This window comes from Paramormyrops kingsleyae, chromosome 7, assembly GCF_048594095.1.
Source record: "Paramormyrops kingsleyae isolate MSU_618 chromosome 7, PKINGS_0.4, whole genome shotgun sequence".
Lineage (NCBI taxonomy): Eukaryota > Metazoa > Chordata > Actinopteri > Osteoglossiformes > Mormyridae > Paramormyrops > Paramormyrops kingsleyae.
In genome coordinates, this window is record NC_132803.1 from 6,020,818 (window position 1) to 6,278,806 (window position 257,989).

At 40.1% G+C, this 257,989-nt stretch overlaps 6 protein-coding genes and 1 long non-coding RNA gene across 15 annotated transcripts; 4 read left to right on the top strand and 3 right to left on the bottom strand.

Moving 5' to 3' along the window:
• Window positions 1-9,548: 9,548 nt before the first annotated feature.
• Window positions 9,549-134,485, top strand: LOC111857778 (protein unc-13 homolog B). Its single transcript, XM_023838928.2, has 39 exons — window positions 9,549-9,794; window positions 24,226-24,255; window positions 41,867-41,966; window positions 49,656-49,773; window positions 50,482-50,605; window positions 52,718-52,791; window positions 53,367-53,424; window positions 58,513-58,735; window positions 70,338-70,637; window positions 70,806-70,893; window positions 92,615-92,661; window positions 92,917-92,995; window positions 94,770-94,844; window positions 95,386-95,605; window positions 97,934-98,161; window positions 98,851-98,992; window positions 100,051-100,220; window positions 103,132-103,247; window positions 104,543-104,706; window positions 106,294-106,444; window positions 107,558-107,626; window positions 107,921-108,010; window positions 108,385-108,522; window positions 108,888-109,015; window positions 109,144-109,229; window positions 110,276-110,402; window positions 110,704-110,800; window positions 111,189-111,332; window positions 113,348-113,425; window positions 113,533-113,610; window positions 124,766-124,854; window positions 125,067-125,213; window positions 125,451-125,574; window positions 126,100-126,156; window positions 126,506-126,586; window positions 126,890-127,037; window positions 127,695-127,787; window positions 128,278-128,437; window positions 130,079-134,485. The coding sequence occupies exons 1-39, from the start codon at window positions 9,773-9,775 to the stop codon at window positions 130,362-130,364; spliced, it is 4,749 nt and encodes a 1,582-aa protein (XP_023694696.2). The 5' UTR covers window positions 9,549-9,772; the 3' UTR covers window positions 130,365-134,485.
• Window positions 78,636-91,657, top strand: LOC140592004 (uncharacterized). Its single transcript, XM_072713836.1, has 3 exons — window positions 78,636-78,813; window positions 88,560-91,120; window positions 91,617-91,657. The coding sequence occupies exons 2-3, from the start codon at window positions 88,702-88,704 to the stop codon at window positions 91,655-91,657; spliced, it is 2,460 nt and encodes an 819-aa protein (XP_072569937.1). The 5' UTR covers window positions 78,636-78,813; window positions 88,560-88,701.
• Window positions 134,306-138,259, bottom strand: LOC111857781 (uncharacterized). The gene is made up of 4 exons (XR_002841437.2): window positions 138,157-138,259; window positions 137,021-137,523; window positions 136,051-136,130; window positions 134,306-135,756 (listed from the first exon to the last, which is right to left on the bottom strand). It is a non-coding gene; the product is annotated as an uncharacterized lncRNA (long non-coding RNA).
• Window positions 135,748-169,910, top strand: atp8b5b (ATPase phospholipid transporting 8B5b). 3 transcript variants are annotated; one of them, XM_023838931.2, is made up of 28 exons: window positions 135,748-135,906; window positions 142,143-142,224; window positions 144,216-144,274; window positions 146,009-146,122; window positions 146,620-146,718; window positions 147,750-147,811; window positions 149,849-149,921; window positions 150,168-150,238; window positions 150,704-150,786; window positions 153,143-153,301; window positions 153,435-153,523; window positions 153,862-154,055; window positions 155,555-155,763; window positions 156,325-156,368; window positions 156,790-156,955; window positions 158,368-158,556; window positions 158,748-158,863; window positions 159,467-159,631; window positions 160,054-160,165; window positions 160,609-160,714; window positions 160,805-160,946; window positions 161,154-161,337; window positions 163,840-164,063; window positions 164,160-164,243; window positions 164,610-164,855; window positions 165,256-165,394; window positions 165,749-165,879; window positions 167,436-169,910. In XM_023838931.2, exons 2-28 carry the CDS (start codon window positions 142,170-142,172, stop codon window positions 167,703-167,705), a joined length of 3,585 nt encoding a protein of 1,194 aa, XP_023694699.2. In that variant the 5' UTR covers window positions 135,748-135,906; window positions 142,143-142,169; the 3' UTR covers window positions 167,706-169,910. The 3 variants fall into 3 exon arrangements, with proteins under 3 accessions (XP_023694699.2, XP_023694698.2, XP_023694700.2); XM_023838930.2 differs by lacking the exon at window positions 135,748-135,906 and adding an exon at window positions 137,297-137,437; XM_023838932.2 differs by lacking the exons at window positions 135,748-135,906; window positions 142,143-142,224 and adding an exon at window positions 142,258-144,130.
• Window positions 169,911-170,035: 125 nt separating this feature from the next.
• On the top strand, window positions 170,036-201,945 carry LOC111857782 (AP-4 complex accessory subunit RUSC2). 7 transcript variants are annotated; one of them, XM_072714147.1, is made up of 14 exons: window positions 170,343-170,546; window positions 182,558-182,638; window positions 182,895-184,449; window positions 185,430-185,961; window positions 187,269-187,847; window positions 189,670-189,855; window positions 190,247-190,384; window positions 194,300-194,376; window positions 194,613-194,787; window positions 194,899-195,004; window positions 195,288-195,334; window positions 195,422-196,520; window positions 196,609-196,770; window positions 199,084-201,945. In XM_072714147.1, exons 3-14 carry the CDS (start codon window positions 183,067-183,069, stop codon window positions 199,268-199,270), a joined length of 4,671 nt encoding a protein of 1,556 aa, XP_072570248.1. In that variant the 5' UTR covers window positions 170,343-170,546; window positions 182,558-182,638; window positions 182,895-183,066; the 3' UTR covers window positions 199,271-201,945. The 7 variants fall into 7 exon arrangements, with proteins under 7 accessions (XP_023694702.2, XP_023694706.2, XP_023694707.2 ...); XM_023838934.2 differs by lacking the exons at window positions 170,343-170,546; window positions 182,558-182,638 and adding an exon at window positions 170,036-170,220; XM_023838938.2 differs by lacking the exons at window positions 170,343-170,546; window positions 182,558-182,638 and adding an exon at window positions 170,036-170,220 and having other exon boundaries at window positions 187,287-187,847.
• A 10,674-nt stretch (window positions 201,946-212,619) lies between these two features.
• On the bottom strand, window positions 212,620-215,831 carry LOC111857771 (C-C motif chemokine 19-like). The gene is made up of 4 exons (XM_023838915.1): window positions 215,690-215,831; window positions 214,040-214,163; window positions 213,359-213,473; window positions 212,620-213,111 (listed from the first exon to the last, which is right to left on the bottom strand). The coding sequence occupies exons 1-4, from the start codon at window positions 215,742-215,744 to the stop codon at window positions 213,082-213,084; spliced, it is 324 nt and encodes a 107-aa protein (XP_023694683.1). The 5' UTR covers window positions 215,745-215,831; the 3' UTR covers window positions 212,620-213,081.
• Window positions 215,832-230,104: 14,273 nt separating this feature from the next.
• LOC111857784 (C-C motif chemokine 19-like) lies at window positions 230,105-231,795 on the bottom strand. The gene is made up of 4 exons (XM_023838941.2): window positions 231,644-231,795; window positions 231,128-231,248; window positions 230,740-230,852; window positions 230,105-230,470 (listed from the first exon to the last, which is right to left on the bottom strand). Exons 1-4 carry the CDS (start codon window positions 231,702-231,704, stop codon window positions 230,457-230,459), a joined length of 309 nt encoding a protein of 102 aa, XP_023694709.1. The 5' UTR covers window positions 231,705-231,795; the 3' UTR covers window positions 230,105-230,456.
• Window positions 231,796-257,989: the final 26,194 nt, after the last annotated feature.

Here is a 257,989-nt window from a genome sequence, read left to right on the forward strand (position 1 = left end):
GTGGTGGTTTGGTGATGGGAAAACCAATGATAAAAGGGTAGGGAAGGCAAACTTGGGGTCTGGGAATGGAAATGGGATCAGAAAAAAACATGAAGGCAGAGAAGCAATCACAGGGACAAAAGACACTCCAGTTCTCAGAAACTGAGGAGATTTTGTGTCCATGAAACACGCCTCCGGAGCTAAAATAGAGTAAGTAATTAGTAGAGGAAACAACAGCTGTGAAGGGGTGTGGCCACAAATAGGAATCACCTGTGATTTTGAGGTGCAGGATGCACAGGACTCCTGTGAATGGCCGGGTCCTCAAGATGGGATTTCTTGAATGGTGTGGCTGCTGTGAGGGGAGCGATGTTGATAGGGTTCCCCAGGGCTGGTCTGTGATGGTACCCTCCCCTCATCTCCAGACAGTTGACCCAGAACTCCGGAGGGGATAAGATGGTAATTGTTGATGAGAGAGCGGTCCAGGATGTGCCGAGCGGACACCCAGGACCACTCTTCTGGGCTGTACCCTTCCCAGCCCACCAGATCCTGGAGGCCCCAAACCCAGCGCCAGACTTTCAAAGTTGACAAACAGCGTAAGCCTCACCTCCATCAATCAGCCAGGGCAGAGGAGAGGTCAGTGCTGGGTGAGGAGAGAGAACTGATGGAATGAGGCTTGATTAAAGAGACATGGAACTTAGGGTGCTTCTGTGCATGGTAGCCAGCAACTTCAGATGCATTGCTGTGGGGCTGATATATTTAGTGTTGATAAAGGCCCCATAAAGTGGAGTGCCCATTTTCAGAACTCCAGGTACCAAGGAAGAGGTAGCCCATGCAGCTCAGCATCCTTGTCAGATCTTAGTTTGCTCGTTCCCTCTGCTTGTTGGTTTGTGGATGGAACCACAATGAGTGGCTGTGGTAATTATGATCCATAATTGTGAAAACCACTGTAAAACCCCTGGATGGAGGTAACCCAGTAACAAAATCCAGGGCAACTTGGGCCCAGGGTTGGTGGGGAACAGGAAGGGGTTGGAGAAACTCAGCAGGAGCTGGAAAGGGAGCTTTAGGGCATACTCACACTTGGCCTGGTTGCTTTGTACTATGTCCGAGCATGATTGCCCCCATCCCCACTCCCTTGCTTGTCACATTGTGCTTTGCTTTCTGGGCCCGAGTACACTTTCATCATCACCATGTGATTATTCTGTTGAAGAAACTGTTTATCCTTATTTTGTGGCTTATTTGGAGTCATTTTGGGCGAGATGACACACGGTCCTCTTATAGATTTATCGAGCATACAATGCAGTGATTTTTTATTTAATTGTGCCGCACGTATAAGAAGATAAGTCTCGTATTTTACCAGATATCTCAGAGTTTGTTTGCTGATTCCATTTGTTACTGGATAGTTTTCGCCCCAAAAAAACTGTACAGTTTTTGCCCAAATTTCCAGCAAACACTGCACCTCTGCTAGACCTAAGCAACCCCTTTTCTGCAATGTTTGTTAAATATTTGTCGCTACCCAATCGATACAACTTACCTGATCCGTTTCTTCCGGCTCCATTTCATTTCATGACGTCATAACTCTGTTCCATGTTTGGGCTCAGTTAGCAATCACACTTAGCGTACTGTGCCTGAGTATATCTGAACTGTATATCCACCTCTTCAAGTGGGCCCAAGCGTGGTTAAGCATACCATGCCCAGCCACAGTACAGTGCAATCATACCAATTAAACAAACCGGACTTTGGGGGTCAAATGTGCTTGGGCACTGTATGGATCACCTAGTGTAAGTGCACCCTTATTTTGTGCACAGATGGAGCAAGTAGCAACATGACTCTAGATATCCCGAAGCATGGAAGGCCACCAGAACTGTTGTTCAAGCAAGACCCAGGTACACTGGATGCCGGGATGACCCAATTAGGAGATCACCCCTCAGTGTGCAGAACAAAGTGCACAGGACAACAACAAGGACAACAACTGACAAATGATGGGGAAAGCAGACAGGCACAGGGGCACCTAAAAAGGAGACACGGGGAACACCAACCAGAGGAACAAAGGAACCAGGAGTGAACACAGGAGAAACAGAGGGACAAGAAGCAGACACAGGAGGCAGGAAGGCAAAGGACGGAGGAAAACGGGGAGCCCGAGAGAACCCCAGCGAGCAAGAGGCAGAAGCTGCAGGGGCAGCAGGCTACTGTGAGGTTGGAGCCGGAGGTACCCTTGACGAGTGTGAGATGGGAGCAGGAGGGAACGTCGGAGGGGGCGAGGAGGAAGGCGGAGGGACTAGTGAAGGAGGGAGATGAAGGGGAGACTGGTGGAGGGGAGAAGAGAGCAGAAGCCGCCGCAGGTGAAGGTATCGCCATAGCTGGCGAAGGCGTAGGCGATCGACGAGTCGGAGTGGGGAAACCAGCAGGCGACCGACGAGGCAATGGAGGCCGGACCGTAGTCAGCTGACGAGGCGCCACAGGTGGGACCGAAGGCAACCCCCAAGACGAAGCCAGGGAGACCGCAGGCGACCGCTGAGCCGAAGCCGGAGGACCCGCAGACGATCGGCAAACATGAGCCAGGGGAACCAAGGGCTCAGGGCAGCTGGATCATCCCGGATCTCGGGCTGCCATAGCCAGTAAAGCATCTCGTCGGTGAGGTTGAGGTATTCTGCCTCACTGATTTGGGGCGTCTTCTTCTGGAGGTCTGTCATTCTGTCATGATCGCGTGCGGAGAAGCAGGAGCAGGGAGACGGAGAGTTGGGAACGAGGGGTTTATTCAACAAAACAGCAGGACGAGGTAAAGACTTCAATGACAGACCTAGGGAAACAAACGGACTGAAATACACAGGACTCAATGGAAAAAACAGGAAACAGCTGGTAACAATCGGGATTTCACACAAAGTTAATGAGGGGGCGTGGCACACAGGGGGATCGGATGAGCAGGACATGACAACCACTTCTTCTGTACCCCAAAAAACTAATTCCACAAAACAATGGACAGGCAATATTGAGCCTGGGTCCTCTTTACCTTCATTGTTCTTAAAGTTTCAGGAAAGCACATCTGGTTTGCTGTTCTAGGAGCCGGGTCTGTAAGAGATCTGAAAATGAAAGTATGTAAACAAACAGTGACCATCTTGCCTGGAGAGCATTAAGCTACTTAGCAGATGGGAGATACTCAATATTCTTGTGGTCAGTCCAGATTAGAAATGGTTCAGCTATTGTCGCTACTCCTCCAAGGCCGACTTGATAGCCAGCAGCTCTCTCATGTCAAATCTCTCGTTTCCAGCAATGCGGTGCAGGAGTTGGTGCCAGACTTTTTCCAAATTCAGAACTAGCCCTGGGCCAGAAAAAAATGGCTCCAGCATGGCACCACAGAAAAGCTGGTCTCAGAATTTGGAAACGTAACGTCAGCGAAAGTGGGACGGGCAATCATGTCCAAACCTTCTGTGTACCCAGAAAATTCAATCCATAACCGATATGTTTTTGTGTAATATTGCCAGTGGCGGCAGTGAAGTAAACTTGCCAGCATATTAATGAAATAGCGTTACATTGTGTTTTTTTTATTTTGTGGAAAACTAAAGATCATTTTGCTACTCAGATTTAATAATAAATTATAAACATGTTGCAGTTTGAATGTATAAAATAGGTCGAGGGGTGAAGAGATCATGAGGCGCACAGCAAAGTTCAGCTTTTAGTACAGTATACTCTTATTGTGCAGTACTTAAAAGGACAGCAGTAAAACAATGAGCAAGGATAAAGAATAAACTCACACACAGACGGGAAGCCTTTATGGAGACAAAAGTGTATACAGACAATAGAGACAGGGCACATTGCCATTGCATTCTTTTTTGAAAGCCGTAGAAATGTGGGCAGGTTCTCGAAAAGCACCAAGCGAGAACCAGCCCAGCACCAGCACCAGCACTCTCTCCATATTGGTGGAACGAGGCAATAGTTCCTCTTGGCTGGGGTAAGCTTCAGAGAGAAAAAGGCACAGGTTATCAAGTGAGGAAATGTGGGTAACACTTTACTTAAGGCCATGATTTTAATAATTTATAAACACATTCTTAGGGCATATAATACTGCCATAAGGCATTGTAAACATGCCTATAAATATTTATAAAAAAGCATAACACATTATTGCCATGTCTATTATGCACTATGACTGTCTTATGAAGCTCTCTTCTATAATGCACGATAGATACCCTTGTAATGCAGTTATAAAGTATCCTTAATGCTTATACCAACCATTAGTGCATTATAGTATATATACTATAGTGCATTATAGATGAGAGCTTCATAAAGCATTCATAATTCATAATACACATGGCAATAATGCGTTATGCCTTTTATAGCCATGTTTATGCTTTATGAATGCATTATTATTTGTTATGAATGTGTTTATAAATTACTAAAAACATGGCCTTAAGTAATGTGTTACCGGTATGTGACCCTTAACCTAGTTTTGGAAATATACACTATACACAACAAATTGCCTTTAGGAGTTCAGTGACTGCAAGATCTGGAATTAGGTAAAGGCCTCCTGGGCTGCTTCAGTGCAAAGAAAGAAGACCTTAGAAGAGGTGAGTGTCATAAGAGGTGCAGCAACTGTGCTGTATTCTCGAATTAGATATAATCGGCCAGTCAGTGACCACCTTGAGTTTTTTTCTGATCTATCTGGATCAACCCCTTGCATAGGACAAGCCCCAAGATGGAGACTGCGTGCTTATGGAATTCGCCCTTCTCTGGCTTAACAAACAGATTGCTCTGGAGAAGACGTTGCAAATACTTATGGACACTCTCATCACCGGAAATAATCAGCATGTCATCTAGGTTGATAAAGATATACGTATTGAGCAAGTCCTGGAGGACATCGTTTATCATATTCTGGAACACAGCCTAGACATTGGTCAATCCAAAATTCAATTTTGTGAAGATGCTGGTCCCCTGAAGCAGGTCGAAGGTAGAGGCTAACAGTGGTAATGGTTAACGATTCTTGGTGGTAATTTCATTCATGCTCCTGTAATCAATGCAGGGATGGAAAGGTACCATCCTTCTTTTTTCAAATTCAAAATAACTTTATTTGTGCCCGAGGGGCAATTAAAGGCACACAGGGCAGTTGAACAAGGACACAATGACATAAATTGCAACAGTCATCTTTGTCACAAAAGAGCCTTCCCCCACTGGAGAAGAAGCAGCCAATGAATCCCAGCCGCCAGCACCTCCCCATGTAGTTCTCTATGGAGCGGACAGAATACAGTTGGCCCCAGGGAGAACTAGTACCTGGGAGTAAGTCAATAGAGCAAAGTATAAGGGTGATGCGCATGGAAGTGTGGCAATACAGGACTTACTGAAAACAAGGTCCAGGTAACCCTCTGTAACGATGGGAGAATCTGGGGACAGAGCAGTGTGAAGGAACTGCTCAAGGGAAAGGACTTCCAGCTAATTATGGTACCCTGCAAGTCAAGTCAGGGGTTATGCTTATGTACAACACTGCATAACTTATGCATTTCATTCCAAAAAAGCTGAGATACTGTGTAAGATGTAAATAAAAACAGAATGCAATGATTTGCAAATCATATAAATTTATATTTAATTGAAAACAGAACAAAGACGACATTTCAGATGTTGAAACTGAGAATTTTTATTGTTTTATGAGAAATATATGCTCAATTTGAATTTGATGCCAGCAACACATTGGAAAAAGGTTGGGACAGAGGAAACAAAAGACTGGAAAAGTTGTGCAATGCTAAAACAAAACACCTGGTTGAATATCTCACAACTAACTCTGTAGTAGAGACATTTTACTCAGTCTGAACCCAATCAAAAGACTTTAAAAATCTTCTGTATGAATGAACAAGAAATGTCAGAAATTCCTTTTTTCATCCAGCCAGGAAATCCCAAAATTTGTGGAGGAAAATCTGAATTCAGAGCAACGGGAGAAAACAGATGGGAAACTAGATGTATTAACGTTTGCTCCAGCATCCTTCTAGGGCAGATGCTTATGGTATATTAGAATATTTTTCAAGAGATTTTTCAGTTGGCTAAAGTTGTTGAAGAAAGGTAAAGACTGTATGGATAACGGCTGACATGCAAACCATTCTAGTTACATTTAATCTCTCAAACATGGAGACTGTAAGAGAACACCAGGTACGCAAACCATGCTTAATTTTATATCAAAAGAATTTGATTTGTATTGTCGACATTAGATTAGGAGTAATAAAGATGCCCAGATACTTAAAGCCCTCATCCACTAAATGGGGCAATGATAGGGACCTACTGTAATATGGGGGACATTCATGGACAATGTCTGCTATCTGAAAAGGCTGACTTTATATTCGGGGTCACTACTGTATTGTGAAATACACTACAACACTGGAGGAACTGACTGCTCCGTGTCTTATAATATATATAACTATATGTATAAATATATATAAAAGAACATGATCTATGTAAAGGGAAACTTAATGCTTCTTATCTTCCACCCTAACACTTGAGTCAGTAGTAATCATTCTTATGGCCTCTGCAAATGGCTCTTTGGCTAAATGGCCAGCAATATGGGACAACCCTGTCTTGTCTCCTGCTGATCCAAGATCTATCTGACTTCAGACCATTTGTAGTCACCACAGCTTGAGGGTTGGAATACATCAATTTAATTAAACTGATAAAGGGTGAGCCCAAATTACACTTCTCCGGAGTAGCAAAAAGAGAACCACACTCTACTCTATCGAAAATCTTTTCAGTGTCAAGCAGGATTAGGAGTATGAGCTCTCAACATCTCCTACATGTATCTATGATGCTCCACAAGCAATGTAGATGATTGGAACCATATCTAGACTTTATAAATCTCATCTGATCAGGTATAACAATCTTCGCTTGCATGATTTCTCATCTATGGTTGAGAACCTTTGTCAATATTTTAAGGTCACAGTTCAATAAATGTATAGGTCTGAACAATGTGCAATCTGGCATATCTTTAACTTGCAAATAGTTGCAGTTTTCCAAGTCTTGGGTAGTGTGCCTTGGTCTAGCAAATTCTGAAATACAGGCAACAACAGTGGCTGAAGCTCAGGCCAGAATTTCTCATAAAACTCATCGTGGGAAGCCACAGGGGCTTTACCCAGGGGCAAAGATAAAACTGCATGCAAATTCTCTCCTGATGTAAAAGGGGCATCAAGGGCAATGAGTTACAGTGTACCTAAAGCAGCCTGCAACATGGTGTTTTGGGATTTGTGAAGTGGCTCATAAAAGTCTCTCAATCTATAGTTAATTAACTTGGGATCATACGTGCAGGAGCCATCTGGCAGCCTCCGAGACAGAATAGAGTGCTCAGTTTGCTCCTTTTTAAACTGATTGCTAAACCTAGATTGTTTCTTTCATGTCTGATGGAGGAGGCAAGACCCCGAGGCAGCATTGAGCTGGACTGACAAGCAAATGTGGAAAGTTCTGGTCCAGGAAGAACAAATCCAGACCAATGTTTTATTTCAACCAGCCAGTTGAGTACTCTGTAACTGTGACTCTTTATACTCAACTGGTTGGTTGAAACAAAACATCGGTCTGGATTTGTACTTCCTGGACCTGAACTTCCCACCTCTACTGACAGGGTCACAGGGGTTTTTACTAGAGTGCAACACGGCAACCAGAAAATAAAGGACCACGAGGGGGCTAAAACAGAAAGCGACAAGGCCAGAGCAGAGCAAACCGGGATACGGGAGCCCTGCAGGGAAGCAAGCTGCCGGGGAAAGCAAACACAAACAGCAGCAACAATGACCAAGCTGGGGAACACAATGAGGCCAGGCACACATATACATGCTGCTATCGAGAGACTAACAAAAGACAGGTGTGGGTTATTATCACTACAGTCAGAGCACAATTAGGTCAGGGGTGTCAAACTCCAGTCCTGGGGAATCAGGTGTGTTAAATGAAGGTAAACCAAAAACTGTGCAGGGCTCCAGCCCCCCAGGATTGGAGTTTGACACCCCTGAATTAGGTGGTCACGGGATAGCCAGCACCCTCTGCTGCCCAAAAGGGGACATGACAGAGGTGGATTGTGATAGTTTTAGATTGTAGACACACAAGCTCCAGTTAATGGGAAAAAACTGCCCCGCAAACACAAGGGGTGCACATAACATCTGTATAAAGTATCAGATCCCAAACCTGTGAAAACTAAATACCAGCAAACAAAAACAAAGCTGTTATATAGCATTTTAACTTTAGAAATAAACATATGAATTTATTATAATGCTAGACTTATTAAGATGAGCGTGCATAGAAATGGCAAGGAAGTCTTAACGACAGCGGCGGCGCGGCGACCGGTTTCCAAAGCACATGTACTGTACCGTATTTCCCGTACGAAGCATACAATAAAGTGTAATTCCGTATATGACGGCTGCAACAGCCATACCTCAACCACTAGATGTCACTATCTCACAGACTAAAGGAATCACGAAACTGATTTGACATCCTACATGCATCTTCCTAATTTAGATGACACACGCATTATAAACGGTAAAAATACACTACTAAGGATTTTCTATGCGAATGTGTTTTTTCATAAACATGACAAGAAGTGTTTTATGACAGAAGACAAATTAATTATGGGATATACTGATTTCAAACTAGCGCGACCAGATAATCCATGTCAGGAGGACACTGAGCTCTTACAGATTTTACAAACTACTTAATAACTGAAAAGCTCTTGTTCTTGGCTAAATAGTTCAGTTATTGTGCTTTTACTGGATTGTTTTCTTGATTGAAAGACTCATTCAGCTGTTTCACATTAGCATTAGTGACATGTGCATGATTATATAGGAGACTGACTAATCAGCAAACAGCAAGAACTCAGTGTTTAAGTGAAATCCAAGTACATTTAATTGAAATGAGTTTAAAGCGTCCTCCTTGATATCAATTATCTGATCACCCTATTTCAAACTCTTCATATGATTTTGAATGGCAGTGAAATATTTACCGAAATGAGTTACCTTCATTACGAATTATAACCAAGAGGCCAAGTCAAATTCAAGGATTACATAACAGTATCCACCATGAAAGCAATACACTGATGAATAAGACAACTGAATTAGTTTAAAAAACATTTGAAAGCTATTTCATTTTCAGTGTTTCAACTTCATTGTTTCGTAGTAATCAATGCACTTCTGTGAAGAAGTTGTAACTACGTACGACAGACGTCTGGCTTGCATTTGCGAGAGCAAACTGAACTTCGAGATTTATCTGAGGTGGGGTAATTAAAAAAAAACTAATGTAAAGTACATGGAAACGCACATTGGCATACTATATCCCGAAATATTTTAACTATAATACACGAAACCTATCTGTAGTTTAGCTGATGTGGGAAAAATCCTAATATCGCTGCCGCAGCGGCATTCTGGTGGCAGTTGTCTTTGATGCGTCACCACCTGTTCTCTCAACCTGTTTACTATTTCTGCACGCCTCCTTTCATCTCATAGGTCAATATGTTCCTAAACCCCGCCCCTTGAGAGAATTCTGTTCTCTGCTTGGACATCTTTTTTGTCAATTATGCCTAAATCTGTTCCGCCCTTCGGGCACTTATGTACCTTAGGTGAGTCCCTGTTAATTTTCCATCATGGCGTTGCGAGGTTCGGAGATGTTATTTTCAAGTCTCAGCTCTGAAATGTATTTTTACGTATTATCCTGTTCGTAACAATAAGTGAAGACTTTAAGAAGTGTGTGGAGCCACAGTTTTCTAGTGATGGATCATACCCGGTGGATTTTTTTTGTCCCGGTTTAACTTCGTCAACTCCAATAAGGATATTTTTATATACATAAAGCTCTGGCAATGTCTCTGCTCTGTGTGAGAGGTAAATTTCACTTTTTCCAAAATGTTTCATGTGGCCCTGTTTAGTACATTTCCGCGTGGGTTTTTATCAAAGTGCGGCATAGTAGCTTAAAGCTGCTTTGACAGCGCATATTCCCCCTACGAAGTTCTGCGTCGGTTATTTATTTGCGTTTTAAGCAGCTTGTTACATTTGTAAGTTGAGTGACTCTAAAACGGCACCAGTTACATTTATATTGTTACGAAAACAACCGAATTGTGAAATATAAATTGGTTACTTTGTTAACGAAACAAGCCGTCATGCCTGAGTAACAGTAGGATGCAGTATTAATTTTGGGTATTAACAGCAGCGCGGATATGACCGCGAAGTACTTTGGGTTTTCCAACCATTGTCTTCAAAATAAACTTCAAAATCTGATGAAGTCTTTTTGGTAGATGAATAATATTTTACAGTTTTGGATTCGATATTAACTAAAAGGGACTTTACTTTTAAACGCTCAACGCACTGCTATGATATAAATGCGACAGGTCTTATTAAAACACTAAGATGTAAAATAGGCCTATTTATTGTGTTTTCAAGTAAAGTGAAATATGGCATTATTGTAGTACACTGTCAAGCTAGTATTTAAAACAACTGATACTGACAACTGATTGCTAGCTGTTCAAAATTGAACCTGCCTCCTATGAGCTTAGCGGGTACCGTTCGTGTTACTTTTGAACTGGACTTCCGTTCGTATTTATTCTTATTCTCCCAGGTATTGCTTAATTATCGCTACAATGGTTAAAGACTGAAGGAAGTTTTGCCTTATAAAATTATACCTTAATTTACTCGTATTAAATCGGTTAATTCTTGAAAGGCTTTGTCAGTATACAGTGTAGGTACATTATTTTAATGCATAAAAAAATGATAATACATTTTATTTTGGTAATATATTTAAAATGTATTACTGCTTTTTGTCTTTCGTGTTTCGTTATAGTGTAGCTTGATATCGATTATAGTACTCAACTTAGATTCACCATTGTAGCGATCAGGACCATTTGCGTGTAGTTATAAATAGGTCATGTAGCATGTGAAATTTATTTGTACATCTAGCAATCCGTGTTCCCGTATTTTTTTGACACCAGAAACACTTCTTTATCTGGATGTTCTTTTGTTTTCAGCTGGAGAATCTCTTGATATTCATGTCGGTTCTTTAATCTTTAAAACACAATATGTGCTACTCCAGCTACAATATTACTACATTTGTTTGTTCCGTTTTATCTCCAGCATAACAAAACATGATATTAGAAGTGCATTTCAGCAAGTAGGCCTAAACATTTGTCACTATTATTAATTGCATCCATCTTTGCCCTGTTGTAAATAGCCTTACTTTCTGAAAGTACAGTATAATACTTTTACAGTTAAGGAAGTGGTGCAGGAGATATAATCAGGGTATCCAGGAACTGAGATTTTCTACTTGGCAGGAAGGTTGATAAGGCTGAATTATTTATTCAAAGTCATACCTTGTTTTAAGCAAATATGGAATGGACTTCATCCTTCAACAAATGTAACTAGTTCTGTCAGAGAGGTAGACAATGGGACAGTCGACAAAATATGGATAGGTTTTCAGGTTTCATTTTTGTTTGAATAATAATAAAAAAACATTTTAAAAATCCTGGTGAATATGTTATTGGAGCTGCAATGGGTTGGTGCCCCATCCTGGGTTGTTCCCTGGCCTGCGCCCCCACGACCCTGAATAGGACCAGCGGTTTCAGGAAATGAATGGACGTTATTGGAAGTGTCTTCTATCTGGCTTCTCTGCATGGAACCTGCAGTGATATTGTAATTGCAATGTTTTAAGAATAATAATAATTACAAAGTAAGTGTTAATGCTTGGCAAACCCTGCATTATATGTTTTTAACTGCATGGTTGCCTCTGTGAAGTGCATTTTTAGACATATAATGTATGGCTTGGAGTGCATTATTCCCGATTAAACCATGTTGCCACACATTTGGCATAAACCTACACAATCAATCAATCAATTCAATCAATTACTTTTATTGACAGACTCGGGTCCATAGATACACACACAAAAAAGGACAGATAATAATGTGAAGGAGATCAACTGACATACAGACATCTCAGCCAATGCACCCTCAGTTTGGATGCATAACGGGAACACATTTCTACTTGAAGATATTTTCATGTTTATGAACCAAAGTACATTTATTGGAAAAACTACTGTTTTGGCTTAGATGGTATTTCTTTAAAATAGTCAAAATACCATGTAATGTCTGGAGTGTATGGGGAAAAAATATCGCACATGCCTACTGTTATTAAACATTTTGATTAGACCGTTATACAACTCAATTTTGAAAATGGTGTGTTACTAAAACCATAAGCCAGTCATTAGTTTGTAAGCCCAAACAAACATTATGCACAAACATCTAAGCCAAATATGTAGCAACCGTGCTATAAACGAGTAAATGCTCTCCGAGTTGTGCATTATTAGTTTTTAAAGGCGTGGCTGTGGAGGCCAAAAAGTGTGTGTGTGTGTGTGTGTGTATGATGTGCACATACACACACACACACACAACTATTGTTTTATTTAGCTTTATGTACCTCCTGCTATTCAGCTGCCTTAGGGGTAAAACCCAACTTATGTACTGAATATAAAAATCAGACTTCTGTACTATCCCATTTAGGCAGGTTAAACAAGGCTGTAAAGTATGTCGACTGTAAGTGCACTACATCAATAAATCATTTTGGTATTTAATCACTGACAACCGGTCCTGGTCCTGAGCATGAAGCAGCGTTGTCTAAGTGTCCTGTAGTAAATTCTTTGCTTTTATAGTTTCTGTCAAGAAACGGTTAGGATAAAAGATAATTGCACATTGATTTACTAATGTGATTCACATGGCCTGCACTACGTGCGCAATTATGGAAAATTAATAAACACCAAATTCAAGTGTTTGACAGTGCTGTGTCATAATTATTATTATTGAATTCCCTAGACTTTGGGGAATGCACATGGTTTCGTGACTGGTTCGCTGCCACCAAAGACACTTTACTTGCTAAGACAATAACTTGAAAACTATTTGATGGATCTTTTTTAAACTTTGCAACTGCATTTTATAGGTGCTATTTTGGAATTTATTAAATTTTGAGACAGACCACCCCAAAACACATCACCGCTTGGTGGCCAGGAAAGCAAGGGTGAAAGTGGACAAAAAAAATAAATTGATAGATCTTATTACTGCTTCACAAAACATTATTTGGATGAAGATCTGCACCTGGTTTCATTGTCAGACAAATTGCCCCAAAAATTGAAGCAGCAGCGCTTGTGTGATAGCAAGAAAGGAATGAGCAGATGCAGATGTTGGAGCAGTACCGCATAATAATAGCAAAGAGAGAGCCATCTCAGACACTAGATCAGTGTTTCTCAACCCAGTCCTCAGCGAACCCCAGCCAGTCCACGTTTTTGCTCCCTCCCAGCTCCCAGCGCACCTGTACCAGCTATTCGGTGTTCCTGATTGGCTGGGAGCTGGGAGGGAGCAAAAACGTGGACTGGCTGGGGTTCGCTGAGGACTGGGTTGAGAAACACTGCACTAGATTTTGTCAGCATGTTAACTCAAACTATTAGATTGATATGTCTTAAACTTTGCAGGAAAATTGTATGGGTGAAGTTCTGGAGCTGTTCAAATTTTGAGACAAATTACCCCAAAACTGAAGCAACGGCAATTAATGACAGCAAAGAGAAGGATGAGATGATTAGAGGCGTATTGTGAACAGGATCACTCTATTTCTTATTCATCTCTTTACTCTATGATCTTTGATAGATATTATTACCAATTTCGTAAACGTTGTTTAGATGAAAATCTACACCTGAAAATGCACACTTGAGCGGACCCAGAATTACCTCAAAATTGGAAAATTTGAACTGCAATGACAGAGGGCAGCTGAGAGCAAAATTGAACCTGCAGTCACCATCTTGTGAACAGAGCCATCTGCCATCTAAACTTACTCTGTGTTGCAAACTTCCCAGGAACATTGTACAGGACAGTGATTCTCAAACTGTGGGGCATGAAATGATTTTCTGATTGTTCTATAATAAAGTGTATATTGCTGGCTTGTGCCTGTAGCCTCTGGGATAGGCTCCGGTGCCGGCATGATCCTGAACAGGATAAGCAGTTTCAGAAAGTGGATGGAGGGAAGTTCATATTGATTTTTCTTTGTTTCCCTCCCCATTTGATACATTTTATCGGCAGCAGTCTGGTAGCTGGTTGGTGAAATGTATCTTGGGGAACTGAAAATGGTTTGAACAAGAATTTAAGTGTCCCTTTTTTGTGAGGTGGGGAAAGTGTATGGTAGGATTGTTATAATTTTCTGTAGACAGCGGTATTTTGGTTCAATGAAATTTATTTAGTTAAGCTTGGCTAAATTTATCATGAGGGGATTTAATCATGAAACACATCCCTAGTCCAGTCCAGCCCAGTCCAATCCAGTCTAGTCTGTGGTGGCTTATGATAGAACAATGCATAGCTTATAGGTTTAAATATCAGGGAACACACATAAATTCTAGCTCTTCCCTTTACTGTAAGTCTGTTTGGATAAAAGCACCAGTTAAATGTATGTACAGCATGCAAATGGGGGGGGGGGGACTGTCCATGGCCCCTCCAGAGCTGCATGTACCATTATTGTATCTGACCCAGATCTTACTGTTATGTCACAGAACATGTTGGTCTTGGTGCAAATGAAGAATACATAGAATACAAACATTTATATATATAAAGGAGCAAATCATGGAGTTGTCTGGGAAATGCAATGTTGTTGTATTACAGCTCCACTAATAATACTTACTGCATTTTTACTGGTCTGTTGGGCACATTAAGTTATTAGTATGTGAATTAAGTTGAAGATCTGTGCAAGCCCTGGTATTACTGCTGAGTGCATGTACTCAGCCTGCATGGATGATCCTCTGTGTCTTCATGGTGGTTTTTATTAATCCTTAGGAATAGGATAATAAATTCATTATTTATATCCTGCACCAGATGTTCACCTGTGAAGCTAAATTAGTTACACTGACCTTCGCTGTCTGTCCAGGATTTGATTACGGCTTTGTTGTTTTTGGAAAACATCACCTGTTTGATTTGCCACCATTATTTCTGGAAGCAACAATGTTTTGTTACCAATTGCTCTTCTTTCTCCTTAAATTTATGGTGGAATGTTAGACTTATTGATGAATTGAGTAGATTCACCTTGGAGTCACCTTCAACATTTCTCTGTGCTTTCAGCCTTTAGTATAAAACTAACTTGGATAGAACCCATTGTCTGTACTATGAATGGCTGCCATATTGTACACCTGTTCTTTCCAGACATTTCTGACAACTAACAGATACCATTTTTCCCTTAATCTCCAGGCAGGAGAACAAAAACTGCTATGTATACAGATGCATCTGATAGGAAGCTTTCCGGTCACTGTAGAACAGTGTGTGAAGGCTATGTTTTAGCTGCCGCATATCATCTTGCTTAAACATAACGTTAAATATGTGTTTACTGTAATATATTAGGGTACTTTTATGTTTTTCATGTGACATGTTCCTTTAGTGTTAGGGTGCTCATGTTTAAAAACATTTTTGAGGTATAATTAGGCAAAAATGATTTGCATAAGGATCTTATTTACGTCATACCATAATAGCTTGCTCCTCCAGTAGGCTGAGCTAATTCAGAGGGTGTTCTTTGTAACCGGATGTGACCATTCATGTATTACACACAAACTGGATGACTTCTATGGTAATAGAATATTATCATGGCTGGAAAAATATCGTCATAAATAGCCAGAAACGGAATTAACTGAAACTGAAGTTCTTTCCAGTCATGGCTGTTAAGGAACAAAAGTTTGGGTGAGTCATCCTAATCCAACAAGTCTGTCTCTCTGTTTCTAGGTACATTATTTTCCTCCTTGTATGGTGGATGCGTTTTGATTGCTCTCCATAAAGGATTAAACCAGAATGTTTGCTACCTCAAGCCCCCAGTTTTATGATGTTGTTTTATTCACCTTCCATGAATAGCTAATGAAAAAGCTGAAATCCTTACGTATTGTCTCGTTTTTAAAAGCCAGTTTATTATTTTACTATTATTTGGGACTAGCAGCCCTGCTGTTTGTGTGTGTGTGTGTGTGTGTGTGTGTGTGTCCTGTGCTGTTTCACAAAAACCCACGATGTGATAAAAACCTGTTATTTAGATGCTGTGGGGACCAAAAGGGGAAACTTTTGGTCCCCACTTTGGGTTTTATAAAAAATCTGTGACTGCAATCAGAAAACTAAAAATGCCAAAAGATTTAGTTTAACTTATGGTTAAGGTTAGGGCTGGGTTTGTGTTAAGGTTGTTGTTGGGATTAAGGTGTTTCTCATAGTAATCAATGGACAGTCCCCAAGATATGAATACAAATATTTGTGTGTCTTCAATGTCAGTGGTATTTTATAAACTGATTAATAAGTATTAGTGGCAGCTGATCTTATAACGTCAAGGAATCATCTTCACTGACTTTTCAGACACTTTCCCCACTAACTGAAATTACTTTCCTTTGCAAAATAAAAGGCGCTGACTTATGAAATTTTAATTCTTACTCAGTGGCTCCCTGATAAGCGTTATTAGAGGTCTCCTTCAGCAGGCTACAGTGCATGTGACGTGCCAGTAGTAGACTGCTGGTCTCATCTGATTGATTTCCGTCTCTTCAGATACACCCCCACCTGGCAGAAGTGGTACAGCTTGTCTCTGGTTCCTTTCATCAGTATCTCATTGTTATGCTGGAAGACAGAACTGTCTCCATGGGGATGTCATCAAACAGAAGATGAGCAGTATTTAGCTCCCGTGTGTCCCAGAGCTCCACTTTCTGTCAGGACGGCAATTTGATGAATCAAAGAACTATGAAAGGACTCCTCTTGAAGAGTATTTGATGATTATGGGCAGCGAATTGCATATTCCTGTACGATACACCAGTAAAGGCCTTTTACACCAGTAAATCAGTAAACTGTTTTTCTTAGGGTGGTTGGAGTGAGAAAGTTTTTAGAATATAGTTTTGGTGTTACCTGTATTTTTGGCCAGTATCACTCATGATTGGTATGCTAAGTGAAAAATCAGTAAATGATGTGTTACTATTAACCTGATCCTGGTATAATATGGCAGAAGGTGCCCTATATTTTGAGGCCATTAAAAAACACACCACACAAAGAAAAAGACAAAACTTTATACATTTTTAGCTTTTTGATTGCAGTCAGAGATTTTTTTTTATAAAATTGAGTTTCTCCTTGTAAGTAACAGGTTTTTATCACATTCTGGGGATATTTGGTTCCCACAATGTAATACATACAGAGCCCCCCCACACACCATATGTTTATATATTAAAAAGAGTGACGGGCATTTTCCATAGATTTTCTTCATCTAAATGCAGAAATAACTGTGTGTCTGTGTCTGTGTGTGGTTCAGAGGGAGGAGGGGACAATGGTGACCAGGGGTAGTGGGCTGGTTGAGGTTGTAATCCCCAGGCCATCTGCTGCTCTATGCTATGGGGGTGTACATTAAGTGCAGAACAATCACTGTTCTGCAACAGGAAATTCCAGTCCCTCCACCCTTCTGCTGACCTCTCTGCACAACACCCCCAACCCGATGGATACCACCTTGAGGGGAAACAAACAATATAGTAGTACGCTCTTGCTTAGCGCATTAATTAACCGGTAACTAAGTGTTAGTTACATACTGAGCAGATTCATTATCATTAATCAGTCATATTGGGTCCTGTCTTTCACGCAGGAACTATAATGAGCTGACGAAATCCCTCGTCCTTTACTATGGAAAATTCTGATCATCCAGAGCAGTGATCTCCATTCTACTAGTTATGCCTTTAACTCTGGTCACTACAGTGCTGGTGCCAGAACAGATCTAATGGGTGGACCCACGATGGGGGGTTGTGAATGCTCCCCATGACATCGACACTGCTGCTAACTTTAAATATTGAGAAAGTTTAAGTGTCGAACAAGATGAACACGTTGGGCCAATGGCGAGCTGAGGCATTTTGGAGGGTGCAATGAGCTGGGCATCTGAAGCATGTAATGTGTGTCATTTTATGTAACCCCCCCCCCCCCCAAAGTGTTTTTACTTTTCCCAAATAATTTATTGTTGCATATTTAGCATTTTTTTGTGATCAAAGATTTCAACTGAATTTCAAACACATAATGGGGCACATTTCATTGCAAGAGCTCAAAGTTGTCCATAGCTGCCTGCTTTCAACACAAAGTACCAGCTATGCATTTTGTTTATGACTGGGGATGCTAAAACGGTGGCGAATGTCTAAGCTTATGTTTTTGACAGAATGTATTTAGGACTGTGGTTTGCTTTTGACAAGTAGCAACCTCAGATATGTCTTTCTGTCACAGCTTGCTGTACTTTAACAGACATTGCGATAAATTTGCATACAGAAACTCAGAAATGCATCGTTACTTTTTAACTTTTAAAGCATCAGCTAGCAGAGTTTCTTCTTTAGGTGTCACATTCTGCATTGAAAGAGGTGTTTGCGATGTGGTCTTCAGTCATTCTTCTTCCTAATCATCTGGCATCAGTTGCCATCAGTTGCCCTTTGTCCTTATGATCATATCAAAAAGGTGTTATTTCCGTTTTTGTGTAGCCTATGAACATAGTAGCAGCCTGTAAGGAACGTTTGATTTGATCTGTAGATCTCGGGAAGTATATATTTAAAGTTGTGAGAGGGTTAAAACACTTGTATGGTCACTAGCTGTAAATGCAGCTCGAGGGCATGCAGAGATGTTACTGTGGCCAAAGACCAATGGCAAAGAAGCTATTAAGGAACAGAGAGGGCCTGCCAATGTGAATGGAAGAAATGTCACACTGCATGTGCACCTAAAAATGCACCTTGTGTATCTTGTACTTACACACTTTAGAATGAGTGCTGAAATTCCAGTTTAGATCCATAGAACATGTAGTATGATGCTTAGGAGAACAAAATCTGCTAGTTTGTCATAAATATGACTTAATTAGAACTATTTTAATTAGGGGTATTTGGCAGTCAGAAAAATGTTGGCTGTAGTTGTAGTTATTTGTTGATGACGAAAAGCATGTGTGTTAAATTCTCCTGCCAGGCGATAAGCATGCAGATTTTTGCATTTCCTGTAATTTTATTATTAGTTGTATTGTGATTTCTTATAATATGAAATATATTTAATCAGTTTGTATTCAGGATGTACTGAATTTCTGTTTTAATTAAAATTATTAGTATTGTAATAGACTGGAAGAAAGGGTCCAGATGAAAATGACTGTAGACATGTCATTCCACATCTTTAAAACATAATGGGAGAATGCTTCTAAGGATGAAAATGGGCATTTAGGACTGGTTTCTAGCAAGCTGAATTCCCAGCAGATCTTTTTGAAATCTGTTAAGCCACTTCCGTCTGGCAGGGCAATAAAAGTAATATCATATGGCTGGAATCATTACATTCACTTCTTTCTGCTGGAAGAATTTAATTCTCATCTCATAGAGCTGTTGGCAAGTAATGGACGTCAGAGTCCATGTGTGGTTTTTAGTGCTGGCCTACAGATGTGACCCTCGGCTGTCTGCCCTTTACATCAGCAGCTGCTAAGTGAGGATTATCAGCTAAAGACGGAGTGATATTAGGAGTGTGGTGGATTGGGAGCGGATATGAAAAACAGAAAACAGAATTCATAGGCGTGGTTTGCCTGGAGTGTGTTTAAGCATTGCAGTACTGTTCTGATTCACGAATTTATGTTATTTAAAACGGTTTGGGATTCTGAAAATGTCTTCATTTTCAAATACCATAATGTTTGTTTTTGTATGTATGTAATATATACAAAAATAAACATTATGGTATTTGAAAATGAAGAAATCTTCAGAATTTCAGAAGATTTTCAGAGCATAATAGGGCCCTTTTAAACTCTGTGTTTTGGCTCACCTAAAGTCATCTAGACACCTGATCACTTGATTAATCAATCATCAAAATAATGTTTGTTTTTGCGGGCCTTATGTATGCATGTTTATGTGTATTTCAGTATTTGTTCCATTTATCCTGATGATTGTCACACTAATGCTTTTGTTGTGTGTATGTGTGTGTATATACAGTATATATAGTGGCCAGGTCTCTTTTCTATGTCCCTAAAATGTGTGGTGAACTTCTCTTGGTTCCTGCTGGAGTGATACTGAATGTTCTGTCTTTGAACAGATTTGCCTTCTTTCCTTGCTTTGTTTTCCATTTTGTTTCCCTTTTTCCATCTGCAAAGCTACATGTCAGCAGTGCTTCCTTCCTGCCTCAGCCAGATTTGCTTTCGTGTTCCTTTTTCCACTCTCTGGTTTATCTTGCCAGGAATGTGTTTTTGTCTTTTTTCTAGAAAGCTTAAGGAAAAAATATATCGGTACTGATGTTTGTGTTTAAATAAGCAGGAATTGGTGTGCATGACTCTTTCATGTAAGTGTGTATTAGGATTTTTGTCTCCAATTTAATACTGAATACTGAAACCTTTTATAAGACTGGCTGGTACAAAGGTTAGGATACTGAAAACTCATTGGATGGTTTATCAGACGATTCCGTAAAAGCACTTTTCTCTGCTGCTCCCCATAGACATTCTACAGGGTACTCTGGGGTTGAGGCTTGGTACTGGCTGTCATCACAGAGCCATTTTTGAGTGTTGCAGGGCATAGCTTTTTGACATGATGGGTCATTAGACTCGGATCAGATTGTGACCCTCTGAGATGCATCCTATTATTTCCGGAGGGGCTCTTGCCTTGTTAAAGTCAGAGCTGCTGGGTATGCAGTTATAGCAGTTTTTGGTGTTTACTAGTACAGGAGATTGTTTTGGTATCACGTACATTAATATGCACATATAATATCTTATCTTAGATAGGGTGGGCACTGAAATGAACTGTCCTGACTGCTGGAAGCAGCGTTTTGGCAACTGTTCTTTAGCCCACTAATTGCATCTTTCTAGCTGTTTATTAAATGTCTTTTCATACCTGCATTTGTATAATAAGTACAAAAGTTGCTTAATTTTGGTGATTTTCAGTATAGAATCGGAGAAGTGCTGATGAATTCCTGAAATTATTATTATTATTATTATTGCTGTTGTTGGTTTTTTTATATTTTACACATGAACATCACAAGCACTCATACGGAAAAAAAATGTGTACATAAGTGCACACTACTGGTAGGCCATATGACGATAATTTATCACGACAGGTTGTAAATGTATCCATGATAAGCCTTTCAGAGTGATCTACCACGATACAGCGCTACATTTACATATTCAACCATGGGTGCTGTCGAAAGGGGAGGCTACCCAGACGGCACGTGACCGCCCGTCAAAGCTGAAATGTAGTTGAAATATCAGTTGTTGAAAAAACATTGAAACGATGTTTAATGCTAATGGTTGTACAAAGGTCAATAAAATATGTATAAATTAATGTTGAAGTTGTAACAAGATGAATTTCAATCGACCTAATGTCTTCAACGACATATACATTTCTGCCTTTTAAATTATTATGATCATTATATTTTATTAGCATTTTTATTATGTTTTGATCATAAGACCACTTCAGAAATGAAAATTTCTGAATTTTTCAAATGTGTTTTTCTGGCGCTTTACCACTGAAAGAATGTCATTCACTCCCATTATATTCGAGAGGAGACTGACATTTCTATGGCTGATATCTTCAAAACAAGGCATCTCCCAGCAGAACAATCTAGATGGATAGATAGCACTAAAGCCCTCTAACCCATATCTTTATTCAGTTTTGGGCTGAACTGCTCCTTTAAAACAGGCTACCATTGCTCTTAATCTTGCTTCTCAAATTGAAGTAGTAAAAGAAGTTAGCTTGTCGCAATATAAATCACACTTGTTTGACTTATATAACTAGTATGAAATCAATACATACTGTACCAGCGCATTGTAACAATGCAAATGTATACTTATTTTATGTGCATTTGCACTGATAAAAAATTACCATGCATTATAACCTTTATATTGCAAGTGAAATACGAATTGGCATTTAAAGGTTAAAATGCAGTCATTTATTGTCATATCAACACAAATGTGCATGAAATAGCTACGCGCTTGCACTGTTACAACGATTGATTGCCACGCATGTCATTGTTAAAGGTGAATGCATACTTTCATACCAGTTATGTGCATCCCTGACTATAATTCAATAACAAATATTTTCTCTCATAATTTGCACAATGATGCAACTCATTGGGAGTACTCTTTAATAAAAATCCAAATATAATCTCCATGACTTCCTTCCTAAGAAACTTGCTGGATTGTTTGAAGAAATAAAATACATACACATTGATACTGTCACATTAGTGGCAGGTTGTTGGTTGAACTTCACCCATGTTAAAAAGTAAGATGAAACAATGCTGCAATATCAACACTGATTTGTTTTTCCAATCATGATTCAGCCTTAATCCATGATGTTGATTCACTTGTGAATAAATGTTGAAATGCCAGCTGAGTAGGCTGAGCTTCTAATGAATACCCAGTTACAAAAGTACTACTTAACACTTATATTACAATGACAGAACAAACCAGCAGACGCCCATGATGTGATGCTTGCATGTTCGGAGGCTGCAATAGTACTACAACAAAAGCAGACCAATATGAATCAGAGCAATTTCAGCCTGCATAACATCTCAGTTCTGTCTGTATGTCGTGTTTTTTTATCGGTTGTCCTTCTCAGTGAATCTCAACTTGGTAAATAGATCTTGAACTGAAAATTAACTGATCTTTTCTAGCCATTTAGCTAATTTGGAAACAAAAAAAAACTTCATATACCATCGGGTTGTTACTTACAGTATGTCCTCATGACAACGCGCGGCCCGTAAACTGGTTGGCTACGCTGTTGAATAAACAGTGTGCAGCATAGCTTATGGATAAGGATTGGTTCCAAAAGGGGTTCTACTTTGATTGTGTGGAGATGGTTTGGATTTGCAAAGTCCGACATGGACCAAAATACTGTAATTTACAGACATTGCAAAGATACAGGCGGCAACATAACTAATTTTATCTATTATTTGTTGTAAACTTAAGAACTTCAGTTATTAACCCAACAGATAAATGTTAATTTGTAGTCATAACATTGTATTATTAAAAAACTTTAAAAAGCACCTTTGCTATAATGAGTCAGTTTAATTTATATGTACAGTATTTTATACACCTAAATAATGAACTTTATTATTGTAATGCTACAAGTAGTATTTCTTCTAAGGACAAAGTTCCTGGTTAAGTGGTTAAATAGTCAATTAACACTACTACATACATTCCAATTTAGTTGATTTGTAAACAAACAAAAAATTTATATCATGGATCATGATTCTAACCAAGAATATTGTGATATGACCACACAAAAAAGGCTTTTTACAGCAAAATATGATCCCTTTGGCAGAAGTAATCCAGCCACGAATGGTGTGAAAATGTCTGTGGCTGTCTGATCATCTTCTTTCCAACATGTTCAGAATTTCTTCTAATCTCAGTTTCAGAGCCTATATTTCCTCACACCTGCCAGTATGGGCTACATGAGCTGTTTTATTATGGGAAATGGTTTTCCTTCGTGCCGTTGCATCTTCTCCCTCTCTTCCCTGTTTATTTTGGCACTTCACACGCCTAACAGTGTTGCCTTAGTAAAAAGCTGTGTGATGTAACGTGTGGCTAAATCATGGAATGACTGAGGCCTTAAAGATCCTCACACTCTCAGGGAATCTTGTTACCATGGGTCAGCTGGAACTTAAAATGGTAATAATAGGTTTGAAAATTGCTTCCTGCCGTCTGACACTTGAAAGACCAGATACACATCAGAATTCCAACTTCAAATAATACCAGTGAGTGAGTGTTAATAAATTAATAGATATGGAAACTAATTCAATTGAGATCTGAATTCTAGACTTTTAAGGCACTACGGAATAAGGAAAACATTAAGAGTGTTCTGGAACTGTAGTTTTTACAGTGTACCATGCCAAGAATTTTCCTTGCCAATTAAATCTGCTTCCCTGTCGTACTGTTCTATTGCTTTTTATTGCATTTGTTTTGTTATCTTGAGCAGATTATAGTTTGAACATAGGCTGCATTACACATACACCGTATGTCATTTCTGCAGTTCTGTTACAGTACACACAGGTTTGAACAGAATCCATGTCTTAAGAGAAGTTCTTCAACCCCAAAGGTGCTCAGCTGATTTTCTGCAGTAGTAAATATTATATAATTTTATAGATTGACTTTGGCACTTAATGAGGGGGGGGGGGGTTAGTAATATTGACATATTTATTGGACAAGTTGTGGGGTGATTCCAGGTGCTTCTTTCCAGTTTGTTATACCTGCATGTTACTTTAATTAGCTGACCTGACTAGTCTCTTAAACTGTCTCAGTGTTTCTAACAATGTTTTTTTTTTTTCTTTTCAGTCAAGAAGGCCAAGTTACAAGGACCCCCGGGTAAGTGATTTCAGCTCTGCCCTCAATGAAATAACATCAAGTTGTGTTCAGTATTGAAATTCGAAAAATTCTGCTTGTGGTGTAACTTACATCTCATTTCATTTGAAGTTCTGTTTTGTATGATGTTCGGAGAAACTTGGAGTAGGCAGTGACCTTTTGAACTTCGGAGACAGCCTTATCTCATGAGTTGCAGGCAAACATAAACTCCTGGAGTTTTACAAGTTGTTTAGGGTCCATCTTTCTAATATCTGTACATCCATTAGTCTTCTATAATTGAAGTAGTACCACTGTGAATTCCCAGATTTGTGTACTAGGTAGGTGGCACTATTCTCACCCCCATTGGGGTGCGCAGTTTGCATGTCCTCCATGTGTTTGCATGGGTTTCCTCTAGGTGCTCCATGTTCCAGCCCATACCATACAGGTTTGACCCTGTTGCATTAGTTTCCCATGGTATGTGATTGTATGCGAGTGCATGCCCTGTGTTGCACTCGCATCTGGTCCACAGTATCCCCATGCATGTTTTAGGCTTCCCAGGATAGACTTCAGGCTAATTCTCACCTTGTATTAGATGAATGGTCATGGCTGAATGGAAATGCAACATAGCTCCACTGTTATCTTCTCAAGGTTACAATTTCTTAGAGTTAATTTCCAGCTACATTTTCACTGTCCTGCTTAGTAGAAGTAGCCTGCAGACTGCTGTATTGTGAAACCCAATATTACAATCTCCAAATGAGAGAGAGACTGTTAATGTTTGCAGTCAAAACTATGTGCTGATAGCTTGTAGAAAATATAGGACATGCCACTTAAATTGCCTGCTGCCTAAATCTTCCATTGTTTGCTCTAAAGTTTAAGATTTGATTCTTTAAGCTGTTGTGTTCTTGTTTTATTGCTTCACCCAGCTTATTTGGATTCCCGCTATTGTTTAAGCAATGCAACAAGGTGTGGTGGTTTTTAGAAAAGTTTCAGAGCTGTGCAAATCTTGTCATGCAATAGTCATGGAGCTAAAAGTTTAAATTTTATTTAGTGAACTAGTTTGCATCTGAACTAGCAGGTGAAATGTATTAGGCAAAAAAGACTTTGGTAAGTTTTGATGTTAAACTTGTGGTCCTGGTAATAGGGTTTCCAGGCCGCTGGCCTCTGTTCATTTGACCCAAAACTTAGGGTAACTTTAAACTAAGGAATTGGTAGTAAATAGAAGTTACTATCGCACATGCAAATATAGAAATATTAATTAATATTTACCCATAAAAAATCTGAAAACCAAATGGATGTTAGTTGCTTTTGTTGAAATATATTACATCAGGAGACGTAGATATAAAGCTAACTTTACTGTGGTGTTGGAGACTGGTATTTGAGCTTGAACATGTGTTTAGGGATCTGCAGAATACTTTAATATTGATTCTTTGCAATTTTGAATAAATCCGTAAAAAATGACATGATTTGAAAGTTAAATTGTGTGCATTGTCCCCTACAAACTAATGCTTAAAGCACACTTTACTGGACATGACTGGTTTGTGTCATTTAGTTAACCCTACCCTTTGTGCTTTGAATGGACAAAGTGCAGTTATTAATGGTAACGAGTCTTGTTACCATACCAAAATTTCAAACTTTGATACGAGAAAAGTATCAAAGAAAAGTATTGAAATTTGATTCCATTTTCAATGGTATATTCAATGGTATATTATGCATTTCAAGAAAAAATATATTTCAATATCAGTTTTGTAAACTCATGTCACTATTGTATATTTTTAAAAAGAAAAAACTTTGCATCGCATTGTCAGCCAAAGCATTTTATTAAGTACAGTAGTACACATTGTAATCACACTGCTATCTTGTTCAGAGATATTCACAAACAGTACATAATTAAACACTATTAAAAATTAGAGGTTACTTTACATTAACATTACAATGCATAATAGAATAGATGCACATTATTTTCATATGTCTTCTTTATCTTATATCTCAAAGCACCAAAACTTGTAACAACTGCATGGCTCTAAAACTTTGTATCTGAATGATCATCACTAATCAACACAACCTCACAAGATTGTATTAGAAAACCACAAGCCACAGGTAAAAATAATTGCAGATCATTTTCTTAATGTGGAAATGTTTAACTGACTGCAATAAATGTTTTTACCCATAGGAAAAATGCACGTATGCAAGTATTTCCAGATGCCACTCCTGCACTTGTCGGTTAAGTGCAGTGATGAAAGCTCGGATACTTCTGAACGAGTCATCTCACACACCCCATGTGTCAGACTGCACTCAGGTCTAGACGTGCTCATTGGTGGCCTGTGAGCCTCAGGGGTCAGAGTGACCCAGAAGTGCAGGCTGCAGAATTGATACCATAAAAAATGACTATCAAAACTGTTTTATATATGATAAAATCAATAGGACTTTCAATAGCTTTGATATCTCTAATGGTAATGCAGAAGTATTGAAATATCATGCAAAAGTATTGCAAAGGGACTTGATTTTTTTTCCTCCTTTTTTGCCCTCCCAGCTGATAATTATTACAAAAATAACAACAAATGGCAGGTACAGGCTGGAATATGGTGAAATTTGATGTTGACTCTTGAGGTACCAGTGCATCAAAGTATCAATGTAGTGTCGCCTTTTCTCCATTATGCCCCTTTTGTTATTATTCATTATTGACTTGGTTGGGTGTATTTGTAAGATGTATATGGAAATTTTTTACTTCCTGGAAATTTTTACTTCCTGGACCTTTTTAACACATGTTTGTATATCATTATCAAATGTTTATGCTCATTTTATCTTGCCATTGCACTTTATTAAACCTGGCAAAACTGAAAACCAACAATATTAAAACCATTATTCCACGGGGCGGAATATCTTGGTTTATTTGTAAAACAGACCTGGGCTTTTGTAATTCTTAACCCTCATTATGATATCTATACCTACTATACATGAAGGACATTTCTCAGCTCCTGTGATTCTTCCTTATGAAGTGGCTTGACTGCTGGGAAGGTGTGTTTGCCCTGGCTGAATGAACTTTTCATGTTTGTTTAGGAGGTTATTTCTTTAGTTTCACAGTCAGGTTTTGTGCTGCTCAGGGTTAGTTATATTAGCAGGTGAAACCTCTATTTACACAAGGATTATGTGTCAGCTTTTGTTTCTGGGTGTCAGATTCTAAATTTGTTATTTTTTACTAGTCTATTAGAATATTTGACCTTAAAATTTAATCATATAGAAAAGCAAAAGGTTTACTAAAAACTAGAGATGCACGGATCAGTATCGGTGCCGATCCAGACCTATTTGACGGATCGGGTATCGGCCATGCGTGACCGATCCACGTCCTATACTTACTTATTTAGTTTTTGGCAATCTCTAAAAAGACAGCTCCTATTTCGTGTTAAATGTATTTGTACAATCAATCGCACGACAGCTCTTTCCCATTTTACATGTGTTTTTTGCGGCATTCAAATCGAACGCTATCGCTGCCCCTCAATCATTTTTGCCACTCAGTGGGTGTGAGTACAGTTACTTCCGCCTGCTGTGACGTCATGCACATAACCTTCGCAGTACTAGGGTGTAAGATAGATATATCTTGATCTGTCTTATATCTTGATAAGACGTGACGATCTGGGAGTATTTTAACCTTTTAACAGAAACCAGTAGCACAGCGATTTGCAATCTTTGTAAAATAAAGTTTTGGGAGTCGTACAGCCATTGTATCCTCTGCTGCCATGCACGCACGTCGTCAAAATAGCAAATGATTTTACACCCGCTCAAGTGTCACGGTGAAAAACAAAATTATCTCGTGGTAATTTGGGCTCTCAAATTGATAATTCATGCTCTTGAATTTCTAATTTGTGCACTTCAGTTAGTTATTCGCATTAGCAATTCGTTCTCTCGATTTTCTAATTCGTTCCCTCGTAATATCAATTTATGTGCTTGAGTTACTAATTTGTTCTCTCGAATTGGTAATTTGTGCGTTTGAGTTACTAATTTGTGTTCTGGAGTTAGTAATTCTTTCCCTTGAATTAATTACCAATTTGAGTGCACAAATTACTAACTCGAGAGCACGAATTATCAATTCGAGAACACGGATCACTATGAGAAAAATATTATTTTTGCATTAGATCGTCAAAAAAGAGCTTAGAGCAGGGATGCCCAACTTTTTTTTTTTTTTGGGGTTTCCCCTCATTTAACACACCTGTGCTATCTTATATCTTGATAAGACGTGACGATCTGGGAGTATTTTACGCTTTTAACAGTTTTAACATTCAACTCGTGCTAATTACCACACAGCTCTTGAGCTGAATCATTTATGGTGGAACAGGGGAAGACCTAAGCTACACAGGGCTCCGGCCCCCCAGGAATGGAGTTGGGCACCCCTGGCCTAGAGTGTTATCTTGGAAGCTCCAATTCTTTACCTGCCTGCACAGGTCTGGCTTTTGAATTAGGTGTTTTTTTAGAGAACTTAATAAGTGTGAGATGAAATATAGGGCGTGGATTTGTTTTTCAATAGATAATCGTCTCTCTTACATTGATGTTACTGTTCTTATTACCATCATTGTCCACTATATACTAGCGCAAACAGGCAGGGTTCAGCAATGAATGTAAAGGTTCCAGGATGTTTGCTGGATGTTTTTATAATGACAGTAACATGGGAGTGTTCACTTTTCACCATTGTGATGTGCTATCGTAGATTATTGTGAGCCTGTGAGGAATGGGGAGGGTTTAGCTTCCACCTAACTGCGTTCCTCACATCACGTACTATGAATGTGAAATACTAAATATGTTCTCTATTTATGTGTAAGAAATACAAGCAATCCAGCCGTATGTATTTGTTTTGCTCATATTATATATGGGTATTGTATTTCCATTACATAAATAATGTATATTTTATGGGTTTTTATAATGCTATTAAGCAGCATGCCACCTGTTGTCCTTCAGTGTGTGGATGGCGTGATCATTTTCATGTTTGCTATACTGGCATGAGGATACCAGGATCTGAACTTGTATGCAGCCCTATTTTTAGGTACAGTTTGACCTCATCATTATTCTCACTTATCTATTTATTTTTAAATCAGGTCAACAATTTATGGAACTGTAGACTTGAGAAACAAAACTGATAGGGTAGACTTTTATTTTGTAATGTATGTGCTACAGTGTTTTGAATATAACAAGCCAGATATTTACTTCTGTTTTAATATTACCTTTCATCTCCATGGTTCTGTTGCTGCCAGAGACCTGCAGTTAAGCAAGTTGGCCTGCAATGTACTTAAAAAGCTCGTTGGATGGATGAATGGATTGACTGATGGGAACCATCAGGAGGCCAAAGAAACCTGAAGCCATGAATAAGTGACACATAGAGAGATTTGAGTGCATCTATCTACAGTACAGGGACTTGCAGACCTGTTGCGAAAGTGTTTCTTTTCCTGCTTCCGAAGTCTCCGTTGTTTATTAGCTGACCTAACACTGTCTCCAATTGCAATGCCAGAGTGTCTTTTAAGCCTAGTCTTAGGACTCATAAAGGCAAACTTTAGGTATAAGGCAGATGATCTGTATCAAGTACTCCTCATGCAGCTGCTTTTGTGCATTATTGTTTTTTGTCATGCGTTACTAAAATCTCATACTGTCTCTTGAAAAAACAGCTGCTTTGTATCCAGACTGCCTTTGGGCTATCATGTGAATATGTAAGGGTCTACCTTTGACAGGAAAGTAAAGCATTTCACCTGTTACCTGGATACCCGTGGGGCCTTGGAGGTGCCTCATGGATGCCCTAATGCTGTGTGAATTCAGCAACGCCTGCTCTCCAACTGGCCTGTTTGTATTATTTGTTTTATTTTAGAGTCAACAGCCATCAATAATGAATGCACACCTCAGGAGACAGGGATTGTCTGCTTAAAGTTTATTTTAGATGGTTAACATTCTCCGCCTGGCAAAATGACTGACACACACTGGCCAGCTATCAACTGAAAATGGCACACATTTAAACTTGTTTAATGGAGTTAAACATACCATTGTAAATTCATTTGTGTGGCTTTCTTGACTGTATTTGACATTTAAGGATCTGCTCAATGGTACAGAGCTCTATTTTAGGTGCAGTGACTTGGACTTGTAGCCAACTTGTCCTTGAATGACAGATCTTTGAACAGATTGGCTGGCTTATATGGAGAAGTGGACATTTCAGGTCCAGAAAATAAAAACCCAGAACAAGATTTTGTTTCAACCAACCAGGTGAGTACTCCATGACTGTGACTCTTTATACTCAACTGGTTGGTTGAAACAGAATCTTGGTCTGGATTTTTACTTTCTGGACCTGAACTCTCTACCTCAACTTGCATATAATTACCATTTTCCATACTTGCTTGTCCTATGGAAGCAATGGGTGCCAGGCAAGGAATAACCCAGGGTGTGGCACCAACCCATTGCAGGGAGCACACACCATTCACACACACACACACACACATTCACACCTATGGACAATTTGGCAACTCCACCTCGTCTTGGTATGTTATTGGACTGTGGGAGGAAACCGGAGAAGCCGGAAGATATCCCACAGTGACACGGGGAAATGCATGCAAATCATGCAAGGAGATCATGCCAACCAGAGCGCCACCTTGCTGCCCTTACGTGTAATTACCTGTGATGTTCTGTACAACAGTTCAATTTACATTGAAATTGACTTTAGACCTATTTACAATAATCAATATACACTCACCTAAAGGATTATTAGGAATACCTGTTCAATTTCTCATTAATGCAATTATCTAATCAACCAATCACATGGCAGTTGCTTCAATGCATTTAGGGGTGTGGTCCTGGTCAAGACAATCTCCTGAACTCCAAACTGAATGTCAGAATGGGAAAGAAAGGTGATTTAAGCAATTTTGAGCGTGGCATGGTTGTTGGTGTCTGAGTATTTCACAATCTGCTCAGTTACTGGGATTTTCACGCACAACCATTTCTAGGGTTTACAAAGAATGGTGTGCAAAGGGAAAAACATCCAGTATGCGGCAGTCCTGTGGGCGAAAATGCCTTGTTGATGCTAGAGGTCAGAGGAGAATGGGCCGACTGATTCAAGCTGATAGAAGAGCAACTTTGACTGAAATAACCACTCGTTACAACCGAGGTATGCAGCAAAGCATTTGTGAAGCCACAACACGCACAACCTTGAGGCGGATGGGCTACAACAGCAGAAGACCCCACCGGGTACCACTCATCTCCACTACAAATAGGAAAAAGAGGCTACAATTTGCACGAGCTCACCAAAATTGGACAGTTGAAGACTGGAAAAATGTTGCCTGGTCTGATGAGTCTCGATTTCTGTTGAGACATTCAAATGGTAGAGTCAGAATTTGGCGTAAACAGAATGAGAACATGGATCCATCATGCCTTGTTACCACTGTGCAGGCTGGTGGTGGTGGTGTAATGGTGTGGGGGATGTTTTCTTGGCACACTTTAGGCCCCTTTGTGCCAATTGGGCATCGTTTAAATGCCACGGCCTACCTGAGCATTGTTTCTGACCATGTCCATCCCTTTATGACCACCATGTACCCATCCTCTGATGGCTACTTCCAGCAGGATAATGCACCATGTCACAAAGCTCGAATCATTTCAAATTGGTTTCTTGAACATGACAATGAGTTCACTGTACTAAAATGGCCCCCAGAGTCACCAGATCTCAACCCAATAGAGCATCTTTGGGATGTGGTGGAACGGGAGCTTCGTGCCCTGGATGTGCATCCCACAAATCTCCATCAACTGCAAGATGCTATCCTATCAATATGGGCCAACATTTCTAAAGAATGCTTTCAGCACCTTGTTGAATCAATGCCACGTAGAATTAAGGCAGTTCTGAAGGCGAAACGGGGTCAAACACCGTATTAGTATGGTGTTCCTAATAATCCTTTAGGTGAGTGTATATGGAACTGAATTTGTTTATGCTTTTAACATGAAAATGTTTATGTATTGGAATAATTCAATTGGTGTTAGAAACTTTTCTTATGGAGTTCAGGCCATGACATTTTTGCTCTTCCTGTTGACATTGAGTCTGGCCATTCATCTCTGATCTCTCTCATTGACTGGTGTTTTTGCCCTCAGAACTGCCACTGACTGGATAAACTCCAAAACCTGTAGTGTGTGTGACGGACTGTTTCTACTTTGCTGGAAGTACTGCATCTGGCACCAGCAATCATGCTCTGGCGATTTGTGACCCTTGACCCTGTCTGTGTCCTCTCTGCATTAAGTTGCGACCACATGATTCTCTGTTTGCCGGAGCAAGCTGTTGACATTAATGAGCAGGTGTAATAAAATGGCTGCTGAATGTGTGTGTGTGTGTGTGTGCGTGTGTGTGTATGTACGCACAAACACACACACACTTGCAAGGGGGGACTGGAGAGGCTGATTATTAAGACTTTCAGCATTGTTATAGGTGTGGTGTGTACATGCGCATCAGAAACAGTCAGGATTAACCAGGTTATCTAATGGCATGGAGTACGGTTCAAATAGGGGGACCTGCTCCCCCCACTGCTGCTTGCTTATCTTCCCTCGTCCATCAGGCAGCGGGGATGTGCGCATGCTATTAGTGGAGATGGGTGGTGGAAGAGTGATCCATCAGATCGTCACCATAGAGACACTAGCTGATCTCTCTGGGCACCTGGAGTGTCTCTGTCTGTGCACAATGCAGGGGACTGATTATCACTTCCTCCCCTGCTGGAAAGTTAATCATACATTGACCCCCAGGATTACGGTTACTCTTTTTACTCCATTATGGTTACTTTAGTCTTTAGTTTTGTTATACTGCTCTTTTGCTCAAAGTCTGCACTTCTTGTCTGTTCTTGTCTGTTACTAGCATTTTGACTATACGATTTAAACAGAATACCTTTGTGTTTAAGTGTTTTTCATAATTTATCCAGCTGGTGAAACTATTTGCGCCGATCGCAAAGTTTGCTTTCCAAAGAAAAGTTACATACACTCCTGTTTGCATATCCATGACTAGTCAAACAGCTAAGTTTGTCTGCCTTTCAGTTATGATTCAGGGATCTTGCCAGGTGTGTGTGTTTAATTGGATGCTTTCATTATTTCCATTCTTGATAGCATTGGGAAATTAGACAGGTGCTTTGTCATGGTTAGACACATCCAAATTTCTCCTGTCTGCAGACACATGTCTGTACACAAGCATCTGCACTCAGAGGGCATTTTGCAGTCTGCTGTTTTTAGTTCCAGTTTAATAGTAAATGTGGGCTATACTTACATTTTACAGTCCACTATCTTCAGTACTTACTCAAGAAACTACCTTACGTAATTTCACTGAATTATCTGTTTTATATCTGTCGCTTGTATTCAAAGACTCTAAAGAGTGACGGAACATTTCATTATGCAGCTTCAGTTTTGAACTTTTACATTAGTATAGTGGCTTGTACAGTCAAACAGATAATGGTTTTTGTGGTGTTTGACATTTCAGGTGCAAAAGCTACAGCTCCAGACCAAGATTTTGTTTCTACTAACCAGTTGAGTCTGACTGTGACTCTTTATGCTCAACTGGCTGGTAGAAACAAAATCTTGGGCTGGATTTATAGCTTCTGGACCTGAAATGCCCAGTACTGGCTATTTGTCTCTCTTAAGGGTAAGAACATAAGAACATAAGAACATAAGAAATTTACAAACGAGAGGAGGCCATTCGGCCCATCAAGCTCGTTTGGGGAGAACTTAGCTAATATCTCAGAGTTGTTAAAATCTTATCTAGCTCTGATTTAAAGGAACCCATGGTTTTAGCTTCCACTACAATAGCAGGAAGACTATTCCATACTCTGACTACACGCTGTGTAAAGAAGTGCTTCCTCAAATTTGTTTTAAAATGTTCTCCCGCTAATTTCCACTTATGGCCACGAGTTCTAGTATTTAGACTAATATTGAAATAGTCATTTGGCTGAACAGCATCCAGACCCGTTAGAATCTTATAGACCTGAATCATATCCCCCCTTAGTCTCCTTTGCTCAAGGCTGAACAGATTCAGTTCCGCTAACCTCTCCTCGTAAGACATTCCTCTAAGACCAGGAATCATTCTCGTAGCTCTTCGTTGCACCTTTTCTAAGGCAGCAATGTCCTTCTTGAGGTATGGTGACCAAACCTGCACACAGTATTCTAGGTGGGGTCTTACCAAGGAATTATATAAGTGTAACATCACCTCCCTTGACTTAAACTCCACACATCTAGAGATATAACCCAACATTCTGTTCGCCTTTTTTATTGCTTCCCCACATTGGCGAGAGTGGGACATGGAAGCATCAACATACATACCGAGATCTTTCTCGTAATCAGCTACCTTTATTTCAGTGGAACCCATAAAATATCTGTACTGTATATTTCTGCTCCCTGCATGGATTACCTTACATTTATCTGTGTTAAATTTCATCTGCCAAGTATCAGCCCATTCGCTAATTAAATCCAGATCCCGTTGAAGCCTCTCTGCTGCTAGATTAGTATCTGCTACCCCGCCCACCTTAGTGTCGTCTGCAAATTTAACCAGTTTACTGTATGTATTCGTGTCAATATCATTAATGTAAATTAGGAACAATAGTGGTCCTAAAATTGAACCCTGCGGTACCCCACTATAAACGGAGGCCCACTGTGACATAGTGCCTCTAATAACTACTCGCTGCTTCCTATCAGTTAGCGAGTTTTTGATCCAAGCTGCCACAGTTCCTAAAATTCCTGCAGCTTTAAGCTTTAACAAGAGCCGTTTGTGGGGGACAACATCAAAGGCTTTCTGGAAATCTAAGTAAATCACATCATAGGCCTTTTTGTGATCAATTTCACTTGTAGCTTCCTCAAAGAACTCAAGCAGATTCGTTAAGCAGGATCTACCTCTCCTAAATCCATGTTGGCTATCCTTTATAATGTTATTTGCATCTAGGTAATCTACCATTTTCACTTGAATTATAGCTTCCATTATTTTTCCAGTAATGCTAGTTAAACTGATTGGCCTATAGTTTGCTGGATTACTTCTATCCCCTTTTTTGAATATGGGTGTTATATTAGCATGCTTCCAATCTGATGGTACCACACCCGCAGATAACGATTTCTGGAATATTAAAGTCAAAGGTTGGCTAATAATATCCCTCATCTCTTTCAAGACTAAAGGTAAGATGCCATCAGGCCCCTGCGATTTATTTATTTTGAGTTTAGCTAGGCTTAGTATCACATCAACCTCAGTTATACATATATTGGTCATAGACGATGCTGTATTCGTATTAATTGGTGGTAAATTACTTGTGTTCTCTATTGTGAACACCCTTGAAAAATAATCATTAAACTCGTTTACCATATCAATTTCGTTATCAATTATAAGGCCCTTACTATCCTGCAAATTAGTGATTTCAGCTTTTAGTGCTCTCTTAGAGTTAAAATATTGGAAGAAACCTTTACTGTCATGCTTAGCCTCCAATGCAATTTTTCTTTCTACATCCCTCTTTGATAGCCTAATGTCATTTTTTAACTCTGCCTGTAGACTTAGATACTCCTGTTTGATTTTGAAATCATTAGTTATTTTCCAGTTGTGGAACAGAGCCCTTTTCCTCCTGACTTTATTCTTAATTTCCTTAGTAAACCACCTTGGTTGTCGTTTCCTAGATTTAGTTTTGCTGGAAACAGGTATGAAGTCCTCTTGCACTTGCAACAATGTGCTTTTGAAAAATTCCCATGCCTCTTCAACTGTTTTGCTATTTAACTCTGTCCAGTTTACAGTTTCTAATTTCCGTCTCATACCATTAAAGTTAGCCTTCCTAACATTGTATACTTTTAATTTAGACTTTGCTCTTCGGACACTAAAATTAACCTCGAATTTAACCATGTTATGATCACTACCGTACAATGGGTCTAAAACCTCTAATTTTCCAATCCTATCCTGGTTATTACAAAAAACGAGATCAAGAAGGGCTTCTCCCCTGGTAGGAGTATTAACAAACTGAGTAAAAAAACAATCCTGTACTAATTCCACCATCTCAAGTTCATTTACAGAAGAGCCAGAGACTGTGTCCCACTGTATCCCAGGTAAATTAAAATCACCCATAACCACCACATCATTTTTATTACTCATAATCCTGATATCATCATATAACATTCTGCTTTCCTCTACAGCTACATTAGGTGCTCTATAACAAACCCCGACAATTAGGCCATTTGAATCTTTAGCATCAAGTTTGATCCATACAGCTTCTGAATTTTTATTTTTATCAGTGAGATCCCTTGCCTGCAAGTTTTCTTTTACGTATACTGCAACACCACCTCCCTTCTTGCCTATCCGGTCTCTACGGAACAACGTATAACCATCCATATTATATTCATCACCATCATTGTCACTCATCCATGTTTCAGTTATTCCTATAATGTCGTAATTGTCTGAAGAAATTAAAGCCTCTAAGTCATTAATTTTGTTTCTAATACTCCTAGCATTCAAATACAGACCACTAATGGTAGGCCTTTTACAGTGTCTACTTTTAATATTTATTTGGGCTTTCCGTCTCTCCCCACATAAATTCATAACTGACCTCCCTGCCCCCCCAGTCCCTAGTTTAAACATTCCTCAACTATTCTGCACATACGCCTCCCCAATACACTGGTTCCCCTATGGTTCAGATGCAACCCGTCCGGCTTGAACAGGTCCCACCTGTTCCAGAAGGTCTTCCAGTGCCCCATAAACCTGAACCCCTCTTTCCTACACCACCATTTTAGCCACGCATTTAATCCCCTTATCTCAGCTAATTTTGCCTGACTTGCACGTGGCACGGGAAGTATTCCAGAGAATACCACCGTGGATGTTCTGCTTCTAAGCTTATCCGCGACTTCTATAAATTTATCTTGCAGAACAGCCCTTCTGCCCTTTCCTATGTCATTGGTGCCAACATGCACCACGACCACTGGATCCACCCCGGCTGGGGCCAAAAGCCTGTCCACTCGATCTGGAAGGTCCCCTACCTGGGCACCAGGCAGGCAAGACACCGTACGGGACCCTCTATCACGGGTGCACACATAACTATCTACACCTCTTATAATTGAATCCCCTACTACCACAACCTCCCTCCTACTGGGGTTAGGTGGCTCCTTGGTGCCCAAGGGCCCACCTGCCTCCCCAGTCTCTTCCGGCTCTAAAGCTGGAAGCACCTGAAAGCGGTTAGAAACCGTTACTTCAGGTGATGCCGCCTCTGTGAACTGTGTACGCCCTTTTCTACGTCTACGACCTACGTTCACCCAGCTCTCTCGACCTACCTGTTCATCATTCTCCCCCCTCCCCGCTTGTGACGTACACATAGTCTCCCTAGAAGGCGTATTAACTCTCTCCTTTAACTCATTGCTATGCTGGATGAGAGCCAGTCGCTCCTCTAGGTCACGAACCTGGACCATGAGTGAGTCAACTAACCCACATCGCTCGCAGACGAAGTCCGACTGGACGCAAGCATCCAGAAGGGCAAACATCTTGCAAACACAACACTGAGTTGGCCCCATAATTACCTAACTCACTATGTCCCCGTCCTTTACTCCCAGCCCAGTATATTAATAGAGATTATTTAAACTTTTAGTTGATCTAATTAACGTATAGTTAAAACAAAGTGCCGAGTACACTAAAGCACTAAATTAACACTTGCGTTAAATCGGTACTTTATTATAAATTATCCGGCAGCGTCAGCGATAACAACCTTTAAATTTTACTTTTAAAATAACCAAATTTACAATTACTTACCCGAGATTAACTTCCTGCTGAACCACGTTTAGCTAAACTAAAGCGAAGTTGCTCTAGGGAGGCCAAAAAACCACAAAAACCCTCTCAAAGCAGGCTACTGCCGGAGCGGGAAAAAAAGTGGAAAATGTCCTCCCGGCCCCGACCGGCGACCGAGCAAAGCTCCGGAGCAACTGACCTTTTAGAGTTAATGTTACCGATGTTTGATAATATTACCCGCGGGTGTTTGATGCGAAGGACGCAAACAGAAACGCCGCTCGCGCCCGCAGCTGTCGGTAACACTCACAAGGACAGACAAGTACACACGTAAAAATAAGAGTAAAAAATGAAAACAACAACAACCACCCACGTAACCGTGCTGGCACACAAACGCTCAAATATACCTTTACAGATAATTCAAATCAAATCAACCGCTTCAACAGGCACACAACACAACACAAGTGCACACAGTGACTACACCACTCCCGATCAGTACAGCAATCCCAGCAGCCTCTACAGCAATCCCAGCAATCCCAGCAGCCCAGTCTGCACCAAACATTTACACAACATTTAATTATCTTATTTGCTCTTTTACGCCACCTGCTGTCCTATTTGGTGAATGAAGTATATTTAGGTCTTACGAGAAACTGATTTATAAGGAGGAGTGAAAAGTTTTGATGTTACAAATTTTTAAATGTCTAGATATCACAGACACACACACACACACACACACACCCACACACATATATATATATATATATGTTTGCACATGGACAATGTGAACACTTTGAATACATCTGGGTTGTCAGCTCTGATGAAGGAAATGAAAGCACTGGTTATGTCATCTGCTTGCTAATCCCTGCCACACAGGCTGCAGTTCATGGGAGGCTAATCTCATCTAAACCATCTAAACTTGGTTCACAGGGCCCTGTATACATGTATAGCTATTTTTTTTGTTTTACACGTGTGGGGCAGCAACTGCATTAAATTGCCTATTTTGTAAGTATACAAATTGAATTTATATAGCATGGGACATTTACCATTTGTTTTAATCAGACTTTGGGCTTTATTACTATTAATTTCCCTAGGATAATAGGAAGTAGGATAATACATTCAATGAAATTTATGTTTTCAAAACTGGGCATTTAGTAGCTTCTTTAGCGAACACTAACTTTGAATGTTAAATGCTGAGCAGTTCTCTGCACATTACAAGGACAAAATGTTCTGTCTGTGACTTGTCTTTCAGAAGCAGTGATTAGAGCGTGTAAATGTGCGTTGAGACAGTACTACGTCTATCATTTCTCTCTCTGCACAGCTGGAATCCAGTGAGTTTAACAGAGACTGCTATTTTCAAAACTCCTTCAAGTATCACTAGATTTTTTCCCCTCACAAATGAGGTGTCTTGTTAGCCTTGCTGCAGACTTTTTGCCTGCATGCAAGTTACACGTATCTATCTTTGTCTGGTTTCTTGAGAAATCCGCGTAGTATTTATGAGAATTTTAGTGGTTTAGCAGATGGCAGTGTGTTTAATCCCTGTAGCCCTGACCAGGATAAGTGGTTAGAAGATTGATGGGAGATATAAGGCAGTCTGTAGCACTAATATTAATGGAAGGCACCATGATAACTTCTGAAGGAAGGGATCGTATAAATGTGCATAATTATCATTATGATAACATACTTATCCCTCATCACTAAAGTGGATAGTGCAGCTACAGTCTCTCTATGGCTTGTATTGATGTCTTGTTGAAAGGCATCATTTGTTCTCTAATAGACATTGATTTGAATATTAACAAGACGGCTTTGTGAAGTCTGTTTTTGCAATGAAGAGCAACTGAGGAATTGAATATACATTGCAGTAAAAACAAAGAATAACGCTCTAGGTGGGAGCAACGTTATAAAACCCACCCCAGTGTTCTGACAGCACAGGTGTGCAGCCATTCATGCAAACACACTTTGTCTCAATAAACAGCTTACTGTTTTTTTCTGTAATTATTTTTGACAATGAAATGCTGCTATTCCAGCTGTCTCTCCCTTATGCTGCCGTTATCAGTCTTGAGCGAATGTCAAACCCGACATCTGATGTGCGATCCTCCACCATTCTCATTATCCACATACTAAGCAGGGATGTCAAAATCATGGAATTTAAAACATAATCATAAGGCTGCTACATATTTATGGGCTACCCATTGAATGTGTATCAATATTTGTACTAATGTCAGTCATAGGCTCTGGGGAAACCCGTATTTTGATAAGCAGTTATATTTGTGTGGGCTAAAGTCTATCACTGAACAGTAGTATTTTAGTGAATTACTGCTGCTTAAGTTCTAGTTTTCCCCATCTTCTGGATAACCTTTTAATTCACGTATAGGTATTTTTTGTTAAAATGAATCACAAGTAGTGCAGTGTGTAATGGGTGTATGGACATTACATGGAGATGGGACTTGCATCGTGCACTGAGCACTCAGAGTGGATGGAAAGGCTGCTGTGGGACTGGAGACTGAGAGCATGACTCCACAGGCTGTGTTTACGTGACTCCAATGATTAAGGCATGAAGTAATTGATAGTCTTTCATCCTGCAATCTCTGAGTGCTCTGCAGTTGAGGACCTAGCACTCGACATCCATTTTCAGCGTAAGTTGTAATGGAATCTTAAGCTGTTTTGAAGGAGTAATTGCTTGATAAGAAAAGCCTTAACGAAGTATGTTGGCCAGTCCCTGGGTTCCAGAAGATGATACCCCTAAAGATGCAGTGTTTCCATGAATGTTCTGGGATGGCCTTTTTTAGGCTCCTGTCTGTGCTGCTGGTTCCCAGTCCCATTCATGTACTGGGTGTATACCTGACTTCTTCCATACTGTTCAGACTTATAAAAACCATGCAAACCATGAAATTAATGTGTGTGTGTGTGTGTGTGTGTGTCTGTAGGTGTGGGTTTGTGTTTACCATATTATCTCCACAGATGTCCCCACAATGTGGTAATACCTGTTACTTTTTAGCTGGTGGGGACATTTTTCTGGTCCCTATAATATAAACATCAATTTCATAAAAATATATGAATGCAATCAAAACACTAAAATAGCCATTTTGTTTGGTTACTTTTGGTTAAGGTCGGGGCTGGGTAAAGGTTAGGATTATGCCCATAGAAATGAATGGAGAATTCCCACAATGACAGGAGTATATGAACTATGTGCGTGTGTCTGCGTGTGTCTGCGTGTGTGTGGTGTGTGTGCGTGTGTGTGCTGGTTTAGGGCCTGCTCAACTTATCTACCAGCTCTTTTTATTACAGCTCCCAAAAGTTGATATTTTTTTGAGTAAAGCCCTGGACTTGGGTGGCATACAGCTCGGTAGGTTGGGGATCCCGTCCCCATGACGGGAAAGTTGTGGGCTTGAATCCTGGCAGAGTAACCATATTTCTGTTGGGAGGTTGAGTAAGACCCTTAACCCAAGGGCTGCTGAATCTGGTTGTGACCATTTTCTCTGATTCCAGGTTATATGTTGCTTTCGACAGTAGCTTCTGCCATGTAAATGATTGTTGACTTTTGTGCATTCCCAATAATCTTTTTGGAAATGGTAACTTTGCATTTTTGATACTGATGCATGGCAATATAAACCCAGTTCTGACAGTTGTTCTTTGGACTGCTTTTGAAGCAAAACGTTTCTGAAAAGAAACTCAAAAGAAAAACAATACCTTTAATTGCTCAATTTCCATCCAAAAAAACCCAAAAATGTTATTTGATGATGGTTACTTCTGGAAAAAAATCCTTTTTTTTTTTTTGGTTGTCATAGTTATGTTTAGAACACTTTCAGCAGTGTTTCAAGTCACATGTCTGGGGTAGGAGGATGTGCAGTAATTCAGGGCCTGGAACTGCCTGTGTGATTGTTAATTTGACAAACTGGATGTGTTTTTCTTTTATCTTTATTGCAGATAAGTTCAATGCCTATGTGACTCTGAAGGTTCAAAATGTCAAAAGTACAACCATCGCAGTTCGTGGAGACCAGCCATGCTGGGAGCAGGACTTCATGTTGTAAGTAAACTGACATACCCCTCATTTACCTCTTCATGCTTTCACGGTCTTTTGTTTTTAGCTTTCTTTATTGTGAATTATTATTATTATTATTATTATTATTATTATTATTATTATTATTATTAGTAGTAGTAGTAGTAGTAGTAGTAGTAGTAGTAGTAGTAGTACATTACATGCCAAGTTGGAATTACTTATGGAAGTCATACCAACTGCAATGTTTTCAGTTCTGTTTAAGCTGATTCCTGTCTGGTTTTTGCCCTGTATCATGAGCCCCATAGGCTTTCTGCTCTGCATGGAGTAAATTGTCCCTAAAGTGTTCAGTGGGTCTCCATGCGAGGGGACGAGTTTCTAAACAGAACGGTGTAGTGCTGTATATGTTCCATGAGGGGCACATGCCATTGTTCTTTTGTTGGCGCATTGTCTCCTGGGACACTGTAAACAAGGCAAAATAATGGATTGTTCCAAATAATGAGAGCCTTGCTATCTGTGCACTGAAGCAGATGGTGGGTGTCTGCAGTTTAAAGGTTCTTTCTCATAGGAAGCTCAGCTTAAGTAAACAAATTCTGTCATATGCATCTTGGTTTTGAATGAGATTATTCAGCATACACTGTCGTCGTTTTCTAAAACTAACTCATTTTGAACCTTTCGATAATAATGGTTGTTTGACTATACATTTCTGTCATAGAAATAGCTACAGGAGAGCATGGGGGTGGAGCCTATCCAGGCAGCACAGGGCAGAAGGCTGGAGTGCATCCTGAATGGGATGTCACTCCATGGCCGGACACATGCATGCATACATATAATCATTCTCTATAGGACAACACCAATTACCCCATGTATGGTGTCGCGTTACTTTATTTGCTTTGATGACATTTTTATGGTATTGTTCATTAATCATATTGATAAAAGCAGCATTATTTCAATGCAAAAAACACCAAATTCATTCATTCATTCGTACATTAATTAACCACACTTTTACTGTGACTTGAAAATGAGCATCTTGATGATATTCTTGATACTGATTCTAATAATATTACCTTTTGTGTTTTATATCTCTGGTAAATTGTTGGGTTGTTTTTAAGTCTTTGTTGTCCTCCTGGTATGAAATCCATGCTTATTTAGAGTCAGCTTCAAGCCTGTCCTGAATGCTGAACCATCGCAGGCCAACTTCAACCGCTTGATCAATAATAATGTTTATCCTTTTAAAAAGAATTTAATAGCTTTTCAGCTTGCTGTGCAAAGCAGTAGTTAGAGCAGAGAGTTATGTCAGTGTTTTCCTTTTGCGTGGCTTACTTATCTTTGTAAACATGTGTACAATAGGTATTAAGGGAAAGTACATGTGACTGCAGTCAGATGTGTTTTCTTGGGGATAATGTCGAGAGCAAGAATGTGATTCATACTATCCCATAACCTTGCTATGCACCCTTGCTATTCACTTAGGAGTTTGAAAGTAGTACTGTTTTTATGGATTAATGCTGCAAAATTTTATCTCTGAGGTTTTGAATGGTTAAACATGGTTTAATGCTCTCTTTTTCAGACACACACACACACACACACATGCATGCACATGCTCAGTTGAGAGCAGCGCATTGGCAGCTGAAAGTGAAAATGGAGCCCGCAGTCATTATCTTGTGAACACCCCAATCTGCCATGTAAACATTCCGTAGATCTTTTTTGCAAACTTCCCAGGGGCATTGTACAGATCACTGGTCCTAAGTGTGGGGCGCAAGACGATTTTCTGAATATTTTATAATAAAGTTTGTATGGATTTATTTTTGTCGCTATCCTCCTTCTTGGGCATATCTTATTGGTAGCAATCTTATAGCCACTCGGCGAAATGTATCGTGCGGAAAAATTTATTGTGGGAGAACTTAAGTTTCTTTCTTAAAGGGGTGGGGAGAGAGTGGCAGGTACCTTTTAATAATATTTTCTTTAGAAAATATTATTAAATATATAATATGCTATTTTTGGTTGGCAAAATTAATCGTGGGTGACCTCAGCTTGGCTAAATTTATCATGGAGCAATTAAGCCATGTCATTTCACGCTAACCCAGTCCAACCCAGTCCAGTCCAGTCCACTCCAGTCAGTGGTGACACATGAAAGAACAGGCATGGATCTGGTGAATCTAATTACATTAAGACAAGTCGCACAAAGTGCTCCAGGGTTGCTGGATAAATGGCTTTAGCATGCACTTGGACCCCATGAATATTTGAGCAATTGGATGGGCCACTCGACCATCCTCAGAGTGTGGATGATTCATTCTCACTGCCATCATGCATTTTTGATAACCCTCTGGGCCCAGGTGGGCTTCTTGTCATACTGAGTTATGAGTAAATGTACAAAGGCTCATCCTGAAATCAATTTCTCCCCTGATGGTGTGGAACGTTTTTTTTTTTTAAGGACTGCTGTGAAATGGTGGTTCAGCGGTTAGCACTTCTAGGACCTGGGTTCGAACCTCATGGCTTGATGTGCGTGGAGTTTGTATGGTCTCCCCGTGTCATTGTGGGGTTTCCTCCCACAGTCCAAAAACACGCTGAGGTTAATTGGAGTTATGAAATTGCCCATAGGTGTGTATGCATGTGTGAATGGTGTGAGTGTGCCCTGTGATGTGTTGGTGGCCCATCCTGGGTTATGTATATATAGAATATTCCTTTTGTGTCTTCCTGGAAAGGTGTCAACAGGTTGAATTTGACACATCTAGTTGTCTTCATTTATTTATGCAACAAGAGTTGCAGCTCAGTTTTTCTTAGGTTATTCACATCATGTCATTTGTTTGTCATTATTGTTTCTTGTGTAGATAGCCAGTTGACGCAAGTTCTTTAAGCTTTGTTTTATAGATATTGACTCATACGTTCATTATTCATTCTATTGTGGAGGCCGTCACATGTTTCTTTGGATAAAGATCAACACATAGCAAATATACCAATAAGGATCAGTCTTTCTATGTAATGTTGGGCTTTATCTTTTACAAATGCTTTTTTAAAGCAACATTAATACATCCTCTAATTATCCTTTCAAAATGTATATATTAGGTGGCTTTCACAAGAATTCCTAATGTCTGTGCCATGAACAGCAAATAACTTCTTGTTATTTGTTAATATTTTATGTTGTGCTCTGAGGATTTGAAGCTAACAATCTGATGTTTATGTAATAATAAAATCTGGAAACCTCACTTGTATTTCATGATCAAAGGTACTTACTGTATACACCTGATGTTCTTAAAATCATATTTTTTTTACTAAATGGGTTGAAAAGACATTTTTAAATACATATGAATGTGTTCATTCTTAGTGACCATTCCACACACCTATAATGCTCGCATTTAGGGGTCAGTTTACACGCACACTAAGAAAATCGAATAGTTGTGTTAGTCTGACTAAAAACAGACTTTTGAAGTACATGTAAACTAGGGTGACCAGATAATCCATGTCAGGGAGGACACTCTGAGCTAGGACAGGAATTGTAAATTACCATTTCAATTAAGCGGACCTGGATTTCACTTGAGCACTCAGCTCTTGCTGTGTGCTGATTGGTCAGTCTCCTATAATCATGCATGTGTCACTAATGCTAATGTGAAATGCTGGATGAGTCTTTCAGTCAAGGAAACAAACCAGTCAAAGCACAAGAAGAGCTAAACTATTTAGCCGAGCACAGGAGCCTTTCAATTAGAAAGTAGTTTGTAAAATCCGAAGTAGCTCAAAGTGTCCTCCCTGACATGGATTGTCTGGTCACCCTAATGTAAACATGTTAGTCCAACTGAAATTGCACTAAATTGAATTTTGTAGTGCAAGTCGGATTGACACACAGATAATACGAGTGTGAATAATCGGACTGAAACTGACCTAGATGCCCTGCACATGCTCCACAGTCTCTCCCCCCCCGGGCTTTGACCTGGAAGTAACAGAAGAAGCCGGTACACAGAAGAAGCTTGGAGCAAAGCAGAGGACGTACAGCACGTATGAAATGTACAGCACTGTAAAACTGTCCAGTTCACTGCTCAACTAGGGTGCTTTTCCACTGCACCAGGTACTTTAGGTACTTCAATAAGGTACTAAAAGTATGGTACTTCCAAGGTGTAGGTTTTCCACTGGTGTAAAAACTGGTACTGTTGCCGAATTACATCACAACATGAGGCGGGGTATTTCGTACTGAAAATGGCTGTAGTAGACTAGACAACATTGCATGTTATGCATATCCAGTTATCTTCTAGATTAAGATCAGGCTTTTTCTTACCTTACAGATATTATAGCGCAGGGAGTATAAGTCTCACAAAAACATTTTTACTTTGTCATAGGAAAAAAAACCTAGCAAGTTTTGCAATTTTAATGATTATTCCATTTCAAGATTATCTAGTATATGTTTAAAAAGCAGTTTACCCCCACTGCCTTTGCATGAGCACTGCATGTGTTCTCCAAGACGATCGTAATCATTTTCATTCTTGCTGTTTAAATCACTTTGTGAGAGATTTATTTTGAACTCCTTTTTCATTTCATAAATACCCCAATATATTTATTACAACAAAATCTCATTGCAATATTAGAAAAACTAAAAATGAAAGGATAATAAATTAAAATACCATATTTTTTTTTAATAAATTTAAGTAATTGATTTAAAATGGCCACCATCTAAGAAATAAAATTTGTGAAACACAATGGTAAGAAAAACATCCACTGCATCCTGTAGCAATTATTGCATTTGTTGGATTGGGTATACATATGTTTTTGAGACCAGTCTGCTGCAGCTGCCACAGATGATTTCTTGTTGAGAACTCAAAAACCATTTGGTGGATCTTTTTCAAACTTTGTAGAGGCATTGTATGGGTGAGGAACTGGAAATGATTTTTTTTAATGGATTGCCCCAAAATTGAAGCAGCCCATAATGACAGAGGGCCTGAAGTCACCATCTTGTGATCACTACCTGCCATCTAAGCATTCTAATGATATTTTTGCAAACTTCCCAGGAACATTGTAACAGCGTTTTCGATCTCTCCTTACAACGAGCTGATTTGGGAGTTGCTAGCTTTACTAAAAAATAAAATGCCATGTCAAGAAAATATCTCATTTATCCCATATATTACATACACGTTACCATGCGTACTTCTTTGTTTTTGGGGGGGGGGGGGGGGCTGGGGTTGAAATCCTTTATTGTAACGGGGGGCGGGAGGATGGGTGTTGGATGACTCAATATAAATGTTTATTCTTATATTTTAAAATTATTATTGTTCTTATTTATATATGATCCAGACCTACTGCATACAGTACAAGCTGCAGGTGTACGCTATGGACTTGAGAAGGTTTTTAGGGTCACCTGAGTGCCTGACAAGACCGAGTCCATTATATGTGGACTCCAGACCAGACCGGAGTACCACAACTCTGGCATTTGGGTTTTTTCCATATTTTGGAAGGGAAAATACCAAAGGCACGTTTAATATCCCTTTATGTTCTTCAGGCTGTCGTCTGAATAGATCCATAACTGACAATCTGAAATATAGTTTAAATATAGTCACCTAAGCCCTGCCCAGCCAAATGGATAAGAGTAGCTCGTGCTCTAGAATTGAAGTGGCGTGCCTAACTATTATGGACATCTGGTTAAATGTATTCTCGAGGTGACTGTGGTACGGATTATTTTGGGCCTGCTCAGATTCAGTATTCACTGTTCCAGGGAGCATTCAGCATATATTTTTGTTTTGTACCACTAAAGAGGTGTTGGGTTTGTGTCTGTTGCTGATGAAATAATGGCAGGGGGGAATGGAGAAATGATGTACACATCTGTTTGTTTATATTAGAGTGGATGTGTTGAAGACTGGTACATGTGAGAGAAGGTGGTATTCAGGTAAAAAAAAAGACCTTCTGAACCACAGAAGTTGTCAGCGGAGTTTCACCTGCTGCTCAGAGTAGGTTAGTGTAGGGATTCTTAGGAAGATAAAATGTTATCCTGGCAATTAAAGCGATATCTCGGCTTGGCATAGCACATCTCAGTACTTTCCAAAAGGCTTAAAATAAAGGAAGGTAGTGTTCTGTAGTGGTTATGATTCTCTGAACAAGGTGATTAGCAGAACAAGGTACATTGTGGCACCTGATGTCAAGAGCTGTTGGTGAGAAATGATTTCAGACATTTTTTGGGTGACATAAAGAATTTTCAGGCATTCTCATAACATTTTGGTTGATTATGTATGAATGATGTTTCAGATTGAATTGGTTTTGCTTTGTGAGAAGTCTGAGAGACTGGTCTGCAGATAATTATTATGATTATTTTTGCAAATTTGCCATAGACTGTGTGGTATGAAGGCAACTGACTTTTTAAGTGCACTTATACAGTTTATGTAAAAAATTGTTTGTTTTGTATGTCTTTTCTGAGTGTATTAATTCTTTCTATTTGTGTGTATAAAAGCCAGAGATTCTGGAAAACACTGAGTGGAAAGAGCCTAACAATTTTGTGCTTAATTGACAGCTTGATATGTTATAGCAAAGGTAATCTGTATATATATGGTAACACATTAATTAATGAGTGCTCAAAAAAAACAAATAAAACAAACAAATAAAACAAACAAAGTGCCTTGGAGAAAAATATATCTCAGCAAATGGAGCATGTGTTGTTGTTTTCAAAAGCAGATCAAAGCTCCTCTTGGGGATGGATATTTTTTCTGTTTCTCCTGATATGACAATCATGGCTCATTAATAAGAGATTTAAAAATTTTGTGTTCTTTGTAGTTTATTGGCAGTTCAGTCCAGATCAGATGATAATTTTAAACATACCGAACCTTATGAGCGCAATCCAAGATGTTACATGTTTGCAGAACTTTTATTGTCTACTTAGTCAACCTCTAAAATGTCATTTTTGGTGTTGGATGATATGAATTATTAAAAATCTTTATAGTTTTAGTATATAGCATGCAAGCATTTAACCAGTTGATTGATACTTTGAGATAATTTTGCACTGGAAATTTTAAAATGTATAGTAATGTAAAAATGTTTTTCGTATTTAGTTGAATCTTTTGTGTGTGACATTCAATTGCATGCTTGGATCTCGTATCTGATCTTAGGATGTTTTTTTTTTTATAACCTGTTTACTAAAATGAAAAATCTCCCCAAGTCCCTTAAACAGCTTGTATTTTCTATATCCATTTGCTTGAGCCAATTCATCTTGTGCTGCTTCTGGAGACCTGACAGAACTGGAAGCGTTTGTTAACTTCAGTTCTGTGGCTGGCATTTATGTTGTTAGCCATTTATTCCCCTTTTGTGCACCCAGGGAAGCTTCATATTACTGGATGCCCAAACATGAATATGTAAATTCTGCAGAATCTCCATCAATACCTGTCATGTGATAATGCATATGCAGGCTGCACCCCTCTATGCTGCATGTTGATATACCACAGATGGAGCAGGAACGCAGGTTTACCAGCTGGACTTCATGTTAAATTCAATAATACATGCATGTTTCTTTGGCAGGACCTGTTGTTTTTGTATGACACTGGGCAAAACTTTGTGTGTGGTAGAAGTTGGGCATTTGAACTTCTGGCCCAAGATTCCTGGCTCACATTTCATATTAGTTGGGGGAAAGAGTAGAAATAGTGAATGAAATATTGATCCACCCTATTCTTTCTGTTATCCTGTATCCATAGTAAGAATATAATGCCACGAATGTTGGTTATAATTACTGATATCTTCTAATCTGTCACTGCACTGCAGCGAGATTAATCGCCTAGACCTCGGCCTGATCGTGGAAGTATGGAACAAGGGACTGATCTGGGACACCATGGTGGGTACAGCTTGGATCCCCCTGAAGAGCATCCATCAGTCAGACGAGGTAAGGGGCCATTCATACCTGTGACTGCAGTTTTTATACATCCAGTCAGCTAGTAGTAGGTACCTAGTAGTAGGCACCTAGTAGTAGGCACCTCACAAACAAATTAGTGAAAGATGTTTGCAAATTATTTGGAAAATATGCTTTGGGAGTATAGCTGTGGTCTGTGAGTGATGCTGGGGGGTTAAGCCCTTATTATACAGACATGGAATGACACATCACTGAGATTTGCATGAAACATTTAATATTACTCTTAATACGTAACTGCCCCCTTTTATTCTTTACTGTTATTTCTCCATCTTTTGTCACATCTGATGTGTGTTTCTCTTTTTGCATTTATAGTTGTGCCTTTGTATATTTGCCAGGTTTCCTATGAGGTACAGGTATAGAAAAGTATGGAATTTGATTTTGGTATTTTCCAAGTCTGAATAACTGGAATAAAGAAAGGAAAGGGTGGAAATATTTTGATGTGTCCAGGCTATTGCAACAAATTGGTTTGCTATGTATTATATATAATCTACTTTTTCTTTTTGATGATGGAATTTTAAAATGGAAAGTATGTGGGAGTCCTGATCTGCTTCATCTCTAACCTCTTGTCACATCTCTAGCTCCTTGCCTTTCACTGCCTCAGTCTGACTCTCCATCTCTGTCACAGCCTGTCACATTCTGCCTCTCTTTTCTTTGGGTTTTTCTTTTTGTTTGTTCTTTTAGGAGGGCCCCGGTGAATGGACCTTTCTCGATTCTGAGGTGCTAATGAAGGCAGATGAGATCTATGGCACCAAGAACCCCACGGCCCATCGCCTTCTGCTGGACTCGCACTTTGAGCTACCTTTCGGTATATGTACTTCCCTTGCACTGAATCAAATGATCCCCCACAATATATAGCAATGAGTTATGGTTTGGTATGTTTTTGATCCCAATAAATTCATGAGTCTTGCTGTGGTTTTAATATAATGCTTGCTTCTCTGTTTTGTATTGGTTGGTAATATTGTTCGGAATCCAGTTTCCCATTACATTCTGAGTGAACAGACATCTACTGTCAGATTATAGACAATAACTGTGTGTTTGACTCACCCATTTTTGTTACACTAACATAATTTGGCCGATTTATTGTAATAGTGTCAATTGAATGAACCTTGGTCAAGTAGGTTGAACACCTCGCCAGGGGCAGGGCTAGAAATTCTGGGCCCCCTGACAAAATGTCATCCACTAGGGTTGCCACTTGTAATCTGAAGGATTATGGGTCCCCCATGGTAGATGGAATTTGCAAACGGAGGTATTATGTTCCCTAAACATAAATTATAACTTTTGTTTACAAGGGTCCCTATAAATGACTATGCCCCCTGAATCTGCCTGGGTGTCCCTGCCCCTCCAACACCCCGACACCTGCCCTATAATATATAGAGTGATGTTCTAAGATACAATGATGAGTCGGGGCCCAGCCTGTCATCTATTACAGACACGTTGTATTGTTTTGATATGCCCATTGACAGATCCCTGTGAACGTGGCCGCAGATTCTGGTGCTCGCCATTGAAAGGTTACACTTCCTGGAAAGGCTTTTTGGTTCAATGACTCTGGCTGCTTTGACTGCATGTTATTGAAGTCATTCATTCAGCCTAATGTTTCATCTTTACCCCTTTGAAGTTCCTGCCCCCTCGTTCTGTTCTGCTTTCCTTTGGAGACCAGAGTAGTGTACAATAGGAAGTGTTTGTAAGCAAATGATTTTATAGCTTATAAATAGAAACACAATTGTATTCTAGTCTAATACTTATTTACTAGCTGGGTTGACTTGTCTTGCATAGTTTCTGTTTCCTTAAGGAGATCTGCAATTCCTATGCTAATGATTGTCCAATGATGCAGGTGAATTGAATAGAAAATGGATGGATATGTTTATTATGGGTGAAAAGACACATCGAAGCATTGTGATGGATTGATTATTAAGTGCGCAATTCAGCTGCATCGATCTATAACATCAGAATTGATTTTTGAGGGCAAAATCTTTCTTAATCTTCCTTAAAGGTAAAGATACACCTACTGCTGGTTGTGCGCTTTTGTATTCACATGCTAAATGTAGACAAAAAAGCTATCAGCTGCAGTATGCAAATTTTCCAAACAAAAGATGACAGGGGGAGGTTCATTAAAATTCATAAAGGAATATTAATTATATACTTACTGTACAGCTGGATCAGCTGACTGCATTATGTTCTTTGGGCTATAATACTTTATGGAAACTGTTTTGTAGTGCAGAACAGTCTCTCTGGTGTTTAAGAATCTTTGCGCAGTGATGCTTTTGTAGCGTAAAAAAGTTGTTTTTTTTTTTGCTAACTACAGTAGCAATGATCAAGACTCTGAGGAAGCTAACTAGCTAGCTAATTAAACAGTAGTGTTAGCCTTAGAGATGCACGACATATTGGTTAACATACCAGTATCGACCAAGATTTGTTAAAAATCGCGATACCGACATTGGTCCATTGGCCGATATTGCAAGCAGATATTTATTTTAATAATAAATAAATATTTTAATGTTCAAAGTTAGCAGCACCAGATCTAAAGACACAACTACTAAACTACTAATCAAATAATCGATACATTGGATCGAATCGTGATAGAAAAAGATTTATGATGCATTGAATCATTCCCTCAATCATAATGGAATTGGTTTGTGGCCTGCGATTTACAACCCTAATGTTTATACAAATCCTTCTAGTTGGAAACTCTCATGCCTTTTCACTAAATGAAAACATGACTGTGACTTGGAACAGAAAATGATTTTTTTTTTTTAAAGATTCTACAGAAGTCTAAAGTAAGACACGTTCTTATGGAAGTGAATATATAATCCTTTCAGCCAATCCTCCAACCACTTGTCTAGTATAGAGGGGAGAATATGTATTGAAGGTACCAATTTGGGATGGAAAAATACCAGTCTCTGTTTTCTCTGGTCTCCAGATATACCGGAAGATGAGGCTCGGTACTGGACTTGCAAATTGGAACAAATCAACACCATGCGGATACATGACGAGGTGTGGTGTTTTGTGACAGACATGTTCGTTCTTTCTTTCTTTCTTTTTCTTTCTTTCTTTCTTTCTTTCTTTCTTTCTTTCTTTCTTTCGTCGTCTGAAAAGAACACTGCTGACATCTTATGATTTTATCTATTTTCAAAGGACATTATACATTGAATAAACAGATTCTATTAAATGTAATTCAATTTAAATTGACTTGTTTGTTAAATAATATTTGACACTTTTTTAACCAAAATATGATGCCTTACTTGCTTAGGATATTATTGGCTCTATGATGATATGGCAGCCTTGACAAAGATGAAAATATCCGATTGTTGTGTTTGTCAGCTTGCTTTGTTACTCGTGTCGGGAGTTGCCGAATGAGCCCAGTTTTGTAGGTATGGTACACTTGTATGTGCATGATTTTGATGAAATGCCTTTGCTGTGCACAGCTGAGATCAACAAGTGCTTCTGACTGCATGATAAATGAAGCTGATAATTTGAAGTGAACTTGAAGTGAATACAGATATTCAGGGCAAGTTGATAATGATGTCATTTATAACATTGCTTCCTTCCTTCCACCATTTTTCATTAAGGACCCCTTGCAAGATGAAGTTCAAAGAAGACCACTGCCATCGGCCGCCTCGCAGTGCTGTGAGTTTCAGTAATAACCTCTTGTAGACAGGTTCTGATGAACAATGGGTTTCGTACACTAAACACCACAGACATCATAGAAATAGTCCTGAGGGATTTTTTTTGGATTTCATATGGAATAACTTGCAATAATAAATAAAGTGCTGATAATTGAAAGAGTAACAGAATAATAATTTTGAACCCCTGAACTTTCTTAGTGAATCATTTTTCTGTGAAAATGTCACGTATATTACATATTTTATATCCTTCTCCAGAATGTACTCCATTTTTTAATGTTCATGTTTTTATAGCATGTTTGCCTATTTTTATTTATTTATTTATTTATATCATTTAACCTTTATTTTCCCAGTCATTAAGAACAATTTCTTATTTACATTGACAGCCTGGCAAAAGAACTTTTTCTTTTTCAGTGTTGAAAGAGTAATTGTATATTGTGTGCCGTGTATCTCTGAAGCATAGAATTCATTATTAATGTTATAAAGAAACAAGAAAAGCTTGTAATTGCTGCTAGAGCCTGTCGCCAGTTACTTTCGGTATGTGAACTTCAGTTTAAAAAATTTTGCCTTTTGCTTGGTGAAAAAGTTTTTGATTCATTGGATATTTAGCAAAATTAGTTTTGTTTTCTTTGTATCACGTTTCGTGTGAAACGGCTTTAAGCTGGGAGAGGTGTGTGGCTCAGCAGGTTAGGAAACTGTGCCCGTGATGGGAAGGATGCTGGTTCAAATCCCATGGTTCATAGAGTGATGTCACCATTGGGTTCCTGAGGAAGGCCCTTAATCCCCAGTTACTCCAGGGATTGGCAGACCCTGCATCTCAAAGTTGTATGTCAATTTGGATAAAAGCATCTGATAAATAAATATAATTTGTACATATGAGGTATAAAAATGTAAACTGTCAGTGTACAGAAACCAGCTTCCTTCGCTATTATTTACAATACATACTCATACTCTGTTTAGAAAATATCCCTATTCTAGTTTCTAGCATGATGTCAGTGAGCCAAGAGCTGGAGCATCAAGACTGTCCATAACCACAAATTTGCATTTGGTCGGGTTTTACTTGGATCCTCTAGCCACTTGAATGAAGTGTAAGAGTATGTAATAAACAGGAAGTGGGACGTAACAGGTGCCTTTTTAAAATCAGGTATATTGTGTAGAGGCTCATGGTGATTTTGCCACTAGATGGGGATATTTATCTAGTCTTTACACAGAACGTACACAGAAGATCTCATACTCCCCTTTACCAGAACTTTCACTATGCATTGCCTAGATTTAACAGTGTCTTTACATTTTGTATTATTATTTAAAATAATTAAAGCATCAAGAATAGTAGTTAAGTAAAAAAATGTAGTTCAATATGCATTTTTTTTTTATTTGCCAGTTTTTTTGGACTTGCTTTTCGTCTAAATGACTCGCCTTAGGGATGGTGAGCTTAATTTCCAGCCCTGCTTATCTTAGCTGTGAAGTCAACAATATACATCTGACCTCTCTTAGACTTGCTCAGACAGGTCCTGTGATGATTCCCCCTTTTGTTAAAGTAATTTTGGTTATCTTCATGCACTTCACCCTCTTAGGTGTTTTCATGGTTAATACCTCATAGGAGGAACATGACAGATTGTGCCCAAGCAAACTCACATCTTTGTGAACAGGAATAATATTGTTTGAAACAGTGGCCTAGCAGGACCTCAGAGTTTTAAAAATGAATCTTGTGTAATGAGTGGTTATATATTGTCTGTGGTTATTGTGTTCAATTGTTGCATTTATTGGTGCTTTGGGTTTGTTATTTTTTCTGAAAATAGAATTCTGACAGTTGCTTAGAATGTTTCCATTTGCTGCACGTTATTTTATAAATCGATTACAAACAACTGTTTGTACAACAACTCTTTTCCAAATCTACATACCTTTCAAACATACTTGTTTAGCTTTTCTGTACTGAAATCTTCCTTGAGCCTGTTTTTCATCCCTACTCCATTTATTTTCTTCTGCTATCATTTGCATCCTTAGGCTACTTTTTTGGATGGGGCGATTCTCAGAGTATGTAGCTCTTTTTGATTAACACCTATTTCGTCATAAGCCCCCTCTGGCAATTCCTTGGTGCTCAATGCATGCTTTCTGCCTTATGCAGGTATGTCCTGCATCCAGGGAGGATATTCATGCACTGGATGAATCCTTTCTATCCATTTTTCCATAGTCCTCTACCATTTTTCTTTGCCCTTTTCACACAAACTGGTATCATCTGCATTATTCTTTCCCTGTATCCTGCCTAGAAACCTGTCTTCCTCTGAAGGGGAGGAATCCAGCACTCATTCATTTCATCCTTGCCCAGCTAAACGGTGTGTGGCTGGATATTTTTATCACCCTGCCACATTTGGCAATTTGCAAACTTTCTCAGTGATGGTTCTATAAGCAATAGACCAGTGAATCCTTACCCAGTCCTTAGGGAGCCCCAGACAGTCCACATTTTTGCTTCCTCCCAATTTCCAGTTCAATTAAATTTAATTCAGTTTTACTCGTACAGCACATTTTCACAACATTGTCTCAAAGCACTGTACATTATCCCTGCCCAAAGCCACCAGTGAGCAAGCCAGAGGTGACAGTGGCAAGGAAATACTCCCTAGTAGGAAGAAACCTTGGGAGGAACCAGACTCAAAGGGGGAGCCCAGCAGAGGAAGTCAAATGAGCAAGATAACTAACATGTGTACTAGGTATTTGGTGTTCTTGATTGTTTGGTCCAGGCATAGGTGGTTCTAGACCCTATTTATGGTATCTTCAGCCACCTTATGTTCTTTGTTTCAGTCCCCCTGAAAGATTATTTTACTAAATCCATTTACATGATCAATACCTTGGTAAATTATGTCAGAAATTTAGATCAAAATGCAGTTTTGTGCCACAGACATGGTATTTAAAATGTAGGCTCATTTGTCTGTGTATGGACAGGTTGATGGTTACTCTTTTAGTGATTTGTCCCATACTTTCATACACATTTCAGAGCCCCTTCCCTCAGCTTGGCTCATTTTGTTGTGGGTCTCGTACTTCTTTGAAAGTAACAGCCTCACTAGGGGCTGAACCTGCCCTTACGGTCAAATCCTACAATTTCTCCTGGGTTCTGGTACCTGGGAGGGAGCAAAAAATGTGGACTATCTCTGGGTCCCTAAGGACTGGGTTGAGAAACACGGCTGAACATATATACACGGGCTGCCTCAGGCAGCAGGGATAGAAGACAAGTTGACTCAATTAGGAATTTATATATTTTAATGAGAGGTACTAACCTGAAGACCATGATGTGTTTATACTGTATTTGTTTCAGTTTTTCTTTGTAATTACTTGTATGCTCAGTAGTACAGACGCTCCTCTACTTACGAAGGAGTTATGTTCTGAATGGCCGTTTGTAACTTGAAATGTTCGTAAGTCGTTATTCAACATCATTTTAAGGGTACTCAAATCTACATGCATAAGTAAGTATGATATAAAGTCAATACATGTTTTCTTTTCCTAAAACACATTACTAATGATACATAAAACAAAAATGGATGGTGGATGCACAGAATATTTCGCAATAAAAACGAAGTAAACTTTGATTTCTAGAGCACTGGGATGCTGGGAGTACGCAGGCTACGCTGCTGCGCGGCGGGAGTAGCGGCCAGAATTCATACTATGCGGAATTGGCGCGCAGAACAAGAATTGATGTTGTGGACAGGAAACGGGAGCCCAATGAACACAATTTGGACTTACAGTCCTCTTCGTTCGTATGTCTGAAAGTTTGTAAGTTGGAAGTTCGCAAGTAGAGGAGCGCCTGTATTTGCTATTTTATACTGTAATGAAATTACCTCAACTTAAAACTATGCAGGCCTTGGGTTATACATTTCCTGCTCAGTTAATCCTTTGAAATATTGAAAGATGGAGAAAGGTTGCTGGCACATTAAAGAATCTGTAACCTGGTGCATGCTATGGTGTAGTGAGTTTATGTTTTAGGGGAAATTTGTTTTAGTAACTAACATTTCCACAACTTTTCAAGGAAAAGAAGATAAAAATTTAATTGAAACAACTGTGTATATTGTATGTTTTATATTATCATGAACGCCCCCCATTCAGGGTACGGTTATTTCCATATCCATTTCCACTGCCTAAACCATGTGTTTTTATGGGGTAAGAATCCTCACATATCTGTGCATGAATATTTGAACCACTGGCCGAATTGAGCATGCGTACCCACCCTGCACCTTCTCCTAGCCAGTACCTCATAGTACACTGACCCTAAAGTTGTAGGGATTGGTAAATTATGGAGCGAGAATGATGTTTTACATGTTCAACTTGAATGTTTGCTCATTTGTCTTTGTACGCGTGTTGTACTGTGTGTGCTGTTTGAGTAGTGTGTATGTGAAGTATTTTTGGATTTTATGAATTGTGTTGAGGGGAGATGCTTTTCTGTGTTTTTTTTTCCATCCACACCAAAGTATACTCCTAAAACTGATAGTTTCAATGAATGTAAGGGCTTATTATTTATCTGAAATTATATCCCAGTTTTAAAGTGTGGTGTGAGATATGAATGTGTGTGTGTCTTTGTCTTTAGTCGTGGTTGTTGTTAACAATATGTGGTTTTGTGTACATTTGTGTCAGTGACATTTCTATTGTACATGTGTTAACTTGTGCACGATGTGCGTTGTTGAGTGTAAATCATACCTGGGCTTGTCCCTGAGGATAAAGACTGAAAAGAGGTATATTTTTAGACAGTTTTTTTTCTACTCTCTCTGACTGCCTATGGAAATAATGCATCAGAATTTCATATTTACTTCGCTTGTGTCTGAAGAAAGCATGAATTAAGCATGTGCTACAGTGCTTATGAGTACACTGTTCTTTAGATATGTTTACATCCATTTGCAGAGTGCAATTTTTATTGTGTCCTTTATCTTATAGACCCTGGCCTTCAGCTGTAACCTTCTTGCCAATGTCCAGTCATACTGGCAGCTGTTCAATGGACTTATTGTGATTTTAATCCATGATAAGTGCTTACAGTATTTACACATTAATAGCGGTACCGCTCTCCCTCCTGTCTCCACTTCTGTGTTTTGGAGCCTGTCTTGTTGTCCCACAGCCCTTGATGACCATGACAGTGCGGTGGATGACCGGGACAGTGACTACCGCAGTGAGACCAGCAGCAGCCTGCCCCCTCGATACCACAGCACAGCACAGCCCAATTCCTCCTTGCACCAGTATCCCATGGGGTCTCTGCTGGCTCAGCAGGCTGAATCCCGGGAGTCGTGCACAGAATCCATGCAAAGCTATGATATGGACTGCAGGGAAAACCACGGCACCAGGTATGCACCATTGACACAGTGCTGCCCTCTCTGGAAGCTCACTGAAAGTGCATAAGACTTACATAATCGTTTTCATTATAATGTTTAATTTTAATTGCAAATACTTCCTTTGATATTAGTAACTGAAGTTTATGTATTGCACTGGATTGCAACTTAAGGATGTCACCTTTATTTGCAGCTTGGTATGAAATTCAGTTCTACATAGATTAGAAAATAGGATTATAGTTTGTGTTTCTATTTTTAGGAATATTGTAGTAAGTGGAAGTATTTGTCCTGTCCATGTGACAGGTTGCAGGAATGCAACTTTTTCCCCCCTCTGCATCACTTTAGCATTTCCTACTTTAATAATGCTAGAAAATTGGCTGGTAGAAAAATGTCATTGTTCACCTAGTAAAACATCCACTTGGTCAAAAAAATTTAAGTTTAGTTTTTTGTTTTGAATTGCTAATATTTTAATTACAAAAACTAACAAATGCGCTTTAGAGTTCCCTCTCTGTTCCTGCATTGTGGAGATCTTCATTTTCTTCTTTACTTTCTTGCTCTTATATGTCAGTGTTTTTATAATTCTATACTGTAATGTATTTATGCATATATATATATATATATATAGGTGGATTGGAAATAAAATCACAGATCATGGTGATAAAATGAAATTGGTTGACCTACTAATGCATGCAGTGGCTTATTTGTCTTCTGCTAGTATAACAGTGAGTTGGGCAGGTGAATATTACATAATAAGTAAAGTATAAATAAATAAAATAGATGCAAATATTATAAATTTAACATTGAAATGTCATTACTGGTTTGTATTTCTGTCGTGTGAAATGATAAAGATGTTTTTTTGCATGTTACCAGTGTCATACATCCGTTTGCATGTTGCTGAATGTCTCATTTTGCTGTGAATCTCTTTTACTGTTTGCTTCTTTCTTTCTTTCTTTGTTTGTTTTTTCTTTTTTCACCTTCTTTACTTCCTCCTCACACCCATAGAACTCCAAACAGTAGAGGTAGGGTCAGGATTATTCCTGTGGATACTGGGATGGGTGTAGAAGATTGGGAGAGTAAATACCAAGTACAAAGGAGGAATGAGCAGCTGAAAAAAGAGGAGCAACTATGTGCTGATTGGTGCAATAGCAGCACTGTCAACATGACTGGAGCTATAGGGGGGGACACCTACAGTAGCCCAGAGCATATCTCCTACCTTGAGGATTATGGCACCTTGAATAAATGCCATAAAAAGAGACTGCAAGATCATAATTTGAAAGCCCATAGGGATGCAGGAAGATATGACTCTTTTCTCACTGACTTCTCCGTTCCTCACTCGGCTCAGAGCCTGCAACAAAAAAGAGTGGAGCAAATGCTATGGCAAGTGGCCGAAATGGAGGAGAAGCAGATGATGCGGCCATATAAAAAGAGTCTCCATAAGACCAAAATGAGGGAGAGAAATAATTTGGAAGACGCTCTGGAAAGTTTTGAGGCATCTCAAGAAGGAAAAGTGATGGTGACCGAATATGACTCTGAGGAGTTGGATGAGCTGCAAAATTCTTGGGGATCTGAAGAGGATCTTGAAGAGATTGCTTCTTTAGCAGAAGCTATCTGTTCAGAAAATGGGAAACACTATAGCTTGAACCAGTACACCGTCCTCCATAGAAATTGTGCTGATAAGCTTCAGGTTTACCATGAAAGGAAAGTTAATGGGAAAATCAGAGGAAGGGTCCCTGATACCATACTGTCTCCTGTAGAAGAGCCAAGTGATGAGTATGTTGACCCCATGGATGAGCTGCAGTGTCTAGTGGACACTGTGTCTGAGTACCTAGCAGAGAAAGAGGAAGAGATCAGCAGATATGGATCTCTGCCAAAGTCAACAAAGTTGAGGCAGTCATCAGAAGCGAACACAAAAAGTGACTCTGAAGACCAGAGTGAGGCATCTGAAAAGGCTAACGATGTCATTCCTACTGTAATGAAACCAAAAAAAGCTGATATGTCAAATGAGGAAGGTCTAACCGGGGTAAAGAATGCTGTAAGCTCCTTGTTTAACTGCATCTCTGAAAAGGTTAGCTCTGGTTCTAAACCTGTTTCTGTGGAAAAGGTGGCAGCCGATGAAGCACCAATTTCCACTGAATCTGGTATCTCCAAGTTTTTTTCTTTTATTCCTAAGCCCACCACCACAACGCCAGTTGCTGTTGTTTCCCCTGCCCAAGAGCCTGCACCAAGTAGGAGGTTTTCCTTACAGTCCCTGCTGCCTTTTCAGTCAATGGATACAAAAGAAACTGCACACGATGGCAATCAAAACACAAGACCAGACAGTGGAACTTCTCAGGAAGACCACACTGATAAAGGCCTAAGGTTCACTACAAACCAGTCATTGTCTGCTGTCAGCTCCATACTTGAGAAGATAAGTTCCTTAAAGCTCTTCTCAGACGATGATATATCAAAATCCTCTGAAGAAAACAAACTTCATGGACTGAGTGACTCTAAAGAAAATTCTGTCGATGTTATAAAAGTTAGTTCTCCAGATATGCAGCATCTGGATTCATGTGAAGTACTAGACAATGAAAGAAGATATCAGAAAAGAAGCAGTAGTTCTGATCTCCTGCATGGAAAAGAAAAGGACGAAAACGCAGAGGTTAAGAAAGTCACCCAAGAATGTCAATCTCAAGTGGATGGACAACCCATCACCCAAGAGGAAAATGAATTCTTTAGCTCTTTGAAGAAACCATTCAGCTCATTTATTGCATTAAGTTCTTCTGAAGTCTCCCAAAGTCAAATTTCACCAGCATCCTCACTGTTTTCAACAGATGACGTTAGAGTACCCTCACAAAAATTAAATGAAATAACGTGTTCAAGGCAGCTGAAATTTCCCTGTGACAATGATGTAAGCAGCTCCAAAAGTGTCTTTCAAGATCAGGAACAAATAGAAAGTAATATCCCTGAAATTATTAGGAAAACGCACTTAATGGATTCTGATGCTCCTAAAGCACATTCTTCTTTTCCAGAAAGACAGTCTAAGGCTAATCCCGAGACATCTTGGTTTTCTACCCTCTTTAAGATAAACTCTAATGAGAATATGAATGTTCCTCAAGGACGACAGCAAAGTCAGTCACAGGATGCTCACACTGTTTCTAATTCAACCCTTCAAACGCAAAACATTCTTCGTGATCAGCAGCAGCATTTACCCTCAACCAGAGATCCACACAATGTGAAAGCTGATGACGACAAAATTATGTCAAAAGTTAATGAACAAATGCCTCGAGCTCAGCCACAAGGTTTAATATCTGGCCTTTTAAATATTACTTCATCAAACAGTCAGTCTCGGTCGGGAGGACTGCTATCAGGGCTTTTCAAATTAGGCTCCTCTGATAAAAACGAAAAACAACAAATACAAACTAACAGTTGGCCAGTTGAGAGCTTAAATCAACACAATACAAGTGGCCAAAATCAAAATTCATCCCAGGAAGGTACAACGCATTCTGAGAATGTATCAGGGAAAAACCACACAGAACCACCTCAATGCAAGGTACCACCAAGTTGTAACAGATCATCTCAATCGAGGCATCAAACACAACAAACTAAGATTTTGGATTTATCAGACCATAACAAACTTCCCTCACAGCAAACTGCGGCACATCCTTTTCAACCAGGTGTTCTCTCTGGGCACTTTAGATTTGCTTCTTCAAATAATGTGTCTTCAAATGACCAGACACCCATAATGCAACAGCAGCCAGGACCACTAGGTTCCCATATTTTAGAGCAGAGCAACAGTAATAATCTCCAAAGTCAAAATCAAGCCTGTCAACCTCCAAATATAACACTTCCAAACCACCAGCATGAAAACTGTTCCCAGACCCCAGGTCAAAGTGGTAATCTGTCTCAGCAACCAGTAGATCAAGAAGGCCACCTTTTTAGACAGTTAAAATTAGTTGCCTTAGATGATGAATCTAATGACCCAAATCCAACTCAACAGCAGACAGAACCGGTCCAAGATATTCCAAGTCAGCAACAAGAAAATGGGCCAAATATTGCTCAGTCACAAAGTACAACGCCCCCTTCATCAGATGGACTGGGCTGTCATTTTGTTTCAGAAACTGTGTCTATGTCACAGGAGTCGCAGCCCTTCTTTATCAGTCAGTTTACCCAGCAACAGAAAGGTGGGCTAAATACGTTTTGTGATGATCAGAAGTCAATTAAAGAGACACTTAGTCAGTCAGGTAGATTTCTATCTGGGCTGCTTAAGTTTCCCTCTTCAAACAATGGAACAGTATCTCAGCACTCCACAATACAGGGGCAACAAATTCACTCTGTTGATCAGTTAATTCAGTTGCAAGCTAATGGACAGAATAGGTCAGTGCAACAACGAAATGTCCAGACTGAAGGCACATCACAACAAGCCAGTCAGTCAAGGGGTCTAGTTTCTAGTCTTTTTAAAATAGGCTCTGTGGAGAATGTATCCCCTAAACAAGAGATGCCATCAAAAAACCTGACAAATCAACCAAAAGCAAAATCACCAGATGTGATAAGGAAAAATCTGAATTCCCCTCTTCTGTTGGCTCCATCAAACAGAACAAATAGCTTGTCTGGAATGTTTAGCAAGTTAACCAGATCTTCTGATGAAGTTTTAGCAAATAATACTCCTGCAGACCAAGTGAAATATCAAGGGAATCCAGACAGTCTTATAAGACGAAGGATTCAAGGATCCCAAACTTGTGTGCAGCAACATCTTCCTGAGACAGTGAAAAAAACATCTTTAAAACAAGGGGTTTTCTCTGGGCTCTTCAATCAAACTTCACATGAAAATAACAGCTCCCGTGAAACAGAAAAAATATGGTCATATACAGAAGATAGGTTTAGTAGTGGAAGTCCTTCAGAATGTGAAAACAAGAGAAAAGACTTTGATTGCATAATACTTGAGCAAAATATGGAGAATGTTCAGAACACGTCAGTGTTCTCTAATACAGAATGTTTGGATTTAAGGACATCTACCTGTTGTGCCGCATCCCAAGATAGTCTGGCATTTTATTCAACAAATCATCCTGGCTGTTTAACACAGCATCTTTACAGTCAGAATCCTAATCAAAGTCATCATGAGGAGGCTTCTCATAGTTCAGAAAATCTCGATACTTTTAGATACGGGTCTCCTTTGTCTGCTGTGTATTTCTCACCTCAGCATTGTCTTCAAGAAGGTCACCCTTCACGATATGGCTCACCTCTTCTGTGTAGTCCCTACAATGAATTTTTATCCTCTGAAAATCATGAATTAAATCCTGTTACTTATTATGAACAGCAGTGGAACCAGGAACGTATCCAATGGCAGATGCTCAATGAGTATGATAGTTCAGATACTCTAGCTAGCAGAGCTTACTGTATTTCTCAAGACAACATGGAATATATTCAGGCATCAGACAAGGGAAAATATTCGCAGAGCGGTATCACTGCGGAACCTAATCACTACTTTACCCACACAAAAGTAAGGGAAGACACAAGAAGTGACCAAGATCAGGGTTGGTGCTACCAATCAGAAAATAGTATCTCATCTCAAAATGACAATAACACATGGAATAGCTTTGGCAATATTGAGGACCTATATTACTTGAGATGGGGCAAGATTGGGTATTACTATTCTGATTTTGAGACTGCACTTAACTTAAGCACCAAAAGTACAAATGCCATTCTTGTTGGTCTGATTAGCAACTGTAATTCCTTCAGTGATAGTGCTTACAACTTAAATGGTGTCTCGTATCACCAGAGTGGCTTTGAAAGGTGGCAGGCTAGGAGTCCTGAGCTAACAGGAGGATCTTTACATTTCAGCAAATGTCAAGAAGTAAACAAATCCTTATTTAATGGCAACTTCAAAGATACCACAGACTGCGTAATTGATTTGAGTTCTTCTGCTGGTTATGAAGATATTCATGATGATATACATCTTGATGAGTCAGAATGGTACCGGCAATGGCTCAGTCTATTAGATCAGGGGATGTGGGGGCTGCTTGAAGATGGTAGTCATGGATATTTTGTATTTAAGGATGAGACATACATTTATGCTTTACTGACAGATGTTTCTGGCCAGTATGTATATATGTTTACTCCAGAAGATGAATATTTGGAATGCGGACAGTTATCCGAACCGCCCAGTGCATGGTTGCAGAATGAAATGGTTATAGTTTGTGGTTTCAAAATTCCACTTTACAATGAGGCTGAGCTTTTGTGGTTACCTGGGAAAAATCAAGGAGATGCTCTGCTAATTAATGCTCCTCTTGACCTTTCTGAAGTCTTCAACAAAGGGAATCAAATTATGAACCCGAATCTGGAACAGTTCTCCAGTTTATTTGAAGATTGTCTTTTTGCACAGAAAGAGGAGCCTCAGGACTTAAATAATAAAGTCAGAATGGACACTAGCCCACAATATCAGCAAGAACACACTTTACAGAATCCGTATTTTGAAGCTTTTGATCCGGCAGTGCATGATATGAGTCCTTACTGGAATAGTGAAATGGAAAAGGAGCTCCTTTTTCAAAAGGAATCTGTTTCACGCTCATCAGTGCCAATCTCTGAATCCTCTTCACACGATATTTGTAATTATAGTTTCCTTTCTCGACAGAGGAAGGTAAAAGTAAGACATATTGATGATGTATCAGAAGATGAATGGAGAAGAAAAATGCCTCCTGTAAAAGAGAGACAAAGTAAGCCAGCAAAGAGAATTTTTTCCTTTGTCTCAGATTTTAAAGATCTAATTAATTCATCTTCAGAATCAGAATTGAGAAAAAATGCTACTCCCTTCAAGTCAACTACAATGGCAAGTCCATCTAGCGCTTCCACAAAGCTTTTTGGACCTTGTGAAGATTCTGCACACTTTGAGAAGTCTGAACAGGTTCGGGTTGTTACATCTGAGGATCAGCAGGCAAAAAATGTTTTGTCATCTGACTTGCAGTGTTTTAAGGCAGAGATTAGCAAGGATGAGCCCCTTTTTTGTCAGACTCCAGAACACTCATCATTAAAACCAGCTTCAAAAAATGTTGCAGTTTCACCTTCTTCCACCACAACCAGATTAATGACTTTGGTTACTGATGGTTCAGTAAATGTTGAGTCAACAGTGTCCTCTGTGCTATCTAAGCAACCTAAGTTGACACGACAACGTACACAGTTTTCCACTGCAAATTTTCAAACAACTGTCAAGTACAGCCAGGCGGATATGCTACCGAGTGAACAAGACAGTCTTCATTCAAGCCCGGATAATAGTTTCTGCAAGCATGATGCTTCTATAAAGCTTACCCCAAAGTCAAATGCATCACAGGAAAGATCTTCAGCTAAATCCCAGGTCGGTTTCTTAAGTTTTTTTAAATCGGCAGTAGGGATGGAAGAGCCCAAACTAAATCCTCCAAACCCTTCAGAAACCACAGAAAAGTCTGCTGAGAGTGCAAAATTTAATAAGGAGAGCACAGGTTTTCCAAACATTTCTGGATCTATTGGCAATATGTTCAATGCAGGGCATCTACCATGTCAGCAGCGACCTTCAGAAACACCGCAGTCACAGCTGAAGAAAACTGCAGAACAACAACAGGAAGGATTCATTGGAAAAAGTGGTACAAATAAAAACCTAGAATGTGCTCAACAAGAAGCTCTACAAAATTTACAGCATAAAGGACTTCATCAGCAGACTTTATACAAGTCTGGGGAAGATGCTGTTGAGGGCATTGCTGCACACCAACCTAACCAAACTCAGGAACCAGGAAAGAGGTCTGAGGTATTTCCACCAGACTCCAGTGTTGGTTCTCTTTTAAGCCAGACAAAGACAATAAGACAGGTTGAACCAGAGCCTCATCCTCATCCTAAGCAGTCTGGTGGTTTATTTGGATTGTCTATGAGTAATTTTCTTTCTGGGTCTGCACCTAATAAAGATGAACCTCAAGGTAAAAGGTTATCATCAATGTTTGGTGTATCTGACTCTCAGCAGAATCAGACAGAGGCTAGATCACTTCTTAGTGGATTTTTTTCTGGAGCTTCTTCAAATAGTGGTTCTACTAGTAAAGGCATATTTTCATTGTTTGCTGGATCTGGTCCACAACCTGCCCCAACTTCATCTACACCTGACACATCTTTGTCAGGTTCTGCTGCACCTAAAGACTCACCGGGCAAGAGTTTATTTTCAATGTTTTCTGGACCTAGTGCCCAGCAGGCTTCACCTCAAACTGGATCAATTCCTGAAGCAACTTCTGTTGGAACAGGAGGCTTGACAGTGTTCTCAGAACCTGTTACTCAGTCTGTCTCCACACAGGATGTATTATCTCCTGAATCTATTCCATCGGAAAGAACTGCATGCAAAGAAAAATCCATAAATGAAAACATGTTACTGGATGCCAACACATTCAGCACCCAGCCTTCTATAAACCAGAAAGAGTTCATCACGGAAGAGGCCTCCCTAAAAGATGCTTTTCTGGATGAGACACCCCATCTAACTTCAGTATCCACATCTAAAGAATCAAGTGTCCAACCACCTCCTTCCCAGACTGGGTCACGTTTTGCTGGAATTCTTCCTGGATCAACTCTGCCTAAAGATATACCAGGCAAAGGGTTACTCTCCATGTTCAGTGGACCCATGTCACAGAATATTCATAACCAAAACAACTCTACAGCTAAAGACACACAAGGCAAAGGACTTTTTTCTTTATTCAATAGACCTAGTGTACAAGCTTCTGCCCAAAGTGGATTACTTTTGCAAAATATTCTCCCTAAAGCTTCTGAGACCAAGGAGCCAATGGGAAAGAGTTTGTTTTCTATGTTTACTGGCCCTGATTCTAGTCAGACAGAAAGATTATCTAAACCACCTGAACCAGAAGGACTTCTTAGGCTTCCCTCACTCTTCTCTCTTCTTGGTGCCCCGGAGGACAATAAGCCTAAAGCTGGCGATTCTAGTGTCCTTAACACGTCTGTTATTAATGAAAAGAACCAAGATGCAAGTGGTAAGCTCCAGGAGGAACTGGGCACACAAAATAACAGCCTGCGAAGTGGCACAGTCTCCAGTGCATCTGATGTGTACTCATTTGCTACTGCTAAGATAGAAACAGAACAGGGGGATGAAGTGGTTACTTTGTCACAAGCTCCATTTCAACATGACAATTTGTCTCCGCTTAAGGAGCCGCGTTCTGATGTTTCCAGTGACAAAGTTGAAATTGATGAAGAAACAGCTTTAAGCACTGAAGCTGACATTTTTGCTTCATCTGGAAATGGATGTTCCACAGTAATTGACCAACATATTGTAGAAGAGACAAAGCCATCAGAGAAACAAAAACCTTCTGAGTCAGCTAATTTATCTGGCTTTGTGTCCAAGGTTTTCTCAGCAGCAATGGCTCCATCTATTCCTACGAGTAGTTTTTTCCCATCTCCACAGTCTTCATTTTTTAAATCTTCCATTCCTACCAAATCTCAGTGTCAGCAGAAAAGTTCCTTCTTTAATCTACCGAGTAGCCTTCCAATGGAATCATTGAAAAGTGATCTACTTTGCATTTTCAGAACAGCCGAACCACCTCAAAATGTGAAAAATATATTCGAGGTTCCAGTTATACCTTCAGCCGATGAAAAAGACATTTTTGTTGCATCTAGTACTACAGATTCAAGCATATCCCAAGTAGACAATCAGGGAAAAAATTGTGTGAAACTAGCTGTCAATGTTTCAACAGAAATGGATTCTGGAAAGTCCATTGATAATTGTGATCAATTAACTGTAGATAAAAATATATCACCTACAGGAACTGCACCTGAAGGTTGTCCATCTACTGAAGTCCCTGGAATTGAGAAAGCTAGTTGTCATGAAACGGAATCTGTATACGATGAACCAGTTGTCATTATAGAGGATTCACTGGGAAAGGGGATGGAAGTTGAATCAGTTGAGAAAAGCCAGAAGCTTCCTCTAGCAGACACACAGAGGACAAATACAGATCCACCACCTACAAAGTGCATGTTCGATATGCCCAGCTTATCTGCAAAATTTGGCTTCATGTCTGGCAGCAATGATTCTGGGAAATATATCGGTTCTTTCTTTTCATCTCCTCCTTCTGTTCCCAAAGGCCTGCCTCAGATGCCGCAGGTTGAAGTTGGTGGCCTTCTTTCTGGGTTCAGAGCTTTTTCTGCTGGACTTTTTCAGGAAGAAAAACCTGAGGGATTTTCGGTTAGTTTGAAAGGATTTGGTTTCTCAGGACAGAAAGAGACACCGGACCCTTCTAAGCCACAGTCTGTCTCAGTCATCACGACTCAACCCAAAGCACACAATGAGAAACTTGCTGCAGCAGACACCCTAAGCAAAACTGATTCTAATGACCTCATTGTGGAGGTACGACAACCTGGCAGTGATAGAAGTATGGATATTAACCTGCGTGATGAAACCCAAGAAGAAGTTAAAACCTTAGACAATATTGAAATCCCTAAGCAAGGTCCTACAGGTGCTGCAGACTTCCCACAGGTACTAATTTCCTCACCTGTGCTAGAAGAGTTTTTTTCTGACAACATAAATGAGGTGGAGACCCTCTTTGAACCCATACCCTCTACAGAACTCAAATCAGGTGTCTTTCAAGATACCCACTTGAAGATGGATCACTTGAGTATAAAAAGGCTAGTACTTGCATAATAAATGGTCATCAAAGCACCATTTATGATGCACTCATGTTAACTTTTAGAAGTTATCCTTTTTGAAACAGTGCAACCCTAGTCCCATAGATGTTGTCCTTGTCTGTCTGTGTGTTTGTGTTTCTCTACCCTTATTAATTGTGTGGCTTATTTACTGTAATACTCTGTTTATATTTTTTAAAACAATTGTGACTGAGTCTAATTTACTGTTTATCAGTCATTTACAAATTAGATTGTAGATTTGAATGCTGTTAGCTTTTTCACTTCAAGTTGCTCATAATAAACACACGTACCCAAAATAAGTCCTTTAAAATATTTGAGCCCAAGCAGTATATATGAAAAATTACTAAAATAAAATATGGTTTAATCTAAAGGAGACACTTCAAATTATTTGTCACATAAATAGGGCATGTGGAATCTCTGTATAAGTCAGTTAAGTACAATTATCCAGATACAGGTAATCTGCGTAGTAATAGAACCAGTGGGTTATAAATTATGGTGTATGATGGGATTCCACATTCACTGCAGTGTCAAGCTCTGCATTTTGTACATTATCAGTGTCTCTGCAAAAATAATCAACCAATCAGGTATATAAATTTTCTTTTTGTTTTTAAACCCTTTTAAATTAACAAATGATAGTCCTCTATATACTAGACCTTTATTAAGACATAATACAATTGCTGTTGTACTAGCAATGCATTTTAATTACTATATACATTATACATTATAATTAGTCAATTTTAAATGTACTGAAGCTCAGTTTGTGAAAAAGGTCCTGGGTAGCAATCTTGGAGACTGCAGTTATTGATACTGCCTTAGAGGATGCCGTCTTGCTAAAATTGCTGTCTGGTTCTTTAATGTGTTCCTGGTAGGACTCAGTTTCTTGCCTTTTGACCTGACGTCTGGGGTAAGTGTTGTGTTATTGTGTGTCTGCCCTGGGGGCTGCCCATGATCTTGCTCTCATGTGTGCCATGTCTCCCTGTCACAAAAGCCCTATGGACAGCAGCCACGCTGGCTCCTCAGGAGATCTCAGCCAGGTCAGTTCTCAGCTCAGCGAGATGGGTCAGGACAGCGTGCCGCTTTCGGAAACAGAGGAGCGCCGGGAACTGGACTCTCGGCACTGCTACCACAGCACAGCTAGCTACCGGCCTGCCAACAGCCACACTTCCTGGGGGGACATGGAGGAGATCAGGACCAGGAAAAGCGAGAATGGCATTCTGCCAAAAGACAGAGCTTCCCCAGAGCAGATGCCAACAACCTTGGAGAAGAAGCCTGATGATCCAGTTGCAAGGTGTGGAGATCTGGGTTAGAAATCAAAGTTCCATGATTAAAGTCAATCTCTAAATTTGTGTTCTGAACATATATTTGACATTTCAGGTTTTAAAAACAGAAAAACTCAGCTCACGATTCCAGTGCCCATTTGAGTTCTGAACTGTAACTTATCTTTTCTCTGATTCAGTTTTCTGGCCGATGGGCCCCTACCGTTCTCTCCATCAAGGCTACGCTGGCTGAGGGCCATCAACAAAGTCCGTGTTCAGCTTCAGGAGGTAAGGAACATCACTTCATCCTCATCTTTTTTTTCTTCTTTCCTTTCTGGGTTGGTTGAGATTCATGTAAATTTTGCCAGAGCTTCTAGAGCTTAATTCATAAACCGGGATCCATAACGGTAAGGAAGGCACTGATTGAATTGTAACAATTATTCAGATTATTGTTTCAAACCTGGCTGTCTTGCTTACTGGATTTGGCTAAAATGAAATAAAGTGTTTAGCAATTTAGCATTTATTTGATTTATTCATTCTTAGAAAAATGTTGTCGCATGTTTATGTTTGTCAGTTTTTAACATGAAGAGTGTGTATATATACCCAGAAGACAGTAAGTCTCCGAAAGAGTAAGGCTTGTGGGGTGCTTGCAGTCAGCTGTACTGAGTACCTACTGTGAGTGGTCTGAAGAGAGAACAACCTAATCCTCCAACAGCGTGTTGGGTGGCCAGGACTCGATGATGTGGGGTGTGAACGAAGACTGTCCCATATGTTAAAAACCAATAGGAGGAGGATTCCATTTGGATTGCATTTTTGGAAAATGGTGGCACTTATTGGTGAAGGGTTTCTGGAAGACTCCTGTTTAATTTAACGTAAGTCTTTGGCTGTTAATTTGTGTGTACTTCTCAGTAAATGATTCTTCTGTCATCTTTGGCTGTTGTACGCAAAACACTTCATTGTATGGTGATCACGTTATTGGCTTTCACATTTCCAGGCGATCCATCCAGTAATTCTAGAAATTTTATTGATTGAGGGGTGTGGGAGGAGTAAAGATTAGATGAGGGAGGGGGATGACAGGGCTGTCCGGGGAATACATTGTTGGTTTTCAAACAGCATCTCTTTTTACTATTCCAGCTTTGCAGCAGAAATGCCATTATAAAGATGAACCTACCCCTTCATTATTTGCTTAACTACAGTTGAACGTCCAAATTAGATAACAAGACATGAACACATATCACTTTCATTTTGCTGACTACAGCTTGTCATCTGGCTTTTCTGTGCTAGTTCTGTGTAATTTTGATGTCTTAATTGTCTAAGTGACCAAACTGAATGGAAAATTGGCAAACATCCAACGTGAAAGTGTGAATTGGTTGGCAAAACTTTGAAATTTCTCTTTGCCCTTAGCTGTTTGTGTGCTGATGTTTCTGCAGGAATGCTGTGATACGTGCTGATCCATCTTACCCTTGGGTGGTAGCAGACTTTGATGTCGGTCATAAGCTTGTAGAAATGATTTGTGTATTAGCATGTGTTTGGCAACCGGTTTCTCGTGGTACATCGGGCGTAATATCCTGGTGGCTCACAGAAGTACAAATTCCTCACAGCTCCAGACAGCAGCAGCAAAGTATTAAAAAGTCATTCAGAAGTATAAACGGACCAGCCATTTTGAAGTGTCCATGTTTTCTTTTATGGCATTGTCATGTTTAGATCTTCATTGTTTCTAAAGCATAATACATACCCATACGTGCCATTAATGCATTCCAGGTGTAAGATAAGATGAGAAGAAGCTGGCTGAAGGCACTTGGTTATTATGGGAATTTTGGATATCATATAGCAACATCCCCCACTAACAATTTTTCGTCCTAGAAACGTTTACTGAATGTTACAATTAAGGTATGGAAACATTCAAAGTGTCCATTTTTCCAGGTGTTCCCAGAACATTGTCCCACTACTGCAAAAACAGCTACTACTACAACTAAGGTTAATAATATAAAAGCTAACGAGGGGCATGGTAGGGCAGAGGGTAACACTGTCGATTTACACCTCAAAGATCGTGGGTTAAGGGCTGGCAAGCATGTTCTCAGTATACTCATATACCACTTTTATAAAATAATATTTTATTATAACACAATACTTTTCAACATTAATTGCACTAAAAGGGTGCTGAGGTAATAATGTTACTGTTCTGACATTGACAGAACTTTTGGTAACTTGAAAATTAACAATACAGTAGGAAAGTTCTCTGCCGGCTTTGAGAGGACCTTCACATAACATTGGCTAAAGTTCTGGGAACATTTCACGTTAGATGGGTTAGCAGAAAGCTGCCTGTTTCAAGCTAACATTTACTTAACAAATGACATTTTGTCATAAAGACTTTCTAATCGTTTAATATTCTTAGGTATTTCTTGAGGTTGCGTGATAGGATATTAAATGTTTTAAAATGCCCTTTAATGAAATGATTTTTGTACATATAAATGTTAATATTATTTTTCATACATTTATCCTCGAATTTTAGTAATATATAACATGACATCATGACAAAGGACAATGAGAAGTCATTGAAATTAAGTGAATTAAATACCTGACTGAAGACCTTCCTAAGTAACAGGATGGGAAGTGGGATTTCTGGTGCAGGAAAACAGAGCAGAAACCATGGAGAAGAATGTGGGATAACCTAAGGCTTCATAAGGAATGACATCCCTCCTTCTCTGCACCTCCTACAGCATAATATTCATATATTACTAGATCAGGTCAGCTAGCATATTGTGGTGCCAGCAGGGCTTATGTCAGCGTTCATTACCTTTAAACTCATCAATTAAGCCAATTCAGTGGTCATGCACTGATCATGTTGACTAAAGAGCACTTAATGTTCCCTAATTAACGTGGAAGTAAATTGTAGCTTGTTGCTATTCTGCCCTTATGTCCTGTGTGTCCTGCATCCTTTTTGAAAACAGCAGAGGAAAAGATAAGCAGTAAACCGGGATCAGCAGTCACCTGTTACCAGTGTGAATATAGGTAGATGCTGTAGGGCAGGGGTCTCCAACTCCGGTCCTGGAGAGCTACTATCCAGTAGATTTTCAATCCTACTTGGCTTCTGGTATTTACCTGTGAACAGGTGTGGCTCATTAGAAGCCAGGTAGGATAGAAAACCGACTGGATAGTAGCTCTCCAGGACCGGAGTTGGAGACCCCTGCTGTAGGGTGTCCCGTTTCGGTCTAATCACGCTGACTGTTCCATGGTCCATCAGTTCATTGTTGTCAGGTTCATAAGGGGAACCGTTCACAAAAGCAAACCACTGAAAATAAGTCACTTTGTTTAGTCACTTAAAAACACGGAACAGGAAAAGGGCATTGCTTATTATTTTTGTCATGCTAAGAGCAGCTTGTGGTCTTTATGGTCTTTAAGTTGACCTTTAGTTTGACTAGCTAAGGGCCTTCAGGATTACTAGAGACTCCACCATAAACTGTTGAGACTGCTGAGGTCAGGGAGACACCTCTGGAGCCAAACGGTCCAGACCGAATGCTTCAGAAGTTTTTATCCACAACTTCTCAACAACAGCACATAAAATGGACAGGCAACACTGCACCCACACACGCACACTCACTCTCTCTCCTCTAATCTCTCCTTTACCCTTGCAAATTTGCACACAGCATATTAATCACAACACACAGCATATATATAATATGTTTTCAAAATATGTAGGATTATGTGTTTTGTGCTGACACCCAAGTCAGTGTTTCCTTTATTTCCTTTAAACAGCAGCATGTTCATAATGCAAAGCTGCACTTTCGGTCAGATGCTGAGCACTTTATCGCTGATTTCACACACTGTGAGGATTGCTGATAGGATGACCCTCTTTCGAACCCTTTCAGTGGTTCTGGATGTTGGTTTTTTTTTTCTTCCCGGCAGGCCTCAGTCGTACTTGGGGGTGTAATAATACTGCTGCTTCTAATGCTGCCTGCCGTCGCGGGGACCGAGATTAGAGGAAGCCTCTGACAGCGTAATAGCAGCCTCCCCTTGGGTGTTTGTGGCTCCTCTCATAACCACACACTTCTCTCTGTCGCTGCGTACTGCCGCCCCCAATAAATGCGGTCGTGCCACTTGTTGCCATTTGGAGTATTTAAGTACTTGCATTTTTTCCCTAAAAGTGTTACCTCCAACACACCATTAGGTTTCTCTTTGTGCTTCAAAATTTACGTTTTATTTGTGAATCTCTCCCTTTCCTTTCCATCAGTGAAGAAAGACTTCATTGCAGCTGTTCTTGCTTCTTTCACTCCATAATTTGGATGTTTGAGCATGCCTTTTGTGGCTCACCAGTTGCCCAAGAGCTGCCTAATTAACATCAATGTATGTTTAGTTCTGAAGAGATGTTTTCTGATGACACCCACACATAGACAAAACCATGTTGCATCAAGGTGTCTTTTTAACAGAATTTGAATGTTTATTGAATGTGGATCATTTTAAATTACGTCATTTGAAAATACATTTTAACCTGTAATGTTTGCAGGTCCTATGTTTTTGCAAATTACAAAGAAAGAATTAATATTAGGGCTGCATGATATATCATTGCAGCATCGTTATTGCGATGTGTGCACGCGCAATAATCACATCTCATTTGTCGCCCCTGCTTTGTGTCTGTTGATGGAACTCGCTACAAAGCCACCAACTTATTTGACAAACTTTGTTGGTACATAAGTTGCAGTTGGCAATAGGTTATTCCAGGTAATTTCATCTCCATTTTTGTTTTATAAATATCTGCGTATTACTCATGGAAATTTCACATTTTGCAATGTAATAGCCCTTAACAATATCAATATGCCCATCATTCACCTACTTATCCAGAACAGGTCTGTGGTTGTCAGCCTGGAGTCTGTACAAGGCAGAAGAATTCCTTGGAAGGGATTGCAGTAGAATGACAGTATTGTATTAAAGGACAGAAGGTCAGAATTGCTTGCATTTGACTAAGAAGATTTAGCATTCCGTCAGATTGTGTATTTATTCAGTGTAATTTGGTGTTACACTTGGGAAATCTTCAATTGTTTTTTTTCTTCATTTGTTTAGAATACCTCTGTACATTTTCCATTTGTACCCTGTATTCCAACGCTTAATTTTAGCAATATTATGAAAATATGACATGTAGCAGGGTTGCCAACTCTCACACATCTGCTGTGATACTCACACTTTCAGATTCTTACGATCATGCAAGAAATTTTACGGTAAATCAAGATGATTCCAATATAAACCTAAAATTAGCTACATCAAAAGCATTGGGGTAGTTTGCAAATAGTCAGACTATTTATAAGGTAATAAAACTGTTTGTAAATGCATGTGCAGACTTGTCTCAAATTGAAAATCTCACCAAAGTTGACAACCCTGATGTAGAAGTATTATGAATACATATAATACATAATTATTGAATGAGATATATATTAAATGAAGTGGAAAGAAATTGAGAATATGAATAATTGTAGGATTCCTGTCATGTTTAGTGGTGAACTGGAGTGAAAGGAAAATGGAGATCTATAAGGAGACCGGTTGAGATATGACCTTGGAGAGCAGATTACATGTTAGGAGCAAAGGTCAGGATCAATGATTTCAGAGTGCTGTTCGACAGGCGATGTGGACATAAGGTTTGCAGCGATTCGGTGCACAGAAAATGACAGGGGGCCTGATCAGTGTAGATTCAGCCATTGACTTTCCGGTGTTTAATTCACGATTGCTCCCAAGTCAGAGATTGATCATGTAATCAGTGTGGGAAGATGAACACAAGTGATTGAGAAGTTTAGAAATGAATTTGGATAATTAAACAGCTTGTTTCTTTAAGTATTGTGTTTTTATAGACACTTATGGAAGTGGAGTTCTTTATGGAAGTACTTTCTTTCTTTCTTTCTTTCTTTCTGTCACAATCGGTTTCACAAAAACCCATCTCACCTGGTTTTTAAAAAGCATTTTATGTAGAGATGTGCATTTCCATCACTGAGGCTGATACAATACCCTTCTCCATGCATTGCCAAAGATCTTATGCATTACAGATACATATGAAGCAGCTACTGATGCAATACAGTATGATTTACCCCTGCTGAGAATCAAAGGAATTTCTCAATATGGGTAAATCATACCACATCGCATTCGTAGCTGCTTCATATGTAACAGTAATGTGATGCAAAACAATGTGATGCTATGCAGTTCAATATGATACAGATACAGAAACAGTTTGGAGAGCTGAAATAAATCTAAATATAAAATTATTGGTCAAAAATAATTGGTCATATTTTTAAATATTAAAGGTATAAGGCCTCTACTAATAATTTTATATTAATAAATCAGATTTTACTCATGCAAAGATGCTGGAATGATGCATCTTAAGTTCATCTCAAATTGTATCCGGTGCATAGTTTTTTGTATCCGGGCAGTCAGATTTTGAACTTTTATGTCATTGCACTGATGCAAATCGGTGACTCTTACCATCCCTAATTTCATGGCATTTGGAATAACTAACAATAAATCTAATATAAAGCTGCTGCCCTCTGCTGACCCTGATGGAAAATAAAGGAAGGTACTTTCACTGAAATAATAGATAAGCTTATCAGAAGGAACCTCAATGCAAACATACACTGCACAAGTTTTCACTGATAACTCTTTAGCTGTAAATCATGTGTTAGTGTTATGGCCATGCATTTGATGGTGTGAAACAGGCTCTTTCCTCTGATTCTGCATGAGAACATGCGTCCTGACACAAGCAAATCTCTAGATCTATTTTCAGAAGGTGTTTGTGTGAATGTGTCATGGGAAGGACTGGGTCGCGGCTCATAATTACAGCACTTATCACAGCGGCGTGAGCGTCCCTCACCGTGAGTGCACTGCCACTTCCGCTCAGGATAGCCAGCTAAATGTGTTCTGCTTGAATCAGAGAACTGAAGAGAGTCTACGATAAGGGCTCATGCAATAAAGTAATATAAAGTCATTTTAATTCTGGAGTTTGAGACTGACGTGACAGATGGCAATGTTTGTATTCTTAAAGGAACCTATGGAATAACTCTAAGTCAAGTTAACTGCCGACAGTAGTCATCTGTCGGGATCACAGACAGGTGAGACCATTCAGTATGTTCTGCTGGTTTGGCTTATCCAGACTTGGTGCTGATACATCTCTGATTCACTAGTTGTGGAGTACCAGATTAGGTATCTAGGCAGTGGATGTTTCAGATTTTATGTATGTCAGCATAACATGATGCAATTTTGGTCTTTGTGGTTTGTGTGTCTCTGTGTAGTTGTGTGTATTCGTTCACCTGTTTGAGTAATTGTGGCTTTTGTGTGTGTGTGCGTGTGTGTGTGTGTGTGTGTGTGTGTGTGTGTGTGTGGGGGGGGGGGGGGGGGTGGGAGGACAGATATACATTACATTGCTGGGACCAAATGTCCCCAAAGTGTGATTAAAGACCTGTTATTTTGACTTTGTGGGGACCATTCTTTTAGGTCCCCCCAAGGGTAAATAATAATCTAATAAATATTTAATCTGTGACTGCAGACAAAAACCTACAATTTTGTTTGGTTACTCATGGTTAAGGTTAGGGCTGGGTAGGAGTTAAGGTTGCTTTTGTTGGGATTAGGGTTTTGCCCATAGAGGTGAATGGACAATCCCCATAAAGATATGAGTACAGGTGTGTGTGTGTGTGTGTGTGTGTCTGTGTGTGTGTGTGTGTGTGTGTGTGTAGTGAGCAGAAAAGGGGAGGGAAGAGAGAGTCAGGGGGAGAGAGTCAGCATGTGATTGAGTGAAAGCCAGCTTCACTACTGCCTTGTGCAACAAGCTGTACCCAGTGAGCCCCCCAGCCAGAGGACAGGGTGCATGCTTGGTGGGCAGAGCAGGAGACAGCTGGGGCGAGGGATGGAGGCACGCGTGTGCTGGGATGCTGAGGTCACGCATGCGCTGCTCCAGTCTGCTGGAGGAAAAGCACGTCTCCTCACGCTGTCTGTGTGCTACTTAGGTGCTGATCCGGTGACACAGACCTGACGGATTGCTCTTTTTGTTCCGTAGTGGCTGTGGAACTGGCGCTTAAAGGTATCTGAGGATATTTCTGCCCGTCTCAGCTCTACCATAAGTAGAGCTGCACACTTCTGTGGGCTCTTGTCAGTGGATCTGTCACTTTTTCCTGGTGGATTCTGCAGTTTCTTGCTCAATTCCATGCCTCTTCTGAGCTCTGAATCCCCTCCTATAGGGTAAGTGAACATTCCAGAAGCAGGCAGTTTGTTTCTTTAATTCTCATAAATGTATTTTTAGGCTTTACGAAGAGCGCTTTAATTCATACAAAAGTGTGCACAAATTAGTGATGAAGTGATCTCTGGCTTTTGTTTGCTCATGTGCAGTTTAGGATTTATAGATTTTTTTAGGAGAACAGTGCATTGAAGCGTGGGGAGGCCTTTGACAGAGTGGTGTTTGATTTCAGGTTACAGTATATATGCTGCTACTATCTTATTTGAGGATAAATGAAACAGCTGTGCATATTTAGCTACATTCCACCAACTGATAAATGCGATCATGGACTTCCTGCAATAATTTTGATCTTATAGGAAATTTGCTCAGTCTGTAGGTAAAGTAATTTATACAATATAGATTTTTTTTCTTCTTGTATGGAAATTTGATTTCTAATGGTACAGCTTAATTGTCAATTATAATTATTTGTGGTGTTCCTTTCCTGAAAACTGTTAATAGATGCAGATTAAATTAAAGACTCAAATAAAGATAATACAACACAATACAAATACAAGTGACCAATAAGCTGACATAGTTAACTGAAAAATAATGCAACATGTCCCCGTTCATGTCATAGCCAGGGGGCTAAGCTGGACTTTGCTGGGCAGTGAACTGTGAAATTTAAAGGGAAAAGGGGAATTTGGCATTTCTGCTCATTCACTCCTATGGCTTGGTGAAAATTAAGACTGGCACTACCAGCTGTTTTTTCTGCTCTCATGAGCTTGAGAAATCATTCAGCTTCCTGCGGACTCATAGATTAGATGAGACACCTGCTTGGAAAATCATGCTAAGGTTTTATTAAGAGAATTTAAGAATAGCCGGTTGGTTGAGGCAGAGTGTATTCTGACCTAGCAGGGAAATAATCTTACACCTGGGCTTCTATGAGAATGTTAAATTATGGATTAATCTGTATTTTTCACTTTGCGCAGTTACTACAGGTCAGCTTAAGGCCGGTCAAAACATTCTTTTTGTATTTGATGTGTGGACATTAATCTACTGGATTGTGTGTGTGTGTCTATACTCCACAGTGGCTGATAGCACTGCCTTCCAAACCTTCATTAGCCTTTCTGAGAGGGGAGACCTGATAGAATCAAGAAATGCAAAAACCAAGCAGTCAGAAATAGTGTCTTGTGCTAATCAGGATAATGTATGATTGCACATAAAAATTTTCTAAGAAGTGATGATAGCTTTCGAATAGCTCAGTAAAGCCCTTGAAGATTATTCAGATTACTGAGCAAACCATGAAAGACTAGGCACAATTATATACAATGCAATCAGGAGTCACTTTAGAAAACAGTACTCTTATATGCAATGCTTTATTTAACTCTTCGGCAGTTGTTAAATGGCTTTTTCTTTTTTAGTTTATCCGAATAGGAAAAATGCACAATGTGCATTTTATTTGTTGCGTTGGTGCTGTAAATTTTATTTGCAGCTGAGTGATGGAATAAAAACGGAAAGCTTAGTTTTTTTGACAAGGTTTTGGTCCTCACCAGTGTCTACTGAATGCATGCACTTAACATTAAAAAGGTGTGATTCTTGCAGTGACCAGTCTATATTTTACTGGTCCCTGATTGTTCAGGCCTCCTGTATAGATTAGCCTCATTTTCCCTCCTAATGGAAGTGCACTTTTTCTACTCAAAGTGACAGAGAGGGGCTGAAAACTCATTCACTCAGGAAAAGAAAGGACGATCAATCCACTTAGCTTATGAGCGCTTTAAGTCACGGGCAGCCTGCCAGAAACGGCTGTGGTAAATTCCGTGCCATCTTAACCAGATCTTGTTTAGAGTTGCAGTAGACATCAGATTCATTTATGTGCATAATCACTGTTGTTGCCTTTGTGATTTAATGGAGACCCACCCGCCTCCTGTGGAAGCATTTTTTTCATTATTCAGAAGCATAGCAAAGGTGAAAGCCTTTAATTGCTTTTGTAGCCCGAACAATGGCTGGTGATATCCAACAAGGTGCCTTTTCTCAAGAATTCTCCAGCAGCAGCTATGAGGTAAAAGGTGCAGCAGAATCCTACAAGAGCTGAAACATAGCAGCGATTTTCAGTGAAACAACAAAATATTTCAGAAATTCATAGGAAGTAAAGAATGTATTAGTATAGTTAGAAAAAAAATGTATATTTCACCCTTATTTATCCCATGGAATTGTGAATCTGGCATGAGCGTCGGAGCATCGTCAAAGATCCGATCTTTGTGCTTTTAACTGCCTATTGCCAAAAAGTTGCCACTGCAGGATTGAGGTCCTTATAAGCCTGTTCCCTCTCCAATGGCCATTTAGCAATTTAGGAACCTAACAGGATTTAGAAAGAGCCCTGTGGGGGGTATGATGAACTGGGGGGGGGGGGGAGGAAATGACTCCACAATGTGATAAAAACCTGTTAATCTGTTATTTAGTTTTTTTTTTGGTTTCCACAAGGGGCAACTCAGTTCTATATAAATCTATGAATACAATCAAAAACTAAAAATGCCAAAAGTCTTGCATTTGGTTTGTTTACTTATGATTAAGTTTAGGGATGGGTAGCGCTTAAGGTCATAGAAATGAATGGAGTATCCTCTGAATTTGTGTGTGCGTGTGTGTGTGTGTGTGTGTGCGCGCTTGCGTGTGTGTGCTTGGGCATGTCCCGTAATGACCATTCCATTCTGGGTTTCTTCTGCAGTACAGTATGTCTTTTGCTTCAGGGGTTAGGCTCAAAGCGCCTATAATCTCTCGCTGCATAAGTGGTATAGAAGATGAATGGATGGAACTCCATGATTTCCTGTGGCTCATCTTCACTGCAAAATGATGCCATATCATTGAACTTATTTAGTAATATGGTGTAGAGTTATGTTTTTATGATTTTACATTGAACTTGAGTGGATTTATTCTCCTGAGAAATTTATTTGAATTTAAATTTAATATTTAACTAACACTTCTCAACATATCCTGATAAGACTATAAAAATAAAAGCACAAGATGGGGAATTGTTAAACATGCTGGTGCTGTATTAGACTAACAAGAAACAGCCACTTTCTTAGGGAACTTCACCTTTCACAAATTACAGTGTCTGGAGTTTACAAAATAAACTGTGAGATAAAAAACAAAGTCGATAGCAGTTCTATGAGTGAAAACAGCTTGTTAATGAAAGATGTTAGAGGAGAAACCTACCAGCAAGGCATCCTGTCTGGTAACATGTAGGGGTACTTCATAAAGTGTTTATGAAATACTTTCTGCTAGGTTATAACTTCCTACAAGGGGTTTTGTAGCTGTAATTGTTTGGCTACAGGGTCAGTTTCCCATCAGTCTCTATTGATCTTTGTATTTGTAGACTATAGATTGGTTAGACCCTACTTCGCTCAAGCTGTGGTCTGGCACATGGGAGATAATAAACCACATCTGCTGGGTTGTCTGTAGGTTTAGTGAGTGATTCAACATGGTTAGGCAGGTGTTACAGGCAATTCATGACCTTTCCTTAATTCTTTTTTTTTGTTTTCCTTTTTTCACTTCATCCCAGTAGAGATCTATATTTTCCTGGCACTCTCTATTGGTCGTGGTGGTTTTCTCTGTACTTCGTAATGGCCGGAATTGACAGTCCTTGTTTGATAGGCTTTTTACAGCGGTTATTTGGGTGATTGGTTAGTGTAAACGTTTCCAAAATGTTTCCAAAATAAATCCATTTGCCGTGTTCACAGGAGAACAGCAAGGCTTAATAGGAACCATTATGCGATGGATTACATTTTAAACAGAGCTGGACAAGAACATGATGACTGGCAGTTGGTACCAACTATTCAGCCATCTTAGGAAACTTCTTGCCCACAACTTATGCTTTCAATCAAGTGAAAGAAACACAATGAAAATGATTAAAATTACAGAATAAAATTATACTTACCCATGGATTGGAGGCCTGATGACTACAGGATTTCTCACATCAGTATGTAGCATGAAATGTACAGGTCAAGACAGAATCTCAACTACAGGGGCCATTTTGTGTCAGTATTGCGGTTTTGAGGAATCGGGCCTTGCTGGATCCAGGGGATGCTGTATTCGGTATTTGTTTCTCCATTATATTAATGAGCCGTGTTACTGATTGTGGCTGAAGATTTCCCCTGGGTCCAGTGAAAGTGAGGCACCATTCTTTTGTGAAGCTTGTAAATCAATGCCCAGATATACCAGCTTGTTCTGTATTATTATTATTAATGATGCGCCGGCATTGGGATGTGTGATATTTACACAGCTATTCTTCTGATTGATTGCACAAAATGGCAAAAACATAAGCAGTTGGTGTATAGCGTGCAGTTATATAGCTGTTGCTTAATTGAATAACTTTAACGTAACACTGTGTAAAGCAGCGATTGCTTCGTGTTTGTTCTTTGTTTTGAGCATCTATCTGTCCAGATTGTTGTTCTCTATTAGGGCCTGAGTGGCCATATGTTATGGAGGGCAGACCAGGCACTAAGAAAGTTCAGCAACATTTATACAAGGGCACACAGTCATATTCAACCAGCCTAGATTTCAAACTGGAGGAGGAGGATGAGGTGATTAGTATAATGATATCCAATTGTGGTGAAGTTGAGATGGAAGTGATTTGCCTGATCAGAGATGCTATGCATTTAGAAGGTCTGAATATGTCGGGCATGACGTGGAAGGGTAGGGGGCACAGAAATAATAGGGTAGTTTGGTTTCCATAGTGACTGTCGCTGCATAAAGGGTCTCTGTCTTGCCCGTATAATTTATCCTCATCTATCGCTAAAAGACTTTGCTTCAAGGCTGTTTGTATAGCCCTTCTGAAATGGTCATTTTTATGGTTTGATATTTATTATGCATTTATTTATTTTGACTCTCAGTACTTAGGGAATGCGAAACATCAGTGACATATAAAGAATAAATCATTTTGTATATAAAGGGCTTATTTACTCCCCAGTAGGTATTACAGTCCTGCAGATATGTGTGTGGTTTATGGAGATGTGTGTATGGTTTATGGAGATGTGTGTATGGTTTATGAAGATGTGTGTATGGTTTATGGAGATGTGTGTATGGTTTATGAAGATGTGTGTATGGTTTATGAAGATGTGTGTATGGTTTATGGAGATGTGTGTATGGTTTATGGAGATGTGTGTATGGTTTATGAAGATGTGTGTATGGTTTATGAAGATGTGTGTATGGTTTATGGAGATGTGTGTATGGTTTATGGAGATGTGTGTATGGTTTATGGAGATGTGTGTATGGTTTATGAAGATGTGTGTATGGTTTATGGAGATGTGTGTATGGTTTATGGAGATGTGTGTATGGTTTATGAAGATGTGTGTATGGTTTATGAAGATGTGTGTATGGTTTATGAAGATGTGTGTATGGTTTATGAAGATGTGTGTGTGGTTTATGAAGATGTGTGTATGGTTTATGAAGATGTGTGTATGGTTTATGAAGATATGTGTATGGTTTATGGAGATGTGTGTATGGTTTATGAAGATGTGTGTATGGTTTATGAAGATGTGTGTGTGGTTTATGGAGATGTGTGTATGGTTTATGAAGATGTGTGTATGGTTTATGGAGATGTGTGTATGGTTTATGGAGATGTGTGTATGGTTTATGGAGATGTGTGTGTGGTTTATGGAGATGTGTGTATGGTTTATGAAGATGTGTGTATGGTTTATGGAGATGTGTGTATGGTTTATGGAGATGTGTGTATGGTTTATGAAGATGTGTGTATGGTTTATGGAGATGTGTGTATGGTTTATGGAGATGTGTGTATGGTTTATGGAGATGTGTGTGTGGTTTATGGAGATGTGTGTATGGTTTATGGAGATGTGTGTATGGTTTATGGAGATGTGTGTATGGTTTATGAAGATGTGTGTATGGTTTATGGAGATGTGTGTATGGTTTATGGAGATGTGTGTATGGTTTATGGAGATGTGTGTATGGTTTATGGAGATGTGTGTGTGGTTTATGGAGATGTGTGTATGGTTTATGGAGATGTGTGTATGGTTTATGGAGATGTGTGTATGGTTTATGAAGATGTGTGTATGGTTTATGGAGATGTGTGTATGGTTTATGAAGATGTGTGTATGGTTTATGGAGATGTGTGTATGGTTTATGGAGATGTGTGTATGGTTTATGGAGATGTGTGTATGGTTTATGAAGATGTGTGTGTGTCATAAATAAGAATGCAGTATATGAAGAATGACTGGCACCAGCATTTCTTAATGAACAAGCGAACGATTTTCATTGTTTGAAGTATAAGGAATTATTAATAACAAATATAGCAGAACCAGGGGCGGCACGGTGGTGCAGTGGTTAGCACTGTTGCCTTGCACCTCTGGTCTCTGCCTGGGTCACATGTGTGTGGAGTTTGCATGTTCTCCCCATGTCGTCATGGGTACTCTGGTTCCCCCCCCCCCCCCCCCCCCCACCCACAGTCCAAAGACATGCTGAGGCTAATTGGAGTAACTATATTGCCCATAGGTATGAATGGTGTGTGAGTGTGCCCTGCGATGAGCTGGCCCCCCGTCCTGGGTTGTTTCCCACCTCATGCCCGTAGCCTCTGGGATAGACTCCAGACCCCCCGTGACCCAAAAAAAGATAAGCTGTTTTGAAGATGGATAGAAACTTAAACAAGTCAACCCAACCACTGGTCATGTTTCAGTCTCTCTCTCCTCTGGGAACTTGCTCTATACTGTTAGTTAAATCCAGCCTCAGCCTCCCCCAAACTTTCCATGCCTAACCCATGTTTCACAAAGTGGGAAGCTCTAGCAGAAGAGTCTTATAAGCAAAGCCTCCCTTTATTCAGCTGGGCATTTTCCTGGAGCAGTGTGAGTTAGACATTTATATGTATGTAATTTGCTCAGCTGGTAGCAGTAAAACTACAAATCTGCCCTTAACTCCGCTACCGGCGCTGCTGACTTTAAAGGTTGTTCAGCATTTGTCAGAGTTTCACCGCCAGCATCTGCTCTGACTTCCATGTTCTTGCAACTTTTTCATCAGATTAACGGCAGATTTTAAGGAATCACAATCAGAATCAGAAAAACTTTTATTGATCCCGGAGGAAATTGCTCATGTTACTACTAATCGGTCACACAGAGACACAAGACAAGAACGTAAAAAAAAAAATCTGATATAAGTATAAGAACTGAAATAAAATTATAAAAGAGAGATTATTATAATTATAGAATAATTATAAAATTATAAAACCTCACAGGTTTGTTTTATAATAACCCTATTTTACAGTGGTGCATAAAAAAATCTTTAACCAAAATAGGTTATTTGTCAGAATTTAAGTGCACTCAAAGGATAATGCAGCAATGATGCAGAAAGGCAGTCACCCATCATTAATTTGACCAGCCCAACCAACTACCATTGTATGAAAAAAACAACATATATTATTGTTCCAATTTTGTGGTTTTATCAGAGGTGATAAATGACATTTCCTTGCTCATTTCTCATGCAACAATGACAGCTTATTTAGCAGTTCATTCATTGTTCCTTCTAAGAATATCTTTTTCACTTGTCATTGTAATTTCAATTTGGTTTGATTATGTGTGTAAAAGCTCTGTCTGCCTGCAATCACAAAAACAATCTATCAATTGATTGTACCTTCAATCATGTATACAATATTTATTCTCCTGTGCTTTTCTCAAGTTGCCACAGTGAATGATGGATTTTAAGTCAACTACTTTCTTACATTGTACTGTTACAATGTAAGAATACAATGCCCAGTCAGACTTTCAGGGCGTACTCACACTTTTCCCTGTTGCTTGTACTGTGTCCCAGCACACATTGCACTAGCTACCTGGGCCCCAGCATGCTTTCATCATCACCATGCGACTGTTTTGTGTTGAAGAAAACATAGGAAGGAAATGGAAATGGAATTCACGATTAATGTCTTTATTTTGTGGTTCATTTGGGCTCATTTTGGGCATAATGACACGCATAGATTTATCTAATATCTAGTTTTTATTTATTCATGCTGCACATATAAGGTATTACCAAATAACTAGAGACTAGTATTGCTTGGGATACCGGTACCGAAAGGGTACTGTGGTCCTGCATTTTTGAAAGCCGTTCAGCAATACATTTCTTTAGTACCGGTACGACTTACACTATTACAGACATCGCTAATGTTATATTTGCTAACACTAACCATTGACTCAATATGTCCAAACCACTGCTGAAACTGAATTATACCCCACGCAGTTTGACAGAAAATTGTCGCAGTCTGTACAGCCTATGAGATCCGTTCCTTCCCAGTCCGGTCCATGTATAGTGTACAGGTGCACATTAGAGTGTCAGCTGCATCACTGATGTCAGTGTGTTTTCTAACCAGGCACAGTTAGTGACCACATTACCTCTGTACCGTGCCCGAGTGTGACTAACTGTACTCTGGCCCAGGCATGGTAAGGAGTGATCGCACTAGTCAAATGAACTGGACTTTGCAGGTCTGCAGAGTTATGGAGCAGCAAGTGAGAGTTCACCCACAGAAGTCTAAATGAGGCCGATAGGAGACGAAGCCAGACCTGAATCTGCACTCTGGAAGAAGCACCGGCACTTTCTCAGTTTTGTCATTCAGAAAATGCTTATTTCTGACGGCACTGTTGTTGTGAGCAAACAGCCGTCTCTGACTTCTAGACTGAGTGGGTTATTTGTATTTAAGAAAGCAGCTGGTTTTGGAATTGACAGATGGAGCCGTTTGCGATGAGAATGAGCTGCGAGATGAAGGTGTGGTGGTTCAGTTTGAAGAGATTAGGGTAGAGAAGGTGTTTTACTTGCCATTCACTCCTGAGCCATCTAATCAGGTGAAACTGATCCTTGCTCTTTTAAATTTGGATTTTCCTTTCTTTGTGGCTGTTACAGCAGATCACAGAGAAGAACAGGTGCTAAACATTAAAAATTAAAGTTAAAGATTGTAAATGGTCAGTGTGAGATTTACATGGAACATTTTCTTCATAAATTAGTTTTCTTAAGGTACTTAAGAAATTGACAAACTGCAAAATAAAGATTTGTTTAGGTATGATGTGTTGGAGCATAAACAGCAACTTATGAAGGGTAGAAAATGCTTGCATGCAGTCACAAGGAAACTGAATGGAAGAAAATCAAAAGGGAAAAGCAATGGGGGTGGCAATTGTCTTTCTATGCCACTTCTGGCCGTAATGTTTGTGTTCTGCTGCATAGTGGGGATTGGTGTCGCCAACACTGATTCCCACGCAATACACTTTTGTAATCAAAACATATTAAAACAGGCAGGAATGTGAAGCGTGGTTCAAGGGCTCTGTGTTCCATGAAATTAACTTTGGGTTTATTGTTTCCCCTGTAGTGGTGAGGGTTAGACATTCATGCCTTATATTGAATTTCAGATGAAATTCTCATAATTTCATTTTTTGTGCGCTGTACTTCAGAAAATGTTACATATTTTGTTTTGCATTCTAGAAGAGGTTAGTTTTCTTCTTTTGTAAGGTGGATACACAATTCTCCTTTTATAATAGGGGGTAATATGGCTAGACAAGTGATGATTAATGACTGGATAGCCTTAGATGTTCTTTATTTTATGCATGAACGATCCAGAGATGCAGTACAATTGTATTTTGAATATATGGAAGGATGTAGTCTGCTATTGAACCTTTCTATATAATCGGACAGTTTTGATGGCAGCATGATTACAATGAACTAAAATGCAAGAGAATCATCCCACAGAAGCAAACTATACTTGCTTTTTCAGGCTGTGCTTTCTTTGTCTTGCTAGTCATGGAAAAGGCTGCTGGGTAGGGTGGAACAGTCGCCATGTGCACGCATTATGAAATGGCAGTCCTACATACAGACATGAAACTGGGACCAAATGCTATGGTCTACACCTGAGGAATATACTGATGCTTCAGTGAGCAAGGATGCTCTCCAGAAATCGCTTCAACGGGCAAGATGGGACAGGCATCATTCAACACAAGAGGGCTAAGAAGAAGGACTTGGCTAAAAAAAGGATGCAGAACCCAAAGGTGGCCCAGGGTCTTAGGAGCAAGATCCAAAAGTTCCTTCAGGGGGCTGGGGAACACTCATCCCATGACTCCTGTCACTCCACTGTGGAGATTGAGAAGGACATGTTTGTCTGTGGCATAAAGAGAGTTTCCTCAACTGGTGGATTTTCATGCCAACATGTCCCAAATGATCAGGGTCACACGGGCACCTCCAGCACATCCTCAGCGAGGAAAATAGAACAGAACAAGAAGGGCAGCATTAAGATCCCCTGCAATGGACCCCGACATGATGACATGATTTTGAACGAGATTGGCTCTATTCTGAATGAGAAGGACAGACGAGGAGCCCTGGGACAGGGGAAAGACCTTGCTGGAGGATCATCATTCACCCCCTCAAATAGCACCAGTGAGGCAGAACTTGACAGGAAGCAGGAAGAGCCTGGATCCAGTGACATTGTCGAGCATATTCTGAAGGAGCTACGGGGCATAAATAAGATTCAGGCTGAAATTTCGGACTTGAGGCAGTATCTCACCTCTGTGCGGGGCTCTGTGGATGAGGTTTCTTGCTGTGTGGATGCAGTGCTGACTGAGATCGAGTCTATTCGTTCAGGGGCCACGGCTGGGCCTTTTCACCCTGAGAGGCCCAGAAGCCACTGTGGGAGCCTCAGCAAGGACTGTACTGCACCGGTGGCCCCCTGGAGAATGCCTAGCGGTCCACGCTCAGAGTATTACACGTATCGCAAAAATGACACATTGTCATCAACTCAGAAAAGTCCCATGAGACGAACTGGCTCCTCATTTCAGGCATCACCCATGTACTCCTCCTGTAGCCAGTTGTCTGTTTCCAATTCTTACGGCCAAGGGGATCAGGGCACATTGGTGCAGAGCTCTCGTGTATCTTGCTCAGTAGAAAAAAAGGATAGTCTTGGATACTTGGAACAACAGCATGGCCAGGAATGCCCCAGTACAAGCTCACTGTCTTCAGGTAACAGCTCAAAGTCGAACAGTTCTGAACCTGTAGGGCAAGGCGTAGTGTGTTCCCATCATCATCCGGAATATAAAAGCTGGGCTGCCTCAGGAATGCCGCACAGTCTGAGTGGTGAGGCAGTTTGGAGTGAGGAGGGTGTCTATTCTCAGCAGAATAGCATAGATGAAGGGGAACGTTCTGAAGAGCCAGATCTTTGGGACCAGTATGGTGGAGGGGATACCAGCAGCACCCCAGGACAGTCCTCGCTGAGTAGCTCAGAGCACCTCTCCCTGCTTTTTGGCCGCCATTACAACTCCCCATCGACGTCACCCAGCCTGGCTGATTGGAGGGCTCCAGAGCATCGCCTGAAGGACCCAGAGGCAGCTCTTCATCATCAAATGCACAATCCCAACCTGGAATGCAAAGGCCCAGCCAGTTATCTGTACTCACGAAGCTCTGGACACCACACCATGGAAGCCTACGCAGATGAGACAGCTAGTGGACCTTCTAGGAGCCTGAGCCACAATTCCACCATTATCCTCACCGACTGTGATGACTACTGCCAGCACTGTGAGCTCTGCCCTCTAGCAGACACTCAAGATACAGGATCAACAGAAAGTGTGGAGAGAGACTGGGCTGACCAGGTATACCCCAGCTATGATGCAGAAGCACCTGGTGAGGAAGGCTATTTCTGTTTAAACTCTGCTCACTCTGGTCTTGGGTCAGAAACCTCTGAGCTCCCCAATGTGGGCTTCAACGTGAAAACCATTGGCAAAGCTGTGCTAACCTTTCAATCTGCTCTAAAAGGGGCTTTAAGAAAACTTGAGGGAACTAGCTCCCCCGGCCCGGACAACGTAAGTGCAGCGGACTTTCTTTCGAGTTTTGACGGACAGCCATCTTCTGAAGTACAGTGGGCATGCAGCCAATCAGATAAGGAGGGGGGCGACACTGTAGTGTCAGGTTACCTCTCTTTTGAACCTCCATTTGAGCAGCATAGAGATGGTCCTCTTATTTCAGAAGGTGATATGTCCCAAATGGAGAACCAGGAAGGCCCTGAAATTTTTACTGGGCAGTCAGAGCTCCAGTCTTCTCAACATACATCCCACTCTCTCTGCACTGTTGGTGAGCTACTTCCAGCAGAGATCCAGGCTATTACTGATGAGCCTCAGCTGGTGAAGGAGCTCCCCAGTGTGGATGATTGTTTGCGGCTCAGTGCCCAAGCAAATGACCTTAGCCAGCAAGAAGCACGTCGTCTCCATTGTCTAAACACCTTCCAGCAAGTCCTAAAGGAGAAGAGACAGGTCCGTCAGAACTTATCCAGGATTGTGGAGCGACCAAAGTCTGCTCTGTCTGAGGAGTTCAACCCAGGTACTTTAAATCTTTATAATGGACAAGGACACAAACACTCAAATAATAATAATAATGTTATTGTTGTTATTATTATTATTATTTTATTATTATTATTGTTGTTGTTGTATTCTTTATATGGTAAAAGTATGTGTGGTTGGATAATATTATTATTTTCTTTGCGTTTTACCTAAGCTTTTTAAAATTACTTTATTAAAGGTGGTTTCATTTACCGCTTTTTAAGTAAGGCTTATCTCTTCCTTCAGATTTTGTGTTTTATACCCTTTGAATAAATTTGCTTTATACACTTGCCAAAATTCTTTCATATTTTCTTACAAAGCAGGAATACAGTGTCATTACTTTCCTGTGTTGTTCAGGGATGGTGCATCATTGTTGCTGTAATATTATGGTCAAGGATATGATTTTTTTGTGGCTTTAGTTATTCTCATAAAGCAAACCTGACCAAGGGTTCGGTGTTGAGCAGTTTTTCTATTGTATCTTTTTTTCTTTCTTCCAGAGACGAGTAGAGAAGATGACCAGGTTACTCTTGAAACTTAAAAAATTAAAGCTATTTATTTTATTCTAACATTACCTTTTCCATGTATGGTTCTTGCATGAGACTTGAGTTGCACGGTCAGCCCTGCACGTGTATCACGTTTCATTCTAAACAAAAAAGAGAAAAAGTTGCATGAAACCATCTTATCATTGGTCATAACTAAACTGAGTGTGTCGTCGTCTCTTTTTTCCTTTGTTCTGGATTATTCCCTGCTTACTCTTGTGCTTCGTCATTGAAAGGTGTTTCCTAAAATGCACAGTTTGCCTGTGTTTTATTTGAAAGGAATTAAGAGATTCTTGTAATTCAGTGTTGGATGCTTTACCCATCTAATGTGTGTTTTTGTGTCAAACCTTATTTTTTTTACAGACAGTATCTGCATTGTATGATAGATGTCTATGGCTAGAGCAGAGGAGTCCAAATTCAGTCCTGGAGGTCCAGAGACCTGCCCATTTTTGGGGTTTCTCTTGTTTAACACACCTGATTCAAATGCTTTGCTAACTTCCACACAGCTCTTGAGCTGAGTCAAGTATGGTGGGACAGGGAAAGAATTCAGCTGCACACAGCTCTGGCCCCAGTGGAGCGGATTGAACCCCCCTGCTCTAGAGAGAGCACTACCATTGCCATTTTTCTTATCCTGTTAAATTCCATTTTTGTTAGTATTTTTATTTGGTTGAAGATTATACATGACCATTGACTTTCTTTTATACGGGTTCCAGTACTTTGTTTATCCTTTACGTTCATCTGAGCAATGATTGACTGTTTGCCCTGGCTGATTGTTTTCAGATGGTCCCTTAAATAGTCCTATATTTTCAGCTGGTTTATTGATTTGTTTTATGAGCTTGAGACATGAAACTCAGCCAACCTGACATCTCACACTATTCCCAAAGATGTCTAATGTTTTTGTTAGATGTGTTTGTAGAGTGATGTGTCTGGTATCTGGTTTGTATTTACCTGCTCAGGAAAGAGAAGATGGCGACAACGGGAAGCTGCCGTGGATCAAAGCGGGGTGAGTTTGAGAATAGGTTCCTTCTGGATCATGATACACTGCTTCTTCGTCAAACTGAATTATTTGGAGCAATTTCTAATATATTCCATGAAATGATCAAGTACCCCAATGTTCTATAATTTAGATTGTATTGTGCCAGAGAAATGAAATTGAAAGAACATTAACATCCCATAGAAGTCGAAAGGGATGATGACCCATGTGTGAGATGAATGGGGACATGTGGGATGCTGATTTAATATGGTTTTGTGCACATAGGGTTGGCTGTGGCCTCTTTGGGATCGACAGCATGCCAGACCTCCGCAAAAAGAAGCCAGTCCCTTTGGTCAGTGACCTGGTGAGTGCCCTTTATCTCCAGAACCTCTGATCACAGTGGCAGGCAAAGCAGGAACCAAGTGTCTGCTGAATTGCATGATTATGACTTTGAATACTAAGGTAGTGGATTAAACATGTCGTTACTTTTGGAGTCCAGTGGCACTAGACAATTTACCACAGTAGAGATATGAGAATATATACTTACCTGCTAATAATCCTATAGTGTAAAACATGGTAATGTTACTGGTGTTTGAGGAGGAAAACTTTCATATCCATATATTGCAATATACTGTACTTTACCATATCATAACTTGAAAATGGCTCCAATGAGCTGTGGGGGAGTATCAATCATAAATCGTTTGTTTTTGCTGATAAATTAAAAAAAATAATCCTTTGCCCACTTTCCTGGATGCCAACACTCTCCATGATCAGGCTATGGTAAGTGCAAAATGGCCCCATCCGCAGTAGCAACCATTTAAAACTCATTTTACTTTAAATGAATGTTCATATTTAGTTTTGCAAACCACTTTTTCAGTTTGGAATTCCATTACAACCCAGTAGCGCATGCAAAGCCTTGTAAAAACCATCACTCTTAAGAAGCCAAGGTATTGATCATGATGAAGTCATTTGTCCATGAACTGTCATCATGCACTCTATATTTACCCTGACTGGTTGGTGATGGTTTGGCCACTCCCACTGATTTACCCATGTTACTATACATTACATGGCACCAGTTGCTACAATGTAATGGTCATATCATTTCCTTAATTAGATCTAAGCCACTAAATTTTCTTGCTCTAGATCAGTGTTTCTCAGCCCGGGTCTCTGGGATCCGCAGATGGTCCACGTTTTTGCTGTCTCCCAAGTCTCTGCCAGACAGTCCGTGGACTTTCTGCAGGTCCCCGAGGACTGGACTGGGAAGTAGTGCTCTAGATTATATGGTAAATGATGGTACAATTATGGTAAAAGGAATAGAGATCAATGTTAAAATTTCCAAACAGCCATTGTTCAGCAGCTGCAAGGAGGGGTTTCTTTGTCTTCTGCTGTCTTTCTGTGTTAATTATAGCCCTGTTGCTCTTAGCATCTGTTTTACCCTCTTAGATTTAGAGCTTGTTAGTGCTTTCAAATTCCTTAGTTGTCTAATTTAATTTAAAATAAGGATAGGGAAAGTGCTGAAAATGTTGTCTCTTTATAATAAAATTCTGTTATACTTCTTAACAGATAATCCAATAACTGCAGAAACATGTTGCATGATGCAGTTATTAGTTTTTTTCCCTAAATAATAATAATAATAATAATAATAATTTAATTGTTGCTGGTATTGTTTTTCTGTTTGAATACCATGCATCTAGTGTCTCCTCGTCTAACTAATCTCATTTCTACTGTTTTTATTATGTTTTGTATAATTTATTTTGTTTCAATTACATATCTGCATACTGTATTTGTGCAATTAAAATACATTGTATTTTAATGAATACAGTTCATGGTAGTCTAAAGTGATTCAGTGTTTTTTTTCATGATATTCTACCAGTCAAAGCACCAATATTTAGCAATAACAGATTTTAGTAAAGAACACTGGGAAATAAGTCTAAGGTAATTCTACTCTTTACAGATACTGGACCATCATCCATGTAAATTGTAGCAGGTTTAACCCGAACTTGTTCAAATGATCTGGGCAGTTCTGTCACTCTATATAGTTTTAGTTTCTGCTTCACTAGCAGACGTATAAAGGAATGATTGTAGTGGGTGGTGAGGAAAGAGGATGAGGAACTAACGCGAGTGCTTGTGGTGTGTAGTCCCTGGTGCAATCCAGGAAGGCTGGGATCACCTCCGCCATGGCGACCCGCTCATCCGTCAAGGATGAGGAACTGGTGAGTACCTGGTTCCAGTTCTTCCTCAAGCTCCTTTCCCAGTTCTGGTCAAGTGGAATATACTGAATCTCTAGCTCATTTGTGACATACGTTTCTCACCTAATTGTGTTCATTGATTTGTAATATTGGATAAAAAGCTCAACACCCAGAGCAGTGGTAATTCTCACCTGGATTAGCCTCAAGGTTGCTATTTCACTTTGAGTCGCGGTCCAGGTTTGAAAAAACGTTTTAAAAAGTTGTCGATTGGCAGTTGCTGCAGTAAAATTTGCCTACCGGGGGAGGGGGGTGCTAATGCTGAAGTTTGGTAACCAGCTGGAGAGAACGAGGGGGGTGTTAGAGGTGAAGTTTGCTGCTTGGAAAGGGGGGGGGGGTTGGCTAATGGTAATTTATTATCATTATTTTTAAAACTACTTAACCCATGACACACTGAAAACAGTCCCACGACCCACCAGTTGAGAGACAGTGCTTCATAGCATGCGGATTAAAAATCTATTTGATTCCATCATAGAATGACTGTTTCGTAATGCTTGTTCTTTTATAGAAGAACCATGTGTACAAGAAGACCCTCCAGGCACTCATTTACCCCATATCCTGCACCACACCTCACAACTTTGAGATCTGGACAGCTACCACTCCCACCTACTGCTACGAGTGTGAGGGGCTGCTGTGGGGAATCGCCAGACAGGGGATGCGCTGCACGGAGTGTGGGGTCAAGTGCCACGAGAAGTGCCAGGACCTGCTCAACGCTGACTGTCTGCAGAGTGAGTTGGCATCGGCCTTTAAGAAAGGCGGCGGGGCTGAATGGGAGACGCTGACCTGCTGACTTGCCCAGTATGCTTTGTCAGCAGGCTAATGTGGGATCACTTTGGCCTATGGCTGTAGCCTTTCTTTGGGATTTTTTCATATTTCAGTCCACTGTCATGGCTAAGACAGATGGCACCTCTGTTCAGCACAAGGACATATGAAACAAATCAAGAAAGACATTAAAAGTGGCTCTTCTTAGCATAAATGCCCACGTCTTGGTTTTATGTCCTTTGGTGCTCCTATAACTGCCAACTTGAGGATTTTTAAACTGCTTATAAGACATTTTGCATGTATACTTTTGTAAAATGGTTGTTCTTTGTTCATTTTTTAATATTTTTAATTTTTTATCTAAACAAGAACATCCAGTTTGTAGCATATTCATCTCAGTATTATCTTTTGGCCACTCACTGACATTAATCATAGAGGAGAGACATTTCAGTATTGATTTTCTTTGTTAAAATCATTTGTAAGTATTTGCAATGAATATAATTTTCTGTGTTGTTTGCGATGGGCTGGCATTCTGTCTAGGGCCATGCCCTTGTATTGCAAGCTCTTTTGGATGAACTCTAGACCCCCTGTGTCTCTGACCAGGATTCAATGTTGAAAGATGGCTGGATGAATTAATAATTATTATATATATTAGTAATAGTTGAAAATGTTATTAATTTGCATGATTTTTAAATTGTTACATTAATCATTACATATGTCCTAGATTGTATAAATGGCCCCAAGGTACATAGTTTAGTATGTGGGATGCATGCAATGAATGTGCTTCAATCACAATAGAAATATTATAGATTGCTTTAGACCAATGGATTAGTAAATAGGAGATGAACATTTCCATTCATTTTGACTGCTTCTCCTGGTCATGGTTGGGGGGGGGGGGGGACCTCACGGATAAGAAGGAAGGCAGCAGCTACCCACCGAATCACGCCGTCACCCGGAGCTCATTTATTCGCTTCCGTTTACTTTTGAACAGCATTTGACCCTGGCGTGTTTGCTTCACGAAAGATGTGAAGGGTCCGTTATACCTAGTAAGGAGTGTAACGTACTCTGCTGATGGTCAGTAGGCCAGCCAGTGCTGTTGCTGCATCCTTGGTGAAATTCAAGGCTGCAGTAATTACAGAATGCTTCATTGATATTTGCCCTGGGCACAAATGGCACTCAGGCATAGAAAACATGAAAGTGAAATAATGTGCTAGCACTGTTATTTAGAGGCTAGGGATCTGTGCCCGCAATTGGAAGGTTGCTGGTTTGAATCCTATGAATGCTAGGAGCAATCCTAGTCCATTGGGCCCTTGAGCAGGGCCCTTAACCTGCAATTGCTTCATCCTGGGTATGATGTTAATCTACATCCAAGGTCCTCCAGCTTACAGGGAAATCTGGGGGCTGGTGGCAGGATTGGCACTCCAGCCACTGGAAAAACCTCACACTGGTCTATTCAGACTAGCGTGGTGCTGAGGTATCACCTGCCGCATGGCTGCACTCAGGTTCTCATCCCTGAGGTGGTTTGTCATGTGGTGGGTGTGTCAACGTGCTGTAATCAGTGAGTGCCCCTTACTGTTATGGAGGTATGACAGACCTGCATAAGGTCACACTGCAGCTTGTGGAGAGTCATCACTGGCAGTATGTAAAGTTAGACAAAAATAAGCTTTGGCCAGATCCACAAAAAACAGTAGATCTTCCATTTAGATTCAAATAAGGGGGTATTTCCTTGCATTAGCTGGCAGGCTCTGCCCGATGGCAGGAGTCCAGTAGGCCAACGCTGTGATCGGTTTATATATTTGATGAAGTCCTGCTTAGAGCAATCTGGCTTTTACACATTAATCAGCTTCTCTAAGATAATTTGTGGTCTGCGTCTTGAAGGAAAGTCCATTCAGAACATAAATGACAGCCAGAGAAATACATGATAGTGCCTCTTCTTGTGCTTGTGGTTCTTGATGTACCATTTTAAAATTCACTTTAAAGCAATGAGTGGGATTTGTAGTCCTGGATAATGAGGCATTGTACTAGTTTAAACTAGATATAGACACATACTGTACAGTATGTCCACAATGTGGAGAAAAAAACCTTGGATAATATGCATTAAGAGACATGTGCGTATTCAAATATCAAGTTTATTTTTAAAAGTGTAAAGCTTGATTTGCTTATTTGCCAATTCATGCAAATTTACACCGAGTTGTTTGAATGACATATTGTTCAAAAAAGTATGTGTGTGTGGATTATGTTTATATTACATTGTGGGGACCATATATTTACACAACATAAATCATTAATACCCTCAGGAGCGGCGGAGAAGAGTTGCAAACATGGGGCAGAGGACCGTACGCAGAACATCATCATGGCAATGAAGGATCGCATGAAAATCCGTGAGAGGAACAAGCCTGAGATCTTTGAGATGATTCGGGATGTGTTTACCATCAGCAAGGTCAGCCATGCTCAGCAGATGAAGACCATCAAGCAGAGTGTGCTGGATGGAACTTCAAAGTGGTCTGCCAAGATTACTATCACAGGTAAGGGTCCCTGTCAGGTGAAAACCGGTCCTCTCTTTTCTCCACATTGTCCAACCTCGCGGGGGGTCCGGAGCCTATCCCGGAAGCAACGGGCACGAGGCAGGGAACAACCCTGGATGGGGGGCCAGCCCATCGCAGGGCACACTCACACACCAGCCACCCACACATGCACACCCAAGGGCAATTTAGCAACGCCAATTAGCCTCAGCATTCCTCTAATAAAGAATTAGAATTAGCGTGCACCTGTAAAACTGCAGTCACACATCAAATGCTACCACAATTTTTTCACTTCCTTCACTCAGGAGCAAAATCCCGAGGTAATTAAACTTCTTCACCGAGGGCAGGCTCTCCTTACTGGAAGGAGAATTTCACTCTTTTCCAAGAGAGCACTATAGTCTTGGACTTGGAGGTGCTGATCCTCATCCCTGCCACTTTACACGGATCCTCGAATCGCTGAAATGCGGCTCCTGAAATATCACTGATCTTCATCTTTGGCAGTTTAATTGAACAAACAAAACATTAAACATTTTGGTTTGCATAATGAAGGTTGTTGATTTAAAATAGGTACATAGACCATTAAGTAACTAGTAGAACCTCCTTTCTCTCACAACACCTACGTTTGAATGTTTCGACTGGGAATGATTGCTGCCTCCAGACTTTCGTTTAGTTTGTCTTTTGTCTTCTTGCAGTCTTTTGTGCCCAAGGGCTCCAGGCAAAGGATAAGACAGGATCTAGTGACCCCTATGTCACGGTCCAGGTGGGCAAGACGAAGAAAAGAACAAAGACCGTCTATGGCAACCTTAACCCAGTATGGGAGGAAAAGTTTCATTTGTAAGTAAATATTTTAATCCCTTGATATTGTCCTAGATATATCTTGTGTTTAGAGTTTGTATCGGTTTATACAGCCTGCTGCTATCTAGTGTCTCTGGAGCAGTTGAGGTAAAGGGCCCAAGACTAATATGATTATTCCAACGGCCACTGTATTAAAATCCATTAGCTTCCACATACAGGCATAGATCCTTAACCCAGCTGAGTTTCATGCTGCCCCACATTAAACCATGATGCTGTTTCAATTTACACTCTGTCATCAGCCTGCTGCCATTTGCTCATCTTGATTCTTAGTAAAACTGCAACATACACTCTTAACCCTGCCTGCAATGTTTGCGTATTGTAAATTGTGATTCTTTAATCAGAGGAGCAGGCCATTTGTGTTAATGAGCTGGTGTATCTAATAGTGTCCACTAAATCCCCATGTTATCTTTCACGTTGCGATTTGCAATTTGTTTTTTGTATCTGTAAAACACAGAAACACCTTCCCCCACTTTGGGCTAGCGGTAAACCCAGAATATCTTATGAAAGACAGGATTCTGGCACCTCAGGGTGGTAATGCTTTGGTTCCCCCAGTGTTGTAAATGTCAGTGCTGCCATCTTTGTGTTGAAAAGGTGGATATGTACTGTAGACCTCTACACAGCTGCTTTGCCATGCTTAAGATTAGAGTTAATTCAGCTGCATCCTTTGATGAAAAGGTTATTCTCCTAAGAAAAAGTGACTTTATTGATATATAGGTTTTTTTGCTTTTGTTGTATTTTATGTGTTTATTTTAGTTATTTAAAGTACATATGTGAAAAATTCTTAGCTTAAAAATCCAGGTTAGGTACAGTATAATGTTTATTTAGACTATGGACGAGTATGTAATTGCATGCACATGTACATGTTTGTTCAATGTAATAATGCAGAAAAGTCAGTAAATGTAATGGTCAGATAAGAGAGGAACAAGTGGCATAATATTACTCATTATTGAGTGAGAAATGCTGTTTAGGGGAATGTTAGAGTGAGAAGAGATTCATTTCATTAGCTTGGCATTCCTCCTTTTCCCTTTTTATCACAGTGAGTGCCACAACTCCTCAGACCGGATAAAGGTGCGGGTGTGGGACGAGGATGATGATATCAAGTCGCGTGTCAAGCAGCGGCTGAAGCGAGAGTCTGATGACTTCTTGGGCCAGAGCATCATTGAGGTCCGAACTCTGAGCGGCGAGATGGATGTCTGGTACAACCTGGGTAGGTGGAAAGCTGTGGTGAGATGCAGTGTCCCAAAGTGGGGGGGGGGGGGGGGGGAAGGGATGCTGGTGCAGTGATTAGCATGGTCAACTCACACTATGACTGGGTGATAGTATTTTATCATGGCAGCTTTTTTGGTATATCAGCCGATATTGGTAATTATCACAATCTAATTCAAGTCATGAATTATGTACTCGAACCCTGGGGAACACATGGCTTTAGCAGCAGTTTACCCCAGCCTTGTTAAGAATATATCTCAAGAACCATTTGATGGATCTTTTTCAAACTTTTCAGAGACTTTGTATGGTTGAGCACTAGAACTGATTACATTTTGAGAAAATTGACACAACACCACATAGTAATAAAAAAAGTACAGTTTTGACACTTGACCCCATTAAGATGATAAATTTTGCCAGATCTTTTTCAAACTCTGTTGAGGCATTTTATGCATCCCGAACTGGAAATGCTTATATTTTGAGATAGATTTCCCCAAAAATGAAGCGACTTCACTTAGTGACAGCAAAAGTAAGGGTGAAAGCAGATGACATTTGACCTTATGAGGTCATGTGATGAGTCAAAAAACATTTGATGGATCATATTTCTGCTTCATTGGCCAGATGAACATGTACACTAGGACCCAGTTGTTCAAAAAGTTTAATCTGGATCAAAATGATCCCGATTTGGAAATCCCATGTTTTGCTATCAGGTAATTCATCTTACTTTTACACTGGTTTTTCAAAGCAAAATTTTGATTGGATTACCCTGATCCAGATACAGACTTTTCAAGATTACTAAATCCGGGTTACCAGTGTTATAAATGGGACGACATATCACAGAATACGCTACTAGCAATGAAAAGAACAACAGGTAGAATAGTCAGTGTGGAGTCACTTTAAGTGTTATTTGAAGAGAGTAAACAGCTCAATAAAATCTTACAAACATCCCCTTCTATTTTCATTTAAACAGTCAGACCCCTCATCTGATCAACAGCAAATACATGAAAACAAATATACATTATTCACAAATTATATTGTGACTATTATGAACACGTGTTTTAAATCATAAAAATGCTAAATGTCCAATAAATACCGATAGCAAGGGATTTAATTATTAGAAACTACTTTTGATTGGTTCATCTCTGGTGATGGTGTCTTTGTAATTAATGTACAGTGATGAATGACAGTTAAAATTAAATATTATTTTTGTTTGATATTGACGGCTGTTTGGGATATTCTTTTATGGGGACAAAATCCTTTCATTTTTTTAATTTTAGTGTACTGAAAGGCTGAAGCAACCTGACTGTGCTGACTTGAGTCTTAAAAAGGCTCAACAGGAATTTAAATAACTTAAATGTATTTTTACTTTAATTATCAGTTTGTGTTAATTATACCTGTGCAGCAGATATCGTCACCAATTTAAACAGGAAACATTAGCTGCAGCCTAACCTAGCAGTACTTGTGTTTCCTTACTTAGCATGCCGCTAATGGGACTTATCCAGGTGCTAATATGCCTCTTTTAAGTGCCAGAGGTCGGCCTCTAACCTGCTCTGTTTACCGTTTCCTTCAGCTGCATGAATGTCCCCTCAGACATCAGGCCCTCATAAGTTTCTGCTGTCTCCCCTGTCTTCATTAATACTGTCTAAATAATGGCATCTCCTTCTGTGCTATCACTGAAATCCTCACCTGCTGGTCTCTGCATCTTTACTGTACATTTAAACATCTGCTCCCAAAAAACACAGTAAACATAATATTAAATATGCATAAAAATGAGCACGCTGACAGGAACAGTTAAACCTGTCCTCTCTGTCTTCTGTTTTTCCTCCTTTTATCTCACCTACCTTACTTTCCCATAAATGCTTCTGATATCAAGTATTAAGTGCTGGTTTTGAATATCAAAGGTTTCCTCTTTTAAAATTATTGTTGCTTTTGGGTTTGCTACCACAAATTGACCATCCACAAACTCAGAAACAAAAATACTTTGTAACAAGGAGGCAGTTTGCCAGATCTTGTTTTATAGCAGATAGAAATCTAAAAGTTTATATATAATAATAATAATAATATGTGTTGAATTAAACTGTAGATATTTTATTGCCTGAAGGTTTGGTTGGGATGTTTTTTTAATCAGATATTAATTGGAAAATTTGGACTTGTCATGCTTTCAGAAAGTATGAATATAACTGTGTGTAATATTTCTACAGCTAAATTAAATTGTACACAGTGGAAACTGACTTTTTGATTTGTGTTCATCTAGTAAAGCTACTGTACGTGTTTTACACTTTTTTTCAGAGATGACATTTTTGGTAGCTTGAATTCAAAGTCGGACTAAATTTCACTTGGAAATGCACTTTCAGTGATCATTTGAATACCTCCTGGTAATGTCTGGCGTGTCCGGAAGTGTCGGTCATGACTCATTCATTACAGTGCTCTCTCCTGCTCTTATTGCCGACAGAGCGGCTCCTCTAGTGTTTTTAGCCAGTAGAGCACTTTAGCACTGTATGAATGTAAAAGCAACAGACAAAAACAATGCATTGTGCCTTTCCTGAGAGAACAGGCCAAAAAATCTCTACAATGCCATTGAATTGGGGAAATTAGCAGCAGTCCTCTCTCCCAATCAGCACTTCTTTCGGAGGGTAGAAGTGTCGACCCTGGACCAATTAAAGTGCAGTGCCCCTTCCGCTTAATTATGACACATTCTGATTAGAAATTTTGGACTCCTGACATGTGTTCAGATAAGTATAATAATGTAGGCATCAGGGGAGTGGGTGGCATATTTCCGGGCAGTGACTCAGACACTTATGCTTTATTGGCATGGGAGTTGATGGTGATGATGATCAGTGATGGTTCCAGTGTTGTTCAAGTTTTAATGGCCACGTAAAGAGTGTATATGCATGCATGTCTGGATCTTTCCACAGAGAAACGGACAGACAAGTCTGCGGTGTCCGGGGCTATTCGGCTCCAGATCAGTGTGGAGATCAAAGGGGAGGAGAAGGTGGCACCCTACCACGTCCAGTACACCTGTCTGCATGAGGTAATGCCACCGGGCATTCTGCAGATCTCTGCCAGTGCGTTTGGCACTTACTTTATTATTTAGCTGAGGGCTAGGGGGGCTTCTCCCAAGGGAACCACACGAGCCAAAAGAGAAACGAGAGAGAAGAACGATATATCACCTACATTCTGCTAATCTGCATGAAAAGCTGGTCTATGCAGATCACTTAAGTGAAAATTACAAAGTGGGAAACGAAAGATGGACCTGCGGGCCAGATTTAATAGTGAATTAAAACCACGTAATGGGCCACATAAAACCATGGGCCATGACATCTGTGATTTAGGTACTACACTATTTGGCTGTATCTACCTTGCTGTTTATCTGCCTAGTCCTGCCTCTTAAACCTCAATTATACTTTGTAAACAAAACATTTAACAAAGTATCCATTTATCGATTGTTGGTTACATTTGTGCCGCTCCAAACTTCGCGGAGACAAATTTGGAAAAAATTTGAGCCGCTACAAAGTCACTTTTTATGCATCTTCTTCAGCAGGGGTCTCCAACGCCGGTCCTGGAGAGCTACAGGTACTATCCAGTAAGTTTTCTGTCCTGCCTGGCTTCTGATGAGCCACACATGTTCCTGGTATTTACCTGAGAACAGGTGTGGCTCATCAGAAGCTGGGTATGATAGAAAACCTACTGGTTAGTAGCTCTCCAGGACTGGAGTTGGAGACCCCTGTTCTACAGCTAGTGTCTATAATACTTTTTACTTTTTTAGCCTTACAAATACAAATAAACATAATACAAATAAGCTTAATGGATGTAAGAGAAATTGTTGCTGTCATCCTGAATGTTTTGTATACCTGTTACTACGATGTCTATCCATCCATCCATTATCCAACCCGCTTATCCTACTGGGTCGCGGGGGGTCCGGAGCCTATCCGGGAAGCAATGGGCACGAGGCAGGGAACAACCCTGGACAGGGGGCCAGCCCATCGCAGGGCAATGATGTCTATTGTGGCTTATTTAATGCTAGATACAAATAGCACTTCAGTTTCAGTCAGCAATATAGGTACACCTGTGATGTATGCCTTCCTCGTCCCCATTAAAAAAACCAAATGCTACCTAGTGGACCAATCACAGTTCTTGTGGTCTGTGTTGCTGTGATTTGTATTTACATTTCTGGGGAGATACTGTATACGTCAGGCTATGGCGTAGACTTCGGCTACATTGTACTAATCGCCGTCGATCGACCCAGAAGTATAAATCAACCAGTTATGTACGGCACCATGTCTGAAACCGTTCAAACTCATTCTGCCTCCCTGCCTTCCTCACCAGAACCTGTTTCATCATTCCACGGACGTTCTGGGCCAAGGTGTTGTCAAGATCCCAGATTCTAGGGGAGATGATGGATGGAAGGTGTATTTTGATGAAGTGGCTCAGGAGATTGTGGATGAGTTTGCGATGCGTTATGGGGTTGAGTCCATCTACCAGGCTATGACGTGAGTCTTTCTTGTTTTTTCCCTACTGTGTCTGCTAAAGCATACTTTTTGTTTATATTCTCTCATTTTTTTTTCTTAAGATACGAATCCTCCTGCCTAAAGGTTATTTTTAGTTTTTCTACTTATAATTCTATTTGGCTTTGATGTTTCCATTTGAATTCCACGTTCAGTTTCGTTTCAATGACCCTGGAAATGTATATTTTAGCTTTAGTTTTGGATTGTCTAAGTCAATAAGAAAATATCTTGCTGGCCCGTTGCTTTTCGGATGCCTTGTTATTGTGGACATTAAATGAGTTGTTGCTTACGGTCTGCCAGATCTCTTTTGACAGGAACCGGTCATGGTAATTGTGTTCAGAGCTGACATTTCATGGAGAGCAGGACTTTTTTAAGTCCTGTAGAGTTACCCACTTCACTGCTGTCCTGCCCTCCGGATGAGGACTGCGATTTGGGGATGCGCAGTTCTCATCGCTTTACAATATTCAGTTATAAACTATTTGAAAACGAAAAGCTGGCGCTGGCACTGGCACTGGCACTGGCACTGGCACTGGCATTGGCACTGGCATTGGCACTGGCACTGGCACTGGCACTGGCACTGGCACTGGCACTGGCACTGGCACTGGCACCCAGCCTCGGAATCGGCGATATAAATTTCTTGTTGGCAGCATTTTTGAAAATCGGACGTCCTTTATGTCTAATTTTTGAGATCTGTATACACAACATTTAACATTTAGTTACAACTTTCCTTTAAACATGACAAAGGAGTAAAGAGGTGTAATATATATTTTAGGGATTCAGCAGTATCAGTGAGTTTGTTTTGCAGATTTTGTATAGTGTAATATACTCTGCCTTGATGCATCCATCTGAAGTGCCTTAAAAAGCTTTAATACTGTTAATATTTCATCTTTGGTCTAAAGTTGACTAATGTGGTAGCCAATCTTCTAACAGTAGACGCTGGGCATCCTGAGTGTCTCAGCTTTAACCACCTGACCTACTTTACATATATAATGTGGAGCCTGCTCATCTGCTCTTACCTGGAGACTTGTATTGTTGAGCACAGTATCAGTCAAAAGTTTGGACACACCTACCCATAGAAATTTCTATTTGTACTATTTTCTACAAATAATTACAAAGACATCAAATTAATAAAACATATATAAGGAATTATGCACTGACCAAAAAAGTGTTAAAATGTAATTTGTAGGAGATGTGGGGGGGCAGCTCTGTAGGTTGGGATTCAGAAGGTTGCCGGTTCATATCTCATGGTTGGCAGAGTGGTGCCACTATAAGGCCCTTATCCCCAAGGGACTGGCTGACCCTGCGCTCTCCCCTACGCCTCGTTCATGAGGCGGCCTCCTGGGAGGCTTTTCCAGCAGCCCTGAAGGAGCTCCCACATTTATGCTGAGCTCTCCTTGGCCACTTTTCCTTCACTCTGTAGTCAAACTTCTCCAAAGCTGTTCCTGCTGTGTTTAGGTCAGGTGGGCAGGTCATGTGATCCGACACCATCGCTCTCCTTAGTGGGCAGCTTGGCGTGACCATACTTTAGACTTGTACTGCATGAACCCACTACTTCTGTCTTGCCCCCCGCAGGCATTTTGCCTGCCTGTCCTCCAAGTACATGTGTCCGGGGGTCCCTGCAGTGATGAGCACACTTCTGGCCAACATCAACGCCTTCTACGCCCACACCACGGCGTCCACCAACGTGTCTGCCAGTGACCGCTTCGCCGCTTCAAACTTCGGGGTACTGTGCTTTCACAGCATAGCTCTGTTAATTATTTAAATTCATCCCAATATTCATCCTATCCAAAAAGCATATTTTATTATTGAATTAAATATATATATATTGTTATATGATGTACCTAGCTTTTACAGATAGAGCCCTGACTGTCCAGGGTTAAAAGTACAAAATATGAACATACCAGGTATGCACTGTGTGGTAAGTTGAAGATTGTTTTCCCATCAAATTAAAGATGCAGCAATACTGTAGATATACAGACGCCAGGACTGAGGGCTTTTTTGCTCTGATGTGTCAATGAGGACAATGTGCATCTTGCCTGCAAAGTTTTGATTATGCTAGACATCATTAATGAGAAAAAGCAGTGTTCACTGGAATGATGGCTGGAGCTCCACCTACTGGTCTGCACTACATTTTAACTGGTTTCCTGAAGATTAACTGTGTTCCTTTGGGAGTCACTGGCCGCAGAACATCGTTTGTTTGTCTTTTTATTGTCCCTCTTTTTCCCCTTTATCATTTTAGTGTTTAATACAGTTCTGCCCACTTATTGGTGCTGTGAAATTGTGCAGCATTTTATTTTTTTCCTCCAGTATTATTAGCTATCATCATGATTTTCTCAACATTTTGTCATTATTGAAGAAGTGTACTGTACATAGAGAATGACATGTAAAGCGAGCTGGACAGCTGTGAAGCATTACCACACTGAATGGGTCCCAAACCCAAGGCCCATCAGCTTCTATTAAAATTCCTGGGTTTCCTTCCATTTCCTATAGACTGCTATAAAAACGCCTTGCTTTTGCTAATTTGTGGTAATATTTTTTTAAGTCTATCATTAAGTGAAATTGCATTACATTCATCCATTTTCTGGCTGCCTATTGTGCTCGAGGTTGTAGGCAGACCTGGAGTATATCCCAGGTTGCATGGGGTATGTCCTGGATGGGATGACCGTCCATGACATGTGGAAAATACACAGACACAAACTAACTGCATGTCTTTGAACTGTGGGGAGATTCTGGAGTAACTGTAGATGAGTGAGGCAGCAGTATGCATTACCATCACTGAGAAACTTCTATGTCTACTCAAAAATTAATGTATGAATGTTTTCCCTCATTCCCACAGAAAGAGCGCTTCGTTAAGCTTCTAGACCAGCTGCACAACTCCTTACGCATCGACCTCTCCATGTATCGCGTAAGTCAGAGTGGGAAGGCTCACCAGATTATTAGCATGTGAAGGTGATGCAGTGCAATATAGCAGAAAAGGGCTTAAGTATAATATTTTATTGGTATGTTATTTGTTGTTAATAAGGTACTCAGAAAGAGATTCTGAATGTTTTGTACATTGTGTAAATTGAGTTATCATCATGTAGTGTTTCGCTGTCCTGGCTTAGGAAAGAGAACCTTCCAATATATCAAAATCCATCACCCTTTTAATTGGGTGGCTTTTGGACTGACCACTGATTCATCTCATATTTCTTTCCAAAAGAACAACTTTCCAGCCAGCAGCAAGGAACGTTTACAGGACCTGAAGTCTACTGTGGACCTCCTGACCAGCATCACCTTCTTCAGGATGAAGGTAGATAAATTTATGAAGGCGTACATCGTCAACTCCTGTGTTTGAGCTCCTTTTAAAGCACTTGGTTGTGCTGTGACGTGGATATCAGAGAGTTTTTGGTCTCTTTGAGCCGTGACTGAATCTTTAAGATGGGGCAGTGTTGTAAATTAGGCATTGCCCTGTTCTATGCATGAATTTATGGCTAGGCTATGAATATGTGCGTGAGTGTGTGTGGATTGTAATCACTACGCATATTATGTGTTGTGTTTCTTCACTGTAGGCTTGCACAATATGACTGGGAACATTGCATAGCAAAAATCAACTTGCATGTGATAGTAGATATTTTGTCTACCTATATTGGTCTGATTTGCTGATCATCTCTGCCCTGTGGATAGGTCCAGGAATTACAGAGCCCCCCCAGGGCCAGTCAGGTGGTGCATGACTGTGTCAAGGCCTGTCTAAATTCTACTTATGAGTACATCTTCAACAACTGCCAGGAACTCTACTTTCGTCAGTATCAGCCAGCAGGACATGTGAGTGCTTAACTACTGGGAGGTTTGTGCAAAGTACTGTACACACTGCACTTATTCTGAAAAAGATGGCTCCCCTTTGCAGGATTGCTGAAGACTTCTTAATGTAACTTCTTTTATTTCTCATTTTGTTTGTGTTTTTAGTTCTGCAGTCCAGTTCTTTCAGTTTCTGTTAATTGCAACAAGATCCTGCAGGAGGCTGAAAGGTCTCCAACTCTTTTAATGTCCAGACACCCTGGATCAGTCATCTTTCAATCTGTGACGGCATACTCGCAGTTACAGTTTCTGCAAAACCACACAGGTGTTTTCATTGACTAATGTTGAATTTACATTGTGTTTGGTTGATTAATATCACAATATTGATTCAGGACAAAGAGTTGCCTTTGGAAGAACAGGGCCCCAGTATCAAAAACCTGGACTTCTGGCCCAAACTCATCACCCTGATTGTATCAATCATTGAGGAGGACAGGAGTTCCTACACCCCAGTTCTCAACCAGTCAGTATAAATACATTTCATTAGCTCAACTGCAGCAACATTTGACTTCATTGATCCTAATGTGTTGCCCTATATGGTAATTCATTACCCAAATTGGAGTGTTTCCTCCTTTGTCTTCGGTGTTGTAGGTTCCCTCAGGAGCTAAATGTGGGGAAGGTTTCTGCAGAGGTCATGTGGACACTCTTTTCCCAGGACATGAAGTATGCAATGGAGGGTAAGGCTTGTTGCCTATTTCTCAGAGTTAAGGTTTGTGTGATTTCACAACTACTAAATGTATTTGTATTGGCCTGTGAGATGGTGAGGCTGCTTCCTTCGAGATTGAACCTGTGCTTCCTCCTTCACATTATGATGCCTGGGGCTTTGAATCTGGACCCTTGGCTGGGTGGCCTAGTGGTGTCAATTTTCCTGTTCCTGCAGACATGTAGCTTTAGTAGTGAACCCGATACAAATATAAGATGAGTATCAGATACAACAGTGGATAGGAGCAGCCCTCTGGATGCTTGTTATGTCTGACGTTGACATGTCTGGAGATGATCTGCACTTGGACTAAAGTGTATGATTATGGAGTTTGGTGGATATGCGAGCTGACACCATGCTGTCACTAGCCTCTCTTCGCGGTGCGGCTTGGGTACGGGTCGCTTCCTGTATACCAGTGGAAAAGTGCCATTATTGCTTTTGTGAATGTTGGAGCTGCTCATGGTTAGATGTATAAGTGGGGTTAGGCTTGTTTGGTTGGATGTTTATCATCTTAGGCCCTTCAGCAACGCCTCGAACCCCGAAACCTGCACAGGGGCACCGGATAAGTGGCTGACCCTGCACTCAGGCCCCAGGCTCTCAGCTTTATATGAGAGCAAGATAGAATATAAGCAGAAATTACCACATTACTGTGTACCTGTACTCATACCGGTCCAATGGCCAATAAAGTATCTTCGCATTCTGCTGCCTTTGGATACTCCTTATTTGTTCCTTTTTTAAAAGCAATAATTCAACGAAAAATTTCGGCAGATTAAACAGGAGGCATTTGGGATATTTTGGGGATGAATTGTGGCAATATGTCTGTGTGCAGCAAAATATTGCATTGTGGATATTGAATGATCGGATACTGTAGCGTTAACATGCAATCTGCAGAGTCACAGCTGTGAACTCGCGCGCCCATACATTTGCTGAAGGTGATAATTGTTGGCTAATCTGTGTATCTGAACAGGAGCTGGCCTTTCATTGTCATTCTGCATGCTAATTTCGTGTCCTTTCTCTCTCTAGAGCACGAGAAGCACAGGCTCTGTAAGTGTGCAGATTACATGAACCTGCACTTCAAGGTGAAATGGCTGTATAATGAGTATGTGAAAGACCTGCCTGCCTTCAAAGGAGTCATTCCAGATTATCCCGCGTGAGTGGCTATGGCTAGCCTCTTACTCAGGGTGCCAACGTCTTGTATGCATTGTGCTGCATCATTTCATAGAATAAATGTGGAGAAAAATACTAAGCAGCCAATTTTAATATTTACTGCTGTCTTTTTAATGTTTCCCTAATTTCTAATACTCTGGCCATAAATATGAAATTAAAATAAAAATTTTATGAAAGTAACCCCAAAAAATAGCTTTTCGCTCCCACCTGCATCTATACTGTGCTCATACTTCCCCTAAGTACCGTAGGTATTTATTGCTGTCTCTATATATCTATATTTATAGGTGGTTCCTGCAGTTTGTTCTGCAGTGGCTAGACGAGAACGAGGACGTTTCCATGGAGTTCATGCATGGAGCATTAGAGAGAGACAAGAAAGATGGAGTATGTATAGTCATTTATATAAAGGCTCAGCAAAGACTGCTACTTCTTACAATTCAGTATTCTACAGCAAAAACACACTTACAAATACAAAATCCACAGGACTAACATACAGTTCTGTAGATATACGTAAAGTCACCTGCATCTTGAAGGACATTGTGTGTGTGTGTGTGTGTGCGTGTGAGAACTACATTTCTGTGACTGTAGTAGGTTGCCCCAATCTGGGGAATATTAATGTGTCCATATCAGTGTGGCCAGTGAATAATCAGTCTTTCGTTAATTTAGTACGGGTTGTTAATTTAGCACAATACTCGTACGTGCAGCTGTCAAGCAGTACTCACTTTGTATGTCTAAGACTGAAGAGCTGATAAATCTTATTTCTACTCCCCAGTTCCAGCAAACCTCAGAACATGCCCTGTTCTCTTGTTCGGTTGTGGACATCTTCACCCAGCTCAACCAGAGCTTTGAGATCATCAAAAAGCTTGATTGTCCTGACCCCAAAGTCTTGGCTCACTACAGCCGACGCTTTGCTAAGGTAACTGCTTCATTATTGTTACTCAAATGAGCTACTTTACATTTTGACAGATGCTAATTGCACCCAGGTGTCAGTAGCCAACAAAGCTATTCCACCAAAAATTCCATGACTAAGGCTACATCCACACTAATACATTTTCGTTTAGAAATGCAAACATTTTCTTCCGATTTAGCCTTCCGTCCTCACTACTGCGTTTTTTTTTTTCTCAGAAGTGGAGAAAATTTTCAGTGATCTAAAGTAGCTAAAGTAACTAATCTTTCGGTCGTCACATCAGTGTGGATAAACGTAACATTTTTGTTACGCCTACATCTGTGGGAACTTTATTACAAATCAAAATCAAAACAAATATTTCAAAATATATACTTCACCACTTATAGAATTATAAAAAAATTTGGTTGGACAAAAAAATGAGTAAATGACACAATGTAAAGTTGGTAAGTGCGTGTGCCCAGTGCAGGCTAGAATGCGTCATAAGCTATGTCATCTGCCTTTTAAGTGCTGAAGTTGGATGCAAAACTTTTTTTTTTTTCCCCCAACACTAGTGATAACGGTTATGTGGATGCAAATCTTTTTCCTCATAAATTTTTTTTAACACATTAGTGCAGACGTAGCCTAACGCTGTTGAATCCGCTCAAATCCTCCCCATGCGCTACACATAAGAGGGGAATTCTCCCCCATTGTGAGAAGTGAATTTCAAGCCCTGTATTTAGTGTTAATGTTCGTTAGCAAGATTACTGTGTGCCTTTGGCTAGCTAACTATTGCTAAAACAAAGGTACATTTTGCATTTGATGTACATTAACTTTTAGATTTGTATCTCACTTTGGCACCTTCAACCTTGAAGTGTCGTGCAACCATGCGTGCAACACAGTGTTCACGTTTTCTTTTGTGAAGCTGGGGGCAGGGATGGCATGTGGCTGTTTTCACCCAGGTTCAAACATACACGCCGTTTCATTTATGAAATATGTTTACACTATGAACATGAGCCTTTTCCACCTTACATCACTTTTGATTGTGCGCAACTGTAAGCCTGATCAGTCTGAGTATCTTTGTGTGAAAAATCCTTTGGCTATTTTTCGTAATGTAGACTTTAATGTGAGTTATTAGCTGCAGAAATAAAATTCCAGTGAAACTCAGCAATGGCAGATTCAACGAGTAAGGACTTTCTCATTATGATAGGAATTCAATATGTTCTCATTAAAATTGGCTAATTGAAAACCATTTTTCAAATGTCCCTAAAAGCCAGAGGCACGTGTGCCATTATTAAGATTGTTCTCAGGGTATTGGGCTCAGGCTTCAGTGTACTGGTCCCTTCATGAAATATTCATGAGGGCAGGGATGCCAACAGACTTATTTCTGCCAGTTTAGAATGGGAGGGTGCAGGCAATAAGTGTTGTGGAAATGCTAGGCTTTGTCATCTTTTGTAACAATTCATCCACTCCCTCGTGTTTCACAGCCTGCTTGATGTGTCACTATAAAATACTGCCTTGTTAGTGTGGAGTGACATGGATTGCTGGTTTGGATCCTTCCCCTACTGGCTCGACACTGTTATGTTAGATTGTTTATTTGCCTGACAGGGTTTGGCTGCAAGCAACAGTGTTCATATATTTTCAAACCAGTTTTTATAGCATGTTTACAACAATACGGTATTAGACGCTGAATCTCTCAGCAGCCCTTGGTTACAGCTGCTTGGTCGCGTTTGAGCTTTTTTTTCCTCCCCAGTATTGTTTTTGATTGTCAGACAGATGGAAACTGGGAAGAAACTCATAGCTCCCGTTCATACCCTTTATACTTTGTGTCTCTCATTTGTCCAAAAGAAGACTAGCATTTCACATTTTTAAATGTAGTTGCTTAGCAAACACAGTTATTGAAAGGAAAAATTCAATTAAAAATAGAACAACTGACCTAAGAAACCCATTTGCCTACTGCTGCTTGATTTGACACTGCTTACATTTTTTAATTTCTCTCTTATGGTTCAGAAATTCTACTAAGTCTGGCCTTTTCCTTCACTTGACAGACCATTGCCAAAGTCCTGTTGCAGTATTGTGCCATTCTGACCAAGAGCTTTCCCTCCTACTGCGACAAAGAGAAAATCGTAAGTCCTGGGATGGATCCCAATGCCGACTCTCATTTCAGGAGTATGGTGCATAATATAGCATAGCGTTTGAAAGATACTCCTACTCCCTTTTTTCACTTCTGCAGCCATGTGTGCTGATGAACAATGTGCAGCAGCTTCGTGTCCAGCTGGAGAAGATGTTCGAGTCCATGGGTGCCAAACAGGTTAGGGGAGGCTGGGGGGGGGGGGGGGGGTGCAAGGGCCTGACCGTGTTTCTCTTTGTATTGGGTGTGTGAGTACGAATAGGCATCTCTCCATTTGTGTACTGTTATTTATCTAGAGAATAATCTTTTGCCAGAAGAAATGAATTCAAGGATATTCTGCCTGCAGAAATATAATGTTTCAAAATACAACAGGGATACCTCCATTAAAACGAATAATGTAGTGTATAATCCATATATCATGTAAACATTCATATGCATACAGTACATGTGATTGTCCTGCCACAATGTGCAGATTCTGCTATTATCTTGGTTGCCAATAGTTTTCTGTGTATTTATCTGTATTCATTTGATATCCATTTTGGTTTCTGTTGCTCTGGGATCTGTTTGTAAATGGATGATTCACGTACAATTTACTATGTGTTGTGACAACTGGCAGCTTCCCTTAACAAACATGGCTTCTGTCATCTTCAGATCTTAATATTGATAATGCCCTCTGTCATCATAAGATTGTTGGGAATGCCCTGCTCCTGCATAAATCCTGCACTCTGCCAATTATGAATTATGAATTCCTGTTGAAAAATTCAATATGCTTTTGATTTTTGTTACACTAGGACTAGCACTGGTCGTTTTGATTAGGGTTTGTGTGCAGTATAAAATCTAAGATATTCCCCTGCTTTTGTTGAAGGCTTCAGTTTGATGCTTACAAATCGTATTTTATACTTTATAACACGTCTCTGTGCTATTTTGCTGATGTATTTAAATTAGGAATGTGCTCAGAAAAGTAACAGTGAAGCATTAGCTTTGAAATGTCTCCTGTTTCACACACGTATTGTAAGTTGTTTGTTTCCTTCAGATTGCTGTACAGCAGGCAATGGTATGTGTAGCGCCTACGATAAAACTTGTTCCCTGATGACAAACCCTCAGCCTCTTCCTTTTAGTGAACATCTTCATACATTTACAGAGCTTCATAATGCCCTTTAGATTGTAGAGTCACTAGGACTAGAGCTTTTCTCAAGGTAGCAGTGGGTCTGGCTTGGATGTATGAAGTATTTAATGGGATTGAAAATTATCTTAGTTCATAGATTGTTAGGGCTCCTACCCAGTAGTGTATGTCCCTGACTTCTTCACCAGCCCTCAGTGGTGGGGCTGTTGTACTTATCCCCAAATCTGCTTCATATCAGGTCTTTCCAGCTCTGGCTAAAACACTATTATTCTGAAAATGGACACCAGACTCTAAAGATGAGTTACTTAAGCACTTCTGAGCTGCAGAAGCCTGTGGAAGCTAAGAATCTCTAGACCCTGGGATAAATCCAAAGTGAGAGACAGAATAAATTGCCTTCTTTCATTCTTTGCTACGTTTGAGATGGATGAGCTTGTGGAGTCAGAGGAGGAAGAAGAGGTGGGTCTCTGAACCTTGGATGGTGAATGATGACAGCTCATCATCATCATCATCGACATCGCTTTAGCTGTATTTTTTTAATCTTACTCTCTACTTGCACAATTATTTTAGTGGTTTTAAGTGGTTATAAAGCAAAAGAGTCAATCCAAAGAAACATCCAGTTATGTGGATTTTTTCATCTTCAGTTTAATGGTTTTAGGGTATAATTCTGTCAGCTAAAGATTTAAGGATGCTGTGGGGAAAATGCCGTCAAATGCAATTTTGTCGTGCAGTGTTAATGAGGCGTATTGTCTTTTTCTTGATTATGGGTTTTAGGCGATTGCTGAGGATGAGAAACACCACAGGGTGGGAATCAAAGTTGGGGAAAAAATGACAGCATTAGTTTGTGCGGAATATTTTGGAATTCAGAAGTAGGGGCCGACAGTCACACAAAAGATGCTACAGTTACTTAGTAGAGGATGGAGAATTATGTGTTTATGGCTGCCAGTGGCAAGAGAAATTTAAAGCTGACATCCAGCCCTGGGAAGTGGATATAATAAGGCAAGAACAGTGCTAGTATTTTTCGGAAAAACAACACTGAGTTGTGTCAACACCAGGTTCCAACGAAAACCTCTGCTATGCTAATTTCAATGTGAATGTCAAATCTTTCTCAACATCCTTCTACTGTAACTGACTACAGCAGTTGCTAATTGGAATAACTGTGGGGGAAAGTATATAATACTCCCAACGACACCAAAGTTATTTATGTGTCTCCTGTCAAAGTATCAAAGGAAGTGACCAGACGGATGAATCCAAGCCCCGGCAGCGTTTGTGGTGTTCTGCTCATGTTACCCTTTAGAATTGTTCCCTGTAGCTCCTTCATGCTGATAACTGTTTTGCAACTGACCTTGACACCCACAGCACATAAGTTATAGCTGCTTTGAGAATCTTATGTGTAACCTGGGAAAATACTTTCGGATGCATCGCTGCGGTATTCAATAACTACTCCCAAGAGAGAAGGTCTTTGTCAGAGGAAGTGCCTTTATGATTTAAGACCATAACAGAGTATAGAAAGAGTGGGCGTATAAATAACCTTAGTTTGGTAAGAAGGTAAAATATGTTTGCTCCCTCCTGATGCCGTTGGAGAAGTGATGAAAGAAGACATACACAAGCCTATCACAGAAATACATTTAGCTTTACCTTCTGAAGCTTCTTCAGTCTTTACAGGACTGTGGGCCTGTGTAGTGACTAAAGGTAGCTCAGAACGGGATAGCAGTGAATGTGCAGGTTGTACCAGATGGACACGTGACCCTACAAGTTCTGTATAGTTATGGCGTTTATTAACAGGCTGTAACAGTAACTTTGTCATGTTCTTATGTTCTCATCCATAGCTTGAAAACCAAATAACAGAAGAGAAGGTGGGTGTTAACATAAAAAAGCCCTAGATGTCACTGATGTGACTCAATATACATATGCATGTATAAGTAAATTTCATATCTTTACTCTGTAGTTTAGAAGTAGTGTAGTGAGGTGTGTCTTGTGTATGCATTACGTTTCTTTACTAGACTATTTCTGAAATGCTGTGTTTCTCTAATTCTCTGTTCTGGCTGGACATCAGCAAGGAAAGTAACGTTAATGGCAAGGAAATTATACCGTGATTATTCCTGCTTCCCTGCCTTTAAAGTGTCTTCATCAGTCACACTGACGTTTCACCGGGATATTAGCTTGTCTTTAAAGAGCTGCCTGGCTGATATCACAGGTTTTGTGCTTCTCATTAGCCTCATACACATCCAATGGTGGTAGTCCATGTAATTCATAAAACTGTATGACTGTTATGCTGCCACAGAACTATAAACATTGAATGGTCCCTTTAAAAAGTGTGGCACAAAAATGTGTCTTTACAGTTCCCATTTGCATTGCATACGTAATATCTAAACATTAATTCTACAACCAGTCCTAATCTTAACGAACTAATTAAGGTAATTACTCCCAAATCGAAGGAAAGAAAGAGACACACAGAAATACACACAGGTTTGTATTCATAACTTTGTGGGGACTGGCCATTCATTCCTATGGGCAAAACACTAATCCCAACTATGACAACCTTAACCCAAACCCAGCCCTAACCTTAACCATAAGTAACCAAACAAAATACAAGACTTTTGACATTTTTAGTTTTTTGACAGCATTCACAGATTTTTTATTAAATTGTGTTTCCCTTTGTGGGATCCAGAAAAATGTCAGCTAGGTTGTAGTGCTTGTGGAGACCTATTGGTTTTCTTTCACTTTTTTATCTATCAAAATTGAGGAGCACCTGAACCTGATTTTGGCAGATCTGTGTGTTTCTGTCTGCCCGTATAAACAGAGACAGGTGTGTGTTTGGGCTTGTGACAAGAATCGATGAAAGATAATGGATTTGCATCAATTTTCAGAGACTCAACCATCTTTGGGGGAGTCAGATAACCAAGTTTATTAGTATTGATTTTTTTTTTCTGCACCTGCCCCTTCATTCTTGATCACATGTGTATGTGCGTGTGATCTGTCTCGTTTGGATCCAGTAACCTGGACCCCAGTTTGGTGCCAGACCTTTTTCCTCTTGCTTAATTAGAGCTACAATGTTTAGCTTTTATGCAAAATCAGTGGGAGCCCATTGAGAGGATGCCCATAAAACTGTAACGTCTCAGCTGAAATACGGTTGGTTTGTGTACTACTACCCAGTCTAAGTCATTTAATAGATTGGTTTTCTCTCACTGCATTGACCTGTTTATGTTCATTCTCTAATGTGTGCCTGCCAGGCTCCGCCCCCGTGGAAGCGTGTGTTTTATGGCTTATTTCACATTAAGGAGAGAACTCCACACACATCCAGAATGGGATTAAAAACTGCCATAATTATCGATACAGTATTACTGTGTGATAAATGCGGTTCAGACCATGCATTCATGTAGGCAGTAGTTGCTGGAGTGGTTACTATGTCTGCCCTTTTTTTTCTGTGATGTTATTGTGGCACTGGAGCTGTTCAAAGAATCTAAACTATTTCCTGTATTTATCTGCTGTATGTCTGGTATATACCCCAAGCTACCTTGTTAGGCTTTTTCATTGTCATTTTATTTTCTGTATTATTAATCCAAAGATGGTATCTCAGTATCATGGTGTGTTTGTGCGGAGTCCAACATTCCATATTGATTTAGTTTTCTGTGTATCGTTATTACTACAGCACAGTTATAGCCATGCTATAGAAATGCTATTTAATCATGAAGGGGATGAGTAGTTACTATAGTATAGTATATAACATCCTTTTAAAATCGTTTTCTTACTCCTTGTCACTCATACTCTCAGTTTCTAACATCAGCAAACCAAATCACCTTTGCTGGTTACATTGTAAACCTATTACCGAATGGTTCACATTTAACTTTTTAAGCTAATTTTTTTTAGCGGTCCCTAAAGTTGGAAGTCAGTGTAACATTCCGCCTTCACCATAGACACTTTCTCATTAGTGTGATAACTCAAGATGTATTTTTCAAACTTTGCCGACACATTGTCTGTGGGGCGCCCTGTCAAACGTTGAGACAGACTGCATTGAAATTGAACCAGTGTTGCACAGTGATAGTAAAGATAATGGCAGTTTCAGCCACTTGATCCCTTTACCATGATGACAGATCTTTTTCAATCTTTGCAGAAACATTTTATGGGTGACCAACTAGAAGTGATTATATTTTGAGACAGATTACTCCAACATCAAAGCAGTGCTTGATGGGAAGGGTGAAAGCAGATGACATTTGATTTTGTGAATGTGATGTCAATGTGAGAGGTCTTATTACTGTTTGACAAAAACATCATATGGATGAAGATCTCAACCCGGTGTAATTTTGAGACAATTGCCCAGTAGATGAAGCAGTAGTGCTGTGTGGCAGCAAAGGAAGGAAAGGGCAGCTTGCTCTTGTGAACACAGTACCTCTGAAAGTAATTTATGGATCTTTTTCAAACTTTGCAGATCCATTGTATGGGCGTCCAACTGATAGTGTACAAATTTTGTGACATCACCCCAAAACTGTAGCAGCACTGCATAGTGATTACTCATAAACAGGCAGTTTCAGACACTTCATATTTTTGTCACAGTAACTCAAAATGTATTTCGCAGATGTTCTTCACCCCATGCCGCCATATTGTATGGGGAAAGTACCAACAGCGCTTAGTGACAGCAGAGAGAAGGGTGACTCAGATATGCTGCTTGACCTTCTGGATAGGATAATTCAATCCTGATAAATGTTTCATATTGTTACACTGTTAGCTCTATATGACCTATGGCTCCTGTCCACGAGCAGAGTGCATGATGACCATAGAGGTGATGACCTTGTGCACCTCTACATTCCTTTAGACCCGCGGCCAGACAGCCAGTCGCCATCTCGTCCATCCTACCCCTGCTAGCCCATCCTACCCCCGCTAGTCCATCCTACCCCCGCTAGCCCATCCTACCCCCGCTAGCCCATCCCACCCCCGCTAGCCCCTTACATATCCTTGTGTTAATCAATACCATGAAATTAAGTAAATCAAATTACCCTTATCTCATAAATTTCGTCCATTTGCTTAATTCATTATAACACATTTCATTAGCACTCATTAGGTCACATGATTTTTAACACAGATAAATGTAGCAAACACATAAGAACATAAGCCTGTTCCCATCAGATGTTCCTGACTGCACACACACACACACACACACACACGCACATACTTGTAGGGTATACATATCCTTATGGGGACCGCTCATTCATTTCAATGGGAGAAATGCTAACGCTAACTATGACAACCTTAACCCCCACCCTGCCCCAACTTTAACTATAAGTAACATAACAAAATACAAGAGTTTTTGCATTTTTAGTTTTTTCATAGCAGTCACCGATTTTTATAAAATAGAGTTTTCCCTTATGGGGACCAGGAAACCGGTCCCCATAAGGAAGAAAAAACGGATATTTATCACGTTATGGGGACATTATGTCCCCATAAGGATAGGTAAACCCGCTCACACACACACACACACACACACACATTCTTCTTGCCTAAGACATTGACAACAATCCCATCATGCATCTCTCCCCAGGCTTACTGGAACTTCTCTCCCACACTGGAGATGGGGGGACGCATCCCCCCCAATATCAGTACTTAGGGGACATGATGAGAGTGAAAATACTGACAGCAGAGGGAACTATAGATGATTCCTGCTACAATGATGTTCTGGCTCTCGTGTGTGTCTTTGTGCAGCAGTATATTGTCTTGTAAAGCTGTATAGTCCTACTCAGTAAAAAAATGCTAGTTCATAATGTCTCATCTGGTACACAAATAAGTAAATAATAGCTAAATTACCACAAAGCTTAGTTTCTTCCCATTAAAAGGTACAGGAGAGTTAGTTTGCAGTGGGAGACATTATGTATTATAATAAAGATATGGGACCTGACCATTACACCTACAGGAACTTTAATGACACTCCATTCTAAATCCATAGGCATCAATATGGAGTTGGTCCCCCATTATGGTGAGTTTGCCGCCATTACTTTCCACAAGATTTTGGAATGTGTCTGTGGGAATTTTTGCCCAAAGCTCTGCAGTTACCGAGTCAACCGAACGTTGGCGGCTTTTACACACTCAGCACTTGGCGACTCCGCTTTATTACTTCACGTGGTTTGACACTTCGTGGTTGAGTTTCTGTCGTTCCTAAATGCTCCCACTTTGCAATAATACCACTTACAGCTTGACAGTGGAATATCTGGCAGGGAAGAGCTTTTGCAAAGGTGGCATCCTAGGAGAGTGTCACACTTGAATTCACTGAACTGTTCAGAAGGACCCAGTCTTGCAGAAGTGTTTGTAAACCTGACTGCATGGCAACGTTCTTGATGTTATAAACCTGTGGCAATGGGTCTGAATGAAACACCTGAATTCAATGATGGAGAGGTATGTTGTATTAGTTATCATCATTCAGAGTATTAGGAATTAGAAGTGGTTGAAACTTTGTTTGGTCAAGTGGCAGGTCTAGCAGAATAAGACCAAGTTGAAATGGGAGACGTGCATTTTTACAAAGATATGAGTGAATACATTTGCTATTGTAAATCCCTTAGTATTTGCAAACTGCATGCCTGCTTCTGGCTTTGCAGCTGTGTTTCCTGTAGGCACAAAATAGTTAACCTCCTAATTGGTGGGGAAAGTTTGTGCAAATGTAAGTGGAATATGCAATCAATGAATAGAAGTAATTTCAGAGTTATGTGTGACAACTAAGAGTCAGAGCATTTGTGTAAAACAAACACCGGTGGTTGTCATATTTTTAGTTGATCCACCCAGTAATTCTAGAAATTGTAGAGGTTGTGAGGTGTGGGAGGAGTAAGGATTAGACGGGGGAAGGGGGAACAAGCACGTGCACAAAAAATTACTGAGGGGGCCCATCCTTCCTGTAAGAAGTATCAGTTGGCAATTTCCCCCTGTTCGAGCCCCTTTCCCTCAAAGGTCTGCACACGTCACTGCCAGCAAAACATTGTTATCCCTCTGATCTTTCCTAGTTCTTATTCTGTTTGGCTAGTTTATAAAATATCTTTTCACTTCGGCATATAAAACTAGAAATCTAACAAGTTACCTGGAATTTTTGTAGATAATGTTGGCATGAAATATTCAGTTAACTCAATTTTTAATTTGCCCTCCCGGGCTCTTTCCTGTATGGGTACGACTGTATGAATGTGTGTTCTGTTTGCCCTATTCTGTGCATTCTAAAGGTCCTCTATTAGTGTTTGAGTGTGTTATTCAGAGAAAACCTTCAGTTTGCTTTCTGGTATTAATAAATCCCAATAGGTCAGATGCAATGGTCCTCATGGTCCTATATATATACACTGCTCCAAAAAATTAAAGGAACACTTTGAAAACACATCAGATCTCAATGGGAAAAAAATCATGCTGGATATCTATACTGATATGGACTAGGTAATGTGTTAGGAATGAAAGGATGCCACATTGTTTGATGGAAATGAAAATTATCAACCTACAAAGGGCTGAATTCAAAGACATCCCAAAAATCAAAGTGAAAAAATGATGCGGCAGGCTAGTCCATTTTGCCGAAATTTCATTGCAGCAACTCAAAATCGTACTCCGTAGTTTGTATGCCCCCCACGTGCTTGTATGCATGCCTGACAATGTCAGGGCTGCTCCTAATGAGATGATGGATGGTGTCCTGGGGGATCTCCTCCCAGATCTGGACCAGGGCATCACTGAGCTCCTGGACAGTCTGAGGTGCAACCTGGCGCCGTCGGATGGACTGAAACAGAAGGTCCCAGAGGTGTTCTGTTGGATTTAGGTCAGGCGAGCATGGGGGCCAGTCAATGTTATTAGTTCCTTCATCCTACAGGAACTGCCTGCATACTCTCGCCACATGAGGCTGGGCATTGTCGTGCACCAGGAGGAACCCAGGACCCACTGCACCAGCGTAGGGTCTGACAATGGGTCCAAGGATTTCATCCCGATACCTAATGGTGCTGCTGTCTAGCCTGTAGGGGTCTGTGTGTCCCTCCATGGATATGCCTCCCCTGACCATCACTGACCCCCCACCAAACCGGTCATGCTGAACAATGTTACAGGCAGCATAATGTTCTCCACGACTTCTCAGACCCTTTCACATCTGTCACATGTGCTCAGCGTGAACCTGCTCTCATCTGTGAAAAGCACAGGGTGCCAGTGGCGGATCTGCCAGTTCTGGTATTCTACAGCAAATGCCAATCGAGGTCCACAGTGCCGCGCAGTGAGCACAGGGCTCACTTGAGGACGTCGGGCCCTCTAGCCACCCTCATCAAGTCTGCTTCTGATTGTTTGGTCAGAGATATTCGCACCACTGGCCTGCTGGAGGTCATTTTGTAGGGCTCTGGCAGTGCTCCTCCTGTTCCTCCTTGTACAAAGGAGCAGATACTGGTCCTGCTGATGGGTTAAGGACCTTCTACAGCCCTGTCCAGCTCTCCTAGAGTAACTGCCTGTCTCCTGGAATCACCTCCATGCCCTTGAGACTGTGCTGGGAGACACAGCAAACCTTCTGGCAATTGGCATGTATTGATGCGCCATCCTGGAGGAGTCAGACTACCTGTGCAACCTCTGTAGGGTCCAGGTATCACCTCATGATACCAGTAGTGACACTGACTGTAGCCAAATGCAAAACTAGTGAAAAAACTGTTAGAAAAGATGAGGAGGGAAAATATCAGTGGCCTCCACCTGTTAAACCATTCCTGTTTTGGGGGTCGTCTCATTGTTGCCCCTCTAGTGCACCTGTTGTTAATTTCATTAACACAAAAGCAGCTGAAACTCATTAACAACCCCCTCTGCTACTTAACTGACCACGTCCATATCCCAGAAGTTTGACTTGATGCTATACTCTGATTAAAGAGTGTTCCTTTAATTTTTGAGCATTGTGTGTGTGTGTGTGTGTGTGTGTATGTATATATATATATATATATATATGGGTAATTTTTTATGTGGAAAAATACCAAAACATCAATACAGCATGTTTTTCTTGCAATATAATTTTAAATGAAATCTAAATAATTTCCCGGACATCTTGTATTTAGTAATAGGCACAAAGATTATGGGTATACATAAGAACGCTGGTGTTCCAGTATCCTTCCCCTCAGAGTAATTGTCTCATGCTTCCCACCTGCGTGTAGCGGTGAAAATTGTGCTATGAGGGGAAGGTATCATCAAAAACATGAGGGCTGGAGATCAAAGAGGACTGTTACACTAACTGGTGCTTAGAATCCATGCACACCTTTGCAGATGGAGTGCAAAGACCGCTTTCATCATTTTATTACTGAACATTGTGCTTGATCAAGTGACTGATAAAGGGGCAGATACTGATTCATATGGTAATTCCCTCATAAAAATTCACGTGGGCCTTTTATAGATTGTACACTACCTATAACATGATGTCTGTTGTTAAATAAAGCAGAGCAGTTTTGATCACCAAAATCCACCTGAAATCATATTAGACCTGCTGGCTCCACTACTAGGATATGCAGCGTCTGCTGTGTCTGTTTTCAGCCTCCAGGGGTGACCTGCTGCTGCTCTGTATCCAAGGGGAGTTTTAGTTCTGTTGGTTTATATCATAGAGGAGTTTTAGTTCTGTTTGTCTATATCGAAGGGGAATTTTAGTCCTGTTGGTCTGTATCCAAGGGGAGTTTTAGTCCTGTTGGTCTGTATCCAAGGGGAATTTTAGTCCTGTTGGTCTGTTTCCAAGGGGAGTTTTAGTCCTGTTGGTCTGTATCCAAGGGGAGTTTTAGTACTGTTGGTCTGTATCCAAGGGGAATTTTAGTCCTGTTGGTCTGTATCCAAGGGGAATTTTAGTCCTGTTGGTCTGTATCCAAGGGGAATTTTAGTCCTGTTGGTCTGTATCCAAGGGGAGTTTTAGTCCTGTTGGTCTGTATCCAAGGGGAGTTTTAGTCCTGTTGGTCTGTATCCAAGGGGAGTTTTAGTACTGTTGGTCTGTATCCAAGGGGAATTTTAGTCCTGTTGGTCTGTATCCAAGGGGAATTTTAGTCCTGTTGGTCTGTATCCAAGGGGAATTTTAGTCCTGTTGGTCTGTATCCAAGGGGAGTTTTAGTCCTGTTGGTCTGTATCCAAGGGGAGTTTTAGTCCTGTTGGTCTGTATCCAAGGTCATTGAATGCATTACACCAACAAGGAAATGTGATTTAGTGTAATATGGCTCTGTGCCAGTGAGCGCCTCTCTTACCAGCACATTTTCTATGTCTTCTGCCTGGCAACAGATGGACCCTGAGGCCAGTGACCTCCTGAATGAGCTGCAGGTGAAGTTAAATAATGTGCTGGATGAGCTGAGTGCGATGTTTGGAAACAGGTAAGAATTTCTGTTTGCAGTCTTACTGATGTATCTTCTTTAATGTGATTAAAAAACAGACACACGCTTAAACTGGTTGTATAATATCCAAATTATTCTAATTATATTTTTGCTCTCTAATTTAGAAGTAGTATAGTAATGAGTGTGAAACTGTGCACTCTTTGTGTGACTCTGCTCTGGAGGGTAAACCATGTGTTGTCCTTTGATCCCAGTTTCCAGAGCAGAATTGATGACTGCCTGAGGCAGATGGCTGACCTCTTGTATCAGATCAAAGGTCCTGTCAACTCCAACAGCCGCAACACCGTTGAGGCTGACTCTGATAATGTATTACGACCTCTCATGGACTTCCTAGATGGAAAGTGAGTTGTGATTTGGAATTAGATGTCCATCTTAGAGGTTTTGGTATTGTTTTGCTATCATAATTAATACATATATTTTCTACCAGTTTTTCACAATTGTTATCTGTAAATTTTTGTCATGTTAACCTTTTTTACCCACTTGTTTTATTCTCTAGCATTTATTAGAAGCAGGCTTTTAATGTTTCTTTATTTTGCCTATGTATCTGAGATGAGTGCTAACTTTTTCTGTGTGTCCAGCCTGATGCTCTTTGCAACAGTGTGTGAAAAAACTGTTCTGAAGCGTGTACTGAAGGATCTATGGAGGATTGTGATGAACAGCCTGGAGAAGACCATCGTCCTGCCCCAGGGCAGTGACACCACAGTAAGTCCTTCATTCCCCTTGCACCTATACTGGAGATGTCTGGTGGATTTTGTTAATTTTGTAGTAAGAGCTGTATAGCTTTTCTTATCAGTGGGCGCCCTCTAGTGGTTAAATATACATATAGAAAAATAATGTTCTGTGGATGTTAGGCCAGTTTGTGGGTGTGTCATATGTATGCTGTATTGAGCTCCAACACACTTTACTGGTGTAATTAGTCCAGTTGGGTTGCTGTTGTCAATAATATAACAATAATTTCCTTCATATTGCAGCATAGATATCATACTGTAAGAAATTACTGAACTCCCTGAAGACCGATCATGTACGAGTAGCTGAAATATTCAAATGCACGCCAAAAGTCAATCATTCAGATTAAAAGGTTCACAACTGAGGGGAAATTATTTAACTGACTGACCAGACGTATGAATGGATGCAGCCTGTTTTGTATTGTGACAGGTTGTGTGCGATACCGTCTTGTTTACCCCTCTCCTACAAGCCTGTCCTCTTGTGTCTCACTTGGGTTTACAGGGAGCCCAGATGCTTCTTTCTGCCGCCAAGGAGCTGGGCCAGCTCTCCAAGCTCAAGGTATCGTCACATATGCCATCGCTCCCCCTTCATACGGCTGGAGGTATCCTGCTACCAGTGGAGCTTAGTATTGTTTAAGATGACACAACACATCAATGCTTAAATGTCAACTAATCTTGAAAAGATGGCTGGTCTGCAAAACTCAGTGCTGCATTGACTTGCTATATTTGTAATGATGATACGATTCGCTGGGTTTAAATTGGCTTAATACAAAATGCTGCAAAAAAAATTCCAGGATTATGGCGTCTTTGTGGACATCGTAGAATGTGGGACTAACGGTCTGCCTCGTAGTCTGAGCAGGAAGATAGTCACCCCACCCTGTTGACGCCCTTTTCTGATTGGTGTTCAGGATCACATGGTATCAGGAGAGGCAAAAAGCCTCACACCTAAGCAGTGTGCAGTCATGGACACGGCCCTGGACACAATAAAGGTGAGACATTTAGAGGAAAGTCTAGGGGTGACAAGTCCTACGATACTGTATTATTATAAGGGCAGGCAGCTTTATTATTAGTATGGTTTGTTTTATTTCGAATCATTTAGCAAAGATAGCTTGGTATGGTCTGTAGTAACATGCAAAGGCACATAAACTGTATATCAAGGATGTATAAGTAAAGCATGTGAAGTACGAAGCAGGAGTAGCTAGATTCATTTTCTTATGACTGTTTAATGTAGGTGGTACCTGAAAATTGTGGTAATCCACTCCTTATCCATTCATCTGTTTTTGACGCTGCAGCAATATTTCCATGCTGGAGGAAATGGCCTGAAAAAGGCCTTCTTGGAGAAGAGCCCAGAACTGTCATCCCTGCGCTACGCTCTCTCGCTATACACCCAGACCACAGACGCTCTCATCCGGACATTTGTTACCACGCAGCACAATCAGGGTACCAAAATCACTCGTCTTTGTCTTGCTTATACATCAGAAAATGCTTCTGAATTTTATCCTACTTTGTCACGGGATTACTCCTCCTAGAGGAAACCTTTAACAAAGGTCTTTATTGCACTCAGAATCTCGTCCATGGATATCCAACACTGTACTGTGTCTGAGTGGTAGAAGCTCTGTAGATAATCTCCCTTGTCCCCCTGTTACTTTGTCCTCTGTTTCATCTTCGTCTTTCTCTGTCTTTTCCTGCTGCTTTTGCATCTTCCGCCAGTGCATAACGGGAAGGGTATAAGATTTACTGCAAATGAAAAAGTTCTGCCAAACAAGGGTAGGTGGGGAGCTTCATGTTAGTGAGAGCCCCTATTCTGCTGGATTCCACAGCCAGTCACGATCAGTGATAATCCTGTGATGTCACACGTTTCCTAGATCAGTGTACTGCAATTTGTATTTTACTGTGATACATATGGTTTTACGTGAAGTATGGTTATAAGCCGCTCATGCACTTGCAAATATTTTCATAAAAGGTTTCCTGTATGTGCATGAATGTCAAAGTAGTTGATCTTCAATACAGGACCCAAGGTGGAATGATGTTGGAAAACACTGTGCCCAAAATAGTGTAGACAGTGAATTCTTGTCCTGCATCTTTGTGTTTGCAAAGGCTCAGGTGTGGACAAGGCTGTGGGGGAGGTGTCCATACAGGTGGATCTCTTCACGCATCCTGGCACCGGGGAGCACAAGGTCACAGTGAAAGGTGAGCTCAGAACCAAGCAGAAGCCTGGGCTTCAGGGCCTGAGCTACATTTGGAAACTGAAAGTGTCTTTCACTCATCGGTGACAAGGAAGTGCTTTAATTAGCAAGGATTAAGTAAGAGGAAGGAGCTTTGGGGCAACAGCTCCACAAAAAGGGTGGATATAAATGAGAACAGACAGCAGCTGGTTCTGTGTGAGGGAAGAAAGAGAGTTATATAAATAGGAGGATTCCAGAGGGTGCGATAAAGGTCTTGTCTTGTGGTTTTCTGGTATTGGAGTCTGGGGAATAAACAGAAGCAGTATTCTGGGAAAATGGGTGCAGGTGACTTAACTTTTCCCAGAATATCGTAAAGATGCACAGAAATGTCAAGATGTCTTATTTCACGTATTAGTTGATTTTACAGAATATGACACCAGACTCTGACAGAAACTCTCCCAGAGTGAGGGATATTTGCACAGTTACAGAATACTGAAACTGTTCATTGTCTACAGTTGTTGCAGCAAATGACCTAAAGTGGCAGACGTCAGGAATGTTCCGGCCGTTTGTCGAGGTTACTATGATCGGGCCCCACCTCAGTGACAAAAAACGCAAGTTCACCACCAAGTCTAAGAACAACAGCTGGGCACCAAAGTTCAATGAGACTTTCCACTTGTGAGTACATGCATTCATTTTTTGTGGTATTCTTATAAGCTCTGTTAACCCAAAGCCTGCCTGTCTTCTATAGTTATACATCTGCACTATCCCCACATTCTATTTTTCATTTTACCTCCACAATCTTTCCTAAAGAGATTCTGCCAAGAAATATCTGTAGTGTCTCTGACCAGTCTGCAAAATCATTGTACAGCAAAATTTAGTAGCTGCTACTGTAACATAAATAAGTATCATAAGTATTCATTTTCTGTGAATGCATCTTTACAGCACGGTGGTGCAGTGGTTAGCACTGTTGCCTCACACCTCTGGGACCTGGGTTTGAGTCTCTGCCATGATTCCATGTGTGTGGAGTTTGCATGTTCTCCCCGAGTTATCGTGGGGTTTCCTCCAGGTACTCTGGTTCCCCCCTGCAGTCCAAAAACGTGCTGAGGTTAATTGGAGTTACCAAATTGCCTGTAGGTATACAAGTGTGAGTGAATGGTATGGATAGGCTCTGGACCCCCTGCAACCATGAATTGTGTGGAACCCTTCCCAGAAGAGTGGCAACTGTTATAGTTGCCGAGGGGGGACCAACTCAATATTGATGCCTCTGGATTTAGAATGGGATGTCATAAAAGTTCCTGTAGGTGTAAAGATCTCCCAATACTTTTGTCCATATAATGTATATGTATATGCAACCCGATCTCACGAATTTTCGTGCAGCCATCATGACATAAAATCTATTTAAACGTGCCGTGATCACGTTTTCGGAACAGCGCTTGGATTTTACTTCTGTTGCATGAATGAGTTAGTGTATGAAGGGAAATCCCGGACATTATTCAAATGCAATTGCAAATTTTGCATTCGCAATTCCTTTTGAAAAATGTCCAGGATGTTCCTTGTAAGACATGGGAAATGCAATTGCAAATGGACTTTGCTTTTTCATTTGAAATGTGGCAGTCAGTGTTCGTTCGCGAAAGCGAAAAAGCAAACGGTAATGCAAAATTTGCAATTGCATTTGAATAATGTCCGGGATTTCCCTCCATACACTAACTCATTCATGCAACAGAAGTAAAATCCAAGCGCTGTTTTGCAAGGTCGCGTCACACGTTATCGAAAGCGTTATCAGATCACAAAAAACAAAATGTGATTTTGGGGATGCATGACTGTCCCGTCCCTTAGTCACCAGTTAGCGCTCATAGTGGCGGTGTTAGGCACTGCCCATTAAAACACATAGGGAGGGGAAACGTTGCCCCAGCACGTAAAAAAAGCCGAAAACGTGATCACAGCACGTTTAAATAGATTTTATGTCGTGATGGCTGCACGAAAATTCGTGAGATCGGGTTGCTATATGTATATGTATATGTAAGGGATAATAAGGGTTCTTTTATTATTTGAAAAGAACGAACCTGCAAATGTCTCAACTGACCAATCAGAATCAAGCATTCCAGAGAGCCGTGTAATAAGTATATGTATTGCACTCACTTGTCTATAAATAACTGAATAGCCTACAACAATCAATGCAGGTAGCCAGTACAGTACTATGAAGTAACTATCAGTGATTTGCTAATGTCATTTTGTTTGCCAACTGGTAAATGATTTGGTTGGGCTAAGATATTAATTGATTGGTTGAGCAATCGATTCTCTGATTGCTTATTGCAGCATCCTGGGGAATGAGGATGGGCCCCAGTGCTATGAACTGCAGGTGTGCGTGAAGGATTACTGCTTCGGCCGGGCGGACCGCGTGCTGGGAATCTCCGTGCTCCAGCTGCGTGACGTGGTCGAGCGGGGCAGCTGTGCCTGCTGGTGTCCCCTCGGCTGCAGGGTACACCTCGATGACACGGGCCAGACCATCCTGCGCATTCTGTCCCAGCGCGCTGGTGACGAGGTGGCCAAGGAGTTTGTCAAGCTCAAGTCTGAGACACGCTCAGCTGAGGAAGGCAGATGAACAGGGGGCTGGAAGGGGCGGGGTGGTGGGGGCTCTGACAGGTGCCAATCATGAACAATTTGCAGGTCATTGGTCCGTAACACCAAAGGTTTGCGACATACTGGTAACTGGGAAGAGATTAACTATTTTAACCACTAAAGTATTCTGCTCCTTTAAACTGTCACAAAAGAATTGAATAAAAACAACCCTTTCGGCTACAGTCATAAGCAGGAAAAGAGGAAGGTCTTTTCTGGTCTAACTTCCAGCCATACCTGCCTACCCTGCTTGCTCAAACTTCCCGTTTCATCTGAAGCTGTGTCACACATACACACACAGTCCTGTTACTGTAGACCTTCTAGAGTCCTGAATGCCATCTGCCCTCTGGTCCAGCTGCCAATCTGCCATCTCCTCACTCCCTATGTTAACCACGTGCAATATGTTCCCGTCATGGATGCCTTACCTTTACCTACATGTGTGAATTTGGATGTTTGATTGTGCCACAGGGTGTTAAACAGTATTGACTGTGCTCCTGGTAACACTGAGACTGTTTAATTTATCATTATATCTGGAAGTCAGATATGCACGCATAGCCACACGTTTCACACTGAAAGAATTTATATCTGCTTATGTTTCATAGACGTTGGGAAAACCGTAGAATGATATGAACAAATTTAAGTTTGATCATTTGGCAGGTGACACATGGCAAAGCATGTTGCTTCAGTCATGCCTGTATGGTCTCAAGTGTTTGACGTTTCTCTTTTTTTTTGTTTAGTTTTTGGACCAGTAAAAGCCAGCACTTATTGTCGCACTGCCGATTCTTGGTATGTGTCCCAGAGCCTCCCGTGCTCAGACAGCTGCTGGTTCTGGTCAATCAGAGATGCGTTAAGCCTAAACTGAGTGCCTTTGCTGAGGTTCTGGCTATGTGTAGTATTTGGTCATGCCGGTCTCTGATTTCTCAAGACGCCCACACGATCTCACCGAGCAGCCTGGAGAATAAAGCTGTAATCGAGGCCTGTTTCAGTTCGTACCTGCTGCCTTCATAGAGTCCCCATGCACAGCACTCTGTATTCATATGTGCTTTATCTTAAATGTATTGTGGCAAAAAATTGTCTTCTCATGTATGTATTTGTGAGAATGATTCCCATGCAATCATGCAGGGACTGAATAGGTCCAACATATTTTTATGAATATGTGTCAAGCGAAGTTTGGACTAGCTGTGAATGTTCATTATTATTTATTAATCTATTTATTTAGTGGGATTAGCTTTTAATGTCATACACTGGAAAATTGTTGCTAAACGTTTTGGTTTCTGGGTATTGAGACAGCATTGAATCTTTATTTCTGTGGCTGTGAATTTCATCATGATGCATACATTTCTGGCTCTAAAACATCACATTTCAGTGGGATATAGAGGGGAATTTATGTTTAAATCAGATTTGTTAAACATTACTAACTCAATTATTTGACTTAGCATGAGAATTAACTGTTTAGATGGAAAGAAACCAGACTTCTTCGGTAATCAGGCTTTCAATTTGACCTGAGAGTTTGATCGCTTTGGTTTTCTTATATGGATGCATGTACCAGCCATTCAGAGTCACGTCCATATCAGTGCGTGGAACAATCCCACCCACACATTCACAATTTTTTTTTTAATCTTCATTTCCAGTGAGTTTTTATCCTGTCCTACTCAGAGGCCTTAAAGTGGTGAATACACAAGATGCCAATTTTTAAATCTCTGTATAACAATCACACAGTAATATTGTGCTTTTATGCTATGTTGATCATAAAAAACTAGTAAAAAGACTACTAGAATGGAGAGAAATGTACATCAAACCGCAATAGTAGTGACATATTCTCAACATGCACTTTCTCTTTGAAATACATGATTCTCTGGCTGTTGCTTTAGCCGCTTGGAAACTTTGTTGTTATTTTTTATTTCTGTCACATTTGTGTTGTTAAAGTATAAGTGTTTGTTGTTGGCTCTTTTTGATGAACCATCCCTCTTCAATCAGACCCCAAGATATTCTAAAGACACTATTGTGATAACATGTCTCTCACTTAAACCCATTTGGGTGCACACTGTGAAGCTCACCGTGTGGCTAACAGGATCTGTTCTTCTCCACTGCATTTTCACACCCACATTACCACTGTCTGATGTGCATTCCAGCATGGCGGCCGTTTAGATCCCACATGCCCACATTCTCTCTGTGGTTTCTGCTAGATGGGACAGGGGTGTGGTCAAATGTGATGGGGGGGGTGGCTAGATCGGATGGAGGTGTGGCTAGATGGAATGGGGGTAAGGTGGGATCTGCAATACTGTGTGCATAATTTGTGCCAAGCAGTGCTTTTTTGTCTATCTTTGTTAATACTTTATATGTGAATTCCTGCCCATTATCACCATAATGGCATGTATAGTATAGCAATCAAAGTAACTAGATTTGGGTTGTGAATTTTTATGTAACAGCACTGGGGAAAATAGTATTGATCATTAAACATATACATAACTAGTGATTTTTGTATTTAAACAATTTAATGAACACTTTTTCCCCTGAACTATTTTTTGCAAGATAACTGATCCTTGTTTTATTCAACTTAAATGGCAGATATAATAAACACAATGCTTATAGTATTTAATACAGATTTCAGTTTTCCTAAATAAAATTGATATTAAGTACGAATAGATATAGAGATAAGGTATGACTGCCTTCACACATTATTTTAAAAATCATGATTTTTTTTTCATTTGAATTATTTTTTGAGAAATAAGTAATATAATAATTTTATCATTTTAAATACTGAAAATGGTTTCATTTTAATAATGCTTGATGATAAATACAGGTATCCCCCGCTTCATGAAAGTAGAACGTTCCTGTGGTTTGTGAGCCGAAGTGACGTAAAGCGAAGAGCCATTTACCATGAATTAATATGGGGAAAAAATTTGAGTGTTCCCAGACCCAAGGAATAACCTACCTAATCATACCAATTAATAACACACAAAACCTAAAATAACATCAGCATATAATAAAAGCAGGAATAATATGATAAATACACTAGCTGCCTATATAAAGTAGAAATATAATTACCGTATCAGTGTAGTTTCACTTACCACAACCAACACAGCCATGCATAGTTTAACGATAGGGTTACGTTCTGAGAAATCTGTCATTAGGTGATTTCGTTATTATGTGAACATGAAAGTACACATACACAAATCTAGATGGCATAGCCTACTACACACCTATAGGCTATATGGTATAGCTTAAATAACTATAATAAGTACATAACAACGGTTACTGTGTTATGTATTTATCACGTTATACATCCTGTACATAATTGTATGTGCTGTAGTTTTATATGACTGGCAGTGCGGTAGGTTTTACACCAGAAACACCACAAACACGTGAATAATGTATTGCGCTACGATGTCACTAGGCAATAGGAATTTTCACAACCGTTATACCTGCAGTCCGTTGTTTGCCGAAATATTATGCAGCGCCTGACTGTATATCTATAATTGGCTTGCTGATTGAAAAAAAAGAAAAAAACACATCGCTATTTTTGCTTTTTTCTAATTTTTTTCGTAAAAGTGAAAATCCTCTGGATTTCTTTCGGTTAGTGAAAACAGGTGCTAATGTATAGTAGGTCTTTCGTAAGAGTAAAGTAGTGTAACGCAAACGTTCATAAAGCGGGGTATACCTGTATTTAATTTCCTAAAGGTACAATGCACAAGTGACTGTTTGTTTTTATGTTTGATCTATGGATGTACTTTCCATTTCAGATCGTACCTTAGGCTGGATGTATTTGCCATACAGTATGAGTATCATTCTGCGTTACTGGATGTCTTGACCAGTACTGTATATGTGAATTTGTACATGACTACTTCTTAAAAGACCAATACAATATTCATGAAAGAAACATGACCTCCATGTTTGACAATACAGTTCTGTAAAAATCTCAAAAGATAATATATTAGTTTTTATTTTTTTGGATAACCTTTGGTAGTGGTTCCCAACCCCCAGTACCAGTCTGTGACCAGTACTCCACGGGGCTGGGGCACACTGGAGGATTTGGTTAATTTACAAAAATTAACTACATATTAAATGTCCTATCACATTTGCATTAAAAAAATTAAACAATTTAAATCGTCAATGGATTTGTCACAGCCACCCCCCCCCCCACACACACACGGCCATTTTATGGGTCCATGACGTTTTTTTTATGATGTAAACCGATCTGTGGACAGTAAAAAGTTGGACTCCAAAAGCCTGTGGTATAACACTCCATAGTTGCAACAAACCAAATATAAATTCCAAAAACAACCGTCCGACTTCTAGTCATCTTCAGAAGAGCTGAGAACCAGTTTGAAGAACCTTGGTGATGTCATACTTACGGAGCTCCATCTGACAGTTCTGTCTTTACAGCCTCACTATCTTTGCAAAGCTTGTCTTTTTCCAAAATTATAAGCTCATGTTTCATTCAAGGCAGAGAATAAATGCCAGATATCTGAATTTCAAGACTTTCCTGAATACCATTCTGAAGTGGGGCTAATTTGAAGTTTGACAGTGGAGGTTTTAACTTGAATATGGCATGTGTGCTTTGCTGCATGTGAATATTCTTTAGAGCATGATTGTCGACAAAAACAACTCAATGTTTTAGCGCAAAATGCGGAAGGGCTGTAATATTAAACGCACTCATTTCAGTTTTACAACAGAGCCACTGTAGTCCTGCTGTAACACAGAGCCCTTTGTGCACACCTGAGTATTGGATTCCTCCGGATCCTCAGACGTTAATGGCTGAAGGAGAACACATTCTGTTAACTCTTTTTCAGTAAAGTACAGTGGATTTGTAGTATGGTACATTTTCATATTTTTCTTCAACACGTTCTAAATTCATGCTGAGCAATATATCACTTTCATTGTGGAATTAATACTTTGGAAGAATAGTTTGTTTGTTGTGCATGCATGTAGATAAAAGTAATATCTAACGTATCTGCTTCCAAACAGTATTTCTTGCAGTTGTACCTGATCATTATAAATTAATTTGTTTTCCATAACTGGAAATGAGTGATGTGAACTGTGATCTTTTACTGTATAATCTGGGTTTACCAAATGGTGATGCGAGTTCTCTGGTTGACCCGCCAGTATTTTTATCAGCACTTTTACAGCTCTTCACACACCCTGCTCAGTCTCCTGTTGGGTCCAAAGATCATGGCAGTATTTGTTCACTTCTGCACTGGGCTGCCGGACTTGTGTGTTCAGTTTCACAAAAACGTGCTGTGTCTCTTTCTCCAACCGTACTGCCGCCAGAGGACCCTGTCAGCTTCTGCCCACGCCTTCTCCTTTCTCTGCCACACTGCGTACTGAGAGAAGCTGCAGGGAGCCCAATTTTCCTGAGGTAGGGAATCCAGGAGTCTCTGAAGAAGAAGCAGATTTATGTTGGCTCTCGCTGTGGGAAACTGATCTCAAAGTTACCAGGATTCTACTCAGCCCCCATCCCTTACTAAGCACCAACTTCCTGGATGACTGCGATATACGGAAAAAGACATACCTGACATCTTAACCAGGTTTGTTTCATGGTGATTAAATTGCATTTGATTCTTTTAATAATAAGGGTTTTTAAGATTGGTAGTATTAATAGCATGTTTTTTCTATAACAGGTTTCCAAAGCAGTGCGTGTCATTGGGTCACACAAAATTATGGTCACTCACCTAGTATTATTGAAACGTGCCAGTTAGGTCATGCTGATCCTTTGACAGAGGCAGTCATTGTGTACTCCATATAATGAATGCTAAATATATATTAGCACTACATCAGTGTCATAAAAAGCATCATGTCTTCATTAATGTTTTTTATATCGGCATAGATTGCTTTCATGCGGTGAAGCTTAACATGGGTTACAGAGTGATTTTAACCTTGAATTACAACATATGTCACTGAACATTACAACAAATGATAAGATCAACATAAAAAATTAATGCAGGTGCAAAGTCCAGCGTTAGTGCTCTTAGGTCTCCTTGTGATTACTTTATCAAAACTATACTTTCCGCTGGTTAGGGGGCATAATAAAGCATTCAAAGCTTCCTATGTTTCACTATAATCAGACAGTTTGGACTACTCAGACCTAACCCTGCAGATTACTGTTACTTCTTTCATATCCTCAAAACAAATGTTCTGGGTTCAGTTTTCACTATGGCAAGATCATTTCTGATCTTCCTATTTGAACATTTCAGTAGATCTTTGTAAGCCCTGAGTAAATATTCTGTTTAATGTAATTTGAGGAAGTTGGTGTTATATTGTATTAAACCCCAGGTGACATTTGAACTGCATTGCTAGTGAGACTGACTTTGGATACTGCAAGATAGAACTTACAAATCTATACTAAACCAGTATCCAGGCATATTTAAAATCAACAGAACTGTTAAAGCAACTGTTAGTCTGCATTCCACAGACTTCACCTGAATTTCTTATGAGTCTTTCCATTTTGGAAATAATAATAAAAGAATAGTTACGTGTTCTGTAACAATGTTTACCAAAGCTGTAAAAGCCTTAATTTAGAAAGCTATCAAACGGTGCTGTTCTGTGTGCTGTGTCTGTATACTATTACGCTTTTGCCTGAGGTACAGGGAAGATGAGTGAAAACATCTGGCTTTGCAGCAGGCAAGGAACTAAGGAACTGACCGCTTGTGCGTGCTGGGAGAAGGAGTCCAGTAGGATGGGCTTCTACAACAAACACGACAGAGAGAAAAAAAAACGACAGTTTCCTTTTTTTAGCTTCCAGGAAAGTTATACATTAGAGAAACAAGGAAGTTGTAGCCGAGATTGCTAATGCAGCGTAGGAGGGCAGGGAGGGAAGGGAAGGTTCGGGGGATGTGACGGGAGAGTTGGCCATATGTGTTTATCTTCGCGTGTGAACGTTTGGGACAAAGCTGCCAGTAAACTCCAGCTCTGATTCCCACCCACTGGCCGAGGCCAGTCCATGCGTCTGGATTTGAGGAAGAGAGTAAGAGGAAACAAAAGGCCAGCTGGGGAATGTGAAGGACTCTCCCCTGCCTGCTAGCATAACCTGGGGGGACGCTGGATGGCTTGTGGAGGCTGGTAAGGCTCCCTCTGCTTCTTCCATGCTTAGCAGTCGTCTTACTGGAGATTTTGTTTTGGTCATATTCTCACTGGAGTCGATTGCTCTGTGAGGAGTGTTTAGAAAATGTCGGGAGTTGTTCAAAGCAAAGGGAAGTGAAACCGACAAACTGAAACTGGTAAATAGGAAAATTCATCCATATGCCGTCCTCTGAGAGATTAAAACTGTAAATTCCAGTTGTATGTTTCCTAGTGTTTTTTAAAAAAACAAAATAAAACAGTATATTCTATCATTAAATCTTTGTCATATCAGTGGTCATAGTAATTATTAACTATTATTCCGAGCAATCAGAATAAGTCTTTCGTGACCTGTCTCCTGTATCTGTTCTCAAACAAACATAAAACACAGGCAGTTTCCATGGTCAAGATATTTTGAAGCAGTTCCTCAGTACTTGTAATCTATGGAGCAAATGCAGTTTCACTCTTAGGGAAGAATTAATTTTTGCTGTTAAACATTCTGTTCAATTTCTACATGCTTTTTGGTATTTCTTTACCATATATAAGATAAGATAAGATAGATCTTTATTGTCACTATTACAGAAACAGTGAAAACAGTTCAGCAGCTCTCTGTTTAACAGCATAAGTGATAAATAAGAAATAACACCACACAAAAAGAGACAGCCATCCTATTACAGTATGAGTATATTAATTCAATTATATTATTTAAATTGCCTACTTACTGCTGATGGGTTTCCACTGTCATTCATTGTGGAGTTGGGAGATTTCTGCCAAGATAGCTACAATCTTTATGGTCCCAATGAAATTGCTGCTCTCGTGATCTGAAACTGCATTTCAGAATTCGTGCAAATCTAGCACACATTGCTGGTGTAGTAGTTTCTCAAAGCAGCTGTACACATGACAAATTACGCATGACAAAGCCACCCTTTCCTTTGTTTGCTCCCCCTGAAGGTATACAAATGTGCCTAATGTATTGTTGTTTTAGGAGTCGGAGATGTTTTTTGTACTGACCAGTGAGACTCATTGTTAATTTCCTGAAATATAAATACCCATGTCAAGCAAATCCTGCACACACTGATAAATACAGAGAATGACTAATGCTTTACTGTTCGGTGTAGTCATACGTGTGGTAAATAGACATCATTACATGTATGTGATGCAGATGGAGTTTCATATTAAAATGATCTTTTTACTGATATATATTTTTGTGAAAAAATAGCTTGTGATGAGTATTTTAAATCATGGCACAGCCCAAGTATATTTTTACAATTAGTTGAAAAATAGGTTATATATTTGAATATGAGAATTGAGAATGACTCACTCAGACTTTAGATTTACATGTTAGTAGTCCATCCATCCTCTAGAGGGCAGCACCTCTGAAAGTCAATCTATTTAAGCATCCTATAATTTGCATAGATTTCAGTCTCTTTTTTTAAGTGGGCTTTTGCATAGCTTTGCTGTTTTGTGGATCTATTCGATAACTTTGCAATAACATTCACGCTTGACTATCTCTCTGGTGCTTTAGCCTTGACCTAAATAGCTGCCTTTCCCTGTCTGTAGCCCCAGCTTTGGTCCACTCCTCTTTCCTTCTCCCAGTCCACTTCTCCACTGCTTTCAGGTCTAAATTCTAGCAGTATTAGTGCAATGAAGGACTCATCCAAGGGTATCTCATTACTGTTCAAGGAGTTCTGACTGACATGGCAAAAGGTATATTTGAACAAGCATAAATAAAATTTTATTTCTGTAATAAACAAAAGTACTTCATCAAATCAAGGACAAGAGTTACTTAGATGATGAAAAAATAACAAAATGAACAAAAAATTGAGCAAAAATAAATATCTTGTCACATAAGTTGATTGTTCATTGTGGTCTACATGCAATGAAGTTGATAGATTCAAAAACATTTATGTAGTTTTATGTTACTGATTTTGACTACCTATTTAGTCAAAAATGATTTAAAATAATCAAATCACAGCAACAAATGACAATTTTAATACTGCTAAAAGTTTAAGATAATGCTATTGCTTCAAATAAAAAGCAAACACTGTGCTTCACTATAACATTGTTTTTTAATTCTCATGCTCACGATAATGACACACATTGTAATATTTGTTTAATGGTTTTATTGTCACATACAGATTATTCAAGCATTCAAAAATACTTCTTGCAAGCGAGTACAAGCTGAAGTTCAATGCTTTTAAAAAGGCTCGATGGAGAAATGATAGTAAAAAAAGAAATTGTGTTATAAATAGGGCTGTCAAACATTAAAACAAACACACACTTAGGAGAATAATTACTGTCGTATAACCCTGGCCTATATGAATATAATCACATGTACTCAACAGGTGGACTGACGATCTAAAATCTAAACCTATTTAGCAGCTATGTTTAAAAAACTGAAAATTCACTTTGCAACATGAAAAATCTTGATATTTGAAGGTATAAGCCTTTTTGGAAATGACCATATTTTTCTCCTACATATGCCTCCGTCTAAGGGGAGTCAGAAGCATTTTGAATGTGGTGGGGACCCTCCCCCAGTAATTTTTTAATGAATTAGATGCCATATGTGTATTCTCATATCGATCAAGTGGAATGGATTCTTTCACAAAGCCATAGAAACAGCTCTGGGTGAACTAATATTATTAGCAGGATGAGCGGTTACAGGAATTGGGTGGATGGGAAGCACCTCTGAAGGCTGCAGGGCCGTGGTTCGTATTTCACTAATGACTATGCTACCAGCATACTGCTACTACCCATTTGCTCATTTGAAGTTGGTTAGATAACCCCACTGTGTAACTAAAGGCAGTGTAATATTCATGGTGTTTAGGAGAAAGGTGTCACCCCTCAAATGCTACATAATTACAATTTGTCTTTCATTGTACTTCAAGCCCAGCATGATTCCTGAAACTTTACAGATAGGGTAAGAATGGGAACATTTCCTCCATCCCCTACTTCCTTCAGTATTAATGGTGGGGGGGGGGGGGGTGGTTAACAATGTTAGATAACAAAGTGTAACACTTTAAGTAAACAGAACTTCACCCGTGCTCTCAATTTCTGTAAAGGGGCTGCCATTGTGTGTGGTTTACGTGGTCAGTTACGATAAGGTAATTCACCAAACGGTGCTGGATAAAGATCATGAGGCAAGCGTAACACTAGTGGGAGCACGATCTCTGCATTTTGATCATACGTGTTTTCACAAATGCACCATTTCAGTAGCTAGGTTTCACACCGGCTTTAATTACTTTAATTACTTGCTCAGATTAAAAACAACTACCTTTCATTTGATCCCATCTCAAATTCATTTATCCAGCAACGTCTCACGTTTCACTTCCAAACCTTGGTATTTTTCAGCAGCTAAGATGCTTAGTTTTGTGCCAATAATGTAAAATGAAAATCAGTGTTCCCTTTCTGGCTGGCGTGATGGTTCAGTCGCTAGCACTGTGGCCTTGCACCTCGAGCTTTAGCTGTTAGTTCCCTGCCGAAACTCTCGGTGTGGATTTTGCGTGTCCCCCCAATGTCTCATGGTTTCCACATTCCAAATACTAGCTGGCATCACTGCCTGAGGTGCTTGTATATGTGCGTGACCAGACAAAGAAGCAACCTCACCCCTGAAAACAAGCCCAAAGTAAGCCCACTTTGCAAAGTAAGTTGGAGAAATCAAGCCTAAAATTAAGCCAGATATACACAACCACGTGGAATACAGTTTGTCCTGTGTTTGCCATATTGTGTGTGTTCCTTGTAAATGTAACATACATGCAACAGTGACACATACTGAAGCCATTATTCAAAAGTTTCAATTTATCATTTTCTTTTGTTAGTGTGACAATAAGTAACTCCTTTATGGCTTGCCATAAACTAAATAAGCACCTCTGTTGCACATTTTACACAAAATATTGGAAACTGAACTCAAAAAGATCACAAAGAAAATATTTGTGATATCTGGTAAACAAGAACTTTAACATTTAACCATGCATAAAATATCAAATTCTGACCAAAAATGTAATTTTAATCAAGTGATGTGAAATGATGTATATTAACTGCTCTTGGTGAATAAATAGCGCTACTTTGAAAAATCAAAATACTGTCAGCTGTCTAATGTCGATCATTTGATCAATGATGGGCTGGGTCTGTTGTAGCTTATAACTGTCATTAATTTTTTAATTTCTGTAAATGATAAATCTGTCATCTAACAAAAATGTGAATTATGTTTTAAAAATCCTTAAAACTACAACCTCAAAATAAGAACAAGCCCAAAAACAGTGCAACTGAAATTGTAAGCGACTTCAGAAAAAAAAATGCCCACAGTGCATGCCCTACAATGGACTGGCATCCCAGCTAGGGCGTTACCCTAGTGCCTACCACGTCCTTATTTTGGATAAACGAATGGGATGTTTCGTGGTTAAGGCTTAAGTATTACATCTATGCCCATTTAAAAACAACATGTTTATTAAGACTCTTGCTTCCTACTGCACAGATAAAAACAAACACAATAACATATTTCAGAATTGTATGCCTACCATTCAGTGCATTTTTGAGCTATAAATCATAAGCTACTTAAACATTGTGTGTTCAGTTGTGGTGTTTTGTGGTTATGCCATTACATCTTGGGACACACAGTAAATCACATATTAAATGCCTGGGTTGGTGGTTAAGGAGTCATCTCATTTACAGCAATGCTGTTGTCTGTTGTCTCTCCCCCCCCACACAGACGTATTATGGATGCATGGCATGAAGGATGGGCTCAGTGATGTCATCCTTTGCTTTATGCTATGGGAAAAATAAAAAGAAAGGTAGGTCTTAACTGTTCTGATGTTATGTCACTTTTCACAACAGGATGTCTTTCTATAGCTATTTTACCGTAATTTAATTCAGTCATGTGCACTGAATTTTACATTTAGTATTTAATGACGTGTTATGTGAAATCAGTAGGATTGCCCATTAGAATTGTGTGCTGTTAGTAGATTTGTTTGGTATCAAAGTTTTCTTATAAAAAGATCTCATATTGGCAGCACAAGTATCAAATATAGCATGTCGATGTGGTGATTTACTGCACTAGTAACATTAATATTTACAATACAGGTATTTAAAAACAAATTATTACTTTTTTTTTAGCTAGTGCATTTTTTCCAATGCATGACTATCCACTACAGATAAGGGTACGATTTTGACCGAGTCCATTCTTTGTTGTTTTAAGTTCAAGATTAATTTTGACTTTATTGATCCTAGGAGGAAAGTTTCTTTATGCACTATAGCTCCCAGGCAGGGGACATAATGAAGACGATTCAGTGTGGGTTTGACCCACCCTGCCGTATAAATCATGCACAAATGTTGGTTACCATTTGACAATGGAGTTCTGTACAATAAGTGCATGTAACAATGCACTATGTAATAACTAAACAAAATATAACAAATTTTCATCACATAATGCGATGTTATTACATAATGCATTGTTACACACCACATCATATAACACCGCATCATGTAATAACTTGACAAAGTGCAACAAATTTATAGACTACATTATAATTTTATATTGCAGCATTACCTTATTATTATTATTAACATAGTTATAATTATCATCTCTCAATTTGTTACATTGTTGAGTTATTGCATAATGCTGCATTATTACATAATATGTTGTGCAATATAGCCCTATTAAATGAGATTGAAGAGTACCTCAAAAGAAGAGTTGTTGAAGCTCATAATGGTACTTTATTTGCCATTCTGCATGTACAGTACATAGCAATTCTTTAGCTTTGAAACATCCCCACCTGATCTTCTATGAGACACGCTGTATACGTCTAGGTGGGAGAGAAGTTACGGTTAAGGGTCTTGTTCAAGAGCTTAGCAGTTATACTATGGCAGCCACCGCCTTTGAATCAGTGACATTTCGACATGACCATGTAACCCGCAGAGCCACAGACTGCCGGCAAGGATTAAGCAAGAATGTTTAAAGACACTAGTAGTCAGTCACCAGACAGATTTCCAATTCACAGATTTACCAATTCAACCTCTTGCTCAAGTCGTGGATCTTCTACAGTAGTCATTGTAATGTTACCAGAGTAATGTTCATGGGAGGTTACGCTGGAAGACATTTCAACAAACCTCGCTGTACAGCTCAAGTTCGCTGAAGACCACATGCATGATCCAAAATGCAAGGGTGAAATCAGCAACAGATTCTATATTTTAGCTAATTCAGCACCTTAGCCTAATTCATAGTTCAGTTTGCTCAATTAAGATACAGTATGTAAAATGCTGTGTGCAGTGTGTTAAATGATATTCTCCAGGTTAAAGGGGAGACACTAAACCAGCAAACATATATGGCCAATGAATAATAATAAATAATTTGGTCACATGACATACTTCGCAATTTTGATGTCACACATTGAACACATCCGGGTTTCATTTTCACAGCCACACAAGCTGAAGGTTTTTGTCAGCTTCCTCACAAACCAGGATGTTCAGATCTCGTGGTTAAGGCCAACATACGAGAAGGCTACCAACTGGACTATTATTTTTTGGTTGAGTTTTGTGGCTATTTGAAAACAAAACGAAAAAGTATTATGCTGTAAAATACACTTCCAGAAATATTAAAACACATTTGATGCAATATATTTAGCTTCTCTGACGAAACAAAGGTAAACTTATAGCCAATGTATTTTGTTGAACATCTGAAGCAGCAACATCTCTTCAGCGGTAAGTGTTACTCCTACTGTATATGCAGTCACAGTTCACTGTAAACTGTTCTGGCCTAACTCAATGTATTTCTGTTGCCTAACAGAGGAAGAGAGGCACCTACGTGCTAATGACAGAGAGCTCAATCTTTCCTACAAATATGGAGTAAGCACTGTAATTGTACACATCCGCAGATGTACAATTACATCTTTTTTTAAGAACCAATTTAACATGCTTTTCTGTCGAATATCGAATATCGCAAAGTATGAGATGTTTTGATACCAGTTTTGGATGATGAGTGTTCTAAATAGGCCTAATCTAAATGCAAGAAAAAATAATGTTTTACTTGTGAATGTAACTTGAATTATTAAGAGTTTACAGCTCTGTATCTTGTACTGGTCTCCACAGTGATTTGTTACTATGAAAAAATGTGGAAAATTATGCACCCATAACTATGCTAGAAACAGCACATGGTTTTTATATTCTGGTATCATGGGAGGCAAAACACCATTCATGAGCTGAATGTCCAGCAGTAAAGACTTTTGTAGCATATGTTTCTGATCAGTTATTTTTTATTTAATTGTGCAGCTGTCTCTTATCCTGCAGCGAAAATGGTGCTCTATTGTTAGCAAATGTCATATATCAGTATACTAGAAAAAGAAAGGGTTTGCTCACTGTTGGGCTAAAATTGTAAGTGCTCTTCCTGTTTAGAAGTTAAGGGGATTGGTCATACAAAGGCTTTGTTCAACACTGCAGTCAGTGTACAGTACTCACACTATTTCATTTAAAAATGTGCACACTGTTCAACATATTTTGAAAGTGTATGGATTGAATTGTAAAACCTCAATGTTATTAGTGTTCAGAATGTTAATACAGAATAAAAAAATAAATATAGTTCTAATTTTGAAACATTTTGCCAAAAGCGTTCATCTAGTATATGTTGACACCTAATTAATCTCCTTTAAAAAATGATTGTCCCTTTCCTGGACTTTTCTAAAAAAAGAAAATTACATAACTTTATTTTTGGAACAATATGTCACAATTTCCAGAACACTCCATTTAGTGAAAAGTTTGGTAAAACAAACTTGGACTAAATTTAAGTTAAAGATCTGAGGTTTGTTCCCTCGTATATTTGCCATTACTTAATGGATTGTTTAATAGACATAATAAATACTGACACATTCTGTGCTTAAGAGGTATGTATTTTAACTTCAAAACATGTCATTTACTCGACTAATCGGTAAAATAGCCGATAGATTAATCAGTAGAACAAAAGCGGTTAGTGGCAGCCCTAATTCTGATGAATTTTACTTAATGGAAACTATAAAAGCAAAGAAATTTCTATAGATCGTTTAGACAACAATAGTGCTTCAGAAATAGTGCTTAAGATTTGCTGTGCCATGGTCACAGATGAGCCAGCAAGACACACCTACAATTTGTCCTCTTTTGAACTGATATGTCTCCCATTATGTTTTATGTACAGCTGTACTATTGCTTTAATTCAACCTTCACACTCTGATGCTGCTGATGGAATGTGCAAACAGTACAGATTGGCCACCAGGCTGCATGCATATAGGCATGAAACCTCAAACACTATATTAGCCTGTGTTTCAGTTTCATTGGCCAACCTCAATATGTATCTATAAAAATATATACGGTTCCTTTCAGCACCATTTATGTTGCAGAGTTTTAGTATTTTTGTAACAGACTGCATTAGGAAAAAAAAAGTTTTAGTTTAGTTTAACGTGCCACATAAAATTATGCCAGTCATTAAACACGTGACGAACTGATGAAGCATTTTATTGATACCAGCAATCAATGAAAGTCAACACTGGAATTAATTTGATCTATTTCTGATGCTGGCATAACGTGTCTCTTTTCCCTTTGTTCATCCTTTAGACAAATGCCATAAAAACCTCTAAATACAACTTGATTACCTTCCTGCCTCTGAACCTTTTCGAGCAGTTCCAGAGAATAGCCAATGCCTATTTCCTCTTCCTCCTCATCCTCCAGGTGACCAAATCCTCATCCAATAACCCCCCCCCCCCCCCCCACAGACACACACACACATGCACACACAAACAAACACACATCACGGACACACAAAGGCCTAAATCAATGTCCAATGTCAGTCAATCTCCAAGCCTTGTAGGTTTCTGGGAATTTTTGGTAATGTTTAAAAATTCATTAATCTAGTTCACAAAGTAATACAATTTTCACACTGTATTTGATAAACCTACTTCAGACATCTACTTATCTGTCCTTGGATTGAATGAGAAATTTCACCATTTTATGTCCTGTATTTTCTTAATGTGTGACACAGTTATTAATGTCTTATTATATAGTGCCCATTTAAATGCACTATTTTAAGATTTACTATTCTTGGTATTAACAGGTCTTTTTGTGAATATGTTTATATTTCTAATATGTTTTGCATGTATGGTGTATTTCTCATACTTTCCCTTTCCTCTGATACCATTCATATATACCTGCTGTTCGTCCTGTTTCAGCTGATCCCGGCCATTTCCTCGCTTTCCTGGTTCACCACTGTGGTTCCGCTGGTCTTGGTGTTGTCAATCACAGCGGCGAAAGATGCCAGTGACGACATCGTGAGTTGAGCCACTGCCTGGCAGATATACCTTCTTTTTAGGGCCACTGTTCACTGTTATCGAATGGCAAACACTTATTGACTTCTGAGAGTTATGCATTCATACAAGTACTGCAAGTTTTCTGCATTGGACACTTTACATTGGGTTCCTTAATGATAAACTGTTGTTCTCGTGGGATTCCAGCCAACATCCTGTGAAGTGCAAAAATAAGTTTTGCAATGTATTGTCATTTCTTTTTTTTTTGCATTTCAGATTTATCCCCTTATTTAACTTTGACTCAAAGTAAATGTATCAATCAAAAAGTAGCATTGCAAATGGATTTATTTTCTGGGAGCTCCTTTTTTGCCCTATGTTGAGAGTGAAAATACTGGCACTTCCTTAAAATAAGTATTATTGTGTATGGCATCTCACAATTAATTATGATGTCTGTATTGGGTTGCTATTGCTTTTTCCTTTGTTACAATGTATAGTTTCTTCATAGATTATTTGTTTTACTTTATCGCGGTATTTCATCTTTAGTAAAGATGCTTTACTTCTTGTCCAAGAAGAGTAAGTTTGTTCATATTCGGCAAGCTGGGGCCTTGTCCAAATTCAGTTGCAAATATTTTTAAAACTATTTAACAGAGGTTTCCCTGTAGTACACTATGTGGAAACGGCTATTTTAATCTGCTTTAGTATATTAATTATTATTTCTGGCATAAAGATACAAACATTGCAACCCTGTGCTAGTACAGTAGCAATTGATGACCACTGTTCAAGTATTATTAGTAAATTAATGACTATACTGTAGTTGCAGCATCTAACTTAAAAATGTGTAAAATATGAAAGTAAAGTAAACTTCTAAGTGGGACCGTATAGGTAACCTTTATCAGCAACTCTTTTAGAAAGTGAATTTACAGTATTTATATCAGAATCAAGGGTGCTGCTAGAGATTTTGGGCACCATGAAGATAAAGTCTGCTTTCTTTTTCTCCCTTTCCTTACTTTTCCCAGGTCTTTTTAAAAATATTCTTATCTCTCTTGCTATTTTAGAACAGGCACAAAAGTGACAAGCAGGTCAACAACCGTCTGGTTGACGTCCTAATCAATGGAGAGTGAGTTCAAGTATTTTATTGTTTTTTTTTTTTTTTTTTACTGAATGTCCATAACTGAAACATCAAGGTGTTGAGATTATGAACCTTCAGGAGCTCTGCAGGCCAGCGTTAAAAGGGACTGGAGGTTACAATTTTGGAAACTATTTTGGGAAGTTGGTTGCAACATATTTTATCATCATTGTCTCACACTGACATTTCAGACTCCTTGTCAGCATACATGTCATACATTTCCTCTGGTCAAGTTATGTCTCAGAATCAATCTCTTTTTTTTTCTTCCAAATATGTGTGAATTCCTGATAATTATTTTTTTATTGCAAAATTCACCCAGCTCTGAAACACCCCTTTAAGACATTAGCAGATTTCCCAGTGTTAAATTTCAATCATATAAAAATCATGGAATTACTTTAGTGAAATCCTCCGGGTTATATGGAATCCTTAATGTATATACCTATAGATGCTTTGAACCTAATGCCAAAGACCTCAGTAAATCAGTCTGAAACACAGCATTGTGTCGCAAGTGAGAGGTCACCAAAAATCCTCAAAAACAGGAAACTGAACATGAAACTTTTCTGTGGTCTATGAGTATACAGACAGTCTCCAGCTTAAGAACTATACTTACGAACTGACTAACATTAAGTCTATTATATTAAAAATTCAGGTTAAATCAAAGGTCTCAAACTCAAATTACCTGGGGGGCCACTGCTTATGTGGAATTCCCCCAAGGAGGCCACGTGAGAAATCACATATACATACATAGAGAGTATGCTATCTTTTTCAACTTCAAATTTGAAATATATACAGTCATTAATTATATTCAGGACATTCTGGTGGCCTGGTCAGTTTTTGTTTATTTCTGGCTACCAGAAATCTGGCAGTGCTCCTGCTGAGTAAGGTCAGTAACATTTGCGTTGAGGGAGCTGACAGTAGACAGAGAATGGCTTGGACACGACCGTCAGGCAGCCTGGATCTGCATTTTGATTTAAGTTTATAGTGGAGAAAAGTTTCTCACAAAGATATGTGATTCCAAACAAACGCATGACCTGCTGGAACTGTTTGGACAACTCTAACAAGGAAGAGGGTAACTCTCAGAAATTTATGCAGTCATGTCTGGGTTTCTGTTTGTATCTCTAAACCTTTGAGGTCAGTGCTGCACTGTAAGTCTGAAGTGTGTCTGTCTGAATTACTGCGATATGATTAAAATGTTCTGGAAAAAGTACTGATACAGAAACTGCTATCATTTCACCAAGTTCTATACTGAAAATCACAAATACAGTTACTGTAGCAGCACCTTGCATTTTTTGTTTGCATAAACATTAAAATAATAACGTAGCCAATACCTATGTAAACATGAAAACCACATCATCTCGTAAGAGTTCAACTATTTACTGAACTTCAGAAAAAATACAAATAATGCTGTCACATCATAGTTAGGCTGGAAAATCCATAAAGACGAAGGAAACCGGTCTGAACTGTTCTGTTTCAAGAATTAATTCTTAGCAAATGGGGAAATTCGGGAATTTTTCGTGAAACCATTTCATCCTTAATACAAAGTAAAGATTGATTTGAGGGTAAATGTAATGGTTGGTAATCGGCTCACGCCCAACTTTGTGATGTTCCTGAAAACACTGTGCGGGTTCAGCAGTCCGTCTACTCCAAGTTCAGTACAGTACCGTGTGTAGTTACTTATATTAATACTGTGTAATGATTATTTTTTTATAATGTATTATTATCTTTCTCACTTACCCACAAATTCGGCTTAAAAACAGACTTAGAGAAGTCTGTCTGTACTTAACTTGTTGGGAATGGATGAATGTGAGGTTTTTACATTTTGAAACACTAGAGGGCAGCATAGCCTTTCACACAGAATTAGGCATAATTATGCTCTACGAGCGTCTACGTCTTGTTACGTCTGTTTAAGCATACCTAGATTGCTGGGTTTTAAACTTCAGCAACATAATTGCCGCTATTAAGCGACTTGTATTTAGTGTAAATACATTATACGAAAGCCTCCATAGTCTTTTATTATTAATCTTGCAGGCTAAGGAGTGAAAAATGGATGAATGTTCAAGTGGGAGATATCATTAAACTGGAAAACAACCAGTTTGTAACGGTGAGTGATCCCTACATGCTCACTGCCTGATAGCTGACAAGATGTTTGCACTCACAACATTCTGTAACCATTTTTCTCACAACTGTTTTATGACATATTGGAAGATGTGTCAAAGATTCCTGCTTGGCTATGTGTTATAGCTATTTCTGCATCATCTGCATTCATTCATTCATTCATTCATTCATACATTAATTCCCAGAAAGAATAGATATGTATCTGACTCATATGCACCGATCTGTATTCCAGGCTGACCTGCTTCTGCTGTCCAGCAGTGAACCACTGAACCTGGTCTACATCGAGACAGCAGAGCTGGATGGGTCAGTACCTTTGCGGCAGTGTGGCTTCGTATGGCTCTGTAGCTTAGCGCCTGAAATTGGACAGTTGCTGGTCCAAATCCCGTGGTATTCTGAGTGATTTTACTGTTGGGCACTTGAACAAGACCCTTAACCCCAATTTCTCCGGGGGCTGGCTGGCTCTGCTTTCTCAGCGGTACAGTCAAAAGCATCTGATAATGTAATGTGATATAGCACATGGTTAAAATGTCACCTGTGACAATTTGGAACAGTCAGATGGAACTTGTCAGTCACTTTACATTTTATTGCATACTCTCATGATTTAACACACCTTTCTTATACTCAGTCATACTTCTAGTAGGAAATGTATGTCTTTGTAACAGTGTGAAATTTCATATGCATCAGAATAGCTTAGTTATGCTGTCTTCCTTTTGTGATAATATTCATAGTGAAGTCATGTGTGCATGATTCTGTTCTCACCCTCCGCAGTGAAACCAACCTGAAAGTGAAACAGTCACTAACAGTAACTGGGGAAATGGGAGACAGCATTGCCAAGCTGGCTGCCTTCAATGGTGAGTCTGGGAGCTGAGCTCACCAGTGGCAGATCAGGACCAGGGCCTTACAACACGGCATCCATACATAGTATTGGGGTCCTCAGGATTTTCACCTCAGTCTCCAGTATCAAACAAGATCATTCTTAAATACAATGCTCCTTGCCTTATGATGGTTTGACTTACGATATTACGATGGTGTGATTCGATGCACATTTTGTAATTAACTTTGATCTGTGATCTGTTCCCTTGCTAGCGATATGCCGTATGATTCTGTCTATCGATGCTGGCCTATGGTAACATTCACCCAGCCACACTTACAGTCTCTGTAGCGATTGCAAGCATAAACATTTCATACAGTGTTCAACAACGTATCACACAGTGTTTTTTGTGTGTGTTTAACACAAAATGGGTATGACATTAAACTCCATCCGGTCCTGTAAACAGCCCTCCAACCTGTAGCCACCCACAGGTAGGTGCGTGGAACATCTTTTCTCTCTGCCATGATGACCATCTTCCCCTGCTGTTGGGCGGGGCGTTCTGTAAACTCCATATTTATGGTCTGGTCGCTCAGATGGCTGCCATACTCAGGGAGTAGCTGTTGCTATCTCTGGGTGTCTTGTCTGGTGTCTCAGTGTATACTCCCACTGTGGTGAGTGATACTTCACTGAGGGAGACATTTTACTCACGACTTTGCTCGGTGGTGGATGTCACCCACGAGGTGACGCTCCCCTGGTCATGAGTGATTTCAGTGCGACCACTGACATTGACAGGGCCGGCTAAGAGGACCGTGTCTGTGCCCATGGGTGTGATGGCTGTGGTAAAAGTGGCTCAATGTTTCTTGACTTTGCAAAACGGCAGGGTCTACGGTTTGCTGGATCCTGGTCCCAGTGCCCTGAACTGCAGCACTGGACTTGGTACTTCCATACTGGTGGTGCAGTGAAGTATATCTTTGTGGGCAGATGCTGAATGCTCCCACATAATTGCAGGGCGTACAGAAGTGCCCAGTTTATGAATTCTATGAATTCTGCTACAATCTTGTTGGTGTTACTCTGAAGATTCAGCTTAAGTCCAGTAGGCTGCCAACTTCTAGGAGAATGAGGCTGAATAATGAGTTTGCATGTAGTTTGTGTGAGGAATTTGCAGGCATGGGTGCGACTACTGATCTTAATGCAGTGTGGGAGACCTTCCATGATAAGGCCCTGAAAATTGCTGAGGATTGTGTTGGTGTTACTGGTGTTCCCAGAAGGAGGTACTTCATCTCGCAGGGCACCCTGGATATTATCGAAAGGAGTCACAGCCCACTGCTTTATCGCAACTTGCGTTTGCACTGGGAATCGAGAAGGATGACTGCGAGAGCTCTGAGGGCAGATAAGGGGGCGTTTATTAGAGGAATCTGTGAACAGATGAAGAACCATCTGTGGTCTAGCGACTGAAGTTCTGCTTACAGAGGAATCGAAGGATTTCACACATTCGAATCTGTTCCTCAGAGAGTTACAGTCAGGGCAGGTGATGGAACGGTCCTTACAGATGACACTGCAGTTGTGACTCGCTGGGGCAGAACTCTGACCAGCTGTTTAAAGCTGATCTTCCGGCTAGAATGTTGGACATTTCTGGGTTCACGTTCCTGAGGGTGATATGGCTGGCAGGATCCTCATTGCTGAGGGTCCGAGTGGCCTGACCAGGCCAAGGGGACGCCCATATAACACCTGGCTGCAACAGATAGATATGCATTTCTGGAGGGTGGGACTGGACTGTGTGGTGGCCTTGGGGGTCGCCAACTGGGATCCCGAGTTGTGGTGTGGTGGGTGCACTGCACCAGTTCATGCTCCCCCACCTGACTTGACCTGAACAAAATTTTCCCAAGCCCAAGCATGTCGCATGTCTACTAAATGCCTGAGTGTGTCATATCATACCATATTCATATTTGACTTGTAATATTTGGAACTTACGATGGGTTCAACAAAATGTAACCCCATTGTAAGTCGAGTAGCATCTGAATATTATGTTTAAATGTTTATAAATTATTATTAAATATATTATTGATTGTATTATTAACCTCATTGCTGGTGAATTAAATGGTCACAAGGAGCAACATTGGAAAGAATTAGAATTGGACCTTTAATATATACAGCACATTGCTAAATAAATTACAAATAAATAAATTAATAAAGCATTAAATATTACATGTTTAAAAGTGAACAAGTACGTATTGTGCGTTTAAGGTATCAGTTCTTACAATTCAAAACTGTTCATTAGCTTTACATGAAATATACAAATATATCACCCATAATAGTAATTGTTATAGAAGTGGTTACTGAGTCAGAACATGTTGATTATTCTGGCCCTCCCCCCCCATACCCCCTTATCTCCATAGGTGAAGTCCGCTGTGAGCCCCCAAACAACAGGCTGGATAAATTTACGGGCACCATGACCTTTCAGGGGCAGAAGTACTCCCTGGACAATGAGAAGATCCTTCTCCGTGGTTGCAGATTGAGGAACACAGACTGGTGCTTTGGTCTGGTGATCTTTGGTGGTAAGGAGCATGTGTTAGTGTGATAATCCATTCATATGTTGATGTGAAAATGACTGATGAATTATTTAAGTCTTTGGTACAATTAAATGCCCTAAAATGTATGTCTTTAATCTGGCTTCATCTGTGTCTTTAGGTCACGAGACTAAGTTGATGCAGAACTGTGGCAAGACGACATTCAAGCGCACAAGCATTGACCACCTCATGAATGTGCTGGTCCTCTGTGTGAGTTCTGGTTTTATGGAAATTAGCACATGGGAGTCTTTGCTAAAAAGCTGAAGGTTTAAATCATATAAAGTCGACCATTGTACATCAGAGGCTTGGTTCAAACAGTAAATACCATTGAGTGAAACACTAAAATGTGTGTTGAAATTACCTCCCAGCTACAGACTAGACGGTTCATAACCCCTAGCTGCGGACTGACTGGTTCATAACCCCTAGCTGCGGACTGACTGGTTCATAACCCCCAGTTGTGGATTAACTGGTGTATAACCCCCAGCTGGGAACTAGCTGGTTTGTGTTGTGTTGCATTCTGACAAGGGGCTCTGTTTACTGCTCTTCAGATCTTTGGCTTCCTCGCCTTCATGTGCACCATTCTAGCCATTGGAAATGGGATCTGGGAGCACAAGGAGGGCACTGTGTTCACCGCATTCTTGCCCCGGGACGAAGGGGTGAATGCTTCCTTTTCTGCATTTCTCACCTTCTGGTCCTATGTCATCATCCTAAACACTGTGGTGCCCATATCTCTCTATGTCAGGTGGGCCCCCTCCCCTCTATCCATTTGTGACTTTCTATGTTTCAGTGCTTGTGGCCTTTGTCTGTATTTGCGTGTGGAGCCTCTTTTCTCCTGGTGTGTCTGTCCTAATGTCTTATTATTTTGCTGTTCCCTGAAAAACGAATGATATTTGGGTAGCTTAAAGGATGTCCCGGTCTTCTCTGCCTACCCAATTGATTAGCTTTATTCTATGCAATTTGAATCTACCAATCACATTTGTTTCATTTGCCTCGTCAGAATTTTCTGATTTCTGATTTGTTGGTTGGACAAAAAAAATCTCCAGAGCATTTCTAGTGGATAGTGGAGGAGGAATATTAGCTCATTCTTATTCCGGCGTATTCTTGTCAAAATGGTTGTAGTGTTGCATTGAATAAGGATCCTTGCTTCTTGTGGTTTAATTTATTAGATAAATAATTAGCTAGCTAGGTGACATTAATGACTAATCAGCCCTGATCAGAGGCTCCACTGACTCCTGAAACATCACAGCATTTCAGCAAGTATTTCATATTTGACAGTTTGCTAGTGTTTATGTCTGCGCTCAGTATAAATACGATTACCTGGTTAGATAGATTACGTGATGGATTTCACTTAAAGGACTCATACATAGATAAAAACACCATACAACGATTTCTGGTTCTCAAATCAAAGCTTGCTACCAGTAATTCAGTCACAGCTGCTGTTAGCTAGAACAACCAGGCGTCAGGACCAGCGCCTTCGGATCAAGTGGGCAGTTCAACCAGTAATATTACACCTTCCCTACCCACCTCTCACCAATAGTGCAAGTGACAGCATATTTCCTGCTGCTGAAAATCATCTAAGTGGCCTGAATAATATGAAAAGTCTTTCCTAAATGAATGTTTAGCCAGAAGTCTTGTGCATTTCATTGAGGCTGTTACCGATCTTTCGGTAATTAGCTTTTAATGTCGTCTCTCTCAAAGGAGCATCCTTACTGAATGTTCCTGTTCATGTTATATTCTCTTTTTTCATGTTCTTATATATCAGTTCATTAATTTAGTTCCAAATTTATGTTTAATATGCCAGTAGATTGTAAGTCAAAGTTTATGTTTGATTATCAGGCACTTCTGTTCAAAGCACCTTACACAAATCACATGATAATAATAATGATTAGTCTTTGCTGATTGGAGAGATGACCCCAAGAGCATAATGTGGGATTCACAAATACTTCAAACATGAAATAAGGAAATGTCCACGTGCTCTACTTACTTCTCTGGTCACAAGCTGCTACTGCACTGTGGTGTAACCATTATGTGAAATATTGCCCATGCAACATTTTTAATTGTCTCCCCCCCTCCCCCCCCCCATCTGAGCAATCTAAATCCAGGCCTGCTTAGCTTAAAAGTAATTGGAACAGATCTGTAATTTTGCCTTAAGTTCTGTTTATATCTGTTTGTATACTTGCCTGCCTGTAACTCTGTGTAAGTGTTACTATGGTTGTTTGTCCTCCTGTCTATTTGTGGCAGTGTGGAGATCATCCGATTGGGTAACAGCTTCTACATTGACTGGGACAGGAAGATGTATTACCCTCGCAGTGACACGCCCGCTGAGGCCCGCACTACCACTCTTAACGAGGAGCTCGGCCAGATCAAGTATATCTTTTCTGATAAGACTGGCACACTCACCCAGAACATCATGACCTTCAACAAGTGCTCTATCAATGGAAAGTCCTATGGTATGATCTGGCACCGTTGCTGCAACTAGAGTGTCTGCTCAGTGTCCATGAAACCGGTTTCAGCCTGTTTTAAATTCTTATTCTTACGATTCTTCCAGTTAAATGTTGATCAAAGACCAGTGTCCTGAATTGCTTTTAGCAACAGACAACAGACTAAGCTTTGTCATAAAATTCTCTCAAGTCCTGTGTAATCAAATTATCCTTAGAGAGAGAACCCTATGAAGGTTCCTATGAACAATTTAGATAAGTGTTCAGAACACATATCTGCTTAATTGCATTGTTGTTATGGTGATTATCGGAGACTCTTTTCCAAAAGTTACTTCTGGGATTGAGCTGATTTGATCCGTGACCATCTGGAATTTGCAAAGTACGTCATCAAGATAAAAATGGGCTTCAGTAGAAGCTTAGGCATTCAGCTTTTTATTTGACTGAGGTTCTAAATTCCCCTTTCAATGTTTCTAAATTCCAGCCGATGATGTTACCGTCATCAGCCCCATACAATGCCACACTCTTTAAACTTGTAACCAGCAATATGAGTTACTCTGTCATGTTCTTTTCCAGGTGATGTGTTGGACTTTGCCGGACAGAGAGTGGAGATAACAGAGGTGAGCTAACTAATGGTCTGAAATGCGTGTTAGCTTCAGGCATATGTTGTTACTCTCAACAATAATACACACTTACTTGCTACTAGTACTATGGTACGCATAATATAATGATGCTAAATGTTGTTATTGAAATATCAAAAGTATTGACATTCATCAGTGTTAATGATTTTTAAAGACATTGTTAATGTCTATTAAATTAGGTTTCATGGTGAAAATTACAGACAGTATCCAGATATGTGACCTACAGTAACATTGAGAGGATATAATGGTTTCGGCCTGCCAAAGCATAGGGTGCATTAAACCTTTCCTCAAAGTTTTCAAGAAATAATCCGACGTGAATAGCAATATGGGTTTTGAATTCTTGTTCAGGCATTTATGAATACTGTCAATGATAATGGTTGTGTCTCTTGTGGCCTTACAGAAGACCGAGAAAGTGGACTTCTCCTACAATCCACTGGCTGACCCCAAATTCTACTTCCATGACCACAGTCTGGTGGAGGCTGTGAAGCTGGAGGACCCAGAGGTGCACCAGTTCTTCCGTCTGCTGGGACTATGTCACACTGTCATGGCAGAGGAGAAGAAGGCCGGTGAGCTTTGGGCAGTGGGGGCAAAATCAGCCAAGTAACTAAGCTTGTAACCAAAGGCTTCTTTAAACTGGAATTACTGTGCTAGGGAACTAGGTTGTATAATTTCATATCCATTGGTATAGTTGTACTGACATGCAAGTCGCAAGTGAAATATTAATAGCTGCTTGTTTTCAGAAAGAACTGATATTTGACTGAAAGATGGCAAATTCAAGCAGAAATTGCTGTACATTCCCAAAGGATTATTTGGCCTAAATGCATTAGTCAGGGGTATGGAAAAAACTGTCTCATCAGACCATTTCTGTGAAACCCTATTTGCTTGGAAGGACCGAGGGGTCGTGCTGTTGGTTGGATTCCTTGTCTACTCAGTCGCATTGATGATCTATGTTTGAATCACACCCACTTTTTTCTAGTTTCTCTGGGTTGCCTGTCAGGTGCTTCCGCCTGGATGAGTTTCAGTGTTGGCAGCCTGTTAATATGCCAGTTTGACACTCCTCATGCTATTCCTGGCAGATGACATTTAATGTAGGCAAATGTAAGGTAATCCATGCAGGGAGCAGAAATATAAAGTACAGAAATTTTATGGGTTCTACTGAAATAAAGGTAGCTGATTATGTGAAAGACCTTGGTATGTATGTTGATACTTCCATGTCCCACTCTTGCCAGTGTGGGGAAGCAATTAAAAAGGCCAATAGGATGTTGGGTTACATCTCTAGGTGTGTGGAGTTTAAATCTAGGGAGGTGATCCTAAGATTATACAATTCCTCGGTAAGACCCCACCTAGAATATTGTGTGCAGGTTTGGTCACCATACCTTAAAAAGGAGATTGCTGCCTTGGAAAAGGTGCAACGTAGGGCTACGAGAATGATTCCTGGTCTTTGAGGAATGTCTTATGAGGAGAAGAGACTAAGGGGGGGCATGATCCAGGTATATAAGATTATAACAGGTCTGGATTCTGTTCAACTAAATAGTTAGTTCAATAATTGTTCAAGCTCAAGAACTCGTGATCATAGGTGGAAATAAGCTGGAGAACATTTAAAAGAGTGTGGAATAGTCTTCCTGCTAGTGTAGTGCAAGCTAAAACCTTGGGTTCATTTAAATCAGAGCTAGATAAGATTTTACCAGCTCTGAGCTATTAGTTGAGTTCTCCCCCAAATCAGCTTGATGGACCGAATGGCCTCCTCTCGTTTGTAAATTTCTTATGTTCTTTGTTCTTATACATCAAGGGTTTCAGCTTTATCACCAGGCAGACATGCCCCGACCAGCTAATATGCATTATTATAGTAATACTGTAGATTTTTCGTTTTTGAAATGAAAATGTAAAACTAACCTGAAAGTTAATTCTGAGCAGTGTCTAGTTGACTGTGATGTTATGTTGAACTACTCACTAAGCAGGTCTGGTTCCCTCTGCTCAGGTGACCTCCTGTACCAAGCCCAGTCGCCAGATGAGGGCGCCCTGGTCACCGCTGCCCGAAATTTTGGTTTTGTGTTCCGATCCCGCACCCCAGAAACAGTCAATATTGTGGAGATGGGCGTTCAGAAGAGCTATGAACTAGAGGCGATCCTGGACTTCAACAACGTCCGCAAGAGGATGTCTGTCATTGGTAAGTTTTCAGTACACTGGAACGCTTATGTTTATGCTTTGTAAAATTTATTTCCATTTATGAACTACTTGCATCAGAGGAACACATTAACACATCTACAGTGAAGAGACACCCCTTGAATGAAATTTCTCATGAATTTATCTGTGAAAAGCCTTCACCAGCTTATGCCCCCCATCTGCCCTATCCCATAGTACGCAGTCCAGAGGGGAAGCTCTCACTGTACTGTAAGGGTGCAGACACCATTGTGTACGAGAGACTGCACCCCTCCTGCAGCAAGCTTATGGACATCACCACTGAGCACCTGAATGTGAGTGGAGCCAATGTCGGAGCGGTGTGATACACAAGCAAACGTGTGTATGTATGTGTGCGTCTGGGGCTGTGTTTGTGTATGTGTGCAGAACGTGCTGTATTCGTGAACAAAAATTTGGTCAGAATGTCCCTACAGATACAGAAACTGCCGAAAAATAAATGTTGTCAGGATGCCTCTGCAAAACAAACACCTTCATGAATTTTACAAAACGCTAAACATTTGGATCTTTTTACTTGTTACAAGTAAACTTTGTTTGTTACCAGTTTTCTACTGTTTTTTTGGAACGGCGTAAGGAAATGTTAGTTGTTTTAAAATGGGATTCATCAGGAACATATTTGCAGACTTCTTCCCCACCTTCACCATGGACTTCAGCATGTGTGTGAATGTGTCATCTCTCTGCATATCCAACATCTCTCTGCATATCCAACATCTCTCTGCATATCCAACATCTCTCTGCATATCCAACATCTCTCTGCATATCCAACATCTCTCTGTACATCCAACATCTCTCTGTACATCCAACATCTCTCTGCATATCCAACATCTCTCTGCATATCCAACATCTCTCTGCATATCCAACATCTCTCTGTATATCCACAGGAGTTTGCAGGCGAGGGACTCCGCACACTGGTCCTGGCCCACAAAGAACTGGATGAGGCCTACTTTCAAAGCTGGAAGGCCCGGCACCACGAGGCCAGCACTGCCCTGGAGGAGCGCGAGGAGAAGCTGGACGAGCTCTATGAGGAGATAGAGAAAGACCTGCTGGTATGTAAGATGCCCTGTCAATGAAGCAGCTAATTCTGCCGTTAGCATGTAACACAACTAACCACCAAATATTATTTGCATATATGTATGTAAATAAAACATTTAAGACTTGGCAAAACCAAGTATAGATCTGAAAATGTTCTGTGTTGGATGTAATGTAACCCAGAATTCTTGAGACTGGTCAACAAAGTTTACAAAGTTTATCTGCATTATTTGTAAAATCAAAACAGAAGAAAATGATACCTAATGCAGGTATGTAAGACCTATAATATGAGTCTTCCAATGCTTCCTGCTATATACATGCATGCAATTGGGGATCCAGTAATGTTATGCTTTATTTATGCTTTTTAAATACATTCATCATCCATCATACAGCAGGAAAGCATTGTTGTGAATATTTCTCTGTGTGTGGATGTCTTCAGCTGTTAGGGGCTACAGCCATTGAGGACAAACTCCAAGATGGCGTCCCCCAGGCCATTGAGGAACTCTCTAAGGCCGACATAAAGATATGGGTGCTGACAGGTGACAAGCAGGGTGCGTCACCAATGATGAATCATTGTTCTTCGTGTGTCTTAAACCACATCATGCAGCAAACTCTTTTAAGATGAGCCCAGTCATAAGAGAATAACACAGAATAAAGCAGAATAAGATTATTAAACCTAATACCTAAAACTTCAGTTTCCATCTTTTTATTTTTTTAAATGATTTAAAAAGGTAGAGTAAAATTATACCTAATAATTATAACCAGATCTATTACTGTCTGCAAAAATATAGATCAGGGCTGCCCAGTTCCAGTCCTGGAGGACCAGTCCGCAATACGTTTGCAGATTTCCCAGCTTACCAACTAATTGTCAGGTTTAGTAGGTATGTTTGATTATGGAAATCTGCAAACTGGCCCTCCAGGACCGGAATTGGACAGCCCTAATTTAGATACTAGATTTAGGTGAAGATTTGTGTTATTTTAATTATTTTAACAGAGACAGCAGAGAACATTGGATACTCGTGCAACCTTCTACGAGAGGAGATGGATGAAGTGTTCATAGTGGCAGCAAACTCATCAGAAGAAGTGAAACAGGAGCTACAGTGAGAAGCAAATTAATTCAGATCTAAATTTGAAATAGTCACTACTATATATAAACCCTTGATATGCTGCTGTCTGCTTTCTGTACTTAGGAATGCAAGGAAGAAAATGAAGCCTGATTCAGAGGATGAGCCTATAATCATTGAAAGTGGAATTCTGGGTAAAAAGTCCAAGATGGTCGCTGATGAGACTGTAGATGGAGAGTATGGCTTGGTGATTAATGGACACAGTTTGGTAAGTAAGAGAATAGGTTGGGTCTTTTTCAACCTATCACAGCAGAGCTGTATGAAGTGTATTTTTTTGGATGAGTCCATCATCAGTAACTTATGTTTATTTTCTTAAATTGTATATTTTATAGAGGCCTGAACATCACACGGCTCTTTATTACACTTGAATTTCTTCTCTTCTATCTCTCTCTGTCTCTTCTTTCTGTTGTGTCAGGCCTTTGCCCTGGAGAAGGGCCTGGAACTGGGTTTCCTGCGGACAGCCAATATGTGTAAGACCGTGATCTGCTGCCGGGTCACACCCCTGCAGAAAGCCCAGGTGGTGCAGCTGGTCAAAAAGTACAAGAATGCTGTCACCCTCGCCATTGGGGACGGGGCCAACGACGTCAGCATGATCAAGGGTAGGTTACTGCAGGTCCACACGGAAGACACTGGGAGATACTTTCCGACAACAGAAAACGTAGCAAACTGCTACAACTGTGTTAGCTACAACAACAGACAGTCCATATCATACTGGATAAGGAGTCCATTATACGTCCAGTAGTATCCCATGTTTAAACCAGACTAATTTGCAAAAAAATAAATGAGTGTAACAGTGAGGTTTATTATTACTGTGGCTATAATTATTACTATAAACAACAACAAAAATGAATAGCAACAACAATAATAATAGAAAGATCAATCAATCTTTATTTATATGGCACTATTTTAACCACATGGTTTACAAAGTGTGTAAAATAACTGTGGTAATTTCATAAGTTTTGCACAGGGTCAGCAGAGGCTGTTTGTGTTGCATAAATGTTCTCTCTGGACAGAAAGTGTTAAATGGAAATGTATATTAAATAATTGATAAAGTAATTTAATACCAAGCTAATCCGTTTCATAATTTATGACCCTGCCAGTCACAGGAACCTTAGACTGTTCATTAATTAAGTGAATAATAACAGCTACTGCTATTTTGACATACGTAATATTCAAACATCACAACAGTTTTTTTTTAAGTACTGTGGAAATCGCTTATAGTGATCACATCTGTCTGCATGAATCACTATGAGCAGATGATCATTATAACCAATTTTTTTCTTCTTTATGTCTCAGGCAGATTGCCATCTAATTGACATTTGTATATTTATAACATGAATATAAGTTAATATAATATATAAATATGTGTTGCTATTTACTTACTTTTATTGACACGCTTTTCAAATAACAGTACTGCACAAATGAAGTTACTGAACTGTGTATAATTCAAATACACTATAATAGTTATGAATAATACATAATACATATAATAATACAATACAATTATGTACTGTACATAATATTCAATTCAATTTTATTTACACAGCACATTTTCCCAACATTTTATTATATGAAAGCCCCTACTGTAGTGTCACTGCTTCATCTCAGTGGCTTGTTTTTGCCGGTTTGTAATAAGCTTTGAGGAGTCAATATTTGTCACTGAGAGAAAATTACTTTTTTTTCCCGTCATGTTTTCTATGCACGCTGAATTAGCCTCAGGTAGCTAGCCAGAAGCAGACACGTTACTGCAAGGCAAGCTAGGCCAAAGTAAAGTTAAAACAATTTTTTTTTTAAAAGCATTACTGCGGTTTTAATTTTTTCTCATGGTTAAAGAGACCCAAAATGAACACTGTAAGCGGACTACTTCATTACTATAAGCGAATTAGTGTTTGTACAGGAATGATTCTGTCCCAAACTTTTCTACTGCATTTTTAAAAATCTGAGTATTAAAGAAAAATGACGCTTAAATTTGTCATTGCTTATAGAGAGGAGATTGCATGTTGATTACCCCTATTTTCATGGCATGTTAATGATTAAGGATATAGTATTAAGGATACTACAAATGGGATATTTTCCGGACTAGGGAAGCCATGATCTAGACTTGGTCCAGTTTGATTTAATAATTCATTTTCATTTGAAAAGTCAAAGAAAATGAAAATAATGAGTTTAATTAGAGTGGCATGCTGGCCTCATAGCTCGTGCCTTGGTTCTTTGTTGATGAATTCTCTACATCTTCATGTGGGATTCCTCAGGGAACTCTGATTTTCTCCTGTCCTCTTAAATTCTTCTAGGTTGATTGGAACCTCAGAACGATGTTGTGTGTGATTGGGTTCCCAATTAAGCTGTTCCCTATATTTGCTGGAATAGGATCACCCTGACTGCTACATTAGATACTGTATATGGTTATAGAAAATACACGATAATATGAACCTGAACTATTGTCTGTGTAAAGGGTGTAACCTTGGGCTGAACATTGGGGGTCTTGAGGTCTCCACCCATTTGGTGGGGGTTTGTATTGGCTGGTTTTGTAATTTACGCCCATATCTAGGCATAAAGTTGGAGCTTAAGAGCTTTCAACTCGATTAAGTGGAAGAAGGTCAGATCTGATCGTTTGAAATCTGTGCTTTTTTATTGGAGGCGATATTTACTTGTACGATATCCTTCTTCTTCCATCAAGCTAACAGTGTAATTTAATCAAGCAAATAATCAATGTTGTGTTTCCCCATAGTGCCACGGTGTGTTTATGGCGTGTTGTGGATGAGCAGTCCTGAGTTTGTCACTTTCTATGTGTTCTGGAAATGGGGTTTTCTTGGAAGTCTGCGTGTTATTGGCTTTGTGAGAATCTGTTGCTGTACCATCCATGTCTTTGTTTCTCTGCCCTGTTTTATGTCTCTGATCTGCTATAACACCCGTCTTCCCTGCTTTTCACTCGCTCCCTGCCTTCCTTTTAGTCCCCCATGTTATCCCGTCATTACCCTCCAGTCCTCTCGGTTACCCACTAGTCCATTTTCTCATCCTAGCATTCATCCTTCCATCACATCCCTCCATCTACTCATTACACACGTCTGCCTCACCCCCCGATCCCCCCCCCCCCCCTGCAGCGGCCCACATCGGTGTGGGTATCAGTGGCCAGGAGGGCATGCAGGCAGTGCTTTCCAGCGATTTCTCCTTCGCACAGTTCCGTTACCTGCAGCGCCTCCTGCTGGTCCACGGCCGCTGGTCTTACCTGCGCATGTGCAAGTTTCTGCGCTACTTCTTCTACAAGAACTTCACCTTCACCTTGGTACACTTCTGGTACGCCTTCTTCTGTGGGTTTTCTGCACAGGTAAGAGAAATACAGAGATAATTCCTAACAATTTCTCTATAAGATAATAGCATCACATGTGCTCTCTTTATGATAAAAAAAATTATTCTCTTGCAGACGGTATACGATGAATGGTTTATCACTCTGTACAACCTGGTCTACACTGCTCTTCCTGTGTTGGGAATGAGTCTGTTTGAGCAGGTAACCATCCGAACCAGACAATTAAACTGGACTGTGATCAATCAGAAAAAAATCAGAAAAATGTAATAGTGTTTTTTTTTTTTAATTACATTTCAAAAGCATATCTGATTTTCTTAAGGGAAGCAAACAAAAGAAGTACCCAACGTGGCAGTAGGAGCAAAAATTAAACTTGTTCCTTGAAGGAATACAGTGATCTGTTGCACTTATCAAATAATTGTGGAATATATGTAACTCAACTCATAAACATTGTGAATGACATTGTTAATGACTGAGGTTGATTCAGTGCAACCAATTACTCACTAATATGTATATAATTAAAGGCCATATCGTTAGATATATATTGTGCATATGTCCATTTGCGTGCAGGATGTTAATGATCGCTGGAGCTTCCAGTACCCACAGCTGTATGCCCCTGGGCAGCTGAACCTGTACTTCAACAAAGCCGCCTTCATCATGTGTGTCATGCACAGCTGCTACAGCTCCCTCGTGCTCTTTTTCGTCCCGTACGCCGCCATGTATGACACAGTGCGTGACGACGGCCGGGAAATCGCCGACTACCAGTCGTTTGCGCTGCTGGCTCAGACCTGTCTGCTCATTACCGTTTCCATCCAGGTAAGGGCATGACCAGCCAAGTCATGGAAACGTGCACTATCACCTCGAAGGTGGTCCTTAAGCAGACTCACAATAGCTGTACCCACTGTTTATCCGGTAAAGTGAAACAAACCCTACTCAAATCAAAATGCCTGTTTTCATTGCAAGTCTCTAATTAGATTACTAATCTGAGGACTGATTGGCTGAAGAGTCCTTACACCTGGGTTTGAATAGATGACCTAAATATTATCCTAAAAACCAGCATACACACTTTGCGGATAAGATTGCCCACCCTTGTATATATATCTCTAAATAGCCCCATATGGAGACCTTTCTCTTGAAATGTGTGCCTGCACATACCAGTGTGGAGCACATTCTTGCCAAAGGCTCTTAGAGCTCTCTTTACATTGCCCTTCCTCAGCTGGGGCTGGACACCGCTTACTGGACAGCAGTGAACCAGTTCTTTCTCTGGGGAAGCCTGGCGGTTTACTTTGCCATCACGTTCACCATGTACAGCAATGGCATGTACCTCATCTTCACCGCCTCCTTCCCCTTCATTGGTGAGCTCCCTTTATCTTGCATCCTCTTATCATTGCTTAACAGCAGACATGTCCTTATTTTGGGCTTCAGTATTGTTTGTTTCCTCCTTAGATTGTGTACTTTTAATGACCTGCATCAGCTAGATGGTTTAATCAACACATTTTCCTATAATATATAACAGTGTTTCCCAACCTAGTCCTCAGGGACCCCTAGCTAGTGCACATTTTTGCTCCCCCCCAGCCAAACAGTACACATTTTTGCTCCCCCTCAGGACCAAAAATGTGGATTGTCTGGGGTGCACGAGTGGTTTGGGAAACACTGATCTATAGCATTTAGTATGAGGCGTGCTAACGTGAGTATTTTATATACGACAGGCACGGCGAGAAACTCCCTGAATCAGCCCAATGTGTGGCTGACCATCATCCTTACATCAATCCTGTGTGTACTTCCAGTAGTGGCTTTCCGTTTCCTGCTCATCCAGCTGTACCCTACCATCAATGACAGGGTAGGAGACTAATCTTAAGCATCTATTTTAGATTGTTTGAACTCTTTGTAACATTTGATAGTTATTCTTGCTTCTATCCTCTGCTTTAATACCCATATACTCTTGCCATGAATATAGCCTTAGTTGCTGTCATGGTGTTAAGAATCAACATGACTTACAAGGCACTCTGTCAGGAAAAATGGTACAGAAAGAGTTGGACATTTGTTCTAGACCAAGATTTTGTTTCAACCTACTCAAGTGGTTGGTTGAAACAAAATCTTGGACTGGATTTTTACTTTCTGTAACTGAAATATCCATCTCTGGCTGCAGCTCTGGTACAGTTTTGTTCCCCAAGGTACAAACAACATTAATGTACCCCAATAACACAAAAATGTTCCTCAGAGTCCATTTCTGTACCTTGAAAGGTACATTTACCTACAGCTAGGGTACAATTGGCAGACCCTTGAATGTATAGCGCCAGTGACAAATAACTGTACCTATAATTCCTAAAAATTGGTATTTTTTATGACAATCTAGGAGGCTTGGTTAGGGTGTCCCCTGAGGGGCTCATCCCATACTGTGCAGGCCAGGAAATGAACCTGTTAGCATGAATGGATTTAATTTTTCCAGCAGTTTTAATCTTTATTCATTTATGACATTTGATATCTGCAGTTCATTCCCCCATCTCAAAATGTGTGAGATCTTCCAGCATGAACCTCTCTTACATAACCCTTCCCGTCGTGCCTTCTGAGAACCCAGATTTTCACAATCTCAAGCTCGGAATATATTCCTTTATGATAAGATAAAGTTTTCCAGTTTATGATTTAACAACAGCATATCAAATGATTTTTAAAAGTCATAATCTGAAGCTATCTGGTTCAAGACTCGGGGAATCTCAGTAAAATGTCTAGCTGTGTAAATGGGCAAAAATAGCTAGGCGACTAAAAATAATACTGATTCTTGTATTATTTTTAAGTATTTATTAATAAAAAAGAAGCACATACTTCGCCTGTGCCAGGACTCAGTGTTCATTCAATGCATTCAATAGCCCGATAAAAGAGTGGACATATTATTCATCGTCAAATCTAGTCTGTGCTGAAGGACGGACTTTCCCAGAACATTCAGTCACTTGACTGTTTGAGTGGTATCTGAGTGTGTCGAATGATAAACGGGCCGGTCAGTGTCTGGAGAGATGTGTGCTTAGTCATGTACCAGTTTCTGTTCCAGCTGGCTGTGAACTTGATAACAAGGGGCCCAGAAAAAACAGTGACACATGTCACTAGAGCTGCCCAGAGGGGCTTTGGAGCAGAATTAAACTGGCATGTGACGGAGATCTGAGTTCTGTTGCTTTGCTGATAATAGTTACTTGATTTTTCAGATTCTTCTTCGTAGTAAGGACGTTTCCAAAAGAGGATCACCAATAAGATAAAAATAGCTTTCCGTACTTGTGATGTTTTGTCTGCTTGTATATTCTGTCACTTGTTTCCTCCTGCTTTTGCTCTGACATTCCTCTCCATACTGTTTCCATACTGACCATTCCCTCCCAAATTTGTCCTCCTCTTCATCTTGTTCCTCAGGTGAGGTTCAAAGTGAGAGAAGCGAAGGCAGCTCCACCCCCGTTACCCAAGCGTGCCCGTCTCCGCCGCACCAGCTCCCGCCGCTCGGGCTACGCCTTCTCTCACACTCAGGGCTACGGTGACCTGGTGACCTCCAGGCGTTTCCTGCGGCGACCCGCCATCGGCCATGCGGGCGGGTTCAGTCCATCTGGCCGACAGCAAAGTTCCGCAAGGCAGGAGAGCCTCCCGCAGACGTACCGTGCTGTGGGAGAGGCCTCCAGACGCGTGTGAAAGGATCCAAGGCAGTTCGGACCAAGTTTGGTCCCCGTGGGACGTAGCACCTACGGCACAGAGTGTGTCTGTGGAACAGCAAGACCTTCAGTACAGCATGAAAAGGGATTTCATTAAAGACACAAAGAATTGCCCAGTGTTGAAGCAGTGAGGGATATTCTCCATGATATACCTGGAACCAGCACATTCAATGTACCTGGAACCAGCACATTCAATGTACCTGGAACCAGCACATTCAATGTACCTGGAACCAGCACATTCAAATGAGTGTCTGGAAGAAAACATCGTCTCTGTGGTGCAGGTTACTTCTGTGTCAGATATTCTTATTGCATGTTAAATATTATTTGAGATGACCAAGAATATAGTATTAATTGAATTTAATTTTATATTTGATTTGCTGGACACTAAAGACTTGGTGAGTGACCTCACACCTCCAGGGTTGTGACTGAGACACTGACTGGCTCTGTGTGTGTAAGTCCTCCCTGTGTTTATGTCGGTCTTCTCTGGATACTCTTCCGTCCTCCTGCAGTTCAAAAATATTTGTGTATGTGAATTGGTGTCTCTAAATTAGCCATGATATGGGCCCTGTGATAGACTGGCATCCAGTCCAAGGTGCCCTTTGCCAACGCCCTATGCCTCATGGGACAGACTCCCAGCTCCCCATGACTGTACTAGATAAGCAGTTACTGAAAATGAATGGATGATAAAGACCAAATTACAAATAATTTTCCACTTCTTGAGTTTGACTCCAAAACATTTTGGAATTTTCGTGATATCCTTATCAGGAATTAATCCTAATCAGTGACCTTTGTGGCCTTTTTAATAACTAAAATAAAAATACAGTGCCACTAATAACACTAATCATGCAGTATTTCTTTGTTTTTTTATTTCATTTTGATCTTTTGTATGTTTGTCAATCTGATCTGGTCAGTGCAATAATTCATTGCCAGCTAAACGAATCACCAAGTTCTTTAACCCGTAAATATACCAAACTGGTAGAGAGCCATGTTTAGAGACTCTGCTCATTCCAGACTCTATATGCATGTACTGTACTATGAAAACGTTTATATATTATATGGATTTATTATTGTTGCCTAAAACATCATTTTGTGTGGTCTAACTTATTTGCATACACAATTGGTTACCGGCCTTGGTACTGATTGGTGTATGGCATGTTTGTTTTTGTTTCAGGAATCGTAAATTCAATCCATACATGGAGTTTTATTCTTAACGATCCTTGTAGCCAGTTAGTGGTCATACATAGTATTTAGACTAATGCATTCCTGAGAAATCGCTTAAGTAAAATTCCATTATGACATGGTATAGGGCAAACAGAGCTAACAAAATAATTGTATTTCTGCATATACATGACTCTTCTAGGACGGAATTTAGGGTCTTTGGCTTAGGCAGTGGATTCTAACCTCTGAGACCTGCAGTCTGTGAAGGTTAATGCAATAGTCATTCAACTGTGATCAATGTTAGGTAAATAGTTTGACACAAAGATAATTTGTTGATTGTATATCAGTATGGTTTGATGTTTACAAAAGTAAAATTTTTCCTTTTTTGTTTTGTAAATTTTAATGAGGATTTTTTTTTAAAGGCCTAGATATACAGTAATAGGAATAGGAATGAGTTTGTGGCTTGATCAATCGCTCAGATTTTGAAGCACTTATTTTTTTCAAGGGACCAAAATCATAACAAGATGTCAGACACATTTTTCCCCATTACCTTCTCTATGCATTAAGGTAATACTGAAATACTTTTAGGCAAGACCAAATAGACCACAAATGCATGTTCATTAAATCTGTCCATATTGCCTAGAAAATATGCATGTCAGTTACTCCTTTGCGAATTTAGTAAAGTGCATATACACAGGCAGGAAACGGCATATTTTGGGGATACTTTTGTTACCTTTAATTATTATCTTTTAATATAACACAGTCATATATCAAACTGAAATGCAATACACTAAAGGATAATTGTGCTTAGAAATATGGTATTCCTGATTAAAGTTAAGAAAATTAGCGTTATCTGGGTTATTTATCTCTGATGCATTTTTTTCTGTTCAAATGTCATTGTGTTGTTTTCGAATAATCACTGCTTTATTTTGGCTGTAATGTCCAGATGTATCAGACTATAAATCTTTCACCGATTTTGATAAAAGATATGTTATGTGGAAAAATAAATGCATGATGTTTTTAGTAATACGGTTGTAGAATGTGCTTATTTGGATATATTGTAGCTCTAAAATTATGAATAAAGATCATGCCGAGAAGGATAAAATTTCCAGGAGGGGGACACGGGGGTGGGGGGGGGGGGACTTGTGACGCAGCAGCTCCGGCGCAGCCCAGCCCAGCCCAGTCTCCGGCTGTGCTGCCAAGACGTTCGCCTTTCCATCACTGGCGAATAAAAATGCATTTCTGCTGTTTCTCTTCCAGCCACCATAAAAACCAACTGGATGTTACTGACATCAGAATTAAAAGTCATTCGACTGATTGCGCCCCGGACCTGTAACGTAAGTGCGGTCATTTATGGATGTGGCTCCGCTTCCTTTCGTAAGAGGGATGCGGCTTTGCGACGGACCTGAAGGGTACGAGTGTAACTCACCCATTGAGGGAGCTTAAAGCAGCTTTTGCTACCTAATGTACGGTCTAAATGGTGCGCATGGCTGCCTTACTGCATGGTATCGGGAATGGGGTCTGCCTGGTATTCGGTCCGCACGGTTGAGCCCCGTTATTCGGTGTCTGTTTACGCGGTAGCTGGGCTAAGGGCTGCCGGGGAACCGTCATAGTGCGGAGCCGGAGCAGCTGAACTGCCCGCTCCTCTGGCACACGGTGCAAGGTAATGAAGCTTCTCACATTATATATATTTATATTTTCTCTTGCTTCCATTAGCAGTGTCCTTATGGCGTCTGAATGGGGGATGTATATATTTTTCTCCTTTCTTTTCCATCGCCTGCCGGTAGACGCAAGCATTCGCCGTATCCGGGCCGTAAATGTCATTACAGTTTTCTATACAATAAAATAATTGTTCGTCAGTGGATTGTAATCTGATCTTGAAACATGGATTTAGGCATGGAATGGTACGATATCGACTAAGATCATTTCACTGTGAGAGGATTAAAACGTGAGCATCCATTTAAAGCTTGACATTGTGGTGTGGTTTGGTAAAGGATAAGTACGATTAAAATATGGAATATACCTAACAGAATATAAATATAATGTTTCTGGATTGTGGGTGATATTAAATGGAAATAGGCGACTGTAGTTGTCCAGTAAGCATCAGACAATGGGAGTGCAAATAAAGGGGCGTCCTTGCGCGGAAAGACCTTCGTGACATTCATGGAGTGAAGCCCCAAGCCATAGATAAAGATGTATTTTTCAAGCTAGAGAGGATTGTGTGGCTACCTTCTGCCTTGTACAGCTCCTATTTTCTTCTTGCCTAAATTAAAAACGGAACAAGTTCATACATCACAGATATGTGCGGTATGCGGGTGACTGACTGTCCGGAGCAGGTCTGCTTGTGAGTTAAAATCATGCAGAACCTGCTTTGATATTAATTTTCCCCGAGTAAGTTGTAAAATTGTTTCCACTTTGCCCAAGCTTCAGATGATTTTACTGGATTGGGTCTCATTGTTTTTTTTTATTTTCCTTTTATGAAAAATACTTACAATAATCTACCTGAGTATGTATGGTACTGTGCAGAGTCTTAACATGTAGGCCTATTAATTCTTAATACCTAGGTGGGCTATGCTAAAATCGCAAAATTATTTATGCTGATCAGTAGTAAAAAATGAGTGTATGTCTTGCAAATCTTGAATGAATATATATATATATATATATATATATATATATATATATATATATATATATATATATATATAAATCCCTGTTGTATTAGCCAGGGGATTAGCTGTGATGCAGATACATGTGAGCTGCACTTTCCTCTGGAGATTTTGGTGGTGTGGATTGTAGCTGTTATAGGGGGAAGCCATTTTAACCCACCAAGAACAAAGTTTGCAAGTGAAATACAGCAGTACTGTACATTTTGTCCTTAACTGAACATAATGCAGTCATTTTCCATCCAGACATGGTGAGAAGCCTGGAATTACAATTGAGTCAGCGTATATTCTTAATTTGGCTTTGAGCTGAACTGCACACATAATGTCAGAGTCTTTATTTAAACAAGCCTTGTCTGATTCCTGCTGATCTGTCAGTTAATATTCTCAGTTCATTGTCTAGTTTAATGAAATAGTAACGAAAAAGTCACCATTTTTAACAAGTTAACACACTCATAATTCGTTGTAGTTTACATTACAAAGAGAATAGCAGTTTCAGTCACAACTACATAATGTAAAAAGGACAAAATAGTGAAAACTTTATGTATATGCTGCTAATGATGGGATATACACTTGAACTACAACTTGAGCCAAAATATGATGGTTTATTTTACAACTGGGTAATTGAGTCAAGTCTGCACTTGAGAAAAAATGTTAGGTTCTGTGCATCACCCTGGGATCCTTAATCAAAGCTGTCAAATCCTTAAGGTTCATCTCCAACCCACTTTGTTATGATGGATTCCCTTGTATACATTAGCAGTGCGTAAATGTCCTTATCGTGTCTGAGTGAGGGAAGCTGTGTCTCATGGAAGTACATAAGAAGAGCTTTTAAGGATTTGAATTATAGTCATTTTTAGTGCTCAAGTACCCAACAGACAAAAAAATGAGTACTTGAGTACTTGGGGGGAAGGGGGCAGTTGAGGCAAGATTGCAGAGGAAATATATACCGTATTAAGATGGTGGTATACTTCAAGTGAAATCGACAGAATCAACATTTCAGCAATATGATGTGGTATGAGCAGAAATCATTCAGGTGATCAGTGTTTCGGTTCATCACCTGGGTCGGGTCCAACTGTCAAACTTTGTCATTTGTTCTGGTCCTCCCCGCAGTCCAGGATTGGCTGACATAAATGTGACGCCGTGGGGTTGGTCAGCAGGCCTAATTATGCAGTTACCAGCATGCTTTGCGCCACAGCTTGCATATCTGTAAATGGTGTAAATTAATATGTGCATTCATGAATTCATGTTAACGGTAAATGTCATAACCATGTAATGTTCGCTGTGGAATGTGTTTCATTAGCGTGTAACCGTGACTGTTCTGCAAATGGTTGGTTTCCTCGTCTGTGCCACTGGTACTATTAAAGCAGTAGTGACTAACAAAGATAGCAACTTCCATTTTAAAAGAGCAGTCATCTCCTTTATTAAAATGATTCACGCACTTGCCACAGTATGTTTATTTGTGCTCTGTTTGTGGGTTTGCTGCATCAAAAACATTCTGCGGTCTCTAGGTTTGTGGCGTGACGTAGAACGAACATGGAAGCGGCATCATTTTAAGTCTGTTTTGTCTGGACGTTGTTTGAAGTGTGTGACCACCTTCCAGCTGCTCTGGTAGTGCACTACCCACCCTAAATAAGTACATACAACCCAGCACCAGTTTAACTGCATTTTGATTTTCCCTTAAAAATTGTATTGCATGTAGTATGCAACACTTTGTATTCAGCTGCATGGTTATTTGGAGCGTTTTAAAATGGATTTGAATTCCGATGCACAAATATTCGAATATATCTCTGCTTTCACCGTTGAGTACTCGAGTAGACTTTTGAGTATGCGATCGCACTTTTGGGTACTCGAGTGTTTATTCCCATCCCTAGTAGGTTCAGTCAAATTCTTTCAAATGTTTGGTAATGTTTTACAGTTTGCCTACCAGCAGTTCTTTGTACTTCTTTACTCCTGGGTAAAGATGTACACTGGATGTAGTCTATTACACTTGGATTTTTCCAGTGCTGTATACAAAGGACTCGTTCATGGTGGTGGAATGCTGACTCAGACTCTTAGATTCCACAGCTCTTAGATCGCAGGGCAGAAAGCAGGAAGTGGGAACGTACGCCACAGTTATGATGACCCAGCTGCGTTTGTGTCTGTGATTCCAGCTTTGTCAGTGATGAACAACTCCATGGACACTTTTCAGAATTTTTTTTCTTAGACTAATTACCATTACTGCTATACACTGAAATCCAATTGTCCCAACTTCTTATTAAACAAGGAGACCATTGTAAAGTTGTTGGATATTTTCTGCACTGAAGCAGCAGAATGTATGGTGTCCCACAGCGGCTGTTACGAGGCAACGTGCCCCAAAGCCCTTGAACTCAATGTTCTTCATTTCATTCATTGAGAACTGAAGACCTTTGCATACTGATAAACAGCTGTTGCTGGAACGTTGCTGTCTTTCATTGATCAAGTCTCTGTTATGAACCAGCATGTTGTTACCTGCATTAACTGAGTGCAGTAACTAGTCAGATTAAATATGTTTAAGTGTGATGTGGGTTGGAGAATTGAAGTTATTCTGTCAAGCTAAGATGAAGGTTGATTATGCAGGTGGAATTATTACTGCTGTTTACAGTTGCCTCAGTCATGAACCTTCAAATAAAACAGCTAAATTTATATCTCTTTTCCATTTGTAAAGATGGGCCCGATAATCAGTTGAATGCAGGCTATATTGTTTGTAAAGGCAGAAGAAAAGCAAAAGAAGACAACTTTTTGGTTCTCTGGTTATTTCTCTAAAGGTAGATTACTGGGATAACTACAACCATTCGAGTCTGGGTCATAACCTTCCTTACCTAATTAAGGATCAACAAAGAATGGGGACTAGCTCATTCTGACTAATACAAAAGGAATCAGTAACAGTAATTCCTGGTGCAAATCTGAATTCCCTTCTCAGAGCTTGTGCAGTGCACCGGGCATGCTCAGTGCGAGTGAGGGATGTCGACTTAGACCGAGCATGGGAAACAATTACCCACAATCTCGCAGCGAGAGAGAGAGAAGAACCATCGGCTCAGTTGTGATCACGTGACGCTCGGCAGACAAAGTGTATACGTAATACTTGTATTGCAAGACCTCGCTCGTTTATCAAGTTAAAATTAATTTAACATTTTTGCTCGTCTTGCAAAACACTCGCAAACCAAGTTACTTGCAATCCGAGGTTTGACTGTACTTTTTGTGATTAATGAGCAAAGGAGAAATAAATAGAATATAAATATTTAAACATATGAATAATATAAATGAGATTTTAAGACATAGACATTAAGCCATACACAAAGAAATACATGTCACAACTAGGACTGGCTTTCACATTTCTAGCTGATCCATCCAGTACTTCTAGAAATTGTACAGGTTGGTCAGTGTGTGAAGGGCAGGGATTAGATGGGAAGAGCGGGTGATGAGGCTGTCCAGGGAATTCCACTGTCGCTCCAATAGCCCCCCTTTCTAGCTATTTTCCTGCAGTGGGCTGGGGCGTAGCTAGAGATGCTGGCTCCCCTGACATAATGTCGCCTTGGGCCTGCCACTTGAGTTGCCGCTAGGGATGTACTGATACCCAATACTAGCATCAGGCCATCCTGTGACCTTGACAAGGGGTAAATATGGTCACAGATTTTCAGTTATATAATGGTGTTTCATTGAAATGTTTTTAAAAAAACACCATTAAATGACGGAATTGGTCAAATCTGTGCTAAGTCATCATGGCTACCGCTATAATTAACAATAAGAGAATTCCCTCAGACATGCCATTGTATAATGGAAGCAGTAAGTAATGAGAATCTCAGTTACAATAATGCCAGAAACTGATCCTGACTTTTATCCCCCGTGGGGCGATTCTTTAAAATATTTATTCACATTTAACTCTAGGTCTGCAATATATTATAATTTATATATTTTTTGCCATGTCGCAGTATAAATGCTTCATATACTTCTTATTACAAAATATATCATCCAGTTTGCAGCTGACTTGTAATAAGAACATTATGCTGGCTACATTATACAAGTTACTGGTACCAGTTCTATTGCTTGACCAAGTTTATACTAGTCGTGACAGTTCCTGCCTAGCAGGCAGCTTGTGTGTGTGCGTGTTCTGGAGCAGGACACAGCATCAGCACCCATGCTTGTATTATGATGTGGCTTCGTGCTGCATTTTGTTGACCGGTTTGCATAAGGGTGCATAACAGAATCAGGCTATTTCATTTCTTGATTTGTGTATGTACAGTATGGGGCTGTGGTGGTGAAGATCTAGTTCAAGGCAAAGTCTCTTTATAACAACCAAAGGGGGTGTGATTGTATATACAGGCTGATTTGAAGTAGATTTTATGATGACTGGTCCTCACCTTTGACGGCCTGGTTGACATTTCTCACGGCACTAGTTGTAATCCACTTTGAGTCAGCAATTTTAACAGTTTCTGTGGATCTGGGGTCTTGTTTAATTTCATTTTAAATCTTATGTTCATAAAATATGAGATAGTCTTGCCATCTTTGTAGGTTTTAATATGTAAGAACTTAGAAACTATGTCTTTTCAAAAAGTACATGTCAGCATTATGCACCAACGAGAAAATTAAGGTTTTTTTTTTTGGTGCTTGATTTCTCTTTTTGGTTTTTTGCTCCAAAACTTTTTATGGAAACTGGTTTTGTTCCCTAAAATACAAGCCTTTTTTCAGTTTTTTATTTTTATTTCGTTTTTTTTCTTGCCAGTTATACGACAGCAGATTTTACGTGTGCATTAATGCAGGACTCAAGCTGTATTTTCTTTAGCGCAGAGTACATGTTACATGCAGATATGTTACCTCCAAATAGGTCAGAAGAGAGATTAGGATAATTGGCTGCTTACTGTGCACTGGAGGTAAACAGGGCCGTCTAGCTGATTACCTTGCTGTGCTGGGCTTATGCAGCTTAAAAGAAGCTTCTGCCTTCCCATCAGCCCTTGGGGCTGCCATGTGATATAGGAGGTATTCCCACATTTAGGAGTGTCGCTTCATTACTGTATGTTTGTGTATTTCTTGAGAGAAGTGGCCGTTACTTTTTAAAAGGCTAGGAAAAGGATTTCTGGAGCAAATCTGCTCTGATGTGTTGTCAATTATGTAGGTAACAATTTCCATGAAGGGCATTATAATAAAAAGGAACTTGTTTGTTAACCCCTGTTTCCATTTTGATTAACTTGTTTAAATGGTCCGATGTCAGTACAGCTGTGGGAAACAGGGAACAGACTGGTATTGTCCTGAACTGTCTCTTTCCAACAGTACAACCGTGTTTGGGTCACTTGGGATTGCATGTCTGGCCTAGAACCGCCCCCTTACCCCACTAGCCAGGCTCCATGAGAGTCTGAGAAAATGGTTGTGTGACGTAGTGTAGTGTAGTGTAGTGTAGTGTAGTGTGTACGTAGATTACCAATAGGGTGATCTGATGATCCATGACTGGAAGGACACTTTGAGCTACTTCAGGTTGATAGGTTTGTTTCCTTGATTGAAAGATTTATCCAGTTCTCTCACATTAATATTAGAGGCACCTGATTGCATGAGTGTGTGATTATAAGAGACTGACCAATCAGCACACAGCATGAATTCAGTGCTTAAGGCGAAATAGTAGTTTACAAAACCTGTATTATCTGAAAGTGTCCTCCACAAATACTTGCAAATACTTAAAAATGAAATAGCGCATCACAGTATGGGAAATGTGGGATATGATCTCTAATTTTTGGATTCTTCAGAATAGCCCCATTTGCCTTCACCAGCACAAAGCATTCACTTCATGAGCCTACAAAGGAAATCGTCTGGCATGTCTTCCATGTAATAATAATAATAATAATGAACACTTTATTAATCCCCGTGGGGAAATTGTTTTTACGCCTCCCTCAACTTGCTCTTTTGTAGAGCAAGTTGTCCGCGAAGGGCAGCCACCCGTAGCAGCGCCCAGGTGGTAGTAGTAGCAGTAGTAGTGGGCTTTTGTGATGCTTTGATTCCCGATCCCCCTATTTGTTATGTATAAGTTTGGAGACTGAGCTATCCAGGTCATTAGCTTGAGTTGCCCTTAACATCACTTGTTCGCCAGATAATTCTTGCCCAGACCATGTCACTGGCACATCCATAGCACATATGTAGAAAAAGCATGTTCACCATCTGCACCTTGTAAATACATGACAGTTGTAGCCAATGCTTCGCATTTTGTGGACTAAAAAAAAAGCAGGAGTTCAAAAGATTCATCGTCAATAGACAAATGATTAAAATGATTAATTATTTCAAATATGGACTTCAAGCAGGGGTACCCATATTTTTGGCTGGTGTGTTATATGTATATATAATGTTCAATTCTGATGCTCAAGATCATATGAACATGGCATCCATTTTTAATGAAACTGAAGGTGTTTTGCTTTATGTTCCCTGTAATTATGTATATATGTTTATGTACATAATTACATAATTATATTAATAATTTATCCTCCTCCACTACTGTTTTATTTCATTTCCAACCTATGCAGCCTTTTCGAGTCTCCCCATCTGTCTCTCTGTCTGGCTTCCTTTTTCCAGCTCTTATGCTGATAGAGAAAGCAACCCCCCTCCCCCCCATTTCTGATCTGTTGGCATGTTCCGAATCCCCGGGCATGCTCAGTGCGAGCAGTGATGCTGTTGCTATAGAGCCACGGGCTTGTGGGAGCGGCCCAGCTCCCCGTCCGCAGGAATAAAGAGAGCAGGCGAGGCTGTTTGGACAGCGAGAGGAGCGCGTCTCATCGCCCTGGTATGTGTGCCTGAGCGTGTGTTTGTGCGTGCGGCCGGACACACGTCTGCCATCCAGGCCGCCGTGCAGCAGAATGCGCATTTCCTCTGCAGTGCTCCGGCTGCTGTGCAGACGCAGACTGACTAAGCTAGAAAGGCCTGACGTACAGGCGCAGACTTGGTGCAGCTGTAGAATCGTGTCTCAGCTCACCTGGAGCTCCGGACAGAGAGGGTCCTCGGTAACAGTAGGCCGAGACGATGGGGTCCTGTGTTGGAGGGGGAGGGTGACAGCTCCGTTGTTCCTTCTCCTCCGCACCGCTCCCCCCTCCCCCATACGCCCCTGGCTTTGTGAGCTTTTTTAACAGGCTGGTGGAGGGAGGTGCCTCTGGATTCATGGAAGGGATGTTATTTTCACAGTATAGGTCAGCCGTGAAAAGCTGGCACTGAAACGTGAGAATCTGTTTTACAGTGCCTAGAATTAGATTCAGAACTGAATACTGTTGTGGGCGTCAAGGGGTGATGCCCTTGTCTGAAGATGGTTAGTGTTTCCTGAGCACCTGTGCTGTTTCTATGCACGTGTCAGCGAACTCCAGGGGTATAGCATGATTGATGGACCCTTTCCTCTAACCACGTCCAAAAACCTAAATTAGCGGTGACTTGTGTCAGGATTCACTGCAATGTGACTGTATGATGTGGCTGCTTATCTGAGTCCCAGCTGCGTGGGTTAAAGCGTATTGCATCATGTTTCTTGGCAAGTTCACTGTACCATTAGACAGGGAGGAGCTTTTTCTGTCTGGATATTGTGGTTTGTTTGTTTTGTCTGTAATGTGTGGGCAAAAACAAGCTTTGCTTGGTGCAGTTATAGTAGGCTTCCTATAGTTTTCTCCTGTAGAAGGGGTGATTGTCTTTTTAGGTGATATCTACAGTACATTATTAAACATTCTTTGTTGCATGAGATCATGCTGCATGTAAAGTTGTTGTTTCTAGACCTCCAGGCTATATTTCTAAAATATGGTGCATTACCATTGCAGTATTATTCTTCTAGTCAAACCTTTCAAAGCCATGTTTCTGCATCCAACTCTGGGAATGATCTTACCTCCTTCATCCGTCTTCTAACTGTGATGGGGCAGCAGAAAGCACAGCCTGGATGGCACTTGCACTAGGGCCAGTTTAGAGATGCGCCTTAGCTGAACCACGTGTCTTTGGACTGGAGGAAAAAACACGTTACACAGGGAAAACATGCAAATCCCACACAAGCAGGAAGCAGGTGGGATTCAAACTAGGATTGCGGGGTTATTGAGTTTTTACGGTATAGCGGTGTACGTTCAAATGAGAACTTATTCAAATGAGATATAGGATGAGACAATACTGTTTATATTGATATACTTTTATTATATTGAAATGAAGGCTATCAAAGTTAATGCATTAGTGTTAATTTTAAAATCATGCCGCATTATTATTTCTTTGGTTGTGTGGATGCATGTGCTATTTTAATACCCAAACAGGGGGATATAAGCAAAGATGAATAATCAAGAGCTATAGTATTTTTCCCCAGATGCATACAGTGCGAGTTTCAATTATGATGTTGCACAGATTCCCACAAAAAAATCTAAACATTCAGCATCTCGCGCAGAAGCTGATGAAGAGAAAAGCTGAAGAAACCTTGTTGCTTTGTGCATTTTGGTTTAAAAAAAAGGCAAATGGCTCCAACATATATTTCTGTACTGAATAGGTGTTGTATATTTCCAAACAGGGAAGGAAATCTTGTATTTACATTAAGTCTTGATCACATTCTGTTTCCATAAAAGTGTTTGTGACAGCTCACAGGTGGCTTTGACTTACAACTGAACGTTTAGCCCATTTGGAAAACTGAAAATACACTCATCAGCCAAAACATTATGACCTCCCGCTTGTGATGGTGAATAATGTTGACTCTCTCAATTATGTGAAGGTCTGGGATACATTAGACGGCATTCGGTACGTATAACTCATAGACATGTTGATTGCAGATGAAATGGGCAGGGGTACAGATCTGACTGCATTGACAATAGGGCTGCCGGGATTAGCCAAAGTAGCCGATGACATTGACACTGATAATGCATTGACATCAACATTTAAAATTGACATCTTTTTAACGAAATGACCTTTTTGATTTCTAAAACACTTCATTATAACATGGCTTTGAAAGGTTTGACTAAAAGAATACTACTGTGTGCAAGATACGTCTTCTGGATGCACTGGGATGCATCATCAGTAATGTTAATGCATCATATTTTTTTACATCTAAAATGCTTAATTATATATAAAGTTTCGATGTCATACCACAGCGGCCCTGGTGCTACGCATGGGCACCTGAAGAGACAACACACAGGTGCTATTCTGGATGACTGTGGGAACCTCGAAAAGGCAGCACCACCGTAGGTGGTGTACGTTCATGTTCATGCACCTTATCTTTCATCATTGTAGGTGCTAAATTCACTCATTATTAAGGCCATAAATGTGTCTGCCTGCTACCTCAGAACTTCCATTGAATGAGTGTTTGAGAAAATGTTTACGCTATAATCTGGACTTATTCTACATTGACTGACAATGCCAGTGTGTCTGTTCCTGCTCGTTGGACTTGTTAGGACCAGCGTAATTATTGTAAACTAAAACTGAAATGAAAACAGACACCAAATAAAAAAATTATTAATGAACTGAAATATTTACCAAAAAGTGTGCTGGAGTTTAAACTGCAAAAAGTGTGCTTACCACCAACATCCTATTACCTTCTTCAACCACAATATCTTTTTTTTATAAGATGTGGCTACTGAACTGTCCCGTCCTTCACTACGAGTTCATCCCTTATCGCTTCCAAAGCTGTCGCATATGCGGCGTACTCCGCTAACCAAATTTAATAAGCATAAGGATATGCTCAATTTATACAGAATGCTAACTTTTGGGCGTCACCTAATACACCTCATTAATATTTTAGGCATACTATTAATCTGCTTATCAAATTGTGGCCATAAGTAACGTTGACTTCTGTATAGTGCCAAAAAACCATGAACCACCGAACGGGGGTTGAGTAGCCAAGACTCATCAATGTCAGATTGAATTAAGGCTCTATCCCTCGTGGTACTCTGTCGACTATGTGTACTGAGTGTTAGTTTACCATCGGATATCTCCCAGACCTTGACATACAGTTTTTACGAGATAGTTAACATTGTTTGCTTCACGTCAGGGTGGTTACAAAGGTTTTGGCTCATCAGTATATATTATGTATCGCTATTCTACCTAAAAATAAGGAGATATGATTTTTGGTTGCCCTGCCCTAATTCGTCAACAGGCTACTCACTGTGCCACCATGTTGCCCATATTGTGGTTCTTTCCAACAGCTCTTTGCTTCCATAGGATTCAGTCATTTATGGTAAATATATCATCAGCACACCTGGAATCAGATGATGAGTTTATGTTGCCTTATATGTATTGCTGACCCACATCTTGGACGTTATTACTGGACGAGGTGGTCAACAAATGATGGTGGATCTTTTGTGCTATAATTTATTTTTCTGATTAAAGCAATAAAACAGCAAGACAAACTCTAGAATCATGAAGATGAGTTCAGTAGTAACTTTTGTAGTAACTGGAGCAGTTCTGATCACTGAGGTACCTTATTTAAAGGCACCCTTGCTGTCTGCTCCATGTTACCATTCCTGCCCTGAGCTCAGGACTTATCCTCTTTTAACCTTAAAACTAGGAGAGAAGGTCATTAGGTCAAAGAATGAATAAAACGGTATTATGCCGTCGACATTGAAAGGTCTGGGTATAAGCGCAGACACCACACCAAGGTATTACTCAAGTAAAAGTCATTCAGTAAAATACTATTCAAGTAAAAATCACCTGGTTTTAAAAGTCCTTAAGTAAAAAAAGCCAACATATCCTTTTAAATTTACTCAAGACAGCACTGCAACAATAAGGAAAACTGAGTCACATATTTAATTTTTTTTTTCAGAAAAAAACTTGACGCGTGAAACTGGACGCGCTTGCTGTGAAAATTAGTGGTATTACTTTTTTATTCTGTGGAAAATTAGAGATCAATGTATGGGGCGGATTCCTTAATGAATTATAAACATTAAAAGTCGTTATTTGTCTCGGAAATGTAGCAAAGTGATAGTAAATGTCATAAAATACTGAAGTAAAGTACAAATCCAGAATATGCCTACTTATGTACAGTAGTGAAGTATTAGTACTTTACACTTCTGCATTAACTTTTTTTCAGGCAGCCTTCTCTTGGTCTTTAACAAAGAGACTCTTGTTCCTTAACCATTTTTGGATTGTCTTTGAAACCGGGTGCTTGGAGGTGAGGCTGTTATCAGACGGCTGTCACTAGACAAGAAAAATGTTTGCAAATCTATTGTGATTTTTGAGTTATTTGCCATCTCCATTTTTGCAAATAGTGTCAAACACAAAATGGGCACGTTTATTGTATATTATAACCTTAACCTGATGAACAAATAAATAAATAAATTTATAGTTTTTTATGTCTGCTGGACTGGTAGTATTATTTTTAAAAGCTGAAAATTGGTTGCTTATGTTGTTTTCTTTCCCCTTTTCAGATGGTTCTCTTGGGATGCAGTGATTCTACCATAAGCACTATAGTCTGTTGTCTGTTTTCTCCGGGGCCTCGTAGCTCAGGTCCTGGTGTTGGCCGTCTAAATTAAAGCCTGTATTGGATCAGCACATTCATTTTGACTGCCTGAGTGCACTGTCCCAGTCCCAGGATAGACAATGGACAGCCCCCCCAAGCTATCGGGGGAGACACTTATCGTGCACCACCTCCCCCTGGTGCACTGCCAGGTGCAGGGGGGCCAGTGCTGCAGTCCGGGTGGAAGCACCAACCCCTTTGGCTCCGCCGAGCATCTGGGTCTGACCCGCACCACCTCACTGCCTGAGCGGGATGTGCTCCACCGGGAAGCGCTGGTGTACAGCAGCCTCATCCAGACGTCCAGCAGCAGCAGCTCCAGTTGTGCGGGAGGGTGCGGGGGAGGGGGTAAGGGGAGCGGCGGCGGCCGCGGCGGGAGCGTTGTCAGCGACTCCTCCTCCTTCACCTCCAATGCTTCTGAGGAGTTGCCCCGGCCTCGCCCCCGCACCCGAGGTAAGCGCAATCCGTTGCGACACAATCCCTTTCTCCTTGATGCCGAGGATGAAGAAGATGCAGAAGAAGATGAAGGAGACGATGGGGACGACCTGAGCGGCTACCTGGAGGATTGCTCTTTCCATCTGCATAACAGTTCCAGCGACGGCCTGGACAATGGCATGGAGCCGCTGCCTTTCCGGCTGCATGGGCCGGGCTACGCACGGGCGCCTCTCTCGGCTGGCACCTGGCCCTCAGACATGGGCCACCTGGCCCCAACGAAGGCCACCTCCCGCCTGGAGAGCCTTAACCTCTTTGGCCTGGACTGCCAACGCCGACACGGCAGCAGCGGCTCCACGCTGTCCATGGACTGTGGCGAACAGGAGTGGGGTGAGGAGGAAGAGGAGGAAGAGTTTGTCAAGCGCACAGTGCCCCCCCAGCGCTGCTGCTGCTGCAGCGGTGGTGGCAGCATCCCCGCGCTGATCTCGGAGAACCAGCCCAGTTACGCCAGCGACTCGTCCTGCAACAGCTCGGACGGCGTACTAGTGAGCTTCAGCGCCATGTACAACCGCATGAACAACGCGGTTCCTGCCAAACCGCTGAACCTGAACGCCTCGGCGGAACACTCCTGCGGCAGCTCGACTTCCGAGCCCAGTGGGGCTTTCTATCTGGATCTGCACGCTTCGCCGGCCGAACCCCAAGGCAGCATCCCCGCCCCCTGCGGCTGCCCTTCCCCCCCACCTGCCCTAGATGCCAATTGCAACTCGTATCACCCGCCATGTGAGGCCCCTACCTCTGAGGCCTGTGACCTGACCTCGTGCCTGCAGAGCCGGGCACGGTTGGTCTTGGCCACACAGAACTACTACAAGCTGGTGACCTGCGACCTATCGTCTCAGTCCTCGCCTAGTCCCGCCGCTTCCTCCATCACCAGCTGCTCCGAGGATCCTGGCCGGGCCAGTCCTGTCCAGCCCACAGAGTACTACCTGTTCAGGCAGCCTGCAGAGGACGGGCAGGGAGTGGAGGAGCAACAATCCCAGGTACATGAGGAAACGGAAGGGGTGTGAAATCATACATGAAGGTCTAATGTATGGTTGTCACTAGTATGTAGATTTGGGTGTGGATGTTAGGGACATGTCCCTGCCAGTATTGTAGGAGCATTGTTTGTGTTTCGGGGGGTGGGGGGTTGGGGACTGATTTGGTCACTACCAACGCTAAAACCAAACTTATGTCCTTGGTTCATCAGATACCCAGATAACATTGCAGGTGTAAATCCTGAGGGAATTACTCATATATATTATTTCTCATATCCAAAAAAAATTAAAAATTAATGATGTCATTGCACCTGTGAATAATGCTGCAGATTATTCCACAGAAAGCTGCCCGGTTAACAGACTTAATAACAGATATGTTCCTAAAGCTTAAATAACATTCCATAGATTTGGTGCATGTTAGATTCCGCGGACTTTCATACTTTGTTGGTTTGAAAAATATTTTAATTGGTTTGTAAGAGATTATAAGAGACCATTGGGAATGTTCAGTAAACTTTATTTTAAATGTTTAATTTAGTCCAAATTAAATATGTTAGAAGGCCTGTTGCACAAACATTGGGTATTTTGCTCTGTTCTATGTTATTCGTATTCCATTTTAATTGATAAAAATTGTGTGTGTGTGTATTCAGATGTGTTCAGATTGGTGGAGATTTTTGCCCACAGATATCTCTTTGATTAAATAATAAATGTGTAAGTCAAGTTCATGATTTGTGAATATATTTTCAAAATAGGAAAAAGTAAAATCTAATGTCTATTTTTGTAGTCTTCATGGGACATTAAAATAATCATTAAAAGTGGCCCCTGCTGGCATGTGAAGCTTGCATGTGGCCCTCCATAGAAAGTTATGGCCCAGGTCTCAGGCCTCTGTTTGCAGCTAAGGTAACAGCTGTAAATGCTAATTGTCCTAATGTGCTGATTGGTCAACATTAGACGTTCCTGTTTGCCCATTGATTGTGTTTGTTTGCCAGTGTGAGGAGGAACCGGATGAGACCAAGCTGCCGGAAGAGGCCATGATAGAAGGCCAGGTGTATGTCAACGTGTCCCCCCCCCTGGTGGGCCGTGTGGGCCGCCCCCGCTCCCGCAGCTATGACCAGGACCTGGACCTGACGCGGGGGTCCGGTGCCCGCCTCGCCTCCCTGGAGCGCATGCTGAGCTGCCCCGTCCGCCTCAGTGAGGGAGCCTTGCCAACCTCGCCCCCGGTACCCCCTCGCGTCACCTCCTTTGCCGAAATAGCCCGCAGCAAGAGGAGGAGCGGGTCTGCAGCCAGCAGCAGCTCCCCCTTCCTGAAATCCAGCACCGAGGCCTCCTCCGCTAACTCCCAGTCCTCCCAGGAGTTCTCCCCAATCCCAGAGCTGCCCCAGCTGGGGAAGAGCCGGAGCCTGCCTCCACTGCCATTCAGCTACTGCTGCAGCCAGAGCGGCCGCGATGCGGCACTGCACACGCGCTGCCAGCTGAGCGACGAGGACCGGAGCTGCAGTGAGGCTCGCTCCAGGGCTGAAGGTGAGGAGAGGCGCTCATCCCCATCTCCTGTCCCCGATATCAATGGACAATGCCGCCCCCCTTTACAATTTGGTTCCATTTGCAGTCACTTCATCAGTGGTCTTGAATTTTAGTCTCTTTCACTGGTATGGCAAAGAAGGGTATTGTTTGTCAGGGACCTAAATAAGGGATTTTTAATGGGAAGGGAGACTATTGAGGAATGAATATGTATGTGTATGAGCCATGGTAATGGCTGCTGAATCAGGAGCTGATATTAGCTGTGTCACTGATATTGCAGCTGGGCACAGAGCCATTTCAGGGAGATCAGTAAACTGAGTCATCAGCTCGACTTCCCCGCAGTCATGAAGAAATGTGACCTTTGGCGAGCTTCAGGCTTGTGCTGCATTCACTCGCGCTGATTACGTTTGTACAGACCATACCTTACTGTTACACCATTTAATAAGTTAAAGTGTCCATCTATTTAAATTAAACCAAAACCGTGAGAGTGTCTGCTGGACCCTTAATACAGATCCTGATTTATGTTTGCACTGGCTCTCTCAGCGCTGGTAGCTTCTGTGAGCTCTATGTTCTTTTGGAGTTTTATAAATAATTGTTGCTTTTTATTTTTACACCAGAGCACTGTCTAATTATCGAATCTGAATTGTGTTGATTAATTTTATATAAATGTACGTGTAGTGCTGTCAAGGCGACGAACAGCAGTAAATCAATATGCGATTATAATCTTTAATTCTTAAAACAATGTTACTTAAGCAAAGAAACTGCGGCAGGGCACTTAGACAATAACAGAGCTACAGGCTGAGGACTAGGACCTGTGGACCAGGACCCGTGGTCAGTGATTAAATACCTGAATGATTTACTGATTAATGCACTTTTAGCCCAGTCCTGTTTAACCTGCCTGAATAAAATGGTACACAAGTCCGGTTTTAATAATAGGTAATCACTGAATATGTTGTGGTTACCCATAACGAAGCCAGGAGGTACATAAAGGTTAATTAGTAGAACAGTGGCTGAATATATATATAAATTTATATACACATTTCTATCTCTTTGCCTCCACAGCCATATGTTTAAAAACGTATATTGCATGGCTTGGAGTACATTAACCCTTACATATGTCTTTTTTTTAATGTTTAAGATTATGTATTAGGGATAAACTTTTAAAGATTTGTTTATTAATTATGTTGTTGTTATTGTTGGATATGAGAAATAATGCCTATGAGGAATTTCCTCAGGCTTTGTACCTTCAAAGCGACGTAACTTAATACGTCGTTTTGTATAATAACTGCTTGCTCTGTTAACCTGTTCAGGGGGCTCCTCCTCCACAGATGTCATACGCTACAGTAAAGACCAGCGCCCTACCACGCTGCCTATCCAGCCCTTCACACTGCAGCAGCAGCTGGGGAAGCCGCAGGTCAAGCCACTGCGCCCCCTGCTGGGGGACTACGTCAGCCACGTGTATGGGAGGAGGGCCCCTGATGCGGCCCGCCCGTCCCCGCTGGGCAGCCACTCACCCGTGCGCCAGCAGGGGGCTCCCAGCTCCGGTTCCTGCTCCACCTGCAGCCCCGGCAGTCCACAGCGGCCCCCCCGCAGCATCTCTTGTCCCTTGTCAGCTGGTCTGCTGCCGCTCTCTCGCTCTTCCCCTGGCCACACCCACAGTCCCCATGACTCTGCCCCGCCAGAACCCCGAGTCAAAGTGTCTCTGCCCCCCACCCCACCTCCGCCCCCGTCGGACTTGTCTATAGCGACGAATCACTGCCTGCACCTTCCTTCACTGCCCACACTGCAGAGCCCCGCTCTGGGGTCCCAGGCTCACCCAGAGCCCGTCCATCGGTGTGGAAGCAGGGATGTCTCTTTGGCTAACTGTGCTGGACCCCGGCTGCCAAACGGTAGGCTTTTAAAAGCCTGATTGCATGATCAGAAACGTCATGCATGTGATTGTTTTTTTATTCTTAGGGCTGGGCGATATGCAAAATAATTTATCATGGTCATTTATTTAATATCAAACAATACTGATAATTTGCTCAATATAATTCAAGTCATTATTTCTTTGCTTCAATGCTCAATTTTTTGCTTAAAATTTTCTTAGAATTGCCCTTAAACAGATTCAGAACGGGGAAAACGGCGACCAATTGAATGGACAGCAAACTGAAATCTAATTTTAATAAATTTTTGTGTCATAGGGCATAATAAAATAAAACGGCAATAGCACATTTTATTGATAGTTTTTTTTTCTCTGACTGCCTTGCTAAGGCTGGGCCATATGCCCTAAATACAAATTTTATTGAACACATATTGTAATGATAGACAATAATGTTTATATTTTAAGGGATTTTCACAGTACTTGTATTTATCACAATGTTCTAAAATTCATATATAGAAAACAGTAAAATATGCAGGTGGTTTTGAGTTTTTCTGGTTATGATGACCAGTTGGTCTTAATATTTATTGAGCATGTGACAGGTAGAATGATACATTTCATCTCCTTTTTTTTTATAGATATAGCAATATTAACCGCAGATATTTCAAATAATTGCAGTGCGATATCATGCAACCCTAGTATAAGCTATATTACGATTCTCACATTATTCAAATTGATGACAATAGGAATTTTCATAATCACGATACGTTTTACCAATATGCTGCCCAGTCCTATTTATCCTTAACATTCAGAGGTGTTTGAGAAGGTTCCTTTGTTCCCCCTGTGTCTCTTTCTGTTTCTTTCTGTTTAAACCTACCGTCTGTTTCTTTGCTTCTTGTACAGCAGCTAATAATACAGTGGAACGCTTGGTTCTCAAATGTCTCACATCTTGCATAATTCATTGTTCTGTAAAAAAAATGTCTTGGTTCTCGAACATATTTTCAGTTCTTGACCAACCACCCCTGGAACTGTCTGGCAAAGCATGTCTCTTTATGCATAAACAAAGGAGAGAATGCGTACGTATGAGTCAGTCTATCGCTAAGGCACTCACTTAGTGAACATCTACGCCGAATTGTGCAGTGAATATTCTCATGCTTTTTTTTTGCTTTTGTTGGTCTTATTTTGTTTTTAAATAAGCCATCATGGGTCCTAAGAAGGTTAGTGATAGCAGCAAACCTAAAAGGACCACAATAGAGTTTAAAAGGAAATAATTGCAAAGTATGATAGAGGTGCCCACGTCTCTGATCTCGCTACAGAGTTTGGAATGGCAAAAAACATTTATTGGTTTTAAAGTTTTTATCTATGGTTTTAACCTTAGGTATGTATTTATACAAGTTTATAACAGGCAATCATTTAGGGGTCTGGAACGAATTAATCCAGTTAACATTACTTCTTATCGTACCTAGTTGATTTAGTTTTTGAATCTCTAACGGATTAAGTTGACGAGCCGAGGTTCCACTGTATGTCCACTCTGTCTCTCCTCATCGTATAAATTTTATTGAGCATGTTTTGAAACGATAGGCAATAACTTTGAACTATTCATAATTTGAGGATTGTATAATACATTGAAAGGTGAGTTTTATTGGTGCATATCTATATTATCTATATAAGATGCTTGTCCCTTTCTGCTGTCTTCTAACCCGTCTCTGTATGTCTGCTTTCCTTGCCACGTCCTGTGTCCCTCCCTCTCTACGTCCCCCCCCCCATGGGGTGTCTTCCTTCCCCACCCTCTCTGTCTGCCATTGCCACAATGTGGTTCCCGCTTCTCCTCACGGTCCTTTCCACGCCAGCCCACCATCTGTCCCCACAGGCCCTGAAGTGGAGGGAGTACCGTCGTAAGAACCCCTTGGGGGGGGAGAGGGCTGGCCCCACCCTGTCCGGCAGCCTAGATGCCCGGGGGGGCCGCGGCAGCCTCCCTCGCCGCAACGTGTTTGATTTCCCAACGGCGTCTAGCCTCGCTCAAGCCCGATCTAATGGTGCTGACTGTCAGCCTGTGTGTGGGGGGGGGGGGCAGGGGGACATTTCTGTCTTCTTTGTGTGGCTTTGTCTGTCTTCTCAGTGTCATTGGCTTGTGTGTGTGTGCTGACTTTGCTTTGGAAGAATCATTCATTTTAGAATTTATTATAAAAGAGGTGATGGTTAGAATGGGCCTTTAATACTTCATCTGTAATTTTAAATCTAATTAATCCTAATTAATAAGGAAATCCAGAAAACGACTGGAGGTTTGTCATTGTTGGCACATTGTAATCACCAGTCTTGACCGTCTCCCTGTTGTTTTAACCATAATAAAATATTTGTGGTGCCCATCGACATTCCACTGTGTATGTGTGTGCGCAAGTGTCTAATGGTCTGTGTATGTACCCTTAGGTCAGTCTACGAAACAGCACTATTACGGCGACTTCTTCCCCGACTACTTCTCCCTGACGGAGAAGCCTCCGGAGGAGTTCTGTCTGTCGCCTGACGCCACCTCAGAGTCCATCTCCATCGACCTGCTGCAGAAAAAAGGTGAGACGCCAGTCAAGATTGCTCTAAATGACGGTATAATGCTGTAGAACCAGCCTGATGCTTAAGATGATATACAGGACAGTCAGGAATTCTTATGGATATTAACATTTTGCAAATAGCTGTCACTTTATAACTAAATGAAAGTGACAATGTATTACTTTGACCTTTTTTGGTGTTTGAAAAACCTACAGTACTGAAATTCTGAAGTCCTAACTGCCAAAAACTAGCACCAAACCAGGGCAGATGAACAATTGGCTCCCATCCACTCCTGTTATTGGAAAATACGCATTGAGACACACATGCATGACCAGAGGCGTTGGTTAACGTGTAGCCCAGTCCGAGAACTAAATTCTACCAACTTACTTCGATGTATCACACACCAGCTTGATATGCAGGTACCGATTCCCAGTCCGATGGGTTCTGCTGGGCAAAAATCGATTTGGTGTGTTCCAGGCTTTAGATGGTCAAAAGAAAAGGTTTCAAGTTATTCAATTCCCCAGTAAGCTTGGGCAGTATGATAGTATTACAGTATACCCCAGAATTTAGAAATCCAGAAGGTATTATTTTTAGCACACTGAAAAATACAGACACTCCCTTTCTAGTTAATGATTCATAGATGCCGCATTGAGGTGATGCATTAAAGTGCACAGCATGCACCTTCAGAGCTCATTCTGTTCGTTTAATGTTCGTTCTACAATGAAAATATTTGTGAACATAGAAGTTGCAACTGTTTTTTTTTTTTCTTAACTGATGGAAAATAGAAAATACAAATCTAAAATAACCTGATTACAAGAGGGAACTTAGCCAACAGAAGATTTTTTTGGAAGTGGAAAAGAAATAATTTGCTTATGGTGACCATTTCTACATAGTACTAATATTTAGTATATTTTTTTGCAGTGATATTGCCTTGGGTGTCTATATTTACGCTATTGTTAGTAGATTGAGTAGCTACGTTTCTCATGCGCTACGTGTGTTCTGTGACAATGAAAAAGTGGAGCGGTATCAGAAAATGAAGGGTGATCTTTTTAATTCTTCAACAAGGAGTTGTCTTCTGGTTCCATAGCTCTCAGCTTCCACACTGATTGGCTCGTTTAGGCTATCTCTGATTCTGGAGCTTAAAGTAGCCTACATGATTCAGGGTTTTTTTTGTTTGTTTTCTAAATACTGTCTTATACCGAATGTCTAGAAATCCAAAATGGAGATTGGGGAATATCATATTTTGAGTCATATTTTGAAACAGAGCAGCACAGTCTTTGCAAAGAGAAGGATGATTAGAGGCATGTCCTTATGAACAAGATCACTTTATTTGTTATTATTACTGCATTTACTCTATTCGATCTTTGATGGAACTTATCGCATCACAAAAACATTACGTGGATGAAAACCTACACCTGAAAATGTCCACCTTTAAATCTCTTCAAAATTGGAAAACTTAAACTGCAAGACAGAGGGAAGCTGGGAGAAGAAATTGAGCCTACAGCCACCATCCTGTGATCACAGCCATCTGACATTTAAATGTGTTCCGTGTAACTTTTTATAGACTTCACAGGAAAACTGGTCAGAGATTGTAAAACTGTGGTGTGTGAGATGAGTGAGTCCCATAAGATTGTAATGGAGCTGAAAAAATTCTGTCACTTAATGATGTCATAATGCAATGCATTAGTCACTCATTTGTGGTGATGCTGGTGTAAACAAACCTACTACACTGCCAGTCCTATACAAGTACAGCACGTATAATTATGTACAGTTAATGGTGCTTTGTTTTGTTAGCGCTGATTTTTAGGCGTGTAAAGAAAAACTGTTTCAATTTGAAAACCCAATCAGTGGGGTATAGTGTGGTTATGTTGATTTGAAATCCTCATCCCAGGTCAAACGTAAAAGAAAATCAACCAAAAGATGCAGCAAATCAATGCAGTGGCTGCATCACTATTACTTTACATTACTGTGATATTTTTTCATGTCCCCATATCCCTGACCAAGTTATGCAGTTATAATATGAATAGATAGATGGATTTGTTTATACTAAGGTCAGCTTATCTAGTAAATTTTGCAGTACAAGATAGTAACATTTTTTGAAAAGAAGAAAAGATGTAGTAACACTTTACTTAAAGCCATGTTTTTAGTAATTTACAAACACATTTATATTGCATTATAATGCATTCATAAAGCATTATAAACATGGCTATACTGTACATATTTATAGGGAGGGGCCGATTCACATCTTTTCAGTTCAGATCCGATTCCGATGCAAGAGCTCTTTTTACTTTAACACTTTAATATAATAATGATTTATTTATGCTTTACATATTATTGATATTTTTAAACTAGTAAACACAGATGAAAAAATGTATGGCAAAAAATCCGTAATTAAGCTACTAGTAACGTAATCTTCCACCTCATTTGTACATCTTGCGTTTTTAAGGCATTTGCAGTTCAATCTGAATATTTTCCAAAGAGAGCACATGCAAGTGGCGAATCCTTAAAATGCCCCACCATTTTTCTCCCTCTGAAAACAGTGTCACTTTGTTGCGACACACAAGCTGTAGCGAGTGCATGAAACAGCCCAAGCTAGTAACTCCCAAACCATCCATTGCATTTTCATATTACTCGCGTTGTCTGGCACAATTGTGTGCACTTTGTTTAGTTAGCTACTCCCACCCTCTTTACAAAGACTGTATATTGCTGTGCTACTAGATGCTGTTCAAAGTGTACAATACTTCCTGGTCATCACCCTCTTATCTGCTGTTCTTACGCTTCTCCTACAGCGAAGGGTATGATGTCACAGCAGACGGAAGTCACTGCCCTCACACCAATTGAGCAGCAAAAAACTGAGTGGCAGCGTTAGTGCTCAGCTTGTATGTCGCAAAAAAGCAGCAAAACATTACAGTAACTAACAATAAATAAACCACTAACTTACGTGTACTATTAAAGCATTTATGTAATTTATTTAAACTTTATTTTACCAGGTAAATTAACTGAAAACCAGTTCTCACTGCTTTACGTGATATTCGGGAGAAATAGCAGATTACCCATCGGAACTGCCTGGGATACAAACATCATGCGTGTAACTAAACTCTTCAGCCAATAAGGGCAAAGGTGTGTCGTCACGGAGGCGGTTCCAGTTTGTGCAGCCGGGTGAGAGGTCGCAATGCATTACAGGGGTAATGTTGGGAACTTGGGATAAGATCTTTATCGTTTTGGAAGCCATTAAGAAAAAAATGCTCTTTGATCCGGAGTCCGGAACAGATTAAGAGAACCGAGGTACCACTGTATTTAGCATTAGCTAGGTGTGATACACTGCAGCGTTTGTAATGATTAATGTGTGGATGGTCACAGGCAGATCCACAGCACCTCCCTTCCCTACCCTGAGTCTTGCCTCCCAACGTGACCTACTTTTATCTCTCCTTGCCTCTGATTGGCTGGCATCATGATAGCTATCTCTTGGGAATCAGCAGACTCTCTGTGCTTGTGAATGTGCTGAATCCACACTCAGTAGCATGTAATGTAGTGCTTTATGATTTCTGTCCTTTCTTTTTTAGGTATTGTTTTTATTGTATTTTCCTGTCATATTACCAACAGCTTTATGTGCCCTTCAGAACCACTGCTTCACAACATGTCCAGAAAGATTATTTAATTGGGTGACATTGTTGTGTTCCCATCCAGTCTCTCTGTGCACATGCTTTCGTGTGACTGTATTTTGGGAATATGCCTGAAAAAGCAAGGACACGTTAATTTTTAAAGTGAGGAAAAGGGGGCTGACACACAGACAGACTTGTACTGCCTTTGTGTTCAATAGGTGATCAGATCAGATTGTTATAATCCAGTTTTGCTGGGAGATTCTGTATCTTGTGTATTGGGTATGGGTTTGGTTATTTACCAAAGAAATAAGCCTCTTTTGAATCTTCTGACTTTCAGGTCTGGTGAAAGCCATAAATACAGCTGTAGATCTGATAGTGGCTCACTTTGGCACCAGCCGTGACCCTGGAGTGAAGGTACAGTCCTGTGATCACCCTCAGACAAAGCTCTGCTGAGTTAATACAATAATAGTACCACTAATATGTTCAAATTTAGCTTAGATATTAAGATTCCCATTAGTAATTTGGTCTTCAAGTCCTTTTCTAAGATGTACATGTTGCCGATTCCAGTGAATCTCATCAAAACTCATGGTCATTATTAGTTGAGTTTTTCAGGTTTTTCAATAACACCTGCCTCCTTTATGTGTTGCTAGGCCAAACTAGGGAACAGTTCAGTCAGCCCCAATGTGGGTCACCTGATTCTGAAGTACCTATGTCCTGCCATCCGTGGCATCCTACAAGATGGCCTGCGAGCCTATGTACTGGACCTGATCATCGGACAGCGACGAAACGTCCCCTGGAGTGTGGTGGAAGCCTCCACTCAACCAGGTTTCTGAAAAATAAGCACTGACTGTGATTTGTATAAGTATCTATAGTGCAACACAGACTTATGGAAATTGTCCTCTAGTATTCATGACCACAACCCATATTGTTTCCTAGGACCCTCTACTCGTGTACTCCACAACCTGTTCTCCAAGGTCAGCCAGTACTCAGAGCTCACAAACCACAGCATGAGGTTCAACGCTTTCGTCTTTGGCTTACTCAAGTGAGTGTTTGTTCCTATTTTTTTTTGTTTCAAATCTATGCAACGCACATACCAGTCTATTTAGAAATTCCATTGCTTTTTTTTATACTTTATTGTGAGTCACTCTCCGCTAGCTATTTAAAACAGATTAGAGGCCTCTGTTGCTGTCTGTTGGAAAAGTCCATCTTCTGTCTATTTAAAACTGAAATATGATGTATATTACGTTATGAATGTAGGGATAATCTTAGTTTGACATAGACGATGTTATTTGAACGCTGCTAGATACATGTTCTATATGTTTCAGCTTGCGATCTTTGGAATTTTGGTTCAACCATCTGTATACCCATGAAGGTAAGAAGGTTAAGATGATATTTGAGGTATACACTTGCTTCATGCTGATGTGTGTGCTGAGTCCGTATCCTCTCATCCAATCTCCAGATATTGTGTCGGCACACTACCACCCCTGGGGCTTCCTGCTTCTTTCTCAGGCTACCTGCCATCCACTCTTTGAAGAGTTGCTACTGCTGCTCCAACCTCTATCTCTACTGCCCTTTGATCTGGACCTGCTTTTTGAGCCACGCCTGGTTCGGAAGGGCCAGGAGCACCAACGCAACAAGAAAGAGCTGTGCTCTACGGGCCAAGGTTTAGATGGCTCCATGCGCTCTACGTTCCAACTCATGCGAGGCTTGGGGCTGGAATCAAAGTCTGAAGTATTGGACACCAGGCTCAAGGAGAGGGTAGGATTATGGAATAAAGAGGCTTGGTCTATGATGGAAGGAGCAAGGTCAAGGAAAGATGGCATAGTGCAGAGGAAGGAAGCAGTTGGGCTGTCTCAAGAGGGCATCGAGGGCAATAGAATAGAGCTTGAAGCCAAGGATCGAAGAAGGACCGAAGGAGAACAGAAACTGCCGAAGAGAGGAGCAGATCTTTGGGGAGATAGCAGGGAAGGGGCACCTTGGAGTGCATTGAGAGCTACTGGGGTCGGCAGAGAGGAAGTCAAGCGAGAGGGAGAGACAGAGAGAGAACCTCACTTCATTGGTGGGGCAAAGTCACGTGACCGACAAGCAGGTTGGTGGTACCAGCTAATGCAGAGCTCACAGGTATACATTGACAATTCTACCGAGGGATCGAAATTTGTCAAGTGGGAAAAAAGAAAGAAACCCGCAGGGGAGTGTCAGGGTGCCAGGGGGGTGGAGGATCTAGGGTTACGCCAGCAGAACCAGCCACCACCACTCAGAGAAGGTGTGGTGGAAGGTGCCGAGGCGATTCAGGAGAAGGATGCTCCAAAAGCCAACAATGATTCCCACTCCAAGGCCAGAGGCAAGCCCTTCTGGATGGGAAGCCCCCCCGAGTCTGTGCTGAATGAGTTGAAGAAGAGTGAAGACAAGGAGCCTGAAGGACAGCGAGGAGTAATGGGGGCCCAAGAGGAGCTCCCACAAGGCATGCGCTGGGGCCGGCTATTTGGAGCCACAGTTGGTTCCCCCAAACGAACTCAGAACAACACAGAACGCCATGTGGCCCGGTCTCAGAAGAACAGGTCAGAGATGTTTTAGAATGCGTGCAGATCGCCAGTATTAGCTTATACAATAATTTAATACTTCTTGCTTTCCTTTTAAATCCACTAGACTTCCATCTGAGTGGCTGAGTCTAGACAAATCAGTGTTGGACTTCATGGCACAGACAGTTGGGGCAGGAAAGAAGCTCCATCCTCCAGCTTCTCCTCAGAAGCAGGTGGCAGCTGCATCACAGCAGCTAGAAACACAGGCTTTGTGGCAACCACCTCCACGGTAAATAAGCGGACTTATACCACGGCAGTGTTGAATTTTTTTATATGAAGGGTGTTCATTTTCTTAATTTTAACTAATTTTCTATAATACCACATTTAGTGTCAACCAGGTGAATGACGGCAGTAAATCAATGTGCCGTCATAGTATTTATTTCTAACGTTACTTAATGGAATCTAATGGAATCACCAAGCAGTGGGGGTTGGTAGTGATTCAGTGGTAACCCTAAATTAGTAAGCTATTCGCTCTACAACATCGGTTGCAACATCAGACTTGAAAACCTGAGGCTAAAAGCTGTATCACACTGAACGCAACATGAAAAAAACTACACGAATTTGCTAAATTATTTGTATGTGAATTTGACGTATCAAAAATTTTCACACCAATCACAATGCAATATTTTCTCAGCTGACAGAAATGTTTGCCTGCCTAAAGAAACTCAAACTGGTGACAAGCACTAGCAGCAGTGACAGCACATTTTTATCATTTCATTTGAGCACAGATAGCGGATACATCTAATTCTAAAAGAGAGTCAAGAAGTTAAACTTTACAATAGAGCTGAGCGATTTCGTCAAGCTACAGTTCAGTATTCGCATCAAGTGTCCCAGTATAGAAATTCACAATGCGATTGCCTCCAATTTGAAAACTGTGTGCTGGATACAATTTGGGATAAATTTGTGTTGCATTGTTTCTAACATCTTTGCATCGCTAAAATCCAGTTTATTAATATAATTATTATGCACAAATATGTGAAGTAGTCGCACAAATCTCTTGGATGTGCCAGTGAATTTTAAATTAAGCATCTGTGGTCTGGCTTCTTGGATTTATTGAGTGTTCACTAGTTTTGCTCTAAGCATTTTCAGACCCACGACCCATTTATATAGTTTAATTCTAGGATTGGGGCTGGAAAATCTGATCAGCATAGAAGCTTGCTGGTTTTAATAAGCTTACATTTCCAACTCTGCCTCGCAACCTTTTCTGAACCTGCCAAGACCGAAATCTGGGTCGTAATCCATGGGTTTACAATCGCTGGTGTAAAGTATATCCTTAACCACAGTCTTTGAGATTTGCTTATCATGTTGTTCCAAATTGCAATTTCGATTTGAAATCGATAAATTGTTCAGCCCGACTGTACAATGACCATTTAAGGTAGTACTTCAGGATAAGCAAAATTAATATTGAAAATATAGCAACAGCATCATCAATTACTTATCACCTACAGGAATAGAAAATATAAAGCTTATTATTTTTAACTGGATTTTTTTGGACATTGATGGTATACAGATAGGTCTGTAAATCAAACAAAAGTAAAAAAAAATATTAATAAAACGCCACAGTTTAATCCAAGAGCCATATTATAAAACCTTACCAAAAGGGGATAAATTCAAGATATCAGAACAGCTGCAAAGTCAGAAGTCTTTCATTTTTTATCATTTAAATGATATATGATGACTAATCAATATATCATTTATATCACCCAACCGTATTGTGAAATTAGTAACACCAATTAGCTCTGGTCAATGTATAGACGTAATCCAATTGTAATCAGATTAATTTACACATTTCAAGTAATCCAAACAATTGCATTTTTAATCTTGTAATTTGGAATCCATACTTTTCTGAAGTATTCTGGTGCTAAGCCAGTGCTGTTTTGTGTGGTCAGAGGTACAGTACGCAGAAAACTTTAACTTTGTTACTGCCAATGTGTATATAGGACTGGACAATAATTCGATATCAATATATATCGCGATATAATTTTTTTCAATAACGGTGATACGATTTTTAAACACATTTCCCATATTTCGATATACATATATACTGTATCATATAATATACAGTATATGAATAATCAGCCTGTTTTAGTTTAAATGGAAATATATTATTGTTAATAAGCTGAGTCTGAGAGTTTTATTTATTTGATAGTTTATTTCACATTTCTTGTTTGTAAAGGCTAAATACAAATAAAAAGTGAACCTTATTTTTTTTGTACTGTTTTTATTTTTTAAAAATTATATAATTTTAATAGGAGGAGCCTGGAGGTATTATAGACTTTGCAAATTCAGTTTGCAGACATCCATTGTGCGTGTCCTCGGCAGTTTTTTCCTGAGGCTTTTTAATATTGTCCATATCGATATCGGAATTATATCGTATCGACCAAAATTAAGAAATATATCGTGATATAAATTTTTGCCATATCGTCCAGTCCTATGTGTATATGAGATTATGTGCTAATCATGGGATGGCTAATATATTATGTTTCAGGTTTATGATTGTGGATGCAGTTGGCACCAAGCTGCCCTTTTTGTGGTCTCCTAGGGTAATGCAGAACCACCATCACCATACTGCCATAGACCCCGGGCACTTGAGCTTCGGCCGGGGAAATGTGCTGCGAGTGATGGCTTGTGCACAGCCCGACTGGGAGGACCGCTCACCGGAGGATCACACCCACGCCACACCCATCGTTTACGCTTCGCTGTCCGGGAAGCCCAGCGGCACACGCTGAGGTCCTCCAGATGAGTGTAGGATGAAGCAATGAAGAAGACATCCTCCACCAATATTGAACAACAGCCAGACACCGTTACCTTCTACAAGCACTTGGCCCCGAAGCAGATTCTACTGTTTGCACAAGGATTTGGAGGAGTCTGCAGTAAGTTTAGGCAGTTCTGGGTCACCCAGAATAACACGTGTTCATTCACACACTCACACACACTTTTTCCTTCATCCTGACTGCAACTGAATGAATGCCCTCAAAAGTATTCTATTTGGAAAGAGAGATGTCTTTATATATGTATATATATATATAAAGACCTGTCTGTGTCAGTATTTATGCTTTTTAAATGGACTGGGTTTTTAAAAGCCTCTGGGGAAGTTTGTGATGCATTATGGAAATAGTAGTCTATTGATCAGATTTTCAGGATTTCCAAAATCTTTATTTTTTAAGCACAGAGACCAGGTTTATCTGGAAGCCAGTTTGTATGAAAGTTGGATAAGGTACGGCTACAAAATCTACCCACCGTCAAATTGTTGTTATTAATGCAACAAACATGGATTAGAATTAGTGGCTTTTGAAAAATGGAAATATTTCTGTAAAGTATTATATGCAAAATCTATTGAGTCATGCTCAATATATTTCAGTTACCCAACAAATTTTAAGAACAATAAATGTCCAGAGTGAGTAGTCGTTCTTCCGGATGTGTTTTTGCATCAATGAGCCAAAGTTTTTTGGTGCACTTTCAGTCAGCCTCATTCACTTTAAAACAAGGTTCACTTTGATGGAACAGAGGATTTGCATTTTCATAATTGTGTTGCATTAGGGAAAAGGTATGAACTGAAACAAGGAGTAAAAATGGAATCATAGACCAGATATGCGTCTCCAGTCAATCACGGCATAACTAAGCCTTTGGTCAGTTACGGCCTCTGTGTTCAGTAAACAGATCAGCCTGGCACTCCTTTTGAACACTCTGTGAAACGACATACCTTTCCCCTGTAGTTGTGCTGCTGGATGTTTTAGTGACACAGCCTGGTTTGAAAACCATGCATTCGTTTCTCTGTTTGTGTTCCATAAATCAGTTCATTTATCTGAAGGAGATGCTTCTGTTGCCGAAGGTGTATCACTTTCCACTAGAAGTATGTTTGTAAAACATGGGGTTTTGACGGCCTCTCAGCTAGAATCGAAACTCCAGATAGATAAACAGCTGCTTACTCCCTCTCTGTCCTCTATCTCTCGTTCCTCGGAAGGACAACACAGAACTTTCAGAAAGGGATGAATTTGTCTGCATGTCTCCCAAAACAAATGCTCTGCTTCAACTGTCCAAAACTTTTTTCCTGGGATGTTCCTCTGCCTGACTTTCAGCACCACAATAACTCGCCCCATAGTCTGCAGTGCTGTGGGTAGACTGGGAAACAAAGAAGACGACGTGTATCCAATTTGTTGCATTGCATTTATTTATTGACTAACACAGTAACTGTTCATCATGATGTAATGTGTCTGTTTAGCTGTAGCCAAGTTCACAGCATTGGTTAAAGATGCTAAATAGAACCATAGGGGTATCCTGGTTGGGAATTTGAGAAAATGCCATTAAGGCAATTTGTTGCACTTTTAGTGGGTCAGTTGCTATGCTTTAGGCCTCCATAGCTGTACAACTTCGTATCTGCATCATGAGCAGAATTAGGGAGAAAGTGGCTTATTTTGTATAAAATCTTCTGCTTCAATCATTATCTTCACTTGGCAGATTGTGGTGAAATGGGCCTTAAGGTTGGTAAGCTGATAAAGCAGAGTAAAGGTAAAATGAAAGCATTCAAGTATTTGTTTCTTCTGGAAGGAGAAATCGTTTATTTTGGCAAATTTCGTCCAATACATTTTTTTCCTTTCATTCCAAGTAGAAAATCTTCCTTTACTCTGTTCAGATCAGTTTAAAGCCTTATCAGATCATCTCTGAGAAGCAGGGGAGATATTTACTAATTTTGTTTATTCTGTCGGTATTTTAATTTATTTTAATGCTACTACTGTTGGTTGTACATTTTTTAATTTTTTGTAAAAATGTATATTTAATTGACACTTAAGCAGAAGGATATGCATAGTCTTTCTGCACTAATATTGTCTGTAGGTTTCTTATGCTTGTTTACATTCCTTTCTTTTCTTGCTCCCTGTAGTGGAGTGGTAATGGAGAATGTGGATTAAATGTCTAGTTTTGCTTCCAGTGACTTCATGCTGTTTGGCTCATGAAGTTGCACTGGTTTGGTTGGATGTTGGAGCCCCGGGACGGTTTTCCATCTTCATGTACATCCACCAGCAGAAATGACAGGCAGTTATAGGGCCAGTTGCATGGCTGCAACTGAGGCAGTGAGACAGAATGAGAGGAGTATGCAATGGTGCCTTTTAAAGAGAGAGATCGCCTCCTTGTGGCCAGAAATGCACTGCCTAGACCTGCTTCATACACCCTGTTGGCTCCTCAAATTGCTTGATGTTTAAGCTTAAGGAGAAATCTGTACATCTCATTTGTCATTCTTTTTTAATCCTTATTTATATGTTACTACAACATGTTTTCTTCTGCTTGTATTTATTCTCAAGTGGCACCGATGTTATTCCATTTGTCAATGCTATGTATGTATGACATCAATATAATATGGAAATTAAGAATTGAGTGAACACAACTAAAATGGGTATTCTGTGATTATTTTTAATTACTTCCCACTTGTCTCTTATTTCAGTTTGCTTTATAGAGGGCAAACCAGTTATTAAACTGAGTGAAGAAGTCTGAGACTAAGTTGAGCTGTGACATGTATTTTCAAATGATAAACCATAAAACCCGGGGAGGCTCGGTGGTGCCTCACCTCTGGAACCAGCACTGGAGTCTCTACCCCAGGTCTACATGTGTGGAGATCTTCCTGTGCTGGCAGGGGGGTTCCTGCAGCTTTCCCGGTTGCCCCCCACAGTCCAAAAACAGGCTAAGGTGAGTTGGAGTTGCCAAATTGTCCGTAGGTCTGAACGGTGTGTGAGTGCACTGCAGTGGGTTGGTGCCCTATCCTGGGTTATTCCCTGCCTTGTGCCCATAGCTTCTGGGACAGGCTCTGGACTTCTGTGAGCCTGCATAGAACAAATGGGTGTAGAAAATGGATGGATGAATGGATGGATGGATGGATGGATGGATGAATGGAAACCATTAAACGACAACAACAAAACAAATGTATATTGTCAGTTCACTATATAAATACAAAGCTCAATTTTCACATGTTCCATGTTATTTGTGAGATGTCAGATTTACATATTTCAATGACACTCCTGTTGAATCTATATTTTTTTGTTTTTGTAGATCAGCTTAAAACAGATCTTTATTTGTGATCTGCTATTTGGTTCCTACATTCCTCTGAGCGTCATTTTGACACAAGGCATCTTCTGTAAGATATATTTCTGGATAAATTTAAACATTCACTGTGGAAAATAGGAAAGCCATTCAGAGAACATGGGTTACAATTGCTTTTTATACCCTTGAACAAGATGTAGATAAATTTCAAGTAATTGCTGTGGATGACACTGGACGAATGTGCTGTATACAAGAGCATCAGACCTTTGCTGGGTGTGAGATAGTGGGCAGATGAGGTAGAGAGGCATCTTTCCTGGGGGGCTGTTCTAAGGGGATCCTGCTCCTCCTTTCCCTGCATAACTGGATCAGGGCACTGTTGGTGGTGACAAGTTACCTGTGCCAATGAAAGTGCGGGACACAGACGAGGCCGGTATAACCTGCACATGCAGGTAAGAAGGTTGAACTGTATCTGCCGTCTAAACATGGTAATGCATGAAAGTTCTCATAACGTATCTACACACCTGCCAGAAACCTGATTACTGCAATAACAAAAAACACTCATTTTTTTACCAGACAGACTTTGTTCCACATTCATATATACTAAAACATTCAAATCAAATACATGAAGACAGCAGAATTGAAGCAAGACAAGCCTAGATAGTTGTGTTCAGTAGATAACACTAATATTTCAAAGAATGCAGGAATTAGGACACTAATTCATAACACATTATTGCAATGGGAATCATCCACACATAAAAACATGTGAATAGTTGGACGAAGTCTCTGCCTTTCAAAAGGTAAGGTGAACGTTCACTGTTACACTAACTAAACGCTGTGCTTTGGTATGACAATATATTCAGTATAATCATAAAGATTGTCATTAAGGCGCGATCATTCTGAGAAAAGAGGTCCTTGGTAATGGGACAGAGTGGCCATCTAGTGGGTCTATTGCTAATCAGAAATAAATTGTATATAATATTTAGACAGATAAAGAATAAAAATGAAATTGTAAAATATAGATAGACATACAGATAGAAATACAGGTAACCACATAATTTTTAGGGATAGATTGTGCAAATTGCATGCAAGTTCAATAGTCCAATAAATCAATAGGTATAGTTACAGAGATATGTAACATGACTAGAACATTTGAGTAAAAATACATTTATTAGCTTTCACATTTCCCGTTGATCCATCCAGTGCTTCTAGAAATTGTAGAGGTTGGGAGGTATGAGAGGTATAGGGAATAAATTGGGGGTTGGTTGCTGGGATGTCTGAGGAATACATTACTGTCCTCCTGACAGCATCCTTTCTAGTTGTTATTAAATATTTATAGACCTAAATCCATGTGCATTACATTGTCCCCATAGTCCACTGTTCAAAGCCCACTTTGCAGGCCATGTTTGTCTCATTTAGTTCCGGAGTTATTAGACGATTTATTTATTGTCCAATTGCAGATTGAATGGACAGTGTAATTAATAATAAATGTATATACATACAAAATCTGAAAAACAAAGGGTAGACATTGTCCCCCATAGTCCATTGTTCAGTTGTGCAAGCACACTTTGCACAGGACATGTTTGCCTCATTTAGTGTTAGAATTATTAGATAATTTGTGCTATGAATAGACATTCAGGGCACCAATGACTTTAAGTGAGAGTGAAGTGCATATGTGGATATTCAAATATTAATTTAAATTTGCTCATTAAGAAATATGGAACACCAAGGGGTGTGTAAGACTTGCCATGAACTGAAAATGCTGAACCAATATTTTGTTTTTGTAGCTATTAACAAAACTTTGTACACTTATTGAAAGGGCTCAAAACACAAAAATGATCAATATACAGCGACAATATACAGTGAACCTAGATCAGTTAATATGGTAGAGCACTATACACTGGATTACAGTACTGGAATGTAATGAGTGTATGTAGTGCCGATAGAATACGATACTTTGAATCTGTTTCTTTCAAATGGCACTCTGTATAGCTGTTTCATCGTAATTTGGTTTCTCTGTAAGATGTGAGTCAGTGTTGATTCACTGACATGATTAATCTTATCAAAAACAGTCTGAATTGTTTCAGGCAAAGAACCATATTTACGATGGCTATTTTATGATCTGATTAGTTAGGATGTGTGTGTACCTGTATTTACACTGCCCGGCCAAAAAAAAAGTCGCCATTTCAATTTTTTGTTGGACCGCCTTTAGCTTTGATTATGGCGCACATTTGTCATGCCATTGTTTCCACAGGCTTATGCAACATCTCACCCTTTATTTTCATCCAGATTTGCATTCATTTCTCACCCGAGATCCTGTATTGAGTGGGTAGTGAGTTGAACCACTCCATAAAGCCTCCTTCAGCACATCCCAGAGACCTTCAATGAGGTTAAGGTCACAACTCTGTGGTGACCAAGTCATGCGTGAAAATGATTCCTTATGCTCCCTGAAACACTCATTGATAATTCGAACCCAATGAATCTTGGCATTCTTGTCCTGGAATATGCCCATGCCAACTGGGAAGAAAAAAATCCATTGATGATGGATGGAGGTGTAACCAGGTCATTCAGTAGATTCAGGTAATCCGCTGACTTTACTTTATTGCTGCATAACGTTGCTGAGCTGTAATAATGATCCAGTCATTGGTTCTTGAGTATTTGCTGATATAAATTCAAATGGCGACTTTTTTTTTTGACCGGGCAGTGTATATAATATAGAAATATGATAAGAAAAATTGGCTCTTTTGCTTCGCTGTGGAGCACAGACCTACTAATAAGTAGTTCTGTAATAAGGATACAGTAGAATACGATAGAATGTAATTCACTTGTTCTCATTTCTAAATGCCTGAATAATGGGGGAGGGGGGGTGTTGCCATTGTAAATATAGCTGTGGGCTTTTGAATGACAATGTTTTCTAAATGATCACAATACATTTAATTTTTGAGTGTTGTGGCTAATGTAGAACTGTGTGAAATGTTTTGCAGGGTGTTATAAAATTCCAGAGTCCAAAGCAGGAAATGTCTGCTTTTGCTGATGTAAAAAGATCTGCTACAGTACATGAATTACAAATTTCTGTGATTGTGTCTTAGGTTCCACTTGTATTGTGTAAACTCTTCTGGATGAATGGGCAAAAATTCACACAAAAATCTTGTGGAAACCCTTCCCAGAGTCACCGATTTGTGTTAATTTGCACTGAATATTTTTCTGGCTAAAAATCATTCACTAGATGGGGCTGTTGCATTTGATAAAATATTAGTTAGAAAGTAAAGTCTAATGCATCTGGGCCCCTTTTGTAGTTCTTGGAGAGACTAGATACAAGAATTTTTCAGAATATTGTGGGGGAGAATTTTTGATAAGTAAATAGGTTCAAGTTGGATGATTGTAGCAGTCAAAAAAATAGCAATGAATGTCCAGTATATCGCTATCAAATGACACCTAAAGACAAACACTTCTGATGTCTGCAGTAACATAAAAATAAATAACTTAAAGAAAAAAGCTGTTCTCTGTGAGTATTAATGAAATCACTGTTGCTTAGAAAACGAAATACATGCAGATTAAAAAGCTGTGATTCACACTTTTTATGCAGAAAACTAATTACATGCATATTAAGAAGTTGTTTTTCACACTTTTTAAGCAATACATTTCCAAATATATATACTCCCGGATGTCACCATCACAATGTTAAAACACAGGCTTATGCTGAACATATTAACCTTCAAGCAAGTGCAAATTGTTGGGTCTTTGGTTATTTGTCTTTGAAAGATTCTCCATCCCACTCCAACCTCTGCAGCCAGAAACCTTCATGAGAACCTTATCCCAGAGACCACAGGCACTGTTGGGCTCCACCAACTCTTGTAAACTGTTTGTGGAAAGATAGACAAGCAACATGCACCATCTGCAGATCATGTCAGACTTATCCGTGACCAACATATCATTCCTTTGACAACAGAGCAATCTTTAAGTTCAACTGAACAAACATCCTCAAACAAGTGTATAAATATTTCATGGACTTTATAAATTACAGCCTGAATTTTAAGGTATGGTAAACAGAAGAATGAGCTGGTTTACCTGCAGCTTTCAGATGGGATAATAAAAGGGAAACGGCAAGTTTTTTGTGGTAACTGCTCTGGTGGTGCTGAGGTCTTGATCTTTCCTGTTATTTCATGTTGTACCTACAGTTTGTGTGTGTGTGTGTGTGTGTGTGAGAACCCATTGGAAAGACCTGTATCACTGCATGATCTATGATTATGAAAGCTTGGCGTAATACATCTGTTAATTTTGTTCTTCAGTAATGATATAGTTAATCACCTCATTTGGCGTTTCATATGTATGAAATGTTATAGTGCCGAGAAAAATTTTATGGATTTATGTATATTTTAAATATTTTATGGCAATTTCAACTCTGCTTCCATTGTTGTGACATGTTTTAAGGACACGATCCAGTGAGCTGAGACGAAGACTGGACTCCTTCAGTACTGTGTCTCTTCTGACAATCCTTGGGTACTGCTGGTTTGACTTTGTGTCAAACGAGGATGTCATTGCTGAGGATCTGAGTGGCTGGACCAGGCCAAGGGGGCGCTGTACCATTTGGCTGCAACAGGTCGATGTGCATTTTTGGAGGGTGGGACTAGACTGCGTGTCGGCCTGGGGGGTCGCCAACTGGGATCCCGGGTTGTCGTGTGGTGGGTGCACTGCACCAGTGCATTCTCCCCAACCTGACCTGACCTGGTTTTCCGCATTCCCAGTGCAATTCATAATTTGTTTTCGAAATAAGACAAAGTTTATGATCGCAATGTCTACAATCAAGTTCACAAGTTCTGTACGATACTTGTTAGACCAAATACTAAATACTACAACCCCTTTTCCAAAAATGTAGGGATGCTGTGTAAAATTTAAATAAAAACTGTATGCATTGATTTACAAATCATATACACCCATATAGAAAACAAAGACAACATATCAAATGTTAAAACTGAGAAATTTTATTGTTTTATGACAAATGTACACTCAGTTTGAATTGATGCCAGCAACACATTTCAAAAAAAGTTGGGACAGGGGCAACAAAAGACTGGAAAAGTTAAGTGTGATGCTAAAACAAAACACCAGGTTGAATATCTCACAACATCTCTGGGCCCGAGCTCATTTAAGATGGACTGAGGCAAAATGGAAAACTCTCCTGTGGTCTAATGAATCGAAATTTCTAATTATTTTTGGAAATCATAGACGATGCATGCACCAAGCTGAAGAGGATCCTTCAAGCTAAAGATATTTCTATTTTCAATATAAAACTATAATAAAAAATATGGCTGTATATGATTTGTAAATTCTGTTTCTATTTACATTTTGCACAGCACCCAAATATTTTTGGAAACGGGGTTGTAAAACTAAACATTTTCACCTAAATTTCTTTACCCAGAATTTTTACATCTGTGGTGATATTTTCGCAAAAACCTTGTCCTGAAGTGGACAAATACAAATATCACAGTCTTGCACTGTACATTATAGACCTTGATTCCCCACAGCGCCTCCAATCATGCAGATATTTCCAGCCTTCCAGCTCCACAGATACTGCCAGTTTTATATAAGTGGTTGGGCCCAGTTTCAGCTCAGGTGATTGGGTAGAGTTCCACTTCAGTGTGTTTAGGACTACAGCTGTGATTGAAATGTCAGGGCTTGCTTTGAAGGCACATCTATTTGAGAATTATTTTGTACATCAGCATCATGAATGTACAATCCTATATTTAGCATTGTAGCAAGCAGGGAATCAGTCTTGCACTAGATGCCATATTCAATTTCCTTGTACCTCCACAGTTCTGCTTCACATGGGTTTCTCCTTTGGTACCATTATTGCAGAGACAATAATAAGTAATCATTCATAACGTGTCCTGTAAAGGACAAACATTTCAGCGTTTAAGTGGACAATAATGATGTTTATAATAGAAACATTCAAAGTCAATGGTTACAAGTGGCATGTCTGGAAAAAGAAATGAAATGAATGTGGGGAGCGAAAGCCCCCGCCATCTTGTCTGATCTAGCAGGAGAGCTACTGTAGCACAAAGTGCTGAAAAAGTTCATGCTGGCTATAATAGAAAGGTGTCAGAACACCCAATGAGTCACAGCTTACTGCACTGGGGCTACGTAGCCGCAGCCCAGTCAGATTGCCCACGCTCTCCATTGCTAAAAGCACCTACAATGGGCATGTGAGTGTCAGAACTGGGCCATGAAGAAATAGAAGAAGGTGCCTGATGAGTCACATTTTCTATTATATTATATGGACAGCCGGGTGCCTGTGCCTGGATCGTTTATCTGTGGAAGGGATGGCACCAGGATTCTTTATGGGAATAACGCAAGCCAACGGGCGCAGTATGATGTTCTGGGCAATGTTCTGCTGGGAAACCCTGAGTCCTGGCATTCATCTGGATGAATAATTATTCACGGATGGTTTAAAGAACACAAAAAAAAGAGTTGAAGGTGTTGACTTGGGTCCCCCAAATTCCCCAGATCTCAGTCTGATTGCGCATCTGTGGGACGTTCTGGGCAAACGAGCTCGTCCACGGAGGCCCCACCTCGCAACCTACAGGACTTGAAGAACTTCCTGCCAACATCTTGTTGGCAGATACCACAGGACGCCTTCAGAGGTCTTTTGGAGTCCATGCCTAGACAGGTCAGGGCTGTTTTGCTGGCACGAGGGGAACCTATACAATATTAGGAGGGTGGTTTTAATGTTATGGCTGATCGGTGTATATAGAAAGCTTGGAGTCATTTTCCTGGGGGTTAAGTACCTTGATGTAGGATCCAACAGAGGCTGTGGCTACTTTCCAAGGTGATCTAATCTGCAACCTTCAGATCACTTCTCATAATAAATACTAGCATTCCCACTATAGCTATTGTGGCCCATTGTTAAATACAATATGCAGTTCAGAGATGCCATCATATCTAAAATTAGTATGGCAAAGCTCTTACCAGACAGATCCCACATCAAACCAGCAGCTGCAAGCAGAATTTTTAAAGCAAATGAAACAGTGACTTAAATTGCTGTGACTAATATATTAAATGGATATGGGTGTTGCATTATTTACAGCATCCTAGCAGAGATCCTAGTAGAGTGTACTCAGTCATTCATCTTCTGACCGTTTATCCCTAGTCAGGGTCGTCGTAGAGTGCTGCACTATATCCCCAACAGCACAGGTAAGATGAGTGGTTGTAAGATATATGTGTGAAGTCTTAAGAAACATATTCAGTATCGGTTATAAATATTAAACTCTTGGTGATTTTCAAAAATGCATCTAATATTACAATAACATATAAGTACAATATAACTACATTAACTATTTGCTGTCTAGAAAATCACACTACCAATAGTTAAATATTACAATAGATACCACTAAATGCCTCGTGTGGCTCTTTGTAGAGAATGGTCAAATATGTTTCTGCACCCTATAGACAGCATGGTCCAATGCTACAAAAAATTCTCATTTTCTGGATCTTATTTTCATTTGGCTTAAATAATACTAGCAGTAGGAATGCACAATGCATTGTCTTCACCACAAACATATATCTTAGTCATTGTTCTCCAAACATCTTAAAATACCAGTTTTACCAGACGCCGCTCTGGAGTTCCCCAGAGGGATGTGGGCCAGGGGACTTCACAGGGCTGGAATTTTGCTACTCTGTTCCCATGTAAAGTTGTGCTTCCCTACCACTGTTTATGAAACTTTCTATTTTCATGTCAGTAAATGTAACTGTCTTGATAAGGTCTTGAGAATCATTCTTATCTATTCTGTTAACCCTTTATCTTCCCTGTGCTTCTTGCACCAATTTAGCTGTTCCCAGTCATTTTGAAGGATTTCTCTATTAATCCATTAATTATACATTAATATTACATTTTTAATACTTTATCACATACTTAGGTCTCCCTTCTGCTTTTTTCCCCGTAATGCTTTGCATTCTCATGAACACACTCAGTTTTATTTAATGTGAAAGAATACATTGGATTTAATGCACTGGCATTAGTTGTTTATTGAGAAACACTTTAAAACCTCATATTATTGTTCTCTGTCCCTGTCATCTTGCAGTGATCTACACCTCCTGACAATAACCTCATAAGCTGCTGTTCCTAGTTCATAAGAAACCGCACTATTGGTGTGATTCCTTCCCCATTGTTAGACGAGCAAACTGGCTCTTATTTACTCTCACTGTCACTGCGCACTTTCACAGCACACAATTCATTCTTCTGTTATAAATTCCTATTGTGTCTTATATTCTACCTAGAGAACATCATTGTCACGGTTTATCTGGTATGTGGTAATATCCGAAATACATCCGAGTTAGATTATCTCACTCAAGGGGGTACAATTTCCCATGAGTGCTGTTCCTTTCAAGCGCAACGACACATGTACATGCTACTGACAAATTCCATCGAAAGTTAGTAAGAAAAACAATGGCTTATTCTCACACTTCTGACACGTCATGCCACATCCTTTAGGACTTGCTGCAGCTTGCAGCAAAGAAAGCTTAATTTCTCATATATATTTAATCCCAGGAATTCATCTGTAAGCACTTTCTAAAAGGCTATTCATACACTGGAAAACAAATCCATTTTTGTTTGACATCTAGACTTTAGAAAAATGAAATATTGAAACCCAATGTCACTTTAGCTAATTGCTTTAACAAAGTAAAGATCTGGGTCACTGAAAACTTATTACTAAATGCACAGAAAACTGAGGTTCTGTCTGCAGATTTGAATGCTATAATCTTCACACTCAACTCTGAAGGGGCTGAAATTTTCCCTCAGCAGCTCAGCCCATAACCTAAGGCATCATCTTAGATACAAGCCTCTCATTCAAATCGCATATGTATGCAGTATGGAAAGTGTGCTTCCTACAGCTATGTAACATTGTCAACTACTACAATTTCTTACAAATTGAGACATGGAGAAATTGATATATGCCTTTGTATACAGTAGGTTAGACTACTGTAATGCTCTGTTATCTGGAAGCCCACACCGCACATTAAACACCTTGCAGCGTATTCAAAATGCAGCAGCTCGAGTTTGAATACAGAACCCCTTTTCTTAGTTCTCTGCACTGGCTTCCTGTTAGGTTCAGGACTGACTTCAAAGTTCTCCTACTTACATATAAGGCATATAAAGGGGAAGCGTGTGGCTCAGTGGCTCAAGATCACCGGTTCAAACCCCGCCTCAGCATGTCTGCGGGTCCTTGAGCAAGGCCCTTAACCCCCAGCTCCCTGGGCGCCGCTACGGGTGGCTGCCCTTCGCGGACAGCTTACTCTACAAAAAAGAGCAAGTTGAGGGAGGCGTGAAGACAGTTTCTCCACAGGGATCAATCAAGTACAGTAGCTGACATTGAATTTGGTGAATAATGACATTTTTCAAACACCCTTCATGAACAAGCATTTTTAGTATATTTAGTTTTGCTCCAACACTTCTAAGTTTTTGAGTCAATTATTCAGTACCGGAAAGTGGACCGCAGTTCTGCCTACAAAGGTCGGCGTCAGTGGACCTGCAGCAGCATTCCTGTAAGTTTATATAACTGCAAACTGCCTGTAAACCCTGCTGACTAGTTTGTACAAAAAATGAGTCTATGACAGGTTACTGGTGATTTTTATGTCGGGTATCAGAATGACATTATTAGGTATACAATGCATTGTATATGAAAAAAAGTTAAGTTGAAATCACAGAAAAACCAGACGTGCTGGAGCAGAACTAAATATACTAAAAACGTTTATGAAGGGTGTTTGAAAAATGTCATTTGAAATTTGATGTTGGCAAGTGTAATTTATGTTGAACTATAGCTTGTCCTTGGACCCTCTTCTTTTCTTGGGAGGTTTTCGTTCCTCTCCTCATTTGTCACCTGGCTTCCTTTCTTTAATATCTCTGTCCTTCCTTTCCCTGCTTTTGCATCATTCTGCCTTAATGATGCTGTAATGTCTCACCACACACCCATGTAACGCGCCTTGGGGCGACTCAGTTGTGAAAGGCGCTATAGAAAAATAAACTGAATTAAAATGAAAACCAAAGATAAAGCCAAACCTGTTTTTAAATCTTTATTTGGTTTTAGTTAAAGTCACATAAAATTTCATTTTATGTCAGAAATACAGAATTATTATTAGACTGCCTTAAGAATACAAAGTCATTATATAAAAATACATTCAAATCAGATCTTTATTTTAAGATTAAAGACATGCAATAAGATTTATATTATAAATGGTATCCAGGATTTTAATAGCTATAAAATGCCCCCGATATGTCTTTAAAAAGCAACTATATATTAGATGCTTTGTAGCTTACAAGATTTTGTGCAGCATGTAGGGTAATGATACCAGTCGTATCTCAATGAACTACAAACAGCAACATGTGGTACACAACAAAAATCACGAACTATGTTAGAGAAAATGAAAATGCCAAAAGTGCGTCTGTGAAAGAAAAATGATTCTTTTTTTTCCTTCTGGTACAGAGACTAAATAACTGAAGTCTGTGCAGGTCCAACAGCATTCACAGCTTGAAATTCTTGCACCATTTGTTCTAGGGAAACAGGAAAAATATTGTAAAACACAGAAGCAATAAAATAAAAATCAATAAATCAGGAATGCATTAGAGCAGTGGAAGAACCTAGGAGGTAAAATACAAAACCAGTATTATTATTATTATTATTAATAATAATAATGATGATGATGATGATGATGATAATAATAATAATAAACTTTCCGTTATTAATTTATGTTTCATATTCGTTTTGACATATTGAAGAATTCTCTAGGGTCTCATTTACCTTGAACTTGTTCTGTATGCATCCGTAACGTTTTTCCTGCAGGTAGCTGATCAGCTCATTTACCCATGATGCACCAGGGGGGGCACACAGCCTTCGGTTTTTCATGGTGATAAAGCTGGAATACAAACAGCACCCCTTTTAGTGTTTTTCCTCTATGGAGTAGCAGACATCTCAGTTTACTATAAAAGCCTTTAAGGAATGGTTATTACACTAGAGGTCAGCAGACCTTCAGAGATGGCCACTCTAAATACAGCGGACGTGCTTGTGCTGCTTCCTCACTAAGTGCTAGCTCACTGGATGTCTGCCTCGCCCTTGATGCACAGGTGGGCGGCACAGCCAGCAGCTCTGGAGATTCTCTTCTTCTTCTTGTGTCAATATTTGAGCTCTACTACTAACTTGAATTGTTTCATGTGTTAGGAACGAAAATTAATTGAATTAAATTATTATGGTGGGACTTGAGCAGTAACTGGCTGTATGTCTGTGGAGTTTGAATCTTCTTCCCTGGTCGTATCCTCTGAGTAGCCCTGTTTCCTCCCACAACATCCCTAACTTGTCCACAGTGTGTGATTGTCTGCCCTGTGATGGACTGTCTGTGTCTGTCTTCTGGGGATTGGCTCACCGTGACCCAGTGTCGGGTAAGTGGGTATTGAAAATGGATGGAATGCATAAATAGATACTTACACCACGGCACTAATGTCACAGCCTTGACCACCGGTCTGCCGAATGTATCCTCTCACAATACGTTTGGGAATTTCAGTCCCACTGACTTTCAGGCAGCAGTCCACAGCCAACTGCCCTTGAGTTACTGCAGCAATGAGACAGAAAGTGAGATTATTAGGTAGTTGTCCAGAATGAGTCCTCTGGAAAGCAGGTATCCTAATGTTTGTAATAGAAATGTTTGGATAAATGTTTATGTGTCCATGTAACTGCATGTGAGAGCAGGGGCGCCGTAAGGGGGAGGAAAGCTAGGACGATTCCAAGGGCCCCTGAGCGACAGGGGCCCTAAAAAATTAGGAAAATAACTGGATTGGTTTAGACTGGGGGGCCTAATATGATATGCTTTCATGGGGCCCAAAATCTCTAGCAGCGCCCCTGTGTGAGAGCATACAATTCTTACTCTATTAATGCCTTTAGATGTTAAGATTGGATAATATCCAATTCCACAGACCGGAATATCCAAAGGTCTCCATCTCTAGTATTTTATGTCACTGGCTGAAACTAGATTCTCATTTCATTTCCTATTCTGTTATGTTGCACAAATTCTTCTCACAAATCTTATATAGTTTAGGTTTCTGTCAGAATGAAAAAGTTTAAAATGTAAGCTAATACCAGATGATGCTTTTTAAATAAAGTTAAATCACAAGTGCAGTCGACTTGCCTACTTGCATAACCATTAAACAGTAAAAATAAATACATAAAATAAGTTGCAAATTGAGGTTGTGTAAACAGAAATTTTGATGTATTATGGCAGATGCATCTATTTATCCATCTTCACTAACCGCTAATACAGGAAGCCTGGAGTCAATTTCTGGAAGTACAGAGCAAGAGGCAGGAGATGCTGACGGGTTTCTGCACATCTAATTATGATTCTCAATTTTTGCAAACAAAATGCAAACTATCTGTTATACCTGTAAGAGTATTCTAACGTGAAAAACCATATTAGGAAAGGAAATACATATTTTTATGGCATTCATAAATACTGCCCATTGCAGTTTACTAACCTCACCTTCTGGTCCCCTGCATCTCTACGTATGCAGCAAAGATTATGTTCTATTTGGCTAAAGCACCATACACTATATGTGATACAGGCTCCTGTCTTATCTTTAAAGTTATACAACATACTAGACACTGTAATATAATATTTGCACCTGTTTTGCTTCAATGGAAGGTTAAAAAAACATGTAGCTGATATAGAGAAATTTAATAACACAGCATGAGTGTATTGTGCATTAGACAAGATTCCCCAAAACACCAAAGGGTTAAATCATCATTGTTTTCTTTCACTCAAATAAAAATTAAGATGGTAAACATTGAAGTTACTTACTTATTGTTTGCATTTACATTGTTATTTAAAAGACCCTTCCATTTAAAGCATCTTGCATGCCCATTGTCTCAAATTAACAATGCAATAATTTGAAATAAAAGAGCATGGCAGAGAGAGATAAGGGGTACGGCATAGCAGTAGCAAGCTGTATACATAAACATGCTGGATTTAGTCATGCAAATTTCCTCTTACATCACCACATCATATTAAATATACATCTTTTATTTTTGACCTTTAGTAATTCCACAATCACAAGTCACTGCTCCTTAATGAACTGAGGAACTTACTGTAAAGGCAGCAAAGGAAGACAAATGCGATGCTGAAAAATGCTGCTGCAGCCATTTCTATGATGTTGCCTGGCGCTCAGTCCCTTCAGGTCTGGACCTTCAGGCTTCATTTCTCTCCTTATATAGTCTTTAGTTTCATTATGAGTAGGAAGGGACTCTTAAATGAAAGGGCAGGGAATAATACACAGATTTACGGGAGTGAATAAAGTAATGAAAATCCCACATGGAAATGAAAAAAAAAAAACCTCTGAAGTAAACAATTTACAAACATAGCCGCAGGTGTGTAATATCAAGATGAATGCTAATAGTTAGCAGCACATCCACGCTGCTAGCAGTAAATAAAAGTATGTAAAAGGACAATATTGGACCCCTAGGTTGCTAATCATTTGATAATATTCTGGCACCAGGGATGACACACAACACAGGTAAGAGTACAAGCGATACTCAGAAGCACAAATGTTTACGCTAACAAATTCAAATAGCTACTTACAAGGTATACAAGGGCTACTGTATATACACAGCCTGCAACCATGCTGGGATATGCTAATCCCACTGGCGCTATGATATATTAATAGATAGAAAGATTCATTCACAAATTTAGAAATGTATTACAATCATATCTTGCTCCAGTTATTTACACAATAGCATGTAAATCACATAGAAATATAAAACAATGAGTTAGTAAGCATATTCAGAAATGAGTTACAATGTACAAGCTCTTTAGACAGGAATGATATATGAAACGAAGTGAATCTTTTTATTTAATAATATATTATCAAATTATTAGTAACACTTTACTGATAGTTAAAGAGCAGACATTAAACTAAATTGTTACCTGTTTGATGTGTCAAGGGGCTCAGTCTCAGGAATCATGACAGCATCTGCAAACATGAACCAACTGCATCAACTGAAAAGAAGAGCGGTACAAACTCAATGACAGGAATAGTCACCTCCGTAATACTAAAAATGACCACAGAAACAAAATGGATCTCTGCAACAAACCAGACATTGACTCAGTGACAAACCACAAGCAGATTCGCCTTCAACTCCTACGCCAAAATGTGTCATTAAAAAGGAAAGTCTAACCATCACAAAACCACAAAACCATTAAAGTAAACAAATTCCCTGCCAGTTACTAACCACTCCAATAGTATGTGCACCATTTATTCATTTCCACACTTAGCATTCTACTACCCCCATGAATATCATTTAATTGGCCACTGTTTAGTTGAAATTTGAGTCAGTTTTGACTGCACTCATAGTGAATGGTAAAATTCACTTTGTTAACACAAACCTCAAACACCCTCAATTGGTCTATTCTACACTTGCCAGGTTCCCACATCCAACGGTACCTGAGTCTATTGGACAAGACTTGGGACTGCTGACTATATGGGGGCCTCTATAATCACGAGTGCAAGAGGAGATATGGACTCGGACATATGGGTAATGTGGATCCAGAGACAGGACCTTTGCAGGATGTAATTGCTGGTGATAAGCTCCTCATCTCCTTTCATAACCACATTATTGTGACATTTGGAATGTGCTGCGACCACATACTATAAAGTGAAATGTATTACAAATCCTGAAAAAAATCAACCCATAAAAGACAAGAACACCTTTCTTTTCTTTCAAATTACATGACGTGTTGCGACAATGGAAATTATAGGCCATTTGATTGTATACGTTTCAGTCTTTGACAAGAGTGGAAATTCCCTGTCCAACCTGTACGGGAGAAGGACACTCCCCATCTTTACACGAGTGACGGAGTAGGTACTTTTCTCAGTAGCTGCAGGTATTTTTTATGAGCAGATAAGACTGGAAAAGAACTTAGATTCCCCTCAGATAAGTTGCCTACTTTCCTAGGGACTTGCTGTTTTACAGCTAGATATTTAACAAAAACTTTATGTCCTATGTGAATTAGTGTAACATGGGATTAACTGAGGTGGAAAATCACTGACAGAGAAAATGAATGCAAAAGTCTAAATTAATTTTAAGAAGTTAATTTTTTTAATTGTGCATGGGGCTCTATTCTAACTCACCCATCTCCTGACCCCCCTCCCAACCCCATGTCTAAAACTTTATCAATACAAGGGGCAAAAATATGTTGAACTATTATCAAAAGTCAAAATCAAGTCAAAATATCTCTTTCAATCATGCCAGCGGCCGTCTGGATACAACAGCCAGAGTAGATGTGCAGAAAAGAAGACAGAGTAGTCCTAGCAATCTTCTCTGCAGTGATCCACTGGAGGGATTGTCAGCAGGAGGTGCTGCAGGATCCAAACAGGGACACATTTAAGAGGTGAGGATGGCCCCCTTAGTAAATACGAGGCCCCCCCTCACCGAAAGATAAAAATGAAATGTCGAACATTTAATCTTATAAACCAGAGCTGTCCAACCCATTGATCAATCGATTGCAGAGTGTAGGCAAGTCAGCTGAGATATATTTCCACCCCAGTAAAACCATTGTATAAGGTCTGGCTCTGCTGCCCCTGGTCCCAAAACAGGCTGTGATGCAGTTTATGAGAACACTCTCAATGTTACCGCTGTGGTGCACGGGATGGAAGGTGGCCGTCTCGCCTGACTCAAGTAGTGTTGTAGTCAAGACCGCCTAAACCGAGACCAAGACTTTGCCGAGACCGGAGGGTATCAAGACCAAGACACTGCCAAGACTTGAGGGTACCAAGACCAAGACCAAGACACACTAAGGTGAGACCAAGACTAAGGCTGGTCGAGACAAAGACCAAGACCGAAAACAGACTAGGGCTAGAATCGACATCACATTACTCAGATCGACTGTAGAGAAAAAAGGCATTGCTGTACCGCTATGTCCGAGACCAAGACAAGACCGAGACCAAACAGAGTCGAGACCAAGACAAGACCAAGACCAAATAGAGTTGAGACCAAGACAAGACCGAGACCACAAAAAATTGGTCTCAAGACCGGTCTCGAGACCATGACCGGTCTCGAGACCATGACCGGTCTCGAGAACTACAGCACTAGTCTCAAGTGCAGCGGGAAGTGAGTTTGCCACAGGGCCTTTTTGCTCAGGGAGTATACACGCAGCGTAATTTACCTTGTGTAAGCTAAATCACCACAGGGTTCATTTCTTAAGCAATAAATAGGTTTCATCATGTACCAGAGGAGTGCCTTGGCTTTTTAAAATATTTTAAATGCTTCTCACTGCACAGAGAATTGTAGAAGGAACGAGTGTTCGTGTAAATGAGTGCTCATCTCGTGAAATTGTGTCATTGGGGATTAAATGGAGTGAAAAGACACCAACAGAAAGTAAATACAATACTCAAACCTAAAAAGCAGATATACATAGCTTAGTTTAACTGTTTTTGCTCCCATAATAGTTGAAATGTCCCCTAATTAGCAAGTGCATGGGAGTCTACTGTAACTGATCTATCACCGAACCCCCTTCCCAACCCCGTGTTCAAGAAAATATGTTATTGATCCTTGGGGAAAATTCTTCAATGAATTCTTCAACCAAGAAAAACTCTGAATAATAGTAAACTCTTAGCAATACTCATGACTGTGCTCTTTTAAAAGGATATTCTGAATTTGAAAATATATGATGAACACTTGTGAAAAGTCAATGTCAAATCAAAGTACCTTTGTTGTCCTTTTCAGCTATTTGATGCATGGGTCATACACTGATGGGAACCCGTCTGCTGGCCTTTCTTGGTTAGGGAGGATTCATCTGCATATTTCAGCTTGTGTAAGCTAAATCACAGGGTTAATTTCTTAAGCAATAAAACATTTCATCAGCTACTAGATGAGTGCCTTGGGTTTATTTAATTTTTAAATGCTTCTTACCTCATAGAACATTCTAGAAAAACAAATTCTCACTGTCTGTGCGCTTAAATTACATTAGTTGATAGAAGGGTTGGTTTTCTCACCGCAGGTAAAGGAGCACGCTCCTGTGGCTAACCACATGTCTCAAAGACAACACTAACCACTAGAAAAACAGAAGCGAAAACAAATGATTTGTAACAGCCAAAAATATTCAAGAAATCCCCTGTCCCTCAAGCAATAATGTTGAACTGATCTACTGACCTACTCTTTACAGAACCTTGAAGAGTTTCATTTATGGAGAAACTGCTCCCTTTATGTAGATTAACGTACAATATAAGGCACATATGACTTCTTGAGATTACAGGAAATAGTTAATTTATCCTTGTTCTATATCTTGTTCTAAAATTTGTGGAATCTGCCAAGTTAATGTTTGTACTTCTTAACCTAAATATCTTCCATACGTGTGTCCTGTGTAGGATCACGATGGCCCTGGAGCCTATAGTCATCATAACATGGAGAGAAAATGCAACCTGTTTCCTACGACAGCAGTGCTACAGTACTCATTCAGTCACCTTGCCCAGCGCTAACACCTTTCAATTCTTCCCAAAAAGCAGGCACTCTGGTGCAGATGATTACTTGAATGGAAACAAAATTTGAATGGGCTTGATTGGAACCTGACAATTATGTAATAGCAATAAGCGACTAATTACAAGAGATATCGAATGCAAAAAAGTTTTCTTTGCATTTTAAATAAGCTCAAATACTAAGGGGTCTTTTTAAGCCCCGGGCTTCCATTCCTCATTGCCGAATCTTGAGCAGAACTCTGCCAAGTCTAAACTGGTTTAGCTGAAACTGGTTAAGTCCCCCCTGTCTTGCAACCTTCCAGTTCTTGTTTTGTAGAGTTCTTACGTAAGAAAACCCTTGGAAAAACCCTAACCCTTGTCCTGCCCGATTTCACTTACAATAGAATGTGCTTGAGACTGGACCCAGTATCTTGATAACAGTTTAAGTTATTTCCCTGCATGACATTGCGAATGTAAATTAATTTTGTTCTTTATCATGTTGTTGCTTTATATACAATTTTTAGAGGAGTCTTATTAGATATCTTGGCCAGGAAACGGTATGAACTGTATTTTCACTGCATGAAAGCTATTAAAACCACAGATTTGTCAACCTTAACCTCACAAACCAGACTTTGACTGTTCATGGTAACTTTATATCTCAGTTTAAGATCTCTTGGTTTGGGGAGGGGGGTCACCAATCTTACAAAATGATTGATAGTGGTAAAGAGAAAATTAAAAAGAAATATAAACAAACATGAAACACTGATAAAAGAAATGGTCCTCTGAGATAAAAAATTAACCATACTTTTCATCTATACACTTTAAATACTTTTAGTTTTGGGGAATGTTGGTAGTGTATCTTTTGATCTGGAAAGCAATGAGTTTCATTATAGACAGATTCTAATGAAGCCCGGAAAACCTCCCATGATGCTCTGCACACATTTCAAATTGCGTATATGGCAGCTGAACTTCTGCTTGGCTAAACGTTTCTGCTTTCTAAGGGACGGAAATGCAACCACTATTTCTTCTTTTGTTGAAGAATTCACAAAATGAGTTTACATGAACTGTGACCTGTGAAACTGTGAAACTCTGAGGTCTGTAGCCAAAGGTCAGGTTTAGGGAAAGGTCATATCACAAGCCAATATCTTTATATTGGGTAGTATTGTAAAAAGTGTTGTACCTGTGTATACTAGATATATCAGTGTCATATTATGTGTTGAAATAGGCAATAATAAATTTGCAATAATACACACTAACCATATGTTTTCGATGAGTACAAAAGTTTAGCATGTTATTCACATCTAAAACATCTGATAAACTACTTCCCAGTAATTATAATCAAAATAACGTGATAAAAAATAATGATTTGAAGATATACATAAGTGTTATAGTCATAAGTTGAAGAGTGTAAATGAATATTTATCTTTTTAATTAAATGGATTGGAAATAACAAAAGAGAAATTATTCAGAAATACATTAAAATGAGAGGTGAGATTGCATTGGTTTGAAGATGTACAGAGGAGAGATGCTGCGTTTGTGGGGAGAAGGATCCCAAGGATGGGGCACCAACCCATCACAGGGCACAAGGCAGGGAATAACCAAGGATGGGGCACCAACCCATCACAGGGCACAAGGCAGGGAATAACCAAGGATGGGGCACCAACCCATCACAGGGCACAAGGCAGGGAATAACCAAGGATGGGGCACCAACCCATCACAGGGCACAAGGCAGGGAATAACCAAGGATGGGGCACCAACCCATCACAGGGCACACTCACACCCCATTGACACCTATGGGCAGTTTGGCTACTGCAAATCAGATTAGCGGGTTCCTGGGCTGTGGGGGAAACACATGCTAACTCCACACACATGCTAACTCCACACACATGCTAACTCCACACACATGCTATCTCCACACACATGCTAACTCCACACACATGCTATCTCCACACACATGCTAACTCCACACACATGCTGGGCCAGAGACTCAAAACTTGGTCCAAGCAGTGCGAGATGCCAGAGCTAACCAAAGCACCACTGAGTTAATGCCTAATGATGATTAGCTTCATCAAATGTTGCTTAGGGCCCCACAAAGGCTTGGCCTGGCCCTAGCAGAAAGAAACCAAAGTACTTAGACACCCATTCACAAACACATCCTCCACACACACAGCTGCCACAAGAGTAAAACACACGCTGTGGCAGTGTGAGCCCACAGTAATAATCAATGAGTCACTCAAAGTACAAGAACTTGTGTTGTGTTCCAATCCAGCAAAGTAATGTGTGCGTTTATTCTAAAAAAAAGTCATTTTCCTGTTATTGCTTGACAATCAATAGGGGGGGGGCAGCTTGTGGCTCAATGGGCTAAGCCTGTGTGCCTGTACCCAGAAGGTCACCAGTTCAAACCCAGCCTCAGCACATCTGCAGGTCCTTGAGCAAGGCCCTTAACCCCCAGCTCCCTGGGCGCTGCTACAGGTGGCTGCCCTTCACAGACAACTGACTCTACAAAAAGAGAACAAGTTGAGGGCGGTTTTATTTCTAAGCAATTTCCTTCAGGATTAATAAAGTTTTCTCATTCTGATATTGAATTGAAGGTGCTTGCATATCATGGCCATGAAATATATTATCACCATTAAGATGATAATCAATGGGACAGTCAGCTTTTTTCATACAAATAATATGTCTGAATATGATTTAAAATCCATACCATCCAGGATGTACCTGGTATAGACTCCAGACCCCTGCAACCAGGACAACCGGATGGATGGACAAAATTTTAAATATGAATTTTCAAACCTTTTATTTCCAACTCTGTCCCAGAGTTGAACTTAAAAAAAAAGTGCAAACACTTAAGGGACTTGTGATCGTGACCTGCTCTTTTTGACGTCATTGCTTTCCTAACCATTAATAGTGGAATGCCCCCGACTTTTACTGGCCAAACTAAACATTTCAAAGGAATACCTTTCTTTGTTCTTCTTTATATTGACTGAACAATAATGTAAAAATTGGGTGCGGCTTTGAGTAGTTGTTCACTGATGGATGAATGAATGAATGAATGAATTGATTTATAACTAGGAGAACTTGTGAGGTTAGTTCTTATGGCAATGATTTTTGTTACGGTGTGTATGATACCTAGGAGTTATCATCAATGAAATCTTAAAAGAATTTCTGTCCTTTCAGGTACAAGACCCTATATTTCTTTAATGCATTATTTGTGATTACACTGTATTTGACCAAGGTTTAATGATAGCACACTGTAGAACCATGAAAATCACTAAATAATTACATTTCTGACACTCCTCTTTGCTTGGACTGCCAATATTGCATAGTGCAGAAATGCTTGATATGCTTAACATTCTGCTTATTACTATGTGAGCCATTCACCAAAGCTTATGTATCCTGTAGGTTTTGCTGAAATAATCTGTACTGCTCCTTCGAAACAAACAGAACACAATGCTGTGTGAGGTTTATCAAGGTGGTCCTCCTTCTTATTAGGCCCATGACGTTCATATATTTTTAGGTATTTTGTAGACTCCCTTCTGGGGGCTTCATATATACTCCTAAGCAAAAAAAAAAAAAAAAAAAACCCAAATTGCACAACATTAAACTTTGACCCATTTTTTTCCCAGAAGTGTAGTTTTGGCTCTTGTCTGCTTCCACAGACACTTTGCTTGTTAAGATGATAGCTCAAAACCAGTTTGTTTGGTCTTTTTCAAACGTAGAAGAGGTATTGTATGAACTAGAACTGAATAAATTTTGAGACAGATCACCCCAAAAATGAAGCAGTGCCACATAGCAAAAGAAATGACATTGTTGATATTTGATCTGTTAAGACGATAGCCCAAAAAACATTTTAAAAACTTTTTAGAGACTTTGTATGAAGTGCAACTGTCACGCTTTAAGGGTAATAATTAAAAGTTTAAGGGTAATTTAATAGATGCTTCCTGAGAAATTTGTGTTGAACTGCCCAGTGTGACCCTATGTCTTTCTTCCACACTGTTCCACCCACAATCCCTTGCGAAGAAATCTCTGTCTGCTTTAAGGGTTATCTCACCTTTCACTTTGGTTACACTTGAGAATGCTGTGTCCTTAATTGTCTTCATTTTTTTTCCTCTGGAGCATGAAAGTTCATATGTTTTGAGATGTTGCTGAATGAATTCAACAAATGTCTTTTCAACTTGCATTCAACAGATTAGCACAGAGGGCTTCTGTGGGTACCTGACCTGATGTCATGTAGTGAAGGTTCTCTTTTTCCAGTGTTTGATCAAAGAGGTTCATCGTGTTTTGTGTAGTTGGCAGAGTTTTATTAGGCATATGCCTGCTGCCTCTCTGCCATAAATATCAGGATTGGTCCCCGTCTTGCCCCATCCAGTCTGCCGTCACCCCATTTGACCAGCAGGTGTCACTAGCCATGCCATCTCCCATTGTTTTTCAGGTTTGTTCTATTGCTAGTTTGTTCCCCTGTTCCCTGGCCCTCTGTGTGGCTGAATGGGCGGTTGTTAAGTGAGCATCTTTTCCATCATGGGTTCAAGGCTGGTAAGAGGCCAGCCTCAATTCATTCAGTGTTTTGTGTTTTGTACCAAGTCTTGTAATCCCAGTCTCTCCTAGTGTCTGAACCCTAAGTGTGTGTTAATGAGCCTCACCTGTGCTTCGTTGTTCCCAGCATCAGTGTTTGGTTAATTGTTATGGGCTGCACCTGCCCCTCATGCAGCCCTTGTTATCTGTGTTTTGGTGTCTGCCCTCAATCTGTTCCCCAGTTGGTCATTGTGTTTGTTCCTGTGTTGTGTTGGTGCTTTCTGCTTGGTTCCTATGTCTTTCTTGACTGTTTTACCCGAAGGTGTTTCATGTTTGTTATAGCCTGTTTAGTTCTAGGTTTACATCTGTAGAGATGTGGGTCTCTATATCTAGTTCAGCTTCTTTCCCAAAATGCTCTGGGCCTGTTTTCTTTTCTCTGATGTATATCTCAAGGTTAGTAGGGGCAGATCAAGAGACCTCTTGTTTTCTATAAACACTGTGGGTTTATCACATGAACATATTTTTTTAATTATCATGCAAGTTGTATGATAATTACTTGCGTGAGGCCCTATTTCCAAACCATGTTTCCTCTCCAAAATCATTATTACCCTAAACAAGTTGTTGTAACTTTACTTGTATGGTTTGGGGGATGTAAGTGTCACCTTGTTGTATTCGTAGCTGTGACAGTATTTGTGACTTAGAGGAACACTGCCCAAGACCATTCAATAAACCTGTCAGCTGAGCTGATCCTGTCACATGTCTGACAGCCATGGCTAATATATAGTGTTTGGATATGAGCCATCTCTCCTTCATTGAGAGCTTTAGAGTATCTTGGCAAGTTGATACAATCGTCTCAGCCCTCTCTTAGTGAACATTCGGTCTTTCATTCAGGGTACCCCCAGGGTTCTCCAAATTACATTTTAGACTTTTTAAGATTTTTTAAATACCACTTAAAATGAAGTTTAATGCCAACATTACATCCATACTGGCAAAAGTATGACGAACATAGCATAAAATCAGTATGGATTTCAAGCTTTAGAAAATAATTTGCAAATATTTGGCAAGCAGAATAAAATCTCTCGTGACTCCCAACCTTATGGAAACAGTGGAATATTGATACAAAATCGGCAGAAACTGGAGACCTTCTACGAAATGACTTTAGTTTGAACCAAGGCATTTCAGAAATTCATTAGGATGATAAGACAGTCTGGACTCCATGTGCTGATAGCAGTGAGTCTGGACACATTTTTACTTAATACTCAATTCAATTATTTGTTTACTTTTGGGTTTAATAAAAAAAAAAACAATTTAGTTCTTTATTAGTGATGTGTGTGGTCCATAAAATACACCACTATTTAACTGATGCCATATAATTACAATGAAATCGATACCTATACGCAGTGATTTATTGACATTTATCAAGTATGTAAAATGTGTAAATGTCTTTAATAGCTTGTGTCTGAAACGGAGTTGAGAGTTAGCCTATCAAATGTTTACAGGAATTGAAATTTGTTTCTCAGAATGGTGGAGAAATTGAATTCACAAACAAATAAATCCATCGGTTCTTCTGCAGTGTGACCATACATGATCAAGTTAGGAAAAGCGATAGAATAACATAGATTTTTTTCACTCAGATCTATTCAAATTTGTTGGCGAGAGTTAAAGACTAAGTTTTTTGATGGCTCCCTTGCTCCCTTGATGACCCGCTGTCTAAAGTTGAAAGTTCATGAAACTGAGGAGGGATGGAACAAGTGAGTGAGCGAGGAGGGCAGCATGGAAGTGGTATTGGGACACACTTGCATTCTCAATGATGTACCATGCTCCACCTGTATGTATGAAGTGGTCACTGAAGTATAAATTTTTATGCCGCATCATGTGTGGGCGTCACCAAAGGTGGATTTCTCTTCCGCAAAGGGTACTGAGAGAGTAGTGAGAGAGAGTGGTGAGAGAGAGTGGTGAGAGAGAGTGGTGCAAATAAGGGTTTTGGAATACGGGCCCATATTTGCACCACCCTCCCTTGGTACCTTTCCTTCGCCCCAGAAGTTTTTCTGAATTCCAGATGTTTCACATTGCTGCAGATTCTCCTTCACCCTCTTCCGGTTACATTTTTGAGTGACATATTTCTCATATCTGCGTATTATGCACTGCCTAGGAAGCAGTTCTGCTCTCTTTAAGTTACCCAGAACCTCCGTTGTGGTTGAGCGCAGAACTCTAACCTTTGGTGGATTATTGTACCTGTACACTGAGTACGTACTTCCTCATCAAATACATTGTAATGGGAAACAAAATGAAGGGGGAGGGGGTGTTTTGGGGGGAGATGGAGAGAGAAATATGTGATGACTGCTTGGACTGTGGTAGGAATGATTCCAAAATGATAGCTTGTTTACAACTCTCTTAATCTGCTTCCCCAGGTAACCCCAGGTGCTCAGCCCTGCTGTCAAGCATATTGTATGATTCTTATGTTGTTGTTATTGTGTCTATATGAAATATTACTGGTGGTATTAACTGTAAAAGGTTTTTGCTGTAACCCTGTTATTGACCGTGCGGCGGGGTATTTGTATGCACATGCGTGGGACTCGGGAATTCGTGGTGAACACCGGATAATAGGGCTTGCCCGAAAGCCACTGTGTAAGTCGAACCCTGGATATGCCCTTTGTCGTACAACTTGCTACATGCATGCAATACTCCATATTTTCCCCTTATGCATCCAGGCATGCTAGCTACGTTTTACACACGAGTTTATGCAAATTAGATGCCCGACATCAAATGAGATGGATGAAGTAGTTTGTTTGAGCATTCTTCTGAAGAGATAAAGTTATACATTAGAAGCTCATAAAGTAGTTATATGATGTGAATCTTTGGATGAGTGAGGCATAAGGTGTTGTGCAGTATAAAACCTTTTATATGCGAAATGCAAAATGAGTGCTGAGGAGTATCTGCCCCCCCCCCCCCCACCCCTGGATCAGGCCTGGCTGAGATTTAAAAAAAACCCCAGTGGAGGCAGATTTCAGGTGATGAGCTGGGAGGAGCCAAACTAAAGAAAAATAACACACACAAAATCACACAGTGTAGTTGTGCAATTAAGTCTTTTGGGAAATGTGAGGATTAGAGTATGTGCCAGTCCCATGTATTGTGCAATTGCCCCATATTGAAAACTAAATTGTGCTAACAATGCAGAGCTCGTGAGTTTAAATACCAGGGAGCATAAATTGTAGCCCTTCCCTATACCGTAAGTTGTTTTTGATAAACATGCCGGTTAATGGAAAATTAGTTAAATGTACACTGAGCGTATGGAAAAAAAAACAACCGTCAATGGACCTGCCAGGGCTGTACGTAACATTAATGTGTTAAAGTTCATACTGTTACGTCACGGAAAATGTTGGTTGTAGTGCAAAAGAGAAATAAATATAATATCAATCAATTAACGAATACAAGAGATTATAGGTAGGATATATATTAAAAAGTGACAATTGAAACATGCATATATAAACAGTGCAAATTGATATTATGGTTATTGTGATAATTGATTGAATCAACACATTGACACTGCAAAGCTATTCACACTCGGACGTGCCATCATCACCCACCCTCACTCTTAGACTGGGGAGCCCGTTTCAGTCCTGGTAGGAGACCAACATGTAAGTCCCAAGAAAGTGCCGGCCGATGCGCGCTCTATCCCACGGCTGAGCTCCGGTCAGTATCGAGATCTCCCCCTTCCTTTATACTACATTTTGGGCATTACATGTGGGCAGAGGACGAGCTGGCCAGGCTCACCCCTCCCCTCAGGCAATGCGTTCTCAATTTTCCAATTTTGTCTGAGTAATGCCGCCTGCAGTTTCAATCGGAAATGATAAAACAAGTTTCTATAAGCAACATATCCCCCCTCCTCCTAAGGATGGGAGTAATTGTTCTACACGCACTGACACACTGGGTGCAGGTCCCAAAATAATTAGACGAGTATCCTTGAGCAATGCTTTCCCTTCCCATGAAGATAAGGCAGGTGTCTCATACACTGACCAGTGATGTACAGAACATATTGAGCAACACCTTTCCCTGTCCTCAGCAAGCCCCTCCAGAACCCAGGGAAACATGGTAAGCGTCCTTGAATAGGGTAAGCATCCCAGAACGAGGATTCTTTCACATAAGATAAGGATACTCTGAAACCAGTCATTTGTGAGAAACAAGTTATATAAGTGATCAGAAAGAGAGGAAAAAAACCATGCTTATGTGGTTTTATCCTTAATACAATAATATTATAGGTGAATCATGGACAACGTATCTGAATCTCAGGATGATCAGTCCATACACGATCAGAATCAATCAATACTTCAATCACCTCATAAGTATGACGGTAACAGGAGGACAATGTTTAATTCTAGGCAACGTAGTCGTCCGTAAGTGCGTCCTAATACAAGCATGTTACATATGATTAAACTGTACTCATGTGCTGTGAGTGGTATGCCCTGTGATGGAGTGGGATCCCAGTGTGCACTGTCTCACATGATTCCTGCTCTGTTGTAACTTGCACTGGATGAAAAGTTGAATAAAATCATTCCAACAAGGCATCTAGATTGAAGACCAGTTATGTTAGGCAAGTAAATTTTTTGTATAGCTGACTGCAAGTGAGCCTGACGTTACTGCCTATGTCTTCATACTGTATTTCTCTCACATCTTAGTATCAGCATTTATTACTGAGCCACTGCAATGCTTGTACCAATGCTTGTGTGCCTCAGTAAGGCTTCCCATATGGATTCACAAATACAGAGACCGTACAGACTTGCCAATGTAATGCAGTGTTACTCTCCTACCTTCCAGCACCATTAATCCATGACACATAGAAAGGGCATGAAACAGCTGTTTGACCTTTGACCTCAGAGTTTTTTTTACTCATACCTACCACAGTAGTGCTTCTAACTTCTTTTTTGGTTTCAGACACTATTCACCATGTAGACTACTAATGCTATACCATGAACGGGTCTGATGCCTAAGGATGACAGTTTTTTTGTTAAATGATTTGAGGCATCTAGGTTGGCTGCCATATTTTAGTTAAATTAAGTACCTATTAAAGCACCTTAGTTACAACAGACCCCATGTGTTAGAATAATATAATTATCTATAAAACTACAAAACTTGGCCGTATAATTAATGGAATTAATTCAGCAAAGTAACTAACCTCCATTAAAATATCTACACTCACTGAAATCATCAAGGAAGCCAGATTTATACATATAAGAACATAAGAAATTTACAAACGAGAGGAGGCCATTCAGCCCATGAAGCACGTTTGGGGAGAACTTAACTAATAGCTCAGAGTTGTTAAAATCTTATCTAACTCTGATTTAAAGGAACCCAAGGTTTTAGCTTGCGCTACACTAACAGGAAGACTATTCCATACTCTAACTATATGCTGTGTAAAGAAGTGCTTTCTCAAATTCATTTTAAAATATTCTCCACTATCTAGTGGCTAATATTTAATAGCATAAAAACTGTGTTGTTGTGTATGTGTTAGACATTTTAAAAAGGAAGCCAACATTTGGTTAAATTTACCATTAATATTGTTTTTATTAAAAAAAAATCACATTATGATAATCATTATTTACATACAGTATTTTAACACAATGGAAACAGATACATGACATGCAGCATGTAAATCTTTCATTCTGTTATGCAGAAGATAACATGCCTGAAGAAATGACAGCAAGATTATGAACTATAGTACAGTAGCTTATTATCAGGTGTGTTAAGAGACTGTTTATTGTCGTAACGTCATTCAGCCGTACAAATGATGGCCTGAATGCAAACTCAACAGCAGTTCCTGGTTAATAATTTAGGCCTCATCGCGGGAGGATGTGCCGATATGCTTGGCGTGGGTCGAGAATGCTGAGTGCTGTTATTTATGCTCCGCGCGCTGCCAAGAAATGGGGAGAGAGAAAAAAAAAAGATTAAGATTTAATGGTAGAATTCTGGAAACAGGAAATTATACTGCAGTCAAAGGGCAGAGATTACTGAGTCAGTAAAGCCGCAATAAATCACAGAGAAATCCCCTAATATGTCAGCAAGATAAAGAATTAAACGTTATATTTAATAACATTAAATGCACTGGATTTTAAACTAATAATGAGCACGTGCCCTTTGAAAACACTGGCATTAAACATATACAATAAAAATATATCTTACCAGTTCTCTTGGATTTACCATTCTTCTTCTGCAGCTTTTTGATGAGTTTTTCTACCCAGTGGCTTTCGTGTGCTGGGGGTGCACACAGTTTGAATCCCCTTTTAGTGGTGAATCTGTGAATATAAGTTGTTCATATTTAGTAATAGTCAGTATATTGTATGTTGAAATTCCACTGTGGTGGGAACCTTGGTTTCTGCTGTTTTTGTATTTGGTTTTGAGTGTGAATCTGTGTTCAATGATCATTTTTCCAGGCTTTAACCAATGAACAATTGAATATTTGGGTATGGTTAATATCCTTATATGCCTCATACAGTGGGGAATCATTCGATAATCTGCAGGTATTATCTAGGAAAATATAAGTAATGATATAAAATCATCTCATACTTACACAGTTGCAGAGATCATGCAACCTCCCTCGACTGTCTGTATCTTGAAGGATTTCACTATTCGGTTTGGAATTTCTTTGTTTTTAGTGGTCAGACAACAGTCCACTGCTGCATCGGCGTTTGCTGTTGAGGGATTCAGTGCAGAATTAGTGCCTTTATCTTATTTACATGCGTATGTTAGAATAGCCATCCATTCATTTTTCTAACCATTAATCAGTGTAGGGCATGGATAGTCGAGTGGTTCATCACCAAGCAATTAAATCATTTTGAGATGCAGAAATCAGATAAAATGTAAAATTTTGTTGACATAATGTCCAACGAAAAAGTCTTACTTTATATTTTGCCAGAGTGAGACTTGGAATAAATTTCTTAATTTGACAGCATTTCTAAGAACGCTAACCTAAATGCAAAGACTGCCAAGACTGATAACAGAAAAGATTGCAGTTCTGGATACATCAGAAGTATACAGATATAATTCTATAAATTGGTAATGGCATAATGCTTAACTGATTTCTTACCTTCTGAGTAGCTGCAGAGAACTGAGGCTAGGCAAAGGAGAGCAATCAGTCGGAATGCCATGGTTACAAAATTCTTGGTATTCTGTCTGATGAATAGTGTGCCGGTCTCAGGACTTGCTCATCCAAAGTAACGAGGCTCAGGTGTATATATACTGACACAGCAGCAAGATTTCACTTTCATTTGGCCCGAGTCCTCGCTGTCACCGCCTACTCCAGTAACTAACGTGACTTAAAAAAAACAAAAAAAAAAACACACCTGTCATCAGGTTTCATGGATTACTTTGAAATAAATAAACCATCAACAAAATAAATAATTAAAGATGTAAGACTGATTTCGTTTGTTTAGCTATGAAAATTAATATCAGAGAAACACTGAAATATCCCAGTTAAAGTTTAATTCTCCTTTTATATTTCAGTCTACCTCTGAAATGAACATAAATTGCTCCAATAAAGTATCCAATAATATGAATGGATACATTTAAGAGCCAAGTGCATTGCTGTTGTTGCGGTAAAGTTCAATTTCTTTTTCATGGATAAATTTGTCCTCATTAATGCACCAAAGTTAATCAGTGTAGTTAATGATGAAAAATAATGTTCATCAAATGTTGTCTATATGCTCAGAGGGCTAAGCCTCTGTGCTTGCGATTGGAAGGTTGTTTTTTCAAGGCCTCTGCAGAATACCCACATGTCCCTGGGCCCCTGAGTAGGGGTCCTCCAGGCATGTAGTGTACTGCCTGACCTTGTGATCCCCTCCCTTATTCTCACCTGTATGTGTATGTATTTCATGGAGAGATGGGGTAGGTGAAATGAGAATTTCCTTATGGAGATTAATAAAGTTACTCTATTCTATTCTATTCTATTCTATTCTATTGTCATAGTAAAAAATATGGGACACTTTGTTGCTTGAAATGCAGAAATATACCTATCCCAGAATTTAGGGTTTGGGTGTAAAAGTTTGTTGGCACACAAAAATACATATGTTAAGGGGACATTCTTATGTTGAAGGCGATTATTTATTTAAATTTATGCTATGAAATGCTTTGGCACAATGCATGGATTCATTGCAAGTATGCACAGAAGGACAAAAAGTGAACAGAATATTTTTGTTATGAAAAAGTTCATTATTTTTTATTATGGAGAGGATTATAGTGATAGTACTGTTGCTGGTGAAGACCTTCAGCCTTCACCAGGGATGGAAAGCAAATGATTACAGGGCTTTTTAAGCAGAGAACCGGTTCAGGGAAAATTAGGTCATGGGAGTGGGAGCAGGGCTGGGAATTTTGTGCTCTGTTGATCCTTGGGCTGGGTGCTTGCATGTTAGGGTGCATGGGTTTTGTGTGTGTCTGTGTTTGTGTGTTTGTGCATGCACATATATATGTGCACGTGTGCGTGTGTATTTCATGCATGTTTGCTTTCACCAGTGCATGCACACATGCATGCTGTGTGTCCTGAGAAGCTCTTTGACATGACATCCTTCAAACTGATATGTTAATTGCACAATGTTTGTCCCCTTGCCTAACCTGCTTGTCGGTTCTCAAGTTTATCAAAGCAAAATCCAGGTTTCCAGTAAGAATCCAAAGCTTTTTTTATGTGAAGGATCATTATGGGATTGTTATATATTAGGTTAATTCTGTTTTTCTCTGAGACAAACCACTGTGCTAAATCATTTTCAAAAGAACATCAGACTATAGCCAAAAATAATACTGGGTGACCTGATATCAGTGGATGAATGGAAAGCTCAGGACTGATTCATATGGGAACTAAATATTTATTATTTCCAGCTAATTTTGTATCAGATTGCGCTTATTGTTCTGGTTAAGAAATGCATCATCTTTTGAAGAAGGCTTATAGTTGGAAAACATGCAAATATTGAAAATTGCATTACAAACAATATTAATTTTGCTTAATCTATTAAATAAAAAACCTCTTGTGATACATGTGCATAAAAGGAGGCGGGGCTATTTACTATTTGGAACAAAAGAAATGCATGTTCACAAAAAGCAGCATGTCAGACTTTATCCAGAAGTACCAGGCAGTCCATAAGTACATAAATGAGTACCAAGAGTAACCTACTTGATCCTTTTTACTGATAGAATTTATAGATTTCAGCTTGACATATTGAGGGATTATTTGGTGTATCTGTAGTCAGAGATGTCTGAAAGGAAATTGATGCCAATTATTCTGGATTAAAGGATACATTGCACTATTTGAATTGAGTCGCATTGTAATTCCATCTATTACATTTTCTAACAGCTTATCCTCATCAGGGTCACAGATCTATTGTAATTCTATCTTCAAAATAATCATTTACATCTGTACTTGTCAAGTTAAATTAGACCGTGTGGAATCTGTAGGCTAATTTGTCAATTTTGTTCTTTATTCCAAAGGTGAGTTATTGTTCCTACATATTTCTTTTAATGACCCATGCTAGTAATTTATGTATTTTGAACTCCAGTTTGTCTGTGCCCATTTCTTTGAACGACTTCAGTATCTCCAGGTTCTTCTGCCTAGACAAAAATACTCTTCACAATTTTTTTAAACCAACAATATAAATTATATCATAAAATGCGCTCTTGCATATATTTCATAATTGATATATTGTATAACTTAATTGTAGCTTTGCATCACAGTATGTGTATATATATGTACACACACACACATATATATATATATATATATATAGAATTAGTCCATTTTTTTTTTTACAAATCATACTTTTCTCAGTAAAAATCTATGGTTCCACGTGTTCATTTATTGTCCTTTTCTGCCCCCTTTACACTTTGCTCACGTGGAAGCCGCCTTGCCTTAACTCTGTCACAGCCCTCATTTCTACCTGCTGCAATGCAATATTGGGAAATTGCCAGCCTTTTGGACAAGACTCCAGACTCACCTGATAATCTCATTTTTTATTATCAGTGTTATGCAATACTTTCTGGCAAGCAATATCTGCTTCTGAGAATGATTCAAAGAAAGGGGAGTATCTTTTTGAGAAGAAGTCCTTTTGCCTGCCAAGTATAACACTGTGGACCCACTGGCAGTCTCGGCTTATTTATAAGAGAATATAGTCTCAGGAATAAATTGCCCAGGGAGATGGAACACTTCACACTGTAATTTGCAAATTCAAATTCACTATGTCCTTTATTGTAACTATCCTCATGCTCATGTTTTTTTTTTTTTTTCGTACCTCTGAAATATACTTTTCAAACACATTTTCTTGTTAAAATTGTAATATTCTTATTTTCCGAATTCACTGTAGAATTCACCCAGTAATTTGTCATCCATCCACGTTTGCTCTTGATGGTGAAATATAACCCTCTGTATATACAACTTTTGGCAATAACCTTATCATTTCAACAGGGTGCCTTGATTTAAAAAAGTTACCAGGTTATGGTGTAAGTTTTTGCGTGTTTAACAGTATGCATTCAGCACAGGGGTCTGGGTATGGTAGTTGTATTACATTTAAATATTCAGCATCTGTAATGAATTGCAGTATTTATAACCTATATAACTGTTAATCCAAACCCTACCATATGTCATGCTTGAAAGAAAAAATACATATAACATAGAAGGTATATACTATATATACTGTATAATATTATTGTAATGCTGGGTTGCCGAGCCAAGCTGCTGAATTAACTTAACTGTGGCCCAGAGCTCATCGAGTTTATTCTCCAGTGACTGGACGTTGGCCAGTAAGATGCTGGGAAGTGGTGGACGTTGTGGTCGTTCCCTCAGTCTTAGTCGAACTCCGGCGCGTTTTCCCCAGTGCTTCTTTGTTCGTCGTCTGCGTCCTTCTCCATTGTTGTGTTCAGCAGCGCGAATGATCCCGGCCGGCCACAGTGGACTGACTGATATCTCTGCTAAAAAGTGAGTGAGCTGTGATCCGATGTTCAGAAGGGTCTCGCTGTCCTAGGTTATTAGAGCAGATGTCGTGTGTAAAAAGGAAACAATCAAAAGAAGGTAGAAGATAAGATAAGCGCAGAGCCTGATCGGAGTGATCAGGAATCTCTCCTGCTGTCCTAGTGTTTCATTCTTCTTTCTTTCTTCTTCCCACTTTCTTCTACTCGGCTGCTGTAGAGAGCATACTGACCATGAGCATTACATCGTGGTGTTCAGGACCGGAAAGCCCTGCAGAGAGAGGGTAGAGCAACTGAACACTGCACCAGATCTGCCTTGCCCTCCCTACAAGACATTTACACCAGCCGCTGTAGGACCAGAGCAACAAAAATCTCCAAGGATCCATCCCAGCCAGTTAGCTCTGTCTTAATTGTATGTACATTTCTCAGGTCTCTTGCACATTGCACTTATATCGCACAGCACAATCACTTTGACCATGTCACTTATGTATATATTATGTACAGCTGAATATATTTCATATATTTTTTTTAATTTTATATTGGTATCTTTATATTTTATTATTCTCTTATTATGCACAGCTGCTCGGAATCACCAGGGCTACATTTCACTACATGTCGTGTGTGTACAATTGTGTATGTGATGAAAAAACCTCTTGAATCTTCAATCTCGAAAGTAATGACACAGTTCCAGGTTGAACCACAAGGTGGCGTTTATTGCACCCTACCAGTCATACTCGTGCTGCAGAGTCACTGGACAAACGGGATAAGCTGTGATAAGCAGTTGGAAGAAAGATGTTCTCCTTGCTGCACAAGGTCTCCTCTGGAGCAACAGGTTTCCTCCCGTAGTTCAAAAACGTGCAGGTATGTTTCTCAAATCAGTATCTCAAAATCATCCATTGCGTATGATGTGTAATGGACTGGAATCCAGTGCAGGGTATTCCCCTGTCATGTGCCATATGGGACAGATAAGAGGTTGGAAAATGCACACATTGATTTCAAGTATACATAACACTTATTTGAGAAGGCTTCTAGGATTGTTGTTCTATATCCTCCCCATTCATAAAACAGAACTGGAACAATATACCTTTTGTAGCATGGGGGTATGGAGGCCCAAATGCACATGGACCCAGATCTCAGATGGCCCCTCACTACACCAAATCCAGCAAACATGGTAACTTCCTTCCCCAACAGAGGAACAGCAGCCATTCCAAAGGTCCAAGGGGCTGGCCTTCTAGCACAGTGCTTCCCAATCCAGTGCTCGGGGAACCACAGACAGTCCATGTTTTTGCTCCCTACCAGCTCTGGGAAGGAGCAAAAATGTGGACTGACTGTAGGTCCCCGAGGTCTAGATTGGGAAAATCTACTCTAGCACATTCCTCATTGATGGAGGGGATTCACATCCTTGTGGGTTTATCTATGTAAGAACACACTGACCTGCCCTTCCTCACCAGCATGATACAGTAGCCTATGGACTGATGTCCAGAGCCTATTGTATGATTCAATTTGTTGCTTCCTGAAGTGAAACTGTAAGATGATGTGCCATCAGTCAGAGTGCTTTTTACAGCATCACTTTGAACTGGGCCCCATTCTGGGGAGCAGGTGTCTTCCTGAGATGCCTGGAGAGTTTGTTCTTGTGGTTTAGGCAACGGGGAAGTGCGTAGGTAGTAGCATTCATTGGCTAGCATAATAGTGGGATGCTTGGCAAGGGTTAAGCCAGCGAGACCTAGTGATGTGCTGTGTCTACCGCTGCTCCCAGTCTGGAGAGTGGAGTTTTGGAGTTTTGGAGCGGATGGTTCTAGGCCAGTTTTCATGATCTACTTGTTCGCTGAATTTACTGAACTCATTCCTGGAGTATTACTCTCAGCCATTAATTGGGATAACTGGGCTGGGGTCTGAAGATGCACATAGTGACATATTCTGACTATTCTAACACCTGTTGTAGCTGCTTGATGCCCACCGACATGATACCGCACTGAAACCTGGATGTCCATGCTGCAAAGATGAGGACAGGCTTTCAGGACGCTGCAGAGACAAGAACGGGCTCTGGTGGCCTATTTGGGCAGAAATCTAGCAGACTCTGGAAGTGCAGATTCAGATGAGAGGGCAGCCTCAAGCAAAGCCAGCTTCCTCCACTTCTTTCTCCTTTCTTTCATCTGACCAGAGAACATCCTCCAGTAGGGAAGGTCTTTGTCCTGGTGACTGCCTGCAAACTTCAGCCCGGCTTTTGTGTGTCAGTATAGGAATATTTACGTCTCAGCCTTTCATACTATGGTGATGAAGAACTCTCTAAGTGGACGATGTAGATAGTTTGGTACCTGATACCTCCAGCTTCTTGGCCAGTTCCTTTATTAATGGGGTTCAGTCAAACCTTCAGGAGCAAAGTACATTCATCCCAGGAACTTAATCTGTGCCTCCTTCCTGAATGATGCAGTGTCTGTGTGATCCCTAGATATTTGTATTTGCATACAATTGTTTGTACAGATGACCGTGGTACCATTAGTTGTTTGAAAATTACTTCTATGGAGGATCTTGGATCTTGGTTGAGTTGCTTGGATTGTCCCATGGTATCAAGGGCAACAAGGTGCTGGCTAGTAAGTTAAATAAAGCCACAGAGCACTCCCAGTTAAGTCAAAATAAAGCCAAAAGTTGCCATCAGAAGCTTCTACAGGTATTACATAAATTTCTGGAATATTTCACACTTGTTAAAGGGACATTCAGCTTGGTATATATGAGCCTTTGACCCAGGTAAATGTGATAAAGTAAGTAAATAAATCCATCTCTTAGCTATCATGGTGTTTCCCCGGACTCAGGGGAATACATGTGGTGTTATCTTTGTTCTGTTGTTGCCGTTGCCAACACTTTGCTTGTTAAGTCGATAATTCAAAAAGCATTTGACAGATCTTTATCAAACCTTGCGCAGGCATTGTATGAATGGAAAGAATGAAAAGTGGAGACAGACTGCCCCAAAACTGAAGCAGCATTACATAGTGACAGCAAAAAAAATGGGCAGTTTTGACACTTGATACTTTGGTTCTGGAAATCGCTTTGTAAATCTACTTCAGTAGGCCAAGCGCCACGAAAAGTCACACAAAGTGCTCCAGCATCAATAGATATATTACGATAAGTATACTTGGTCCCCAAGCTTTGCTCTCAGCTGTGTAAATATACGTGTGTATGTCTGAAAAGGACAATGATTAACCAAGTTTAACCATTCAAAACACGAGTTCAGAACAGGCGCAGATGTGGTGAACCTAAACACATTGACAAGTCACACAAAATGCTTCAGAGTTGCCAGGTAAATGGCTTTACCCAGCATTCGCACCTTATGCTTTCCTCTCACCTGCGTACATATATAAAACTGTGTTTGTGTGTTTGTTTGTAATTATTACATTGTGGGAACCACATTTCCCCACAATGTGACAAAAACTTGTAACCCTTTTTCTTGTGGAGACATTTTTTGGTCCCCACAAGGCAAAAACTTAATTTTATTAAAAAAAATGTGACTGCAATCAAAAAACTAAAAATGTCAAAAGGCTTGTATTTTGTTTGGCTCCTTATGGTTAAGGTTGGGGCTGGGTACGGGTCATTGTTGGGATTAGGGGTTTTCCCATAGAAATGAATGGATGTCCCCACAAAGATATGAATACAATTGTGCGTATGTGTATTTCTGAAAAGGAGAGCGATTCACCATGTTTAACCATTCAGTTAGATAAACTAGTTAAATTCAGTTAGATCAGGCAAGATAAAGTTACTTGTTTGCCAATATTCCTTGATGATTTGTGGGTAAGGAGTTGGTATACTTTAAGTTAAAAAATGATTTGTAAATGATGTTTTTTGCTGACTCGCTAGTCCTGTGTATACACTGTGATTAAGAACATCCATTCATTATGTTTTTTATTGTGCAAAAGCAAAAGCATTCTTGGAATTAAGTCTTCTGGGAAGTGTGAGTATTGGAGTTTGCACTCGTCCTGTATATTGCTCGATTGCCTGAATTTGAAAAATAAAATGTTACGTCTGGATTTGGACCAATATGGAACGGGAGTTTTTGGGCCATGTGATCATGAGCTTAATTTAATATTTTGTAGGCATGTTAAACTAAAGCACAATTCAGTGTAGCAGTGGAGCTCAACAGATAAAGCACTGGATCAGTAATAAAAAGCTTGTGGGGTTAAATCTCAGTGTACACAAATAACACTGTACTGTAAGTCCTGATGAGTAAAAGCACCAGTCAAACCTAAATGAGATAAATGTACATTATTTGTGAACATGGAAAAAAAAATCTTCAGTGGCCCCAGCAGGGCTGAGTATTTATATTGTTAGCATATTTGTTATTTTTCTTACTGCTGTATCACAGAAAACGTTGGTCATACTGCAAAAGAGAAATAAATAGAATATAAATGATTAAACATAAAAAATATAAACAATATATATGACATTTTCAGACATGGACATCGAAATGTACACAACGTAACACAAATAACAAGGACTCAACTGCGTATTGGTTTTCTAGCTCAGTGGTTTGGGCTGTAGCCCTTCATTTCTAGGGTCGGTTTAGTTATGGTGTTTCTAATGTGCACATGTGTGTGAAATTTGTGCATCCCTCTTGTGCTGTGTGCCTCTTGGGTGCTCCATGTCCTATTGCAATCCGAAAACATGCAGTTAGGCAACTGGTAACTGTATTGAGGGAATGTGTCACTGACGTTCCCTTAATGTTGTCCTGTTTTCCATGGGATTTTCTCACTGTAACACTGCATTGGAAAAAAGGTGTGGTAAATAGTCGTATACTGGAATATATTGTCTAATCAAAGAAAAAAAAAACACAGGAAATCCCCCACAGTTCATAGTAGAATTTGACCTCTGGGGATTTTTGGTGAGGATAATATCAGCATAATAAATCTGTGCAAGAAACATTCAACTTTATTTATCATGGCTTGTCTTCAGTCAATTACATCTATTTGGCAAGAGAATTACATTATGCCAGCCTACAATTTGGCTGGCATAATTATCAGATTATAACAGGCATTTCACTTAATCAGTAGTTAGCATTCAACCTGTATGAGAAAGTCAAAAAAGCATTTCCTTCCTTGTTCTTTGTCACCTTTCACTTTAAGTTATTGTTACATTGTTAAATGCCTACTGGTATGAGGTATATAAGTATTGTAACAGAAAAAATGCATCCATTATGATTAAAACGGGTGGTAATTGGGTCAAGTCAGTCAGGTTGGGCAGCATGCACTGGTACAGCACACTGCCACACCCACCACAAGACGAAACACATCAGTACCCCCAGGCCAACATGCGGCCCAGTCCCACACTCTGGAAATGGCCGTCTATCTGCCACAGACAGGTGTAACGTGGGTGTCCCCTTGGCCTGGTCCAGTTGCTCAGGTCCTCAGCAATGAGGAATCTGTGAGCTGGATTATAATCAGGGAATCGCACCACATGAACATAAAGCTGTATCTGACAGTCACTCACAATGTACTGTAGGTAATGTGCCTCATTTGGGATTCCCTGAGCAACCGCAAGATCGACACAAAGTCAAAGCAGTGGTACCCAAGGATTCCCAGAAAGACACAGTACCAAAGGACTCCAGTCTTTGTCTCAGATCATTGGATAGAGTCCATGCCAGGGGGCACCACAACTCTAAGGACTTGGACTTTCATCCTCTTAGAACGATATTGGCAGCCCCACATACCATTTTCCAGCGCCCTCATTATTCCCTATGCTCTCCCAGTCCATCTACTGACTTCATAGGAAGAGTCACTAGAGACATGAATGTAACTGCCTAAGTAAGTGAACCTCTTGAAGCAGTCAACATTCTCGCCGCAGAGAGACACACCGCTAATGGCTGTGACCAAGAGGTCATTAAAGGTCTTCATCTTAGTTTTTTATCCAGGACACTCACAAGCCTAGACACTCAGACTCCTAATCAGCCCCAATCAGACCCTCTATTGACTCTGCAAAGATCACAGCATCTTTGGCAAAGTCAAGATCAGTGAATTTTTCTTCACAAACAGATGCCCCACAGCCGCTGGACCCCATGACCCTGCCTAATACCCTGTCCATGCAAGCACTGAACAGAGTAGGAGCAAGAACACACCCTGATATACCACAGAATCAACTGGGAAAATGCAGAGGTACTGCTTCCACTCTGCACAGCACTCACTGTACCAGTGTACAGGCCGGCCATGACGTCCAGTAACTTCGGGGTAATCCCATGAAGTCTCAGGAAGTCCCTAAGGGCAGCTTGATCAACCAATTCAAACACTTTATGAAGATCAACAAAAGCTGCAAAGAAACTCTGCTGATATTTGCGTTTGCACTCGATAAGAACCTTCGGGCAGGATGTGGTTGATGGTAGACTTCTTAGGCGCAAAGCCAGATTGCTCTGGTTGCTGGTAGGTGAGCAAGTGATCATGGATCCTGTTGAGGATGACCCTAGCATGGACCTTGCCTGGCACTCAGAGCAGAATTATTCCCGTGTAGTTGCAACAACCCAAGCGATCACCCTTCCATTTCAAGATAGGGACAGCAAGTCCCGTTTTCCAGTCAGTTGGTATAACGCCTTTCTCCTAAATGGAAGCAAAGATTGCTTGCAATGCCAGGAGGACAGCCTTACCATCAGCCTGGAGAAGTTCATCCTGGATACCACAGATCCCTGCGGCCTTCCTTATTGCCAGCTGGTTTACCACCTGTGCAATCTCAGTCAAAATGAGCAGTTAACTGCTAATTGGAGGATCAGCCTCAAAAACTGTGGACCCAAATATGTTCAACATCCTACCCAGAGGATCAGCTTTAAACAGCTGCTCAAAGTAGCGGGTCACAACTGCAGTGTCATCCACAAAGACCATTCCATCACCCGCCCTGCCTGCAACTCTCCGAGGAACAGATCCGGATATGTATAATGCTTCGATTCCTCTGTGAACAGGACATGAGTCATTAGATCACACACGGTGTGTCACTTGCTCACAGATTCCTATAACAAATGCCTCCTTATCTGCTCTCAGGACTCTCGCAGCGTTCTCTGTTACCCGGACAGACTGGAGTTGCCATCAAGGCATGCACTGTGACTCCTCTCGATAGTATCCAGGGTGCCCTTCCTCCTTCTGGGAACATGGGCAACACCAATGCAATCCTCAGCAACCTTCAGGGTCTTGTCATGGAAGGTCTCCCACATCACATTAGAATTGGCAGTTGTATCCAAGTCTGCAAGTTCCCCATAGAAATTGCATGCAAACTCAATAGAAACAGCATCTTGGAGTCTGGCCAGGTCCAGCCTCATTCTCCTAGTTGGTGGTAGCTTACTGGACCTAAGCTGAATTTTCAGAGTAGCAACAACAAGTCTGCGGTCAGAATTCACCAACTGGGTCAGCAACCTTTTTAAAGCAAAGAGCCATTTTTTCCTAAATATCTGAACCAAGATTCACAATGAGCCGCAATGGGTAGAGAAGGGGGTTTGAGATACGATTTTTTAATGTGATATGGTCATATACGCATTTACAGTGACACAAAAACAAAAGTTCAAGTACTTACAAAAAATAAAGAAAACCAATTTCGAATTGAATATGTAAATCAGAGGAAATGTAATAATTTTTACGAAGACCTGGGAAGGCGTGGTGATGATGTGCTACAAAAAGCATATGAAAAAATTAGGAATCCCAATAAATGTTGAAGCGTACATCCAATCTCAGGTACAGCATACCATTTGACCCGAAATGTACTCTCGTCGTAGAGAATGACTTTGAGGAAGATGTAAATGATGCAGTTAAAACATCACAGAAGCGTGCAATGGACTGCCTCATTCACATATAGCTAAAGAAATATCTGTAATAATGAAAATAATAATGTAAAATAATATCAACCCATAAATAAATAAATAATATTTATGAAAGTATTATAACAACTATGTTACGGCGTGAAAACGTGAATGCGGCTATCGTTCTGAGAAGAGCCACAGTCACGTGGTCAAAGGGCTCGCGAGCCGCATGTTGCCCACCCCTGGACTATTCCAAGGATGAGGCCCCTGAGGGCTTCCCCCCCCCACCCCCTTCATCATGTGTACAGCATTCCTTTGGGGGGGGGGGGCTGCAGAGAACATGAGCCCTGGCTGCTGTGTTGGAGCTGTGCGAAGTTTTTACAGTGGCTGGAGTGCCAGTCCCCCCACCAACCCCCAAATTCTTCCCTGCAAGTCAGTGGACCACTTGCAGGGCCAGATGCAGTGTAACATCACACCCAGAATGTGTAATGGCAGGGGGGTCAAATATACAGAGGTAAACTATGCAAATGATAAATAGCTGTAAAACTTGCTCCAGTTCTGATGGTGAACACAATCAGGGAATATAGTACTGGGTGAGCAAAAGAGGGGCTTTGTTAGGGTTAACCTTTGACATGTATTATTTGGCAAGTCAATTCACCTTTGATCACGGGGAATACACTGGGAAATAAAACAGGGAAAGGGCAACAATCCCCCCCCCCCCCCCATACAATAACTGCAGTGAATTATCAACACAATCACTTTTTATGGCCACAAGTCATTGAACTCTGGAAAGTCCGTTCTAGAGTAAACATTGTGTACAGGCTTTAAGACACACAAAAGAAATTTAGTAAAAAGGAACATTCACATCTGAAGATCAGTAAAATGAAGTCTTGTTACGTCAAATCAAAAGTTTCCCAAATCATGCTGACATAAGCAGGTAAAGTTTGTGGATGTGGATTCAATGGTTCACATACATGAGTTATATGCCTATTGCCTAAAAAATTAAAAACCACTGCACATACAAATGAAGGTGACATTTTCTGAGAACTATATGACTATGCAAGTCACTCTTTAATTCTGTGGATCGGAACCTGCAACCTCATGGTCATAGGTCAACACACAATACCTCCCACATTACCTGTAGAATAATCAGTTTTTCAAAGCCAGTAAAAACCATGTATTACTGAGATTTTGAGTAGATTTTGAGGTGTGTATGTGTGTGTGTATGCGTGTAGTTAGGATCAATGGGTTCATATGAGGCAATGACTTTTCCTAGCCATGGGAACTGGTGAATTTCCTGATGGATTCCTTTGTCCTCCACTAGGGAAATTGTCTGATCGTCCAGTGCAATCAGCCCCATTATTTCAGTACAGGCTGTTCCCGACTTAAAACGACCAACACATACAACCAAAGTTTTTTTTATTTTTTAAATAAGATGTATGTAAAAATTCATTTTGGTCAGCTGTACAGTAGCACTATGCTACCTTGTGCTCCCTGTGCTGTACAGTAGCACTATGCTACCTTGTGCTCCCTGTGCTGTACAGTAGCACTATGCTACCTTGTGCTCCCTGTGCTGTACAGTAGCACTATGCTACCTTGTGCTCCCTGTGCTGTACAGTAGCACTATGCTACCTTGTGCTCCCTGTGCTGTACAGTAGCACTATGCTACCTTGTGCTCCCTGTGCTGTACAGTAGCACTATGCTACCTTGTGCTCCCTGTGCTGTACAGTAGCACTATGCTACCTTGTGCTCCCTGTGCTGTACAGTAGCACTATGCTACCTTGTGCTCCCTGTGCTGTACAGTAGCACTATGCTACCTTGTGCTCCCTGTGCTGTACAGTAGCACTATGCTACCTTGTGCTCCCTGTGCTGTACAGTATATAAACAAGCATCCCAGCCTCACACGCTTCTCCCAGTCTCATTCTCACACCTACAAGTCTGTCCGTCTGATTATCCTGTTATGACATATGTCCATTTTGACATATAACCTGTCTATTACAACCAACAGTCATAAGTATGCCTTATCACAAATGCATCTATCATTATGTCTCTTGCTTTGGTGAGTAGTAAAATTTAATTTTGTTACGTTGTAAAAATTTTTTTTTTAAATCAAGAAAAACAAACTTGCACAGTAACTCTATACCAAGCCCCAGTACAGGGCTAATGAAATCATTACATGGTGTGACTGAAAACTGAACCTGTTCTATGGTGCTAAAATCTGCAGTAGATTTTCATGACCGGATAAGTTACAGCATGCCAACTGCACGGAGAGCATACACACACTGTGTCACAACTGAAAAGGAGTTCATGTAAACCTGTCTAATGTTCCTTGAAAAGTGATCTTGATTTATAAATCCTAGGAGTCTGGTTTCCTCTGGCTTGCCAGTTTTTATGGTTAGGGTGTTGGATTATGCAGCCCATTTCAGTGCAATGGAGCCAAAAAAAGTATATGTTGTACAACACTGACCCGAAGTCACATATAATGATCAGATTTCTCCTCTATAAAACTGGGTTAATCACCGAATCAGGCGAAAGTTCATTTCCCATGAATGGGATACTGAATTTCTTTGAACTTGCAGTTACACAACTACCTATGGATCAGTCACAAAACACTGAATTAAGTGCAAACAAAACAATTACTCTTTGATAAATGCCATAAAGCTACGTCATGCAAGGCAAGCCCTAGAGGTTCACATAAACAGATTGGATACACAGAACCTATCTATCTATCTATCTATCTATCTATCTATCTATCTATCTATCTATCTATCTATCTATCCATCCAACCAGAAACTTAGCTCTTCTACAATTGACTCGATTCGATTTTTAGATAAACAACAAGAGAGTATAGCAATGCAGATTTCCTACTTTCCACTTGCATCTGAAAATTTTTTGGAAACTTTAAACTGAAAATCGTGTTTGAAAACACATAAGAAACATAACATAATATTGTAATATGCAGCTTTAATTGTGTCACATAATGCATGTATATAATGGAATATGATCATGACACACAAAACAGTTTTTATTGTTTTTGAAAGAAATGACTATGTGTGCATATAGATTCAAACCCACAACCTTGGAGGTATAAGACAAAAGCAGTGCCCACTGCGTCACTGGAAAAGGGCACAACAATCCGCATCTGATTATATGAAAAGGAGAAGGCAAGACCAGAATGGAAAGTAAGGGAAGAGTTAAAGAAGTTGCATGCATGGTGGAAGGGCTGCATGGGCAAGACTGAAAACAATCGTCTCAACAGAGGCAATAGGTGCCAAAATGAAATCATAGTAGACAGAAAATTACAGACAATTTACAGACAGACACCATGGTAGAGAAACTGGAAACAGATTTGCGGGAGCGTTCTGGTGCTATTGGGAACGTGCCAGAGCGTTTTAGATTTAAAGTGAATGGCTAAAATCTGAAGCACAGAAAAATATCAGTCTGATATGTGAAGTTATGAGAGACAAGGTATGCTGTACCAAAACATATACATTTAATTAGGCATTGTGACCATCAAGTGGACCTGAGCCTTTAAACCATCACAAAACAAATTAAGTATGTAGTAAAGTATTTGGGAGTGAAAAGATGATAAGAGAAAAAGGTGAATAGACAGCATAATGAAAAGAAAGGCCAAGTATTACCACTAACCAAGTACAGAAAACAAACAACTGTAGGATCTCATTACATACTGTATATTAACCCTTTCAGGAAACAGTATCACATAACATGGGTCTTTAGTGACCTGGGCCCGTATTCATAAAGTATCTTTAGGTGAAAAGTGGCTCCAACTTGCCGGTTTAGGAGAAACTTCTATAAATGATGGCCGTGTCAGTCCTAAATTCATTTTTTTCTGACTAAGAGCAATTCACATGGCCCTTTAGCTCTAGGGGCTAGGAGTTGGATCTTTTCCTAACTGTAAGTTGCTCTCAGCCAATTTGTGAATAGGTTTTAGGAAAACTAGTTAAAAACTTTAATGTGATTTATGAGTACTCTTAGTGGTAAGATAAAATGCTTTCTGAATATGAGCCCTGGTGTATGTATAAAAAATCAGGCCCTTTTGTACAAGAAGAAGTTTTGCTCGGACTTTCAGTTGTTGTAAAGCCAGTCCAATAGGCATAAGTCACATGTAGTAACCCCCCCCCCCAATTGAGTGTTATCTCTTCTTTTTCCCCATGTTCATTTTCCCCTTCTTTCTTGTTGTATTTGCAAAGAGCAAAAATAAAGAGTGTATAAAAAAAAATCAGGACACAAATAACCATAACCGTGCAAACGTTTATTTAATTCCTCTTCCCTGCATACTAAGGACAGTTTTGAATGAAACTGAACTTTTACATTGATTTAAAATATTTCTATCTCCTTCTCAAGCACTGGTCCTCTGGAGAGCTGGAAGTTATTCTTTTCCACGTAAAATTTTAAGGGTAAATCGTTTGAAGATATCAACATTATACAAATATTGTGGCGAGGATGTCGGATATGATGTGAAGATTAGTCACTGAGCCAGAAACAAGTGCAGGAAAGCACTTAAATGGAATTTACCAAAGTGTGCAATTCGTCCTGACTGCACACACTCACTGCTCACCCCACTGACTGTCCTGACCAGGCCTACTCAAGCCCTACTACACACACCAGACATGGAGTGAGACTTTCAACACAATTCTAGCACATGTTGTCTGGAGGAACTTTGATAAATGATGCCACAGTTCAAGTCTTATAATCCTGATATATTCATCACTGGCATTTCAAAAAGAAAATAGATAACAAATGACATATTGAACTGGTTAATTGAACTGGTTTTTCTGCCCCGCCTGGTCTCTTTCTACCATCCATCATTTGAGAAACTTCCAGTGATTAGCAGTAGCAAACGATTAGTCGTGGCACTCTGGTAACCAAGCTCAAGTGATAAGACAGACACATGTTTGTGTGTTTTTCTATGCAAGAGCAATCGTGATCTATTGTGTGTGCGAGAAAACTCGTTGGTTAGCATTCTAAAGCAGCAATTCTCAACTCGTGGGTCACGACACAAATTTGGATCACGGCAAGTTTTGAAAGGGTCGCGAGGCAGAATTGGTTTTTAAAACCAGCAAGCTCCAATGCTACGATCAGATTTCGCAGCCCCAATCCTAGAATTAACCTATATAAATGGATCTTGGGTCTGCAACTGCTTCATGCGAAACTAATGAACACTCAACCAGTCCAAGAAGCCAAACCATAGATGCCTGATTTAAAATTCACTGGCACATCAATCAGAATTGTGCGATAGGCATTGATTGGCATAAACTGCAGAGTGCACTGCGTGTTTGATCATAGTGTTAATTTAAACCTATACTTGTAGCCAGAGTGACTCCCAGGAATTTAATTGCAAAACTAATTAAAGCTAAACAGTATATGTCAGAGAGAGTGCAACCATTAATAATGATTCAAATAAATACTTTAAATCACATTGACATATCTGAGGGGTAACGCAGTACTAGTATTTCTGTTTTTAGCATTGCAGCCTTGCACTTCCATCTTTGTGGGTTCAGTTCCCGCCCTGAACCCTGTGTGTGGACGTTCTCCATGTGCATGATTTCCCTGGCTGCTCCGGTTTCCTCCGCCAGTCCAAAAACATGGGCTTAGATAAATAAGTGTTATGAAATTGCTCAAAGTGTGAATGTGTGTGTCCAGCAAAGCAATGTCATCTTATCCGGGTGCCCAATACCTTATGGGCTCCAGGTTCACTCGCACCGTGTAAGTAGCTGTGGAAGATGGATGGATGAATGGACGGGTGGCAGATTAATTTCAGTTATAAATTCAAATTGATGTTAGTAAAAATAAATTTTGGTTTATTTACACATATACATTGCCCAGCTGCTTAATATCATCCAATACAAATAAAAATCTTAAATTAAGATCTATAGTGCAGCCAAGTGGTTAGTTTTGGAATTGTTACCTTTTTCTGAAACACAACAAATGAAAACTTCTAGCTGGGGGAATAAAAAATGTATCCTTGGAATGCTGTCATACATATTCTGAGCTATGTGTAGTGGGATACTATACCATGCACTGCCAGAAAAAAAAGTGCTAATTTGTACTTTTGAGGGTACAATTACTTGTCACTGGGCCTGTACCCTCAAGGATGTACCAATTGTACCCTAGCTGTAGGTAAGTGTACCTTTGCCTTTGAAGGTACAGAAAGGACTCTGATGAGGTAGAGTTGGGGTACATTAATGTTGTTTGTACCTTGGGGAACAAAACTGTACCAGAGCTGTACCCTTTTTTCTGACAGTGTACTTCAAGAAGAAAGGCGTCTAGTTTTTTTTTTTGATGGAATAAAGAAGTGGAAACTGACTTTATTCTCCACAGGTTTTCATAAATGCTAAATGATGATTAGATTCAGTGACTGGGGAGCTCATTCTGGTGTTCATAAACCACTTTGGGTTCATCCTGGTGTACATGAAACTACTCTTGTATTTGTTCGGCAGTGAGTATGGGAGCATTATCATCTTGAAATAATAGGACATTGTGTGGGATTGTACCACAGGGTGCACCTAGACCTGTAAAATGGTCTCATATTCCTTGCTTGTTATACAACCATCCAGTGCAATCATCAGACGTAATGATGCCCACAAGATGATTGCCTACTTACGCCAAAACACGTGTGAGATAAAGGCGTCCTTTCCAGATGGCAAACCTGTCCAGATGTAGGAAAAAGAGTGAACGATGACTCATTAGACCACATTACGGTCCCATTTTTTGGGTGGAGGTTTTTATCCTCCTTCGTACCAGGTCATACATTTTCCAAATGGTTTCTAATAAATAGCCCCTTTAATTTTTAGAATTTCATAATGCACAGTTTTTTGTTAATACTGGGTCATGAAGGTGTCATCAGTCACCAAGGTCATATTTTGTGCTGTGTAGCACATATTTTGTGGCGTCTTTCCTTTATATAATCCTGTATATAAATGTCAATCTGTCCCTGTCATTGTTCCTCTCTGCTGATGCATTTTGTTTGCATTTGGCATATGCTGTCATGAACTGAATTGTAAGACAGTTCCTCTTGTAACATTAAGATATTTTACAGCTTTTTGACTGATATGTCTGTGATTCAGGAAATACCTCTTTGGGACCTTTTTGCTTCATGTAGCTTTGAAATTGCTGTTAATGCTCAGCTTCTTTTACAGCTCTTACGTATTGCAAGTTCAGCCGAATACGGTTTTCCTTTGTAGTCACATTTATAATTGTGACTTATTTACTTCAAAGTTAAAGTTCTCATTCATGTGGTGTTTTCATTATTCTGCCCACCCCCTGCAAAATCCCTATTTTTATCTTCCTTCTACAAGCCATTATTGCATGGCTAATGAAAGACTGGATAATGACAGTGTTCATGAGATGTCAAATGTAAAAGGGCAGGGTGATTCTTTACAGCAGAAGGTTGTATCGCATTGCAGCCTAAATGGAAGCTGTCGTATACATTTTAAAACAGTTAATACTTGTTTCAGCTGGATGGCGTGAGGCTTTCACATTTCAGCTGAGGTGGGAGTTCTTCCGGTGCATGTAATTACATGATGAATGGGTGCTCATTATTTCTTAAAGGGTTCATCTCAGCCCACAATTATAAAATTGTCTGTATAGAGCCTTGATCTTCAGTTGGCACACACCGTTTCAGTCATCACCCAACTTCCACCAGGTATTAATGAAATGATGACCCGACTTCAAGTCTGAACATAAAACCGTAAAAAGATGGAGATAAAGGCACAGAATGTGCAATTATAAGATTGTCTGTATAGCACCTTGATTTTCAGATGGCACGCACTGGTTCAGTCATCACCCAACTTCTGAATTTTCACCAAGTATTAATGAAATGATGACCCTGCTTCAAGTCTTTGAACATAAAACCGTAAAAAGATGGAGATAAACAAAGGCACAGGATGTGACTTGACAGCTTCTGTCATTTCCACTGCATTGCTTGGAAATATACGAATGCTTTTGAGAAATTTGTTTTTTTTTTTCCAGCATATGACCAGTTGCCCTAAAACTAAAAATGAATGTGAATGGAAGCTTATTCTGTTTGGCCTCTGCAGAGTCTGTGACCCTCCATGTATCGCATGACACATTGGCATAACACATAAATACAAGGTTCACAATAAGTAATATGCATTCCGTGACTGACCTGTAGAGGGTGCATTTAATGCAGTCTGCTAAGGTGCCATGACGATTTAAATATCTCCCAAACCCTTTCATGTCAGAATAAAATTAGCCATGTTCTGCTAGTCCAGAACTACAGGTCGGGGCAGGGGGACTAAGAATCGGAGAAACAGGGAATCCGTAAAAATAAAAGCGAATAAGATTTTAAGGATGTTTCACTCTAATCTATTTAATGGTAGTATTGTTTTGTATGCTAATATTAGTTTTTTATGTTAACATTTGCTTTTATGCCAATAGTTGATTTTGGGTCAATATTCCTGTAAGAGTTTTACTGTTCAAAGCATACAAAGAGTTATGCAAATTTACAGGAGTATACAGATACTTATAAAAACACTGTTGTTTGAAGGTCATCAATACCCAATATTTTGCTGACTCAGAAAACATTTTTTTCTTGCATAATTTGTATTTTCTTGTTTGTTTTGTTCTGCCTTCAACAAATGTAAGGCAGGTGCAGATTTGGAAGCTTAGGGAATGACTTTATGTTTGGTTTTATATTAAGAAAACACTCTTTGCATGTGGGGTCATTATTTTGCAGATGTCCCCACATGTAAAGTAATGTTGATGTAAAGTTATACATTTAAAATGTTTTGAAGTAGGGTGGGTTTTGCTTTTCTGTGTTTTTCATAGTCAATCATCAAAAAATTAGGCGACCAGTTTGTCTTTTCATGATGAATAACAAAAGCCTTATTGCCCTCTGAATCAATGATCAATACTGCCCCCCAAAGCAAAACATTGTAACTACACTGACACTGAATCAGAAAAAGGGGTTTTCACCTTAGTTTTGGTGTAGATTTTTGTAATTACTGCAGTTTTCACAGTCTGTGTTCTTTCTTCAAAACTGAGCATAGTTGAACTAAGATATTTTGTCACAAGATACAACATAGCCTGGTCATGATTCAGTTTTGATAAAATACGCTGTTACAGTGTTTTGCCTTTATACACCAGAATACATGCTATATGTTCTCTCCAATCTTTCCATGGCTAGTTAAGTAATTGAATGAGTTGAAGCATACCACATGTTATGAAAATGATACGTTGTTACGTGGGTGGTTGCAGACCTCTAGCTTTTAGGACTTGGCATTTGAGCACTGAAATATTGCCAAGATAATTAATTTTGAAACTGTTCATAAGACACAAGAGCTGCTCTGATGAAACTGAACCCTTTCCCCAATTTTAATGAATTTCACATTTATAGTCATTCGGGTATCCTGCTGGGTCTTTGTCTTCATTTACTCTCCTCTTGATGCTCTCCACATATGGACATACATGACATCACAGCCCTTTCTAGTACTGTAGCCTCCCCCCGCTCACCCAAGGGTCCCATCAGCTGCTCAGTGCTGCGTTTCCCTCCCTGCTATTAGATGGGTTGGAAAATGCATTTTCATTGCATTAGGCTGTTAGTAGATTGAACTGCTATGAGGCTTTTTAAAAGCCCATATATTTTATTATTTTATATATTATTAAAGGACATTGCACCCCTACTTCTGTTCTAGGTAGTTTGATCATAAAGACAAGGAAAAATAGATAGATATTATTTCATGCAGGTGAAATATTAACGTAATACTGAAAGACAAGCTATTGGTCAGACAGTGTGATGGATTATTTTATTACCTATGGCCAACTATTGTGATACCTAGCAGTAGCTGAAGGATTTTATCCTTCCCAATCTCAGAGTGTGCTGGGAAATCAAGGTGATAGAGTAATCTTGCACTAAGCTTTCAACAGGCAAAGTAATTCTCAAAGCTGAAGCCCACAGCTGTCGCTAGTGTTTCTGAACTTCGCTACTCTGCCTTTATGGAAGCAGAATGTTAGTAGTGAGAACGGCAGTTGTGGAAACCTTTGTTTGGTGCTTGGGAGGCATCATTACCACCATCCCAATATTCTAAGTCTGAGTATGGCTAAGTGTAACAGTAATGATGATAATCATTATGGTGTACCCATAATGAAACATTATCTCACTGCAGTTTAAACAAATTATCCTGGCTTTATAGGGTGGAATGAGGGGAAAAGCAACGCAAACCACTTCCTACTAATAGGATTAAACTAGAAAGCGAGGCTGTCAGAAAGACAGCATTGTATTCCCCGGACAGCCGGTCACCAGCTCCACCCATCTGTTCCCCACTCCTCGCACATTGACCAACCTGTACAATTTCTAGAAGTACTGAATACGACTGGCATGCTAGAATTTGTATGGGTCATGACACCACACGCTACCCTTGTTTACCTCGCTCGAGACAAAGCCACGACTGCCCATGAGCGTCAGTACGCCAGTTGCTACCATTCAGTGAACAACCCGCACTATAACTCTCTTTTCATTTATTTCATCTAATTTCTTTTGTATTTATGTATTTTAGTATTAAGCAGTGTTTAAATTATTTTATACAACCCCAACTGTCATGCCCTGCTCGTCCGCTCCTTCCGTCTGCCAGGCCCCCTCATCTACCTCATGTGGAATCCCTGTGTTCACCAGCTGTTTCTTGTTGCTGTCATTAGTCCAATGTATTGAAGTCTGTGTTAGGTATGTTTTCCCCAGGTCGGTCATTAACGTCTAACGTCCGTTTTATGGTGTATAGTGGACCTTATTGTTTTCCTATTAAAATCCCTCGTTCCCCCGATTTCCCGGCTCCTGTGCTGCTTCTCCGCTTTGTGCCCGAGCAAGTGCAGGACACCATCAATACTGTATATAATATGCCAATAACAATAGGATTTTTTTTCATGGGAACGGATTAATCATTTTCCCTTTATTTTTTATGGGAAAAATCTGTTTGGTATACGTTCTGTTTGGTATAAGTCCAAGGATCTGGAATGGATTAAGGACGTATACCGAGGTACCACTGTATCACTATGGCTTTGCTTCAATTCTGTCTCAAAATTTGGGCACTTCCAGCTCGTCACTTCTGCAATGTGCCTGCAAAGTTTGAAAAAGATCCATAAAATACTTTTAGAGTTATTGTGTTCACAAGACAAAATGTTTTCTACAGCTGCCATTTCCTTCCTTTGGTGAAACACAGTGCTGATGCTTCATTTTTAGGGCAGTATGTCTGAAAATGTAATGTTTTTCTGCAGCTGTAATAAGAACCACCAAATACTTTTTCACTTATCACATCCAAAATGTCAAATGTTTGCTTTCACCATTCCCTTTGCTGTCACTAAGTGACATTGCTTCAGTTTTGGGGTGATCTCAAAATTCAATCGATTACATTTTGTCACACATACAATGGCTCTGCAAAAAGCTTGAAACAGATTGTCAAATAGTTTTTGTGTTAACGTCTTAATTTTCAAAGGATCTGCGGCAGTGCCAGAAACATGTGCATTCCCAGCTGGGCAATACAATTACAGAATATAGCTATACAAAGGAATAAATTGTACTTTATAACTGACTTTAATATATATGTATGAAATACAAAATATGTATTAAAATTGTATTACATTATGCCTGTTTGTCTGACTGCAAATTTGCACTGGTAAAATATGGCAGCATTCCTGCTCACTCCTGGTTTCATGGGATTATTTTCTGTGTATCCTCTTTATCTGCAAATAGAAAGCCAGAGCAATGGCACATGGCTGGGTTCATTTGTATTTCCATGGCAACTGATCAAGTAAAGATACTCCGTGGAATGATTACCTCATTAGAGCTAAATAGCATCAGTTTGACATATTTGGAATTTGGGACCTGGAATTTCTGTGTCAGGGTGTTTGTGATGCTTGTTGGTTAATTGAGATGCTGGCTAATATATTTAGGTTTATCATTGTTAAACTTTTTGTCACAGCTCCTAATCCTTATTTTATCATTATATTTAGAGGTATCATCCACATTTTATGTTTTATTATAATCTTGTTTTTACTTTTTTCTTTCTTTGTTCATATCGAAGGCTTCTATCCCAAAACCTGTCACAACCATATCCAAACAGAAAATTAATCATTAAGTCTTTAAGAAGAGGTTCTCCTCCTTTGAAAAGAAAGACAACATTTTTTTGGTTATCATTAATATAGGCATTATATATAATCATTATATATACACTATTTGGACAAATGTATCGGGAGACCTGGCCATTATACCTAACAGGAACTTTTATGACATCCCATTCTTAACCCGTAAGCATCAATATGGAGCTTGTCCCCCCTTTGCAGCTATAGCATCTGTTCTAGGAAGGTTTCCACAAGATTTTGGAGCATGTCTGTGGGAATTTTCGGCCATTCATCCAGAAGAGCATTTGTGAGGTCAGGCACTGATGGTGGATATGAAGGCCTGGTTCTTGATCTTCATTGAAGTTCATCCCAAATGTGTTTGACACTTGGCATTGTGCTTGGTGATGTGAGGCTTGCATGTAGCTGCTGATGTAGTGGTTGATTTTCTTCCTATGCTGAGGCTTTTTCACAAAAAAAAATACTCAGTTAAATCATTCATCTAGTTTTAAAAATTAAACCTTTGAGAAACTGTTCTGTCTATAATGTGATGGATTTTTGAAAAATTATTTGAAAAATATTAAAAATATTGTATTTAAATGTTATCTTTTAAATTTACTAGGATCACGTAACGGTTAGATGGACTGGGCCACTACAAGACACCAAAACTGTCACGCCTACAGATTAAGAAACATTTTTGGTTTTAACATTAATTTTAAATATAAGAATTGATACTTTATTGATCCCTGTTGGGAAATTGTCTTTATGCCTTTCTCAACTTGCCCTTGGTAGAGTAAGCTGTCTGTGAAGGGCAGCCACCGGTAGTGGTGCCCAGGGAGCTGGGGGTTAAGGGCCTTGCTGAAGGACCTGCAGATGTGCTGAGACTGGGTTTGAACTGGTGACCTTCTAATTACAGGCACACAGGGTTAGCTGACTGAGCCACACGATATCCACCAAAATAATAATTTATAATAATATCGTTTAATAAATATAATATAATTAAAAATGAAAAGATTTTAAGAAAACACTGGCCAGCTCTGATCTCCATGGTCATGTGCAAACTTGCTGATAATCCAAGGCATCAAAAGATAAACAGGTCTGACCCCCATTCTAGTGGACAAGTTTATGTCCCAGTAAAAACCACAGAAAGAAGACTGATGTTTCGTAAACACAAGCACCTTTGTATCTTTGAGTTCCTACAGTATACTATAGTATTGTGCTTGGACAATCTGACGAGTTTTCCAACTAAACAAGAAATCCTACTTCATAAGAAAGGCCCCTTGTAGGACTTTTTGCTGACCAGGTCCTGTGTTTGACTATTTGCTCATTAACACTTAAAAGTGTCTTGATACGTTTTAGCACGATATATATCGATACAGCAGTGGCAATTATATTTCTTTATTATAATTTAATATAATTTTATTATTTTTTATTTATTTGACACTGTATATTGTAGTTCTGTTTGGGTACTATGTCTAGTCTGATAAAATTGCTTCTGAAGTCCAGAAGATGGCGCAAGACCTTGTTCTCTTGCTTCACAACGTGGTGGAAAATGAAGGGTTACACTATATGCTATAGAGCCCAGGTATCTGTTCCCATCCCAGCTCTATTTTACCAACACAGCCATCCCCAAACTCTACGACGAACAACAAGTGGCGGCATCATTGAGATTAGCAGAAGAAGTTTTGATAACGTGCAATGCTTGTGAATGACTCTTAGGTGACTTTCACTGCACATTACATTACGAGTGATTGGCAGCATTTCCTTCATGTTCTCCAAATTAGGGTGATGCATGAATACCATACAGTCGCTAATATGGCTTAGCTGCTAACAACTGCAACCAAAGAATGGGCCATTGCAAACAAACACCAATGCAGAATGCTCTGAAGAATGCAGTAGCTGCATTCTTCAGAGCGTTGTCAAATCAGTCATATAAATGCATTATACATACCTTCATGAATGCATTATGATGCATTCATGAAGTATTATAAGTATTATAAAAAATACTTTTAATAAATATTAGAAAAGGGCACAACACATTATAGCCATGTTCATAATGCATTATGAATGCTCTATGAAGCTCTCATCTATAATGTACTATAAATACCTTCCTAATTCATTATAATGGTCAGTATAAGAATTAAGGATGTTTTGTACTGCATTATGAAGGTATCTATAATGATAAGAGATTTATAATACTGTACATAAAGGTATTTATCACACACGACATCACACATCATGGCTATAATGCATTATGCCTTTTTATAAATATTGATAGACATGTTTAAAATTCTTTATGAATGCATTATAATGTGTTATGAATGTGTTCATAGGTTCTTATAGACATTGCATTCACAGAAAGTGTTGCCATTTGTTCTTCAGAATTTCTTACTCTTCATCCTTTGATTTGGATTTGGTAAAGGTTTATTTCTGCTCTTACTGACTGTGTGACCTTGCCTGGGTTTGGACTATGGATTCTGATATAGATTTGGATCTGTTTTTCTTTGTTTACTTGTACCTGCCCTATGGACCTGCTGCCTTTACCTAAACATTATTTTCAAACTATGATTCTGGAGCTAAAACCCAGTACTACCATACTTGGATCCACTCATTTGAATATTACAACCTAGCTGTCTTAATTTT

Bases quoted from the DNA above. Each gene is read 5' to 3' on its own strand.
- LOC111857782 (XM_023838934.2), top strand. From the start codon at position 183,067: ATGGACAGCCCCCCCAAGCTATCGGGGGAGACACTTATCGTGCACCAC. The intron at 189,856-190,246 runs GTGCTGACTGTC...ATGTACCCTTAG, and splicing joins CGCTCAAGCCCGATCTAATG to GTCAGTCTACGAAACAGCAC. The intron at 196,771-199,083 runs GTAAATAAGCGG...GTGGTCTCCTAG, and splicing joins TTGTGGCAACCACCTCCACG to GGTAATGCAGAACCACCATC.
- LOC111857771 (XM_023838915.1), bottom strand. From the start codon at position 215,744: ATGGCTGCAGCAGCATTTTTCAGCATCGCATTTGTCTTCCTTTGCTGC. The intron at 214,164-215,689 runs GTAAGTTCCTCA...TCATTGCTGCAG, and splicing joins CTTCCTTTGCTGCCTTTACA to TAACTCAAGGGCAGTTGGCT. The intron at 213,474-214,039 runs GTAAGTATCTAT...TTTGTATTCCAG, and splicing joins TGTGACATTAGTGCCGTGGT to CTTTATCACCATGAAAAACC.
- LOC140592004 (XM_072713836.1), top strand. From the start codon at position 88,702: ATGCTCTCCAGAAATCGCTTCAACGGGCAAGATGGGACAGGCATCATT. The intron at 91,121-91,616 runs GTACTTTAAATC...TCTTTCTTCCAG, and splicing joins GTCTGAGGAGTTCAACCCAG to AGACGAGTAGAGAAGATGAC.
- LOC111857778 (XM_023838928.2), top strand. From the start codon at position 9,773: ATGTCTCTGCTCTGTGTGAGAG. The intron at 98,993-100,050 runs GTAAGTAAATAT...TTTTTATCACAG, and splicing joins TGGGAGGAAAAGTTTCATTT to TGAGTGCCACAACTCCTCAG. The intron at 100,221-103,131 runs GTAGGTGGAAAG...ATCTTTCCACAG, and splicing joins GGATGTCTGGTACAACCTGG to AGAAACGGACAGACAAGTCT.
- LOC111857784 (XM_023838941.2), bottom strand. From the start codon at position 231,704: ATGGCATTCCGACTGATTGCTCTCCTTTGCCTAGCCTCAGTTCTCTGC. The intron at 231,249-231,643 runs GTAAGAAATCAG...ATCCCTCAACAG, and splicing joins TCTCTGCAGCTACTCAGAAG to CAAACGCCGATGCAGCAGTG. The intron at 230,853-231,127 runs GTAAGTATGAGA...TTATATTCACAG, and splicing joins TGCATGATCTCTGCAACTGT to ATTCACCACTAAAAGGGGAT.
- atp8b5b (XM_023838931.2), top strand. From the start codon at position 142,170: ATGGGCTCAGTGATGTCATCCTTTGCTTTATGCTATGGGAAAAATAAA. The intron at 150,239-150,703 runs GTCAGTACCTTT...CACCCTCCGCAG, and splicing joins GAGACAGCAGAGCTGGATGG to TGAAACCAACCTGAAAGTGA. The intron at 165,395-165,748 runs GTGAGCTCCCTT...TATATACGACAG, and splicing joins CGCCTCCTTCCCCTTCATTG to GCACGGCGAGAAACTCCCTG.